The sequence below is a fragment of the Dendrobates tinctorius genome, unplaced genomic scaffold (assembly GCF_039654945.1).
Source record: "Dendrobates tinctorius isolate UK_male_01 unplaced genomic scaffold, ASM3965494v1 ptg000043l, whole genome shotgun sequence".
In the NCBI taxonomy this organism is placed as follows: Eukaryota; Metazoa; Chordata; class Amphibia; order Anura; family Dendrobatidae; genus Dendrobates; species Dendrobates tinctorius.
In genome coordinates, this window is record NW_027361711.1 from 11,949,809 (window position 1) to 12,238,166 (window position 288,358).

The 288,358-nt window shown below is 43.4% G+C and overlaps 1 protein-coding gene across 4 annotated transcripts; it reads right to left on the reverse strand.

Moving 5' to 3' along the window:
* Positions 1-7,357: 7,357 nt before the first annotated feature.
* ABLIM3 (actin binding LIM protein family member 3) lies at positions 7,358-238,956 on the reverse strand. 4 transcript variants are annotated; one of them, XM_073575207.1, is made up of 22 exons: positions 238,494-238,956; positions 90,202-90,342; positions 65,987-66,170; positions 58,468-58,580; positions 55,022-55,148; positions 49,097-49,190; positions 47,026-47,113; positions 41,553-41,611; positions 37,645-37,716; positions 35,502-35,657; positions 32,843-32,972; positions 32,047-32,145; positions 30,072-30,122; positions 26,401-26,514; positions 25,841-25,905; positions 24,272-24,404; positions 23,653-23,682; positions 21,968-22,026; positions 20,176-20,236; positions 19,743-19,750; positions 17,465-17,545; positions 7,358-8,233 (listed from the first exon to the last, which is right to left on the reverse strand). In XM_073575207.1, exons 1-22 carry the CDS (start codon positions 238,504-238,506, stop codon positions 8,120-8,122), a joined length of 1,992 nt encoding a protein of 663 aa, XP_073431308.1. In that variant the 5' UTR covers positions 238,507-238,956; the 3' UTR covers positions 7,358-8,119. The 4 variants fall into 4 exon arrangements, with proteins under 4 accessions (XP_073431308.1, XP_073431307.1, XP_073431305.1 ...); XM_073575206.1 differs by lacking the exons at positions 7,358-8,233; positions 17,465-17,545; positions 35,502-35,657 and having other exon boundaries at positions 19,261-19,750; positions 238,494-238,955; XM_073575204.1 differs by lacking the exons at positions 7,358-8,233; positions 17,465-17,545; positions 30,072-30,122 and having other exon boundaries at positions 19,261-19,750; positions 26,401-26,529; positions 238,494-238,955.
* Positions 238,957-288,358: the final 49,402 nt, after the last annotated feature.

Genomic DNA, 288,358 nt, shown 5'->3' on the forward strand with positions numbered 1-288,358 from the left:
ACTGTGACTACAGACTATACTATCGGGAGATATGAAATCTGTAGACCAATTAAAAGTTGGGAGACAGTGAGTATTACCTGGTACGGGGGCAGTGGACTACTGACCTCGGGGAGGGGATCTTGTGGACATTGTATTTTGCCCATATACCCAGAGTTATTGTAAAACATAAGGAACAAAGACTAGTTTCATCGTTAACCTGCCTAAGTGATTATTACAACCCACAACCTCAGATCCTCACAGTTGCAATAAAAGGAAGGGGGCCAAGACACATTTTTTGCACAGCTGTCAGTGTCCGCTCCTGTCTGTAGTACAGGATGGGCCATTTAAATGGATACACCTAAATAAAATGGGAATGGGTGGTGATATCAACTTCCTGTTTGTGGCACATTAGTATATGGGAGGGGAAAACTTTTCAAAATGGGTAGTGACCATGGTGGCCATTTTGAAGTCGGCCATTTTGGATCCAACTTTATTTTTTCCAATAGGAAGAGGGTCATGTGACACATCAAAGTTCTTCAGAATTTCACCACTTATAAAATGTGTTCAAAGTGCTGCTCATTGTGTTGGATTGTCAATGCAACCCTCTTCTTCCACTCTTGACACACTGATAGCAACACCGCAGAAGAAATGCTAGTCTAAGGGGGTCAGATTCCTTGTAGGAATGCTCGGACCTGACACCCATAATGTGGTGGTGCACCATCTTGCTGGAAAAACTCAGGGAATGTGCCATCTTCAGTGCATAAAGAGGGCAACACATCATCATGTAGCAATTTCAGATATCCAGTGGCATTGAGGTTTCCCTTAATGAAGAATGGGCCCCACTATCTTTGTACCCTATATACCACACCATGCCATCAATTATGGGTTTCAGGTCCGAGCATTCCTACATGAACAGTTTCCTGGAAAGTGGATTGGTCGTCGTGGGCCAGTTGAATGGCCACCAAGGTCTCCTGATCTGACCCCCTTAGACTTTTATCTTTGGGGTCATCTGAAGGCAATTGTCTTAAACTGTAAAGACCTGCGGAATATATTGGCGCTATATAAATAAAGATTATTATTATTATTATTAATTGTCTATGCTGTGAAGACACGAGATGTGCAGCATCTCAAACAACGGATACTGGAAGCCTGTGCTAGCATTTCTTCTGCGGTGTTGCTATCAGTGTGTCAAGAGTGGGAGAAGAGGGTTGCATTGACAATCCAACACAATGGGCAGCACTTTGAACACATTTTGTAAGTGGTCATAAACTTGTAAATGACTCATGACACCATTGTTTTTCTTGTGAAATTCTCAATAAGTCTGATGTCACATGACCCTCTTACCATTGAAAAAAATAAAGTTGGTTCCAAAATGGTCGACTTCAAAATGGCCACCATGGTCACCACCCATCTTGAAAAGTTTCCCCCCTCCCATATATTAATGTGCCACAAACAGGAAGTTGATATCACCAACCATTTCCATTTTTTTTTTAGGTGTATCCATATAAATGGCCCACCCTGTATATATAGTGGGGAAAAAAAGTATTTAGTCAGTCAGCAATAGTGCAAGTTCCACCACGTAAAAAGATGAGAGGCGTCTGTAATTTACATCATAGGTAGACCTCAACTATGGGATACAAACTGAGAAAAAAAAATCCAGAAAATCACATTGTCTGTTTTTTTTTCATTTTATTTGCATATTATGGTGGAAAATAAGTATTTGGTCAGAAACAAGCAATCAAGATTTCTGGCTCTCACAGACCTGTAACTTCTTCTTTAAGAGTCTCCTCTTTCCTCCACTCATTACCTATAGTAATGGCACCTGTTTAAACTTGTTATCAGTATAAAAAGACACCTGTGCACACCCTCAAACAGTCTGACTCCAAACTCCACTATGGTGAAGACCAAAGAGCTGTCAAAGGACACCAGAAACAAAATTGTAGACTGAATCTGCAATAGCCAACCAGCTTGGAGTGAAGAAATCAACTGTGGGAGCAATAATTAGAAAATGGAAGACAAACAAGACCACTGATAATCTCCCTCGATCTGGTGCTCCACGCAAAATCCCACCCCGTCGGGTCAGAATGATCACAAGAACGGTGAGCAAAAATCCCAGAACCACGCGGGGGGACCTAGTGAATGAACTGCAGAGAGCTGGGACCAATGTAACAAGGCCTACCATAAGTAACACACTACGCCACCATGGACTCAGATCCTGCAGTGCCAGACATGTCCCACTGCTTAAGCCTGTACATGTCCGGGCCCGTCTGAAGTTTGCTAGAGATCATTTGGATGATCCAGAGGAGTTTTGGGAGAATGTCCTATGGTCTGATGAAACCAAACTGGAACTGTTTGGTAGAAACACAGCTTGTCGTGTTTGGAGGAAAAAGAATACTGAGTTGCATCCATCAAACACCATACCTACTGTAAAGCATGGTGGTGGAAACATCATGCTTTGGGGCTGTTTCTCTGCAAAGGGGCCAGGACGACTGATCCGGGTACATGAAAGAATGAATGGGGCCATGTATCGTGAGATTTTGGGTGCAAACCTCCTTCCATCAGCAAGGGCATTGAAGATGAAACGTGGCTGGGTCTTTCAACATGACAATGATCCAAAGCACACCGCCAGGGCAACGAAGGAGTGGCTTCGTAAGAAGCATTTCAAGGTCCTGGAGTGGCCTAGCCAGTCTCCAGATCTCAACCCTATCGAAAACCTTTGGAGGGAGTTGAAAGTCCGTGTTGCCAAGCGAAAAGCCAAAAACATCACTGCTCTAGAGGAGATCTGCATGGAGGAATGGGCCAACATACCAACAACAGTGTGTGGCAACTTTGTGAAGACTTACAGAAAACGTTTGACCTCTGTCATTGCCAACAAAGGATATATCACAAAGTATTGAGATGAAATTTTGTTTCTGACCAAATAATTATTTTCCACCATAATATGCAAATAAAATGAAAAAAAAAAACAGACAATGTGATTTTCTGGATTTTTTTTTTCTCAGTTTGTCTACCATAGTTGAGGTCTACCTATGATGTAAATTACAGACGCCTCTCATCTTTTTAAGTGGTGGAACTTGCACTATTGCTGACTGACTAAATACTTTTTTTCCCCACTGTATCTATATATTGGAACACTCATCTAATGAAATTTCTAAAACTTTCTATAAGAAACGACATAATCTATTGGCAAAACATTTATATGGTGCTCTTCACAGCCTAAACACAGTAATGGTTCATGTATTTTGTATAGATGAAAGGTCGCACTCATGGGGATAGTGAAATGCTGCTTTATTATTACATGTTAATACATGTCAGGTCGGAAAAATTTAGCGAGTGCTTGAAGGCTGACAACGGCCGTTTTGCGCTATTCAAGCGCTTCTACGGGTCAGTAATGGATCATTGCAGATAAAACAAACAGCTAAGTGGCACATCCCTTGAATCGGGGTCTCTGCTCTTATATCATTTTGATCTCTGATGGGATAGCTAAAACCTGATGACAGATTCCCTTTAAATTGAGGCTACCCATTAGCATCTTCACAGCTTGAAGAAATTCCTATCAGTTCGAAAAACATTTTAATATTCCAGCCATGACATATTTCAATTTCAATATGATTAAACAGATGTTGAAAGGCAAATAATCAGGACTTAGTGTGGGACCATATAGCATGAATCATCCCATGGTATCATCTCATTAAACATGTCTCCCTCTGATACTCTGTATTGATCCTTTCTGACATCCTGCAGAAAGCCAACATAACATCCCCAGCAGGACAGACGTGAATGACATCAGATCGGCGCTGCTATGAAATCCAATATTTCTTTGAAATGCCGTTCTTTCATAATCTCTACAGGAGGGATTTTACTCATATTAAATACTGTTGATGTTGGCCGATTGTTGTTTTTGGACCACAGATAAAACAAAGAAAACTCATGGCTGCACATATATGTCAAAAAACATATGTACGAGCATGTATATAAAGACACAACGAGGCGACTGCATAGAGGCAACTGTTTTTTTTTTAATAGTTAACAAATCTGGAATCCAAATCCAAGGCAAACAGAGATAAGAAATGTTTCAGAGAGAAAAAAAAAATGTCCAAGTGTTTTCCTTGCCTTAGGTGTTTCTCAAGAAAACATGAGAAGAGGCTGTGGGACGTGCCGTCTTAGGGGCTCACTAAGGCGTGTACGCTGCATGGTCAGGGTGTCGCTGCAGGTTGTTATTGACTCATTTCACAGTGAATCATTGAGAAGCCACAATAATATGATGGCTGATCATCGCACAGATTTCTTTCCTGTAAACCTGCACTATTCGTATAGGAATGTCATATGGATACTCTGCTTTTCTATATACATTAAAAAAGAACTAGGGGCGATTCCTGCCTTACTGAGGCCTGCAGGGAGTTGGCTCCTCACCCCCCTCCCCACAGTGACCATAGAAGAGAAGTCTACCTGTAGCACACAAAGGGTCCCCGTCTCGGAATATGGAGTTTTCCAAAAGTAAGCTGCCTATGTAATTATTGCTTGTCATTTGCAGTCATTACTATCACTTGTCTTCACTTGGACAGTGCAAGGCTATCTATGGCTGTCATTAAGGTAAGAGCACCACCTCATGGATGGCAAAATGATGAACATATGTATTCCAGTCCTCTACCGGTCACTATGACAGTCGTTATTTGTAGGGCTATATTCATACGGATGTATTTTTTGTATGTGTGCTGTCCATATGGGAAATGAGCCCAATGGTAGCCTCACTACTGGTTCCCATAAGCTTTTTTCCCATGGACTTTGGACTAGTGTGAAGAAATTGCAGAATACTGTAGTCTGGTCTGCTTTACAGGCACATAGATCTTAACACAACGACAGTCACTTCTGCAATTTGCGGCGTTATTGGCTTGAATTTGAAAGCATTTTTTTTTTTTGCAGAAACAATGTTTCATCCCTGTGCCAACTACGAGGAATTTGATACCTTTTCCTTTATCAACATAATCCCTTTTCTCTATTGGGGTTAATTATAACGGGCGATTGAAATGGGGTCTGTCTCCCGATTTCACTAAACAAACTTCATAAGTTAAAAAAACACTCCAATCAAAATTTTACACCTGAAAATATCCTAGTAACATGGCAAATAGAGAATGATAAAGGAGTAAATAATTACCCAAATACCATAGAAAATGACTGCACCCTGATCCCCCTGAGAAAGCAGTGTGCGAAACCTTTGTAAATATTTGTGTAGTGTAGCGTAAGTGCATTAATATACTTACCGATTGCTGTATTCTCTGGTGTTCAGCACTGCTCCGATCCTCTTCTCGACCACTCTGACTTGCAGGATCACACTGGGCTGGAGGACCCTTTTACAATGTAACTGTGTGGAGCATCATCATTGTAAAAGAGACTTCAGTAGGTATTTTAAAACAATTACACTACACCCATATTTAGAAAGGTTTTGGGCAATGCATTTTTATTGGGAGTGCTTTAAATAGATCACTTGTAGAGGCTAGTGTACTACTCATGTCAGAATAGCTGTATAATCTTTTAAATGTTTCTTGTGATACTAAAATAAGGGTGCTCAACGTGAGTGTACCCTAAGCCTTCAATAGGTCCAGCTGGTGGTTCTCATTTTGTTGTCAGGCAAGAATACTTTCAAAACGGGATTATACATCTACTCTAACATGGTAAGTACAACAGCATCTTCAGGTCTCTGAGAGCTATTTAATAATGTATGCAGTTTGTATTGCAAGATCTGGTGACACATCTGTAAACTGTGTTACAACTCAATCCAGGGGATTTATGATTTGTAATATTGAGGGTAGGAGGTGGATGGACTATATTCATAGTTTCAAAGAGGTTTACTACTCGGACGTCCCAATAGCCTATATTCACTGGCTCTCCCGAAGCTAGCTTTACTCTCACTTCCTTCAGAGTAGCAGATCTCACTTCTTTTGCGTGACAGTTTCGTCCGAAAGAAACAAAAGTGAAGCGATCGGTGATTGGCTGCAGGGCTTGCATCACATCATGTCACGCAAGGCCAGAGAGCGCAGAGATGTCATTGCTGGAACGGTTTCAGCACCGGAGGTAAGTATAGGCTGCCATTTTATAAGGGGAAATATAGCAGTTGGGAAGATGTTGTCTGAATAGTGGACAATGCCTTTAAGTATTTTGATAGGTCAAGTAACCAGACAGTTGTAAAGTTTGACAATTTAATTTTAGCCACTCTTGAAATTGGCAAACTTCTAACACAACTGTTTATCTTTTATTTTTTGTTGAAAAACTGATATGTTTGCATAATGGCTCCTTGTATACCAATTTATTTCCGGCTTGGCCATCTTTCCTGACTTGTGGTATTAAATGACTGCTGACTGGTAACTATTTACCCATCATTGGTCATTTAATAATCTGGGGACAGAAACAGAAGGCAGAACTGATACACACTGAGTGATCTGGAATAGATAGGTCAGTGCACTTAGGCTGCCATTGCTCTTGTCCTGTTTACACTGGACGTTGCGCTGCCGAGAACGATGATCCTTTTTGCAGCACTAAGGATCATTTGACGTGATGAACCAGCGTTTTGTTCGTTAATCAGGTGATCGGCAGCAGCCTGTTTAGACGATCATTTCATGATAATCTTGCAGTGTGAATGCAACCTTACTGTGTATGGGGGGCTTTTAGGCTCGCTTGCTTACAAAGAGATACACCCACTGATATTTCTTCGATAGGACATCATTTATATATACTGAGATTTCCCTGCCAATGCAAACATGTGGTGTAAAAAAATCATCTGTCTGGAAAAACACTCCATATGAACGATATTTTACAAAGGTGAGTACTAACTTTTTGCGTCTAGTGCTATAAAATCTCAAACTTTTACAAAAAAAATGGTGTGAATATAGAAACTGGATTACACTATATATAACATGTTGTAAATGTCATCGGGAACAAAATTAGAACTATGTTCAATTCTAGCAGTAATAAAGATAGTAAAATCACAAGGAGCGGCCATTATATACAGCTAGGATAAAATAACAGTGCCCTACAGAGGGCGCTAGTGGTAGTGGTGTAACTATAGTGCGTGCAGGTGTTGCAGTCACACATGGACCCTGTAGCCTAAGGGGACCCAGAAGGTCACTTTGGCTAATATGAGAAGACCAGTTCTTTTAAATACTTGTCATAGTATGGAGATTTTGCATTGAGGCCCACAAGTTCAAGTGACGCCACTCACTAGTGGTCCAAAACACTTTATCCATACCGAAAGCTACACTACTTAGATGGGATTAGCATAGATTTAGATGAATAGTTAGATCCACCATTATATTTCCAAAGGTGGATCTAACTGTTTATCTAAATCTAGTCTAATCCCATTTAAGCAGTGTGGCTTTCGGTAGGGATAAAGTGTTTTGGACCACTAGTGAGTGGCGTAACTTGAATTATACTTTATTCATAAGGATGAGCCACATGGCTAACAGCTGATGGTTACTCTGTAACAACGTGATCGTTGCCAAAGATCACATGGTGCCTTTTGGGTTCTGCATCGTATGGCAGAAGTTGGCTTACAATAGACCTACATATAAAATGCATAATACTAGGAACAGCTTGAGAGGAATGTGGTGAGCAGGTAAAGATGGCTTCTGCTCTGCAGGCCACATCTTGTGTCCACACATCAGTCAGTGCCTGGCTTTGTACTGAAACAACCTGCAGCGACACCGCAAGGTTTTGGATAAAATGACCAGCGTACATTTGGCATACCTGCCAGTTAGTTACCAAAAGAAAATGTTAAGAGATTAAAACAAGAGAGATTAAAACAAGTGAGATTTGAAGATGCGTCAAGGTTGCAGGTTCATTGAAGTCTTTAAACTCTCCAAAACAGCGGCGCATAAAAAACAGCATTTAAAAAATATAACCAAGAGTTGAAAATATCTCTCTCCAAAGAATAACCTTGGCAGGAGATAAAGGGAATACAACCCATTGCATAGAAATAAGCTGTAGTCCCCGTCACTCCTGAAAGGTATAAAACCAATTCTCGTGGAGATCTTCCTATAATACAATATATATATATTATGTGTAGTAGTTATACAGAAGTACTTTATATATATATTTATAAATATATTTATAGAGGTGTACATATTGAGGCACATGGTGGAGTGAGTTAGAAAAGCCTGGCTTGTTTCTTCAGCTCATTTCTTTTCCACAGTGCCAGGCGGTCAAACTCCGATATGGTCATTCCAAACACTTGATAGAACTCTTCAGGTGACAGGTGGCGCTGCGGAGAGATAAGCATTGGAGACATGTTCATACAAACTGGTGGGCAGAATATTAGAAGCAGGGCAATCCATTATTTTCTTATATAAGTCTCTTAACGGTGGTTGGACCAAGTTTGGAAGTCATTCCCAATCCATACAAAAGTGGATAACTTTCGAATTGCTGGAGTACTGACGGCTGGAACTACCACCGATCCCGAGAACTAGAGAGTTACAGCCGAATTTGAATGGAGCGATTGTTGATCATATGCACTTCTGGGAGTGCTGTAGACCAGCCGAATGCTGCGCTTGGCGATTTTTGGTGTACAATAGAGAATGAATCCCCATTCAGAGGTGTGAATGATTGATCACCCTCCGTTCACACTGGGCTTTTCACAGTGCTCAGGGTCAGTGGGGGTCCCAGTATACATAGGCATACCTTCAAACCATAATGAATCCAACAGTGCTGTATTAAATTTGGCAAGCTGTCTTTTGTTATTGGGTATTTTCCAGCATCAGCTGCATCTGAGTCTTCAGGACACAGATACAGCTTAATGTAACAGTGGAGCAGAGAGCCAATGTGTCCTTTCTCCACAGTTGTCTATGTAAAGACTGAAGATGCTGTCAGAACCTTTGGGGCAAAAGACTTTCTCAGGTCACTTGACTAGGCAGCAGAGAAGAAGGAAGAGAAGCAGGGCATAAGCAAGTCTGTGTGGATGTATGTGTGTGCGTGGTATATAATGTAAAAACAACAAACACAATGGAAGGACACTGAATTCCAGGAAAGTGAGGCTGTATTTGCTGACAAGCAACCCTCCCCTCTCTACTTTCCCCTGAGGAAGCCACGCTGTGTGGCGATACGCATGGGGCTCCATTTCCTCCACATACCATGACATGACCGGGTGATCCCTATCCAAGTATCTCTACCAACAGGTCTTATACAGCCTCACTTTCCTGCAACTCTGTGTCCTTCCATTGTGTTTGTTGTATCCCTTATTTTTGGGATACCACTATATTTTCCTCTGCTTTTTCTACTTTTTATTAGGAACTAGTCTTGTTTGGGGGCCCAATGGTTAAGGATTATGCTACGTCTCTTACTGTACATGTCTATAATATGTAAACTGAATTATATGGACTGGTAATATCTTTAAATAGACATTTTCCAGGACTTTTTAGTGTGCAACATCCTAGCACACCCTGTTGCACATACTGTAGTGGAGGATCCTGGTGGGTCCTTATATGGTTCTCCAGTTGTTATATACATTTAGCCTTCTGGCTTTTTTTAATTGTTTTTAAATGTGTTGTTTGTCTTGCTTGTAATTTTGAATTTCAATAAACCTTATTTATTTTTGCTTATTAATGGTGATCCTTGCCGATGTCTACACACTTCTTGTTCTCTTCCCCAGCTGAGGTCTGACTACGTGGCACAATTATTTGTATATTACGAATCATATATACATGTAAAAATAGTCTAAAAATTGATAATTATTACATTGATATATACAGGTGCTTCTCACAAAATTATAATATCATCAAAAAGTTAATTTATTTCAGCTCTTCAATACAAAAAATGAAACTCATATATTATATAGAGTCATTACAGAGTGATCTATTCCAAGTGTTTATTTCTGTTAATGTTGATGATTATGGCTTACAGCCAATGAAAACCCAAAAGTCATTATCTCAGCAAATTAGGATAATTAACAAAAAAACTCCTGCAAAGGCTTCCTAAGCATTTAAAAAGGTTCCTTAGTCTGTTTCAGTAGGCTCCACAATCATGGGGAAGACTGCTGACTTGACAGATGTCCAGAAGGCAGTCACTGACACACTCCACAAGGAGGGTAAGCCACAAAAGGTTATTGCTAAAGAAGCTGGCTGTTCACAGAGTGCTGTATCCAAGCATGTTAATGAAAGGTTGAGTGGAAGGAAAAGTGTGGTAGAGAAAGGTGTACAAGCAACTGGGATAAACAAAGCCTTGAAAGGATTGTGAAGAAAGGCCATTCAAAAATTTGGGGAGATTCACAAGGAGTGGACTGCTGCTCGAGTCATTGCTTCAAGAGTCACCACACACAGACGTACCCAGTACATGGGCTACAAGTGTCGCCAGGGGCGTACATAGAAATCATGGGGCCCCATAGCAAAAGTCTGAATGGGGCGCCCCCCCCAAAAAAAAAAAAAGAAAAAAAAACAAATCAACAGGTGCTCTTAACTCCAGGCATGCATGTTATAGGTCAAACACAGACATTTAGCAAGGCAGAATAAACCATTGGTGGCTCATCGGCGTATATATAAATTATATATTTTATATATACACACACACACACACACACACACCTGCAGTGCATGCAGGGCCCCTTCTACCCTCCACAGTGCGTGCAGCCGGGCCCCCTCCCTAAGGTGCAAAGTGCAGCCAGAGCCATTGTAAATGTAAAGTGCCAGGCTGCCAGCACAGTGAGGGGACACATTTAACAAAAAAAATCCACCCCCACCCGGGCTCACGTCTTGTGTATGTGTGTGTGTGTGTGTGTGTCCCTCTCCCTCAGTGAGAGAGGCTCATGAAAGTTTTTTGCTTTCTGCAATGCATGTGTGCTGCTCTCTGGCTGCAAGGAGGCGTGGCATTCTTATGCAAATCCAGCCAGAGACTTCAGCCAACTGCTGACCAGGAAACAAGGAAAGGGGAGCTTCAAGGGGCCAGGGGGTATGGCCGGCGCTTACATTTAATTAAAGGAGATAGTACTACTGTGTCCAAGGGTGAACTTAGCCTCTCTGCTGCCTGAGGCGAACAGCAAAACGACACCCCCCCACTCACACAAAGTAAATTCTCATATCTATCCTGTAAAACTGAGTATAGTAGTGGACATTTTGATTTAGATAAATAGAAAAAAAAAGGTGTCCAAACACAAGGATGTCAGCGGCATCACACGCACATAGAAGAACAACACAGAAGTATCCAGAACAAGGGTCATTATTGGCAATGGTAGGCCTGGCAGAGGGCCGGACTGGGACAAAAATGCAGCCCTGCCACACAAATCCCACCAGCCCACAAACTATAACACTCCTCACCCCGATCAGTGAATTTTTGCTATACTTTGTTGTCTCCTCATCACTCTCTTATAGGAGTTATTTGAAGAGCCACTTGTGAATGGCACCACAGTGCGTATGATCGACCACAGCTGCATTTACATGGTGCTCTTCAAAGCTATGTTTCCCAGGATCATGGAGGTCCTAGCGGTCAGATCCACAAACAGAAAGTCATCCCCACATAATGCTCCATACAGTATTATGTGCCCCATATATTACTTTGTACAGTATAATGGGCCCCATATAATGTTCCATACAGCATAATGGGCCCCATATATTACTTCGCACAGTATAATGGGCCCCATATAATGCGCCATACAGTATAATAGGCCCCATATATTACTTCGTACAGTATAAGGGGCCCATATAATGCTCCATACAGTATAATGGGCCCCATATATTACTTCATACAGTATAACCGTTGATACAAGGCAGGATGGATCCATGCTTTCATGTTGTTTTCGCCAAATTCTGACCCTACCATCCCAATGTCGCAGCAGAAATCGAGACTCATCAGACCAGGCAACGTTTTTCCAATCTTCTACTGTCCAATTTCGATGAGCTTGTGCAAATTGTAGCCTCAGTTTCCTGTTCTTAGCTGAGAGGAGTGGTACCCAGTGTGGTCTTCTGCTGCTGTAGCCCATCTGCCTCAAAGTTCGACGCACTGTGCGTTCAGAGATGCTCTTCTGCCTACCTTGGTTGTAACGGGTGGCAATTTGAGTCACTGTTGCCTTTCTATCAGCTCGAACCAGTCTGCCCATTCTCCTCTGACCTCTGGCATCAACATGGCATTTCCGGCCACAGAACTGCCGCTCACTGGATTTTTTTTCTTTTTCGGACCATTCTCTGTAAACCCTAGAGATGGTTGTGCGTGAAAATCACCGTAGATCAGCAGTTTCTGAAATTCTCAGACCAGCCCTTCTGGCACCAACAATCATGCCACGTTCAAAGGCACTCAAATCACCTTTCTTCCCCATACTGATGCTCGGTTTGAACTGCAGGAGATTGTCTTGACCATGTCTACATGCCTAAATGCACTGAGTTGCCGCCATGTGATTGGCTGATTAGAAATTAAGTCTTAACACACAGTTGGACAGGTGTACCTAATAAAGTGGCCAGTGAGTGTATATTACTGCATACAGTATAATGTGCATCATATATTACTTCATACAGTATAATGGGCCCCCATATATTACTTCATACAGTATAATGGGCACCATATATTACTTCATACAGTATAATGGGCACCATATATTACTGCATACAGTATAATGAGCACCATATATTACTTCATACAGTATAATGGGCACCATATATTACTTCATACAGTATAATGGTCCCCATATATAACTTCATACAGCATAATGGGCACCATATATTACTTCATACAGTATAATGCGCCCCATATAATTCTTCTCCCCAAACCCCGCTGCTCTGGTCTCCTCAGTGTATTCTGATCCTCCGAACTGCTTGGCACAGGGACATCATTAACTTTACGTATATAATTGTCCACTTGGACTGATAGTAATAGTGATTTGTTTGTACTCTGTTGTCTGGGGATGGCCCACTTTATGGGGGTGCTGAGGGCATATGATTATACACCAGTAAAAAGTATGAGAGGCTCAATATGACCAGTGCTACCTAGTTTCCTACCCCTCTTATTCTACTGGTACTGTGGGCACACTGACTGGTACTGAGGAAAAGAAAGAAAGAACAGAGAGAAAAAAATCCAGAGAGAGAAAGAAAGAAAGAACAAAGAGAAAGAAAGAGGGGAAAGAAAGAAAGACGAGAGAGAGAGAAAGAAAGAGGGGAAAGAAAGGAAGAAAGAAGGAAAGAAACAGAGAGAGAAAGAACCAAGAGAGAGAAAAAAAGAAAGATTAGAGAGATAAAGAAACAGAGAGAGATTCTATAAAGATACTATAGCAGCCCGGCTCCCACTGTAGTGCCCACCTGAGCCTCCCGATGCAGGACATATCATGATCCGCTTACATGACCGACAACCCCGACTCCAAGGCGATCCTGCTGTCCGCGCTGTTGGAGGAGGACACAGTGATGGATCTGAAACACTCCCTGAAGTGCCTCCATGGTTCCGTCACAATCTCCTCCCGAAATGACCTAATTTCCGTTCAGCTTCTAGCACATCACTTCCGGTAGAACGTCACGTGCGAATTTTAAAGTACTCCGCGGGGGTCCGCCGTGTACTCCTGTGTCCGCGGGAAAAGTAAGCTCCCAGCCGGGGCAGTGGGACAGAATCTCTCTCAAAATCGGGACTGTCCCGCTGGGTGGTTTGAATGCTCCCCACCATACACCTTGTACACGTATGGCTCTGCACACATCATAAACACACGGTTCCGCTTTTTATGCCTCGCACACACACAGCTCCACTCTGTACACCTCGCACACACGGTTCCACTCAGTACACACATGGCTCCACTCCGTAAACCTCGTACACATGCGGCTCTGCTCTGTACACCTTGTACACACGTGGCCACGCTCTGTAAACCTTGTACACAAATGGCTCCACTCCGTAAACCTTGCACACATGTGGCTTTGCTCCATACACCTTGTACACTCGTAGTTCCACTCCGTACACCTCGCACACACGCGGCTCCGTACACCTCACAAGTGCCACTCTGCTCCTTACACCTCGCACACGCGCTGCTCAGCTCCGTACACATCTCTGCTCCGTACACGCGCGGCTCCGCTCCGTGCACCTCGTACACACGCACGGCTCCGCTCCGTGCCCTTCGTACACACGCACGGCTCCGCTCCGTGCACTTCGTACACATGCACGGCTCCGTGCACCTCGTACACATGCACGGCTCTGCTCTGTGCACCTCGTACACACGCATGGCTCCGCTCCGTACACACGCAGGCTCCGCTCCGTACACCTCGTACACACACGGCTCTGCTCCGTACACCTCGTAAACACGAGGCTCTGCTCCTTACACCTCGCACACACATGGCTCCGCTCTGTACACCTCGTACACACACGGCTCTGCTCCTTACACAGGGTCGGGCTGAGACCAAAAAGCAGCCCTGACACAAAAAAAAATTCACCAGCCCACATACAATGAATGTCCTCACCCAAATCGTAGAACACTGGCAGGTTGTGCCAACTTTTGCTTTAGCTCACACACACACGTACCACACAGCTCACACAAGTAGCTCACACACAGCTCACACGTATCAGACACACACACACAGCTTACACGTGTCACGCACACACACAGCTCACACGTATCACACACAGCTCACACGTATCGCACACACACCGCTCACAAGTATCGCACACACACAAACACAGCTCACACGTATCACACACAGCTCACACACCCACAGCTCACACGTATAGCACACACACACAGCTCACACGTATCACACACAAACACTTCACACGTATCACACACAGCTCACACCTCACATATTGCATACACACACACAGCTCACATGTATCACACACAGCTCACACGTATCACACACACAGACAGCTCACACGTATCACACACACACAGCTCACACATATCACACACCCAGCTCACACGTATCACACACACACACACAACTCACGCGTATCACACACTCAGCTCACACGTATCACACACACAGCTCACACGTATCACACACCCAGCTCACACGTATCACACACCCAGCTCACACGTATCACACACACAGCTCACACGTATCACACACACACAGCTCACACGTATCACATACACACACACACAGCTTACACGTATCACACACCCAGCTCACACGTATCTCACACAGCTCACACGTATCTCCCACACTTCACACGTAACACACACAGCTCACACGTAATACACACAGCTCACACGTATCACACACACACAGCTCACACGTATCACACACACAGCTCACACGTATCACATACACAAAGCTCACACGTATCACACACACACAGCTCACACGTATCACACACTCGGTATCACAGCTCACACAAGTAGCTCACATAGCTCACGCAAGTAACTTACACACATATCACACAGCTCACGCTCACACACAGCTCACACGTATCACACACAGCTCACACATACATGTATCACACAACTCACACACAGCTCACACACACACAAATGTATCACACAGCTCACACACACACATGTATCACACAGCTCACACACACGCATGTATCACACAGCTCACACACACGCATGTATCACACAGCTCACACACACACACATGTATCACACAGCTCACACACGCATGTATCACACAACTCACACACAGCTCACACACATGTATCACACAACTCACACACAGCTCACACACACACACACATGTATCACACAGCTCACACACAGCTCACACACACATATCACACAACTCATACACAGCTCACACACGCATGAATCACACAACTCACACACAGCTCACACACACACACATGTATCACACAACTCACACACGGCTCACACACACATATCACACAACTCATACACAGCTCACACACGCATGAATCACACAACTCACACACAGCTCACACACGCATGTATCACAGCTCGCCTCACACACACAAGTAGCTCATTCACGATGATAGACAGCAGTCCTGCATAAACCAAGGAATGATGCGCACAGGACCTGTGACGAGGTCACAGGAGGGGAGGAGTCATGGGCCACATGATCAGGGGGCCCTGACAACTTCCCTCCTGTGACCGCATCAATTACAGCCTCTTGCACGACCACAGCATCAGCGTGCAGAGGCTAAATTGTAGGTGCTGCGGGTAGAGGAGCGCATAATGCCGCCCCCTGCTGCATGCCGCTTGAGCAGCTGGTGCAAATCGCCTCATTATAGGTGCGGCCCTGACTGTGTCAGCACAGCACGGCTGCCATACCGCAGTGGCCGTCGTGGGTGCCCTCACCTGTCTGGGCCCCATAGCAGCTGCGTGGTCTGCTACTATTGACGGTACGGCACTGAGTGTCGCATTCCTTGTGTCAAGCCACTCATGACCATTAGACAACGCCAAAAGCGTCTTACCTGGGCCAAGGAGAAAAAGAACTGGTCTGTTGCTCAGTGGTCCAAGGTGTTGTTTTCAGATGAAAGTATATTTTGCATTTCATTTGGAAATCAAGGTCCCAGAGTCTGGAGGAAGCGTGGAGAGGCCACAATCCAAGCTGCTTGAGGTCTAGTGTGAAGTTTCCACAGTCAGTAATGGTTTGGGGAGCCATGTCATCTGCTGGTGTAGGTCCACTGTGTTTTATCAATACCAAAGGCAGCGCAGCCATCTACCAGGAAATTTTAGAGAACGTCATGCTTCCCTCTGCCGACAAGCTTTTTGAAAACTTCATTGTCCAGCATGGCTTGGCACCTGACCACACTGCCAAAAGTACCAATACCTGGTTTAAAAACAACAGTATCACTGTGCTTGATTGGCCAGCATACGCACTTGACTTTAACGTCATAGAGAATCTATGGGGTATTGTCAAGAGGAAGATGAGAGACACCAGACCCAACAATGTGGATGAGCTGAATGCTGCTATCAAAGCAACCTGGGCTTCCATAACACCTCAGCAGTGCCACAGGATAATCACCTCCATGTCACGCCGCATTGATGCAGTAATTGATGCAAAAGGAGCCCAGACCAAGTATTGAGTGCATAATTATCAACATTAACAGAAATAAACACTTGAAATAGATCCGTCTGCTTGTAATAACTCTATATAATAAATGAGTTTCACTTTTTGTATTGAAGAACTGAAATAAATTACTTTTTGATGATATTCTAATTTTGTGAGAAGCACCTGTATACATAAATCTAAAATATATATAAGATCATTGTTGCTACATGGCACAACTATACAATAATTGTTCAATATGGGGACAATAGGATATGTAGCACTATGGTGTATGCGGTAATATGCAATATTGCACGGCAATACACTATGGAGGCATCGTATTGTAGGGATGGCATGGTCTCCTGTGCTCTAACAGTAACATAGGATAGATTGAAACTATGCAGTCAGAAACCTTTATTTCACACCGCTGTGTGTGCACAATCACTCCAGGCATGTAAGATTGATTCTGCAGCATATATACCCTGAGGAAAGCAATTAGTGCACAAGCTGTGAATAAAGTCTGTCCTATGGATGAGTACGATCCATAATACGTATCACAATGACAAAGCTCTCATCTGTGTCTTCATCTTACTCACCTCTAGTCGGGTTCTATCTGCATCTTTGGGTAGTCTGCTCCTCCCTCTAGTGGTCACCATGAGTAATTCATATGGATAAATCTGTCGAGAGATCACTTTGTTACAGTCGTTGAGTTGGTATCTATCAGATGCCCTGCACTTTTAGCCATGCACAATCTAACGCTTCCATACACAATATTTGAATGTGGGCTAAACAACATTTTTTGTGAGATTTGGAGATTAGGACTCTCCACTGACACAGATTGTCAGACAGCTAGAATATTAATGCTGCCATAGCTGCCCTGCTGTGGATTTCTCCACTTCTCTATGCTGAAAACACATGAATACCTGGCCAAGCTGAGCAGGATATTAAAAAAAAGTATTTTGGTAAATCTAGGTTTGTGACTTCAAGACCAGATTCTCCATCTTATAAAAACAAATGAAAAATGTGACATAATAAACTGAAGGATGTTAGGTGAAACATCAGGCGCGAGAGTCAATATGCCATATACATACTATTTATATACATGGACATAGATATATACAAACACACGGATATATACAGGAAGAAAGTTTAGTTACTTCTTATCATAAGCAGTCAGTTTGCTCTTCTATTATTAGGTTGCATGATAATATGCACATATTATTGATAGATACATAAAATCTAAACAGATAGAGACAAAAAAACAGACGATTCTATCCTTTACTTACTTTACTGGGTTCTCAAAGCATGTAATAAAGAGGCACACAGCAGCCTTTCCTAGTCACATGTCAGGGTGGGCTGCAGTCTGAAGAAATACAGATCATGAGATCTGTGTCTCATCTGACAGAGGAGTTTTATCCTAAGCACACATAGAGGTGCATCTCACAAAATTAGAATATCATCGAAAAGTTAATTTATTTCAATTCTTCAATACAAAAAGTGAATCTAATATATTATATAGAGTCATTACAATCAGAGTGATCTATTCCAAGTGTTTATTTCTGTTAATGTTGATGATTATGGCTTACAGCCAATGAAAACCCAAAAGTCATTATCTCAGTAAATTAGAATACTTCATAATACCAGCTTGGAAAATGATTTTAAAATCCGAGATGTTGGCCTATTGAAATGTATGTTCAGTAAATGCACTCAATACTTGGTCAGGACTCCTTTTCCATCAATTACTGCATCAATGCGGCGTGGCATGGAAGCGATCAGCCTGTGGCACTGCTGAGGTGTTATGGAAGCCGACATTGCTTTGATAGCAGCCTTCAGCTTGTCTGCATTGTAGGATCTGGTGTCTCTCATCTTCCTCTTGACAATACCCCATAGATTCTCTATAGAGTTAAGATCAGGCGAATTTTCTGGCCAATCAAGCACAGTGATACTGTTGTTTTTAAGCCAGGTATTGGTTCTTTTGGCAGTGTGGACAGGTGCCAAGTCCTGCTGGAGAATAAAATTTCCAACTCCAATAAGCTTGTCAGCAGAGGGAAGCATGAAGTGCTCTAAAATTTCCTGGTAGACGGCTGTGCTGACTTTGGTCTACACCATCAGATGACATGGCTCCCCAAACCATCACTGATTGTGGAAACTTCTCACTAGACCTCAAGAGGCTTGGATTGTGTGCCTCTCCACTCTTCCTCCAGACTCTGGAACTTTGATTTCTAAGTTTTGGGTTTTCATTGGCTGTAAGCCATAATCATCAACAATAACAGAAATAAACACTTGAAACAGATCACTCTGTGTGTAATGACTCTATATAATATATGAGTTTCACATTTAGTATTGAAGAATTGAAATAAATTAACTTTTTGATGATATTCTAATTTTGTGAGATGCACCTGTACCTCAGTAAGCCGAGAAGGATTGTGACATAACAATAATTTAATCTTTTTCTCGGCTCAGAGATATTTTTTTCCGGGTTCAGTCCTCTGTGCACAGTCAGAAAAGGAAGATTTATTATTTATTTGCCCTTGTCCCGGCAGCTAACCGATATTTGTGCTTAGGTGAGACACAGGTCTCATGAGCTGTGTTTTTTCAAGCTGCAGCCTGTCCTAACATTGCAGTTTGAATTATGTGAAAGGGGTTGTTTTATTACATTATTGGAAAACACCATTAATATAGGGTTAATGTACAGATCACAATTCAGTGAACGAATCGGCCACAAAAGAAATTGAGGTGTAAGGCTAAAGTAATATAGATTTTCATTCAGGAAATGTAGAAAGTCCTTGAAATTGCGGCTGACTGGACATGAAAAGCAGGACAGGAGGTTCATTGGAACAGGTCTATCCACTAAGAAAATGTAGGTCTTCTCACCTTGTACTCTACAATAAAGAAGAATAAGAAGATGTAACTGACTGACCATTCATGCAGAGACAAATTATTAATGTAAGATGTGGCACTAGTATATAACATCTTTTCCAATACGGCGGAGTACTTTTTTAATTATTCATATGCTGGGATGCTCTACAAATAGGTTTATATTGCTTTTCAGTCATGCTCAAAAATAACTCTTCCATTCATTTTTATGAACAGACCATTAATGTGTAAAACTTTGTTGTTAGTGTGATTTACATTATAGCACACCCAGTTTTTACCATTTACCTCATATTATGATATTACTGGCTTGCATTTGCTCTAAATATCCTGATATAACCTTCTTGCTATCATCTAAGTCTTCGTCTTTTCTTCTTTATGCACATAACAAAGGCCCTCAAGCAAGCAGCATATAGAACAAAATGATAATTACCTCTCATGCCCCAGTTGACAGCATTGGCACTATCGTAATGGAAAAGATCAGTGCTGGGTGGCTGTAAGAAAAACATGTATAGTCAATAGAAAGCAGCATTAAAGGGGGGAAACTGTAATAACTTTGTATTTTCCGTCAACATAGCCACATGAGGGCAAGTGTTGAGTGACACCATTCAATTTACCATATAACACGTATAGAAAAATAGAAAACGGGGAAAACAATTCAAGTAGGGTGAAATGGTGAAAAAAAACAGCAATTCTGCCAATTTTTTAGGGGTGGGATGGGGCTTGTTTTTATACTGCTTATTGTGCTTGGTTAAATTATTTTGCAGCTCAGTAAGATTATCAAGATACCAAGTTTACATACTATTATTACTATTAGTAGTAGTAGTAGTTTGCTTTTTAGAAATTAAGAACTTTGTAAGAAAACCATTGGGTTTGTCCTGTCATTTTCTAAGGCCTGTTTCACACATCAGTTTTTTTTGTCAGTTAAAATCCGCTAAAATGGCGGACAACGGATCCATTCCTGTACTGACCTCAACGTTTGGTACCGGACCGTTGTTTTAACGGATCCGTCGAAGGAACTGCTTCCTGGGGAGGAGAGAGAGAGGGAGAGAGAGGGAGAGGGAGAGAGAGAATTTTTTTCAGCTGCCAGAACAGGGTTTAGGGTTAAATTTGCGGCCGAGGCAAATCCTCCGGGCATGCGCAATGTAAAATGCGGGTCCGGCCGCCCGAAAAAAGTTGCATTGTCCGTCCAGGCATGTCGGCGGACGCCAAAATTTTGGCGGATCCGCAAAAAAACGGATCCAACGGATGGCCATTCGTCAAGATCCGCCGGTAATGCAACTCAATGGGAAAAAAAAAACGGATCCGCCAAGCAAAATGGCGGATCTGTTTTTATTGCAAAACGGCGGATTTTGACTGATGGTAAAATACGGATGTGTGAAACAGGCCTAACACCCATACTTTTTTTTTATATCTCTGCTGATGGAGCTAAGTGAGGCAAGTTAGTTTTATTGGTACTTCTTTGAGATGTATACAACTTTTTGTGGAGGCAAGATGAACGAAAAACTGTAATCCTAGCATTTTGATTTTTTTATTATATGCGATAAATATGGCATTTATCATGTGGAATGGATAAATAATGTCATATTTTTAAATAGCTGACTTTTACAGATGCAGCAATACTAAACATGATTTTTTTTTTTTACATTTAGTTTTGCATAAAGAGAAAGGGTTGATTTTAACTTTTTTTTTTTTAAGTAAAATACACAGTATTACTTTTGCATTGCAGTGTATTGTCAGTTCACTGTTCTCCTCTGAAGCCCAACCAGTGAGCTTCATAGGAGTACCAAGATGTGATGACTGGGATAATGACTTTAGCAGGCCCACAGCTGCCATAGTAGCCAATTTATAGAGCATGTGGCATCAATAGTTCTTCATCAGAACCCATGTAAAGGAAGAGCTTCGAAGACCCTTCTACCACCTTGATAAATTTGGCACACCAATTTATTCAAAGACACTATTCTGAATCACCCTCATTGTGTTTAGGCCTAAGTGTAAGGCCACGTTCACACTATCAGTATTTGGTCAGCATTTCCCATCAGTATGTGTAAGCCATAACCAGGAGTGGGTGATAAATCCAGAAGCGGTGGCGGGTTTCTATTAGACTTTTCCTATGATCGCTCCACTCCTGGTTTTGGCTTACACATACTGATGTAAAATATAAAAAATATACTGCAAAAAATATAAAGATGAAGATGTTTAAAAAAAGATATTGTGTACTGTACCCTATGAAGTCCATTTCTCCGGTATGCAGGAAGCGAGGCAGATTTTGAGATCAAGGGATCTAGAAAAAGCAGAATATTTATTAGTTAATAAAATAGAATGCAAATATTAATGCACATGCTTAATATTGTGATGTTTTAGTGACTTATTGACATTTTTCATATTGTCTTCTGCCCAGTACATAAGTAGAGTATAGAGCAGACCTGGGCAAAGTGCGGCCCGCGGGCCACATCCGTCCTTCTGGCTGCCTCAGTCAACCTGAGGTTCCCAGGGTAACTGACTCAGTTAAAGAAGATGCTACAACCATGCCTACAGAAAATATTGGGATTAGAGATGGACGAATTTATGGAATGGAATTGAATTCTACTTGAATTTTACAAAAGTATGTGTTTTAGAGAATACGGATTTTTTGTAATTCACTCTGGGCAAATTCAGCACTTCTTGTTGAACAGTAGAGGACTGGCAAAAGGTTAAGAAAAAAAGGAAAACATCCAGCTCAACGATATAGTGAAACCGATATTTTACTCATCATGCAAAGTGACAAGTTGAGGATAAAAGCATCAGCATAATTCAAGATGGAAATGCGATATCAATGCGTTTCTGGTGGACTAGCACCCTTAATCATGACTTGTCACTTTGCACGGTGAATAAAATATTGGTTTCACTATATCATTGAGCTGGATATTTTCCTTTTCGCATTGCTGCAAGTCTAACACAACGGATCCGTGCTCCGATAATCAAAACGCCTGTAACGGTGAGCTGAACTTTTATTACTTTGTTAAGAAAAAACCCTCATTCACTTCTTCGCTCACCTCACCCTTTGTGCTCCTTTTCCACTGACCAGTTCTCTGTACCACCATCGCATCTCTGGTCGGGTGTTCATTGAATGCTTCTGGCCACAAGCAGGCGCCGAAGTTCACAGCACATGCTCCAGGGTCTAATTGTGGCCAGGAGTCCTGGCTTAGAGGGAACACTGGGATGGAGATGTGATGCAGCGGAGGTGCGGAGACCTGGACAGCGGGCAGGGAGCAGCAGGAAAAGGCCTGGAAAGGTGAGGATGTTTTTTTAACTGCCAATTACCTCTCCTGTCACTCTCCCTGTCCTCTGCCCTCTCCTCCGCCACACCGCATCTCCAGCCCGCTGTTGACTATAAATCAGGGCTTCAGGCCATAAGCAGGCCCTCAAGTTCACTGCACATGCTCTGGGGCATACTTGTGGCCTTCTCTGGGGCATACTCGAGGCCGAAGTCCAGGTCTTAAGTGAGCACCGGGCCACAACTCCAGGCAGCAGGACCCAGAGATCAATGCGCATTCATAGTTAACAAGACTGCTTGTGCCCAGAAGCCCCGGTGTAAAGTGAATAGGGGGGGCGAACATGTGATTCAACAGAGATGCAATGAACTGGACAGTGAGCAGTGGGCAGAAGGAGCAGCTGGAGAAATGACCATAAGAATTTTTCTATTTTTTTACATCTTACATTGCTTTTCAGTGTGTGAAAATGGCTGTAATTATTGATCTGTTGATCCAATTTTTTATTTAAACCACCTTGAATAAAATCTAAAAGACTACGCAACAGAAGTCACAAGTTGGTGGCTGTTATTCCTGATATACTTGTTCTCCTGAATTCAAAATATGTAGATTCTCACATGGATACAAGAGTTTCAGTGGAGGTGATCACACGCACTCACCGCTGTCTGCAAGGTAACACTTGCTTGGAGCTGTAAGACAAAATCATATCATAAGCTTTATTTTCCAGTGCAATGTTACTGAAGGTCTATGCTCCATACACAATTGTAGAAAAGATACAATAGGAACATAATAATATAAGACAAATCCGCCATCTTCAGCACGGACTGCTCTGTTCATTGGCTTACACATGTATGCACATTTACTTGGTCTATTTATTGCCATTTTTCCTTTCCTCTGTTGTCACTTGACACTTCCCGGCCCACCTAATAAGAATAATTGCAGGCCACTGTTGTTCAATTATTAAACTTTACAGTTTGACACTTTAATATATAAAAATTGGTCGTTAAGATGGCAGAACATCTCCGATCCCAAATCAGTAGAACAGAGTAGGCATTGACACCATTTAGACATGGGAGCCTGAATCCATGAAATTCTTCCGACCTTAGAGGTCAATACATCACCTGCTAATAACAGCACTTACAGAAGAACAGCCAGCACCAAACTACAGAAATCTGATTAAACTACTTGAACTGTTCCCTACGCCAGATGACAGTTACTGTGAACTTCCGTTCAATCCATTCTACAGCTTACGGCACAATCCTTCAAGTTTTCTCTTACATCCATTGTCATAGCCAATATTGTGCAGAGCTTCTTTGCTGCCTGCCGAGCTTCGAGGAGGGGTCCAGGGATCAACATATGACCGTGCCTTCATTTCCTCTTTCAGAATCATCCGCCCAATTCCTCCCTGGAGCTAGTAAATAAGATATATATATGGTTTAATTATATTCAATGAATGATTGAACAAGACAAACAGATCTGGGTTCCTACTATTTTAAGAGCTGTGCGGCAAAGCTCCGTTGTGTCATTACCCTTAAAGGATATGATTCTTACAAAATATGTCATAAATATCTTATTGATGTGGGTCCCACCTCCTGGACTTGCACCTGTCTTGAGAAATGGTTCCTATGTCATACCATTGTGAATGAAGTAGTAGCATAATAAAAGACTGGAAAGAGCATTGCCAGATGTGGGTTCCACCTCGGAGACAATCACTTATCTTAGGGCCCTGTCTCATTCCCCCAGGAATAAAGAGGTGGCAAATAGTGATGAGCACGCATGATCAGGTAAGGTGTTATCTGAGCACGTTTGTGTCCTAATCGAGTGTTTTCAGCGTGCTAAAAAAAAATGTTCGAGTCCTCGCGGCTGCATGTCTTGTGGCTGTTTGACAGCCGCAACACATGCAGGGATTGTGTAACAAACAGGCAATCCCTGCATGTGTTGCAGCTGTTGAACATCATATTATTCGAGCACGCCAAAAATACTTGCTTAGGACACGAGTAGGCTCAGATAACACCTTATCTGATCATGCGTGCTCATCACTAATTGCCACCTCTTTATTCCTGGGGGAATGAGACAGGCCCCCCCAAAAAAGTGCATATCTCAGAGGTGACACCCACATCTGTCAGATATCAATAGTGGATATACTATAAATAACCGGGACAGGAAATCCCCTTGAATTTAAAAGAATTTTTCATGTAAGACCAGAGAGATTGTGCATGTGCCCTTCTCTCCTCTGGTGAAGATGACTTAAAATGGTCTGTTTCCAGGAATGAAGGTGGTGTTGATATGCCACAACAGGTGGCAGACTACAAAACAATTGTTTCATGACTTGATTGAAAGTCTTTAAAATGACTGTCTCATAGTCATAAATGGTCCAAATTGCAAAGTGCTCGCAAAAACAAGCAACGTTACAGTTTATTTCTTAGTACAAAATCCTCTCCAGAGGGATTTTACATTTTAAGGTTTACGACTTATTGCCCGAGTTACTGACCATCTCGGCCAACTCTGTTGTCTACCAGCCGTGGCCGGATTTCTACACAAGTGGTGCGCATTGGAAAACTATTTGTTAACAATACGCAATCAAAATCAACGCTTATGACAGATACGAGCTCATTCATTTTCATAAGAAAAATAGATTTTCATCAAAAGGAAAAAAAGTATCTGCAGCGAGGCCATTGAAGGAAGAATGAATGCAATTAGTGTGGTAGTGTGGTGGAGCCAGGGATCAAGATAGAAAATGGCAGCACAAGAATTGAAGGAGAAAAAGTAAGTTACAACCATACTAGAAAAACTAGCCCTTAAGTGTTACACAACAACACACATTTAGATGTGTAGCACCAATCATACCTTATGCATGCTTCGATCAAAGCCATCCTCCTCTCCTCCAGAGGAGAACCTCCGTGCCCGAGGCACTGCGGAACAAATGAGGAAGAGTATAATAAACTTTTGTGCTGCAGCTTTGTTTTTAGAAACTGTAAAACAATGGCATCCATTGTGACTTGAACACAACATGTAATGGGACATCAGCTCCAAGCTGCTCCCATCACAACAGATATAACAGGGGCTCAGGGTAATACAATGACTTATAGACAGCCCAATGTAATAGATCGGGATTATACAGTGGGGCAGTCTCTAGAGTCAAATCTCAGTATCAGGTAACACATTGCTGACATATTAACCGACAATGTTGACAAGTCAATTCTCGGTTTTCCGTTCCTTCAATCACAAGTGCTTTTGTAGGATTCCATGAGCTTCTCCATTTTTTTTACGTTGGAATCCAGTGAAAGTCATACTGATAAATAATAATCTAAATAATAGTAATAAAAATAAAATCTGTTGCTAGAAGAATTGGGTACACAAGGCCAATACTGTCCCTGCACCCCCATAATGCTGGAGATGTCGCTTACTCTTTGGCGAGTACATCCAATACTCGGGCTCTGACTGGTAATAAGGATCTGGAGAATAAGAAGGCAGATATTTCGAAGATTGCACGAGATCGTCACTTGTTTTGCTTTTCGTGGCTTCATTGGGATCATCTGATGGAAAACACAGCACATAATCACATCAGGCAGAACGTTTGTAAACCTGCTCAGATCAATGTGACAATACAATAAGAAGCTTCTCTTTAGATCTTTAATGGTATTGTAATGGCACTCTCTGGTTGCATTTTTCTCTATTTAGACCTAAAACATGTCAAATATGTATATACATTATTTACTAAATCTATAAGACCTGATGAGACTGGTGTGCTTGCTTTGAAAAACACATGGTAAAATGGCTGTATAAGTTTTAAGCTCAAACTCAATCTCCGTCCACCTAGCATGATTGACAGCGCCTCGGTCTCCCTTCATCCTCCTGCTGCTGGAAACCCACACTGTTGAATACAGGACGCTGTCAGTCTCGTGAGCACCCTCACTCTTCAGAAGGACTCAGAGAATACTCTTTGTATGTGTTATGCAGCCATACCGACAATCATTTTCAAAGCAAGTATATCTGCCTGATCAGGTGTAAGAGATCTATTTAATAATTCATGCATATATAGTCTATATAGTGAAATCTGTTCAAGGTTCCACTTTAACCCTGTAATGCTATTTGATATTTATCCATCATGAAAGCGTCACTTTTAGTACATTATGATGGTAAGTCCAACTTCTATGCCTGTGCAATCAGCTGAAGGAGCCCAACTGCTATACACAGCCAGGCTCCAGCTGTAACTACTAATAATGGTGGTACCACTAATCCCTACAGTTGAGCCCCTTATATGTCAATGTCAATAGTGAAAGCACCCTATGATAAATTTGAGCACTCTCTCTGACAGCCCATCGGATCCCCACAGTGCGATTTCAGAGTGCGGATGAGTTGCTTTGGCCTCCAGGGCTAACATATACCTATCAGATTCCACTGGATGCAGGGTCCAAAAGGCTACCTGTCAGTCAAATACTGATACGCTAAAGGTAATGCACTGCTTCACATAAGCAGTGCCGTGTATTACCCATGTGATCATAGGACTATATGTTCATTTCCCCTTGGATGCTAATAAATATTGAAAAAAAGAAGTTAAACTTAAAAGAAATTAAAAACAGCCTCCCAAAAACTCCAATTTTACCAATTAAAAAGTTGTTTAATGCAAAAATATATTTGGTCCATTATGACCCATATAATGCTATATTAGTATTTATTCCACACAGTGGAGGCTGCGAAAACAAAATTGAAAAACCTACGGCTAAATTGCTATTTTGTTTCATCCCACCTCACAAAAAATAATGAAATGAAAAGTGAGCAAAAGATGGTATGAATGAAAGATAGTGCCAATACTAACTACAGCTTTTTATGCAAAAAAAGCAAGCCGTCAAAGAGCTGTGCATGAACCGTATGCCCATCATTTCCCCGTCCCATGACCGCTGCATTCCATTCATAATAATCAATATAAATGTTGCTTGGCCATGACCATTGCGTGCTGGCTTTACATCATGAACGCAGTGGAAATATTGGAATTAGGCTCCATAAAAGTCACATCATGCGACTTGTGTCATACATATGACACTGAGCAATGGTTGGCACTAGTGATGAGTGAGTATACTCGTTGCTCGGGTTTTCCTGAGCATGCTCCTGTGTCCTCCGAATATTTTGGCGTGCTCGGAGATTTAGTTTTCCTTGTCTCATCTGCATGATTTGCGACTTGTAGACAGGCTGAATATATGTGGGAATTCCCTAACAAACAGGCATTCCACACATGTATTCAAGCTGTCTAGTAGTCACAAATCATACAGCTGAGGCGACAAAAACTAGATCTCCGAGCACGCCAAAATACTTGGAGGACACCCGAGCATGCTCGAGAAAACCCGAGCAATGAGTATACTCGCTCATCACTAGTTGGCATAAAGATCATGCCTAAATGTTGCATGTCATACAACACAATACGGCGTTGCTACAAGACTTTTTTTTAGGGCGAATATTCGGTTTGCTGCGTTGGCCTGGTATCTAAATATTGATTCAGAGGGACTCTTATATTTGCACCCAACACCCAGCGTTCATATCTGCCAGCCTTCCAACTTGCTCTGCCCCTTAATAATACACTTAAAAATTAAAATATATCAAGAATGGCTCACAATATGCAGTATATATCTGTAGGGACGCAGATAACACAGACAGATGAAGAAGTGGACTTGTATGGTTGAGAAAAGCAGGCATGTCTAGTATAAGCGGACATAAAATGCATGCAGGTGTAGAAGGCTGAGGAAGAGGCTATGTTTTGCAGTGGTCAGCATATTTGTAAGTAAGTGGCTAGACAAGAGCCCTGCTTCCCACAGAGAAAACGAATAAAGCTCTTACTTACAGCATGACACAGAGCCGGCCCATCAGAGACAAGGAGAGGTGGGAGAGAAGAGACAGCAACACAGCGTTTAGAGATCTGTCAGTGGTCACAGCTATGTGTTTTATTCATGACAACACCTTCATCAGGACCACCCACGGGCAATAAAGACACATAACTTCTCTTTCACCAGGCGCTCTACTGGCAAGCAGTCCTGAACCATGACACACTGCAGGGTATTTCAGATATTTCACAGGCTTTGCAGGAATTTGCTGTTTCATTTCTTTGCATAGATTTGCTTTTACCAAAGAAGGAGCCCATTGTCTAGTTTTGATACATTGGCTGTCAGCCACTATAAATCCTCCATGATAACATCGGCCTTATTACTGAAGGTATGTGGAAGAAACTGGTACTGGGATAAAAGGATCAGTGTCTAAGACATGGCTAAAATGCTGGATCAATGGGCATAGCTGGTTAAGGGGATGCCACACCAGAATCAATTTTGGTAGGATCAGGTGTCCATTTAATTGGTGATGTTTGGTAAAAAAAAAAAGGCATTGGGCATATTGAATTTCAAGGGAGATGAGCTACCACCAGAGGTATCTGGCATTCAGTAAGATGCACGCCTGGTTCACATTTGTGGGCAGATCAAGAGGGATCCATTGACTTTGTATCGAACATTGGCCCATAGACTTTCGAATGTACATCTCGTGAACTGAGTGCTTCTTCCTGGTGGTTTGATCAATATATCGGGGTCTCAGGAGTGAATCCAGACCCACTTCGATCAACAGTGCATCAGAAAGGCTACAATATTCCAAAAATCTTTTCAAAGCTTTGTTACACTCTTGCATTCTTCAAACTTGTACATCAGAAGTAATGCGGCCATTCAATATTTTATGGTTTAGCACTGCTTGAACCAGTTGACCATAAAAGTAGTCAAGAACTACTCTACAGATACAGTACTACAGCAGAACTTCATTCTAGTTACATATTGTAATACAAGTATTTACTACTCTACAAACTGATGGCAGACACAATAATAAAGCATTTCATTGTTTATCAAATGGGTTTACTATTTAGGTACACACAACCTATCATGCTAACCTCATGCATTTTACTAAACCTATGTTACCCATGCAAAATATATAGCTTGCATATAAACAGACATGCATCATTGCCATATATGTAGAGAGTGCATCAATGACTAAGCACTGCAATGCAAGGGATACGGCAAGGTGTAGCATGCATAAAGGGACTACATAGTACCATGACGCTTATAGATGGGAGGCTTCCGATATATGTTACTTTCTGCGGCAGCTGTGAGGAGAGAGGAAAAGGAAGACGGAAAGAGGGAGGAAAAAGACAGGAGGAAAAGTGAAAGAGGGAGTGTACAGGATAGAGGGGGAGTTCAGGAGACACCATCACAAGAGACAGAGGCGTGACAAGACAACAGGGAGAAGCCAAGATGAGTTAGAGGAAAATCGGGAGTAAGATGACACAAGAACAATGTTCAATCAAGGATTTCTGTCTGATCATAAAGTTACAGGGAAATGTGACAGTTCTATTGTGAAGGTAAGAATGAAGAAGTTGTGAAGGTAGTGGTACTGTGCTGGAAGGAAACGTCAAGACCATAGGCCAACAGGCTTATGTGATATCTATCCATGTTAGCTAAAGGGTTGTATTAAACAAGAAAATACTGTGGAACTGAATCACTCTTGTCCAGGGGATGAGTCTAGTACTTGTAGCTCAGCCCAATTCAATTCAATGGCACTGGGCTTCACTACTAATTACAGCCCTTGGACTAGAATGACTTTTTTCTTCCAATTATTTATATAATTTTTTTCTGGCAACTAAACCCATACAATCTATACTACATGTATGATTTTTATTGGTGCTCAGTCCCCTACCTACCTGTAACTTATGCAACGTTTTAGGGGTGACCGGCTCCCTTTTATAGCTATACTGTTTACAGAAACTTGTCATTTGTGTTTTAATCTTCAGATTATGATCACTCTTTAGTTATACAACCCCATTTCCAAAAAAGTTGGGACACTGTGTAAAATGTAAAGAAATCAAGAATGTAAAGATTTGGAAATGTCTTATGGCCATATTTTATTCACTACAGGATATAAAACGCAACAGAAAGTGTAAGTTGGGCATTTTTCCATTTTATTTGAAAGAACTAACAAATTATAGAACTTAATGGCAGGAACATATCCTAAACAATTTGGGACACAGTTACCAAAAGGCTCAGGAACTCTTCCAGAAATCATTGATGGCGAACACAGTTCACCATGCAATCCACAAATGAAAGTTAAAGATCTGTCATGCATAGAAGAAGCCATATATCAACACAATCGAGACACACTGCTGTCTTCTCTCAATTAAGAAGGACAGAAGTAAAATATAAAACTATATATATCTATATAGACTTGAAATTATTAATGGAAATCATGGACGCCGTCCCCTGTGACCTCAAGAGGAGATGGACCATCCAACTTGTTATCAGTGCAGGGTTCAAAAGCCTGCATCACTGATGGTATGGGGTTGTATTAGTGCCTATGGGGTGGGCAGCTTACACATCTTGAAAGGCGCTATCAATGCTGAGCAGTATATAAAGGTCTTAGAACACATATGTTCCCTTCCCTACAATGTCTTTCCATTCACAGAAGGCCTTTCATTTTTCAGCAAGGGGCATGCTAAACCACATACTGCATCCATCACAACAGCATGGCTTCACAGAAGAAGAGTTTGGGTGATGAACCGGCCGCCTGTAGTCCAGACCTTTCACTAACAGTAAACATTTGGCATATTATGAAATGAAAAATTCACCAAAAAAGTACCAGGAACCTGGACCAAGAACTGTTGAGAGGTTACAATCCTACATCAGACAAGAATGGTAGAACACTCTTCTCCCAATTGGTCGCCACACTTACCACATGTACGGTATACCATCAGGGAGTGTGTTGTAAAAAAAAGAGGGGATACTACACAATGATAGATATGGCTCTGTACCAATTTTGATTTACTTTTTTCAAATGAAATGGAAAATGTCTGACATTCACCTTCTGATATGTGTCCTATGTTCTGCTGTGAATAAAATATGGCTACAAGAGATTTCCTAACCGTTGCACTCCTGTTTTCTTTACATTTTGCACAGCATCCCAACTTTTTTGGAATTGGGGTTGCGTGTAATCTCTTGTGATTTTTTTATTTTTCAGATAACCCCTTTGCTTCCTACCTGGTATGTGAAAATGTCGAGGAGCTTGGTAAAGGGCTGGTGTGGAACAACGTACATCTACCTGGCTATAGTAAGGAGAGTTACGACCACTCTCTGTGCCTGAAACAAGTTAGGTGAATGTGGATTGAAAGGCAGAAAGAATGGATAAGCATCAAAGGGCAACGAGAGTGATTTGAAAAAGCAAGAAGAAAGAGGACACACAGTGAGAAATAAGAAAAGAAAAAAGACAAAGCAGAAATAGTGAGATGTTGAGAATCAGTGGGACGTCATAGTCAAGATGGAATGGTTCTGTTGACTCCATATACTATGGAGGCATATACTACAGTATGTGTATAGGGAGTTATGTCCTTTATCTATGGATTATATAAAGCTAAAATGATGCAGTTTTACTGACACAGAATCATTGATAACAAGAAATCAGGGATGGTACAAGTATATATAGCCCTGTTTAATATTCAGACAGTGAAATATATTTGATTAAAATTATTGCCAATTGTTCTTAGAGTGACGAGTCTATCGTGCTCTTAGTGGTTTGCAGTGTAAATTCTAATATCTAAGGACAAGTCTGGTGTAGGTTTATTTATTGAACAGTAGACTTGACCACCCTATAGTTTTGTCAAGGGAAACCTTGGCATCTCCACAATAAGGTCCCAGGATCATCTATCAACTAGCGATAATATAGATAAGGATGCAGCAGAGGGACAGCTAAGAAAATGAAGTGATCATCTATTGGTGAAACTAGAACAAATAGTTTAGCAGTAGATGAGGGTACAATATATGGAGAGGGAAGGCTTACCTGACATGTAGTAATGCTGGGGAGATCGTGGCATGGTAAGAGAGATGTCTCGATGGCTATACAGTGGAGAATCAATATATCCTGGGCTTGATGACCTTCTCTGACGAAGATCCATTCCTTCATAGATATCCTTTGGAAAGTACGAAAAAAATAGTCTCAGCTTGATAAAGATATAGATGAATGCTGATAAGATGAAGGGAAATAGACCTTAAAGGGTGGTCCAAAGGTGAAAGTACATTTCATTCTAAATCCTTACCTATTAGATGCCATAACCTAAACTATTTTCTTATAAATGTGTTTTAAAAATTCCCTACCATTTCCTAACTACACTATATTATTGTTTGTCTATTTTTTTCTACTTCCTGTCTGATGATGATTCATTTCAGAATCCCAGTGCTTCCTGGGCTACTCAAACGAAGCATCATCAAAGTATGGGCCAAAGGCTGCGGTCACTGTCACATCCTCTGCCCGTTCCCTTAACGAAGCGTCATCAATGACACTCGTTTCTGAGGTGAAGCTGGTCTCTGCTCTGTTCCTGTGCAGAGGCTATGACAATGACCACAACCTCTGTCCCCTGCTCTGATGATGTTTCACCTTTAGACCACCCCTTTAATGTTTGGTATTCCCAATGAATAGTCAACCCCAGTCTCAGATAATTTTTGGTCAGTAGGTGAGTATGTACTGTAAATGTTACAAATCAAGAATATATGATCATGCATTATCTTGAAAAGGACCTCTGAGCTTTCCTGACTATTTTACTTAATGGTTGTACTAACAATTCTAGACCATCATTTCTTAGAACTCTTCACTGCGCCAATCCTGTTATTCCTCTTTACAATTAATGGAGAAATTGAAAATTGTGATTTACTAGTTGCGTCTGTCTGCCTACTATTGCTTTCTTTTCATTTTTTCTTCCTTGCTTTATTCAATACAACCAATGAACAATGAAAACTGTCTGTGCAGACTCCCAGCGGGTGGGTTTATGCCACATGGCACAAGTTTTTGGATTCTTTAAACCCCAGCATCTCTCTCTGTGCCCTTATATTGTTTTTTCCTGATGAAGGAGTTTGCTCAACTCAGAAAAGCGCAGATTAATAAAACTGCTCTTTGTTCAACACCATCATCACCATTGGATATCTTCTTGACCAGCAGCGCAGATTTATCCATATAGCCCTCTCTACTATTGCATTGTGCTTCTATGCTGACACTGTTCAATCAGTGCTGCGAAGGTCAGACTGGCCTGATGAAGGCGAAAGCCGAAACGCACGTCGGGGTGGACGCCACTCGATTAAAGGAGCTCCTCTAATAGTGTAAGTCTGCTGTCTATATTATCCCCTTACACCATGGCCCTCACCAATAAGGTGCCTTCATACAAATGACTATGTTAATATGAGCACTGTCTCACATATATCGTCCCCTATACTTTTGTACTTGCAACATATGATTTGTTTCTAATTGCTGGGATAGGCACTTACTTATTGCACTTGCACCTTACTTATTATTACTACAGTAATTACAACTGTTTTGCTCCAGCTATACACTTTATTATACCTTTCTGTTTATGGTTATTCCCATCATATGATACTAGCCCAATTGGTACAGAAAGGTCTAATATATTTAATATATTTTTTCCGTGTGTGCGTCCGTTTTATTTATCTTTATATCTATGTGTATTTTTAAAGGATAGCTTTTATCATTGTTTTGCTACCCCTGTTGCTACCTGTTTCTTATAAAGCAGTTGTTGTTTCCATTACATTGTGTATGGGGACTATCCGGGTCGGTTTTTCTTCTCCTCCCCTTTCTCAAGGTCAGACTGGGTCACAACTTTTAGACAAGAGAAATGGTAACACCCATTTGTTAATTTCTTCATAAATATTTAGGAGGAATAGCAAAGGAATGGCATAATTCTGAGTTATAAGAAAAGGTGTCAGAAAATTGGTGTTTCATGGTATTATGAAACAGACATGACAGGAGTGATAACATGCCCTCTTTATCACAACACCATGTTCTTTATGATAATTATATTACTAGGGCAGTAGTATGAAACATTACCATAATAATTAATAGCAACAGTATGGCTTCATTCACAGTACTTTTACATTTTGAGTTTAAAGATCTGTCACCAGATCAAAAATGGTCAGTTTTTACTTGTTATATTACCACTACCCTGCTGAATATTTCTTTTTTGCTTTTTAATTCAACCATACAATTCCAGAAAAAAATGGGCCTATTTATTAAGTGGTAATTTTTAGTCTTTACCAGGAGGTCGTTGTTCACTGGATCCTCTGGGGTGTGTCTTCTGGCTGCTCTGCAAAATTACTCTGTGAGCACTGCCCCCTTGACACAGACCATAAAAATTAGTGCTAAATTAAAAGACCCATACCTCTTGATCCATATAGCGAATTAAAAAAAAAAACGGAATACTTATTGGAGCTGTGGGAATAAAATAAGGCAAAAACTGTCTACTTTTGACCTGGTGACAGGTCCCTTTTACCTCCAACATGTTTCTATAATAAAGCTATGGCTACAGCACATGCTAAACTTTGTAGTTAAGGTAAGGACTGGGAGAAGTTAAGGACATTGCAATTGACAATGGTGTGCAGGGGGGATTATTTGGCAGTGAGCTGCATCAGCAGGCTAAGTCATAATGTTATTTTACCTCCCCATAGCTGTATCTCTCCAGCATCTCATCCGACGTGTATCTGCTATAAGGCTCGTAAGAAATGAGGTCAGGGCGCTGCACTGCGTAGATTGCTTTAATCTTAGGGAGAGCAGCTAAGTCCTTGTAATTTAGAATCTCATTGTTTACTTTAGCCTGAGAGAAAAGGAGAAGGAGAAGGGAGAAAAAAAGAACAGGTGACAAGAGCCCATATTTATCGAGAGGATTATTCTCCCGACACCATATGACCCATTTCCTTCAATGAGTCATGAAGATGCTTTATGGAAGAACACAGCTCACAAATATGGCTGAAAGGGTTAACAAGGCGTATCACACATAAGCTAGGGAAAAGCATGCATGAAGGAAAAGTATTTCTATTGGAATGCACGTGACATCGCTTTTTAGGGTGCAGACAAAGGGCACACCAAGATGGGAACGCAATGCTCGGACTGGCCGCGGCTCTCCTCCCGACCCAAGCGTGACAGTTGCTTAGAAATATATGAAGCTGTCACCCCTGAGTGAGGAGAGCTGCTTGCCAGTCCGAAGATTGCGTTTCGATCTCGGTCCGATTTATACTGTCCTCTGACTGCGTCCTTAGGGGGACACATTTTGTCTTAGGTTAGACATAAAGATCTACAAGAGAGAATTATTTGTATATTATGTACCTACACAATTAGTGTCTAGTACTGGCCTTGGATGATACATTTTGTTGGTTGATTCCAATGGTTTTGGTGGGATCTGCCAACATTATGTCTGTGGACAATTGAAAATTTATAGCTGATAAAGCAAACAAGATTGGAACAAGTTGAATTTTTCCTGTGCTTCAGTTTCACTACCAAGGAACGTGGTGCCAGATATACCTGGTAGCTGTGTATCAGCAGTACTGGGCATGTGCTACCACAGCAAATATTTCCATAACCATGTTCATAGACTGTTTAATGTGCGATGGTCATGAGAGCACTATAAGTAAAAGCTCATTCTCACGTCGGTGATTTTCTCATATGCATAAACCGGTCCAAGCTTCATCAGAGTTTGGTCGGTGTGGCAGTTTTTACCATAAGAGTTTGGTCAGTTTTCTTAAATGAAAAAAAAAGAAGTTTCTCAAACTTCCCATAATAAATGGTCCATAAAAAAGAATGAACAGAACGTGGATGGCATCCGCGTGTTGTCCGATTTTTGCTAGGACCCGTACACTTGAATTGACGAGTTTGATCCGAGACTTGGATGAGAATCAGGTATGATTCTGTGATTTTGTACAGATTAATCGGTCTGCACAAATACCCCATAGACTATAATAAGTATAAGGTCTAACCATGAAAACCATGGATAGAACACATACAAGAATAACTCATGTCTGAATCAACCCATACTAGAGAAAAGCCACCAATTGATTGATGTCATTACTTGCTAAATCCTCTCATGACAGTGGCATTTTAGAGCTATATTGTAACCCCATATTGGCATGGATTTGTATTCTAGGGTGAATGGAATTTTTCTTGTATCCATGATATGACAATGTGCAGTTAGGTAGTCAGTCATCAATCTGATAGAGGGGGTGAAGAGGAGTCAGCTCACATGATGGTCTGCACACAACATCTTTTTCAGGCAGTATGCTACTTAACCCCACTAAATAAGGGCTAAATAAGCCCTAAAAGATTGCACATTTATATGTAGAAATGACTAATAGTGCCTTCTCATCTTGTCTTAACTGCTTCGAGGTTTCCAAAGACTCAAAGAGGCTAAAAGAAGTGTAATGAAAACTCTTTACACAACTTCCACTTGGAAGCCACTCATAGTATGGAGTGAAAAAAAAAAAAATGTCACAAAAAGTGACCAAAAAGACACTTCAGGAAACACCAGCGTTTTTTATCCTGAGGCGTCCTCTGCTTGAAGAACTCAGGAGGTATGCACAAGACGTTATGTGCACATTCCCTAACCCGACTCAATCTTCTCAATATTGACATGCCTGGTTCTAGTGGTAAAGTGGGAGCAGGCAGAGTCGTTATCGATATGCAAATGAAATGCAGTAAATAGGACACATAGGGCATGATACTTGTGCCATGTGTGTTATTTACACATCTCGTTGACAGCCTGCCAAAACTACACAAAATGGATATCGGTAATGTAATTGCAAGTCACTTACGCAGATAACCCGATTGGGCGAGCCAATGCTGGATCCTGGTGGGGAAATTGAGGTTTCAGAAGCTCTTCTGTACTGTGAACACAAGCAAAGAATACATAATAAGTCTGAGCAAGGAGTCAAATTATGAAATGGAAAATGTATATATTTCAATTTACTACCAATGTAACACAATCTCCCAAGCCTAACCCAATCTAAAGGCTCAGTCCTTATCAATGTAAGCATTTCAGTATTAAATCACAATGGGATCCTTCTTCCTTGGTGTACTTGTACCTAGAAGACTGACATAAAAGCCATCCTTAGAAGCTAGCCTTCCTTTTCGATCATATAAATGAGCAAATTATGAAGTTAGTAAGAATTTGGATTTGTTTGCTGAAATGATTGATGAATGTTTACCACTCATCTGTAGAATATCCAGCCTGGTTCCCCTGATAAGGAATGTCTTTGCTCTTGAATTTTCAGCCGCTGCCAAACAAGACGTTATTTTCTCTATAAAGTATGTTAGATCCCGCATGGAAAGCACAACTGCACTATACAGTGACTATGGACTATGTACACAGTCTGGTTTCTTTTGTAGGATCCTTAGTATACCTCTAATGGCAGGACACTGCTGCGAAGGCAAACAACAATGACATTGGCTGAGGAGGTAATAACCTCAGGAACATGTGGGTTTCTACATGGAACTAGCGTGAAAGTAAAATGGGGTCTATTCCTCAAAACAGTGGTACAGGATGTGAGAAACTGAAGTCCCTCTGAAACGAAGACGGCAAATTATTTTCTCTACGTCTTGGTTAATGCGGCTACCGCCAGGAGTTGATTGCAGTGATCAGAATCCAATTATGCCAAACACATAACATGAAGAACTAAATGAGATGTGACGTTCTTCTCTACTTGAGCTGAGACACCCGGTCTCCTCTAGTGTCCTTGGGAAGGTGGTTTCCGTAAAGAGGATGCTCGTAAGATGTACAGTATCTTCAAGATCACACATCTGCTTCCTGGTTTTGCCTCTGCAAGATGGGTGGAGCGCATGGGCAGTAAGACTGGATCTAGCAGGGCGAGCAGGCTGTGGAGGACATATCCTGCAACCTGCTCTTTTCCTACGCAACCGGCCAACCTGAGACTGCAGAAGTGGCAGATAACCTAGGCAACGAGCTGTACACTATGAAATTAAACATAGAACAGAGAGGATATTTAATAAGGGGTAAATAGGTAAGTGGTTTGTTTTTTTACAAACACTTTACCATTTTACCTATTTCTGAACTTGAGACAACCACACAATTAATACAAATAATCATGTGGTTCAGCAACAAAAAAAAAGAGAAAAATAAAATTATTCTCAATGCAAATAATTGTGAAGATTTTTGCTCAAATGGGAGAAGGTGCCCTCTGATGTTTGCGGCATGAGGGTAATCTGGGGACTACACATACATGCTGCAGTATCCTTCACGAGACCTATAACACTGCAGGAGATACCTCAACACGCAGGAGCAAAATCGGAGAATGAACTGTCCTTCATCACTGTCCTCCTCTCTAGCCAGTTTTGTTGTTTCATCCTACAGTCTGGTTAGATGAGCAATTAGTGCTGAGAGGGTAATGTTTCCATTGTACACTTCTATAGGGTTTCACTATGCGTTTCCGTCCTGCTTCTGACAATGCTGAAATAGATGCAGCTCCTCAGTTATTGTGCACAGCAGTAAACGCTGTCTGTGGTTATTCCGTTAGCTCAGTTTAGAGAGACAAGACACAAGGATCATTTTATGGTGTGCTGCTACATCGCACCATAATGTAGGTCAATGGGGTCGTATTACCATCTGTAGGGTACTGTTTTTTTTAGGGTTGGAATCAGTTCATTTAAAAAAACATGGCTACAACTGTGAAATTTGTTTTTCTATTTATTGTGAATAAATCAACAAATAGGACAAAATAACTGAAAACGTCAGTGGGCATAACTATTCACCCCCCTGAAGTCAGCACTTTGTAGAGCCTCATTTTGCGGCAATTACAGCTGCAAGTCGCTTTGGATAAGTCTCTATCAGCTTTCACATTTCGCAACTGGGATTATTGCCCATTCCTCAAGGTAAAACTGCTCCCTCTCCTTCAAGTTAGATGGTTTCCTCTGATGAACAGCAATCTGACCCCAAATTCTCAATTGGATTAAGGTTTGGGCTTTGACTAGGACACTCCAAAACATTTACATAATTTCTCCTTAAACCAATCGAGTGTTGCTTTAGCAGCATGCTATGGGTCATTGTCTCAAATCACTGCCTGACAGACCCTTCAACTCGTACCATTTTCCCTGTCCCTGCTGCTGAAAAACATCCCCACAGCATGATGCTGCCACCACCATGTTTCACTGTGGGGATGGTGTTCTTGGGGTGATGAGCTGTGTTTCTTTGGCACCAGACATAGTGTTTACCTTGGTGGCCAAAAAGTTCAATTTTCATCTCATATTACTACAGCACCTTTCTCCATACATTTGGGAAGTCTCCCACAATTTTTTTTTGGCCAACTCAAAAACAAGCTTTACAATTTTTGTGTAAGTAAAGGCTAATTTCTGCCTACTCTTCCATTAAAGGTCTCTTCTATGGAGTGTACGGCTTATTGTAGTTGTATGGACAGATACTCAGTCTCTGCTTAGGAACCAAGCGGCTCCTTCAGGGTTACCGTTGGTCTCTGTGCTGCCTCTCTGTTAATGCACACCTTGCCAGGGAAGAGTTTTGGTGAGCGGCCCACTCTTCGCTGGTTTGTTGTGGTACCATGTTCTTTCCATTTGATAATGGATTTGATTGTGCTCTTTGGGATCATCAGAGATTGGGATATTTTTTTAGAACCCAACCCCTCAACATCTTTGTATCTTACTTGTCTTGAGATCTCCTTGGTCTTCATGGTGTTGTTTGGTTGCTTAATGGTGTTGCAGCCTCTGTGGCCTTTCAGAAAAGGTGTATATAGGTGGCTACACAGACATAATGTTCTGCTTAGGACTGTTTCACACATCGGTTTTTGTCCATCAGTCAAAATCCGCCGTTTTGCAAAAAAAACGGATCCGCCATTTTTTTCCCCATTGAGTTGCATTACCGGCGGATCTCGACGGATGGCCATCCGTTGGATCGTTTTTTTTGCGGATGCGCCAAAATTTTGACGTCCGCTGACATGCCCGAACGGACCATGCAACGTTTTTTAGGGCGGCAGGATCCGCACTTCTCACTGCGCATGGCGGAAAGACTTCACTCAGCCGGAAATTTAACCCTAAACTTTGTTCTGGCGGCTGGAAAATTCTCTCTCTCGCTCTCTCTCGCAGTGGTTCCTTTAAAATTCTTCCTTCCACGGATCCGTTAAAATAACGGTCCGGTGACAAACGTTGTGGTCAGTTCAGGAATGGATCCGCTATCCGCCATTTTAGCGGATTTTGACTGAACACAAAAACTGATGTGTGAAACAGGCCTTATCTGTTGATTTGGTTTATTTTCCTTACAGCAATGCATGGACTTATGAAACCAAAAAGTTGTATCAAGAGTCTAATATGCAAAGTTGCTGTTTCTTTATGGTTGTTTGGACATGTGCATATGTACTACTTCGCTACATACATATGTGTATATGTTGTTTCATGGTTAATAAACGAATTAAAAGAAAAAAAGCGGATTGTGCACGGATGGCATCTGCGTAAGTGTTTTTCACAGAACCATAGATGTGCATTGGCCGAAAATAAGCGGATATGGCTCCATGTGGTCCACATGGACACACAGACTGTCTGAAAACACGGACATGTGAAGACCACCATAGGTTATAATGGGTACATGTGGTATACGTGAAAAAAACGGATGCTACACGTCCCCGAAACATGCACGTGTTTAGGAGGCTTTAAGGAATGTGAACAACACCAATTACTATATGGCTGATTAAAGTCCACTCACTTTTAGCTTTTTCTCTGCCCGGGCCGCCTGCTTACAGATTGGATGCCATACTTCAGAGCCTAGAGAAAATAGAAATGACTACTTAATAGGAATATTGCCACGTAATTAGAAGTAGATTATTAAACGGGTAAAAAAAGAAATGAGATGACAGTAAACGAGATGAAGTGGAGCGTACGATCAGATGCTGCTTTCAGCGCTATCCTTGATCCACACACTGAAAACACATTTCCACAGATCACTGGTACTTAATGGGATAGTGGGAACACGCAGCAGTATTTGAAGGTCACCTTCAGCGTGACGGAGGCTCTCTAGGGAATCCTTGATAATAGCTCTGTCTGAATTCTTTGTTCTTCTGGCACTCAAGGCGAGATGGGGATTTACATTTCTAAAAAACCACTGACGGTATACGGTGCCCTGCAACTACAGCATAGTACGAGGTGCCGCAGCAGCCTTTACAAATGGGAAAGCGGAGTTAATAGAAATCTGGCATACATCACAGCCAGCAGATGGAGGAAATGTGGGGTGCAGCCAAAGTTGAGCAACCCACATACAAGTATGGGGAATTCGGAATGATAAGCAGATTTCTAGACCTGGGGGGGCGCGTTCAGGCTGCAGCGCTCTAACACATGTTACAGCCATATTTAGATTAGCTTATATTGTTATTGCAGTATTATCAGCATTTTTTAAGATAAGCAATACATTTTTTTTTACATTATTTTCTTTGATAACTAATCTTTTTTTTTTAAATGCAATTTTCAGGAACTTTGCAGCACATTACACCAAACAATACTACAGCTAAGAAATCACTGCCGGCCAGAAGAGGGCGCCATCGATCTCGATTTTCCCAATGTGAGCTGGGGTTGGGAAATTATGTGAGGTGATGTAATCCGAAATATATTGTGCAGCACGAGGTCCGCCGTTATAGGGAATGAGCACCTTTGTGCGCGGATTTCTGGTATGGCATTGAGAGATAGCAGTAATGGAGTCCAGGAGCTGCGGGCACTCGCTGATGACTAGAGCTGCCGTGTGTACGGCCACGTTCTCACGTTCAGTATTTGGTCAGTATTTTACCTCAGTATGTGTAAGCCAAACCAGGAGTGGGTGATAAATCCAGAAGCGGTGGCGGGTTTCTATTAGACTTTTCCTATGATCGCTCCACACCTGGTTTTGGCTTACACATACTGAGGTAAAATACTGACCAAATACTGAACGTGTGAATGTGGCCTAAGGCTATGTGCACACACTGCGGATAAAACCGCAGGTAAAATGACCTGCGGATTGGCCTGTGGTTTATCACCTCTACAATGGAGGAGATGGTAAACCGCAGCAGAATCCGCAGGAAAGAACTGACATGTCATTTCAAAACCGCAGCTTTTCCGCAGTTAAAAATCCGCAGCATGTGCACAGAAAATTGTAAATCCCATAGGATAACATGCTGCTGTACACTGTCTGCAGAACTGCTGCGGCCAAAACCGCAGTGGAACCGCAGCGTGTGCACATAGCCTAAGAGACCACAGTGCCATGCTGTGTAGTGGTTCACCTAAGAGCCAAGGGACCCACAGTTCTAGCAAATGGCTGTCAAAACCCTCACCTCTCACATGCTATTTTATGCCATATATCAATGGCCTGACACAATTTTAATATTTACAGCCCACCTTTTTTTCCAGGAATCTAGGGTTTGTATTTAACACTTTTCATACATTTTACAGGGCATCTCCACCTTTCCTTTAATTTGGGAAAAGATGGTAAAATTTCACTGTGTCCAGGTAAACAACACAGAAATCCCCACCATAGCCATTACAGCTGTGGAGACCACATTCTAGTCACAGTTGTCCGGCAATTACTGTGGACACAGACAGAAGGGGGCCCCTGTGCGATCACAGTACATGGGCCCTTTGCAATCCAATAGTTCATCATAATGCACACATCCATCTGTTTTGGAGGTGGAAATAGGCCCCCTTACCTCTTGGGCCTCAGGTTGCACCAATGATATATCTGCCCATGGCTTGCAGGTGACGTCATTATCTGTGAAGCCCGGTAGAGCAACCCCCACGCCCGTCAATGAACCACCGTAGTGAAATGTAATACACTGAATGGCTATGCTCCTGTAATGAGCACTGAGTGATGACTGCAGTCAGCGAGCTCACCAGGGACCTTGTAGGGTTTCTCTGACTACAGGACCTGATGGACCTTGCACAATGCTCTACTCACAGAGCTCTAGTGATGCTGATCAGATCTTCCGGATATAAGAGAGCCGCCCTTAGATGTTTGTGCAGTGACCGTTATATCACTGGGCCAAGAACATATTCTCTTATTAAATACATAATTTATATTTTTCTGTATTTTTCAATAATATAAGGTACATACAAATGGAGATTGAAACCATTCCGTTATATTTTTCTCAGTTTTGATTTATACAAAGAATACATGTTGCAAATCTAAAGGATGGTGGCTTAGAGGGGTTGCACTGTGAAAACAAGTTATCACGTTTGCATAGGATAAGCGATAAGTAATTTATCGGCGAGTGTCTGACAACTGGAAACCACATCGATCGGCAGAACGGGGCACTTTTATCCCCTTTATAATGGCAGAACGTATGCTTTACCGATCTTCCATTCATTACCTAGGGCTGCACTCGGCATTTCCCAGCAGCCCCATAGAGAATGAATAGAGCACCGATTGGGCGTCTACGCCACTATCTCCTGACTGCAATGTCTGACTGATCGGAAGTCAGAGGTAACAGTCACAAACTCTCAATGCAAGTCTAAGAGATCAAGAATGAGGCTCTCATAGACTTGCACTGAAGTGATCTCTTGCTGCAGCTAACACAGAAGTGATCTGGCAGGTCACAACCTCTACAAGACCAATCTGATAACAGCATAAGAAGGGGGATGATAAGTATTAGGCCTCTTTCACACTTCAGTTTTTTGACGTCAGTCAAAATCCGCCACTTTTAGAAAAAAACGGAGCCGCCCATTTTTGGGCGGATCCGTTTTCTTCCCCCATTGATTTGCATTAGTGGCGGATTTTGACTGATGGTCGCCGTTGGGTCCGTTTTTTGACGGATCCGTGAGAATTTTAGCGGCTTCCGGGCGGACCAGACGGACACTGCAACGCTTCTTTTGTTTGACGGTCCGAAATTTTTAACTGCGCATGCCCGAAAGGTGAAAATCGTGAGCAGTTTTAACCATGTAATGCCATTCCTGGAGCCGCTAAAATGCTCTCTCTCGCTCTCACCTCACCGGAACTCGCTCACGAATATCGGCGACGACCTCGCGTGGAAGGCCGCGAGATGTGATCGCGGCGCCGGGAAGGCCACGAGATGAGATCACGGCGCTTGGAAGGCCGCGAGATGAGATCGCGGCGATTGGATGGCCGCGAGATGAGATCACGGCGACTGGATGGCCGCGAGATGAGATCGCGGCGACTGGATGGCCGCGAGATGAGATCGCGGCGACTGGATGACCGCGAGATGAGATCGCGGTGACTGGATGGCCGCGAGATGAGATCGCGGCTACTGGAAGGCCGCTGTCATTTTAAATCACTCCGCTTTCCATCTTCCACGGATCTGTACTCCAACGTGGTCCGCTGCCATCTGTACGTCAATTAACGGAGACGGATCAATTGCTGTTACCCTTTGGCGGATTTCAGCTGACCGCCGATGACGGAGGTATGAAAAAGGCCTTAGGCTAAGTGCAGGATCCTATCGTAACGTGGTAGCTGTGGCCGAGATACTTGTCTTTCATACAATGGCACTTGTCTTTCAAGATGGGGACCTGGCTGGGTGTGTGAGCTTGGTCCACGGGAGAGTTGCACCCATGCAGGCCGCATGATGCCAGTGACTTTGGTGTCCAGGTGTTGAGGAGGTCAATGAGGGAGACCACCAGACCACAATGAACAGTTTTTTACTGGACAGAAACTTGTAGGGAACAGTCTATAATAGACAGCATGTGCTTTATAACTTCACAGACTTTTCTTTTAGAACATGGAGCATCTTCATATTCATTTTCTGCTATCCTTCTCTAGGCCATTTGCCTCTGCCTCAGTTAGGCCTCTTTCACACATCAGTTTTTTAGAATCAGTCGCAATCCGTCAAAGTGTGCAAAAAACGGATCCTGCGCAGAATGTAAAAAACTGATGCACCCGATCCGTTTTTTGACGGATCCGTCGGAGCAGCAGCTGTAGGAATTTTAAAGGAATAGAATTCTGGAGAGAGAGAGAGAGAGAGAATTTTTCTGTGTGCCAGAATGGAAAAAGCAGCACATATCCTTAAAATCAGAATCCGGCGACGGATTCCGTCTTTTGACGAACAGTGACGGATCCTGCGCACACAGGCTTTTATTGCAGCCAACGACGGACGGCGCTGGATCCATCGCTGTCCGACTTTTAGACATACACAAAAAAGTTCCTTTATCTGTCGTCTCCACCAGACGGAGAACGATTTTCCGACTGATCTGTCGAACGACGGATGAAACAGGTGGCCATCCATCACAATCCGTCGCTAATACAAGTCTATGAGAAAAAAAACATCCGGTGGCATCAGTCGCTGAATCCGTTTTTTTCAAAAAATGACGGATTGTGACTGATGGCAAAAAACTGATATGTGATAGAGGTCTTAGCGTCTCTACCTTCAGCACCACCCAGCGCAGTACTTTGGGAGTCTCTCCGATCCCCGTACCACCGTCCAGTAAGTAAAAGTCTTATACTTCAACCCGCGGTTCTGCATCCTTCTTTCTCTTAGGCTGTTACTTAACTTCTCTACTTGCTGACGCCTTGGAACTACCACCTGGGGCACTTTCTTCGTCTCACATTCCCTATTTCTCCCTGACCCGTTACCTCTCTGTATTGCAAGCAAGGGGCTGTATTGCTAGGCATCCTGTCCCAGGACCCATCTCCGGTGCATCACTTTGTCCTCCTTTTACTTTTCCATTCTCTACTCTGGATCTCGCTATCTACTGCCTCAATCTCCACTCATGTCAGGGACACCCACGTCACGTGGCTCTGCTGACTAGTTAGACCATAGGTCTGCTTCTCTTCCACCCTGACCCTATCTGTCATCCTGACAGGAAATTGTCTCTGTCCCTTCTCTTTAGCCCCTCTCACTCTAGGCTAGTTACAGCTATTAACTCTAACTCTCCCTTACTGTCAGGCAGAATACAACATGGCTGCTAATAACCCATGTCACAATACATATTACACATGACAAAAATACATGTGTCTTCAAGTGGGAGCTTGGGTAGTATGTCCATCTCCTTACACATACTCCAGTACTGCAATAAAAAACAAATGCTACAGTACTTTAAGAAAGTTTTTGTACATGCAAAGAAAATTATTTTTAGGGAAAGCAATTGTTTTGTGACTGTTTCCATGACAACTGATGTAACTCAACTGATAAATGAATTAGTGAGCCAATCAGACTCACTGCTTATTCACAGGGGGACACTACCATGCCCCCATGCCCAATATATCCTACCTGTCAGGTACATTTCCTCTCCTTCTGAAAACATCTGCTGGCAACGTACACACCGGGCACATGTTGGGTGATAATGCTTGCCACCTGCCTGAAAAAATAAGATATTTATTCAGTGTTATCACATACCATAGGTATCCAAAAAGGACACGTCACACTGTAAAAAGAAAAGTTGCTATTCCTAAAAATAACAAGTGGGCTGTAATAGTGGCCCAAGTTATTGGACCCTCGCAGATCAGACATTGATGGCATGTGCTATTGTTATTAGATCTTTACATCTTTTTTTAAGTGCAACCCAGGTCATTGCAATAAGCAAAGCTTTATTAGACTGTGAAAGGAATTACCTTACAATGAAAAGTAGTTTGACCCCCCCAAAAAAAATCAGTAAAACACTCATATTAGACCCAATATTGATTTCTACAACCTTATTATCCATTACAGTATGTCCAAATCGCAGTGCCAAAAAATGCTGTTGCTTAAAGAATCTATCAGCACAATTTAGTAATGTAAAGTAGATTCATCGCCAAAATGGTGCTGTTATACTGATTAAATTGATTCCTTTAGTGAAGGAATCTGCTCTGTGGTTCTTGTTTAATCAACAGTTGAAGTTTTATTCTAATAATATTTGAGTGCACAACGACGGGACTGTGGATAAGGTCTTCTCCTCTTGCTCTGGCCATTTCGTCCACCTACAGTGCTTCAATGCAAGGTCAGTCATTTTTCAATGACCCACCTCCTGTTTGAAATTTCACACTGCCGCATTGGCGTGGGCGATGCGTGCGCAATTTGATTTAACCTCTGGTCTTCAAAAAAACAGCGCAGAAGCTGGCGCATGTGCAGATTGACATCTCGGCTCAATGACGTCTTCATTGAGCCAAGATCTCAATCTGTGCATGCGCCGTCCCCAACGCCATTTTATTGAAAACTAAAATCAGCCGTGATATTAAACTGCGCACATGCCGCCCACGCCTATGACAGCGGCGAAAATTTCACACAGGAGGTGGGTCACTGAAAAATCAGTGACCTGTCATTGAAACACTGGAGGCAGGCGGAGTGGCTGGAGTGGGAGAAGAAAACCCTACCCATAGTCCCGCTCTTGTGCACAGAAATATAATTAACCTTCAAATGCTGATTAAACAAGAACCACAGAACAGATTCCTTCACTAAAGGTATCACGTTAATCAGTACTGAAAAAAGCTAAGGGAACAATGTAAGCGCAATAGGGTTTTATGCATGTAACAATGTATAAATAAGGTTTTAATGCCCACCTGATGTGGTTGTATGAGACAAAACACTAGTAAGGTTTCAATATAGAATCTTTCCAGCTGATGCAGCTGCATGGGTTGGTAGATCCAGCATGGTATTGAGCTACTTGGAGATGTGGATAACCTGTACTGCTGGTAATGTGTCCACAAATAATTCCAATATGAGGTATAGAAGGTTTATTCTCAAAGCCTTTTGAAGTTCTCAGACATCTTCAGGAATATTAAAGATCTTTGTGGTTCTCCTGAAGAAGTTTGAGAACTTTGAAACGCGTTGAGAATAAACCGCACAGGTTGCACAGGTTATTCACATTTATGATTACCTCAATGTAATCAGTTTCACATCGACATTATGCCCTTGTCTTTACTTTACATTGCTAAATTGGGCTCACGACTTCTCTTTAAATGTCCTGGATTTCACCCTATGCATTGCAAAATATGAAAACTGCAGTAGAAATCTGAAGCATAATTTAAGATATTGTTAGTAAGACATCATACACAATGCTGGCACTGTAATATATAGCGGATTTTCCGTATAAAAAGTCCTCTACATATCCGTCCTGCAGGAACATACTCGAAGTGGCAAGCAAAGCAAGAACGCAAAACTTGGAGGCCGTCACTGTCCGGTGACAGCAAGGATTGCTGTAAGACATTGTGAATTATACGGCTGTGAAGCACTGAATAGTACAAAGTCCAAGGATGACATTACATCCAGCACACTGGACAAGTGCACATTACATGTCAGGATCAGGTTCTGCAGTTTGTTCACATGCACTAAGTGGCCCGGCTTGGGCCCGTCATAACTCCCATACCTCCAGGACTCTGCCGCTGATGTATTTGTTGCAAGTTTCACATTTAATCCCAAACTGAGCATGGTAATCGGATTCACAGTAAGGCACGCCGTCTCTGCAAGGCAAGAAGAAAGCGAGATGTGATAGAAAAGGTTTCATAAGGTCTAATTAGAGACTGGTGGTTACACACCGCGAGCGGGGGACACAGAAGCCTAGGGGGAGCTTGGCATTTGATAATTGCTAAGGGGGACAATTCTGTGTGCCTGTTTGCTCTTAAATACACCCAAAATACAGAAGGAAGGCTGCACAATAGGAGCGTAGCAATGCTGTATGGTTATTGTTAGCACAAGGCCAGACAGGAGAACCTCTTCTTCTTTCTGTATTGGCTAGTCACCCTGTTTAAAGGGATACCATATCGGCACATTAATTGTGGGAAAAACAGATGAGCCAAGCTCGGAATATACCGTACTAAGAGGAGTTTATTTATCTGGGCTCATATAGAGTCACAGCACTGTGACATGTAAAAGTTTGCGCACTCCTGGACAAAATTGGCTAAGTGCACACGTACCGGAACTCTCGCGGAAATTACCGCGAGAATTCCGGAATTCCAGTCCGCGGGAATTTAAAATGCGATTTTCCCGCGGACTGGAATTCCGGAATTAGCGTAATTAGCTTGCAAAATGCTAGAGTTTTCCAAGCGATCTGTAGCATCGCTTGGAGAACTGATTGACAGGTTGGTCACACTCGTCAAACATAGTGTTTGACAAGTGTGACCAACTTTTTACTACTGAGGCCGCCTATGCAGCATCAATAGTAAAAGATAGAATGTAAAAAAAAATAATAAATGGTGTTATTCTTACCCTCCGACGTCCCACGCATCCGTTCCCAGTAATCCTTTGCGAAAATGCCTGCGATGACGTCAGTTCTCGCGGGATCGCGACGTCTCGCGGTAATTCGCGATGACGTCGCGCGAATGACCGCGAGACTTCGCGATCCCGCGAGACCGGACGCCATCGCGGGCATTTTCGCAAAGGCTTACTGGGACCGGGAGCGTGGAGAGAGGCGGGAAGGCTGCGCGGGACGTCGGAGGGTGAGAATACAATATTTTTTATTTTTAAATTCTATTTTTTACAGGGATATGGTTCCCAAAGCCTGGAGGACTGTCTCCTCTCCTCCGGACCGTGGGTACCAATTGTTCTGCTTACTTTCCGCATGGTGTGCACAGCCACATGCGGGAAATAAGAGGAACAATGCATTCCTATGGGTGCGGGATCGCTGCGATTCCGCAAACTAATGAGCATGCTGCGGTTTTTACCGCAAAGCGATTCCACCTCGGTAAAAACCGCAGCATTAGCACAGCATTGCGGAATCCCATAGGAATGCATGGGATGCTTATTTTTCACGGCAAAATCACGCGGTTAAAACCGCCGCGGAAACGCGAAAAAAACGCCACGTGTGAACTCAGCCTCATTGTGAGCATTTATGCCGAACGTTTTGCACTGGTCCGTTTTCCTTTTTGTAATTTTTAAAATGTAAAAAATGACAATCTATATTTTTTGTTGCCTAAAATACAAAGGAAATGCGTCATTATTAACTTTAGCCCTTTTAGGGGTCATTTCATTTTCAACTGGCTTATTGGTAATAAAGGGTGGCCCTACGTTTACATGCCACTGTACTGATCTGGGACATCCATGACACTTCTCACTAATTTGCTGACAGTTGATGGCAGTTCTGTTGAGTGTTGGACACCGCTGAAGCCCAGATACTAGAAGCTTTCTGTCCACTTTTCTAGCAGTGTTCTGCTGTCTAGTAGAGCTGACACTGCGCTTATCTTTATAGCAGTGATATCTCTCACCCTGTCACTCAATATGTATTTTTCAATCCATACAAAGGTATTTCTTAAAGGATATGAACACCTTTGCAGGATTCAGTTTGCACAAAATGTGTACTTTTTTGGCTAAAAGTCATTTTTGCAGTAAGATCTTATTACAAATTTTGAACTGTAGAATGAGTCAACGGGGAAATCAGTCAGTGAGCTTATTCTGATAGAAGAGTCTCTAACAGTTCTAGTGCCGTGAAATATCTGCTAAGGTGATTTATATCCAATTAAAAGTTTAGCTTTGATTTTAGTAATGAATCAGCCTAGGTTCAGGCTTAGAGAAATATGAAGTACAGCCCACCCCCATCAAAAGAAGCTCAGTTATATATTAAACTGTTAATTTTGTGGGCTGCTATGGACATCGTTACCTAACGGCTACAGAAGCCAAACTCTCCCAATGTTTAGTAAAGCCTTATGCAATGTAAATACATATATATGCATTCAAGTAAAAAAAAAGGTTCCTAAAGATGTCATTATACTTCAAAGCAAGTCAGCCAAGCGGTCTAAGATGAGTTATACAGATCCAATATCAATGTAAAAGGGTTCTGTTGCTTTAGAGGGCTATTCCTATCTCATTTAGTGATGACTTATCAACTGGAAGCCACCATGAAGTGCTGCCACATTTAAAGAGAATCTGTGAGCAAGTTTTTGCTATGTATTTTGACAGCAGCATGATGTAGGGGCAGAGCACCTGATTCCAGTGATGTATCATTTAGTTTACTGAGTGCAGGAATTAGATAGCAGAATCACAGTTGTCTCTACTGCAGATTTAGGAGAGCTCAGATGTTGAGCTGTGTATAACATCACTGATTAGCAGGTTCCTATATATTCAGTAGATCATGACAGAGAGCTGCTAATCAGTGGTGGGAGTGGGGTTAGACTAGGAGGCATGAGGCAGCTTGTCCTTTAGTGATAATCTCCTGCATATTAAACACTGATTACAGTGAAACAGCAAAACCTAGTATGTGATACATTACTGGAATCAGGATCTCTTCCCCTACATCATGGTGCTCTCAGATTATAATATAGCAAAACCCTGGTGACAGATTCCCTTTACATTTATAGAGTTGAGTGCAGCTCCCAGCACCACACCACATGGCCTAGAGTGCCATTGTGTAGGAAACAACTAGAAGGGGTCTACAGGAGCACAGCCCAAAGGTTAAACCTGTTCCATATAGGCACAATATATGGACTTAATGGTTCAAGTAGCTAAACAAATGAATGCACCCCAGGTCACATGATCTGTAATTTACCACCATCTTTAATTTAGGGTACCTCTGGCCAAAAAATAAAAGACTGTGCCCATACTGTATGTGCCACAATTCTGTGCAGCCTTACTCTTGTGAATTATACTGTCTTTGCTCTAGATTTCTGAAACGAGAAGAATCCGTCTGACAGCTACAGACTTCAGTTATAATAGCGAAATGTAGGGCAAATTTCCAACCGAGATTTGGTCAGATCACACGACTGGATCTGGGTGGAAGACACCTACAAGTACCACATGCTGTTTAAGCGCAGCCCCAGCCAGGGACAGCAATATTTGTGGAGCTCCGAAAAAAGATTGTTCTTCTTCTTGTAGCTGTATGTAAATGATATTTTTATAGGATATATATCTATGCTTTGGAACAGTATAAAAAGTATCACATTTGTCTGCATAAGATACCTAATCTAGATTGGATGGGGCCCAATACAGAAGGTTCAATATAGAGATGATGGATTCTATACATATATGTATGCGTGTATAGCATCTTCTACATAGGGCCCCATCTAGTCTAAACTCAACCTAAATTAAAGGGTTTAGCCACTACTGGACAACCTCAGCTTAATCAATACAGGGCCATAATTAAAATAAAACCAATGGATACTTCCCTTTTGCAGCGGCTTTCTTTCCACAGTGTCAGTGCTGCTGTTCTTGAATGATTCCAGCTGTAACCAATGAGCAGCAGCTGTTTGACTTCACCTTTACTATTCGGTCAGCATGGACGTCTGTCCTGATTGACTTCACCTTTACTATTCCATCAGCGTGGACGTCCGCCCTGACTGACTTCACCTTTACTATTCCATCAGCGTGGACGTCCGCCCTGATTGACTTCACCTTTACTATTCCATCAGCGTGGACGTCCGCCCTGATTGACTTCACCTTTACTATTCCATCAGCGTGGACGTCTGCCCTGATTGACTTCACCTTTACTATTCCATCAGCGTGGACGTCCGCCCTGATCAAACACTGATGAGCTGCAGCCAAAGTACACCCATTCGTTTGTGAAGCAGGCATGGGACAAAACAATGTCATGTCACCCACCAGGAACAGCGGCTAAACAGCACTACTGCAGTAGGTGAATATCCACTGGTTTATTTTACATCCTGAACCGATTAAGTTGACCAGTAGAGGAGAACCCCTTTAAAGGGAATCTGTCAGTCTGATAAACCCTCCTAAGCTGTCTATATGAGCATGTAGGTCATAGGAAGCTGAATAATATGATATCTGTGATCCGATATCTTATTCAGAAGAAATCCATGTTTTACATATATGTAAGTTAAGATCTATGGGGCCGGATATAGATCTCCCTGAGAATCTGATGCCAAAGCTTATTTTAAATGAAAGGGAGGGGTTACTAGTGTGAGACATATAATGACCGACAGTCTGCTGTTTTGATCTACATCTCACAATGGTAACATCCCATTTAAAATAAGCACTGGGAGCAAAGTCATGCAGCTCTAACTGGCCCATAGATCTTAGCAGCTCATTTACATAGTTAGACAAATGTGGATTTCTCTGGAATAAGTTATCAGAACACAGTTATAATTTTATTTAGCTTTCTAGGACCTACATGCCCATATAGACTGTGTAGAAGGGTTGATCCGTGTGTCATCCGCAATGTGGTCTGAGTGACGTCAGTTTTTCTTGGTAGGTGTAGAAGAAGATTCCCTTTAAGTGTTTGAGCCAGACAAAAATCAATCTTTTTTGACTCTTCCAAAGTGTTGTACCATTTATTTGAGAAATTGATATCTCAGGAGAGAAGGAAACTTATCTTTCTACATGGATATCTGACATTTGATCTGGATTCATACCTTTACGTAATTTACTTTTGGTAAAGTATCAATGAGCTGTATATCCGTGTTTAATGTTTTATTGTACACTACTATGCAAATGAAGATAATGATGTCTTTGGAAGCAATTCGGGAAGCATTAAAGGAAATATACTAGAAAAAAAATGATAAATATCCAGAATATCCTGCTTCTATGGGTTAAAATATTATTCTTTGATGCTAACAGGCTGAAGTCTTAAGGGCCCGTCACACTAAGCGATATCGCTAGCAATATCGCTATAACGTCACTGGTTTTGTGATGTAGCAGCGATATTTCTAGCAATATCGCTATGTGTGATACTTACCTCCGACCGGCTCCCCCACTGGTTATCGCTGATCGCGCCAGAACGTCCTGAGCCGTTTCTCGTCGTCAGCTTCCTGCTGTGGCGACGAGCGATGCGTGGACGCGGGAGAGAGGACGTCCTCATCGCCTCGTCTGACAGGTAAGTAACGACCGCTGACCGCTGCGATGTCGCTGGTGAGATCTGCCTGTTTGGCAGCTCACTAGCGACCACTTAGCGATGCACCAGCGATCCTGACCGGGTCATATCGCTGGTCGGGATCACTGGTGCATCGCTAAGTGTGACAGTACCTTAAGGATGATCTAATGAAAGATTCTGATGATATTTCCTATTCAGATAAAGTTTTGACATTGAAAACTACTGTGAAAATATATATAAAAAAAATACATTCTACCTGACTTAAATAATGGCACATAATTGGCTGGTATTAGTGGGACAATAATATATTTGATATTGGATTGCATACATGGATTTAGCGAAAAACTGCACCTGGCCATGTTATCACGCTTTCCCAGTAATGCAGCCTCGGACTCTGGGCTTGAACCTATGTATTATCTTTTTTTTTTTTTTACATATTACATGCATTTTAAAGAAACGTTCACATGCTCTGCTGTGTGGGAAACCTAAGCTCACGGGCATCTATCATTTCACACGGTCTGATCATGTTGTACTCACTTGCTGATATACTCCCCAGTCAGGATGATGCCGCATGTCTGACACTTGAAGCAGCTGACGTGCCACTGTTTCTCTAGTGCCAAGAGTGACTGGCCATGTTTGATTTCTTCCTTACAGCCGGCACAATCTGCAATTTCAATGGCAAAACAAAATCGTGATGCACAAATAACCCTCAAGAGCGTCCTATTCTTAGGATCACAATGGAGAACAGGTTTGATTAATGACCATACCTTGCATCACACTATCATGCAAGCTTTAATTATTAACATTAGAAAAGCCATGACTGCACGCCTTAGAAATGTGCTCCCCTAATGCAGTATTTTTGGGCACTGGCAGACCATTGACAATGATGTATTAGCCATTCATTGCTTGCTCCCAGCACAGTGACACTGCTGTGTGATAACAAATGATTCATATTAATGCTCTTACTGCTCTGCATTGATACCATGAATTCTAGCTCTCATATATTTTGGCCAATATGTGTTTTCCAGATGGAAAATACTCGGCAGGTTTCCAGAAGGTACTGATACTGATTCTTCACCAGAGCACTAAATGTTGATTCATACCACATTTCTTGGATCTGCTGCTCCTGCAGAAACACAACTCTTCCCGACAAGGGTATGAAGTGTTGTTTCTCCACTCCCTTCGTCTCAGAAACAAATATATTCTCAAGGCTGAATGCCCCGAAGGTTTTCTTTTTGCGAATACAAGGCAATGTAAAATTCCATATATCTGGCAGGCATGCAAACATCACAGATCAGGTTACACGTTAGGTTTTTTCTGTCCGAGACAAGTATAGGCTCAAAGTTTTACCCTTTTCCACTTCATTTTTAGATATAAAACTGGGCAGAAAAAAAGTCCACATAGTGTTTTATTATTTTTTTTAATTAGAGGTGAACTCTAAAAGGCATACAACTATTAACTATCTATCTATCTATCTACGGTATCTATCTATCTATCTATCTCATATGTATCTATCTCATATCTATCTATCTATAGTGGTGTAATATATGTAAATAATTGTCAAATCGTATTACTGGCTTGTAAAACCTGTCTAGGTGTGAAGAAGCTGCTGTCCATGGTCCTGATTACTAGTTAGTCCACTTCAGCCCTATGCTGGACAGAGAGGTCTAGTTTAGTGAAAACATAAGGGCTCATTCAGGGGTCAGTATTTTCCAAAGTAGGAGAAAAACTGACCAGTTATTTTAGTCAGACTTTGATCAGAATTTGGTCAGAGTGTGGTCCGGGAATCATCAGTTTTTCTTGTACGTGTAGAAAAAAACGTTTCTCCACCTTGACCTTTCTGACAGCCCGTGAAAATTGGACCACAATCATGTGTCAACCAAGTGCAGTCCCGTTTTTCATTAACCCACTGTTAGGGATGGCGGAACGCACTAAATAATAAATAATAGTAAGTGTGTTCACCGCCCGGGGTCCACCGTGCAGAGGTGTTACACTGCTGCTATGTAATGGCAGACACACAATATGGCGGTATTGCGCGCGCGGGTTGAACGTCACCCGGTGTGCGCTGGGCGGACTCTGTTAATTCACAGAGACGCCAAGGCTTTAAACACAAATGCTGAGCCTGTTGAACTCACAGGTCTCAGCGGAATGCACACACGGTATATGGTCACAGGACTCTGGCCCAAGACACGGGGTCAGCGTCCCTCTAAACCTACCGTGTGTGGCGTTGCAACCGCGGACGCCAATAAGTACTGCTAACTGCAGCGCGGCGACAGACACTGCTGCTGTACGATAATGCCCAGTAGCAGGCACACTGTCGGACGCTTGTACCGTGGATGATATGCACTGTGGCCTGTAGCTTGCCACTGACTGGCGCTGACTCTATCACTAGTTCCCTATCCACACACGTAATATCAGAGGGAGGGGGATATTAATGAGTCATTTGCAAGTCCATGCATCCATCATCATTCACACTAGATTCTAGCAACTAGAATCTATACTAGCGCATGGCCGAGCGGCCATGCGAACCTTTTATAGCCGAGACCTTCTGGAAGCTTCCAGATCCCTAAGAAGGACCAATAAGATCTGGAGAAGGACCTGTGCATGTGACTCCCGATCTCCAATGGGAGATCGTCTCGTGAGCATGCTCAGTGGAGCAACGGAAGGACTTCGCCTCTGGAGTGGCTTGCTGCTGAGCAGCCTGCGTTGCTATTGCTGACCCAGAGGTGGCAGCAACAGCCAGACCCACAGAGCTGGTCTGAGCAGAGCATGGGGAACAACAGAACTGCTGAGCAAGCTCCTCTGCGGTCGATGGGGAATGGGAGACTGCTGAATGCAAGGCTCTGGATTCCTGCTGTGCAGTTGCAGAAACCTAACACCCACAGAATTGCATTGTCAATTTTGATCCAACCCTTGGAACAAAATTGGACATGTCTCTGCGTTTTTAATCAAACCACTTGGTTAGAGAAAATTAATTGGACATGTGAACAGCGCCATAGAATATCATGGGTACAAGTGCTATCCATGAAAAACACAGATCACACTCATACGAGAAAAACTGATGTCTGAATGAGTCCTAAATAAGATCTCATTGATTGGGTAACTTTGTGCCTAGCATTCAACCTCCTCCTTATTGGCCAAGCTGCAGCTGTGACGCAGCTGTTTCATAAATTTATAGTGGCTTTTTGCTGTATTTATTCTTTGGAAATTGCCAGTACATTGTTAATGGACAAGTGGTTGTGCCAAAATCCTGTGACCATTAAAGATGTTGTCCACTACAATGTGCAGTGGGCAGACCGATATAAACCTTGGAAATAAAGCTTTCTTCAAATACCTTACATTTCCAAATGTGCCTGTGAGTGGCAGTATCGCTGTCCGCTCATCCCCATCACGTGACCCCTGGCTGTAGCAGCCTCTGATGGAACTGGAAGATGATCCGGCATCACCAAGGCGGGACCCAGTCTCCCTGAGTGACTGGGCTGTTGTTCAGTTTGTGCAGCCCCCTTTAATATAGTAGGTCCTCCTGATTAAGTTTAAAGAGGTTGTCCTCTATTAAGATGCTAATGGGTTATGAATATCAGATTAGTGTGGGTCTGCCTCCCAGCATCCCTACCAATCAGCTTCAGTTGCGGCTGGATATAAACAGTTAAAGGAATGGAAAAGCACAGATTCATTCACTATTTAGTGGCCATTCTCGGGTACCTACTCACTTCAATGGGAGATATGTGACAGTACCCAATAAACAGTATGTAGTGGACAACACCATTATTGCTTGTGATCCTGCTACTGTAAGTACACATTATAAGATTCTATGCTAGGTGAACTGATGCGTACATGAAGCATTGCATCACACCCATTACAACCAGTGACTGCTCACCAGACTACAGAACAGTAGAAAGAGATTATTGACTGCCAACAATATAAATGCCTATAGAAACACATTACACCATTACAAATATCCCCCATTACAGTGAAATACTCACGGCTTGGTCCATGAATCTTGATGGGCTTGTCACTTACTAAAGACTGGGAACAATTCTGGCAAACACAGTCTTTACCCCTGAAGGTCACCTTATCTCCAATTGGAAAAGGTTTCCTGTAAGACAAAAATGTTTTATATATAACCAATAAGTAATAATTGTGTGCAAAACTATTTTATTAAACTCACGTAGCCATTAAATTCTGAAAATCAAATTGGTCAAAAAGTAGAAATGAGGTCCTTATTTTAGGCAAAGACTGCCTAATGTTTTTAGCCAGCTGTCAGTATTCTTCTCCTTAAAATTCTTGTAAATTAGTGGATCTATTAGTCAATGGTCTGTAAATATGAAAATATTTTTTTTCTAGGAAATAATAAACGCAGCAAGTTATTTTGAGATTAAGAAATTAACTTGCTGCATGTATTATTGCCTAAAAAAAAAGTACCGGTATTTCCTAGGATATACAAAAACTCCACAGTCAATAGTGTCGAATTGTGGGACCTCGGGGGTCCTGAGAACTCCAGGGACACAATTTAAGTGGTAGCACTGTAGCCTTTCAACACTAGGTTTTAATAGGACCAAGGACTTCAGTTGTGTGACGTTGATATGTTATCTTGTGTATTCATGGTTTTCTCTGGGTGTTTCAGATTCTGAACTCACTCGAAAAACATACAGATAGGGTTATTGGCTTTCTATAAAATTGTCTCTATGTGTGTTTGTGTAATGTTATTGGGTAATTTACATTATAGCCCTATGGCAGGGATCACACATGGGAGAAACACGGCCAAGTCTCACATGTTAATACCCGGCACTCGGACAGGAGCGTGCGGCTCCATGTATTGCTGTGCGGCCACACGCTCTGATCCGAGTGCCGGCGGCAGTGCCGGGGATTAACATGTGAGACTTGGCCGTGTTTCTCCCATGTGTGATCCCAGCCTATTTGTGATAATCTCTAAATTTGTCCTGCCAAAGTATGCTATATGAGTATGGAGCAAACTACACAATACAATCAACAAGTAATACAAAAAATTACGTATTTCTCTGCAAATCACCACTCCCATCCATCACTGTGAAGGGGAACCCAACACCGCCTCAATGGCATCGCCTATAGAGCACTTACACATTCCAATCCTAGCTGTAGAGACAGATATTATTGTGTAATATTCCCAAAAGACAGGAAATAAATGGATCATTAACTTCATCATTTTATTTAATTAACTTTACGTAAAAGCAATTCAAGGTTGGTATGTACATAAGGCAATGGCTGTTCCATGTGTGTGCAAGCTTGGTCAAAGAATGGTGAAAAGTATATGAAAGGGAGTCTGTCAGCATAAAAGGGTTTACTGCATCTTCCTACCTACTTGGTTTCCATCTATCCTCCTCTTCTCTGGTTCCTCTAATGTCAGAGCTGTCAATCAAGGAAGATGAGGGCAATGATATACTAATAGATCACAGACTGAATATGAGTCAACAGTGTGATGCAGCAGCAAAAAAGGCAAATGCAATTCTAGGATGTATTAACAGAAGCATACAGTCTAGATCACGTGAAGTCATTATTTCCCTCTACTCCTCTTTGGTCAGACCTCATCTGGAATATTGTGTTCAGTTTTGGGCACCACATTTTAAAAAAGACATCAAAAAGCTGGAGCAAGTTCAGAAAAGAGCAACCAGAATGGTGACCGGTCTGCAAACCCTGTCTTATGAGGAAAGGTTGCAGGATTTGGGATTGTTTAGTTTGCAAAAGAGAAGACAGAGAGGAGACTTAATAGCTGTCTACAAATATCTAAAGGGATGTCACATTGTAGAAGGATCAACTTTATTCTCATTTGCACAAGGAAAGACTAGAAGCAATGGGATGAAACTGAATGGGAGGAGACACAGATTAGATATTAGAAAAAACTTTTTGACAGTTAGAGTGATCAATGAGTGGAACAAGCTGCCACGAGAAGTGGTGAGTTCTCCTTCAATGGAAGTCTTCAAACAGAGGCTGGACAGACATCTGACTGGGATGATTTAGCGAATCCTGCTTTGAGCAGGGGGTTGGACCAGGAGGTCCCTTCCAACTCTACCATTCTATGATTCTATGATACACGGCACACAAGTTGCTGGGAATCAGAGTCGCCCACTTGACTTTTTTTTTCTGGAACCCATACCCAAAAATCACAGACAATATTTTTTACGCTGACATTCAAAAAAAACCCATAATAAATCGTTTCATTTCTGGACGGTTGACAACCCTGGTGGAAGAGCCTGGCCCCACTCCAAGGGTACAAAGAGTGCATGTGCTTTGTTTGAACAGTCTTTTTGTGCTGACAGAGTCCCTTTTAACACAACATACTGCTGGATACTGTTCAGATTCTGACCGCCTCAGCAGATTACAGAAGATCTGTCCGCTTGTTATACGAGGATAGTAGAAGTATTTGAATAACTGCTTCTTAGGTCTCACTACGAGTAAGATATCAGGAGCCATGCCCAACCTTTCTGTGAACTTACAACTTTGCTTCTGTAATTTTCTACCCTCAAAAATATTCTGACAAGAACTCCTTTTTTCCTTCATCTCCTTACAGTTAAATATCCAGGTTTTGCAAGAGGCTTGTAGGGGGTTACGGAAAGCTTTGATGTTTTAGTACAGGTTCTCTGGAGTATCTAGGACAACCCAGGGGGTCTTGACAGCTGAACGTGTTCCATGGATGTTATCAGGGTTTGATTTCTTTTATGAGGGCTGAATGTATGCACAGCTGTTCCACAGAGACGCCTAAAATAGACAGAGCGCAGCTGCATTCCCAGCCTCACCCAATTCTGTCTTTCAGAACTCGCTGCTCCCAAGTCATGTGAAAACCACTTTGTGAACTGCTGAGATACAAATTACAATGTATTACATGCCTGTATGCACCGGGGTGGCAATGATGACTAGGCTGCTTGTATCTGTCTGCTCTTCTCACCGTGCCACTTCTCCAACCAAGACATTAATGGCCTTTGGACAGCAGTGAGTAGGGCGATAGTATGTGCATCTGCTTACTACTATACTTATATGTATATTGATAGGGTGCAAGAAATCTATAGCTTCTGAGCTCATCTTCAAATTTCTATCTACTAGGTGGCACGAATTTGGAGGCAGCTGCCAGTTATACACGCAGTAAGTGCCAAAAGAGCTCAAGAAAGCTCTGCATCCTGCAAGTGACAGACATCGGAATCTTGTGCCATGGCCTGTTATATCATCTGACAGATTTTGGGCTATGTCACTTATTTTACAAGTTATTTAACAGCAAGATATATGGAAAAATTCAGCAACCTACGCATAGGAAGAACATTTGCATAGGGTGTTAGATGCCGCACATCAAACCTCAGACACAAGCCAAAAAAAATGAAAATGTATAGTATGCAGAAGACAGATCTGCAGTCCTGATAATAGATCCTATTCACATTAACATGCCCACATAGTAGTAGTTGTACAGTCGTGAATTTTGACACGTCATTATTTACATTCTGTACCGTAGGACTTGTGTATCAGCCTAGTGGCACATCCGGATGAGCTGCGAATCTGTGAAGGAGGGTTTGTAAGACACATCTTTATTTACATTTAATGGCTGAGAACTTGTGTTTCTGTACAATGGCACATTTACGCAAGCTGCAAATTATTATTATTATTATTTATTTATATAGCACCATTGATTCCATGGTGCTGTACATGAGAAGGGGTTACATACAAATTACAGATATCACTTACAGTAAACAAACTAACAATGACAGACTGATACAAAGGGGAGAGGATCCTGCCCTTTCGGGCTTACATGCTACAGGATGGTGGGGAAGGAGACAGTAGGTTGGTGGGTTGCAGCAACTCCAGTGTTGGTGAGGCGATATCTCCGGTAGTGGTGAGGAGGTAGCGGGGTCATTGGAGGCTGTAAGCTTTCCTGAAGAGGTGGGTTTTCAGGTTCCGTTTGAGGATCCGAATGTGGTTGATAGTCGGACATGTCGGGGCAAAGAATTCCCTGAGGATGGGGGATATTTGGGAGAAGTCTTGGAGGCGGTTGGATGAGGAGCGAATAAGTGTGGAGGAGAGAAGGAGGTCTTGGGAGGACCGGAGAATACGTGAGGGAAGGTATCAGGAGATTAGTTCAGAGACATATGGGGGGAGACAGATTACACAGGTCAACGAAAAAAATTTTTTTTTCTGGTGTCCAAAATATTTTAATGAATTTGGGGTATTTTTGGGGTGCTGATTCTGAATATGTCATCAGTTTTGCCAGATTGGCTCAAGTTTTTGAGATTTTTGGTATCTTATTTATAGCACTTGTTGGTAAATGCGACGCATCATCTCATTAATTTCTTTGGATTAGTACTTGAACTGAGCAGTTCTCAATATAGTTTTGTGTTAATTAGTGTTCTAAAAGTTTGTTCATAGCTTGATTTTTGCACTAACTTTATGTTGTTGTCTGTTTTCCAGTGAAAAGCATGAACTCATCATGAAGAAGTTGTCTTAACGATCCAGACTCATTCTGTTACATTTGTGGTGAATATACACTGCCAAAACATAGAAGAAACATAACACACTTCGTAAAAAAAGTGTATTTTGCCTATTTTGGGGTTATGCTTGGGGACCAAGACAAGTTTTGGGCACCACACATAGTGTGCAAAGCATGTATCGAATTATTACGAAAATGGAGCAAAGGACAAAGAAAAAGCTTCAAATTTGGTGTTCCAATGGTGTGGAGAGAGCCAAAAAATCATCATGATGACTGTTATTTCTGTGCAGTGCAAGTGCAAGGATTCAATAAGCATAAGAAACGAAAATGGGAGTAACATGGAATCTGCAAGAAGGCCTGTCCCTCATTGTGAAGATGTGCCTGTACCTGTGTTTACCATAAATAACAGTCATCATGATGATTTTTTGGCTCTCTCCACACCATTGGAACACCAAATTTGAAGCTTTTTCTTTGTCCTTTGCTCCATTTTCGTAATAATTCGATACATGCTTTGCACACTATGTGTGGTGCCCAAAACTTGTCTTGGTCCCCAAGCATAACCCCAAAATAGGCAAAATACACTTTTTTTACGAAGTCTGTTATGTTTCTTCTATGTTTTGGCAGTGTATATTCACCACAAATGTAACAGAATGAGTCTGGATCGTTAAGACAACTTCTTCATGATGAGTTCATGCTTTTCACTGGAAAACAGACAACAACATAAAGTTAGTGCAAAAATCAAGCTATGAACAAACTTTTAGAACACTAATTAACACAAAACTATATTGAGAACTGCTCAGTTCAAGTACTAATCCAAAGAAATTAATGAGATGATGCGTCGCATTTACCAACAAGTGCTATAAATAAGATACCAAAAATCTCAAAAACTTGAGCCAATCTGGCAAAACTGATGACATATTCAGAATCAGCACCCCAAAAATACCCTAAATTCGATGAAATATCTTTGGCACCAAAAATGCTGTTGACCAGTGTTATAGATGGCCTTGTAGGTCAGTATTAGTAATTTGAACTGGATACGCTGAGGGAATGGGAGCGAGTGAAGAAATTTGCAGAGGGGAGAAGCGGAGCAGTAGCGAGGATAGAGATGAATTAGTTGGGCAGCAGAGTTAAGGATGGACTGGAGAGGTGCGAGAGTGTTAGCAGGGAGGCCACAGAAAAGGATGTTGCAGTAGTCAAGGCGGGAGATGATGAGGGCATGCACACGCATTTTAGTAGACTGAGGGTTGAGGAAAGGACGGATTCTGGAAATATTTTTGAGCTGGAGGCGACAGGAGGTAGAAAGAGCTTGGATGTGTGGTTTCAAGGACAGGGCAGAGTTAAAGGTTACTCCGAGGCAGCGGACTTCCGGTACAGGGGAAAGCGTGATGTCAATTGTGATAGATAGGTCAGGTAAGGAAGATCTGTGAGATGGAGGAAAGATGATGAGTTCAGATTTGTCAACATTAAGCTTGAGGAAGCGAGAGGAGAAGAAGAAGGATATGGCTGATAGACACTCTGGGATTCTGGACAGCAGAGAGTTGACGTCTGGGCCAGAGAGGTAGATCTGAGTGTCATCAGCATAATGGTGGTACTGGAATCTGTGGGACTTTATGAGTTGCCCCAGGCCAAGTGTATAGATTGAGAAGAGTTGGTGGTATTAGAACAGAGCCTTGGGGGACTCCAACAGAGAGAGGGTGGGATGAGGAGGTAGTGTGAGAGACGCTGAATGTGCGGTTGGAAAGGTATGAGGAGATCCAGGATAGGGCGAGGTCTTTGATGCCAAAGGAGGAGAGGATCTGTAGTAGGAGGCAGTGGTCAACTGTGTCGAAAGCAGAGGACAGGTCTAGAAGCAGGAGTATAGAGTACTGTCCATTTACTTTGGCTGTGAGTAGGTCGTTAGTAATTTTGGTCAGGGCTGTCTCAGTGGTGTAATGGGGCGGAAACCAGATTGTAGATTGTCAAAGAGCAAGTTAGATGAGAGGTGGGAGAAAAGTTCAGCGTGGACGTGCAGCTCCAGGAGTTTGGAAGCGAATAGGAACAGTGATATTGGGCCATAGCTGGACATAGTGGTTGGGTCGAGGGTTGGCTTTTTAAGGATAGGCGTGATTGTGGCATGCTTGAAAGCAGAAGGGAAGGTACCGGAAATTAGTGATAGGTTGAAGGGATGGGATAAGTGTGGTGTTGAGGTTGGGGAGGAGATGGGGTCGAGTGCACAGGTTGTGAGGTGCGATTTGGAGAGGAGGCAATTAAGCTCCCCTTCAGTGATGGTGAAGAGGGAGGTTATGGGGTTTGGGCATTGGTGTGGTATACAAAGGGGTTGTGGTGGTTGAACAATTAAGACTTGCCATGTTTGGTCGATCTTATGTTTGAAGTGTGTGGCAAAGTCCTCAGCAGAGATGAAGGAGGTTGGAGGGGGCAGTGGTGGGCGGAGGAGGGAGTTGAAAGTTTTGAATAACTGTTTGGGGTTGTAAGATAGGGAAGATACAAGGGTTGTGAAGTAGGCCTGTTTAGCAGAGGTGAGGGCAGATTTGAAAGTGAATGTTGCATGCTTGAATGCAGTGAAGCCGTCTTGTGAATTTGTTTTCTTCCAACGCCGCTCTGCAATCCTGGACACTTGCCGGATCTTCATAAGAACACTTGTTCTCGATTATTAAGCTACTGATCACCTGAAGAGTGATTCGTTTTGTTTATGCTGGCAAAGAAAATTGGCCAACGCCCCTTGTAAACACGGAATGTGCTGCCGACAACAAATACATTAGAGGTCTATGACAGCCCTATTACCTGTAATATGCCCATGTGCATGAGGCCTACGACTGCATGTAATAATAATACTTTGTAAATATTCCCTCATTTAATTTCCAATAAAGTCAGTAACCTCATATTCAGACTATGATTTATACTAGGTTTTTTTTCTGTGTAATAAATACCTTTGTTCGTGTTTTTGTGCTATTGTAGTAAGTGGTATTTCAACTGCAACAGCACTGCCATTATCCACGGTGTTCCCTATGAGGACAATGCACTTTAAGTGTGTAGAGTATGTTCTAATGTATTCTATTTACCTGCACATATTGCACACAAAACATTTTGGATGGTATGTTCGTCCAAGCGCTGAAATGACCTCTCCTGTAATGAAATCTCTGCAGCTGTCACATCGGGTCCCATAGAGTTGCTGGTAATCGCGTGTGCAGATATACTCCCCATTTTTAAAGAAGAAACCAGACTGGGCCAGATCGCAGCCACACACTGTAACACAAAAAAAAAATACAGAGCTTAAAATACTTAACAAAGACTTTATGCAAATCTTGGAAATATATTCATTGAACTAAGTTCCACTGCGATTAGCAAATTTCATTTACAAAAAAAAGAAAATGAATCTTCTTTGGAGACTGTAACCAATCGATAATAGCAGTAATCGCGCATGTTGTGCCCCAATCATTATTCACTTCCAGGAAAGATTTATCTGGGTCTTTAACATGCATGAAATATGCATGATAGATTGACTGCGCTGGCTAGACTAATGCAATACAAGCATTCCAGTGGAAACTGTGAATATAGAAGACTAATGTCATTTTACAATTACAGCTGAAAATCTGAGCCATGCCATACTGAATGATAATAATAATTTGCTCATAGAGCATTAAGATATATCTATAGAAAGACCAGGATACTGAATGAAAAAGGGATTTCAATGCCACTTGCAAATTTGCTTGTCAACTGCATGCATCTTAAGTGCAAAGGTTCTGTCTTAGCTCCCGAGAAGGAAAAAGAGGACAAGGGAAACTGAATAAATAGGTAAACTTACATTTTTTTTTAGTTACAAATAAACAGTGCACCCCCTACTGTACCTATGACTGTTCTCATCACATTTGTTCAAAAATATTTTTAATTCTTTGACTTTTTTTGGTACTGGTCTTTGGTGAGACTCGAACCCAGGCCCTCAAGTGTGGAAGGCACAAACATTAAGGCCTCGCTCCCATTTGCGCATATTATCGGTGAGTGCATTGCACTCGCACCAATGGCATTCAGTGAGTCTGCAAGTTTTTACTTAGGTGGAATCTGGATGAGAAAGAAAATGCTGCGAGTGGCTGCGTATACCGGATGAGACTCGCTAATGCAAGTAAATGGGTTAGAAAAAAAACGGACAGCACACGGACCCTCTGTATACCGTCAGATTTTTAAGGATACAGAACACTGTAAATGGTCCTGTAAATTATTGTAGAATAATAGTTGAAGTAACAAAATGCATTGCATACGCATGTCATATGGATGCTATGTGAGAAAAATCACATTGTACTCGCAGGACATTCGTCCTAGTTTTCGGGATGACAATCGCAGATGTGAGTGAGGCCTAACTGTGAGCAACAGGCTGCACTGCTATATATCTCAAGAGCTACAAGATTCTGGTATATATAGTCATGAACAAAAGTTTTGATACTGACACAAATTTCATTTTTTTACAAAATTTTCTGCTTCAGTACATCGTCTTGCTGACTGATTTATAAGAGCAGACTCGGTGTTTTAAAAAGGGGCTGGCAATTTAAATCATTGGCTTCTTTTGTTAAGCATGGTTACCGCCAATGAAACATGTATAACATCAATACTTGGGATCAAAAGAGCTTAATACACAAAGGCATTACTGCTTGTAAGGTTGCCCCTAAATCAAAGATTTATTGGATTATCATGAGCCTCAAAAAGAAGAGAGAGGTTCAACTGCTATGAAGAAGGATTCAGGGCACCCAAGAAAGTCCAGCAAGTGCCAGTATCACCTACTAAGGAGGATTCAGGTATGGGATTGGTTAAAAAACCAGTGCAGAGCTTGGTCAGTAATGGCAGCAGGCATGTGTCGGAGCATCAGCACGCACAGTGAGTCAAAGGCTTTAGGAGGATGACCTAGTGTCTAGAAAGGCAGCAAAGAAGCCACTTTTCTCAAAGAAAAATATCATAAGTATAAGTACCGGACTGTGTATTGCTCGCTCCCAGACTGATTGGCACGAGATTGTGGCCCCACTGTGCCACAAACCAGACTTACCCTGGAGGAGCATGACTAAGCAGCTACTTTGGTATTTACTGGAGCAGCTAGTGGTAAGGTCAGGCTTGTGCGGCAGGTAGTTGCCAGGTACCACTCCAGGGCGGCGTCTGGCAGTAGCAGCTGACCCCACAGTGGAATAGGACACTATAATGACAGGTGCAGGCGAGTACTGTAGATAGCTGATGTGTAGACTGGCAAGTACTGGTGGGCACGGGTGACACTCTGGCAGGTAGTTGCCAGGTACCACTCCAGGGTGGCGTCTGGCAGTAGCAGCTGACCCCACAGGGGAATAGGACACTATAATGACAGGTGCAGGCGAGTACTGTAGATAGCTGATGTGTAGACTGGCAAGTACTGGTAGGCACAGGTGATGTAAAGGCGAGCACGGCTGACACTCTGGCAGGTAGTTGCCAGGTACCACTCCAGGGTGGCGTCTGGCAGTAGCAGCTGACCCCACAGGGGAATAGGACACTATAATGACATGTGCAGGCGAGTACTCTAGATAGCTGATGTGTAGACTGGCAAGTACTGGTGAGCACGGGTGATGTAAAGGCGGGCACGGCTGACACTCTGGCAGGTAGTTGCCAGGTACCACTCCAGGGCGGCGTCTGGCAGTAGCAGCTGACCCCACAGTGGAATAGGACACTATAATGACAGGTGCAGGCGAGTACTGTAGATAGCTGATGTGTAGACTGGCAAGTACTGGAGGGCACGGGTGACACTCTGGCAGGTAGTTGCCAGGTACCACTCCAGGGTGGCGTCTGGCAGTAGCAGCTGACCCCACAGGGGAATAGGACACTATAATGACAGGTGCAGGCGAGTACTGTAGATAGCTGATGTGTAGACTGGCAAGTACTGGTAGGCACAGGTGATGTAAAGGCGAGCACGGCTGACACTCTGGCAGGTAGTTGCCAGGTACCACTCCAGGGTGGCGTCTGGCAGTAGCAGCTGACCCCACAGGGGAATAGGACACTATAATGACATGTGCAGGCGAGTACTCTAGATAGCTGATGTGTAGACTGGCAAGTACTGGTGAGCACGGGTGATGTAAAGGCGGGCACGGCTGACACTCTGGCAGGTAGTTGCCAGGTACCACTCCAGGGTGGCATCTGGCAGTAGTAGCTGACCCTACAGGGGAACAGGACACTAATGACAGGTGCAGGTGAGTACTGTAGATAGCTGATGTGTAGATTGGCAAGTACTGGTGGGCACGGGTGATGTACAGGCGGGCACGGCTGACACTCTGGCAGGCAGGCAAAGTTCAGACTGGAGGGACAGAAACGGTTTCGAGAAGGACTGAGACATTTACAGGTTTGAGTGGGATATGGGGACAGGTCAGACCCAGTTCAGACTGGACAAACAGGTACAGTTTCAGGAAGGACAGGGACAAAGGCAGGTACAACTGGAAGATAGGGATGGGTAAGAACCAGTTCAGACTAGGGACAGTTTCAGGAAGGTTTGGAACAAATGCAGGTACGAGACAAATACGGGAACAGATAGGACCCAGTTCAGACTGGACAAACAAGGAACTGCAGATGCGGAATGAGAGCAGAGCCGCAGATGTGGAATGGGAGCATAGCCATAGTTGGGGAACGGGAGCCGAACCGCAAATGCGTAACGGGAGCAGAGCCGCAGATGTGGAGCGGGAGCAGAGCTGCAGGTAAGGAGCAATGGCAGAGCCACAGATAAGGAGCAGAAGCAGACAGGACCAGATTCACACAAGTACTTAAAATGAAGTAGCAAGTGTACACCAAGGGCACTAACGTTGTGCAGAGACAACAGAATAGAGATAGGTGTTGGTTCAGATAAGGGGAGTTTAAGGAGTAGGAACGATAGAAACAGCAGGGTAGGGAAAACTCTAGACTAGGATACAAACAGGTTTAGGAATAGGATTTAGTTCAGACACAGGTACTAGTTCAGGATACAGGCCTGGGTATACAGCCCCCATGATAAAGAAACAACTGCAGTAAAAGGACAGGACCTGGCAACTCAGAATTTGAACACAGACTAAGAGAGAATGTTGCTCAGGCTTCTTCCCATTGTCACACAGCATCTAACTATCCACCTCATGATGATCCTGTTAACAGAAACGCGTTGAGGTTTTGACTATCCATCATCAAAACTTGAGCACCTTTCTGTATTTGCTATCAATTATTTTTGAGAATTTCCGTATTGTGGATTATGTTACGGATTAAGCCTTCCAGAGATATAGTTATATTACCCTGGTGTTTTATCATTAGTCATATTAGGGCTCCTTGAGGGTAAGCCGTCGTGGAGCGGGGGCGCCATTCCGCTGACCAGTAGGGTGCCAACCTCCGCTGATAGGAAGGTATACAGTTACAGGGAACAGGTAGTTAGGTACTCATTTGTTTTGCACATGTCACTTTATTGTCTTGTCATTTGCACTATTTTTGCACTTTTTCTATTGTTGCCTACCCAACTACCTATTTGGCAACCCCTATACACTCCTTTCCTGATTAACTGAGTGACTGCATGTGGCACCTATCCAGGGTTATTTAGGAGCTATAAGGTACAGCCGCCGTGGAGCGGTGGCGCCAATCTCGATCATGTTTAGGGTGCCAACCTCCGCTGTTAGGCAGTTTGATATCAGGACCCCTTTGTAGGGTGCAGTAGGTGACACGGTTGTTTGTGTTACTATGTGGTTGTTTTGTCCTCAATTTAGGCTTTAATAAAGGTTTAGCTCCTATTTTATATCTATATTTGCTGTAATGGTCCTTGTTAAATATTAGGTTTTTTTGTGAACAGTTGAAGAGTGGTTGGATGGTGTTCACATATCTCCAAACCCAAGGTGTGGTTTAAGAGGTAAATAGTCAGCCTTCTGAATCATTAAGCGTGGGGTGTACTTGGAGATGTGAACTCCAGAGCTATGTGTGAAGACAAAGGAAAGTTGGACATTTTTTTTCCTACGTTTGTTTTCCTGAGCGGGAGATTACCCGACTGTGCTATACAGTGAGGAAATAAGTATTTAGTCAGCCACTAATTGTGCAAGATTTCTCACTTGACAAGATGAGAGAGGCCTGTAATTGACATCATAGGTAGACTACAACTATGAGAGTCAAATTAAGAAAACAAATCCAGAAAATCACCTTGTCTGATTTAGCAAGATTTATTTTTCAAATTATGGTGGAAAATAAGTATTTGGTCACCTAAAAACATGCAAGATTTCTGGCTCTCATAGACCTGTAACTTCTTCTTTAAGAAGCTCCTCTGTCCTCCACTCATTACCTATAGTAATGGCACCTCTTTGAACTTGTTATCAGTAAAAAAGACACAACTTCACAGTCACAATCCAAACTCCACTATGGTGAAGACCAAAGAGCTGTTGAAGGACACCAGAAACAAAATTGCAGCCCTGCACCAGGCTGGGAAGACTGAATCTGCAATAGGCAAGCAGCTTGGTGTGATGAAATCAACTGTGGGAGCAATAATAAGAAAATGGAAGACATACAAAACCACTGATAATCTCCTTCGATCTGGGGATCCACGCAAGATTTCACCCCATGGGGTCAAAATGATCACAAGAACGGTGAGCAAAAATCCCAGAACCACACGGGGGGAACCAGTGAATGACTTGCATAGATCTGGGACCACCATAACAAAGGCTAACATCAGTTTCACACTACGCCACCAGTGACTCAGAGTCCCCCTGCATAACCCAGTACATGTCCGGGCCCATCTGAATTTTGCTAAAGAGCATTTGGATTATCCAGAAGAGTATCAGGAGAATGTCATATGGTCTGATGAAACCAAAGTAGAACTGTTTAGTAGAAACAAAACTCGTCATGTTTGGAGGAGACAGAATGCTGAGTTGCATTCAAAGAATACCATACCTACTGTGCAGCATGGGGGTGGCAACATCATGCTTTGGGGCTGTTTCTCCGCAAAGGGACCAGGAAGACTGATTCGGGTACATGAAATAATGAATGGGGCCATGTATTGTGAGAATTTGAGTGCAAACCTCCTTCCATCAGCAAGGGCATTGAAGATGAAATGTGGATGGGTCTTTCAGCATGATAATGATCCCAAGCACACCGCCAGTGCAACGAAGGAGTGGCTTCGTAAGAAGTATATGAAGGTCCTGGAGTGGTCTAGCCAGTCTCCAGATCTCAACCCCATAGAAAACCTTTTGAGGGATTTGAAAGTCTGTGTTGACCAGCGACAGGCCCAAAACATCACTACTCTACAGAAGATATGCATGAAGGAATTGGCCAACATACCACCAACAGTGTGTGCCAACCTTGTGAAGACTTACAGAAAAGGTTTGACCTCTGTCATTGCCAACAAAGGATACATAACAAAATATTGAGATGAACTATTGTTAACGACCAAATACTTATTTTCCACCAAAATTTGAAAAATAAATCTTGCCAAATCAGACAAGGTGATTTTCTTGATTTGTTTCCTCCTTTTGACTCTCATAGTTGTGGTCTACCTATGAAGTCAATTACAGGCCTCTCTCATCTTTTAAAGTGGGAGAACTTGCACAATTGGTGGCTGATTAAATACTTTTTTCCCCACTGTAAGTTATCTTTTACTTTGCCTTCATGCCAGAAAGACCGTGTATATTTTGATGAACTTTGCACTGGTTTATGTAGTACTTTTTAATAAACCAGCAGATTCAAATGAAAAACGTTTCTGTGTCTACTTTTATGAGAAGCTGAGTGAACCGATCCGCTACAGTTGGTGGAGAATGTGGGCATAATCCCTAGGAAGCAAGTGTGATGGTTGTGGACAAACTGCATGTCCTGGGTGAAGGCAGCTATAGAGATGGAACAGTGGTAAGACAAAATGGATGAGCTGATCAGGCACCTGTTCCTAAACTAGCAGCACGAGCAGCAGCTCCAGAAGAAGTAGCAAGTCCAGCAGGAGACAACTAAACTCCTGATGCAGTAGATCCAGCTTCAGCAATGACAAATTGAACTCTTGGTTGGGGATGTCTGTAGAAGAGAAGTCGGTTTTCCCCCAAATCAAGGTCAGGGCTCATATGTGCAGAAGACGACCGATGCAAAAGATGACCCCAGGTGATGATGTTGAGGTATTTTTTTACTGTGTTTTAAAGGGTAGCAGAGCAGGAGAAGCTGCCACAGGAGCAATGGGTGGAGATGCTGGCCCCCTATTTATCTGGTGAGACCCCAAAGGCTTATTATGAAATGGCCTTACAGGACACATTAGAGTATGCCAAGCTAAAAACTGAAATATTGGCACTTTAATGAGTGACTGTGTCTTTCAGGACACAAAGGGTCCACCACTGGGTGTATTGCAGTGACAACCCCCCCCCTCGCTCCCAAATGTTTGACCTGCTACACCTTGTAAAGAAATGGTTGCAGCTGGAGTCCTCTACCCCAGCCCAGTTAGTCAATCATGTTGTTATGGACAGGTTTATCCACTCCCTTCAAGGACCTGAGTTGCCCAGGGAGACCCCAGGAATATGGCCGACCTGGTTGGCCTGGTGGAAAGGTACCAGGTAGTCAAATAGTCCTTAAAGAAACCGGGCCTTGTCACATCCAGGTACTGGAGTACCCAGAAGGAATCTAAGTCTCAAAAAAGGGGTAGCAGAGACACATCTGGGGGGAGCCTGGTAAGGACTTAATGTGTTGGAGGTGTCATGGTCTTTGGCATATAGCCGCCCGTTGACCTATGTTTACGGAACCTATGGACTGCAGTATAGGGAGCCGCTGGTCGTATAATGCCTATCCAGCCTGCAGTGTGGACTAGTGAGGGGCCACAGGCATGTCCCTAGACAATGAATTGTGTACTCTTGGACTCAGAAGGTTTGGTGATCCTGGTAAAGGCCACAATCTCCACCAAGTTGATACATGTTAAACACATGGGCATCCGCTGTATTCAAGAGGACACTAAGGACTACTCTATTGTATGAATTTCGCCATGATAGCCACACACCTAACTGACCTTCTTAAAACTATGAAAACGTTGATGGACAAATGGTCTTCTGAATCAGAGAAGTTCCAGGAGTTGAGGTTCGCCCTATGCAAACAGCTGATCTTGGTCATGTCTAACTTCAGTAAGGACACAGTCATTCTAATGGATGCCTCCGAGATTGACGAGGCAGCTGTGTTGTCCCAGGAAATAAAAAGGGATGAACACCCAGTCCTATACGAACTATGTTATTGTAGAGAAAGAATGCTTGGCTATCAAATGGGCAATTGACATGCTGAGGTACTACCTGTCAGGCCGAAAGTTCAGGCTAGTGTCAGATTATGTGCCTCTGAAATGGACGAGAGAAAGGAAGGTGAAGAATGCCTGGGTGAATAGGTGGTTTCTAGAGCTCCAGGACTTTAGCTTTCATATGAAGCACAGGCATGGGAAAATACATGGAAGCGCAGATGCTCTGTACAGACTTCACTGTTTGGTGGCTAGAGGTGCCAAACCCCCCCGGCTTTGAGCAGTGGGAGGGGATCTGTGAGAGAATGACTGATAAAGTACTGGATGGGAGATATGCATCACTGAAGTTGTTAGCTTCAGTGATATGAACCAAGAGAAAATGAATCAACACACTAAATACTGAGGGGTTATTTGTCCATTTTAAGGGCTAGGGTTTTTTTTGTCAACATTGAAGAGTGGGTGAGAGGCTGATCACCATATATCCATCCCAGACTGTGGTTTAGGAGGTAAATAGTCAGCCTTCTGAGTCATTTAGTGTGGGGCGTGCCTGTAGATGTGAACTCCAGAGCCCTGTGTGAAGACAAAGGAACGTTGGACATTTGTTCTTCCTATGTTTGCGGCAAATACCTGCAACCTTGCGGAATGTGCTATATGCTATCTTTTGTTTTCCCGTTATGTCAAAAAGGCTATGTTTATTTTGATTGACTCTGCATTGGGTTATGCTGTACTTTTTAATAAGCCAGCATAAGATTCAAATTAGAAGCGTTCCTGTGTCTACCTCTATGAGTAGATGAGTGAGTCGATCCACCGCATATATTAGCAATCTAAGAAAGCGCTATATTGGAACTATATGGAACTGATGGACTGAAAAGTTTTATAAGCACTTTATGATATTACCAAATACTACATTGGACTACATTCTACAGCAGAATTGTAAGTAATGAATAAAAGAATACCCAGTGATGTCTATCAAATATTACATATCAAAGACCACCTCCATGAGGCCACAAAATTAGCAAACACTAGATATACAGGTCCTTAGATTTAGTAATTCTTTACTATAGTCTGGATATACTTCATCATTATATCATATGCTCCTATACCAAAGAAGTAATGAAACCTGGCTCCACAACAAGCAGAATCATTAGGTTTTTGTTCTCGATCAATTCCGCTCTAAGTGTAATTTAATCAATCTCACTCATAATGTGATTCCTTCAATGGAGAAATCACTATGACGTTGCTGTTCATAATATTAGAAATAAAATGATAAAGCTTTTATTTCGCCATTATTATAATGACTGAGTAATTCATGGATATTTATGAAGTTCATTGTATGCCTTTCAAAATAGAAATAACCATTCTTGCAGTTATCCCTTGAATTATTAAACTGCAAAAAAGGAGGTGTTTATGCTAACTAAAAGTGGGATTTGTAGCATTTTGGAGTCTATAAATATCCCAAAATTTGGGATTCAGTTTTTGGTGTATTAGTATGAGGCACTGATATTGGCATTTTGCCTACAAATTTTGCCCTAATACAATTTGAATTATTGAAAAAATGCACAAGGAAAGCAGTACCTCACTGGGTCGGAGGAAAGTAGAAGTTATAGTTAATAAAGGAGGTACATAATTAGGGACAACAAGTAATTGGTAAGTCACAGTCAAAACAGCATGAAAGGTATGGTACTAATTCCACAGTTTTAAAGACAAATTGTGATGATAAAAATTATATAATTATTTATTCACAGTAAAAAAAAAAACTGTGGGAAGAAAAGAACCCTGTAGGTCCACAGAAATGGTGACATATTATAGCAGGATAGGACGAGATAAATATAACTGCAGTACAAGTAGGTTGAATGGTTGATGAGATTACTGCATAGCATTAATAATCATGAAATATGCATATAACACATGATATATAATTGCCCCAATCAACCAATAACATCATATACTGAAGGTGAAATGATACATTTATAATGAAATGTATACAGCAAGGTCAAGGACCAGTAGTGCATTGAGATCTCGGGAGACGACATTCAAATCTCGGCAACGAGATCTCGTCACCCGAGATCTCGGGACGAGATCTGAACCCGCGCATGTGTCGTCCCCGGACCAGCGACCATCTTCCCGGCGTCCATGTTCTCGGAGGCCACCGCAACATGGCGGCAGCCAGCAACGGATGTGCGGGGGCCTCCGGGCTGCGAGGAAATGCCGGCGGAGCCGTCGCCCCTGCACCGGAGCACAGCCCACTGCCACCACCGCACCGCAGAGCGCCGCCCGCTGCCACCACCGCACCGCAGAGCCCTGTGGCACCGGCACCAGCCTCCAGCCATGATTGAAGGTTAGTATATTGCGACCATAGGACACATCCCCCACCTTCCTCAAAAATTTTTTGGGAAAAAAAGTGCGTCTTATGGTCGGAAAAATACGGTATTATACGGCATCCTTCATTTTACAGACACTAAACGTGCCAGTCTTCCGCTGACTAGTTCCCGTGGGTGTCTAAGTGCCATATCCAAGACACTATTCACACAGCATTACATGTTGCAGGCACCACACACGCCAGTCCTCCTCTGACTATTTCCCGTGGGTGTCTTGCACCGCTGCATAACAGTCTCTTTATTCACACAGTCCAGGATATCCTCCGGATCGCAGCCGGGCACCATATCCACCTGTTTTGCAATCGTTACACATGCCAGTCTTCTTTCGGCACAGGACATCCACCTCCGATTCACCTTCGGGCACAGGACTGTCCACATCCGAGTCACCAAGGACAATTGCATCTCTGTGTACACTGCGGGTTGCCAGGTCTCACTCTGGCCCTGACACACCTGAGACTCACTAAGCACTCACTCAGATCTCACTAACCCTTTCCTGCAGGGCTTTTATCACAGAAACCTGTGGCTTTCAGCCACATGGAAAATCTGGATCTGGAATGGAACAGACTGCACAAACTACTGTCATACTGCAATCTGTTTCATACACAACATCCAGAGCAGGTTCTCCCTACCTCTGTCTTGGACATTAACATGGGGGTGATCTGTTGTAGAGATTTATACAGAAACTTTCTATTATAGTCTGTGGTATTTGATTCAGTGTGTTTTTATCTGCACTTTACTCTTTGGTAGCTTTTATTATATCCATTTAAGGTTATGTTTTACAAGTACAGTGGTACTCAAAAGTTTATATACCCTAGCAGAATTTTTGCTTTCTTGGCCATTTTTCAGAGAATATGAATGATAACACCAAAACTTTTTCTCCACTCATGGTTAGTGGTTGGGTGAAGCCATTCATTGTCAAACTACTGTGTTTTCTCTTTTTAAATCATAATGACAACCCAAATGACCCTGATCAAAAGTTCACATACCCAATTTCTTAATACCGTGTATTGCCCCTTCTAACATCAATGACAGCTTGAAGTCTTTTGTGATAGTTTTGTGGATGAGGTTCTTTATTTTCTCAGATGGTAAGGCTGTCCTCTTCTTAGCAAAAAGCCTTCCGTTCCTGTAAATTCATGGGCTGTCTAGCATGAGCTGCGCGCTTGAGATCTCCCCAGAGTGGCTTAATGATATTGATGTTAGGAGACTGAGATGGCCACTCTAGAACCTTCACTTTGTTCTGCTGTAGCCAATGACAGGTCGACTTGGACTTGTGTTTGGATCGTTGTCGTGTTGGAACGTCCAAGTACATCCCATGCGCAGCTTCCGGGCTGATGATTGCAAATTTGCCTTCAGTATTTGCTGATAACATGCTGCATTCATCTTTTCTTCAACTTTGACCAAGGTTCCTGTGCTTTTGTAGCTCTCACATCACCAAAATATCAACGATACACCTCTGTGGTTTACAGTAGGAATGATGTTCCTTTCATCATAGGCCTTGCTGACCTCTCTCCAAATGTAACAAATGTATGGTTGTGGCCAAAAAGTTCAATTTTGGTCTTATCACTCCAAAATACCTTGTTCCAGAAGTTTTGAGGCTTGTCTCTGGGCTGTTTTCCGTATTGTATTGTCCTTTGTGCAGTAAAGGCTTTCATCTGGCGACTCGACTTTGCAGCCAATTTTTCTTCAAGTGCCTCCTTATTGTGCATCTTGAAACAGCCACACCGCTAGTTTTCAGAGAGTCCAGTATTTCAGCTGATGTTATTTGTGGATTTTTCTTTGCATCCCGAACAATTTTCCTGGCAGTTGTTGACAAAATGTTTGTTGGTCAACCTGACCGTGGTTTTGTTTTAACAGAGCCTCTGATTTTCCATTTGTTAATCACAGTTTGAACGCTGCTGACTGGCATTATCAATTCCTTGGATATCTTTTTGTATCCCTTTCCTGTTTTATCCCTTTTCCCATAGCTCCGTTGACAATTCTTTTGCTTTCCTCATGACTCACAATCCAGAAACGTCAGTGGCTGGATGAAAGATGCAATAGTCTGTCTGGATCCCTCATGCAGCTTTTATGCACACACACTGATTACAAGTAAACAGGTCACAGGTGAGGATGTTACCTTTAGTAGCCATTCAAACCCATTTGTGTCAACGTCTGTGCATGTTATCAGGCCAAAATCACCAGGGTATGCAAAACTTTTGATCAGGGTCATTTGGATGTTTTGGGTAGTCATTATGATTTAAAAAGAGAAAACACAGTAGTTTGACAATAAATGGCTTCACCCAACGCACTAACCATCAGTGGAGAAAAAGTTTTGGAGTTATCATTCATATTCTCTGAAAAAAGGCCAAAAAAGCAAAAATTTTGCCAGGGTAAGTAAACTTTTGATCACAACTGTAAATGGCCTTAAAGGAGCTGTATAAAGTTTGGAAGTTATCCCCTATGTATATGATAGGAATAACTTCCTGATAACTAATAGTCTAACTTCTGGAACAACCACAAATCTCAAGAATGAGGCTCTGAGGTCAGGGATTGGTAGGGGTCCTGGCAATAGGACCTGCAGCGATTGGGAAATTATCACCTCATCCTTGCAAACTTTGTAGAACGCCTTCAAGAACTGTGTGCACCAATTACACGTGACAAGACACAAAAACTATGGCCCCGATTCATCAAATCTTGAGTTCTTCATGCTGGTACTGATGAGGGTGCGCGGTGTAGTACAAGACTCCTGATTCATTAACAGGCGCACGCAGCGTCTGACTAGTGGTGTGCGCATCTGTGTGTACCTAGCCACAAATCTTACTCTAGTACCTGAAAAGCAGCTGTTTCTAGCCCCCTGTCCTGCCCCAGCTCCGCCCACTTTGTCAAAGCTGGGAGGAGACCTGAGAACACCAAAAGTTGTAATGTATTTGTGACTTTTCAAAGCTTTTCATACCAGAATTCTGATGAAAACTTTGATGAATTGGTCCTATATCTATATAAATATGATCAATTTGGACTATGTGGAAATTCTTGTTAGGCTGCACATTTTTTCAAACTAGACATGGATTCGGTGACAGGTAACTCATACATGTCGACCACCACCAAAATATTGCATACAGTACTTCATATTGCATCCTATTTCAGCATCACTAGTACTGTAGACATTTAAATATATTTGGGACATTATCTGTAATTGCGTGGAAAGTGGAAGATGACGTTAATCAACAGCACTAGCAACCAAATGCCGGCATCTGTTGGTTGAACCGAACAGACAGGAAGTGAAAGAGAGGGAAGAGCTTGAAGGGGATGCCGAGTTAGGAGACAGCTGTGGTGGTGAGGTTGCTAAATATAAAAGGCCAGGATGGCGAAGCAGGAACTCTGTTGGCGCCAGGACATGAAAAAGGAAAGATGAGTGAGCAGGGTAAAGAGCTCGTGGTTATCCCCGGAGTGAGGTCACCTGAGAGTGATTCAATACGAGAACAAACGAGATGTAGTTTGTGTCCAGACTTCGCCGGTCAAGACTTAACATCCACCCATCCATGGTCAAATGCTGATTTTTTAAGGAAACGGAACGTCTGTTGTGCTGAGAAGTCCTGGGTGAACTGGGCAGTTACTTCCAGCGAAAACGCATGGTACAAGGCTGGGACCAGGCGTCAGCAAATGAAGGTGGCCAGTAAGAGCAACACACTGGGTGTAACATCAGAGGTGCCTACAAATGCATATGACCGTGACGGGCCGAATACTGGGAGTGACTTCTATTAAGCTTAGACATACAGGCCCTATTAGTCGTTTTAACTGTGAGATATTGTGGATAGTGCAAACAAATATAGTTTTGATTAAGGTATCACAATTAATGTAGAAAGTGTCATAACATACTGTATTACCCTTATTGTTATTATCAATAAAAGTTTGCATACTTGCATAAACACATATATTTAGAAGTACTGTAGATTTTGTTTCTGTGTTTGACCGATAAATAGTGTTGGTTGACTATCCATGCATACCCATTGTCTGCGTTGTTGAACCCAAGTGACCTGCTCACACATCTACAGCAGGATTTTTTCCTCACTGCCTCACCATCTAATCATGGTGATATCAGGGCTTTAGCAATTATAATACCTATGCTAAAAGGAGGTCATTTGGTGTGTACAGGAATTGTGGAGTGCAAAGGCATGCACTATGTGGCACATTATGGAGTTTAACCCTCCAAATTGAGCCCAAACTCCATCTGGCTTAGGAGTCTTCTGGCTGTTGTACGTTATTATGTAGTCTCTATGTAATATTGTATGCCATCAGAGTTTATAGGTAAACATTACATTGGAGATATGTGCATTCACCCACAGGTGGCAGGCAGCATTACATTCAGATCGCTGTGGAGTTAAGAGTGATGAGAGGTGAGAAGGGGAAAGTATTTAGTGTACGCCGGTGCTCTGGAAGGAAGTAATGGAACTACTGCAGAGCGAGTACAAAGGAGGGCAACAAAATTAATAAATGGGATGGGGGAACTACAATACCCTGAGAGATTAGCAAAATTAGGATTATTTAGTCTAGAAAAAAGACGACTGAGGGGCGAAATAATAACCATGTATAAGTGTATAAGGGGACAATACAAATATCTCTCCGAGGATCTGTTTAGACCAAGGAATGTGACGGTCACAAGGGGGCATTCTCTGCGTCTGGAGGAGAAAAGTTTTTTCCACCAACATAGAAGAGGACTCTTTACAGTTATGGCAGTGAGAATCTGAAATTCCCTGCCTGAGGAGGTGGTGATGGCGAACTAAGTCGAGGGGTTCAAGAGAGGCCTGGATGTCTTCCTGGAGCGTAACAATATTGTATCTTACAATTATTAGGTTCTTTAGAAGGATATAGATCTGGGGATTTATTCTAATATAGGCTGATCTGGATGGACAAATGTCTTTTTTAGGCCTTGCTAACTATGTTAAAAAGCAGACTAGAGGGCTCTAGCTATAGAACATCATAATCCCAGGAGTAGGAGAGGTGCTACGTTCCCTTGTGAAGGCCTTTTCATAGTATTGCCCATACGGTCTCCAGAACAATCACCAACAATTACATAAAAAAAACAAAAGTGGGACTCATCACAGCAGAGGACAGACCTCCATGTCACTCTCTACTGTCGTCTTACTCTGTGCCATGATAGCCCTTGAGAGAGGTGGCTTCAGGACATGAATAAGTCTTCACACAGGAACAAAACACCAGTCCTACTCCCGGGATTATGGCGTGGGTTGGCATAATGTACAGTAGCCAGGCCCCACTAATCTTCACTTCAGGTACACTAAAAGCTTGCCATTACATTGATTTGGTTGTGAAAACAGTGGAATGCCCATTCGTCCAAATTGTCCCAGTAGCCGTTTTTCAAACATGATTTTCTGTACATACTAATTTATTATGCACATATAGTACTGACCTCCCCTTTACAAAATCCTCATGCGTTCAATTGCAATAATGAAAAGCATATTATGATTAAACATAGAAATAAGGTATAGTGTTATATAAATCTAGAAAATTACTGTACAGCGAACATGGGCATTTTATACATTTCTTTATATTTACACTGCAATATAAAAACACAAACAGAAAACACTGCACAAACATCCAGAGTAACGGAGTGGGAAATAAAGTCTTTACACTGTTTGTGCCATTGATTATAAATCACCAAGATATTGCCTGTATAATTAGTCGGCGTATTGATTCCAATCAAGCTTGCTTAAAAATCTAATAGCTGACTTTCTGTGCTGTATCGTTGGTTAACACAGCATACTTTCAATTAACACATAATGATAGATACATTATATCTAACAAATACAAGGCAGAATAAAACTTTCAGTGTAATAATTCCATGTATGTACATGAACGAATGATTATTTCTAATTACAACTTTAATATATGTGAGCCATAATCCAACTTTCACTCTTGCCTTATTCAAAACTGTAAACAAATGTGTTATTTTAACTACATGTAACTATTATATTTTATGGTTTTTCTAATAGTGTCGCAGTGTGGCTATGTCGTCTATAGGTTTGATGGTGTGAGACTTCATATATGTCATCATATAGTAATGAAATTGAACTCACACCTAAATGACAGGTTGATGTGATACAAAAATGAGTGCTGAACTTATTTTCACCGTCGGTGATGCTGGGAGCATTAGTAATCCTCAGCCAGGGAGTTACATGCAGAAAAGAACAGTACACAAAAATGGGTTATATACTACAGTGCTGGTCACAACTATTGGCACCCCTGCATTTTTATCTTAGACTGTAAAATATTTTCAGAAATAAATGGAAATGTACCATAGTTACCGTATATACTCGTGTATAAGATGAGATTTTCAGCACCTTTTTTTGTGCTGAAAACGCCCCTCTCGGCTTATACACGAGTCATTGCCGGCGGGGGAGCAGAAGACATCATACTCACCCTCCAGGCGTCACCGCTGCATATCAGTCCCTGCATCTCGGGCGCCGGCATCTCTTCCTGTCTTTCTTCCAGTGCTGAGCGGTCACACGGTACCGCTCATTAAAGTAATGAATATGCATGAGTCTCCACTTCCATAGGTGTGGAGCGCATATTCATTACTTTAATGAGCAGTATCACTGACCGGTCAGCACAGGAAGGAAGACAGGAAGAGAGATGCCGGCGCCCGAGATGCAGAGACTGATATGCAGCGCCAGGAGGGTGAGTAGGACTGAGGGAGGGTGAGCCATGCGATATTCACCTGTCCCCGTTCCACCGCCACGCAGTGTCTTCCGGGTCCTCTAGCTGTGACGTTCAGGTCAGAGGGCGCGATGACGTGGTTAGTACGCGCCCTCAACCTGAACAGTCAATGCAGAGAGCCGGCGACGCTGAGGAGCAGCGGGCAGGGACAAGAGCTGAGTATGTCATTTTTTTTTTTAATCGCAGCAGCAGCATTATATGGGGCATATTTTAGTATGGAGCATCTTATGGGGCCATCATTAACCTTTATGCAGCATTATATGGGGCATATTTTAATATGGAGCATCTTATGGGGCAATCAAACTTTATGGAGCATTATATGGGGCATATTTTAATATGGAGCATCTTATGGGGCCATCATTAACCTTTATGGAACACTATATGGGGCATATTTTTGTATGGAGCATCTTATGGGGCCCATTATAAACTTTATGGAGCATCTTATGGGGCCCATCATGAACTGTATGGAGCATTATATGGGGCTCCTGATTCAATATGGATATTCAAAAACATTTAACCTACTGATGTCTCGATTAATTTTACTTTTATTGGTATCTATATTTATTTGAAATCTACCAGTAGCTGCTGCATTTCCCACCCTAGGCTTATACTCGAGTCAATTTTTCCATATTTCTGCTAACATAGTCATGTGACGGCTTGTTTTTCACGGGACGATTTGACATTTTTATTGATACCATTTTCAGGCACATGAAATTTTTTGAACGCTTTCTATTCCAATTTTTGGGAGGCAGAATGAACAAACACCAGGAATTGTTTTTTGGGGTTTTATTTATGCTGACCCCCGTATGCCAAAATTGATAAGGCAGCTTTATTCTTTGGGTAAGTACGATTACACATTTATATACCGTATTTTTTGGATTATAAGACCCTTATAAGATGCTCCCCAAATTTTGTGGAGAACAATAGGAACATTTTTTTTTTAATAAAATGGTGATGATTCTTATAATCCATGCGTCTTATTGCTTACTGGGTATGGTGGCTGCGGTGATGCGCGGTCTCAGGGCTGCTGCTGGAGGAGGCAGGAGTGGGGTGACGCTGTAGGCCGCGATGAGGGGCTGTCTGATGTGCAGTGTGCCGCTGCAGGTGTCTGGTGCTGCTGGGGTGTTCGACGGTGCTGCTGCGGGCTCTGCCAACATTTTGTGAAAGGCCAGAGCCCCTGCAGTTCCATGGTTTCCTGTGCGGTGGACTCCGGGAAAATGGCCGCTGGGGGTGGCGCATGCGCAGATGGAGACCTCGGCACCAAGATCTCGGGAGAATTTCATTCTTGGGAATGTTGCATCATTGCCAAGAAGACTCATGGCTGTACCAGCTCAAAAGAGTGCTTCTACTCAATAAAATATATATATATAATACGAGTATATATACAGCTCTGGCAAAAATTAAGAGACCACTGCCACATTTTCAGTTTGTCTGATTTTTATCTTTATAGATGTATTTTTGAGTAAAATGTAATTTGCTTTTATTCTATAAACTACTGACAACATGGACTGCTGTCTTAGAAATTTTAAGGATGGAGGCAACATGACGCTCACTATATCCCTCTGCTAGTAAAGCCAGAATTGAGCCCTTCTTTTCCTCACTCAAGACTTTTCTTTTCAACTCCTTTGGCATGGTTAAAAGTTATTCTTTCATTCCTATTACTTTTGGGATATTACTAGCACTTGTTTTGCCATCCAGCTTGTCCAATTGCAAGAGGATTATGAACACTACAGCAGGGCTTTTTATACTTTCCTTCGTTAAATAAGATTTGGTTCAGGTGATCTCCTAATCAGAAGCACATTAAGGGCCCCGTCACACATAGCGATCTCGCTAGCGAGATCCCTGCTGAGTCACAAGTTTTGTGACGTAACAGCGATCTCACCAGCGAGATCGCTGTATGTGACAGCGATTAGCGTCCGGCCCCCCTGCCGGTATTGCTGATCGCTGTTGGAAAGCCCTGGACATTTTTTTGGTCGCTGGTCTCCCGCTGGCCAGCACGCATCGCTGCATGTGACAGGCGGGAGACCAGCAATCAGCTGGTAACTAAGGTAAACGCAGGGTTTCTAAGCACGTCCCTTAGAAACCCGATGTGTACTTTAGTTACCAGTTCCCTGCATCAGCGCACTAGTAACTAACGTACACAGCGATGCCGGGCGCACGGCGTCACTGGTGCTGATCGCTGGTGAAGCTGTCTGTTTGACAGCTCACCAGCGATGACACAGTGACTCACCAGCGATCCTGACACGTTGATATCGTTGTCGGGATCGCTGGTGAGTCGCTATGTGTGACGGGGCCCTTAGTAGAAGGAGGTGTACTCTGGTTGGAATTCAACTGACACTGGAATGGAATGGCTGTCAGACATGTAGAAAAGCTGATTTTTATAAAACTGTGCAGTGGTCTCTTAATTTTTGCCAGAGCTGTATATATTTTATTGTATCCATAGCTAGGTTCTGTAATTATCTGACTGAGGGGGTTCAAGCCTATGCAGAACAGCAATGGGAAGGTGATGCACTGTCCCCATTGTTGATCTGCATAGGCTTGAACCCACTCAGTCAGATAATTACAGAGTCTGGCTATGGATACAAGTTCAAGAGTGGAAGCACCATCAGCCACATCCTCTACATGGATGACATCAAGTTGTATGCAAAAAACGAACAAAACATCAATTCACTGAGCCACCTGACAGGAATCTACAGCGAAGACATTGGGATGTCCTTTGGACTAGAGAAGTGTGGCTGGTTGGTAATAAAGAGAGGCAAGGTAGTCAAGACTGATGGAGTGGAATTACCAGCAGGGCACATAGCAGATGTACAGACATGCTACAAGTATCTCGGCATCCCACAAGGATACGGAAACCACGGTGAGGAGGCAAGGAAAGCAGCAGTATCCAAATACCATCAAAGGGTAAGACAGGTCCTGAAGAGCCAGCTCAATGGGAAGAATAAAATCTGCGCCATCAATACATGTGCCCTGCCAGTTTTCAGATATCCTGATGGCATTGTGTTTTGGCCATAACAAGAGATGTAAGCTGCAGATGTGAAGACACAATAGCTCCTCACAATGCTTGGAGGTCTCCAGCCTAAGTCTAACACCCAAATATTGTATACCAACAGAAAAGAGGGTGGTCGAGGCTTGATAAGCATCCAAGCCACCATCACGGATGAAACAAGGAGTATCCAGGAATACATCAGAAAAATGGCACCAAAGATGAAATGCTGAGAGAAAGCCTAAGGCAGCAAGAATAACAGATCTGGCAGATCTGGAAGGAAGAACAGGAACATGAACCTCCATGGCAAGAAAAGATGCTGCATGGAATGTACCATCGACATATAATGGAGGTGGCTGACATGGAGACATCCTACCAATGGCTGGAGAAAGCTGGACTCTGAGACAGAGGAGAGGCACTAATCATAGAGGCACAAGAGCAAGCACTAAGTACCAGATCCATAGAAGCAGGAATCTACCACACAAGACATAATCCAAAGTGCAGACTATGCAAAGAAACCTCAGAAACAGTCCAATACATAAGTGGCAGGATGCAAAATGCAAGCAGGAACAGCGTATACCAAACGCCATAACTAAGTAACAGGAATTGTATACAGGAACATCTGCACAGCATATGGGCTAAGTCCAGGTGGGTGACCCCAGAGAAAGTGGTGGAGAATGAAAGGTTTAAAACCCTGTGGGACTTTAAGATCAGACAGATAATCAGGGTTTGGCTAACTGACCACATATTGTGATTAGGGATGAGCGAGTACTGTAGTATTCGACCTCCCTGTACTCGTTACGAGTACCTCCTAATACTCGGGTACTCGTAACGAGTACCGAGTCCAATGTAAGTCTATGGGAAATGCGATTAATGGGCGGGGACTGTGATGGACTGGGCGGGGACTGTGCGAAGACTGCGCCAGGCTATGCGGGACTCTGCTGGCCTGTGCGGGGACTGTGCCAGGCTATGCGGGAATGTGCTGGCCTGTGCGGGGACTGTGCCAGGCTATGTGGGACTGTGCTGGCCTGTGCGAAGACAGTGCCGGGCTGTGCGGGACTGTGCTGGCCTGTGCGAAGACTGTGCCGTGCTGTGCGGGACTGTGCAGGGCTTTGCAGGTACTGTGCGGGACTGTGCTGGGCTGAGTGGGACTGTGATGGGCCGTGCTGGGCTGTGCGGGGACTGTGCCGTGCTGTGCGGGACTGTGCAGGGCTGTGCGGGGACTGCGGGACTGTGCTGGGCTGTGTGGGACTGTGACGGGCCGTGCTGGGCTGTGTGGGGACTGTGCGGGAACTGTGCCTTGCGGGACTGTGCAGGGCTGTGCGGGGACTGTGACATGCTGTGCAGGGCTGTGCGGGCTGTTGCGAATATTGCTAGGCGAGTAGTGAAATACTCGCGAGGATTCAAGTACCGCAAGTACCGCATTACTCGCCGAGTACCGAATCCTCACGAGTATGCTCGCTCATCCCTAATTGTGATAGTAAACAAGGATCAGAAGACAGCAATGATAATAGATGTGGCAGTGCCAAGTGAAAGCAACATCAGAAAGAAGGAATATGAGAAGCTGGAGAAATACCAGGGCCTCAAAGAAGAACTGGAGAAGATATGGAAGGTGAAGGCAAAAGTGATTCCAGTGGTGATAGGAGCACTTGGAGCAGTGACCCCTAAGTTGGAAGAATGGCTACAACAGATCCCAGGAGCAACATCTGAACTCTGTGTCCAGAAAAGTGCAATGCTGGTAACAACTAAGATCCTGCGCAGAACCCTCAAACTCCCAGGCCTCTGGTAGAGGAACTGAGAATTAGGAAGGACAAAAAAGACCACACCTATTAGGGGTGAGAAGGAAGTTTTTTTAATATATATTTGAAAAACAGGTGCAGCACTAGCAGCAACAAACAGAAGATAACGGGTGCAAAGCTCCCCCAGGCAAAACCAAATCTCGACAATATCCACATGAATAGAGGCAGCACTCCAAGGTCAAAAAACATACCATAAATGGTTTACTGACCAAGGCCATCCCTGACCTCCTCACCTCCAGCTGCCATAACAAAACAAACAAAAACAATGGAATCTTATGCACTAACACTGAAATTTGGTGGCTGTTATCAACCAAGCATAAAACAAGGGAGGGTCGGAGGAATGTTTGCTGGTCCTGTACCCCGGATAGGAGCAGTTGCTCCACAATCCTCCTCTTCTTATAAGGTACACTAAGATACTCCACCCCCCACAACCTCTAACCCAGTCCTAACCTAATGCCCATTGTGTGACCCATGCTTCATGTCTACATGCAAAACTAAAATTTAACCTCTTCCTGGCCTCCTACTTTCAAACCCCTTCCATGTCCAGGTCTACACTTGCTGCGTCCATTCCAGCCCTTCCTTAGCATGGGATATTATAAAAGTAGAGACACCTAAAACAGAGAATAGGTCACTACACACTTGGGAAGTAGCAGGTAATTTTGAAATCTAACATGAAGAACAAGACAAAAAGAAAAAAAAATCTGTAGCAAATAGTGATGAGCGAACGTTCTCGGATAACGTCTTATCTGAGCACATTCGGGTGTTATCCGAGTATCTTGGGTGTGCTCATAGATTATGTTCATGTCCCCGTGGCTGCATGATTTATGGCTGTTAGGCTACTTTCACACTTGCGTTTTTTTGCTGTGCGTTTTTTGCGCACACAAACGCATGAAAAAAACGCATCATGCGTTTGTGTGCGTTTTAAAAGAAAAAAAAGCATGCTTTTTTTGCGCATATGTGCGCATTACAATGCGCACGTATGTGCACCCATACACTATAATGGGTGTTTTGCTGTAAAAAAACGCATTGCGTGCGCATGCGTTTTTTGGGGGCAAGTCGGACGCACAAAAAATGCAACAGGATGCATTTTGTGCGCCCGAGAGCACACTACAAAAAAACACATGCGCATGCAAACGCGTACAAACGCATGTGTATGCGCACCTATGCGCACCCATGTAAAAGATAGGAGAAAAAAAGCATGCTTTTTTTGCGCTAAAAAACAGCGCAAAAAAACGCAAGTGTGAAACCAGCCTTAGACTGAACAAATGTGAGGATTGCCTGTTTGTTAGAGAATCCCCACATATGTTGAGGCTGTCTATCAGTCGCAAATCATGCAGCTACGGGGACCCAAACATAATATTTGAGAATTCCCAGACTCGGATAACACCTAACCATGCTCAGATAAGACGTTATCCGAGCACGTTCGCTCATCACTAGCAGCAAACATTGTGGGTGTCGGCGTGTGTGTGACAGTATCATTGTGTAAAAAGACATCATCTCATGGAAAATTAAATTTAAAAGCCAAATAATCACCATTCTCTTAACAATCGCCATTAATCATGCTCCTGCGCAAGTCTACTTCCTAAGATATAAGCCACCGGCAGAGGTGTCTGGCAGTGGCTCTCTCATACAGAACAAAGGATCGCTTGGCAGAGTGAGCGTTTCTGTGTATGGGATTGTTGGGCAAGACAGCTACCAGCTCAAAGCAAACCAGCTGATATCTATCTATCTATCTATCTATCTATCTATCTATCTATCTATCTATCTATCTATCTATCTAGATGGTTAGCACTACAGCCTTGCAGCGCTGGAGTCCTGGGTTCATTCAAATCCCACCAAGGATAACATCTGCAAGGAGTTTGTATGTTCTCCCCGTATTTGCGTGAGTTTCCTCTGGGTACATCGGTTTCCTCCCACACTCCAAAGACATACTGATAGAGAATTTAGATTGTGAGCCTCGTTGGGGACAGCAATGATAATGTGTGCAAACTGTAAAGCGCTGCGGAATATGTAGGCGCTTTTTAAAAATAAAGATTATTATTAAAATTATTATCTATCTCATAGCTATCTATCTAGCTATCTATACCATATCTATCTATGAGGGACGATAAAGAATGCATGCATTGTTTTACTTTTGGTTTCTTTAATCTCTAGGAATTACAGCTACTGTATATCTATCAGCTTCCAGCTTATCTCTTAGAAACACGCGCAGATTGTTGGGTTGTACCTTGACAGGTGAAGCAACGGATATGGAAATGGTTGGTCTGCACTCTCACTACTTCTCCTTTACAGGTCTCTCTACACCGGTAGCATTGGATGGGTCCGGTGCTTCCCGATGAACTGTACGAGGTATGTGGGTAGGGCATTGCTGGAAAGAAGACAAGAAAGGCTTGTTACATACAATTCCAAATCACATTTTTAGCAAGCTGCTCTTATTCTCTATGGAAATTACAGTACATATTCAAATAATTCAATAACAGGCACCAGAACCAATTTATTTATTTCTGGTGCTTATATAGCACTGACATATTCCACAGCGCAGTACATAATGTCGCCATTGAAAAGAAAAAGGAAAACCTGAAAGAAACCTATGCGAACATACTTTATAGAGAAACTGCAAGTCATCCAGTCAAACCACTAAACCACTACAATGCCCTTAAAGGGAACCTGGGAAGTGAAAAAACGTGATTAACCTGCAGGTATTGGGTTAATCTTCAGGTTAATACTGTTCTGAGCCTGCCTGGCACTTAGAGCCCCAGTGCCGGGAGGAAATGAGCTTTATTCCTCCTAGCAGTGTTCGGGTTTCAGTCACAAGGGTGGTGCCAGCGTGGGTTCAGTCACCGCTCTGTGTTTAGAGAGCGGTGTCACTGACTGACAGCTGACTGTAATGCTGAGCTCTAATGCTCGGCTTCCTGTCAGTCAGTGTCGGGGGCACGGTTACAGCTGCCGCTCTCTATACACGGCGCGGCAACTGAACCCACATCGGCACCACCCCTGTGATTAAAACCCAAACGGTGCCGTAAGGAATAAAGTTATTTTCTTCCCGGGAGGGAGGCACTAAATACAAGTGCCAGGTAGGGTCATAATGCTAATAACCTGCAGAATAACCCCATATCTGAAGGTTAATAGCATTTTTTCACGAGACCGGTTCCATTAATGCTTCCCTGTAATGAACAATGAAACACAAGAAGAAAATCTTCTCAAGTAGGAATGAAAACATTACAATAGAGGCTTCTCCTGGCTCCAAAATCCTTTGTACTCATTCAGACATCAATGATTTTTCTCGTACGTAAAAAATGGTCTGAGTTTCATCAGTGTTTCTTACAAGAGTTTCATCAGGGCTTGGTCAGTGTCAGTTTTTGTCAACAGAGTGTTGGAAGTTTCTCAATCTTCTCGTACTAAAACTATGAAAAATGGACAGCACACAGATTAGGCCTCTTTCACACTTCCGTTTTTGACCATTAGTCAAAATCCGCCAGTTTTTGAAAAAAACGGATCCGCTATTTTTTTTTGGCGGATCCGTTTTTTTCCCCATTGAGTTGCATTACCGGCGGATCTTGACGGATGGCCATCCGTTGGATCCGTTTTTTTGCGCATCCGCCAAAATGTTTGTGTTTGCTGGCATGCCTGGACGGACCCTGCAACGTTTTTTTTGCTGTAGGATCCGCATTTTACAGTGCGCATGCCCGGAGAAAGGAAGTCAGCTGGGAATTTAACCCTGAAATCCATTCTGGCGGTGGAAAAAATTCTCTCTCTCTCGCTCTCTCTCGGACTGCAGTTCCTTTAAAATTCTTCAACCAACGGATCCGTCAAAAAACCGGACCGCTGACATCCGTTCACTTCAGTTAACAACGGATCCGCTTTCCGCTATTTTGGTGGATTTTAACTGATGAGAAAAAACTGAAGTGTGCAACAGGCCTTAGATCCAAGTGCTGTGCAATTTTTACATGGATTCATAGGCTTGCATTGGTGAATTTGATCCAACTCTGGGATCAATATCGGACAAGCCTCTGTGCAGACTGCTCAGTTCGAGGAATAAATCAAACATGTGAACTGCCCATAGACTATCATTGGTACAAGTTCTATCTGTGAAAAATAAGGAAAGCACTTATACGAGAAAAACTGACATCTGAATGAGCCCTTAACCCTACTTAGGATTACATCAGAGAAACATGAAAAAATGGCAATGTATAGGAAAAAGGAAGTAACGAGATTTGCGGTATCATATAATAAAATGAATATGCCCTTTTTCCCAATCTCACACATACAGTGAAGGTTTATGGTGTACATCTATTTTTTCTTATTTTTGTAATTGACCACATGTTGCTTAAATCTTGTTTTAGGTTTTTTTTCCTAGGGTCCAAGAAACTGGATAATTTTTTTCCTGAGGTCCGTCCAAGGATCGCAATCTAACCCAAAAGTAATCATTCCATGGACAATAAGAAAAGTTCCCATTCATTGCCTAGTAGAGGGTCTGGTATAGCACCCCTGCAGCATCCGGTATCCAGCCAGCATTTTATTCTGGAGCAGAAATGTCATTGTGTAATAAAACTGAGGAATCGTCTCCAGCGTTCCTACAATCCTATTGCTACATGCCTTAGCATAGTCTTCAGTGATGTTGAAGCCAAGCAGCAGTTTGCTAAGAGGTTTCATTGTATTCATTTGAGCATGATGCTCTGAAGGCAGATGCTTGGTGAAAGCCTCCTATTCATGCTCCTCACATCAGTTACATCTAGATAACCTTTTCAGACACTGCACAGACTTGCTCTGCCGCTCCTGGGTTTTCAGCCATAGATACGCTGTCCTAACCTGCTATTACCTTCAGGGGCCGCGGTAACACTCAGTGGCTGTTACACAGGTTATTCCTTCGCCCTACATTATTCTGTTCACAGCCTGCCAGCACCTGCCCTTACATTCCAGAAAAGCTTTCAGAGGAGAATCTGAAATTTGGCATCACACTCATATATTAGGTTACCCAACTCTTTCAGTTTCCTAATTAGTGTAAACAGGTTGGAGATGATGCCTCAATATATTACATGGAGCTTCCGCACATGCCAATTGTTACGCTGCATTTTTAAATCCCATAAATGATACCGTCATATTCTTCACTGTGATGTCTCTGGACCAAAGTGGTCTCCAACGCTTTCAGAATTGGGATGGAAATTTATGCATTTCTATCGATAAAAATGCTCAGTGCATCAGAAACATCATGATGTAAGTTGCACTAGATTTTCACGCTAACTGGTATAAATACAGTACAATGCTACATAAAGAGGTATGGTTTCTTATTAGGGGTGTCATTTATTGGTGTTTGGGGGGTAACACTAGAACATACTTATTTAAAGTAAAAATGGTTAGCAAAAAAAGATGTAACAATCTGAAATCCATTATCTTTACCGCTAGTACTAGTTAACACACGGAAGCAGCACCCCCATTTTGTCATTTCTCACAAATATACACAAAGGGTGCTTGGAAGCTAAATTGCTTGAATACTGAAAATAGCCCAGAGAGATAGAATAACCTCGTAGGGATACATTAAATGCAAATGTACCTACATTACATTTTATTATGTTTTGGAGATCCCAGATGGAGCGAACCAGGGGGAATATACAATCTCTATGCAGTTTGTGCCCCTTAGAACCTAAGGAGTTCAACTGAATAATAATTTTGCAAGTATAGTTCTTAATCCTTCAATAATATTTGGACAAAATTCAAAAAATTAATTATTTTGAATTGATTTTAAAGTATATTTTTGGTGTGTGTCACTATGAGAAACACTGATATTTGCTAGTTCTGAATTCTTCAAAGTGGTTCATTTTGCTATGAATAATCAATGTGTTTATAGGAGAATGGGTTATTGCTAAATAATCCAAACAATTCTGCATTTTGTATCCACATGAAATCAAAACTGTAAGGTTATGCCTGGCTTTTAGCAGACCCAAATACTGTATGATCCTTACTCAAAATGCATGAAATTAACTAGTTTTGATTTGGCTGCAGACCATACTACTCCAGATAAACTCACATACCCTAAATACTCTCATCATATCCATCAAATAATACTACATTTCAGTCGAGGAGCACAAGCCTAAAGTACCCACACAGTGATGCATCATCAGTAAGGATAACCTATCCACTGGGAGAGCATCAATCAGAGCCTGGCTGCAAAACTACAAAATATTGTTAGAAAATCCAAAAATCCAGCCGGTGACTATAGTGAGTGAGGAGACTAGTCCAGCACTTCTCCTGGCTGGCTTCATCCTGCAGCGCTCCAGGTGATTGATAGGTCTTTCCCACAGCGAGCGACCTGTCAATTACCTGAAGCAGAGCTGGGAGAAGCCATGGTTAAGCTCTGCCAGACTAGTCTTGTCTCTTTCTCGGGCCAACTATATTTTCTCTTAAATGTTGAGTTGATTTAGAGGACTGTGCAGCCAGGCTCTGATTCATGCTCCTTTTGCATATCCATTTCTCAGTCTGCAATACTAAGAACAAAGAAATAGTTTACTCAACAAGAGCAACAGACTGCCTACCCATCATCCAGTAGCCTTGCCTGGCCTGCTTGGAATTTGGCAATCTCTAGATATTCAGCCACAAGATAGTTACCTATTTTTCTGACAAACTGATTTCAAAATGACCATTTAGGCATTCTGCACTACACACTTAGTTCAATGAAGATGTCATCATAAAGGCAATGGAGGGATAACACTGTGACGACACAGCATTTTATCTTAATTAACCAGACATCTATTTTGAGTATGCCATCGACTGTTATCTATATGTTAACTTTTGAATGTATGTGTTTCTTTCTGGTTGGTCAAGAAAACACAGACTTTTGTTTGTATAAGCCTGTAATATTGATTTGCAAGTTGACATTGGATGTAACATATTGTGCTGTTATCCTGGATGACTAAAGACGCAGAATAATTGAACAATGATGTTTGCTGATATGTTGATTCCACAATGTCCAGGACAGCTAGCTTACTGACTTGCAAAACAGAGGAGGAAAAACTATGCAAATAGATTAAACAGTTAAACAATGTGAGTTGATCTTGTCACCTGTTGTGAGTTCATTTTCCCCTTCGTCACTGAGGTCTGGTGAACTCCCTATTCTGGTAAAGGAAGGTAATGAGCCTGATTATCAGGCACCTGAGCCTAATGATGATGACTCGCTGAGTGGAGTCACGGACTGGATATAAGGCTGCCGACGCCCTTCTGCCCTGTGGGTGATTTCTCTGTGGACTTCTAGGAGACCAGTCTGATTCCTGCTCCTCTAAAGCTAAGTTTTCTGCTTTGCCTTTTAGCATTTGTGTTTTGTTTTTGTTTGCCTTGCTTTTCTGGATTCTGCCATTCCCTGCTGGGGTGAGCTGAATCTCCTTTTGCCTGTTGCTCTGTCTTCAGAATATTCCTGAGTACTGACATAGTCTTTTTGAAGCCTAGCGTCTTCAGGGCCTTTTTCACTGTCAGTCTGTTGGCTCTTATTTTCATAGGGTTTTTCACGGATTGCAGACAGCAGCCTTCCTGTCCTTTCCTATCTAGTTAGCTTGGGCCCCATCTTTGCTCAGTCTATCTTTCTGTCTTTGTTAGTGTTCTTTCTTCTTGCTTCACCGTCATTATATGTTGGGGGCTGCCTTTTGCTTTGGGGTCTGCTCTGGGGCAGTTTAGATTTCCCTTTCTGTCTTTAGGCTATATAGTCCTCCGGCTGTGATCGAGGGGTTTAGGGCATAGTAGGAACCCCCCACGGCTACTGCTAGTTGTGTTGATAGGTTCAGGGGTCTGCAATCCGATAGCTGCCAACTTCTCTGGTTTTCTGGACTTAGCTAGCATTTCTGTTTTTGCCTCCTACGGTGACTCATTCATAACAGAATCACCCGCCATACCGCAGATCCTAGGGTACTCAATAGCAGGAAAGAATTGTGTTTAAAAAAAAAAAGAAAAGTGTGTATATTCTTTCCTCTTTATCTCTGAGGCCGTAGGGGGAATTTTTTTTTTCTCTCAATGGAGATAAAGCAAATGTCTGATCGTGTGGAGCAGCTCGCTGCGGAAGTGCGGGGAATTTCTGCCTACCTTGCTCGTTCGCATGCTGTTGAACCAAAGATCCCTACACCTGATGTATTTTTTGGGGATCGATCTAAATTTTTGAGTTTCAAAAATAATTGTAAATTATTTTTTGCCTTGAAGCCTAACTCGTCAGGGAGCGCCACGCAGCAGGTTAAAATTGTCATCTCTTTGCTGCGTGGCGATCCCCAGGACTGGGCGTTTTCTTTGAAACCAGATGATCCTATTCTGACTAATGTGAACGCATTCTTTCAAGCCTTGGGGTTGTTGTATGACGAACCTAATGCTATTGATCAGGCTGAAAAGACCCTGTTGGCATTGAAACAGGGTCGAGATTCTGCAGAGTTGTACTGTCAAAAGTTCCGAAAGTGGGCGGTCCTTACTACCTGGAATGATAATGCCTTGGCTGCTCTCTTTCGGAAGGGTTTGTCAGAAGCCATAAAAGATACTATGGTGGTATTTCCTGTTCCCTCTGGTCTGGACGATTCTATGTCATTAGCCATTCAGGTTGATCGGCGTTTACGTGAACGCAGGATTGTACGAGAGGTGTTGCCACCGGTTGAACAGAGGTCTGAACCTATGCAATGTGATAGAGTTTTGTCTAGGGCGCAACGTCAGGAGTTCAGAAGGCGTAATAAGCTGTGTTTTTTCTGTGGAGATGCCTCGCATATTATTTCTGTTTGTCCTATACGAGAGAAACGCTTTGCACACACTTTTTCTGTTGGTGGTGTTCAACCTAAGTTTCTTCTGGCAATTACTCTGATCTGCTCCCTGTCCACATTTTCCGTCAAGGCTTTTGTGGATTCGGGAGCAGCGCTAAACCTAATGGACTTGGATTTTGCTAAACGTTGTGGATTTCCGATGACACCTATGCAGACGCCTATCCCTTTGAGGGGGATTGATGCTACTCCTTTGGCGAAAAATAAACCTCAGTTTTGGACCCAGGTGGTCATGCGGGTCGCCCCAGACCATCAAGAAAATTGCAGATTTTTGGTGTTGCATGGTCTGCATGATGCCGTTGTTCTGGGGTTTCCCTGGTTGCAAATTCATAATCCAGTTTTGGATTGGAAATCTGTGTCTGTGGTGAGTTGGGGTTGTCGGTGTGCCTTTAGTGAGGCTCCGTTTTTTTCCACCTCTCCTCAGTCGCATGATGTTCCTGACTATTTGGCGGACTTTTATGATGTATTTAGTGAGAATGAGTCTGCATCTTTGCCTCCTCATAGGAGTTATGACTGTGCAATTGAACTGATCCCGGGGTGTAAATTTCCCAAGGGTCGGCTCTTCAATTTATCTGTACCCGAGCACGAGGCTATGCGATCCTATATTAAGGAGGCGTTGGAGAAGGGTCATATTAGACCATCCTCTTCACACTTAGGTGCCGATTTTTTTTTTGTGGCCAAAAAGGATGGTTCTTTAAGGCCTTGTATTGATTATCGTGCCCTCAACAAAATTACTATTAAATATCAGTATCCGTTACCCCTGATTTCGGATCTATTCTCTAGAGCTAGAGGTGCTTGCTGGTTTACCAAGCTTGACCTCAGGGGGGCGTATAATCTTATCCGCATTAAGCATGGGGATGAATGGAAGACGGCGTTTAATACTCCGGAGGGACATTTTGAGTACCTGGTGATGCCTTTTGGGCTCACTAATGCCCCTTCTGTCTTCCAGTGCTTCATGAACGATATTTTCCGAGACTTTGTCGAAAAATTTTTGATTATCTATCTGGATGATATTTTGATCTTCTCCAAGGATTGGGATTCTCATGTGAAACATATTCGGACTGTGTTCCGGATCTTGAGGGAGAATTCCCTGTATGTCAAAGGATCGAAATGCCTTTTTGGAGTACAGAGGATTTCATTTTTGGGATTTATTTTGTCTCCGTCAACTATTGAAATGGACCCGGCCAAGGTACAGGCCATTTATGATTGGGTTCAGCCCACTTCTTTGAAGGCCCTCCAGAAGTTTTTGGGTTTTGCTAATTTTTATCGGAAATTTATAGCAAAATTTTCTAGTATTGCCAAGCCATTGACTGATCTGACTAAGAAGGATGCTGATGTGTTGAATTGGTCTCCGGAGGCTGTTGCTTCCTTTCAGGAGCTGAAGCGAAGATTTACCTCCGCCCCGGTTTTGCGGCAACCTGATTTCTCACTCCCGTTCCAGGTAGAGGTGGATGCTTCTGAGATTGATGCAGGAGCTGTTTTGTCCCAAAAGGATCCTGTAACACCTAAAATGAATCCTTGTGCTTTCTTTTCCCGAAAGTTCTCTCCATCTGAACGTAACTATGATGTGGGGAATCGGGAACTGTTGGCCATGAAATGGGCATTTGAGGAGTGGAGACATTGGTTGGAGGTAGCTAAACATCAAGTTGTGGTCCTCACTGACCACAAGAATTTGATTTACCTAGAGTCGGCTAAACGCTTGAACCCTAGACAGGCTAGGTGGGCCTTGTTTTTTACACGTTTTGATTTTGTGGTCTCTTTTCTTCCTGTAACTAAGAATGTCAAGGCAGACGCCCTCTCTAGGAGCTTCTTTGCTGATTCTCCTGTGGTGACCAAGCCTGCTACCATCTTAGGTGAAGGGGTAGTTCTTTCTGCCATCTCGCCCGATTGGAGACTTGCTCTGCAAGAGTTCCAGGAGGACAAACCTGAGCGTTGTCCCAGTGGAAAGTTGTATGTTCCTGACCAGTGGAAGAAGAGAGTGATGTCTGAAGTTCATTGCTCTGCATTGGCTGGTCATCCAGGTATTTTTGGTACTAGAGATCTGGTGAGTCGCTCTTTTTGGTGCCCCACCTTGTCTCATGATGTCAGGAATTTTGTGCAGTCCTGTGGGACTTGCTCCCGGTCTAAATCTTGTTCTCGCTCTAGTGGGTTGTTGATGCCTTTGCCGGTCTCCAGGAGGCCATGGACCCATATTTCAATGGATTTCATCTCTGATATGCCGGTCTCTCAAAGAATGACTGTTATTTGGGTGATTTGTGATAGGTTCTCTAAGATGGTTCATCTTGTACCACTCCCTAAGTTGCCGTCTTCCTCTGAGTTGGTGCCCCTGTTTTTGCAACAGGTGGTTCGCTTGCACGGGATTCCTGAGAACATTGTATCTGACAGAGGAGTTCAGTTTGTGTCTAGATTTTGGAGGACTTTCTATTCCAAGCTGGGAATTCAGTTGTCCTTCTCCTCTGCTTTTCACCCTCAGACCAATGGGCAGACAGAGAGAACAAACCAGACCTTGGAGTCGTATTTGAGATGTTTTATTTCCGCTGATCAGGATGATTGGGTTTCATTTTTGCCCTTGGCCGAATTTGCTTTAAATAATAGAGCTAGTTCTGCCACTTTGATGTCACCTTTTTTTTGTAACTTTGGGTTTCATCCTCGATTTTCTTCAGGGCAGGTGGAGCCTTCTGCCTGCCCAGGTGTTGACACTGTGGTGGAGAGAATGCACCAGATCTGGGACCAAGTGGTGGATAAGTTATCTCTCTCCCAGGAAAAGGCCCAGCGGTTTTCCAATCGACATAGGACCATTGGTCCCAGTTTAAGATTGGTGATATGGTGTGGTTATCATCAAAAAATATTGCTATGAAGGTGGCTTCTCCTAAGTTTAAGCCTAGATTTATTGGACCTTACAAGATTTTGCAGATTATTAATCCGGTCTCTTTTCGTTTGGCTCTTCCTGTCACATTTAAAATCCATAATGTGTTCCATGAGTCCTTGTTGAAGAGGTTTGTTGAACCAGTTGTTCCTGGGGTGGCACCTCCGGACCCTGTATTGGTTGAAGGTAACATGGAATATGAGGTAGAGAAAATACTGGATTCCCGTCTGGCTAGACGGAGACTCCAGTATTTGGTTAAGTGGAAGGGTTATGGTCAGGAGGATAATTCCTGGGTCTCTGCCTCTGATATTCATGCCAAAAGATTGGTGCGTGCCTTTCATCGGGCTCACCCTGATCGCCCTGGTGGCGTGGTTGAGGGTTCGGTGACCCCTCCTCAAGGGGGAGGTACTGTTGTGAGTTCATTTTCCCCTTCGTCACTGAGGTCTGGTGAACTCCCTATTCTGGTAAAGGAAGGTAATGAGCCTGATTATCAGGCACCTGAGCCTAATGATGATGACTGGCTGAGTGGAGTCACGGACTGGATATAAGGCTGCCGATGCCCTTCTGCCCTGCGGGTGATTTCTCTGTGGACTTCTAGGAGACCAGTCTGATTCCTGCTCCTCTAAAGCTAAGTTTTCTGCTTTGCCTTTTAGCATTTGTGTTTTGTTTTTGTTTGCCTTGCTTTTCTGGATTCTGCCATTCCCTGCTGGGGTGAGCTGAATCTCCTTTTGCCTGTTGCTCTGTCTTCAGAATATTCCTGAGTACTGACATAGTCTTTTTGAAGCCTAGCGTCTTCAGGGCCTTTTTCACTGTCAGTCTGTTGGCTCTTATTTTCATAGGGTTTTTCACGGATTGCAGACAGCAGCCTTCCTGTCCTTTCCTATCTAGTTAGCTTGGGCCCCGTCTTTGCTCAGTCTATCTTTCTGTCTGTGTTAGTGTTCTTTCTTCTTGCTTCACCGTCATTATATGTTGGGGGCTGCCTTTTGCTTTGGGGTCTGCTCTGGGGCAGTTTAGATTTCCCTTTCTGTCTTTAGGCTATATAGTCCTCCGGCTGTGATCGAGGGGTCTAGGGCATCGTAGGAACCCCCCACGGCTACTGCTAGTTGTGTTGATAGGTTCAGGGGTCTGCAATCCGATAGCTGCCAACTTCTCTGGTTTTCTGGACTTAGCTAGCATTTCTGTTTTTGCCTCCTATGGTGACTCAATCATAACAGTCACCATTCATCCCCTTAACCTCTTGTTGGTGGCTTGAAGGACAGTTGTTAACTATAAAAAAGGATATATGCACCTCTGTAAGATATATCTCTAGATACAGAGATTCAGCCAAGACATCCAGAAATCCAAACAACCAAAGGTTCTTTATAAGACAGCAGCCAAGACATCATGGCTTCATCATGAGGGACACAGATTTGTCATTCTACAGGATGCCAGCTTAGGGGACACGGCCCCAGCCGAAAGAATGCAGATCTGCTCCATTGACCATTGCTAAACCCATGGATACACTTGGGATAGTCAGGGGTTTGGACCCACCGGTCACCTGAGCCCCATGGATATGTTTGGGAAAGCCAGGAATGGGACCCACTCAAAGTATATTTTTGACTGGCGATGTCCCTCATTGAACTGTAAGACATCTGGTCCTGGTAAACCAGCATCATCGGTTACATGCGACCTCAAGGGTGTAGTACCCACACAGCACAAGTCTACACACCCAGCCAGGAACTCCACCTTCATGAAATGTGCTGGGGCACAAGAGACGCGTACCTCACCCACGGCTGACGCCCCGCACCATGTTGCAAGTATTCAAAATAATGTGAAATAAGCAACACTGTGTGCACTAAAGGAGTTTTCCCAATAAAATCAGTGGGAAACTTATTCAAAAAATAGTTGACGCCTTTTTTTATGTTAATTTAAGAGCTGGAGCCATTTGTCAATCCTCATCAGAAACCTGTAAACGTAACATTAGAGTGCTGATTTTTAGAGGCAAGAGTCATGTAAGTAGAATTTGTACCTATTGGACATTTATGTATAGATTTTTGATATACCATGAATGTCACAGAAGGTAATACACCTTTAATTTTTGGTGCAGCCCCCGGATTGGTTCAGTATGACAATGTGGCCCTTGGACCAAAAAAAGTTGTGCACCCCTGATCTTGGATATATATCCTACAAAGAACAGAGGCAACAGTATATAGTTTGAATGGTTAACAGCACGTGTCTGAAGACTGGTATTCCTATATTATATAACCTCTCTGCTTCAGTGTTATAAGGATGAACTAGAACTGCTCATGTTTCCAGGGATTTCATTTTTTTTCTGTTCTTTTATTGTTTTTTTGCTTCATAAATATATTTACAAGCCCTTTGTTGCTAAGGAACTCTTAGTTGTCCCTACCAACCATCGCTAGACTCCCAGGAGGCACAAAAACGATGATGAGTACCAGAGAGAGGAGACAAGGATACGGGTAGAGATGAGGACAGAGCCAGCAACAAAAGCTTATTGTATTCAATTATTACCAGTCCATCCAAACATGGAGGAATAAATGAGGATTTTAGATCTCCGAACCTGAAATATGCTTTGGTTTATCAGCGCATTTACGCAGCAATCTACTATGTGCTCAGATGTAGCGTAAAAGGATCAAGAGAAGCTCATTACAGCATTTAATCCACTAATGTAAACAAGCATTACAAATATCCCTCATGGCAAGGAAAGCGGGCAACGGGGATGGACCAGATCTGTGCAATTACAATGCGGAAATTTCTCGCTTAACCATTTTGATGATAGATAGAAAAGATATCTAATTTGAAAGGAGAAGACTTATTGATTTCTATCATTTGGCTTTGGTTAATGTAATTGCGAGCAAAAATTATTTTTTTTTAATTAAGTCAAATCTATTTCATGAGGACTTTAAAGGCATGTTACTAATCATCAGATGCTCTGCATTGATCAGGGTAGAGATATCATGTAGAAATTAATGAATATCTTTCCATAGAAGATACTTAGTGCCCAGTAGGGTTAAAGGCATTGAGGGAAGACTCAGGTGGACAAGGGGATGGAGAAGAAGTAAACGGAATGCAGAGAACTGAGGTAGCATTTTTTCCTCTGATGAAGTCCTCTTCGGACTGTTTTGGACATTTGGAAGAATGATGGACCAGAGAAGAAAAAGTAAGCACTACCATGAGCCGGAGTCATGACAACAGTAAAGCATCCTTAGACCATTCATGTGAAGGGTTGGTTTTCATCCAAGGGAGTGGGCTCATGCAATTTTGCCTAAGAACACTGCCATCAATAAAGAATGGCATCTAAATATCCTCCAAGAGCAACTTCTCACAATGATCCAGGAGCAATTTGGCAATGAACAATGCTTTTTCCAGCATGACGTGATGAAGCAACATGTCACAAGGAAAAAGTAATAGCTAAGTGGCTCGGTGAACAAAACATTACAATTGGGTGTATGGAAAGGTAATTCCCTGGATTTCAATCCCATGGAGATCCTGCGATCAATCCTCAAAAAGCGGGTGGACAAACAAAAACAAAAATTATGATAAACTTCAAGCACCGAGTAGACAAGAATATGTTGCTACCAGTCAGGATCTGGCCCAGAAGCCTGGAAAAGTCTGGAAAAAAATAAGGGTCAACGCTGGAAATATTGAGTCTTTGTACTTGATGTTTTTGGCAGTAAAAGTTTAAAAACTAATGAAATGATAAAAAGCTTGTAACTGTTCTTCAGTAACCACTAAATACATTACAAGCAGTAGGTGTTAGGCGTCAAGTTTCCCCTACTGCACAGGGGGAATCTCAAGTCATGTCCTCTGCGGTCTCCCATTCCTCTGCGGCCGCAGAGATTCCTGCTCAGCAGAGGAGTCGGTCCAGACATCTTGCCCAGGATAATGCTAGGAGTCTGATTGCTCCTTCAGTCTCTGCTGTAACACCATGCTTGAATCAGCAGCAAGCAGACGCTCCAGGGACTAAGTCCTGTATTTTGCCTACTGAGCATGCCCGTGGGACGACTTCTCATTGGAGGTCGAAGGTCACATGCGGAGGTCTCGCTCCTGCTCAGATTGGTCCACCACTGGGAAGGTCCCGGAAGGATGCCACTATAAAAGAGTCGCATGGCCGCTCGGCCATGCGCTAGTATAGACTCTTATGCTAAAGGTGTGTATGATGATGGATGCATGTATCCGGTGACTGACTCATTTGAAACCCCTACCCTTGGTTGTGCCTGTTGTTAGGGTCTAGTGGTTAGAGTCAGCGCCTGTCAGTGGCTAGGCTTTTTAGGCCACAGTGCTCCAGGTCAGCACCTCACGTGGCGCCATATTGTGCCATCCATCGCAAGGCACATTAGTGCCGCATCTACGGCGGCGCCAAGTGCTGGTGAGTCTAGAGGGACTCTGACCCTGTGTCTTGGGGCAGAGTCCTGTGACTTTACACCAGCACTCATTTTGCTGAGCTCTGTGAGCTTAACAGGCTTCGGCGATTATATTCGGCGGTAGTGCGGCTCTGTGAGGCAACAGAGTCCGCCTTGTACACACCGGGTGACGTTAACCCGCGTGTGTTCGCTTATTACACCGCCATATAGTATCTGCCATTAGTTAGCTGCAGTATTCCATCTCTGCACGGTGGACCCCAGGCTGCCAACGCACCTCATTATCAGTTTATTATTTGGTGCGTTCCGCCAGCCTAACAGTAGGCTATGGAAAGCAAAATTTGAGTTGGCCTCTAAACTTTTGGCCACAACTGTGTGCTCATCTATCATTTGTGCCTGGCAGTGGCACACATTACACAGGAAACATTTTTGGGACCGGTATACTAGACTTTATCACATGACAAAAATTGCCAACCCATGTACCTAAAGCAAAAGAAACCAGTATGTAAAAAGATAAGAGAATTCCTACTCACATGAAAAAAAAAACAGATACCCACTAACCCTGTTTGGTCCAGTCTTGTCAATACTGTCCTCAAATTGTACAAAATGACCTATGCTTCCTAAGGGGGCATTTACCAGAATCAAGGGCACATACATATTTAATTCTAGTACTAGTGAAGGTAATATACTGGATTCGTATAATCTATTGTAATTTATGGCTGAGTACAGCTTGTTTTATTTAATGTGCTTGCACAGTAATTTTTGAGCTGTTTTTCCTTGTTTTTTCTTTATTGCGATTTACTATTTTCATTTTACAATTTGCTCTTTACTATTGTTTTTTTCTTCTCTATCATAATTTACTATTTTCACTTTATTATTTATCACTATTATTTCCTTTTTACTATTATTTGTTACTTACCTATTACTATTTTTACGTTATTATTTACCACTATTTACTTAGTATTTCTTTAGTCAAGAATGTTATACACCCTGTACCATGCTCCGTTGTCATCAAGTTCTTTGATCTCAGCGGATGACTACAGTTCTAACCAAAAGCCTTCGTAGCTGCTATATTCTGGACACAAGTTGGGACGGCAATTAAAGACACCTCTCTAACCTCAAAATGTCTTAATAGGAACGTGTTAAAAAAAAATGTTTATATGTAAACTGTTTATATATGATGTACAATTGTGGGCCATGGCTCGGCGATGGCGGGATGAACATAGCTTATCTTAGCAGGAGATAGATTGTAACTATACACTGCCGTGGATGACTTCACGGTAAATGTGATCATTTACAGCAAAGTCCAGGCATAGGCTCTATAATCACGCCTTTATTCCCTATCGCCTCTTCCAATACAGCTCCCTCCATGAAATGTGTTCCACAGTTTTAATTAGGTGTCTGGGGCTGGTCTAGTCTTCTATTCCCCTCTGAGATATCCAATGTCTCACAGCTAAACATGGCTTATGCTTCTTACTGTTATTGTTACAGCAAGAAAGCGGCAGAGCCAGTCCTTCTAAATGACAAATATTCAGAATGTATTACACTCTAAGTAAGCATCTGTGGTGGGATCGGCTGGCAAACATCACTGCTCTGGGGTATCTTTTTTTTAAATACGGTATTAGGGCATGTAAAAATGGTTGTCTGCTTTGTCTCTAATCATGCTGATGGTAACCCCACTATAAACTGTGTTGTCAAAACCAGCAGGAAGTGTTTAATTTCCCTACAGCTATCCACAGGATAAATGAGGCATGGCACAGTAGGAAGAAGCCAGCTATGTAATGCATGGTCGTGCAGAACTTTCAGAGCAACAGACAGTCTTTGCGGATGCTTTCTCCTCTTGCTAACTGTTGAAGGATGCCCTTGATTGACTTAGAAACCCTTTGACTGGTAAGGTTACATTGAGAACTGTGTCCAAAGTGGCTCTTTTGACCCAAAAATTCCTAGAAGAGCCTCAGAATGTGTCTCTTTTTAAAGTGCTGATCCACGTCACTGTGTAGTCCTGAGGAGATCATTTGCATATTCCCAGTGCCTTCTGGGATAAGTGAAGAGTCACCGAGAGCTCAACGATCACTGGATTTTGGCCGTTGCAGCTGAAAAGAGGAAATCGGTAAACCGATTTTGGCTCATTTTTCAATCTCTTTAACAATAACAATATGGAAGAGGCCAGGAGCCATTTGGTGAGCTGCATTTCTTGCTACATGTTCACAGACTTACCAGTGGAAAAGCCAAACTTCACATGCCACAAATGCAAGCTTGTGTCCCTGTTGGAGGAAAAGTTGTAAAATCTCGAAGAGAGGTAAGCTACACTGAAGATCATTAAGGAAAGTGAAGAGTTCTTAGACAGAGCAGAATTATCTCTTCATGTTACAGGAAGAGAAGAAATTCGAAGTGCACCTGGAGAAACAGAGCAATGGAAGCATGTGAAGCAGGAGGATCGGGAGGCAGTCAGCGCCCATACTGCTCAGGAACCAGTACCAGGCTCTTACGCAGGAGAACGATGAAGAAATACATCAGGATAAGACTTTGCCCACAAACAGCAACCTTGTACGCCTTCAGAATCCTCCTGGATGGAAAAAGAAAAATGTTGTGAAGAAGAAACGGAGAGTGGTGGTCATGGGGCATTCCCTGTTAAGAGGAACAGAGGCCGCTATCTGCAGACCAGATATAACCTCAAGAGAAATGTGCTGTCTTCCTGGTGCAAAAATTAAAGATGTGTCTGACAGGATATCAGGACTCTTCAGACCTACAGATGACTACCCATTCCTGCTAATACATGTGGGGACAAATGACAAAGCAAGAAACGACCTGGAAACCATCTGCAGTGACTTTGAAAACTTAGGTAAGTAAGTGAAAGAACTGGGAGCGCAGGTGGTCTTCTCTTCTATCCTCCCAGTGGATGGCCATGGAACAATGAGGTGGAATAAGATTCTGCAGGTGAACAACTGGCTACGTCGATGGTGCCGTCAGCAAGGATTTGGATTTCTGGCTCACGGAGTGAATTACCTATACAATGGACTACTTGCTAGAGATGGGGTGCACCTTACGAAGACTGGAAAACATGTATTTGGAAGTCGCCTTGCTACACTTGTAAGGAGAGCTTTAAACTAGAACAAAGTGGGAAGGGAAGCAAAAGACCAAAAAAAGCCAAACACCTGGCTAATGCTATTGAGAACTCTGCTATTAGAAGTGGAAAGGAAGAACAAAGACAAAAGAATCTAAATAATAAAAATATTGGAGAAAGAGAAACCAATCACAAACTAAAATGTTTTTATACTAATGCACAAAGCATGGGCAACAAACAAGGAGAATTGGAACTACTAACACAGGAAAAGAAATATGATGTCATTGGAATCACTGAAACTTGGTGGGACGATACACATGATTGGAATACAAGACTAGAAGGATACAACTTATTTACAAGAAACAGACTTGATAAACGAGGAGGAGGTGTCGCATTGTATGTTAGAAACGCGTATATCTGCACAGAGATTGAAGCTTCATAGACTGGGAGTTCTCTGGAAATTGTTTGGGTAAGAATACAAGGACAGAACAATGGAAAGGAAACCATTGTAGGCATTTACTACAGGCCGCCTGTGCAAGCTGAAGATATGGATGAACTCTTTATGCATCAAATGGCCAAGTTCTCCAAAAAATATGACATAGTTGTCATGGGAGATTTCAACTATCCAGACATTTGTTGGGAATTTCTCTCAGGCAAAACTAACAAGTCAAGGAAATTCTTATCGGGGGGCGTGGCCTGCCTGCAGACCAGAGAGGCCACATAACTCACAGGCTCCTGCTTCTCCGGACTTAAGCCGGCTAATAACAGCACTGTATATTACCTCTCCTCTTCCCTGTGCACAGTAACGGCTCCTGGAAGGTCCTGGGCACATGATGACCCGAGGGAGAGCGCAGAAACGCAGTTCCCCGCCGAAGCTCCTGGACTTCTTCCCCCGAGGACAAACTGCACATGCTGCAGGTAAAATGGCTGCAGCTTCCCCTTCAGCTTCCTCACACTCATCTGGTGGCTCTGGGGGGGAGGGGGGCCTCTGAGACTCACAGCAACCTGTCTCCTATTACTAAAGGAGACATGAGAGACTTTTTGGCCTCCATTCGTGCTTCCCTAAAGGAAGACATGCAGTCCATGCTGCAGGAGATGAGAGGGGAAGTATCGTCCCTGGGGAAGAGAACTGCTCATGTCGAGAGCAAGATGGCTGAATATGCCAAGACTATAAATGCACTAGTGGAAGAGAACGAAGCTTTGAGACAGAATATGGCTGTGGTCCAGGATAAGATGTATTATCTGGAAGATAGATCACGGAGGAATAATGTGCGTGTCAGGGGCATACCGGAGGACATTCTACGCTCTACGTGATGTTCATATCCGATACAAATGGGGATTCAATCCTGTCAGGCTGATAATATCTTATGAAGGTCGTGGAGTTGTCTGCCAATCTCCCAAACAGGCTGAGAACAAGCTAACCGATTGGAAGATTTCCTTTTTTCCCCGCCAAAACCTGATGGGAAAGAAAATTGTTCAGGACTGCATTGAAACTTGAAGAGGAGGATGAGATGCTGTCCGGATGCAAGACTCTGCTGTGAGGGTGCTACGGATTTTGTCACCGTTTTTTTTTTTTTCTTTTTGCTCCAGCACCCCGTCCAAGATAGCTCTCGGTTATTTTCCATCTTTTTGGGAGTGAACCTTGGAACTGCCCTGAGCTGGCATTTTCCTGCGGTCTAGGACTGACCATTCAGGCGTTTCACTGCCTGACTAGCCTGGCCTTTGGCCTAGTGGCTGCATGACTTTGTGTTTAACATTTTTTTTACTTTTCTCTGTGTTTTGTTTCCCTTGTCTCCTGTTTTTTAGGTGCACCTCCGAGATGGGTCTTTTTAATGTGGTTACTGTGGTTCTCTATGTTGCCAACACACGAGCCCAGATGCGGATGATGTGGGTTCATGAAGATGTTTGTGTGATAGCAAGTTTTATAATGTATAATTATGAGTGTTACCATTATGTCTTTAAATGTTAGGGGGTTGAATTCCCCCTGTAAGAGGTCCATCCTATGGAAAGAGGTGAAAAAATCAGGTGTAGAGATTATCTGCCTGCAGGAGACGCATCTGATAGAAGCTGATAATTTTAGGCTGCGTTACCCACAGTTCTCTAATATTTACTTTGCTAATAATAACACTAAAAAGGCTGGGGTGTGCATCATCTTTAAAAATACATTAGCCATCAATTGTATTCGGAAGGTAGAGGATCCTGCGGGCAGATTTCTGTCCCTCATATGCACATTGAATGGTGAGTTGCACACTATCACAGTCATCTACGCCCCAAATCATTCGCAACAGACATTTAGCCGCAAAGTACTACATAGAGTGGATGGTCTGGCGCAGGGTGAAAAGATATACCGTGGAGACTTTAATCTTCCCATGGACAGGGATCTAGACTGCTCACGAGGTGGCATTCGGCCTAGGGGGGAGTTGAAAGGCATAGCCAAAGAATATCATCTACACGATTTCTGGAGGTACTCCCACGCGAGTGAAAAAGATTATACCTTTTATTCCTTCCGACACCGTACATATACTCGGATAGACCATATTCTGGTGGATACTTCGGTTCTTCCTAGGTGCGTCTCCTCCAGCATAGGATTAATTACCTGGTCTGACCATGCTCCCATTGTGTTAGTTAGCATTAAAACATCATGCGAACCCTGCTTTTCGGTGGCGTCTGAACCCGTCTCTTTTACTAAATGAGAAGGTGACGTGTGGTATCTCTACTGAGTTGACTCACTACTTCCATGTTAACGATAATGGGGAAGTTTCAGATGAAACGCTATGGGCTGCGCATAATGTGGTTATACGGGGATATCTCATACAACAAGCCTCCATACTGAAGCGTAATAGAGGGATTCGGGATGACCTCTTAGCTAGACTTGACCAGTTGGAATCACCGAATAAAACTTCACCCTCGCAGGTGGTGTCGGATGAAATATACGAGGTTCGCTTTCAGTTGCGGGAGGTTTTGCTTTCTGCCTATACCCGTAATTTACGTAAGCTTAAAACTCACTTTTACGCCACTGGAGATAGGGCGGGAGCAATACTGGCACGTAGGGTACGTAAACGAGAGGCTAAATCCAGAATAGATGGTTTACAAGATCAGAATGGGTGTCTGGTTAGGAATCCGATTGACATCGCAGAGACATTTGTAAAGTAATACTCCCATTTATATAACCTACATTCTGACCCGCAGACTCGTCAACCTACTCAGGTAACAATCGATTCATATCTGCAATCAGTTAATTTACCACGTGTATCCCAAGAACAATTATTATTGTTAAATGCCCCATTTAAAGAAGAGGAGATCAAAAAAACTATTAAAAGCAGTAAGCTACACACCGCGCCTGGTCCGGATGGACTTTCAAATGAATATTATCGCACTTTTCAGGAACTTCTGGCCCCATATCTATTGAGGTTGTTTTCAGGTTGGCGGGATTCAGGCAAAGTTGCTGCCCCTAATTTGGAGGCTACTATTACCACTCTTCCTAAGCCAGGTAAGACCCCTGATATTCCTGGGAATTTTAGACCCATTGCTTTATTGAATTGTGATTTAAAGATATATACCAAATTGCTAGCCTCCCGCCTTCATTTGATAATCCCCTCTCTTGTCTCTCCTGACCAGGTCGGTTTTGTGGCTGGCCGGGAAACCAAGGATGGTACCCGCCGAATGTTGAATCTCATTAGGGTGGCGGAACTGTCGGGCCTTCCCAGTGCATTCCTGTCCTTGGACGCTGAGAAGGCATTTGATAGGGTGCACTGGGGATATTTGGGAAGTGTTCTTAGGAAGTTTGGTTTGGAGGGCCCCATCCTTTCGGCGATTTTAGCCATATATTCCACCCCATCTGCCAGAGTCCTAGCCTCTGGGTTTTTATCTACCCCCTTTTTGATCACTAACGGGACACGACAGGGATGCCCACTATCCCCTATTATATTTGCATTATGCATGGAGCCACTGGCGGAGAAAATCCGTCTTAACTCTGATATCTCAGGTTTGATGGTGGGCCCGGCTGCTCACAAGATCGGTCTTTACGCGGACGACGTCATCATAGCCTGTGTGGACCTGGAGCGGTCGTTTTCGGCCGTCATGGTTGAACTAGAGGAGTTTGCGTCAGTATCCTATTACAAATTGAATGCATCCAAATCACTGGTATTCCCTGTCGCTGTCCCTTTGGTCACCAAAGCTGAATTAGAGAATAAGTTTCCATTTCGTTGGACTGATCAGGGTATCCCTTACCTTGATATAAAGCTTACACACTCTCAACATATCATAGAGGCGAACTATACTGCTATATTCAGACAGATAAAGACTGAGCTGGACACCTTACATCTGTTTATGACCTCCTGGGTGGCTAGAATTAATATTTTCAAGATGAAAATTCTCCCCAAGATATTATATTATTTCAGATGTCTCCCTTTGAGGGTCCCAAGCAAAATTATAACAAACCTTCAGCGCTTAACAAACAAATACATATGGGCCCACAAAACTCCTCGAGTGGCCAAGTCCCTTTTGTATTACCCTTATGATCTGGGGGGAATGGAATTGCCAAATTTGATGGCGTATTATAAGGCCTCAGTGGTAGCGGGGCTGCGGGATTGGTGGCAGCTAGATAAGGATCATAGATGGTTGCAAATCGAAAATTTCTATGCGACTAGAGGCTCCACCCGATTTATGTTAGAGGTTGAAGCCTTTGGGCCGCGGCCTTGTAATCTCCCTCTACCAACCATGTCTACTGCACTGCATTTTTGGAGACAGACGGTCCCGACTCTTATTAAAATCCTGTTAACTGAAGTGTCACTGAAGGCGCTAGAATTACATATCCCGTATATAGATTTACAGCCATGGGTACTGGCCGGGATAAAACCACTTCATCAGCTGTGTGACGGCGCTGCGATTAAGCCGTTTGACCGCCTAGTTGCAAAACACCCAGATATTCGACATAGATTTTATCAGTTTTTGCAACTAAGACATCTTATACACACTACACAACCGTCGTACTTCTTTAATTCTAACCTAGACCGTACAGTAAATGGCCTCTTCCTGGTGCCCGGACCTAGTACTCACAATGTATCTATCTTGTATAGAGCCCTGAATGATCCTGACCCAGAGGTTAAACTGCAATTCATGAGACAATGGGAGGATGACTTGCAGGTCACCCTAGCGCCTGATGGGTGGCGGGAGGCGGTGTTAGAGGTTCGGAGAGTTTCCTCTTGTTTAAACCATCTGGAACAATTGAAAAAAGTCCACTTACGCTGGTACTATTACCCAGTTAAAGTTGCTCACTTTGGCCCTCAGTGCTCCCCATTGTGTTGGAGAGGCTGCGGTATATTGGGGAAACTTAGCCACATGTTGCGGTCGTGCCCGAAATTACTAAATTTTTGGACTAGCCAAGAGGACGTGATAGCTGAGCTAATTGGGATCCGGATGGCTTTACAACCCAGGATGGTTTTATTGCATATCGGTTTGGATGAGATCCCGTATGTGTTGAGAGGAGTGTTCTCACATTTGTTTAAAGCCGCTAGACTGGCAGTGGCATCCAAATGGAGAGTGGCCAGCGCTCCGACCATACAATTTGTGATTGACAGGATGAACCTTCATTGCCAATATGAAAGGGCTCTGGTATTATCTGCGTCATCTAAAAAGAAAAAGTCCCAGATTTGGGAACCATGGCTTGGTAGCAGTCCCTCCTTCAATCCACCGTGATGATGCTTGTGCTACTTCGATTCAGGGTCTGATATTCCCTGCCCGCGATGAACTCTGCTATGTGTCTAGCTTATATGCCACTTTGATATTCAGGAACCTGCACTATAGCAGATCAGTTTCTGTTAAGACCTTTGATCTAAGTAATTTACAGTCGTATACTTAGGTGTACTTACCCCCTTTTCCCCCCTTATTCCTTGCCTCCTACGTTTGTATGTCTGTTTTCTTGATGTATTATTAATCTACTCTGCACTGTTTGCGGAATTGATGTGTTTTCATGTTTAACTATGTAAAATTTCAATAAATATGATTTTGGGAAAAAAAAAAAAAAAAAAAAAGGAAATTCTTATCCTCTCTTGCTGGCAACTTTATCTTCCAAAAGGTAGGGGAGAAAACAAGGGGAACTGCTACCTTGGATCTAATCCTTACAAACAAGGAGGAAATGGTTGAGGAGGTAAAAGTGGCTGGGACCCTAGGAGTTAGCGACCATGCTATTTTAGAATTTTGGATAACTAGAGGAGGAAGACCTGTGAAGACTCAGACGTCATGGTTAGATTTCAGAAAGGCAGATTTTAAGGGATTCAGAAAGAGAATTGGAGGGATCCAATGGCTGGATATCTTTAAGGACAAAAATGTCCAGAAAGGATGGGAAATCTTGAAAAATGAAATTCTCAAAGCACAATTGTAACAATTTCGAAAAGAGGGAAGAATAGGAAGCATTTAAGGAAACCAGGATGGATGAACACAGAACTTAAGCACATGCTAAAAAGGAAGAAAGAAATGTTTATAAAATGGAAAGAGGGAGGCATATCTAAAGAAGAATATAATGCTGTCTGCAGAACCTGCAGGGCACAAATCAGATTATCTAAAGCTGACAATGAATTGAGGCTTGCAAGAGACGTCAAAAGCAATACTAAAGGATTTTGGGGATATGTCAAAAGTAAAAGAAAAGTCAAAGATACTATAGCATTTTTACAGGATGAAAATGATGAAATAGTAAGCCAGGTTGTTGAGAAGGCCGAACTTTTAAATTCCTATTTTGCATCTGTTTTCTCTCAGAAAGGAAATGTAACATCAACTGTTCTTCACTATCCTATTAAGGGAATAGAAGAATCCAGGATATCTATAAACAGAAAGATAGTGAGGAAACACTTAGCTAACCTAAATGAATTCAAGTCTCCAGGTCCAGATGAATTACACCCCAGAGTACTGAAGGAGATAGCAGTAGAAATTTTTGAACCCCTCTCCATAATCTTTGAAAATTCTTGGAGAACAGGAGAGGTCCCAGAAGACTGGAGAAGAGCAAATGTTGTTCCTATCTTCAAAAAGGGGAAGAAGGTGGACCCAGGCAACTATAGGCCGGTGAGTCTGACTTCTATACCAGGAAAGATCTTCAAATTATTAATCAACATGTATGTAAGTACCTGGATAAGAATGAAGCGATTAAACAGAGTCCGCATGGGTTTGTAACTAATAAGTCATGTCAGACTAACTTAATTTCCTTCTATGACAGAATCACTGATTGGGTGGATCAGGGAAATGCTGTAGATATAGTATATCTTGACTTCAGCAAAGCATTTGACAAAGTATCTCACATAATCCTTATTGAAAAAATGACTAAGTATGGAATGGACAAGGCAACTGTTAAGTGGATTCATAACTGGCTTAGTGATCGGACCCAAAGAGTGGTCGTAAATGGCTGCACATCCAGTTGGAAGAATGTCTCAAGTGGGGTACCACAGGGCTCTGTCCTGGACCCTGTATTGTTCAACATCTTTATCAACGATTTAGATGAAGGAATTGAGGGTAAACTGATTAAATTTGCTGATGACACAAAGCTAGGAGGGATAGATAATACTAGAGAAGAGAGAGAGAGGATTCAAAAAGATATAAATAAACTGGAGCAGTGGACAGCAACTAACAGAATGGTTTTTAACAGGGAAAAATGCAAAATACTACATCTGGGCAATAAAAATGAAAAAAGCATATACAGAATGGAAGGAAGAGGGCTAAGCAACAGCACATGTGAAAAAGACTTGGGTATACTAATAGATCACAGACTGAATATGAGTCAACAGTGTGATGCAGCAGCAAAAAAGGCAAATGCAATTCTAGGATGCATTAACAGAAGCATACAGTCTAGATCACGTGAAGTCATTATTGCCCTCTACTCCTCTTTGGTCAGACCTCATCTGGAATACTGTGTCCAGTTTTGGGCACCACATTTTAAAAAAGACATCAACAAACTGGAGCAAGTTCAGAAAAGAGCGACCAGAATGGTGACCGGTCTGCAAACCCTGTCTTATGAGGAAAGGTTGCAGGATTTGGGAATGTTTAGCTTGCAAAAGAGAAGACTGAGAGGAGACTTAAAGGGAATCTGTCACCCTTTTTTTGCCCTATTAGCTGCCGTCATAGACATCGGGGGCTTATCTACCGCATTCAGTAATGCTGTAGATAAGCCCCCGATGTAACCTGAAAGAGAAGAAAAACATGTTTTATTATACTCACCGAGGTGGGCGGTCCGGATCGATTGGTGTTGCGATCCGGTCCGACGCCTCCCTTCTTCATGCGATGACTTCCTCTTCTCCCGTCCTGTAATGGCTCCGACGCAGGCGCATTGCTCTGCCCTGTTGAGGCCAGAGCAGAATTCTGCAGTGCGCAGGCGCCAGACCTCTCCTGACGCCTGAGCACTGCAGGACTCTGCTCTGCCCTCAACAGGGCAGAGCAGTGCGCTTGCGCCGGATCCATTACAGGATGGGAGAAGAGGACATCATCGCATGAAGAAGGGAGGCGCAGGACGGGACAGCGACACCCATCGGACCGGACCGCCCACCTCTGTGAGTATAACGTGTTTTTCTTCTCTTTCAGGTTACATCGAAGGCTTATCTACAGCATTACAGAATGCTGTAGATAAGCCCCGATGTCTATGCCGGCAGCTGAAAGGCCAAAAAAAGGATGACAGATTCCCTTTAATAGCTGTCTACAAATATCTCAAGGGCTGTCACATTGTAGAAGGATCATCTTTATTCTCATTTGCACAAGGAAAGACTAGAAGCAATGGGATGAAACTGAATGGGAGGAGACGCAGATTAAAAATTAGAAAAAACTTTTTGACAGTTAGAGTGATCAACGAGTGGAACAGACTGCCATGAGAGGTGGTGAGTTCTCCTTCAATAGAAGTCTTCAAACAGAGGCTGGACAGACATCTGTCTGGGATGATTTAGTGAATCCTGCTTTGAGCAGGGGGTTGGACCATATGGCCCAGGAGGTCCCTTCCAACTCTACGATTCTATGATGCCTCAGCAGTTTATAACTTGTATGCCCATATTAAGTCCACGTGCATACTATCAGTAATTGGTCAGTATTTTACATCAGCAAAACCAGGAATGGGTCAAAAATGCAGAGTTGGCGCACTTGTTTTCTATTATACCGTTTCTCAGATTGTTCCTCACCTGGCTTCGGCTTACAAATACTGATAATAGTGTGACCGTAGCCTAATAGGTTAGATAGGTCAAATGTGGTGCCGGTTTCCTTTAAAGTCAACACAGTCAGCATAGCCTTAGGCTTCTTGGAGATGTCCACGTCTACTTGATCAGTAATTAAAACTGGTGTTTCATGGTCTGAATCTATAGTGGTCCCTTTGTCACACTACTGAAATGTTTCCTGCTACATGGTTTCCCTGAGGCCATGCACACATTGCTATAATTACTTATCAAAACCAGACACCATGTAGAAAAACAGTCATTACACACAAAATACAGTTAAAAGCCTTAGTATTTTTCAGATGATCTTTTCATTGCTGCTTAGTCTGAAAAATTCAAAGATCAATTCAGAATGTAAATATTTTGGCTTTGTATTTAATGTCCATTTCTATAAATTTTTTCAACACAAAAGAAATAATGCAGCCAACTAACCTTGGCCATTCTAATATAACTACCCTGTTAAAAAGAATAAAAAAAAACAAAGAAATATTTCATCTTTATTGAGCTACAAATCCTAAATGTAGGTGAACATAATAACCTTAAGGCTGTGTGCCCACGATGCGATTTTTAAGCGTTTTTGCCGCGATTTTCAGCGCGAAAACGTTTAAAAATCGTGTACAGAGCGCCCCCCATGCATTCCTATGGCATTCCGCACATGCTGTGCTAATGCTGCGCTTTTTTCCGCGGCGGAAACGCATTGCAGAAAAAAACTCAGCATGCTCATTCTTTTGTGCGGAATCGCAAAGAATTGCTGCGATTCCGCACCCACAGGAATGCATGAGAATCGCTTACTTCCCGCATGTGGCTATGCCCACCATGCGGGAAGTTAAGCGTCTCATGTGCGATTGGTACCCACGGTGTGGAGGAGAGGAGACTGTCCTCCAGGCCCTGGGTACCATACCCCTGTAAAAAAAAGAATTAAAAATAAAAAATCGGGGTATATTTACCTTCCGACGTCCCGCGCTGCATTCCCGGGCCTCAGCATTCCCAGTAATGCCTTACGGCAAGGTCCTGTGATGACGTGGTCTCGCGAGATCGCTATAGTAACGCGAGACCAACGTCATCACAGGTCTCGCAAAGCATTACTGGGAACGCTGAGGCCCGGGATGGCAGCGCGGGACGTCGAAAGGTAAATATACTCCGATTTTTTATTTTTTATCATTTTTCACATTCTATTTTTTACTATTGATGCCGCATAGGCGGCCTCAATAGTAAAAAGCTGGTCACACTTGTCAAACACTATGTTTGACGAGTGTGACCAACCTGTCAATCACTTTCCAAGCGATGCTTCAAATCGCTTGGAAAGTGCTTGAGAAAATCGCGGCAAAATCGCGAACAGAATCGCGGTAAAATCGCGGTGAAATCGCGCGGAAACAAAACGCGCGATTTCTGGGAAGGAGTCCGGTTTTCAGTGTGCGTTTTAAAACGCACCGTGGGCACATAGCCTCACACACACTTCATTTATCAACCCCACAAAATAGTTGATGGAGACAATGTGAAAAATGTAAATTTAACCCTTTCACCCCCAAGGGTGGTTTGCACGTTCATGACCGGGCCAATTTTTACAATTCTGACCACTGTACCTTTATGAGGTCATAACTCTGGAACGCTTCCATGGATCACGGTGATTCTGACATTGTTTTCTCGTGACATATTGTACTTCATGTTAGTGGTAAAATTTCATTCAAATAACTTGCGTTTATTTGTGAGAAAAACGGAAATTTGGCGAAAATTTTGAAAATTTCGCAATTTTCCAACTTTGAATTTTTATGCCCTTAAATCACAGAGATACGGCACACAAAAAACTTGATAACTAACATTTCCCACATGTTTACTTTACATCAGCACAATTTTGGAACCAAAATTTTTTTTTGTTAGGAAGTTATAAGGGTTAAAAGTTGACCAGCGATTTCTCATTTTTACAACACCATTTTATTTTTAGGACCACATCACATTTGAAGCCACTTTGAGGGGTCTATATGATAGAAAATACCCAAAAGTGACACCATTCTAAAAACTGCACCCCTTAAGGTGCTCAAAACCACATTCAAGAAGTTTATTAACCCTTTAGGTGCGTCACAGGAATTTTTTTGAATATTTTAAAAAAAATGAACATCTAACTTTTTTTCATAAAAAAAATAATTCAGGTTCAATTTTTTTTATTTTACCAAGGGTAACAGGAGAAATTGGACTGCAAAAGTTATTGTGCAATTTGTCCTGAGTACGCAGATACCTGATATGTGGGGGGGAACGACTGTTTCGGCGCATGGCAGAGCTCAGAATGGAAGGAGCGCCGTTTGACTTTTTCAATGCAAAATTGGCTGGAATTCAGATTGGACGCCATGTCACGTTTGGAGAGTCCCTGATGTACCTAAACAGTGGAAACCCCCTACAAGTGACCCCATTTTGGAAACTAGACCCCCCAAGGAACTTATCTAGATATGTGGTGAGAACTTTGAACCCACAAGGGCTTTACAAAAGTTTATAACGTACAGCGGTACAATTAAAAAATCATATTTTTTCCACAAAAATGATCTTTTCACCCCAATTTTTATTTTCCCAAGGGTAACAGGACCCTAAAAGTTATTGTGCAATTTGTCCTGAGTACGCTGATACCCCACATGTGGGGGTAAACCACTATTTGGGCGCATGGCAGAGCTCGGAAGGGAAGCAGCGCCATTTGACGTTTTTGGCTGGAATTGAGATCGGACACCATGTCGCGTTTGGAAAACCCCTGAAGTACCAAAACAGTGGAAACCCCCCACAAATGACACCGTTTTGGAAACTAGACCCCCTAAGGAACTTATCTAGATGTGTGGTGAACACTTTGACCCCCCCAGTGCTTCACAGAAGTTTATAACGCCCGGGCGTGAAAATAAAAAATTCGTATTTTTTCCACAAACATGATCTTTTAGTCACCATTTTTTTATTTTCCCAAGGGTACCAGGAGAAATTGGACCCCAAAAGTTGTTGTCCAATTTGTCCTGAGTATGCTGATACCCCATATGTGGGAGAAAACTACTGTATGGGCACACGTCGGGGCTCGGAAGGGAAGTAGTGACGTTTTGGAATGCAGACTTTGATGGAATGGTCTGCGGGTGTCATGTTGCCTTTGGAGAGCCCCTAATGTACCTAAACAGTGGAAACCCCCCACAAATGACCCCATTTTGTAAACTAGACCCCCCAAGGAACTTATCTAGATGTGTGGTGAGCACTTTGAACCCCCCAGTGCTTCACAGAAGTTGATAACGCCCGGGCGTGAAAATAAAAAATTCGTATTTTTTCCACAAACATGATCTTTTAGTCACCATTTTTTTATTTTCCCAAGGGTACCAGGAGAAATTGGACCTTAAAAGTTGTTGTCCAATTTGTCCTGAGTATGCTGATACCCCATATGTGGGAGAAAACTACTGTATGGGCACACGTCGGGGCTCGGAAGGGAAGTAGTGACGTTTTGGAATGCAGACTTTGATGGAATGGTCTGCGGGTGTCATGTTGCCTTTGGAGAGCCCCTAATGTACCTAAACAGTGGTAACCCCCCACAAATGACCCCATTTTGGAAACGAGACCCCCTAAGGAACTTATCTAGATGTGTGCTGAGCGCTTTGAACCCCCAAGGGCTTCACAGAAGTTTATAATGCCCGGGCATGAAAATAAAAAAATAGTATTTTTTCCAGAAACATGATCAATTAGTCCCCAATTTTTTCATTTTCCCAAGGGTAACAGGAGAAATTGGACCCCCAAAAGTTGTTGTCCAATTTGGCCTGAGTACGCTGACACCCCATATGTGGGAGAAAACTACTGTATGGACACACGTCGGGGCTCGGAAGGGAAGCAGTGACGTTTTGGAATGCAGACTTTGATGGAATGGTTTGCGGGTGTCATGTGCGTTTGGAGAGGCCCTGATGTACCTAAACTATTGAAACTCCCCACAAGTGACCCCATTTTGGACACTAGACCCCCCACGGAACTTATCTAGATGTGTGGTGAGCACTTTGAACCCCCAAGTGCTTCACAGAAGTTTATAACACTCGGACGTGAAAATAAAAAAATCATTTTTTTCCACAAAAATGATATTTTTGCCCCCAATTTTTTATTTTCCTAAGGGTAACAGGAGAAATTGGACCCCAAAAATTGTTTTGCAATTTGTCCTGAGTAGGCTGATACCCTACATGTGGGGGTAAAACACTGTTTGGGCGCATGGCAGAGCTTGGAAGGGAAGGAGCACCATTTGACTTTTTCAACTCAGAATTGGCTGGAATTGAGATCAGACGCCATGTTGCATTTGGAGAGCCCCTGATGTGCCCAAACAGTGGAAACCCCCAATTCTAACTCCAACCCGAACCCCAACATTCCCCTAACCCTAGCCCTAACCCTAACCCTAGCCCTAACCCTAAACCTAGCCCTAACCCTACCCTAACCCTAGCCCTAACCCTACCCCAACACACCCCTAGCCCTAACCCTAGCCCTAACCCTAATGGAAAAATGGAAATAAATACATTTTTTTAATTTTATTATTTTTCCCTAACTAAGGGGGTGATAACGGGGGGTTTGATTTACTATTTATGGCGGTTTTTATATTTGGCAGCTGTCGCACGCTAAAAGACGCTTTTTATTGTAAAAATAGTTTTTGCATCACCACATATTGAGAGCTATAATTTTTCCGTATTTTGACCCACCGGGTCATGTGAGGTCTTATTTTTTGCGGGACGAGTTGACGTTTTTATTGGTACCATTTTCGGGCACGTGACATTTTTTGATCGCTTTTTATTCCGATTTTTGGGACGCAGAATGAAGAAAAACCAGCGTTTCATGAATTTCTTTTGGGGGGGTGCGTTTACACCGTTCCGCGTGCGGTAAAATTGATAAAGCGGTTTTATTCTTCGGGTCAGTACGGTTACAGCGATACCTCATTTAGGTCGTTTTTTATGTTTTTGTCAGTTTTATGCAATGAAAACTATTTTATATAAAAAATAATTATTTTTGCATCGCTTTATTCTGCGAGCTATAACTTTTTTATTTTTTCGCTGATGATGCTGTGTGGCGGCTCGTTTTTTGCGGGACAAGATGACGTTTTCAGCGGTACCATGGATATTTATATGCGTCTTTTTGATCGCGCGTTATTACACTTTTTGTTTGGCAGTATGATAATAAATCATTATTTTTTTGCTTCGTTTTTTATTTTTATTTTTTAAGGGGTTCGCTAAAGGGGTTAACTAATGGGACAGTTTTATAGGGCGGGTCGTTACGGACGCGGCAATACCTAATATGTGTAATTTTATTGTTTTTTTTTTTATTATTTCCAAAAAATGGATTTATTGGGGGAATATATATTTTTTTTTTTCTAATTTATTTGGCGATTTTTTTAAAATTATTTTTACACTTTTTTAAATTTTTTTTTTTACTTTATTAAATAGTCCCAGGTGGGACATCACTGTCCTGTGACAGATCGCTGATCTGTCACATCACAGATCACTGTGACAGATCAGCGATCTGACACAGGCACTGCAGAAGGCTTCCTCATGCCTGCGCTTTGCAGGCACTGAGGAAGCCAGCTTCCTCAGGCCCCCGAAGGCCCCCGTCGCCATCTTGGATTCGGGGGCCTAGAGGAAAGGAGCCACCCGCAGCAGCGCTGCACATTGCGCTGCCGTGGGGGGCTCAGCTCAGGGAAGCACGGAGGGAGCCCCCTCCCTGCCGATGCTTCCCTTTAACTCCCGGTACACCGCGATCATGTTTGATCGCGGTGTGCAAGGGGTTAACGTGTCGGGGGCGGTCCGTGACCGCCCCTGACACATTGTGCCGGGTGTCAGCTGTGATAATCAGCTGACACCCGGCCGCGATCAGCAGCGCTCACCACGTGGGCGCCGCTGATCGCGCCGACGTACTATCCCGTCCATGGGCATAGGGGCCCAGGTCCCATGGACGGGATATACCGTCGGATGTCAGGAAGGGGTTAAAATGTCAAAACAAAAATATTTCAAAATACATATTCATACACTATTTTTGAAATAGTATCTGCCCGGATAGCCCATGAGGTTTGATTTTGCATGGTGCCCCAGATCGATGATGATTGACAGTCATTTTGTATTTCTTCCATTTTCTTACTATTGCACCAACAGTCTTACTTATGGTTTTGTAGCCCATTCCAGCTATGTGCAGGTCTATGATATTGCCCCTGACAGCCTTAGAAAGCTCCTTGGTCTTGCCCATGTTGTAGAGGTTAGAGACTGACTGATTAATTGAGTCTGTGGACAGGAGTGACTATGTAAGACAGCTGTCTCTAATGCAGGTAACGAGTTGTTTAGGAGCGTCTGGTCTGTAGGAGCCAGAACTCTTAATGGTTGGTAGGGGATCAGATATTTTTATCTCCCTGAAAAAATGCAAATAAATTTATAGAGTTTATACAATGTGATTATCTGGATTTTATTTTTGATATTCTATCTCTCAATGTTAAAATTGACCTGCCCTTAAAGTTATAGACTGTTCATGTCTTTGTCAGTGGGCAAACTTAGAAAATCAGCAAGGGATCAAATACTTATTTCCCCACTGTAGATAGATAGATAGATAGATAGATAGATAGATAGAGAGATAGATAGGTAGATATGGGATTTTTACGGATGTGTTAGAGGCTGCAGACATTCACACTGCAACTGGCTGCATAAGGTCTAAGTGGTTGGCCTTGCAGACTAGTGGCCACTTCCCCCGGCCCTAATGGTCACACCTGGATCTGCGTGTTTATAACTCCCAACTTGCTGTTGGGAGTTGCAGGTGTCATTTTCTATTTGCACTTCCCTCTTGAGGCTTGGAGCTGAAGCAGTTGGCTAGCGTCCTCTTTGGAGTTTGGAGGACGATGGTGTTTCTCCTTTGTTTTGTGTATCCTACCTGTATTTATTAGTTAGTGGGGTTTGACCAGAGTTCACCCCTTCCTTCCCTAAGCAGGGCTTACCGCTATGGTGTGACACTGACTAGGTATCCTGCTCGGCGATAGGTGCGGAACCTATTTAGGGTCTCTTAGGGCAGACAGGGTGACGTTACATCTGGCTAGCGGTCTCCACCCCCTGCTTCACTAGTATTAGGCCCCCTTCCCCTTAGTGTTACACTTATTTTGTCCTACACTGTGCGTGACAGGGATAAATAGATAGATAGATAGATGTTTTTCTGTTAGTCTTAATTCCTTTTTCTTGTAATTTACGTAGATCTTCAAGTGTTTGTAAAGTCACAACCAATATCCTTTGTAATGATAATATTTCAGCACTGAAATGCCATCTGCTAAGGCGTCTTTATCAGAAATATACAAAAGACTCTTTTAGTGGGCACTCTAAGTGTTGAAAACTGATCTTCCTGGTGCCCAACTCCTTAATGGCTCAAAAAGGTTCCCAGGTACAGGAGACAATAATCTTTGTTGTATGCAGATCTACAAGAGTCTCTACTGGAAGAGGAAAATTCCATTGACCTGGAATGAACACTTGCAATGTATTTCTGAGCTTATATTTACAAGAATTCAACTTAAAGGAGTATTCTCAATACAGAAAATGACACATCTGGGATAAGCCAGCACTTTCTAAAAATGGGGGCTTGACTTCTGAGACCGTTGAAATCCTGTAACATGTTTCTTTCCCTGCTCAGCAGAACTAATGGTCAATGTTTTCCACAGCACAGTGGCATTCTTGCTCTAAGTTCTGCACTGCATAATGTCACTACGGGGCAATTGAAAATGAACTGTGAAAAGAGATGGCTAATCTCCATGGAAAATAGATTTTATAGCAATCTGACCAAAAGAAACAAGTCATATCATTAGTTTCTATAAGTACATGGATCACTTGTATCTTATAATTTTGGGACCTGCGTAAAAATTCACAAGATCCCATTAAAGGGAATCTGTCACCTCATTTTTGGTCTATGAGATGCTGCCACCGCCATCAGGGGTTTATCTACAGCATTCTGTAATGCTGTAGATAAGCCCCCAATATAATCTGAAAGAGAAGAAAAACGAGTTATATTATACTCACCAGGTGTCGCGGTCCGGTCCGGCGCCTCACATCTCCATGCGATGACGTCCTCCTCCTTACTTCTGCCGGGTCTCCTGCACAGGCGTACTTTATCTGCCCTGTTGAGGGCAGGGTAAAGTACTGCAGTGCGCAGGCGCCGGGAAAGGTCAGAGAGGTCTGGCGCCTGCACACTGCAGTACTTTATTCTGTCCTCAACAGGGCAGATAAAGTACGCCTGCGCAGGAGCCGCGGCAGAAGTAAGTAGGAGGAAGTCATCGCTAGAAGATGGGAAGCGCCGGACCAGACCGCGACACCCACCGCACCGGACCGCCCCCCGGTAAGTATAATATAACTTGTTTTTCTTATCTTTCAGGTTACATCGGGGGCTTATCTACAGCATTACATAATGCTGTAGATAAGCCCCTGATGGCGGTGGCCGCATCTCAGACCAAAAATGAGGTGACAGATTCCCTTTAACACTATCATTCACTACTACTATATGAATATAAGAAATTTATTTTAAGATGATAAAAGCATTGTAGAATTATTTTATCCTAGCAAGCATTGATGAATATGGGCATCTTTGGGTGCATTTTATACTTAAATACATGTATTTTGGGCTAAAAAAAAAAGTTTCACACTAGGATTTTATAACAATTTCCCTGGAAACTCATTCTACAGTTGGCTATTTGCTGTGATACATAGAGGCTATAAAAACGAAATGGTCCATTATTAAATTATTACTGGAAAATATATATATTTTTTTTAACAATACATGTATTAGAATAAAAAATGCAGCAAAACTATAAATGTCCTTCAACTGTTTACAAGTTCAATTTGCCTAAACCTGAAGAATCCTTAATCCCACAATGTCACCAGTCTAACTACTGAAAGCTCTTCCGATGTACTGTATATAACAAATGGTAAAGAAGCCAATTTCCCTATCGTAACCTGGCTGCTAAGGAAACATCTGTGTGAGGTACTTCAGTCTGCCACGAGAACAAAAATCAACCCTGTAAAAAAAATTCCACAGAAAAGTCTCATCTGCACACATGGATGGGTTGAAAAAGAAAAAGCTCTTTAAAACGATTGCAAAAGAGCAAGGCAAGCCTTTCTTTTCTAACTGTATCACGTGCCAGCTTATATTCATGTGCCGCATCAGCCAGATGACACACAGATGACTTTTACAAATGATAAATGCAACTAGGCAGAGGTAACGTGACATACTGTATATGCTTATACACTTATACTGAGCACAAAGAATGGCCATGAGCAGGTATATATATATATATATATATATATATATATATATATATCTACTGATAAAAGTTAAGGGTCACTTGTACAAACAATTTCTATTGCCCCAATTTATCTACATAAAAAAAATATACGCAACCTTGTAAACAATGCTAACTAAAAATGTTTTGGGAATATGGCACCTTTGCGTCTCGATGGTAACAGACCATGAACCCTATGTAGTCTGATGCTGAAGTCATACTCTCGTTTACAGTCTGTCCTCTATTTACTGCCGAGATTCCCAATGTATGTTAGAAATTAGTAGGGAACTATATGACTGCTGGCTCAGACTACACCGGGTTTGTTTTGTAGTCTGTTACCATGGAGATGCATTGGTCCACCAAAACTGCTTTCACACAAAAAGTTACTTAAAGAAGCACTCATATTTTTTTATTTAATCTGTGTATTTGTGCATGTAATATAGTGTGCGTGTTAATATACTCACCTACCGCCGCTCTCTCCGGTATCCAGCAATGTTCTACTCCTCTTCTCAGTGATGTCACCACGCTTCAGACTCTCCTGGTCACACTGCGCTCTGCTTGACCTAGAAGTGTCTTTTACAATGCAAGTCTATGGAGAAACAGAACAAAGCCCTATAGATTTACATTGTAAAAGAGACATCTGGCTCACACATAGAGCAGAGAGTGAGCCGGAGAGCTGCAATTGTGGTGACATCACTTAGAAGAGGAGCAGAACAGTGCTGGATACCGGAGAGAGCGGCGGTAGGTGAGTATATTGACAGACTACATTGCATGCATATACTGTATACCCACATTTAATTAAAACAAATATACATAAGAGTGCATCTCTAATTTTTCTATATTAGATGCACTGGATAAATAAAAAAAATGGCTGTAGCCTTTAAACATAATTGTGAAGAACATTCATTATGATCATATTTAGGATCGAGTCTGTAAAATAAATGGCCATCTGGGTCTCTGGTCTTTTGGTCTCTGGTCATCATGTGCTGATCTCTTTAATAATATCTTCTCACAAGGAGTCTTGGATTAGTTTAGTTGATACAGATCTTAACACAACCAAAGAGATAGGGCCCCGTTACATGCTTCAATGTCCCAGCGATCCCATCAACGATCCGACATAGTTTTGTGATCGCTGGTGAGCTGTTACATAGACAGACTCACCAGCCATCAGGACCAGCGAGCAAGCTGGTATCCAGGGTAAACAGCGGGTAACTAAGAGACTCGCTGATCGTTGGTCTCTTGCTGTCACACACAGCGATGTGTGCTGCCCAGCGGGAGACCAACGATAGAATTATGGCCCAGACCATTAGGCAATGATTAACGATCAGCCAACTGATCATTGATCGTTGCTACATGTCACACGCAACGATGTTGTTTCGACATCGCTGCGGCGTCACCAAACTTGTGACGCTGCAACGATATCGTTCACAATATCGTTGTGTGTAACAGGGCCTTTAGTCGGTAACATTCTCTCTGCTTGATGCCATGACAAGGGGAAGCATAGGAACTTGACTCCTACTGTTTCATGATTGAGCTCAATATATAGGTAATAAAGACTAAATCTTTTTTATCCCCTGCAGGTAAATTAAATGTTATAAAACATATACTGTAACTCTACAGCTATTCATGGAAATTGGAGTTCTGCACCGGAAGAATCAAGCTCACCTATAAAGAATGTGATATTTATCAACTGAGAGTTTTGGATCCATTTCTAGTTAAACAATTAAATGTTGGACAAAGATGGGCATTCACCATAGAGCTCACGGAGATAAGAAAGAGTGTTGCCTTAATGAAATATTGGAATGACCTTCAAGGCATGCTGTAGTCAGACTGCGGTGAAGGTCAAGAGAGCAATGTTTGTGTAGAGCAGATGATTGAAATGTGAACATGATGAAATGGCACCGGAATAACCGGAGAGTCGTCCGACACATCATTATATGCCAGTTGTATTGAACATGCCACGGATATTTCTGAGGCTTGTACATGTTTGAAGAATTCTCACCGTTAGTGTACAGATTCTCCATCAACTACGAAAGATCAAGACAGAATGCAATTATTATGTGACATTTCTAACACGAAATAAAATAAATAGCTGTATATGTTAACCAAATGGATACATTTTGCTTCACTAAACTATGGAGCAAATCCATCAAGCTGTTTGTTTTCTCGGGAGACATTTCTCTGAGAACTGTATTGGAGCAGTTCATCAAATATTAACTGCAACATGGTAAATTGGAACTAGTATTACATCTTGATGATGTTCAGAGTTATGCATACTGAGTAAGGAACGGACTACGCTAACAAGACATTCAATGAAAATGTCTTTATAGCTTGTAATCTTTGGCTTCAGGAGCTATGGGCTCTTTGGGATGTATGATCCCATTGGTAACAGTTGGCATAATCTATTTGTGACAATGGAAGCACTATTGTTTAGATAATTTAAAACTGTTAGGTTAAGGTCACACCATTTTTTTCTTCCAGCGAAGAAAAACATACCGATTATATTAATCAGACTCTGATCAGAGTTTGATTGGAGTGGGATTTGGTTTTCTCAGCGGTGGGGAGAAAAAAAAAGTTTCTCCACTTTCTCCATGCAGTCAGTACGTTAAAACAGCACCACACTCAAATGTCATCTAAGTGTGGTCCTACGTTTTCCATGGACCCGTAAACCCATTGCCGATTTTGATCCAACACTCAGATCAAAATTGGACATTTTAATTTTCCAAGGCAAAGCTCGGACAAGTGTACAGCACCATAGAATAATATTGGTACGAATGCTATCCATCAGAACCATGAATAACATTAGCCCATTGAAATCAGATGCTTTAGTAGCGTTAATTTCAGAGAAAGAGTGTGGCCTGGTCCTACTAGAGAGTGTGAGACCTGAGTTTGGAGTGAAGGTTAGGAGGTAGAAGTGGGTGGCTTCCTACCTGATGCCACCAAAAAGAAATGCTCAGAAGTCATGCAGAAAACCCACAGACTGACATGGTCTATCTGGTAAGACGAGATTCACCACCATGGACCACGAAGGAGGCAGCTGAGAAGAGTAAGAGGGTCCTTCAAGTCCATGTCCTGTGTACCTTCCTATACAGTAAGTGACAAAAAGTGATGGCCAGAAGGTCTAAAACGAGTGCTGCAGCTGGAACAAAGTAAAAATAACGTGTATTGTGGTTGCTCAACAGGAATAAACCTGTGCAGGATTTGAAGGGCTACATGGAAGACCCACGGTATGTGAGTTTAGCTGTAAAGCATGTGCTACGATGCTGAATATACAGATGTGGACTATTCTGTTTAGAGAAAATATTGCTGAGCAAGCACGGTATGAGCAAGTATAGTACCTTCATACAGAAAGATTGTAAATGGAAGAGTTGATACCAGGGGAAGAGTCTTGAGGAGATCATTTGCATATTCCCAGTGCCTTCTGGGATAAGTGAAGAGTCTCCGCGAGCTCAACGATCACTGGGTTTTGGCCGTTGCAGCTGAAAAGAGGAAATTGGAAAAACCGTGCGCCGATAATTTGGCTCATCTTTCATCGTTTTTAAGAAATCTCAAGATGGAAGAGGCCAGGAGCCATTTGGTGAGCTGCATTTCTTGCTACATGTTCACAGATTTACCAGTGGAAAAGCCAAACTTCACATGCCACAAATGCAAGCTTGTGTCCCTGTTGGAGGAAAAGTTGCAAAATCTCGAAGAGAGGTTAGCTACGTTGAAGATCATTAAGGAAGGTGAAGAGTTCTTGGACAGAGCAGAATTATCTCTTCATGTTACAGAAAGAGAAGAAATTCGAAGTGCACCTGAAGAAACAGAGGAATGGAGACATGTGACCCAGAGAAGCAGGAGGATCAGGAGGCAGTCAGCACCCATACTGCTCAGGAACCAGTACCAGGCTCTCACGCAGGAAAACGATGAAGAAATACATCAGGATAAGACTTTGCCAACAAACAGCAACCTTGTACGCCCTCAGAGTCCTCCTGGATGGAGAAAGAAAAATGTTGTGAAGAAGAAACGGAGAGTGGTGGTCATGGGGGATTCCCTGCTGAGAGGAACAGAGGCCGCTATCTGCAGACCGGATATAACTACAAGAGAAATGTGCTGTCTTCCAGGTGCAAAAATTAAAGATGTGTCTGACAGGATATCAGGACTCTTCAGACCTACAGATGATTACCCATTCCTGCTACTACATGTGGGGACAAATGACACCGCAAGAAACGACCTGGAAATCATCTGCAGAGACTTTGAAGACTTAGGCAAGAAAGTGAAAGAACTGGGAGCGCAGGTGGTCTTCTCTTCCATCCTCCCAGTGGATGGCCATGGAACAAGGAGGTGGAATAAGATTCTGCAGGTGAACAACTGGCTACGTCGATGGTGCCGTCAGCAACGATTTGGATTTCTGGATCACGGAGTGAACTACTTATACGATGGACTACTTGCTAGAGATGGGGTGCACCTTACGAAGACTGGAAAGCATGTATTTGGAAGTCACCTTGCTACACTTGTAAGGAGAGCTTTAAACTAGAACAACATGGGAAGGGAAGCAAAAGACCAGAAAAAGCCATACACCTGACAAATGCTATTGAGAACTCTGCTATTAGAAGTGGAAAGGAAGAACAAAGACGAAAGAATCTAATTACTAAAAATATTGGAGAAAGAGAAACCAATCACAAACTAAAATGTTTCTATACTAATGCACAAAGCATGGGCAACAAACAAGGAGAATTGGAACTACTAACACAGGAACAGAAATATGATGTAATTGGAATCACTGAAACTTGGTGGGACAATACACATGATTGGAATACAAGACTAGAAGGATACAACTTATTTGCAAGAAACAGACTTGATAAACGAGGAGGGGGTGTCGCATTGTATGTTCGAAACGCGTATATCTGCACAGAGATTGAAGCTTCAGAGACTGGGAGTTCTGTGGAAACTGTTTGGGTAAGAATACAAGGACAGAACAATGGAAAGGACACCATTGTAGGCATTTACTACAGGCCGCCTGTGCAAGCCGAAGATATAGATGAACTCTTTATGCATCAGATGGCCAAGTTCTCCAAAAAATATGACATAGTTGTCATGGGAGATTTCAACTATCCAGACATTTGTTGGGAATCTCTCTCAGGCAAAACTAACAGGTCAAGGAAATTCTTATCCTCTCTTGCTGACAACTTTATCTTCCAAAAGGTAAGGGAGAAAACAAGGGGAACTGCTACCTTGGATCTAATCCTTATAAACAGGGAGGAAATGGTTGAGGAGGTAAAAGTGGCTGGGACCCTAGGAGGTAGCGACCATGCTATTTTAGAATTTTGGATTACTAGAGGTGGAAGACCTGTGAAGACTCAGACGTCAAGGTTAGATTTCAGAAAGGCAGATTTTAAGGGATTCAGAAAGAGAATTGGAGGGATCCAATGGCTGGATATCCTTAAAGACAAAAATGTCCAGGAAGGATGGGAAATCTTGAAAAATGAAATTCTCAAAGCACAGTTGTTAACAATTCCGAAAAGAGGGAAGAATAGGAAGCATTTAAGGAAACCAGGATGGATGAACACAGAACTTAAGCACATGCTAAAAAGGAAGAAAAAAATGTTTATAAAATGGAAAGAGGGAGGCATATCTAAAGAAGAATATAATGCTGTCTGCAGAACCTGCAGGGCACAAATCAGATTAGCTAAAGCTGAAAATGAACTGAGGCTTGCAAGAGATGTCAAAAGCAATAATAAAGGATTTTGGGGATATGTCAAAAGTAAAAGAAAAGTCAAAGATGCTATAGGATTTTTACAGGATGAAAATGATGAAATGGTAAGACAGGATGTTGAGAAGGCTGAACTTTTAAATTCCTATTTTGCATCTGTTTTCTCTCAGAAAGGAAATGCAACATCAACTGTTATTCACTGTCCTATTAAGGGAATAGAAGAATCCAGGATATCTATAAACAGAAAGATAGTGAGGAAACACTTAGCTAACCTAAATGAATTCAAGTCTCCAGGTCCAGATGAATTACACCCCAGAGTACTGAAGGAGATAGCAGAAGAAATTTTTGAACCCCTCTCCATAATCTTTGAAAATTCTTGGAGAACAGGAGAAGTGCCAGAAGACTGGAGAAGAGCAAATGTTGTTCCTATCTTCAAAAAGGGGAAGAAGGTGGACCCAGGCAACTATAGGCCGGTGAGTCTGACTTCTATACCAGGAAAGATCTTTGAACAAATTATTAAACAACATGTATGTCAATACCTGGATAAGAATGAAGTGATTAAACAGAGTCAGCATGGGTTTCTAACTAATAAGTCATGTCAGACTAACTTAATTTCCTTCTATGACGGTATCACTGATTGGGTGGATCAAGGAAATGCTGTAGATATAGTATATCTTGACTTCAGCAAAGCATTTGACAAAGTCTCTCATACAATCCTTATTGAAAAAATGACTAAGTATGGAATGGACAAGGCAACTGTTAGGTGGATTCATAACTGGCTTAGTGATCGGACCCAAAGAGTGGTCGTAAATGGCTGCACATCCAGTTGGAAGAATGTCTCAAGTGGGGTACCACAGGGCTCTGTCCTGGGCCCTGTATTGTTCAACATCTTTATCAACGATTTAGATGAAGGAATTGAGGGTAAACTGATTAAATTTGCTGATGACACAAAGCTAGGAGGGATAGCTAATACTAGAGAAGAGAGAGAGAGGATTCAAAAAGATTTAAATAAACTGGAGAAGTGGGCAGCAACTAACAGAATGGTTTTTAACAGGGAGAAATGTAAAGTACTACATCTGGGCAATAAAAATGAAAAAAGCATATATAGAATGGGAGGAATAGGGCTAAGTGACAGTACATGTGAAAAAGACTTGGGTATACTAATAGATCACAGACTGAATATGAGTCAACAGTGTGATGCAGCAGCAAAAAAGGCAAATGCAATTCTAGGATGTATTAACAGAAGCATACAGTCTAGATCACGTGAAGTCATTATTTCCCTCTACTCCTCTTTGGTCAGACCTCATCTGGAATATTGTGTCCAGTTTTGGGCACCACATTTTAAAAAAGACATCAACAAACTGGAGCAAGTTCAGAAAAGAGCGACCAGAATGGTGACCGGTCTGCAAACCCTGTCTTATGAGGAAAGGTTGCAGGATTTGGGAATGTTTAGTTTGCAAAAGAGAAGACTGAGAGGAGACTTAATAGCTGTCTACAAATATCTAAAGGGCTGTCACATTGTAGAAGGATCAACTTTATTCTCATTTGCACAAGGAAAGACTAGAAGCAATGGGATGAAACTGAATGGGAAGAGACACAGATTAGATATTAGAAAAAACTTTTTGACAGTTAGAGTGATCAATGAGTGGAACAGGCTGCCACGAGAAGTGGTGAGTTCTCCTTCAATGGAAGTCTTCAAACAGAGGCTGGACAGACATCTGACTGGGATGATTTAGCGAATCCTGCTTTGAGCAGGGGGTTGGACCAGATGGCCCAGGAGGTCCCTTCCAACTCTACGATTCTATGATTCTATGATTCTATGATAGAAATCGCCTTTCTTAAGTGTGTCTGATAAAAGCATTTGCATTGCTCCAATCTGTAGTCTGCCTAAATAAATAAGAGAACAAGGGATCATTCACAAACCTTCTGGGATCTCTGTACATGGGCACCCTCATGAACCTGCAAATACCCAGACCAAGACACTTCTTGGATCTCACCAAGCATACTTTTGCAATAGTTACCAAGTTTACCTTAGGCAAATTTATTTTTTTAAATCTTTTCTGTAACAAAAATTGATCCATGTGTATAAAAGTCGGATGAGTTTAGATCTCCAGAAATAATTCAGTTGTGTGGCAGACAGTCAACATGCGTCAAACTGGCCAAGTCTGTGGACTGCTAATCAACCCATTGTGTTGATTCACAGAGGTTTGTCCTGTAAGCAGATTGTTCCCAAGCTTGTCTAAAGCTTTTTACGTCATAACTAATTGATAGCGGCCTTTGTAACGGGGCTGCTCGAATCACAAGATCAAGGCATCCAGCTTGGGAAATAATAGAGTCCTACTTGCACCCTGTCCAAGCTGAAACGAGACTTCATAAGCAGCTGTATACAAACCCCTTCCTCGCCTCTATTCCTAGTTCCCGAGTGATTAATTACAGTAATCCGGCACATATTTCCTGCTTTAACTGGCCTGTAAGTCATCCTCTTTGCGAAATCCTCCATAAGCTGCTACTGCCAAAACCTGCTAACAAATATGGCTGTATAGTCATAGTACAGTATGGCTGGAAAATAAATGGTGGCATAATACTGCAAGGCCAATTAAAAACAAAATATTTCAGGCCAATTAATGACAAAAGGAGGCCATGGTAGCACCTAAGGGAATACGGTCATATGTAAAAACGATATAAATAACGAATCAAGCATCTTTCTTAGCTCTTTTGCCCATAAAACTGAGTAATTAGTACTTAGAATAATGTAATCTTTACTTTAATGATCACTAAGGGCATTTTTCCTTTGTCCACATTACGACTCTCCTTTAGGCAAAGCGCTAGTTCCATGGGGCACAAGTCTTCTCTGTGGTTAGGAAGATTCTGGCTGACAATTCGCAGCATGAAATGCGTCTTGACTTCTACTGAACACCTACTCTTATTCTCAAGACCGCAGTCTGGTTTCTGATAGGTATGAACATTTCCCCGCTGGCCGCTGTGCAGAATATAGCGCACAGACGGAAAGCAAACAGACTATATCAGGGTTGGTGGTGATGGAAAAAGCAGGGAACTGAAACGCGCATCTATTCCCATTCTGCAAGAAAGGACTGGAACTTCGCCTGCTGTAGTCGTGTGGGTAAAGCAATGTTCACATCATTTTTATTCTCTGAGGAGGTTTCCCCTATGTATACCTTCAACTAATTACTGAGACATATACCACTAGACATTACAGAAGCACTGCCATCAAAGTTATTATCTTAATATATTGCAGTCATCCTATTATATAGCACTGTGTACTTACAATTGCTCATTTTGCCTTTCTACCAGCTAATTCTTCTCTTTTCTCTGCTCTATGTAGAAACAGGAAATGTCTTGCCCCTGCACTTGTCATTCCCCTCTTCAACTCCTGACCCAGCTGCTCCCTCCTCCCCACCAGTGACTTTTGCACTGACTCATGACTCATACAGGGAAAATTGACCTCCTGTGTCTACACAGAGCTTAGAAAGATTAAACTAGTCAGTTTTTTCATCACGTGATGTCATAGAGCTAATGGAAAAAGAAAAAATGATCTAGATAGAAGGGCAAAATGAGCAATTGTAAGTACACAGTGCTGTATAATATTATTGCAATAAATTAAGAGGATAAAAACTTACAGTATGCACTGTACACTGTGTAGTGATACACAAGGCTTATTAGCTTATTTAATATGTACATCTGCACAGCGAAGCACATGCTCTCATATACAGCTAAATATACAGGTACACTGTGTGTATGAGCCCCTATCTTTCTTGGCGTATACATCAAGTGACTAGTTCACAATACAATACAGGAGCCATATTTCCTATTCTGTTTCAGCCACAAGTCTTGGCACAACCGGGGAGCTACTAAAACCAAATAACTGACCAGCATCTCCGGACAGAATAAAGCAAGTGTGAACAGGTACAAGCTGCCGTGACTGCATAATATACATATAAAAGAATAAGGCTGTATTTAAATAAGGCTGGGTACAACCTGCCCTTTAAATTTTTAGCCTTTTATCCTGGAAGAGGCATGTTTGATAAATATTCAGTTTAGGGTCCCTTCCCTGATGGAACCTGTGTTAGGGCCAAGAAATGCACCTGTTACACTGACCAGAAAATCCAGTCGCTATATGCTCTTGTGTATAAGCCCTTACCTATTCACATGATGAAATGCCAATATTAAAGGGGTTGTCTGAGACCTACATACTGATGACCTATCCACAAGATAGGCCATTGATATTAGATCAGTGGGGTCTGACACCTGTCACCCCCACCAGTCAGCTGATATCTGCTCCCCCAGTGGCTGAATAGAAGCAGAACCCCACAGTTCCTTACATTATTTACTGGCTGTAGCCAAGTACTGCAGTGTATAGCCCATTTCTGTGAATCATAGGTGGGGGAAGGTTTTTTTGGCAGTGACTTTTTTTCTATGCAAATGCAAGCAGCTGTATGTTTTTGCCAGTTTTTGCTTTTATTTTATCCTACTACTCCCCTCCATATTCTGTTATTTTATTTCTTTTTCTAAATCCTCCTTGCGGTTTCACAGATGAGTCTTTTTATTTCGTTCTGATTTTTATGTTCTTTACGCTCTCAGGATTCTCTGGAGTCCTGTCTTTTGGCTGCCCTGCATTATTTCCCTGTGAGTAACACCCTTTGTAAAGACCACAGAAATTAGGCCCATATCTCTGGAATCATATGGCGGATTTAAACCCAAAAAAAAAAAAATGAAATACGGAATGAGCGGAATAAGAAAGAAAACTGGACACCTATAACCTGGTGAAAGATTCCCTTTAAGCATCAATTTAATAGTTATACCTATTAGTATAACCTACTGTACTTCTGTATCTGCTGAATGAATGTGTCCGCCATTTTCTCTAGTTCTGTATACATGTGTTGCATGATAATACACCGGGAGTAACGAACAAACAAATATAAATTATTCACAAATATTGACTTTTTTTCTATGACAGGAAATATGGCCTAGACGTTTAATGCTCCCAGAAGAGCAGTGGATTGTACAACCACAGGGTGGACCATTTATATGGAGTTGGAGCGTCCTCACTCGCCAGGGCCGTGGGGTACTTGGTACCGGGCCGGTTGATCTTCTCAACGGGAGTTGTCACGGCAGCAGTGACCCGGTCTGTGGCCCTGGGGCTCCATTGCAAAAGGGGTTGTTTTAGTGTGCTTATGGTGGTGAAAGTTTATAAGTGACTCGTGACGCCACCTGTGGTGTTCGGCAAATGTTGAGCCGACACTGCAGACAGATCCTCTGGGACAGATGGTGTAGTGCAGCAATGATGTTATAGCCCTCCACAGGCAGAGCTGTAGTCCCAGGGCAGTGTAGGTGAAGTGACACTTAGATGGTGTAGTGTCGGGCGCAGGAGGGATGTAGCGGTGTCGGGCAGGCTGGCTCAGGAATAAGTGGAGGACACCCGGGGCATGTAGTTCCAAAGCTTTACTCACAGTCTGTTGTGGTACAGGTGCCCGCATCCGTGCCGTGTCCTCCGGGTCAGGAGCTCAGCCAACTTCCAGGCAAGATGAAGTACTCCTTTCCAACACTCCACCAACATATGTGTCTTTTCTGAACGTCTCCTTCTTAGCGCCTTTGAGTGAAGTACTCACAGAACTGAGTTACACTGGAGTTCCTACTGTCAGATGTTCCTATGAACTCTACTTGTACGGCAGACAGCTGTAGCCTACTTCGGGGACTCCTTACTACCTAGTCCCGGCTCACATACGTTGCTGTTGTGCCCCCAAGTCTTGTGTGGGAATAAAGTAGTCACTACTTCTATTCCTCCGGTGTCTGCTGCAGGACCATTAGTATCCATACAACCTCGGGGACCGGACCCCGGCCTTGCGCTGTGAACTTGGGAAGGATTCTCCTCTAACCCTAATCCTTAGTTCTCTTCTTATCCTCACGTTCGGTACTAATTCTTTCCTTCTTATGGAGAGTCAGGCTTTCTATCAATGTTCCTTTCTTGTGCCAGCGGACCCAGATCACTGAGGTTGGCTGCAGCACTTCCTTCATCCATCCCACTCAGAGGATCTCCTTTCACAGACTGACCTCGTCAGACTCCTGTGACTAACTAACTGAATCCTAAACCCTTCCCGCTCTTTTGTTCAATCTAAACTCCACCCGCCTCCCAGCACGCTTCGTGTTCCAAGCAGGGAGCCACCAAAGGGTGCTTTGCTACACTACTATGTTGTGTGGGATGCAGGTGTTGGAGTGTGGTCAGGTGTCTCCATCTTACTTGAATGGTGGGGCACCACACCTCAGGAGGAGGTGCAGTACCTCTGTGGCGACTGAACCCTCAGGGGCGCCACAGATACACCTAAATAAAATGGGAATGCTTGGTGATATCAACTTCCTCTTTGTGGCACATTGGTATATGGGAGGGGGAAAATTATTCAGGATGGGTGGTGACCATGGCGGCCATTTTGAAGTCGACTATTTTGAAAACAACTTTATTTTTTCCAATGTCAGACCCGGGACAGAGGCAATGACATGGGCAACCACTGTAGCACCCTTGAAGCTTACAGGGGTGTGTTCCCGGCTGCGATTCAGAGGCGAGCAATTTCATGTGTGCAGTATTTGGACAAAAAAAGGCCATTTTACTTGCCTGGGTCACTCTCACTAAATTCACTGGTGGAAACGCCGCTGCTGTACAATACATAAAGAAAATAAAATATATGTATCACAGTTCTCTTTGTTTTTCACTGCATCATCTAGCCTGGTATTGTAAGATACTATTTTTCTACTGTTTGGCACTTATTCGTTTACTTTTCATTTACTTAAAGATGTTGCCCACTATTTTTTCATTGATGACCTATCCGACACCTGGCATCCCTGCCAATCAGCTTTTAACGGTGCCGGCGGCTGCCGCAGGACAGAAACAATCACTTGCGGAGCTGGCCATCTTCTGATAGTGGCCGCCGCAGGATAATACACATTTATTTAAATAGGAGGCAAATGTGCAGTTCCAATCTTTGGCCACTATCAGAACACGGCCAGCTCCACAAGTGAGTATATCCGGGCGCCGGCGGCCGCAGACACCAATGACAGCTGATTGGCAGGGATATCAGTCCGTGGCTGATAAGACACTGATCTAAGGATAGATCATCGATGAAAAAGTGGACAGCCTCTTTAACATCCATCCATTTTTAGACACGTGACAGCATAGTGGCCATGATTTGCAGAAAGGGTTGTGATAATCGGTGCAATGCTATAATAAAATATGGCATATTTTGCAAGTTTAAGGAATTTTTGTTGGTGTTTTCACAAAATTTTTTGAGGTCAAAAACACTTTGCTCAGATGTTCCTTTTAAGTCTGTAACAGAATACAAAGTTCTTTGGTGCGTGGGCATAATGGAAATAACTTTGTTGGAAATGGTATTTCTTAAAACATGTCAATGTGCCCCCACATTGTACCAAGTAAGTCCGCCAATATGAGGTGTAAATTTCAACTAAAGGGTCTAAGATGTTTTCTTATGTGCAGCAAAGTTGTCTTGAAGTCCAGACACTGAAATAAATTTGGAGCATGGTCTGTCTGTCTGATCTAAGTTTATGCTGTTTTATTATTAGTCGGGATTAGTAAATGTGGCCCACTGTGTGAAAGAGTCCCAAAGAGAATCTATTATAACGGCAGAAAAAGAACAGTTTGCTCAGTAAAGATATGAGCGCAACATTTTTTTAATGATTGAAATGTATGTATCGTTTGCGCTAAACATATTTTGTCTTTTTTTAAGCTGTGATATCATATGCTTCAAGAAAGGCAATTATGCCCTTCTTAAAGAGGCTTTTATATTGATGGCCTATCCTTGCTCAGTTGTGGAGTGGAACTACACTGCTCTGTCAATTGTATAGTGGCCGAGACTGTGTAGCGCACATCCACTCCCTATTCACGCACCGCCACCGACTAGATATTGATGACCTATCCTTAGGCTAGGGTCACACCACTGTATTTTCTCTCATGAGAATTGGAATTGGTCAGATTATGCTAATCACACGCTGATCAAACTCTGCCATCAATATAAAAGTCAAGGAAAACCCCTTTAAATATCATCACCAAATCTTCACGTGACAGGGATTACTCTCACTCTTACTGGAAAGAATCACTGTCTAAGGCCGGGGTCACACTTGCGAGAAACTTGCGGCTCAATACCCAGCAATGCCGCCGGCACTCGGACTGGAGCGCTCAGCTGCATAGAAAGACATGCAGTCGTACGTTCCGGTCCGAGTGCCGGCGGCAGTGCCGAGTATTGAGCCGCAAGACTCTTGCAAGTTTCTTGAAAGTGTGACCCCGGCCTAAGATGAGAACTTCTTTTCCCTAGATGTTGAGAATGTCACAGTTCCAGGTGTAAGTATTAAACGATTATTTGATCAAAGAAACATGATGGACCTTTATGAGTCAATCGAGACCTACAGATATCTGATCTCTGATGGATCTTGAAGTTTTTCTACGTCTCTGCTATAAAGCGAATAATTTGTGAATGAGCATCAGACTATCCAGACATAAAATAGTCTTTAGAATAGTAATATGGGTCCGAGAACCTCAGAGAATCTGAATTGATGTTAGATCTGGGAACTGCTATTGAGCATTCTCTAATATTCTTGCTTTATTCCCTAAAGGCAAATCTCCAGATAAACAATTAAAAAGATGATATTTATAGGTGTCCTATCTATCAATAAAGCATGTATGTTAAGCATTTGGCAGGAATCTCTCAGGACTATTTAAATCAATACCATAGCATCTGGGAGTCTTTCATACTGCAGCCAATGTTGATTTTGTGAAATGTAGCTATATAAAGAAAAATATGTTATGTGACAATCAAAGATGTTCCCAAGCAAGTAGGTCAGAATATGGATAAATCTATATTTACATCAAGTGAACAAGACTGCTAAGTAACATGTATACTATCAGTTTGTTTAGACACATTTAAAGGGAACCTGCCACCTCTAGAAATGCTATTTACCTGCAGATATATGGATAATCCATGGGTAAGAAGCCTGTGCCTGGTTGCCTTCGTGGAGAGAAGGGAAAAAATAAAGTTATATTCTCCCTGCAGCCGCTCACTTCCAGTCATCAGGGCATTTTAGGAGGATGTTACAGCCGCCACTCACTATATTGTGAAATTCAATCAGTGTGCCTGGGACTGATTACAGCTATACAGTAAGCGGTGACTGTTACAGCTCCGCCCCAATGACTGAAAGCCAGCAACTGCAGGGAGAATATAACTTCATTTTCTTCCTGTAGCCGCTGCTTATTTCTAGATTAAAACTTGAATTTACACACTGGTGTACTTAACAGACTTTAAAGTACACAACCGGAAATCTGCTTTAACATAGCGAGAACGTTAGCGAGATCACAGGTTTTGTGACGCAACAGAGACCACGCCAGCGATCTCGCTACGTGTGACACATAGCGGCGACTGCCCCCCACTGCGATCTCGCAGATCGTGCTCGAATGTGGATCGCTGAGTTTGACGCCATAACGACGAGCGACCTCATTGAAGCACGCCTGAGTCGTCAGAATAGCTGCTGTGTGACAAGGTCCCAACGACCGCCGAGGATAGCCGTATCGTTGCTGCGTCGTTGAGTAGATCTGCCTGTCTGACAGCTTACTAGCGACCATGTAGCGAAGTACCAGCGATCCTTACCAGATCGTATCATTGTCGGGATCGCTGGAGCGTCGCTGTGTGTAACGGGACCCTAAGCGATTTATCATTGACGCAAAATTATATTTCTATGGGTGACACCTTATTTTCTATGTTCCTCAAGTAACATTCAGAGCTAAATATTTCAAGGGAATACACAGATATGGCTATAACTTTCTCTCGGCAATAGTGCCAAGCATAATTGCATTATACACCATTCCTTATTAAGAAGACAACATTAAAATATAGCTCCCAAACTTTCAGATGCCACAAGAGCATAATCTTTTATTTCAATCTACACTATATATCATGTGCAGGAGAACAAATATATATCCTGTACCTTTCCGAAGTTACAGAGGTGCCATAAAAATGCAAATGAACATAAATGAAGTTATTATTTCTTCCTCTGAAGTATCGCCCAGACAATCTGATCTCAGTCACAGTTTTATTTCATATGGATATCAAATAAGAATAAACTTTGTAATTATGATTTGATGGAGTCTCAACAGAGCTTTATTTTGAGCAGAGTAGTTGGTGCACATTTTTCAAAGAAAGAAAATAAACTACAATTGTCATACATGGAGATCTTTAGTAAACTGGAGATTACAGGTCCAGTGAAACAAGAGCCAATTTTGTAGTGCAGTGTCATTTCATAGCCTCATCTCCAGTGGCTGGCATCTGGACAGGGTTAGATTATCTCATCCATGAATTTACACATTTGTACAAGGAAAGACTAGAAGCAATGGGATGAAACTGAATGGGAAGGGACACAGATTAGATATTAGAAAAAACTTTTTGACAGTTAGAGTGATCAATGAGTGGATCAGGCTGCCACGAGAGGTGGTGACTTCTCCTTCAATAGAAGTCTTCAAACAGAGGCCGGACAGACATCTGTGTGGGATGATTTAGCGAATCCTGCTTTGAGCAGGGGATTGGACCAGATGACCCAGGAGGTCCCTTCCAACTCTACCATTCTATGATTCTATGACCCACCTACATGAGTGGTGATGAGTCTAGATTGTTTCAGACATCATGCCAATTTATTTTTTTAAGGCAAGGAGCTGATCATGGCTTTCTGCAGTGCCACAATTTAACGGAATGTAATTATATCCGCATCCTTAAAGACGTTTTCCAGACTCTAGCAATATGCACACTATTAGGGTATGTGCACACGTTGCAGATTAGCCTGCAGAATTTTCAGCAGAGAATCCGCGTCTCTTGGCAGAAAACGAAGGGCAAAACGCTTGCGGATTTCATACGGAATTTATGCGGATTATAATGTGTTTTTCTTAAAATTTACCATTGACTAACATTGGCTGTGCATTACACTGCGGATTTGATGCAATTCCGCATGTCCAAAAATGGTACGGATCCGCATCAAAATCCGCAACGTGTGTACATAGCCTTACTATTCCTCTGTATTTACAGCGCAAGTGGGCAGTCGTGTAACCGCTTGTGTGAGATTTGCATATTTGCTGTTATGTGCAGGCTAGATTCTCATATGCTTCTCTCAATGTTCTCTTGAGACTAGATTCTATTGAGGACTAGATTCTCATCCGCTTCTCTCAATGTTGAATTGAGGACTAGATTTTCATCCACTTCTCTCAATGTTGTATTGAGGACTAGATTCTCATCCACTTCTCTTAATCTTCTGTTGAGACTAGATTCTATTGAAGACTGGATTCTCATCCACTTCTCTCAATTGTTCTATTGAGATTAGATTCTATTGAGGACTAGATTCTCATCAACCTCTCTCAAGTGTTCTATTGAGATTAGATTTTATTGAGGACTAGATTCTCATCTTCTCTCAATGTTCTATTGAGGACTAGATTATAATCCACTTCTCTCAATGTTCTGTTGAGACTAGATTCTTTTGAGGACTAGATTCTCATCTGCTTCTCTCAATGTTCTATTGAGAATAGATTCTATTGAGGACTAGATTCTCATCAACCTCTCTCAAGTGTTCTATTGAAATTAGATTTTATTGAGGACTAAATTCTCATCTTCTTCTCTCAATGTTCTATTGAGGACTAGATTATAATCCACTTCTCTCAATGTTCTATTGAGAATAGATTCTATTGACTAGATTCTCATCTGCTTCCCTCAATGTTCTATTGAGACTAGATTCTATTGAGGACTAGATTATGATCCACTTCTCTCAATGTTCTATTGAGAATAGATTCTATTGACTAGATTCTCATCCGCTTCCCTCAATGTTCTATTGAGACTAGATTCTATCGAGGACTAGATTCTCATCAGCTTTTTTCAATGTTCTTTTGAGGACTAGATTTTCATCCACTTCTTTTAATGCTCTATTAAGAAAATCGGATGATAATCTACTCATCATGTCACCACACATATGTTAATCACAAAAAGACGGTCATGTTAGCGTCTACTCACACTGCGAATAAGGGGAAACAGTGAAAGTATCCACACCTCATGATGTCAGGATTCTGCAGCTTGCAGTCACATAGTCATTGCAAACTTTGTTCTTCAGCCATGAAATCTTTTCGAAAAAGGGCTATTCGTCAAAAAAAAAAGTTATTTCCTATGCATAGAATAGCTAAGAACTTGTTGATCACTGGTGTCTGATTGACCTGAGAACCAAGCTCAGCAGCACTTTCTTGAATGGTGAGTACAGCACTTGTCTTTCTCCGGCAGTCCATAGACAGTTAATGAAGCGGAGGTCAAGCTTGCGTACTCCCACTCCATTCACAATGGGAATGCAAAGATCCATTCTTGAGGTTCCACAGCCTCAATCTTAGGATCGCTGGTCGTATTAGAATATAGTAGCAGTGCTGCAAGAAGCTATTAGATTCATACCTTGTCATTCTATGCATTCTCTATGATGCTGTTAGCACAATAATGTAATATCAATTCACTGCTGAAGTCAATCAGAGGTAGAGTAGATAGGAGACGGTGCCCCTGTGGGATAATGCGACGGGAAGCGAGTGGGATTTTTATTTAGAGTGGTATTGGTGTGGCTTGAATTCTTATCATTAACCACAGTGGTAGTTTATATCTTCTTCCGGGTCAAAGTGGTGGCTTATAATATATTCAGCAGGAACAGAAGTGGCTTATATTACATTTAGTGGGCCACATTGAGTAATTCTGTATTCAGAGGTCACATGGGCTAGTGATAGATATATTGATAGGAGGCACAGTGGTTAATTTTATATTCAGGGGGTACATTGGGTAGTTATATATTGATGAGGCGTCACAATATAGAGCATTTTTTATTCAGCGGCACATTGTAAAGCATATTTGTGTTCATTTTTGTTTATTTAAGGCAAGGGTAAGGAACCTGTTTTCTTCCAAGGGCCATTTTGATACTTACAAATTGTGGACTAACTCCGCTCACAAAGTAAGTCCTGACGCTGGCACTGGTGTCAGGTCATAATCTTTCATTGCATGCACCTCTGCATTCCGTAGTGAACACTGCGTGCGTATGCTCACAGAGCAAGGAGAAGTTAAAAGGCCGGTGGTCATCAAAACACAGCTGCTGGCACAAGCACTGTGGTCCCCAGGAATCTGCTCAGGGATCGGACAAATAGTAATCACGGGCCATTTACGATTCCGAAACGCGCGCTGGGGTGTGTGCCACACTTGGTTCTATGGACCACCTAGGTATGACTGCATAACATATTTTTATATCTTTGTGCCTAACTTGTCCTCTATGTTCTATATCGACAGTTTGATTTAACGAGCCTGTAATGGGCATTTGTAGGACTTTTATCTACCCTCAGTCTTTTTTGCACAAGTTACCAAGGGGTAATATGCTCTGACTAACCTAAACTTGTCATTTGACAAGTGATTGACCCTACTTTATTCCTTTATGCAGCACTTACAGTTGTGGCCAAAAGTATTGACACCCCTGCAATTCTGTCAGATAATACTCAGTTTCTTCCTGAAAATGATTGCAAACACAAATTCTTTGGTATTATTATCTTCATTTAATTTGTCTTAAATGAAAAAACACAAAAAGAATTGTCCTAAAGCCAAATTGGATATAATTCCACACCAAACATAAAAAAGAGGGTGGACAAAAGTATTGTCACTGTTCGAAAAATCATGTGATGCTTCTCTAATTTGTGTAATTAAAAGCACCTGTAACTTACCAGTGGCACCTAACAGGTGTTGGCAATAACTAAATCACACTTGCAGCCAGTTGACATGGATTAAAGTTGACTCAACCTCTGTCCTGTGTCCTTGTGTGTACCACATTGAGCATGGAGAAAAGAAAGAAGACCAAAGAACTGTCTGAGGATTTGAGAAACCAAATTGTGAGGAAGCATGAGCAATCTCAAGGCTACAAGTCCATCTCCAAAGACCTGAATGTTCCTGTGTCTACCGTGCGCAGTGTCATCAAGAAGTTTAAAGCCCATGGCACTGTGGCTAACCTCCCTAGATGTGGACGGAAAAGAAAAATTGACAAGAGATTTCAACGCAAGATTGTGCGGATGTTGGATAAAGAACCTCGACTAACATCCAAACAAGTTCAAGCTGCCCTGCAGTCCGAGAGTACAACAGTGTCAACCCGTACTATCCGTCGGCATCTGAATGAAAAGGGACTGTATGGTAGGAGACCCAGGAAGACCCCACTTCTTACCCCGAGACATAAAAAAGCCAGGCTGGAGTTTGCCAAAACTTACCTGAAAAAGCCTAAAATGTTTTGTTGAAGAATGTTCTCTGGTCAGATGAGACAAAAGTAGAGCTTTTTGGGCAAAGGCATCAACATAGAGTTTACAGGAGAAAAAAAGAGGCATTCAAAGAAAAGAACACGGTCCCTCCAGTCAAACATGGCGGAGGTTCCCTGATGTTTTGGGGTTGCTTTGCTGCCTCTGGCACTGGACTGCTTGACCGTGTGCATGGCATTATGAAGTCTGAAGACTACCAACAAATTTTGCAGCATAATGTAGGGCCCAGTGTGAGAAAGCTGGGTTTCCTTCAGAGGTCATGGTCTTCCAGAAGGACAATGACCCAAAACATACTTCAAAAAGCACTAGAAAATGGTTTGAGAGAAAGCACTGGAGACTTCTAAGGTGGCCAGCAATGAGTCCAGACCTGAATCCCATAGAACACCTGTGGAGAGATCTAAAAATGGCAGTTTGGAGAAGGCACTCTTCAAATATCAGGGACCTGGAGCAGTTTGCCAAAGAAGAATGGTCTAAAATTCCAGCAGAGCATTGTAAGAAACTCACTGATGGTTACCGGAAGCGGTTGGTCACAGTTATTTTGGCTAAAGGATGTGCAACCAAATATTAGGCTGAGGGTGCCAATACTTTTGTCTGGCCCATTTTTGGAGTTTTGTGTGAAATGATCAATGTTTTGCTTTTTGCTTCATTCTCTTTTGTGTTTTTTCATTTAAGACAAATTAAATGAAGAAAATAATACCAAAGAATTTGTGTTTGCAATCATTTTCAAGAAGAAACTGAGTATTATCTGACAGAATTGCAGGGGTGCAGTGGCGTAGCGTGGGGGGGGCGGGGGGGGGGCGGTCCGCCCCAGGCGGCACGTGTGTGGGGGCGGCGCGGCAGCAGAAGCAATTCCTCTCCTCTGTGGGAGAAGCGCGGAGCCTGGACTCACTGACTGTACATTTCGGCCTGCGGGGCTGTGCAGTGAGGGGGTAATGTAATGCAGCCTCTTCCCACCCTTCCTCCATCCTTCTCCTCCGCCTATCGGGAGTCTCTGTACCCCTGCTACCTAGCAGCTTCTCCCTCCTCTCCGCCTGGACCCTCAGTGAGCAGCGCTGCGCTGGGCAGAGGCAGTGCTGACGTCAGCCCCGCTGCACTGGAGGACTGTCATGGTGGGATGGTCGCGACTGCCAGGAATGTGATGCACACAAGGAGCCATGTTAGGAAGAGCCAAGCAGTGAGCTGGTGAGTGCGGGGCTGGGGTAAGGTGGTCTGCGGCTGCCCCCGGCGGCCCTGTGTGCAGGCAGCTGTCATCCTCATCACAGGCTGCGCTGGGTGTGTGTCTGCCTCCATTGTGTGCAGTTATGTGCCACCAACACCGCTGCCTGTGTCTCACCATGTGCAGCAGCGAAAGGATCTGTGCATGCAGCCACACTGTGTGTGTGTGTGTATGTACACTTATGTGTGTGTGTGTGTGTATGTACACCTGTGTGTGTGTGTATGTACACCTGTGTGTGTGTATGTCTGTGTGTATGTATACACCTGTGTCACTGTGTGTGTGTGTACACCTGTGTGTGTATCCACCTATGTGTGTGTACACCTGTGTGTGTGTGTGTGTGTGTGTACACCTGTGTGTGTGTATCCACCTATGTGTGTGTACACCTGTATTTGTGTATGCCTGTGTGTGTCTGTGTGTGTGTGTGTGTGTGTACGCCTGTGTGTGTGTCTGTGTATATACACCTATGTGTGTGTGTATGCCTGTGTTTGTGTATGCCTGTGTGTGTGTGTGTATACACCTGTGTGTGTGTGTGTGTACGCCCGTGTGTGTGTATCCACCTATGTGTGTGTATGTACACCTATGTGTGTTGTGTACACCTGTGTGTGTGTATCCACCTATGTGTGTGTATGTATACACCTGTGTGTGTGTACGCCTGTGTGTGTATCCACCTATGTGTGTGTACACCTGTGTTTGTGTATGCCTGTGTGTGTCTGTGTGTGTGTATACACCTGTGTGTGTGTGTGTCTGTGTGTGTGTATATACACCTATGTGTGTGTGTGTACGCCTGTGTGTGTGTCTGTGTGTGTGTGTATACACCTGTGTGTGTGTACGCCTGTGTGTGTGTGTGTCTGTGTATATACACCTATGTGTGTGTGTATGCCTGTGTGTGTGTGTCTGTGTGTGTGTGTATACACCTGTGTGTGTGTACGCCTGTGTGTGTGTGTCTGTGTATATACACATATGTGTGTGTGTATGCCTGTGTTTGTGTATGCCTGTGTGTGTGTATACACCTGTGTGTGTATATACACCTATGAGTGTGTGTATGCCTGTGTTTGTGTACGCCTGTGTGTGTGTCTGTGTCTGTGTGTGTGTGTATACACCTGTGTGTGTGTACGCCTGTGTGTGTGTGTGTCTGTGTATATACACCTATGTGTGTGTGTATGCCTGTGTGTGTGTGTCTGTGTGTGTGTGTGTCTGTGTATATACACCTATGTGTGTGTGTATGCCTGTGTGTGTGTGTCTGTGTGTGTGTGTATACACCTGTGTGTGTGTACGCCTGTGTGTGTGTGTCTGTGTATATACACATATGTGTGTGTGTATGCCTGTGTTTGTGTATGCCTGTGTGTGTGTATACACCTGTGTGTGTATATACACCTATGAGTGTGTGTATGCCTGTGTGTGTGTGTCTGTGTGTGTGTGTATACACGTGTGTGTGTGTATACACCTGTGTGTGTGTGTGTGTGTATACACCTATGTGTGTGTGTATGCCTGTGTGTGTGTGTCTGTGTGTGTGTATACACCTGTGTGTGTACACTCTGCGCATGTGTCAGCACAGCAGCAGCTCTGCTTTCCTAGGTTTTCTGTCCCGTCCTGGCACCGTAGCAGCTGCAGAGGCTCCGCCCTATTGATGCTCCCGGGAGGAGGAAAGAATATGGCGGTGCTGCTGCCCCGGCTGGGAGCGAGAGGAAAAGGGTAGGACAGTACTGCACGGGGTGAGGTGGGATACTGGGGAGCATGGTATGGGGGCGATTTGTGGGAGAGGCTGCTGGGTGCACCGCGGCCATTACCGGAGAATGCACCACCAACATCTGTACGGGAGAAGCCACAGACAGCTGTCACATGCCACATAGACATCACACCACAGGTGTCCTAATACAATAATCATCCCCCATATAAGTGTTCTCGTACATCCCCCCATATATACGTGTCCTCGTACATCCCCCTATACGTGTCCTCGTACATCCCCCCATATATACGTGTCCTCGTACATCCCCCTATACGTGTCCTCGTACATCCCCCCCATATATACGTGTCCTCGTACATCCCCCATATCCATATATACGTGTCCTCGTACATCTCCCCCTATACGTGTCCTCGTACATCCCCCCATATACGTGTCCTCGTACATCTCCTCCCCATATATTTTCTGTTTTTTTCTGTCACATTATTAAAAATTATTATTAAAAAAAGCCATTAGGTCTTCATCCAGCATCATCAAGCTAATACATACATATATATATAGAGAGAGAACTGCAAGAAGATGAAAGTCTAGAAATGTAGAAATAATAACAGCAGAGTTAGTAGCAGACTAAAAATTAGATCTTTGAGTGTAGTGTGGGCTCTCCTGATGCTTCCGGATTATCATCGACCAAAGGGGCGGCAAATTTTTCGACCGCCCCGGGCGCCACAAACAGTTGCTACGCCACTGCAGGGGTGTCAATACTTTTGGCCACAACTGTATACTCTCTATTATAATCCTGCCTATGGATTATACAGTCCTAGTACCATAATGACCGTTTATATTTTTGCCTTTCGGCTGCTCTTGTGGATTTATGCACACTTTTGTAATCTACCTTCAGTAATACCTTTCAGTACCTATATTGATATTGCCCCACAACTAACTGAGCACCTGTTATTTACCTGGCACTGTCCCTTCATATTTTGGATACGATGTACATATTCATTTGTCATGATGTATTATGCACTTCATGTTGCATTTATCCCTTTTTGTGCGTATGTTGGTTCAGTATGTTTTAATTACCTGTACATCTAACTGAAGTATATTTATTATATTTGCTTTTTATGTAGTGTGGACACCCGTTTTCTTCATTGCCACTATTTAACCTACTGCTTGTTAAATAAACCATGACCTCTGTTCGGACCTTTTTCACCACCCATTGAAAAACAACATTGAAAAAACGTTGAAAGAAGTGACATGCTCTATTCTGCAAAACCCAAGGTTTTGCACAAAATACTGAGGACAAGAAAACCAAGCTGTGTGAATGAGGTTTGTGAAGTCTTATAGACATAGCTGGTACTGTAAAACACAGCTAAAATTTCCATAAAAAATACCTAAAAATCATGGAATCAGGAATGGAGCGGTTGGGTCAGGAGTTGAAGAGGGGGATGATGAATACAGGGAGGGGATTTGCTGTTTCTAGATAGAGCAGTGAAAAGAGAAGAATTATCTGGGTAGAAAGGCAAAATGAGCAATTGTAAGTACACAGTGCTACATAAAATGATGACGGCAATATAGTAAGAGGACAAAAACTTTGATGCGAGTGCTTCTTTAATGTTATGAATCTTTTAAAACACCTACAAAACAGTCCTCAAAAAAATCCTATTTGTGAATTTTAATAGTAAGAAAGTTTTTACAGGTTAGCTAGGATTTAAAAAAAAAAAATCTTACCAAAATATATTGTTACTATGAACAGTAGCAAGACATATATATTACACAAAAATATAAAATGCACAAAAAGTTAATATTCATGTATGTATGTGCAGAAAGGACGTGTGAAATGTAGGTGAAAATGTGTGTCCCTCTACCTTCTTCATACTGATGTCTGCATAACTATGTGCAGATATCACTTTTGGACCTCCCACTGATATCACTCTTGGACTTCCCGCCGATATCACTCTTGGACCTCCCGCCGATATCACTCTTGGACCTCCCGCATACATCACTCTTGGACCTCCCGCATACATCACTCTTGGACCTCCCGCATACATCACTCTTGGACCTCCCGCGATATCACTCTTGGACCTCCCGCCGATATCACTCTTGGACCTCCCGCCGAAATTACTCTTGGACCTCCCGCCGATATCACTCTTGGACCTCCCGCCGATATCACTCTTGGACCTCTCGCAGATAACACTCTTGGACCTTCCGCATATATCACTCTTGGACCTCCCGCAGATAACACTCTTGGAACTCCCGCAGATATCATTCTTGTACCTCCCGCCGATATCACTCTTGGAACTCCCACCGATATCACTCTTGGAACTCCCGCAGATATCACTCTTGGACCTCCCGCCAACATCACTCTTGGACCTCCCGCATATATCACTCTTGGACCTCCCGCATATATCACTCTTGGACCTCCTGCAATATCACTCTTGGACCTCTCGCATATAACACTCTTGGACCTCCCGCCAATATTACTAATGGCATTTAATCCCAGTTGACACCAAATCACAAGAGAAATAGTTGAAAATATTGCTGGTAAAACTAGATTTCACAAGAGCAATGTATTGGTTTAGCAATTTGAGGTTGTTACACTGTATGTCAGAGAATGTTTAATGTGCGAAAGATACAATTACAGGATACATATGGAAGGGAGCAGTAATAGAATATTTGGCAATGCTGGCTCAAGATTAGTGTCACATTCATCCTTGGCTCTTCCCTAAATGAATTCCTAATGCCAACGGATCACAAGTGAAGGGTTGTTATACTATAAAAGTTGTAAAACCAATGCACCTATGCTCCTAGAAGAGTTGTACAGACATTGCAGACAAGGGAGCAGGACAGTGTTCACACAACAATATGCCATGTTCTCTCGATCCTCCATTGGTCTGGCTTCAGAAGCTTTTATTACAAAGTGGAAGAGACCTTTAATTAGAGAGATGTCACACTGCCTTCACATAACTTCACTGAAGATGTGATGTTTTAATAGACTAATAAGGATCTTTTCCCATTAGATGCTAATTCAGATCTGGTAGCGGGTATAACATGTAGTCACACAACGTCGGCTCAGCACACCATTATGTAGGAGCTTACAGCCTGCAGCTTCAAAAGGCCTTCTGTGCCAAGCTCTGTGTGCGCCGGGGACTCCTGTGCCGGATAATTAGATCACAGACACAATTTTAGCAGCCACCTGTCTGCTGCTGTCACAGCCCATACCTGTCACTGCAACACTATGTCACCTCCTGTGGTTGTAGGGGAAGTAAACAAGATGAGGGCATTAAATGGAGGATAAAAGGACAAAGTCAGAGTGACAGAATCTGGGCTGAGGAACGAAAAACTTGCTGATAGGAAAACACTGAGCTTAGCAGGAGCACTAAACTGGCATCTTTGTTGCTACTTTACTGTTAAAAGCACGGGTGCCACCACAGCCACATGGGCTGACCTAGCAAATGAGACCATATGTTATGCGTAGTATGTGATTTTTGCTCACATTCTTTATTTACATCTTCCTTACCGGGATTCTCAGAATATATTAATACATAGCTCAACCAACATGGCTCCATAATATTCACTCTTACTATTTGTTGCAAATTGTGTGCTGATCCTGGGGACCACAGAATATAAGGCTTATTAACATACAAATGTACATTAATGAAATACATCCTTAAGGATCTTTTTATGAATATATGAAGATAGGAGCGTGCAATGAGTGATTTTGCTGCAGCAATGGCAAATTATCTGAAGTTACACGAGGTGATAAAAAATTATATATTTATTTAGTTATTCATTATATGATTATTTGTATATATTTATTATGTTACTCTTTATACAGTCATATGTAAAAGTTTGGGCACCCCTATTAATGTTAACCTTTTTTCTTAATAGCAATTTTGGTTTTTGCAACAGCTATTTCAGTTTCATATATCTAATAACTGATAGACTCAGTTATATTTCTGGATTCAAATGAGGTTTATTGTACTAACAGAAAATGTGCAATCTGCATTTAAACAAAATTTGACCGCTGCAAAAGTATGGGCACCCTTATCATTTTCTTGATTTGAACACTCCTAACTACTTTTTACTGACTTCCTGAAGCACTAAATTTGTTTTGTAACCTCATTGAGCTTTGAACTTCATAGCCAGGTGTATCAAATCATGAGAAAAGGTATTTAAAGTGGCCACTTGCAAGTAGTTCTCCTATTTGATTCTCCTATGAAGAGTGGCATCATGGGCTCCTCAAAACAACTCTCAAATGATCTGAAAACAAAGATTATTCAACATAGCTTTTCAGGGGAAGGATACAAAAAGTTGTCTCAGAGATTTAACCTGTCAGTTTCCACTGTGAGGAACATAGTAAGGAAATGGAAGAACGCACGTACAGTTCTTGTTAAGCCCAGAAGTGGCAGGCCAAGAAAAATATCAGAAAGGCAGAGAAGAAGAATGGTGAGAACAGTCAAGGACAATCCACAGACCACCTCCAAAGACCTGCAGCATCATCTTGCTGCAGATGGTGTCACTGTGCATCGGTCAACAATACAGCGCACTTTGCACAAGGAGAAGCTGTATGGGAGAGTGATGCGAAAGAAGCCGTTTCTGCAAGCACGCCACAAACAGAGTCGCCTGAGGTATGCAAAAGCACATTAGAACAAGCCAGTTACATTTTGGAAGAAGGTCCTGTGGACTGATGAAACAAATATTGAGTTGTTTGGTCATACAAAAAGGCGTTATGCATGCGCTGTATTGTTGACCGATGCACAGTGACACCATCTGCAGGAAGATGATGCTGCAGGTCTTTGGAGGTGGTCTGTGGATTGTCCTTGACTGTTCTCACCATTCTTCTTCTCTGCCTTTCTGATATTTTTCTTGGCCTGCCACTTCTGGGCTTAACAAGAACTGTACCTGTGTTCTTCCATTTCCTTACTATGTTCCTCACAGTGGAAACTGACAGGTTAAATCTCTGAGACAACTTTTTGTATCCTTCCCCTGAAAAGCTATGTTGAATAATCTTTGTTTTCAGATCATTTGAGAGTTGTTTTGAGGAGCCCATGATGCCACTCTTCATAGGAGAATCAAATAGGAGAACTACTGGCAAGTGGCCACTTTAAATACCTTTTCTCATGATTTGATACACCTGGCTATGAAGTTCAAAGCTCAATGAGGTTACAAAACCAATTTAGTGCTTCAGGAAGTCAGTAAAAAGTAGTTAGGAGTGTTCAAATCAAGAAAATGATAAGGGTGCCCATACTTTTGCACCGGTCAAATTTTGTTTAAATGCAGATTGCACATTTTCTGTTAGTACAATAAACCTCATTTGAATACAGAAATATAACTGAGTCCATCAGTTATTAGATATATGAAACTGAAATAGCTGTTGCAAAAACCAAAATTGTTATAAAGAAAAAAGGTTAACATTAATAGGGGTGCCCAAACTTTTACATATGACTGTATATACTTCAAAAACAAGATCGACAACATCAAAGTTTTAATTTATAACCTTATAACTCTTCCCTATAACACGCCAATGTCCTTACCCCATAACTTTCTTTCTTACCATCACTGAAGAAAAACATGCTTATTTTCTCTCCAAATCATAACTCACTACTTCTACATCTGATCCACCTCCTCCCTAACATCACCGCCATCCTTATTCTGCACCTCACCTATCTCTTAAACCTATTATTAAGCTCTGGTGTCTTCATTTCTGCTTTCAAACATGCAACAATCACACCTATCTTGAAGAAGTCATCCACTGACCCAACCTCAACGTCCACCTCCAAACTCCTCAAACAGCACGTCCATATTGAACTCACTCATCCAACTCACTCTTCAACAACCTAAAATCTGGCTTCCATCCCCACCACATCACTGAAACTGCTTTAACCAAAGTTAGAAATTACTTACTATCTGCCAAAGCTAACAAACAAGATTTGTTACTCCTTCTTCTAAATCTGTCCTCTTCCTTTGACTTAGCTGACCACTCGCTCTTATTACAGATCCATTGTTGCCTTGGCATGAAAGATCTTGCCCCTCCTGGGTCTCATCATACCGTACTAACTGTACTTTTAGTGTTTCCAATTCTCATAGTACCTCATCATCCTAGCCTCTCTATGTTGGTATACCTTAAAGCTCTGTCCTTATGCCCCTACTCTTCTCATTCTACACCTTTTGCCTGGGGAAAACCCAAAAAGTCCCATGGCTTCCAGTACCACCTGTGTGCTGATGACACTCAAATCTACCTCTCTGGCCCAGATGTCACCTTACTTCTGTCCAGAATCCCAGAGAGCCATAACTTCCTTCTCCTCATCATGTTTTCGAAAACTTAATGTGGACAAAAATGAACTCCCCATCTTTCCTCCATCTCAAACACCCCCTACCAGCTCTATCAATATAAATGACAATTCTTTCCCCTTTACCGCAAGTCCTCTTTCTCAGTGTAATCCTTGACTCTGCCCTGTCCTTCAAACTTCATATCCAAATTCTTACCACCTTCTGTCTCCAACACAAAAATATTTATTGAATTTGTCGTTTCATCAACCCTGAATTTACTAAAATGTTTGTCAATGTCGTCATCATCTGCCTCAACTACTTCAATATCATCCTTTGTGGCCTCCCGACTGCACTCTTGAACCTCTCCAGTCTGTCCTTAACGCTGCTACCCAATTAGTCTACCTCTCCTCTTCCTCTCTCCTCTACCCATCTCTTCACTGTTTCCCCCATATATCATCTCCAAACAAGTCTCCTGATACCTCCCCACATGTAGTCTCAGATCCTCACGAGACCTTCTTCTTTTCTTTGCTCTTGTACATTTCTCACTCAGTTGCCTCGAAGAGTTCTCCCAGGCTTCTCCCATCCTCTGGAACTCAATGACTCTACACATACGATTATCTCCAACATTTGGAAACTTCAAGCAGAACGTGAAAACTCATCTATTCAAAAATGCCTACAGCCTGCAATAACCCACTGCCACCTCTCTACCACCAGAGCCCCTGCAATCTTCAGATCTATTGTATCCTTCCGCAGTATACTGTAGATTGTAAATCTGTGAGGGCAGGATCCTCTCCCCTTCTGTAAATGTCTGTTTACACAACATTTTACATATATGGTATGTGTGTAAATCCTTTTTCACATGTAAAACTCTGGGATTAAGGGTGCTTTGAAAATAAAAAAATAATGATAACTAATATATTTATATAAATTCATATCACAATATTAATATGTAAATACACTTACTACATTAACATTTTATGTGTTTCATATTTGTATTGACTAAACATACATCAGTATAGTCTTCGATTCTGATTCTTGACTCCGAAGACAGATTACGGTATATCCTGGGAGAGAAGAATCCAGACTGTTGGATTTCCAAGAGCACATCCTTTTCTTTTTCTGGGAGCTACGCCACTGGCATTGGAGTCAGTCTCTCATAAAGAACACAAGCTTGGCTAGTTTCTGTGTCCAGGGGAGTCTGGGATGACAGCTGTTCCCTGAACAATGTAGTTGTTTGCCAGTTATCTCATGTATATGGGGGCCTTTACTCAAAATCCATCAGTGAGCTAGTTTTGAAATTTTTTAAAGGAAAAGGATTTCCAAATATTTATCCTTTTGTTCTCAGGGGAATATGCCACTACCAGAGAAGAATGATCGAGGCACTATCCTTGAGAACAATGAAGCAATTAGCTAGTTCCTGTGTATAGGGAGTTGGGGGAGATAGATGTCAGCCCAACCATCAATCACCAACAGCTATTTAAATTATATGGGGTCCTTACAGTGAACCTGTAATTTCCCCAAACTCTAATAACCAGCAGATATAGGGTTAATCTGCAGGTTAATAGCATTACAAAACTATCCCTTGCCTTACCGAAAGCATAGCTACCGGGATAAAATGAGCTTTATTTTTTCTGGGATCCGCTGGCTTTCAGTCACAGATGCGTGCCTGGAGATAGTGATGCTCAGTAGACAGTGAGTACACCTCCATATTTTTTTTTACAGCTCACATTGCTGAGTGGCTGAATGGTTTGCTTTAAGTCATAGCTTGCAATGTTGTGAGCTGTGACTGTAGCTACTCTGCGACACCTCTATGACTGAAAGCCATTAGCTCCGGAAAGGAATAAAGTTAATTTTCTCCTGGTCGCCGCGCTTTCCGTAAGGTGGCCAGATACTTTTGTAATGCTATTAACCTACAGATTAACCTTATATCAGCTGATTAATACTATTTTGAGATATGATAGATTCCCATTAACTGTATCTGCGAGCAATTTATCTATATGTATGATGAAAGTAGATCCTGATGATGATCTTCAAGTCAAGATTTTAACTACGTTCAAATAAATCTTCAAACTGTCCTGCAAATGCCTAGCTACCCACAGTAACACAGAAAATTACATCCCAGGAGATTTTTTTGGGCTGAAGGCTACAAAAAAATCAATTTTTCAATACAGGAGGTACTGGCGGCAACCTTCATGAACTTTAGCTCTCATGAAATGAACAAAATCCCCAAAGCCGAATGCTGTCACAAAAAGGGTGTAAATTTAACACAGTGGTGATAAATCAATCTAATCAGCAGAGAAAGTTTTGCTTTTTTGGCTTCATCTTTGGAATTATTAACACAGAAGGAAGTTCTTAATTGTCCTGTTATGAGAAAAGAGAGAATATCTTGGGAACATTTGACTCCCTGAGCCAAAAAAATACAACAGCTTACATAGTGTTTGTTTCCTGCTGTGAATAAATGCCAAAAACCCATAAAATAAATGGCTGGGAAGAAGATGGGGGTGCCACTTGACCAACTGACCTCCTCTACAACTATCCCAACATTGTCCTGCTACTTGTAGCCAGACTACTTGCCAACCACTGTACAGTACATACCGCAGTAAACTGAAGAATATGGAAGGAAGCCCCAACAGTTTTGGAAAATGTTCCCTTTGTCAGGGAATACTTAAAAGGAGTTATCCAGAACTATTTTATTTTATGGACTATTTTATTTTTGACTATAGGCCTAAAAACTACCAGGTAGGTGGTTGCTAACAGAGGCAGTTCTACCAACCTCTTCTGCCCAGGCTCCAGTCACTGATCACTGCTGCCTGCGATCTAGCTACTCCACATCAACACAGTTGGTCTTCCTCTTCCGGGCTGCTCTATTGACGGGGCGTTACTGCCGATGTTATGCTGACTGACAGCCAGCTCCCAGCAGTTAGGCAGCTGGGATTCAGCTGTCAGTCAGCATCATGTTGGCAGTCACACCCCGTCAACAGAGCAGAGCATGAGAAGCAGTTGCACTGTTGACGTGACATCGGCGGAAGCTGCTGAATCGCGGCTAATGACCACTCTGTGCCAGCAGAAATTGGTCCTGGGAACAACAGGCAGGCAGTTAACAAATATCTGCCCGTTAGTTGTTAGGCTCGTAGTGAAAAAAATTATACAGTCCTGGATAATGCCTTTAATTTTATACGCTGATATCCTAAATTCATTAATTTCCTCTGCCAAGTCTGACACTACAGACTGAGTAACATTTAAGGTGGTTTTACACTTACCACATTTTTTGCGGTCCGGTTTTGCAGCCTGTATCGCTGCATTTTTTGTGGTGTACCGCAATAACAGGCTGCAAAAAATGTTTGCGGATCGACTTTTTTTATTTCCCACAATAATATGGAAATAGTATTGGAGAAAAAAAACGGCGTTCTGCAAAACCAGAAGTGACGGCGTGCCGCAAAAACAAACTTCCGGTTTGTTTTTGCGGACCCGTTGATTTAAATGGGCGCCGATATTTTTTCACGAAAGTACGGCACACCATTGATTTTTTGTGGGCCGATTTTGCAGCCCCCGTAGAAATGCATCGGGGCCACAAAATCGGCCCACAAAAATATGGTAAGTGTAACACCAACCTTAAAGGTGTCAGAATTGTAGAAAAAGACTTGGGTCACACATACCCCTTTTATACATTGATATATATCTGCTAAGCAAATTTCATAAAACAAAGCATCAGATTCTTAGTACACAATTTTATCACTCTTTACTTCATAAGGCTAGGGGGCCCTATATTTTTTTATTTACTTATTTTACTCTTTTATATGTCGCTATTAATACCAGAGTGCTTTACAGACATCGGCATTTTCCCTCTGGGGCTCACAATCTAGTTTCCCTATCGGTATGTTTTTTTGGAGTGTGATAGGAAACCGAAGAATCCATAGGAAACCCACACAAACATGGGGAAAACATAAAAACTCCTTGCAGATGTTGTACTTGGTGGGATTTGAACCCAGGTCCCCAGCACTGCCAGGCCGCAGCCTGCTGTGTGTGATGACATGCTGGTTCCCATGTCTGACAATGTGTATCTGCTTCCTGAATATGTCTTCTCTGTGTAAGGTGCCTTGGCGGGGACAGACTGAAGAGGAGGCAGGTGTAATTGGTGAGGAGACATTTCAAATGTGAGGAGCTTCTGGTTGGACACTAAGGGTGAATCCCTGTGTGAGATTGTCCTTTGCTGAGCAGCACGATAAGTTTCTCCTTCCTAGTATGGGAATTCCTGAATCCCTGACAAGAAGTAAAAGAAGAATAAGAATGATGTTCTCGTAGCATACATAGATTCAGGTGGGACTTCTGTGAGGCTAGGTACTTGACCTTGATAATATACCGGTACTTTTTCATGTGCCTGGAAGTTTGTACAAGTGGTTAGAGTTGAAGCCTTCACAACAGACCCTAACTGCACATTTTCTTTTCAGTTGTGTTGTATTTATATACGGTATTTAAAAAAATGAATTGGAAAAAAAATTTAGAAATATTTTATTAGGGCGCTTAAAGTGCAGTTTCCGTTTAGGAGATTGAAATAACAGCTGGAGTGAAAAACAGCTGAACAAAGCATCAGCACTGCTCTATATGAAATTTGTAATGCTACATTTGCCCTGTGGGGGCACTGCAGGGAAATATTGCTAAGGCAGGAGGACACTCTGCGATCACCTTGCAGTTGGAGAACTCTAAAGGCATAGTCAATAATGGACAACCATGAAAATGTCAATTTTTTCCAGTGTTTTCACTACATTGTGCACGCACATGAAGTTTAATAACTAATTTTTCATGTTTAATCTGATATCTTCTGAAACTGAATATAATTATGAATAAAACTCAATTCGGTATATTTTATCTCAGTCTTTAAAGTCATATAGTAGACTATTATATATTATACAGCTACATAAAACCTACAAATATCACTTTCACTCGTGTAAAATGACATAAATCATACGTAGTATACTAATATATAACACATCAGTATGCTGTGTGTGCGACTTTACAGATACACAAGTCCTAATAATGCTGCAGATAACATGTAAGTGGCATTACAGGGAAAAAAAGACAGCGGCTCACAGGTTTTACTAAGCACTAGAAATTGGTTCCTTGGTCTCGCTTCATTGCAGAACTGCATAATTTCGGGTCTCCATGACAACCATCTGGTTAGAGGCACTGCACCGATGCCCCCACGGTGACTGCGGGGTGGCGAATGAATTAGCTCTAACCCCAAGGGCAAAGGCAGCTGGAAATTGGGAGGACAAATTTGCAATAACAACATACACTAATGAAAACTGTGACAGCAACACAATGCGAGAGCGCTGAATTCATTCTTACATCCACACGTCGCTGGAAGTGGAAGGGTTAAAAGGAACAGCAAGAGAAGTGATAGAAAGTAGTACAGGCGACAGACACAACTTCCCTACAGATGTGTCTGCATAGGTGTAGACAAAAGGCAAAATCTGCTAAATCACTACCTTAATACAAAAAAACCCCAAAAATAAGTATGGCCAAATTTCTAGAAATTTCTCCCAGGACAGGTAATGGAAGATAATGTATACCATCGAATGAACAATAAATAATTATTTATTTTTTAATCTTGCTATAAATCATATTGGGTGATGGTCCCCACGCTGGAGCAGCTTACGGGGGTTCCATTAAATCTAGAGAATAATAGGTACGTTATGTTATTCCTATGATTAGATTGCTAACAGCAGATTATTTGTACATTGTGTAAAATTTTAGTGCACATCTATAAATAATTTAAAGTAAAGCATCCGATGAATAAATATGATATTTATCAGGGCAATTATACAAAAATGTAAACATTTTTCCATTGGAATTATTACAAAAATGCTCCCGTGTGTAGATTTTTTTTTAATTACTTTGCCTGGCCTATAAGTCTCCTTACATTGACATCTCAGGCATGCAACTCTCTCAAAGCAGAAACATTACACTTTAGGCCACAGTCAGAGGCCTCTCATACAGTCAAATCAGATCTCATGCTTTGCACTTAGGTGGGGCAACACCCCAAAACATGTGTCTGGTTTGGCTTTTATCCTAAGCCATGTGGCAAGGCTTGTTAAAGAGTCAATACTGACGTTCAGGATTGCTACTTCCAATATGTGTTCTAGTCCTCTTCCCTTTGAAGAGGCAACTTGCATATTTAATTTTCCAGAGAAGCATTGCGTGGCCTATAAGTTTCCTTATTCAGGCATGTCACTTTCCACAAGGAGAAACGCTACCCCTTAGACCCTATTACAACTACAGTATGTAATACCAATATCTACACATCGGAATCTAAAAATAATTCCAACTCAAAAGTTAATATAATTTGAGTGATCAGAGAAATGGAATAATCATAGGGGAATCCCTTTATTCTCATAATCATGTGCTTTTTAAATAAATCATGGTACATTTTGCTCAGCAAATCATATAAAAAATAAATCATATAAAAAATGCAATCCAAAACATTGATAAATTAAATGATTTATTTAAACAAGAAGCAAGGTGAAAGGTTTTAATTCTGAATAATATTAAAGAGATTGTCTACCACAGGCCCCAGGGTGCTGCATCATTTTTTAAAAAATCTATAATAGAGAGGAACACAGGGCTGAGAGCGGAGGAGGTGCGCCGAGATAGGAAGTATAGATTTTGTTTAATTTATTTAGCTGCCTAGGGATATTACTTAATACTTGTACAGTAGTGGACAACCCCTTTAATCACCCATCTGCAAGACAGGAGCTAAAATTGGGTGTAGCTAAAGAGGATCTTAACGGGAACCTGTCACCAGTGTTTTGCTTTATGAAACATGCTTATCACCTTTAAAATCATGTAAATGGGGCTCCTACAACCCCTAGATATCCTCAAGCATTTCACTGCATACTTCTGAAAAAGTGAAAAAGTGTTTTATGCATGTTCCACACTGTATGTCAATTGTGCAGTCCGGTCCAGTGGCCAAATCCAGCTGGTGCTTAGCGCCGCTCTGGGCCCTCCCCTGAAGAAGCTGGTCCACAGCAGTAATAATAATAATAATCTTTATTTTTATACAGCGCTAACATATTCCGCAGCGCTTTACAGTTTGCACACATCATCATCACTGTCCCCGATGGGACTCACAATCTAAATTCCCTACATTTATATGATTTTAAAGGTGATGGGAATGGTTTGTAAGACAAAGAACTTGTGATGTCCACATATGAGAACTTTTTATGAGAATGCTATGGTTGAAAGCTCTGTTAGGTCTAATTCAGACGTCAGTGTTTTTCACATACGCAAAGAACTTGTACGAGTGTCATCAGTGTTTTGGTTCCGTGTGTCATCAGTGTCTGGTCAGTGTGCCATCAGCACTTCATTAGTGATTTTCCCATCATGGATAAATAAATTACAAGGCTTCTCCTATCCTTTGCAATGTTAAATACGGACAGCATACGGACTATACACCAATCCGTATGCTGTACGTGTTTTTCACAGACCCCTAGATTTGTATTGGCACTTTCCATCCATGCTGCCGGAAAAAACGGACATGTCTTCATGAATTTTGCAAAGACACAAAGTCGGTGAAAAATATGGACATGTGGATAGCCCCACAGACTATAATGGGTACATATATCCATGAAAAACACAGATAACACATGTACTTGCATCATAGAAATCAAAGTCTAAATGAGGCCTTACAGATTTTACTGCTGTGTCCAAAAGATTTAAGTTACTGGTAATAAAAGTTAGATCAAAAAGGTGTAACGTGGGCATGGACGTTAGTTGTGGGCAAGGTGAGCATCAACCACGCTCCGTCACACTACAGGAAAATGGGGGCCTGGCTGGGTGTGTGCTTCCGTTACCATGGTGATAGGCCTCTGCAGACCGTATGTTGCCGTTTGACATGGCAGGCCGAAGATAAGATGAGGTAGATGTGAATGAGGGAGACCAACGTCCAAAAATAAGCTTTTTACTAAACAACTTGATGAGAAGTATATACGCTGCTCAAAAAAATAAAGGGAACACTTAAACAACACAATGTAACTCCAAGTCAATCACACTTTTGTGAAATGAACCTGCCCAGTTATGAAGCAACACAGATTGTGACTCAATTTCTCCTGCTGTTGTACAAATGGAGCAGAAAACAGGTAGAACTGATTGGCAAATAGTAAGACAACCCCTATAAAGGAGTGGTTGTGCAGTGGGTGACCACAGACTATTTCTCTGTTCTCATCCTTTTTGGCTGTTGTTTTGGTCCAATTTGCATTTTGTCATTGCTCTCACCCCTAGAGGTACTGTAGAGTAGCATGAGGCAGTGTCTACAACCCACAGAAGTTGCTCAGGTAGTGCAACTCATCCAGGATGGCACATCACTGTAAGCTGTGGAAGAAGTGTAGCTGTGTCTGTCAGCAGGGTCCAGAGCATGGAGCACATATCAGGAGGCAGGCTAGTACACTAGAAGATGTGGAGGGGGCTGTAGGAGGGCAACAACCCAGCAGCAGGACTGCTACCTGTTCCTTTGTGCAAGGAGGAACAGAAGGAGCAGTGCCAGAGCCCTGCAAAATGACCTTCAGAATGCCACAAACATCCATGTGTCTGCTCAATCTGTCAGAAACTGACTCCATGAGGGTGATATGAGGGTCTGATGTCCACAAGTGGGTGTTGTGCTTACAGCCCAAGACTATGCAGTGCGATTGGCATTTGCCAGAGAACACTAAGATTGACAGATTCGGAATTGGCGCACTATGCTCTTCACAGACTAGAGCACGTTCACATTGAGCATGTGTCATGTCAGAGTCTGGAGATGACGTGGAGAACGTTCTACTACCTGCAACATCCTCCAGCATGATCAGTTTGGCAGTGGGTCAGTAATAGTGTGGGGAGGCATCCCTTTGGAGGGCCGCACAGCCCTCAATGTGCTGTCCAGAGATACCATGACTGCCATTAGGTAACGGGACGAGATCCTCAGAACCATTGTGAGACCATATGCAGATGCAGTGGGCCGTGGGTTCCTTCTGATGCATGAGAATGCTAGGCCTAATGTGGCTGAAGTGTGTCAGTAGTTCCTATATGATGAAGGCATTGATGCTATGGACTGGACAGCCCAATCCCCAGTCCTGAATCCAATTGAGCATATATGGGACATCATGTCTTGTTCCATTCACCAACATTGCACCACAGAATGTCCAGGAGTTTACCAATTCTTTAATCCAGATCTTGGAGGACATCCCTCAGGAGAACATCTGCCACCTCATCAAAACCATGCCCAGGCATTTTAGGGATGTCATACAGGCATGTGGATGCATTTCCAATGAAGTTGGATAAGCCTGTAATTTGATTTTGAACTTTGATTTTGAGTATCATTCCAAATCCAGACCTACATGGGATATTAATTTTGATTTACATTGATCACTTTTATGTTTTATTGTTCTTAATGCATTCCACTATGTAATGAATAAAGATTTGCAACTGGAATATTTAATTCAGTGATACAGTATCTAGGATGTGGTATTTTAGTATTATCTTTATTTTTTGAGAAATGTACATCAGATAGCAGGCACAGCACTCTACAAATGCTTCTTCTGTACAATCCAGATGGAGGCATTTTACAGTTATTACTTCCATTACATGTTACAACAGTGCAGCAAACCAATAAGGGAAGCGCCATCTTCCCCTGTGAAGACGACAGGGGTTGAGATGTGGTGCTAGGGCCTCTTACAGCTAGTCTCAACTCTGTGTTGGTTTGTGAGGACCCCACTGGCTGAGGTACGTTGGTTCGACTCCTCACTACTTGCCAAAAGTGAAAAAAAAGTTTTTAAAAATATATATAAAAAAATAATAATAAAAGTTCAAATCACCCCCCTTTCACCCCATTCAAAATAAAACAATAAAAATAAAATCAAACATACACATATTTGGTGTCGCTGCGTTCAGAATCGCCCGATCTATCAATAAAAAAAGGAATAACCTGATCGCTAAACAGCGTAGTGACAAAACGCCAGAATTCTGTTTTTTTGGTCGCCGCAACATTGCATTAAAATGCAATAACGGGTGATCATAAGATCGTATCTGCACCAAAATGGTATCATTAAAAACATCAGCTCGGCGCGCAAAAAGTAAGCCTCACCTAAACCTAGATCACGAAAAATGGAGACGCTATTGGTATCGGAAAATGGCGCAATTTTTTTTTTAACAAAGTTTGGAAGTTTTTTTCATCACTTAGATTACAAATAAACCTAGACATGTTTGGTGTCTATGAACTCGTAATGACCTGGAGAATCATAACTGCAGGACAGTTTAACCATTTAGCGAACATAGTAAAAAAGCAAAACAAAAACAACTGTGGGATTGCCTTTTTTTGCAATTTCACCCCATCTGGAATTTTTTTCCCGTTTTCAGGACACGATATGTTAAAACCAATGGTGTTGTTCAAAAGTACAACTCGTCCCGCAAAAAACAAGCCCTAACATGGCCATATTGACGGAAAAATAAAAAAGTTATGGCTCTGGGAAGAAGGGGAGCAAAAAACGAAAACACAAAACCAAAAATACCTCTGGTCATGAAGCGGTTAAAGTCCATTCAACATATGAGAATGTTTAGAATTGAGAGTCCTCAGTGGTTGATACCTTTTAATTGCTAACTGAAAAGATGGTAACACTTTGCAAGCTTTCGAGACTACTCAGGTCTCTTCATCAGGCATTGACTAACAAAATCTGAAGAATCACATATTTATGCACAACACAGCACAGAAAAAATGCAATAGATAAGACAAGTGATGAGAAGCAGAGCTATCATTATGGGAGAGGGATAAACATAAATATTGGAACAGCTTATAGATAAGCAGTGTGAAGGTTTTATTGCCCTCTGATGGGGTCTAGTTCGGTGCTGTGATGACCCCAGAAGGTCTGAAGACCAAATTCCTTAATTGATGTAAAAAGACATAAATCCATGAGACATATTCATTCCTGCAATGAGAGTGTCAAAAGTTTTCATAAATTTGTACTCAGAGACTCTTCTGTCTCTCTGAGACTTGAAGTTACCATTTAATACAAGTAATTTAATGTCCAGCATGCTATGACCAGGGATACAAAAATGTTTTGCCACAGGTAGATCCATTCTTTTTTCTCTTATTGTGTGACGATGAGAATTCATCCTTGTTCTCAGTTTTTGCCCGGTCTCCCCCACAAACAGACCCCCCAGTTGGACATTTAGTACAAATGATTAGGTACATGTGTCTCATGGATTTATGTCTTTTTACATCAATTAAGGAATTTGGTCTTCAGTCCTTCTGGGGTCATCACAACACAGAACCAGACCCCAATCAGAGGGCAATCAAACCTTCACACTGCTTATCTATGAACGGTTCCAATATTTATGTTTATCCGTTTATGCTGTTATTTCTGTGCTGTTTTGTGTATAAATATGTGATTCTTCAGATTTTGTATTAGTCAAGCCTGATGAAGAAACCTGAGTAGTCTCAAAAGCTTGCAATGTGTTACCTTCTTTTCAGTTAGCCATTAAAAGGTATCAACCACTGAGGACTCTCAATTCTAAACATTCTTCTATCTACTGGCTAACACGGTACAAAGATATATATCTTTCCATTCAACATATGAGAAGTTGTGTCCCATTCTGACCATCCTCTCCTTGATGGGCCTAAGGGGTACTTCACACATAGCGAGATTGTTAGTGAGATCACTGAAACGTCACAGGTTTTGCGACGAAAGCGACCTCACCAGCGATCTCACTACCTGTGACACATAGCGGCGACCGGCCCCCCACTGCGATATCGCTGATCGTGCTCGAATGTCCAAGGCCATTTTTCGATCGTTGGTGTCCCGCTGGCCAGCATGCATCGCTGTGTTTGACGCCAACGAGCAACCTCGTTGGCGACTCAGAACTCAGGGACGCAGGCGTAAGTCGTCAGAATAGCTGCTGTGTGACAAGGTCCCAACTACCGCCGAGGTTGTTATATGGATCGCCGGATCGTTGCTGTGTCGAGTATATCTGCCTGTTTGACAGCTTACTAGCGACCATGTAGTGATGCACCAGCGATCCTTACCAGGTCGTATCGTTTTCGGGATTGCTGGAGCGTTGCTATGTGTAACGGGACCCTAAGGGCCTTAAGGCCCAGTCACACACAGTGATCTCGCCAACGAGATCGCTGATTTTGTGACGCCACAGCGATCTCGCCAGCGAGATCGCTGTGTGTGACATGGATCAGTGACCGACCCCCCTGCCTTGTATCGATGATTGCGCTCCATCGTCCTGGGCCGTTTTTTGATCATTGGTATCCTGCTGGCCAGCGCGCATCACTGCGTGTGGCAGCGAGAGACCGACGATCAGCGACGCTGGTTTCCAATGTAAACATCGGGTATCTAAGAGCCAGGCGGCTCTTGGATACCCGCTGTTTACTTTGGAAACCAGCTTGCTCGCTGGTCCTGATTGCTGGAGGGGCTGTCTATGTGACAGCTCACCAGCGATCAGCCTAACGATGTCCCAGCAATCCCATCCATGTTGGATCGTTGGTGGGATCGCTGGGACATCGTGTAAAGGGGCCTTTACACATAGCGATATCGCTAGCGATATTGCTAAAGCGTCACTGATTTTGTGACGTAGCAGCGATATTGCTAGCGATATCGCTATGTGTGATACTTACCTCCGACCGGCTCCCCCGCTGTCTGTCGCTGATTGCGCGAGATGGCGCAGCTCCATTTCTCGTCGGGCGCTTCCTGCTGGCGCCGATGAGCGACGGGTGGACGCGGGCATGAGGACGTCTGGATCGCTGTGTCTGAAAGGTAAGTAACGACCGCTGCTGCGTCGCTACGTCGCTGTGAGATCTGCCTGTGTGGCAGCTCACTAGCGACCATTTAGCGATGCACCAGCGATCCTGACCGGGCCGTATCGTTGTCGGGATCGCTGGTGCATCGCTAATTGTAAAGGGGCTTTTATGGGGCCTTTACCACACTCTAGCTTATCTAGTATAGATAATCCTTTGTTTAAAGGTACTGTCACACTTAGCGATGTACCAGCGATCCCGACCAGCGATATGACGTTGTCAGGATCGCTGGTACATCGCTAAGTGGTCACTAGTGAGCTGCCACACAGGCAGATCTCACCAGCGACATCGCTGGGGACAGGGGTCGCTACTTACCGGTCACACTAGGCGATCCTGCGTCCTCCCGCCCGCGTCCACGCTCGTCGCTCGTCTCTCCACAGGAAGCGCTGCAGGAAGCTGACGACGAGAAACAGTCCAGCCTGTTCTCGTGCGATCAGCGATAACCAGCGGGGGAGCGGGTTGTAGGTAAGTAACACACACAGCGATATCGCTAGCAATATTGCTATAACGTCACAAGTTATAGCGATATTGCTAGCGATATCGCTTAGTGTGACAGGCCCTTAAGGCCCTTTGCCTGACATAAGAAAGCCTTCCTTCAGCTTTGTCCTTGATTTAGGCAAGTCAGACCACTAAATATTCTGGTTGGGTGAAAAACATGATATATGACAACTTCAACTTAAACATATATGTTGGCAACCTCTTTAAGATTATTTTAGCAACTGATGTCAACTCAAGCGGCGGTTTGGACTAGAGCAGCAGATATTTTCACAAATGAAGTATGCGAATGAGAAGACACTGCAAGAACAAGTATAGAAAATGTACTAAACGACTGGTTGCACCATACTGTACTGTAATGTAAAACACACTAAACGAATGGTTGTTAACCAGCAGGTAGAGATGATAAATAAAATTCCAATGCCAATATATAGAGGCAGCCTCAACAACCGGCCAAACAAAATATACCCAGGATATCCTCTCTTCTAGGGCAAATTAATTTATATGTCAACAATCATTATTCCTGCCAGTAAGCTGTTGCAATGGACACAAGCTAGAAAAGCTAGATTGATCCATTGTTCTTTTACAAGCATACATCGAAAAATATGGCAATATGTAAAGTAAAACTAAATAGACATTAAATAAAATACACTGCTTATTACAAACATACGCAATACAAATGAACAGTCATACTGTATTTGGAGTCTCTTAATATACAGTATAAAATAAATAATTTCAAGAGCCAATATGTCTTGTATTAATTGCCCAGCAACAAGAAAACAAACCGAAATAAACCAAAACGTTAGCTAGGATTCTGTTAGTCTAGCTCCTTGGACTTGTCTAGTCTTATAAAAGAGTATACTGTATATATATAATTAAATTAAGGAATGTCATACATTTCATTGGCTTGACGCACATATATATATATACTGTTAGGGGATCAATGATTGGAACAGGCTGCCACGAGAGGTTGTGAGCTCTCCTTCAATGGAAGTCTTCAAACAGAGGCTGGACAGACATCGGTCTGAGATGGTTTAGTGAATCCTGATTTGAGCAGGGGATTGGACCAGATGACCAAGGAAGTCCATTCCAATGCTAACATTCCATGATTCTATATACGGTGGTTGATTGGCTCATTTGGCTGCACACACAGGTAGACATAGGAACGCTGTCTTTTTAAAACTTCCACTGGTTTATTGCACTGCATAAACCAGTGCAGCGTTACAAAAGCACAGCCTTTCTGGCTTAACAGGAAAATAGAAACATAAGGTAGGGCACAGTCTGTGCTGCTGCGGAGATCTGCCTGCTCAGGAGCAAACAACAAAAAGTTAAGCTTTCCTTATGAAAACACAGCTCTGGAGCCTGCACTTCAGGACACACCCAACACTGAATGAGCTGGAAGGCTGTGCATTTATCCTCTGGACTCCACCCACTCTATAGCTGTTCACTCAACCTAGCCCTATACATGGCTGATTAACCCCTCTCAGCATTTAGTGTGCTGGAGCGTTTTCCTAGGTTCATATGACTGAAGCTAACAACCGCAGTAATACATACATACATACATATATATATATATATATATATATATATATATATATATATATATACACCTCTGGCAAAAATTAAAAGACCACTGCCCAGTTTTATAAAAATCAGCTTCTCTACATGTCTGACAGCCTTTCCATTCCAGGGTCAGTTGAATTCCAACCAGAGTACACCTCATTCTACTTAATGTGCTTCTGATTAGGTGATCACCTGAACCAAATCTTATTTAACGAAGGAAAGTTTAAAACACCCTGCTGTGGTGTTCACAATCCTCTTGCAATAGAACAAGCTGGATGGCAAAACAAGTGCTAGTAATAGCCCAAAAGTAATAGGAATGAAAAAAAAACTTTTAACCATGCCAAAGGAGTTGAAAATAAAAGTCTTGAGTGAGGAAAAAAGGGCTCAATTCTGGCTTTACTAGCAGAGGGATACAGTGAGCGTCATGTTGCCTCCATCCATAAAATTTCTAAGACGGCAGTCCATTACAACAAGGTCAAGCAGCAGACATTGGGGACAACAAAGCTACAGACCGGCAGAGCGCAAAAACGACTCTCCACTAACCGGGATGACATCTTATTCGAATGTCACTCAGCAACCGCAGGATGACATCAAGTGACCTACAAAAGAAATGGTAAATGGCAGCTGGGGTGAAGTGCATGGCAAGAACAGTTTGCAACAGGCTCCTAGAGGCAGGGCTCAAGTCATATAAAGCTAGAAAAAAGCCTTTCATCAAAGAGAAGCAAAGGAGAGAAATTTGGTGGAGGATTGGTGATGATCTGGGGATGCTTCAGCAAGGCTGGAATTGGGCAGGTTAATCTTTGCGAAAGACATATGAATCAAGCTGCATACAAGGTTATGCTGGAAAAACAGTTGATTCCTTCTGCTCAGGCAATGTTCCCCAACTCTGAGGACTGGTTTTTCAAGCAGGACAATGCACCATGCCACACAGCTAGGTCAATCAATGTGTGGATGAAGGACCACCACATCAAATCCCTGTCATGGCCAGCCCAATTTCTAGACCTGAACCCCATTGAAAACCTCTGGAATGTAATCAAGAGGAAGATGGATATTCACAAGCCATCAAACAAAGAAGAACTAATTACATTTTTGTACCAGGACTGGCATAAGGTCACCCAAAAGCAGTGTGACAGACTGGTGGAAAGCATGCCAAGACGCATGAAAGCTGTGATTAAAAATCATGGTTATTCCACATAATAACTATAATGTAAAGTGCTGCGGAATATGTTGGCACTATAGAAATAAAATTATTATTATAATATTGATTTCTGAACTCTTCCTGAGTTAAAACATTAGTATTGTTGTTTCTAAATGATTATGAACTTGTGTATATATATACACAGTATATATATATATATATATATATATATATATATATATATACATATATATATATATATAACATAAATATGTGTGTGTGTGTGTGTGTGTGTATACGGGGCCTAGGCACCAAAGGAGCGACATTGGATTTATTGGATGTAGAGGTGAGCGCTATACATTTTTGTTTTTATAACAATAACGCCTACCATTCTACAGTACAATGTAATACAATACAATATACTGCAGAAAAAGGAATCTGTCAGCAGGATCAGCCCTCCTAAGCCATCTACAAGGGCATTAAGGTCATAGGAAGCTGAATAACATTGTCCTTTGATATCTGCAATGCGATGTGTAATTACTCAGAAATCCACATTTTCTTAATATGTAAATGAGCTGTAAAGATACAGTATAAGGGCCGGGCATAGCTCTCCCTGAAAATCTGCCTCCAGAGCTTACTTTAAATGAAAGGCGACATTACCAGTGTGAAACATGTAGATAAGTACAGAAAACTGTCAGTCATTACATGTCTCACACTGTTAGCACCCCCTTTCCTTTAAAATACGCTCTGGAGGCAAATTCTCAAGGAGATCAGTATCCGGCCCACGGATCTTAAAGGGAATCTGTCACCCTTTTTTTTTGGCCTTTCACCTGCCGGCATAGACATCGGGGACTTATCTACAGCATTCTGTAATGCTGTAGATAAGCCTCCGATGTAACCTGAAAGAGAAGAAAAACACGTTATATTATACTCAAGGAGGTGGGTGGTCCGGTCCGATGGGTCTTGCGGTCCGGTCCGGCGCCTCCCTTCTTCATGCAATGACATCCTCTTCTCCCGTCCTGAAATGGCTCCAGAGCAGGCGCATTGCTCTGCCCTGTTGAGGGCAGAGCAGAATTCTGCAGAGCGCAGGCGCCAGACCTCTCCCGACACCTGCGCACTGCAGGACTCTGCTCTGCCCTCAACAGGGCAGAGCAGTGTGCCTGCGCCGGAGCCATTACAGGACGGGAGAAGAGGACGTCATCGCATGAAGAAGGGAGGCGCCGGACGGGACGGCGAAACCCATCGGACCGGACCGCCCACCTTGGTGAGTATAACGTGTTTTTCTTCTCTTTCAGGTTACATCGGAGGCTTATCTACAGCATTACAGAATGATTACTACTTTGGACTCCAATTTCCTTAGTCACTATAATGGCTCCATTCGGGGCACTGCTGAATCCGGTTTGGGGGGATTCAGTCAAATTGAGTAGTTAATATGATTTTATTCACCTAAGCACTGTATAACAAAAACTTGTAAATACTGAGATAAATATATGGGGTCTTGCATGCCCCCATTTAAATGGATTAACCACAAGTAGTGGTTATGATGGAACACACTCAATTAGTTAGTTCTGTAGCCCGGTAGCATCGAGGTCCTGGGTTCAAATCCCACCAAGCACATTATTTATTATTATTATTATAGCTCCGTTTATTCCATGGCGCTTTACATGTGAGGAGGGGTATACATAATACATACAAGTACAGTAATCTTAAACGATAGAAGTCATGACTGGTATAGGAGGAGAGAGGACGCTCACATCTGCACGGAGTTTGAATGTTCGCCCTATGTTTGTATGGATACTCCAGTTTCCTCCCACACTCCAAAGACATACTGATAGGGAATTTAGATTGTGAGCCCCAATGGGGACAGTGATGGTGATGTCTGTAACGCACTGTGGAAATTAATGAGACTATATACAGTAATGGCTGAAAGTGTTTGTACCTTTGAAATTGTTGCAGAAAATGAAGGATTTCGCCTAGAAAATTATTGCAATTACGCATGTTTTGTTAGATATTTGTTTATTTCCTTTGTGTGTATTGGAACAACACAAAAAAAAACAAAACAGAAAAAAAAAGGCAAATTGGACATAATCTCACATAAAACCCCAAAAATGGACTGGACAAAATTGTTGGCACCTTTCCAAAATTGTAGGTAAACAACTTTGTTTCAAGAATGTGATGTTTGTTCAAACCCACCCGTGGCAAGTAATAAGGGTGGACAACATATATCACACCTGATACCAGATTCAAAAAGGAGAAGTTGACTCAGTCTTTGCATTGTGTGTCTGTCTGTGCCACACTGAGCATGGAGAACAGAAAGAAAAGAAGAGAATTGTCTGTCTGAGGACTTGAGAACCAAAATTGTTGAAAAAAATTAACACTCTCAAGATTACAAGTCAATCTCCAGAGATCTTGATGTTCCTTTGTCCATGGTGTGCAACATAATCAAAAAGTTTACAACCCATAGCTAATTTACCTGGACGTGGACGGTAGAGAAAAATTGCTGAAAGGTTCCAAAGCAGGATAGTCCAGATGATGGATAAGCAGCCCCAATCAAGTTCCAAAGAAATTCAAGGTGATCTGCAGGCTCAGTGTGCATCAGTGTTAGTGATAACTAGCCATCGACATTTGAATGAAATGAAACATTGTGGCCGGAGACACAGGAGAACTCCACTGCTGACACAGAGACATAAAAAAGCTGCAGTTTGCCAAAATGTATGTGAGTAAACTAAAATCCTTCTGGGAAAGCGTCTTGTGGACAAATGTGTCCAAGATAGAGCTTTTTGGTAAAACACATCATCTACTGTTTACCGAAAATGGAAATATATCTACAAAGACTAAAATACAGTACCTACAGTCAAATATGGTGGAGATTCTAAGTTGTTTTGGGACTGTTTTGCTGCTTCTGGCACTGGGTGCCTTGGCTGTGTGCAAGGCATCATGAAATCTGAAGATTACCAAATGATTTTGGTACTAGTGCCATATCAGAAAGCTGGAATTGCTTCCTAGGTCATGGGTCTTTCAGTAGGACAATGACCCCAAACATACCTTAAAGGGAATCTGTCACCTATTTTTTTGACTATCAGCTGCCGGCACCGCCATCAGGGGCTTATCTACAGCATTCAGTAATGCTGTAGATAAGCCTCCGATGTAACCTGAAAGAGAAGAAAAACAAGTTATATTATACTCACCCAGGGGCAGTCCTGGTCCGGTTTTGGTCCGATGGGTGTCGCGGTCCGGTCCAGCACCTCCCATCTTCTAACGATGAAGTCCTCTTCTTTGCTTCCCGTCACGGCTCCTGCGCAGGCGCACTGCTCTGCCCTGTTGACGGCAGAGCAGAGTCCTGCAGTGCGCAGGCGTCGGATCTAAATCCCACTGAACACCTATGGACAGTTCTTAAAATTGCTGTTGGAAGAGGTTACCCTTCAAATATGAGAGACCTGGGATCTGGAACAGTTTGCAAAGGAAAAGTGGTCTAAAATTCAAGCTGAGAGGTGTAAGACGCTTGTTGATGGCTATAAGACGCGATTGATTGCAGTTATTTATTTTAAAGATTGTTCAACCAAAAATTAATGTGAGGGAGTCAACAATTTTGTTTGGCCCATTTTTGGGATTTAGTGTGAAATTATGTCCAGCGGGCCTTTTTTTTCTGTTTTTTTTTGTGTTGTTCCAACACACACAAAGGAAATAAACATGTGTATAACTAAACATCTGTAATTGCAATAATTTTCTGGGAGAAATACTTCATTTTCTGTAACAATTTCAACGGTGCCAACACTTTCGGCCATGACTGTGAATTAGTAAAATAAATATATGAACCCACTGCAAAATGCAGCGTGAACAGGCCCTAATTCCTCAATTTGCAAAAAATTGAATTTTTTGTATAATTCCATTCTTACAATTGCATATCCATGTCCATATAGTCAGTGGAGACGATTTTTTTGCGGAGATGATTTTTTTCTTAAGTAGGAATTGTCTAACGAAAATAGTATACTCCTATGTATGGCATGAAAATTGGGAATCACTGAGATGATGGCACGTATGCTGAAATATTTTGGGACAATGGATGTCAGAGGATTCCTTGTAAGCGAATATATTTTTCCTGGTCTCACAAGAGAAATAACGCAAACATTTTCCATTTTCGCTATATTAATAGCAGGCAATCCTACTTTATCCACCATAATAGTTTCCAGTAAAAAATCAACACGTCGCTGGATATTTACGGAACAATGAATCGCTAGGAGCTCAATATGGTACTTGTCATACTCCACAAATCCTTGACATTTACAGAGTATTACTTTTTTTGGTGATAAAAATCGCTTGTAAATGATTGATGTTATTCTCTTTGCAGATTCGGTTACAATGATAAATCACCGCTGAGGATAGGATCCTGTTAAATAATATTGCGGTGTCAAATAAACTTCAGCTACACCGCGCTATGAGGATTAATGTGAAAGCGAAAATCATTCAGATTGTTAACGGCAGACACTCAGGAGGTGCACGGAGCAATGCCACAGGTGCCCAGGAAGATAGGGTTTATTTAAGTTTTAGAGAAGCACTCCTCCTCCTCCTCCCCTCCCATCAATCAGCATATTATACAGGACTGTGTACTTACAATTGCTCATTTTGCCTTTCCACCCAGTAGATTCTTCTCTTTTCTCTGCTCTATGTAGAAACAGCAAGTCTCTTGTCCCTACATTTATCATTCCCCTCTTCAACTCCTGACCCAGCTGCTCCCTTTTCCTCCCTGCCCGGGACTTTTGCAGTGACTCATGACTCATACAGGAAAAAGTGACCTCCTGTTTCTACATAGAGCCTAGAAGGATTCAGCTAGTCAGTTAATCACGTGATGTAATAGACTTAATGGAAAAGAGAAGCATTATCAGGTAGAAAGGCAAAATGAGCAATTGTAAGAGCACAGTGCTATATAATATGAGGACTGCAGGATATAAACTTTGATGAGCGCATTTTACGGACGTGCAATGTCTCAGAAAAAATTGCTCATATTACAGTTCTTTTCACACAGGTGAAAAAATTCTCTGCATGCACTTTCTTCTTCTGTATATAGCATAACACGACTATCCATGCCTATAGGTGCGTAAAGAAAATCTGATTCCATATAAAACATCCATATTCCATCCAATTTTTACAGGTCATTATTAACTTTGGAAACTGTATGTGGTCAAGTAAATTTTAAAATGTTGAGGTAGAAATACGGATGTCACAAAGATGTCACACAGACGTAAAATGACAATAGTCTAATTTATCTGGATGAAGATCGGATGATTTTTCATGCGCTTGGATGACCCTCACTGACACAAATGTTAGAAACGTCCTCAAACAAATTCTGAGAAAGCCCTTTTAATACTTTCCTGCTGTTAATGGTACAACTATGGTATATTAACCATATATTACACGATATACGTCAAAATACAAATGTGTGATCTTAAGGCTAGGGTCACACGATGTCTTCTCCCCATCCGAGAAAAAAAATAAAAGTCAGATCATGCTAATCAGATACTGATCAGAGTTTGATCAGACTGGGATAAGATTTTCTCGGAGGTGGAGAGAAAAAAAAAACCTTTCTCCATTTTCTCTATAATATCAGTCCACACTTGGATGTCATCAGAGTGCAGTCCGATTTTTTTTTTTTCACAAACCCATAGACTTGAACGGGCAAGCGTGATCCGATTCTCAAAGGTAAATCGTGCATACTGCGATATTTTTCCTTAGACATGCGCACAGCCACATAGAAGAACATGGATGCAAGTGTTATACTCTGGGTGATGGAAGGCCGACAGAAGACATCTATCTGGCGTCAGTTTTTTCATGGAAGTTTAGTTTTGTGCCATACATCTTAAGATATGTTGAGCTTAATAAATCATTTCTCTTTACATATTATAGGATAAGTTGAGTTACAATCAATAATGCCATCGCTATGGCTTGTATTGGCGCCATGAAAAACTAGGCCAATTTTCATAAGGCACCATGAGCATACTTGCTTTACTGTAAAAGCTTTGTTTCTTGGTCACATAACTGTGAAACTTAAATAGCCTTTTTGTGAATAACCAGATTAAAATACTCCTTTGTTCCTAACACAAAGCAATGTCCTTAAAGGATGAAATCAGAAACGGTCAGGGCTTTTTGAGTCACTGAGCCAATTTGTAACGATTGACCCTGCTAAGAGGATGCTTAGTGTTATCTTCACAAAGGTCCTGAGCACGCTTAATACTTGGAATCGCCTAGAATACAGCTGCAGATTGCTAGTATGTCACTGCCTGGGGTCTAATGCTCAATGAATAAGCATCAAAGCTGAAACACAGGCGCTGGAAAAATAGATCAAGTGTTACAAAACCAGGGCAATGCTTAAGAAAACAGATGGGAATCCTGCCACTTGGGCTTGGTGTCGCCCGCTAACTGGTCAGGCAAATGCAAATTCATATTTCACTCCTTCATGGCATGCTGATTCCCAGAGCACTGATGTCATTAATTTTTTTGACATTTTTACAAAAAGAACCATCAAAGTAGCAAACTTAATCCGATTCATAATCAGACAGCAGGATAATGGAGAGACAGAGATGCTGATTCCAGGGATGTATCACTTATTGGGCTGCTTAGCGTACTTTTAATAAAATCACTGATTTATCAGCAGATTATCATTAGAGGACTAGTAAACCTGTTGCCAGGTAGTCCTTCGCTGTTTAACCCCACCTCCACCACTGATTGGTAGCTTTCTGTATACACTGTATAGAAGGTTGCCTATCAGTGGGGTGTGCGGGGTTATACAGAGTTTAGCATTCAGAGAACTGCTAGATCTGTACCAGATAAAACTGTGACAAAATTACAGCAAGCAGCCCTAGTAAGTGATACAATGCTGAAATCAGGGTCTCTGCCCTTACATTTAGCTGTTCTTAGATGGGGTAGCAAAAACATGGTGGCAGATTCTCTTTAACAAAAAAAGTGGAATAATCTATTTATCATTGACACTAAGATAATGTCTCTTTTTTATGGACTAGCCACTGCAGTAAGTGAGGCCAGATAGGTTAGAGTAGTCCTCGCACAGAAGACTCGAAAGACAGGAAAAATACATCACAGAGATGTTCCTGAACTGCCAAAAGTTAAGATGTCAGTGACATGCAGAGTTCTTGAAGGGGAAGTCAAAATTTTACATACCCCAACAGAATTTTTGCATTTTGGCCTTTTTTCAGAGAATATGAATGATAACACCAAAACATTTTCTCCACTCATGGTTAGTGGTTGGGTGAAGTAATTTATTGTCAAACTATGTTTTCTCTTTTTAAATCATAATGACAACCCAAAACATCCAAATGACCCTGATCAAAAGTTCACATACCCCATTTCTTAATACTGTGTCTTGCCCCCTCTAACATCAATGACAGCTTAAAGTCTTTTGTGGTAGTTGTGGATGAGGTTCTTTGTTTTCTCAGATGGTAAAGTTGCCCACTCTTCTTGGCAAAAAAACTCCCGTTCCTGTAAATTCCTGGGCTGTCTAGCATGAGCTGCGCGCTTGAGATCTCCCCAGAGTAGCTCAATTATATTGAGGTCAGGAGACTGAGATGGCCACTCCAGAACCTTCACTTTGTTCTGCTGTAGCCAATGACAGGTCAACTTGGCCTTGTGTTTTGGATCATTGTCATGTTGCAACGTCCAAGTATGTCCCATGCGTAGTTTACTATCTGATGAGTGGAAATTTGCCTCCAGTATTTGCTGATAACATGATGCATTCATCTTTCCTTCAACTCTGACCAAGTTTTCTGTGCGTTAGTAGCTCACACATCCCCACCCAAAACATCAGCGATCCACCTTCGTGCTTTACAGGCCTTTATAGGCCTTGTTGACCTCTCTCCAAATGTAACGTTTATGGTTGTGGCCAAAAAGTTCAATTTTGGTCTCATCACTCCAAATTACGTTGTTCCAGAAGATTTGAGGTTTGTCTCTGTGCTGTTTTGCGTATTGTAGGCGAGATTCTTTCTGGCATTTGCGCAGTAATGGTTTTCTTCTGGCGACTCGACCATGCAGCCCATTATTCTTCAAGTGCCTCCTTATTGTGCATCTTGAAACAGCCACACTGCTAGTTTTCCGAGTCCAGTATTTCGGCTGTTATTTGTGGGTTTTTCTTTGCATCCCGAACAATTTTCCTGGCAGTTGTGGACATAATTTTTGTTGGTCTATACCGGATTTTCCATTTGTTAATCAGTTTGAACACTGCTGACTGGCATTATCAATTCCTTGGATATCTTTTTGTATCCCTTTCCTGTTTTATACAGTTCAACTACCTTTTCCCATAGATCCGTTGACAATTCTTTTGCTTTCCCCATGACTCACAATCCAGAAGCGTCAGTGGCTGATGAAAGATGCAAGAGTCTGTCTGGATCCCAGAAACTCATTCAGCTTTTATGCACACATGCTGATTACAAGCAAACAGGTCACAGGTGAGGATGTTACCTTTAGTAGCCATTCAAACCCATTTGTGTCAATTTATGTGCTTGTTATCAGGACAAAACTTTTGATCAGAGTCATTTGGATGTTTTGGGTTGTCAGCATTCTGATTTGAAAAGAGAAAACACATTAGTTTGACAAGAAATGGCTTCACCCAACCACTAACCATGAGTGGAGAAAATGTTTTGGTGGTATCATTCATATTCTCTGAAAAGAGGCCAAGAAAGCAAAATTCTGCTGGGGTATGTAAACTTTTGAGAACAACTGTATGTCAGTATCTACAGTGAAACGAGTACTGTATCAAAATGGGCTTAAAGGCCACTCTGCCAGGAAGAAGACATTACTCCATTACTTACAAAGACCTTAATTTTTGGAGATGTCCTATGGTGTGATGAAACTAAAACTTTACTTTTTGGGCATAATGACCATCGTTATGTTTGAAGTAAAAAGGGAGAAACTTGGAAGCCTAAGAACACCATCCCAACTGCGAAACACGGTGATGGCAACATCATGTTGTGGGGTTGTTTTGCTGCAGGAAGAACAGGTGCACTTCACCAAATATATTGCATCATGAGAAAAGAAGATTATGTAGCAATATTGAAGACATCAGCCAGGAAGTTAAAGCTTGGGCGGAAATGGGTCTTCCAAATAAACAATGACCCTAAGCATACTGCCAAAATGGTAACAAAGTGGCTTAAGGATAACAAAGTCAATGTTTTGGAGTGGCCATCACAAAGCCCTGATCTCAATGTTATTGAAAATATATGGGCAAAGTTGAAAAGGCCTGTGCGAGCAAGGCAACCTATAAACCTGGATCAGTTACACTAGTACTGTCAGGAGGAATGGGCCCAAATTCCAACCAACTATTGTGAGAAGCCTGTGGAAGGATTTCCCAAACGTTTGACCCAAGTCATTCAGTTTAAGGGCAATGGTACCAAATACTAATGAATTGTACGTAAACTATTGACTTTACAGTAAGTAATAAAAATGCCTTAAAACATTCTCTCTCTCTCATTATTCTGGTATTTGGCAAATATTAATAATTCTGGTAATCCTAATTGACCTAAAACTGGAAAGGTTTATTCTGATTTCATGTCAGATATTGACAAAAATATGCATACCGTATATACTCGCGTATAAGCCGAGATTTTCAGCTCATTTTTTTGGGCTGAAAGTCCGCCTCTCAGTTTATACGCAATTCATATACGCAAGGGGGTCAGCGGGGGAGGGGGAGTGGGGGTGTCAGATCATACTTACCCCCTCCTGGCATGGTCTCTCGTGGTAACGCTCATTAAAGTATTGAATATGCGCATATTCATGACTTTAATGAGTGGTACCACGTGACCGCTGAAGGAAGGAGCCTGATACCAGGAGAAGTGAGGCTGCAGAGACCATGCCAGGAGGGGGTAAGTATGTGCAATATTCACCTGTACCCGGTCCATCGCTGCGTGCTACTCTGTCCTCCGCATCCTCTGGCTGTGATGTTCAGGTCAGGGGGCGTGGTGACGTAGTTAGTGCGCGCTGCACCCTCTGCCTGAACAGTCACTGACAGAAGACCCGGAAGAGACAGAGCTTCGCGCAACGATGGACCAGGGACAGGTGAATATCGCAGGTGCCGGGGCCCTGAGCCAGCGGTGACACCAGCACTTGTCACCGCCTGCTCAGGGCCCCGGCACCTGGCCCCAAGCGACAGAGAGGTGAGTATGTCATTTTTTTTTATTTGCAGCAGCGGCAGCATTTGGGGACATAATCTATGGAGCATCTTAAAGGCAGCATATGGGGGCATAATAAATGAAGCATCTTATGGAGCATCTTATGGGGACATAACCTTTATGGAGAAGCATATGTGGCATATTATTCTATGAAGCATCTTATGGGGCCATTATTAACCTTTGCGCAGCATTATATGGGGTGTAATTTGTATGGAGCATCTTATGGGGCCATCATGAACTGTATGGAGCATTATATGGGGCTGCTGATTCAATATGGATATTCAAAAACATTTAACCTCCTGATGTCTCAATTAATTTTACTTTTATTGGTATCTATTTTTATTTTTGAAATTTACCAGTAGCTGTTGCATTTTCCACTCTAGGCTTATACATGAGTTAATAAGTTTTCTCAGTTTTTTGTGGCAAAATTAGGGGGTCGGCTTATACACGAGTATATACGGTATATGTCTTTCTATATAGGGCATGTAAACTTCTAGTTTGAGCTGTATATTTATTTCATTACTCCTTCATTGTTCATCACCAGCATAGGTGGACCTGGCTCTATGGCTTGTCATTGTTGGTTTTGTAGCAGGCTTGGAATATCTAAGACTTCATGACCTACCTTTCCTGTTCTTCACTAAACATACATGTTCATTTCTTTCCGGAATGGGGAGACGGCCAGAATCCTCTGCTGCTGCATCTTACCGGCAGAGAAAATATATGGATTGTTTTAAAAAAAATCAAACATCGCTGATTTATTCCCTATACAAATGAGCTCATCTGAAACCTACAGGATACACTACTATCGATCTTGTGTCCCTGGGTGGCTTTAGAAGAACAGTGATAATGCAGACCATTTTCACTGATAGGTACAGATTAAGCTCACTGTTTGTGATGATCTCTTAGCATCTATGCAGGGAACAGATACAAGAAGCAATTGCATAGGGCATTCATTAGCCCAACAACCAAATGTCACCATCAGGCCGGCATACAGCAAAAAGAAAAAACAAACAAAAAGTAATAGTTTATAGAAGGCTAAAAAATGTCATAAGATGTTATCTAGTAATAAAAAAAACATACACCATATTATAAATGTTTTTTTTTTTTTCAATATAACCCTATAGGTTAAGGATTACACTACATGCATCCATCTGAGATCTCCAGTCAGTAGCTTTTCCAGGTGTATACATCCATAAAAATGACTCTAAGGGCAGGTGTTGTAGATTCCCTCAGAATGGCCGATTATGCAAATGACACTCTCATCAGACTCTAATTAGTTTGATTTTAGTTGCCGTATAGTGTGATCCGATTCTCTGGAATAAGAAAAAAGGTCTCCATCTTCTCCATTCTGTGAGGCCGCGGAAATTGAACTGCACTCAGATGTCATCCGAGTGCAGACTCATGTTTCCCAAAGACTCATTGACTTGCGATCTGAATAATGGTCAAACTCGGCCATGGAGCAATTTTGAAAAATTGGACATGACAAAAAAATACGCTTGTCTGCAGGAAATCTAACAGTGCATTAGGTAAGAGTATGCAGAGTGTGGAATCAATCCGCATCTATGTAAGTGATAAAACTACAGGCATAAGGAGACCGCGGTGAATGAAGCTTATTGTAAATGTATTACATAATCATTCCGTATTTGATTTAAACTTCCATTTAAAAAGACAACAGAACGTACAAAAGACCTTCATCGGGAACGTTCATTCTTACCAGACATTATTTTCCCACAGAGACACTTGGAGAATCATTTAAGGGAAATAATGTAACTACTGCTCAGAGCAAGGTAAGGATTTAAAGCCTGGGACAGACGGCACTTTGCCCCTTCTGCCATCTGTTAGAGAAAATATACTGATTGCTGAATAAGAAATGACAAAAAGAAAATGAAAAACGAGTGAAGAACAAATATTTTAAAGGGATCCGGACCAAGTACAATGGACAAGTCTGCAAATCAAAAGGGCTATTTCTATCCCTGCTGGGACCTTGTTTCCAGGGCTGTGGAGTCGGAGTCGTGGAGTCGGAGTCGGTGCTCATTTTGGTGGAGTCGGAGTTGGAGTCGGTATAAAATGGACCGACTCCGACTCCTAAAATATACAATAAATTGGGTACAGTAGTTCAATGCAGAATATGCTGAATATTTTTTCATAGGAATTTGGGAAAGTTATGAAATGTCCTATAAATGGCTGTTCTATTCCTGATCTAAGGCTACATTCACACACAGCGTTTTTCCTGCCTTTTTCTGAGTATACGTTTTTCAGATGCAAAAGCAGAACAGTTTTTTAAAAAACTGCATCACCTGAAAGGTTTTTGCGCTCATAGATAATGTTTTTCAATAGCAAAAGCAGATTAGAAATCTGCTCTGTCTATCCATATATCCATATCTGTCTATCCATATCATATCTGTACCAAAAAGAATGAAAGCCGGATAGCACACAGACTAACAATCCTTTTATTTAGCACCAGTCAGGTACACCTCATAGCTGCACAAAAGGACGCCCAGGACAGGCATTGCTCGTCTTCAGTAACATCAACATCAACTGATAGTTGGAATAAATAGACGGCATTCACCACCACATCTTCTTAAGGTGCAGGCATATTTATTTTCAAGTGTAGGGGTGTGCAGTATGAAGTTCTGCAGCAGCTGAGGTGTGCAGTATGAAATTCTGCAGAACAGTATGAGGTTCTGCCCCCCCCAGGTTTGATCCTGGCTTACGCCCATAGTGTGAATGTAGCCTGAGGATCTAGGCTTTATCTTAGCCGAGATAAGTCATAGTGTGTGTATGTGTGTGTGTATATATATATATATATATACTATATATATATATATATATATATATATATATACAGTACAGACCAAAAGTTTGGACACACCTTCTCAAAGCGTTTTCTTTATTTTCATGACTATGAAAATTGTAGATTCACTCTGAAGCATCAAAACTATGAATTAACACATGTGGAATTATAGAATTAATAAAAAAGTGTGAAACAACTGAAAATACTGTATGTCTTATATTCTAGTTTCTTCAAAGTAGCCACCTTTTGCTTTGATTACTGCTTTGCACACTCTTGGCATTCTCTTGATGAGCTTCAAGAGGTAGTCACCGGAAATGGTTTTCACTTCACAGGTGTTCCCTGTGAGGTTTAATAAGTGGGATTTATTGCCTTATAAATGGGGTTGGGACCATCAGTTGTATTGTACAGAAGTCTGGTGGATACACAGCTGATAGTCCTACTGAATAGACTGTTAGAATTTGTATTATGGCAAGAAAAAAGCAGCTGAGTAAAGTAAAACGAGTGGCCATCATTACTTTAAAGAAATGAAGGTCAGTCAGTCTGAAAAATTGGGAAAACTTTGAAAAGTGTCCCCAAGTGCAGTGGCAAAAAACATCAAGCGCTACAAAGAAACTGGCTCACATGAGGACCGCCCCAGGAAAGGAAGACCAAGAGTCACCTCTGCTGTGGAGGATAAGTTCATCCGAGTCACCAGCCTCAGAAATCGCAGGTTAACAGCAGCTCAGATTAGAGACCAGGTCAATGCCACACATAGTTCTAGCAGCAGACACATCTCTACAACAACTGTTAAGAGGAGACTTTGTGCAGCAGGCCTTCATGGTAAAATAGCTCCTAGGAAACCACTGCTAAGGACAGGCAACAAGCAGAAGAGACTTGTTTGGGCTAAAGAACACAAGGAATGGACATTAGATCAGTGGAAATCTATGCTTTGGTCTGATGAGTCCAAATTTGAGATCTTTGGCTCCAACCACCATGTCTTGGTGCGACGCAGAAAAGGTGAATGGATGGACTCTACATGCCTGGTTCCCACCGTGAAGCATGGAGGAGGTGGTGTGATAGTGTGGGGGTGCTTTGCTGGTGACACTATTGGGGATTTATTCAAAATTGAAGGCATACTGAACCAGCATGGCTACCACAGCATCTTGCAGTGGCATGCTATTCCATCCGGTTTGTGTTTAGTTGGATCATCATTTATTTTTCAACAGGACAATGACCTCAAATATACCTCCAGGCTGTGTAAGGGCTATTTGACCAAGAAGGAGAGTGATGGCGTGCTACGCCAGATGACCTGGCCTCCACAGACACCAGACCTGAACCCAATCAAGATGGTTTGGGGTGAGCTGGACCGCAGAGTGAAGGCAAAAGGGCCAACAAGTGCTAAGCATCTCTGGGAACTCCTTCAAGACTGTTGGAAGACCATTTCCGGTGACTACCACTGGAAGCTCATCAAGAGAATGCCAAGAGTGTGCAAAGCAATAATCAAAGCAAAAGGTGGCTACTTTGAAGAACCTAGAATATAATACATATTTTCAGTTGTTTCACACTTTTTGTTAATTATATAATTCCACATGTGTTAATTCATAGTTTTGATGCCTTCAGAGTGAATCTACAATTTTCATAGTCATGAAAATAAAGAAAACTATTTGAATGAGGTGTGTCCAAACTTTGGTCTGTACCATATGTATGTAATCGATATTATACAGTGTATTACATATTTACAATTTATTACAGTTTTTTGTGTTCTAAAGTTGTATTCCAATAAATAGATATTATGTGCTATCTAAATATCTTGATTATTGGATCATAGAAATGATTAAATGTCTGATGTTCACATTGTACTACAATAAATTTTTCACTTAAATATAAGCAATATATGTGGGAGTCGGAGTCGTGGAGTCGGTGCAAGGGAAATTGAGGAGTCGGAGTCGCAGGTTTGGCTTACCGACTCCACAGCCCTGCTTGTTTCCTCACCGGCCAACATGGACCATTATACATACCACTGAAATTCTAATGTACAGAGCTATGGGACGTGGTGATGCAAGCAGGAAGACTTCAGCGCAAATTAGATAAGGGTTACGTAAGGAGATCCATCACTTGTAGTCCTGGTTCAGCATCAGGAAGACTTGAAGAAGCCGGCATGGGAGGGTCAACTGATCTCCTGTGTTGTCCTACCCACATGGGTGGAGTGTCCCACCGCACCATGACCACGTTGCATCTTAATTTTCAAATGTGTTGCAATGCTCTAAACTCAGTCAGAGCCTTACAGATTATCACTATGTCATCAGGTCACCTTAGTATCACTGAACACACTGAAAAAAAGGCATAAAGGGGTTGTTCGTTTCAGGATAATCCCATATTAATTGGCCAATGTGGAGTTAAAAAAATTAATTTATACCTCCAGCACCTGTGCTATTGTTTCATCTGCTCATACAAAATGTGAACAGTGCAGATTATCAGCAGCCAATGACTAGCTGCAGCGCTACTGGACCGTGAAGTGAGTATTTTTTTTTTTTTTCACCTCCTTATGCCCATTAATAAGGGGTTTACCACCACTCCAGGTGGGACATGGACAAAGAGGTGGTCATGTACAGATACACCATAGCTGTCTGAGTTGGAAATACCCCTGTAACATCCAATCTTGTTTAACTGTGAGGTAAACCAGCTGCCGTCTTCACCCCTGAAGACATCAATGCTGCTGTAATATATAATATGTAATGTAATGTAGGATGTGATAATGTAATGTTAATGTAGGAAGCAATGAACGTTGTGTGTTAGAATGTAGGTGAAAGGTTAACTCTGCCCAGCAACAGACTGCAGGGCCAGACATTTAATGTTGGGACTAACCCATAGGTGAGGAGCTAGCCTGAAGGGAAAGGTGACTGTGGTCCTGTTAGAAGTAAGTGTGTGCAGAGATCTGGATAGGAAAAGGATTAGTACGGTGGGAGCTGGGAGGCACAATGCAGCAATAACCATTAATGAACTTCAGAGGCGACTGAGATCCAGTTCGGCAGGCAAGTGGGCGAAACCCATTAGTGGGAGAATTAAAGGAAGAAATTAGTTCAGTGTTAACAAGAAGTGGGGACCTTGTGAGGGAAGGGTGCTGCCCAGCTGAAGACACAGAGGAGGGAAGCGGCTCTAGGAGCAGCTCTTGTAAGGGACCACAGACTGCTGTTTGGGTGTAGGGTTCACAGCGTAACATATTGACACACGTGTCCCTGCATTGGGAAAACGAAGGTATATGGGAATGTTACCTGACTATGCCTTTGTCTCTTCCTTCTGTTTATGACGTACCCTTCTGGCTTTTGACCTTGGACTCCCTGACCACTCTGACTCACGGCTTAGCCGTGGGAAGTGACTAGCGTCACAGGAGCTCTGTATGCGACAGAAGAAACCATGACGTGTGCTACCTACTGCCCTGTGTACTTAAGTGTGTTGCCAAGTAAAGTGTGCCTTGTTTTTATAAACATATCCTTATCCTGAAGCCCAATGAACCTGGTGTGAGGAGTGGAACGTGATCGTCCTGAAGGCACTCATAGTAGACTTGCCAGCATACACACACATCCAGAAACTGTAGGACTCGCCCATGGCTACCACCCCTGACACCATTACTGGCTTTTAAAAAAATCTTTCTAATAAGGTCCAGTTATCTTTGCTACCTGTATCTCCTATCTGATCAATTTACCTAGTAGGGTATAACAGTGTTCCTCAAACTGCATAGTCAATGCAATTGTTTTAACCCTTTGACACTGGTTTCTAACCTTTGGCTCTCAAGCTAATGCAGAATTCCAACTTTAAATAGGCCCTGCGCTAAACAGCAACGTATTGGAGCCCATTGCTTCCAGGCAATCTTTTCAGATGTTCATATTTAGAGTGCATCTATCATCTGGCCTAATTGGTTAGATTCCTTTGATTCTACTTATGAATGATCTGGAGGACTGTGCTTTCATGTTTCTTATTTCTATGAACGTGTTTACGCTGCCACAGCCGCTATAACTGGTAATTATTACATTATTCAGTATACAATCTGTTATAAAGCTTCACCCAGACAATGAAGAATTAAGGCAATCTTGCCTAGAGAAAACATTTATGAACTGCCATACTCAGCAAAGCCAAGATAGCGAGCTCTCAGCATCATACTAGATTATGTAAATTGTAGTGTGTACAGAGAAGAAAGACAAAAACATCCCGATCGCTTGGATGAGTTATAGACGCTTCTCAAGGGAGGATGCCATAATGGTGAAAAGATCTAGCTGCTTAGAGTGAGAGAGACATTAAAGTTCTGTGACAAGCCGGTACAGACTGGGACTGAAATTCAGCCCTGGCATTTAAAATCACACAGGCCCTTGGTGTCCCCATCCCCAAGAACCAGATGGGATGTACTACTAATATTATCCTGGATGGAGGAAAGGAAGATTTACTACAAGACCAATATTTCTAATGCTACCCGTGGCCTGCTGGGGTAAGTAACGGAGTCAGCGACTTGGTGCTGCATCACAACTCTTAACAGTATGGGTGTCTTGAGAACACCGATACTGTCAGCAACGCAGCAGAAAAGGCAGCCTATGACCCGTCAGGCCCTTCTGGTATTTGCCAGAATTGCCAAATGGCCAGTCCGGCCCTGGTGACAAGACACATAACGGCTCGAAAATCAGAATAGAAGAGAAACATGAGGAAGCTGACACAGAATGCAACCATCTACAAAAGTAATCATCAACTTATACATGCCTTTTTTATAAATTAAAGTAGAAAAATAATAGTGTTAGTAGAACCTTTGTGTTACGAGCGGGATCCCTGTAAGAAGGATGCAGGTGTTTTTCATCCTCCCCTTCCAACATCCATAACATTTTTATCTTTTTCATGAACTGGATTTGCTGATTTGTAGAATGAATTGTGATTTTTATTGATGCTTTTGCTGTATTTGAAGAAGCTGAATTTCATTTTCAGGGCGACTTGACATTTTAATTGGTATGATTTGGGGATACAAAGGACTTTAAATTACTTTATATTCTTGTTTATATTCTTGTTTTTTTGCAGAGCAGGATACACAAAAAGGCTATTCTAGAAAAAACTCCAGTAAAAAAAAATAGCCAGGGCGATTTTATAATATAGCATGTATGGATAAGATTATATTTAGATTTCCTTTTTTTTCATATTTTTGATACTAAACCACTGTGTAATAGAAACACTGTGTTTATTTTTTTCGCTAAGGATTTTTTTTCCCCAAACGTTTTGGGCCTGATTCATTAAGACTGACCCTAATGAATTAAGTACATCTCTTAACTGGCGTGCGTCACCACCTGATATGTACTCCGTTCGTGGACTAGACTTAACCACTTTAGTTTTAATTTTCATGAATTTAATGGGTGGGCTTAACCATGCCCCATCTTGGCCATGTTCCGCCAATTTTCGGCAAAGCTGGCCAGGACTGGTGTGACAACGCCAAACGTTGCAGAGTTTATGTGCAGCCAATGAATTACACAAAAATTAGCACATTTGCATTTTCCCTCTTTACACGGATAGGCTTGCCTATTACGTCCTCCCGAAGGCAAAATCATACATAAGAAACCTTGGGCTATTGTTAGACTCCAAATACCATGACAACCCTTTGAAAAATAAGTCGTTGGACACAGGAAGACCCCTGCCTTTTCTTAAAACACCTACGTGCTGCTGTCAACATCTACATCAGTATCTGAGGGGGTTGATCCCCAGTGACCATGACAACCCTTCCAAACTCTGCTGATGGACCTAGAGAGACCGCTGTCTTTGTAAAACCACTTACATGCTGCGGTCAATACTTACAGTGGTATCTGAGGGGGTTAACCTGAGATCTGCTGCAAATACAGGTCCTGAGTCTTCGCCATCCCATGCTGTAATATTATGGTATTACTAGCTATTAGAAACTACTAGCTTACAGTGACGATCGGTAAGGGGAAAAACGGGATGCATTGTGTTACGTGTTGCAGAAATTGTGTTCTTTCTCAAGCACGTGCATAGATTTCTGCAAACCCCATTTAGAAGAGAAATTTCTGCAACAAATGTACAAGTGAATATACCTCTATAGATGCGATTGGACGGATGCACAACTCATTCAACACATCACCCCATCATGCTCTTAAGGCACCACTCCAGCGTGTGGGTTTTTTCCAGTGCTGGTGTGGTGCTTTTAATTTAAGCTCCCTGACCCTAATATCATACTTACCCACCGCTGTCTTCAACTTCAATTGCCGCAGTTCCCGTCAGTCTCCAGTAGTTTGTAAACAACCAGATCATTCCAATGTTTGCTGGGGCGAACCGGAGGTCACTTTTCAATGCAAACCTATGAGAGCCTCATTCTGGGTCACAGAGACTTGCATTAAGGACTTGTGACTATTACCTTCAGTCACTCAAAAGTTGCGGTCACAAGATGGCGCAGCAGGATCGAAGTGGGGCGCCGACAGAAGGTGAAGACAGCGGCGGGTAAGTATAAGACTACCGTCATGGACCAATGATTGGAAGCACAACTGCAGAACTGAAAAAAAAGAAAAACGCTGGGCTGGAGTGGTGCTTTAAAGGGAACAAGACTATCAGAACATATAGATGTCAGAGTTCTGGCGGAGTCATGTTTTCCATTTATTATGGGGACACCCATTCATTTGAGCTACTGGCTACAATTCCTCTGCAAATAACAAATCCATCAACAACCACTATTCTCCAGGTAGTGACTGAATGCATTTTGTGCGTCAAAAAAGGGAAAAAAAATAACAAAAATGGCTATGAAAATAAAATACATAAAAGTTAATCTTTACATTTAATGATCACGTATTTAATGTTAATTCGAGGGGATTTGTCGTTATTATTTTTATTTTATATTTTCAGTTTATTTTTTTATGGAGAGTTGATAATTAAATAGCGAATAAAACAGGGGTTGGAGTTTTGCTAACGCTTTTCACAGACAACCGTACATAAAGTTCTACCATGGTGCACTGATGTACTGACTATGTGCCTGACTTAAAAATGCTTTACCAGTGAATCTGCCCTGAAATTATTTAATGGGTTTTCTGTTGCCAGCAGAAAAAGCACATATTATTTTCACAAAGAGAAAGCTATTACATACACTTAAATACATGAGGCGAGAGAGCGGTGATTAAAATGCAGAATTACCATGACAACTGCAATACACAGCTTGAGTGACGGCTGCGGGTGCAGAAAAAGATTTTGCCAAGGAAATAGGAGATAGAAGAAGTCAGCCGAGGTCATATTGTGCCTTGCTGGTTGCCGTTCTACGCTGGTTACAAGTCCATATGTCTCACCTTTAAGAGACAGCTTGTAAATTTAGGCTGCAAACCTCACCACTGTTTAAAGTTGACATTTGGACGGTGTTCAACTGAGCGTAACAGGCTTTATGCTGGTACTCGTTATTTTCTCTTTCCTTACAGATTGTCATCTGAGCAGTGATTTGTTGAACATTATGCTATTATATTCTGCCAGTAACAAAAAAAAGAACAAAACAAAAGAAAAAATGCAACAAATGTTGGCTGGGTATGCTCTCTAGTCGCTGGCAGAAAATTAATTGTTACACCGCCTAGTAAATTCAGGCTTCGTCTCATTATTAACTGGAACGACTAAAATCTTGATCATTTTTATTCTTTTACTAGCTGAAGAGCCCGGCGTTGCCCAGGCATAGTAACTAACTACTGTCCCGCTCTCTCCCTCCGCAGCCCAGCTCTCCAGTCGACATCCCGCTTTCTTCCTCCGAAGCCCAGCTCTCCACCTGCCGACCCGTATTCTCCCTCCGTAGCCCAGCCCTCCATCCACCGTCACACTCTCTCCTTGCCCAGCCCCACTCTCCAATCACCATCCCACATTCTCTCTCCACAGCCCGTCTCCACTGGCCATCCCGCTCTCTCCCTCAGCAGCCCAGCTCTCCACCTGCGTCCCACTCTCTCCCTTAAAAGCCCCGCTCTCCACCCGCCATCACATTCTCCCTCCACAGCCCTGCTCTCTCCCTCCAAAGCCCTGCTCTCTCCCTCTACAGCCCTGCTCTTCATGCGCTGTCCCGCTCTATCCCTCCGCTGCCCCGCTCTCCACCCGTGTCCCGCTCTCCCTCCACAGCCCCGCTCTATCCCTCCACAGGCCCGCTCTCCATCCGTGTCCCGCTCTCTCCCTCGCAGCTCTGCTCTTCACCCGTGTCCCACACTTTCCCACTGCAACCCCGCTCTCCCGCCTAAAGTGGGCGGGGCTATGTTGAATGGGCGTAGTTTGATACATATACACACACATACAGACACTCAGCTTTATATATATAGGTAGATGAACCAGTTGTTCAGTAGTAGTCCAACCACAGATTATATAGGGGCCTATACATTTGAATAAATATGCTGTATCCTGTTACTTTCATTGGCAAGAAAAGCTTTCTGCAGAGACTTTCAGATTGGGTGCCTCCCTAAAAATATAATTTTCCTATGGGAATTAAGCAAAAGTGTTTAAAAATATCCTACTGTTTTTGTCTGTATAAATGTGTCTCCATCAATACAAAGTAGGCAAATTGCCTCTTCAAACAGAAAAAGGACTTGAACTCTAGTGCCCCCTATTGGAAGTAGCAATCCTAAAAGTAAATATTGACCCTTGCCATATGACTTAGGATAAAAGGCAAAACAGAATCTCAATTTGTACACAGTGTTTGGGCGAGTTGCCCCTCATCAGCGCAAAATAGGAGATCTGATATGGCTGTATGAGAGGCTCTGACTGGGGTCTAAGGGGTAACGTTTCTTACTATAGAGAGTGACATGGCATGCCAATGTAGCAAAACCTTATGAAAACCCCCATGAAATGAGTATCCACAAACCACCAAAATAATCAATATGTATATATTTATTGAGACAAGTTAAAAATACCTATCATACAAAATATTGAGGTCTAAAAAGGAGGACCATAAAAATAGAGAGACATCATTATCCAATAGAGTATAAGGAAAGCATAGTTGCATCAGGAACATCATGACGTTATAGAGAAAAGACAAATACCATAAGTCTACAGAGATCTAAAAAGTATGTGATAAGTACTCTCAGAGACCCATCCATACTTGTATTGAAAAAGTTTAGATGATGTAAAAAGCAAGTACTATAAACTAGTGAACATCATATAATGTATGCAGTGAATGTTGATAGAAACCCATATATGTATAAGTTCCTTGAAGAGATGCACAGATTAATACCAATAATTGAGCTTACCCATAAAATGTCATGGGATAGATGTATGTTTCGCATAGCTGCTTTGTCAAGGGCCCTTTTAGATCTCAATATTTTGTATGATTGGAATTTTTAACTTGTCTCAAAAAATATATATACTGTATATTAATTCTTTTAATTCTTTTGGTGCTTTGTGGCTACTCCATTCATGGTGGTTTTCACATGTTTTTGCTAATCTGTGGGCGTACTCCACACTTGTATTCTTATTAAAATTAAGGGGGAACACCTAAATTGGTTATTTTCACAACCTGGCTACATAAGGTAGTTTGTGCTCTATAAATATTTTGATACTGGCATGCCAGTGTGAGGAGGCTTATAGGCCATGCAATGCTCCTCTGGAAAATTGAATATGCAAATTGTCTCTTCTGTGAGGAGGACTCTGAAGAGGCAATTTGCATATTTATTTTCCCCAAAGAGCATTGTATGATCCATAAGCCTCCTCACACAGGCATGCCAGGCCTGACATGTCACTCTCAAAAATGAGAACCCTTACCCCTTTGACATCAATACAAAGTACAAGGAAACTCATTTACATTTCCTATGCCTCTTCTGTCTGCCAAGCTACACACAAAAGGTAGCATATGGAGCAGAGGGAAAGAAAGAGCACTGAGTGCATGCAGCTCTCTCCTTACCTCAAGGAACTTGACGGATCTCATCGGAAGTCAATGATGTGTATTGGGCACTGGTGGCATCTGCGCAGGGCTGTGGAGTCAGAGTCGAGGAGTTGGAGCCCATTTTGGTGGAGTCGGAGTCGGTGTCATGGCAATTGAGGAGTCGAATTTGGAGGTTTGGCTTACTCACTCCACAGCTCTGGCAGGGCTGTGGAGTCAGAGTCGGAGCCCATTTTGGTGGAGTCGGAGTAGGTGTCATGGCAATTGAGGAGTTGGAGTCAGAGGCTTGGCTTACCGACTCCACAGTCCTGCATCTGCGGAATGATGGACTCAGCAGAGCATTGTGGCTATAGGGATAAGTGGAAGCCAAGGTGCAAGTATATCCTTAGCTAGCCTACGTCAACGTGCACAAAAATGTGCATATGATATCGACACCTGCATATTTTGTAGAGTGAATCCATTTCTCAAAGTGTTATATATTATAACCACCACACTTATCCCATCCCTAACCCACCTCTTCAACCTATTACTAACGTCCGATACCTTCCCTTCTGCTTTCAAGCATGCCACAATCACGCCTATCCTTAAAAAGCAAACCCTCGACCCAACCGCTATGTCCAGCTATCGCCCAATATCATTGCTTCCATTCGCTTCCAAACTCCTGGAACAGCACGTCCACGCTGAACTTTCCTGCCACCTATCATCTAACTTGCTCTTTGACAATCTACAATCTGGTTTCCACCCCCATCACTCCACTGAGACAGCCCTGACCAAAATTACTAACGACCTACTTACAGCCAAATCAAATGGACAATACTCTATACTCCTGCTTCTTGACCTGTCCTCTGCTTTTGACACAGTTGACCACTGCCTTCTACTACAGATCCTCTCCTCCTTCGGCATCAAAGGCCTTGCCCTATCCTGGATCTCCTCATACCTTTCCAACTGCACATTCAGCGTCTCCCACTCCCACACCACCTCCTCATCCCACACTCTCTCTGTTGGAGTCCACCAATGCTCTGTTTTAGGACCCCTACGCTTCTCAAGGTATACACTTGGTCTGGGGCAACTCATAAAGTCCCACGGATTCCACTATCACCTTTATGCTGATGACACTCAGATCTACCTCTCTGGCCCAGACGTCACCTCTCTGCTGTCCAGAATCCCAGAGTGTCTATCAGCCATATCCTCCTTCTTCTCCTCTCACTTCCTCAAACTCAATGTAGACAAATCTGCACTCATCATCTTTCCTCCATCTCACAGATCTTCCTTACCCGACCTAGCTATAACAATTAATGACATCACACTTTCCCCAGTACCGGAAGTCCGCTGCCTCGGAGTAACCTTTGACTCTGTCCTGACCTTCAAACCACACATCTAAGCTCTTTCTACCTCCTGTCGCCTCCAGCTCAAAAATATTTCCAGAATCCGTCCTTTCCTCCACCCTCAATTTACTAAAATGCTTGTGCATGCCCTCATCATCTGACGCCTCGACTACTGCAACATCCATTTCTGTGGTCTCCCTGCTAACACCCACGCACCCCTCCAGTCCATCCTTAACTCTGCCGCCCGACTAATTCATCTCTCTCCTCGCTACTCCTCCGCTTCTCCCCTCTGCAAATCTCTTCACTGGTTCCCATTCCCTCAGCGTATCCAGTTCAAATTACTAATACTGACCTACAAGGCCATCTATAACCTGTCTCCCCCCCATATGTCTCTGAACTAATCTCCCGATACCTTCCCTCACGTAATCTTCGGTCCTCCCAAGACATCCTTCTCTCCTCCACACTTATTTGCTCCTCACCCAACCGCCTCCAAGACTTCTCCCGAATAGCCCCTATTCTCTGGAATTCTTTGCCCCAACAAGTCCGACTATCAACCACATTTGGATCCTTCAGACGGAACCTGAAAACCCACCTCTTCAAGAAAGCCTACAGCCTGCAATGACCCCGCTACCTCCTCACCACTACCGGAGATATCAGCTCAACCAACACCGGAACTGCTGCAACCCACCAACCTACTGTCTCCTTCCCCACCATCCTGTAGCATGTAAGCCCGAAAGGGCAGGGTCCTCTCCCCTCTGTATCAGTCTGTGATTGTTAGTTTGTTTACTGTAAGTGATATCTGTACTTTGTATGTAACCCCTTCTCATGTACAGCACCATGGAATCAATGGTACTATATAAATAAATAATAATAATATTTTGTTAGAAAAGAAGAAGTACCATTATGTAGTGGACCAGGTTTATATCAACTTATTTAACAGCTTCTTAATATTTTGATACAAATTTTATACAAAAAAAACACTAACCATAGAATTTGAATGGTGAAATGAAATTTGCAGGTTTTTTAATTTACTTTATTGCCCATTTGTGCTTATGTCCAGGTATTCACATGTATCAAGTCAATAAAAGAGGAGGAAAAATAATCTAATAATTTGCAAACATCTTTTTCAATTCAAATTTATGTAGACATAAGGGAAAGCAAGAACGAAATTCATTGTCTTATCACAGGCAAAGTCTTAATATCGCCTGATTGGCTGGGGGAGAACAATGAAGGGAGACTGGTTACTGGGAAGAAAATGCACCAAAGACGTCATAGATGGAGGATTGCCTCATCCGAAATTAGCTTTTTAACTGAAGTCTGGAAATTCTGACAAAATATTGCTACTGACAGATGTGAAAAGGATGAAGGTTGGACAGGAAAAAAAAAAAGAAAAGTAATTAAATACTAGGGAGATGCAATGGGAAATATGCTGGCAAATGTAAAATTCTAATCATTTGTGCATACAAACACATGTAACCAGCGAGCTGCAGTCACTGACGTTCTCCAACATCTCCCAGATAGCGGTGCAGGCACAAACACAAGGAATGAAATCTGCCAAACTATTTTCTTTTATTAATACGATTTTTCTTATGAGAACATTCTGCAGCAGATGTTATAATATTTTGCACGTTTGAGTAAGATAGCTAGATAGATCAGTACATACATAAACACCTTAACATCAAGAATCCAGAAAACCCAGGAATCACATTCAGATTCTTCGGAGACACTAATTTAGGGCTCATTCACAACTCCGATTTCTCGCCTGGGCGCTATCTGTGGTTTTTACGGGTAAGATTCATACCTATCAAATTCCATACATTTTTTCCCCGGACTGAGTTGTCGGCAGAAAATATCGGATACGTGGCTGATTTTGATACAGGGGTTGGATCAGAATCTGAAATGCAAGTCGATGGATCCATTAAAAAAATCAGACCGCACACGGATGATATCTGAGTTGGGGTCCGGTTTTCACGGACGGTCAGAATGGAGAATGTGGAGAAAATTTGCTTTTTATTTTGAGTACGAGAAAAGCGGATGACACTTGGAACGCACTCTGCTCAAACTCTGATCAAAATTATCTTTTCATTTTTCTCGTACGTGAAAAAAACAGATGTGGGAATGAGCCCTAAGTGCGCGTTATATTTTATCATGATGATAATTTTGAATTGGTTCAAAGAAGCATAGCTAATGTGAATGTTTTTCTCATACTGCACTTACAAAATGAGAAATGTTTTTGTATCACAGCAAATGAATTATTTGCATCACAATCTTCTGTCTGGCTGTACGGGCAACTGACAACGCGCCCTCTTGTTTAAGCCCCATCCTAACCCATTAGTCAGTCAAACATGTAAGGGATAAGGAAGAAAGTAACGTGCATTCTACAATTCTGCAGACTGAGAAACACCAGTTTTTCTTCTGTATTACTTTGTTAATTCACTTCCACCTTTAAATTTTTTTTTTTTAAAGGAATTTTACAGAGCACCAAACAAAAACAATAATTACCGTATGCCTTAATAACATTACTACCCTTTAAAGTGCACCTATCAGCAGGATTTTGCTAAGTAAACTACAGGCATTGTCAGGCTGGCCCTGTTACATTGATTAAAATGATATGCCCATGCTTTGGGGTGGGACTGTAGGGACTGTGTGTCTTATCTTCCTACTCTAAGGCTGATTTTACACTTGCTGTTTTTTTGGGGGCCAGTTTTTATGGGCCGTTTTTGCGGGCCGTATTGCCGCAAATTTTGCGGTCTCCTGCAAAACCGGGCCGTAAAAAACCTTCTCGGATTGCAGTTTTTCCTTGTTATAACAAATAGCAGGGAAAAAACGGCGATACGCAAATATGGTGTACCGCAAAAACAAGCAAACATTGTTTTTGCGGTACCATTGAAATGCATTGCGGCCGTGTCCATAAGCCATGAAAAATATCAAGCAAGCTCGATATTTTTTCACGGCCGCAAATACGGCCCTCACGGCCCTACGGAGCACGGCCCTTCTATTATTTTTTGCAGGCCGATTTTGTGGCCCCATAGAAATACGGCAAGTGTAAAACCAGCCTAAGACAGAGAATCCAAGGAAAGACCTGCCCATAGGCCGCCCTTAGCACAAACAGTCTGTCTCTTTCTCTGTCTCTGATGAGGAACATGTTTGTGCTTCGGGGTGGCCTGTGGGCAGGTCCCTTCTTGGTTTCTCTGACTTAGAGCAGAAAGATAGGACTCTGCCTACAGCCCCACCCCGAAGCACGGGCATATCATTAACTGAAAACCTCTAATACTGATTACACAAGAACCACAAGATGGATTTCTACATTCGAGGTATAATTTTAATCAGTATAACAGCGGCCACCTGACAATGTCTGTAGTTTACTTAGCAATATCCTGCTGACAGGTTCGCTTTAATGTTCTTCTAAATTCATGATTTTATTAATATTTCTTCCCTTTTCAAGTATGAGTATCAAAACATGTCCAGTGCTTCAACTCTTGAGGTGTTCTAAAACTCGCATTAGTTTGTGTTTGTGGAGCAGATGTATGAGATTTACTGACATCAGATTCATACAGCAGCATTAAAGGTGAGACATAACCAATTACTAACCCACTTCTATGTCATTTTTTTGTAGACATCGTCTTCAAATTATGTTACAGAATATTATATGCTGCAAATGTGTAAATTAAGAAGTAAGGTTATTGTGCCTTACGACATAGCACTCCTTTAACGTGAATCTGTCAGCAAGATTTCACCCTAAAACTATTTATATGCACATGTAGCTCTGATAAAAACAAGTCCAGCTACACCTTTAGCTAGCCAGTCCATTACTCTGTTACTGAGAAATCAGCACTGAAATTGATATGTAAATAAGGCTAAAGTGCTTTGGGTGTGTGGAAGCACTTCTCAAACCTCTGTCCCTAAAAAGCTCCAATCCCCAACCAGCACTGTCTTCTTGACTGACAGCTTCTTTGCTTGATGTCACACTATGAAAGAGCTGTCAGTTAAGTAAGATTAGGTTCTGGGTGGGACAGGCTTGGGAAGTTCTTCCATGTATCCAAAGCACTTCAGATTCATTTGAATATCAATTTAAATGATGATTTCTCAATAACTTAGAAATGCCTTTGAAAGAGCTACATGTGCACATAAATAATTTGTGGGGTGAAATCCTGCCGACAGATTCCCTTTAAAAAATGTTTTTGAGCAGTGGATAACACAAGTATCTTTAGTTTCCAATGTGCCTTATTGGCACGAGAAAAGATTATTTGCTTTTCTGTACCTCAGATAGCATACTGATTCCCATATTATGAGGTTCCGGGATCATTTTGCATAAAGACTGTAGGAATGTGTGGTCATAGCCTCCCAAAGAAAAGACTTTTGGACAGGTGGATATTTCCAGGGCAGTCGAAGAATGGGAAACCAGAAAATGTGGATGGCTTTGTTCGGTCAAAGTCTTGTTCTCATTCTGCACCTGTTGCCCCTTGCTGATTCAGGTTTGATGTAGCATGCATTCGTATTTCATCCCGTGGGATTACTCTCCTGAGATCTGGATAAATTACACAGTAGCTGCTAATGTGTTGACAATTCCAGTGTCACGGTTGAGAGACACTGGAGACCTCGGAGAAATATCCACTTACTCACTGTGTTTCTCCCCAAAAATCTGCTCTATTATACTGAGAGCACTGTAACACTCTCACTGTGGCCAGGGCAAACGGTCATTGAACTTGGATAGGGTTTCAGGAACAACGACATGACCTTGGGCTAAGTCATTCTTCAAGCAGGACGGTAAATCAGATTATAAGATCATCTGTTTAATGCCAGACTGTGCCAACTTCAATATACTTTCTAGAGTCCGGCTCGTACACAATCAGCATTTAGGACGCTGTGCCAAGTGCTCCTCATTCCAGTAACACCAATCCCAAAAATGACTTTGATTTACGATCCCCTGAGCCGTGCTATTCTTGTGTCGTGTTATTTTTAGATAGATACGCTTTATATGACATCATTTTAGTGCCTAACATTCTGAACTCTTCATCAAAGGTTAGTCCACTAAATGAATATCCCTTTAAAGGGAAAAGTCTATAAAATATACATAGAGCAGGGCTACAAGGATTGCAGAGCTCTGTGCTATACATTTTTTATATCTGACCCCTTTTAAAGGGACTGCGTGCCATGTCTGCAAACTCGTAGTCTGGGAGCCATGGCCTCTAAGCTGCCGGCCTACTTTCAAAGGATCAGTCTCATTTCTTAGTGCTTGCATTCATGTTCTGTGGGCAGACGGCATACTGTCTCTGAGTGGAATACACATAGAACTGTGTTAATTTAAATGTTACTCAACTATATGAAATGGAACCTCACCGTACATTCATACTGCCCAGACACTGGTTGGGTTTTTGCAGCCGTGTATATTTTACTCTGCAAAAATACTTAGCTAAGCAGGCCGTAGACTATATAGGCAGAAACTTGTCAACCCAAGGGAGGAGACGGGGAAAAGCCACAGAGGACCTGCCTTGGAAGAATCACTCAAAATACCATGGCAGGAGATTTAACTAAGCTAACTAGGCCAGAATCATGGCTTAATATTTACCAAAATGTGTTTGCACCACATTTTCCATATTTTCTGTGCTCTGAAAACTAAACAGACACAGCCAAAAAGGGGGTTAAAAGGAGTCCAACGTTGCCAAATTAACTTTTGGACTCGGCTTCAATGCAATGAATGGCCACACCAGGGTCACATTTAAATACTGGTTTCTGGTATGCAGATGTAAGCTCCCAAAGAAATGCTCAACAGACTTAGTTTGGTTCATTACAGAGGTTGTCCATCACATTTTTGTCCATAGGGTTGCAGTTGGTAAAATAAACTCAGGTATACTCACCTTCCGTTGCTCCAGCGCTGCCTGCCCACAAGAGGTCCAGTCTTAGTTGACAGGCTGTAGTGGTGACTGCTACAGCCATAGACTTGGCTCAGCAGCACTGCCGATGTACACGGCACGAGTCGCTCAGCCCACTGATGTGCTGATGTGATCACTTGTGCTTTAATTTGCAGTTCTTCCTCTTTTAATGTCCCTCAGGAAGAGAACAAGAGCTGCAAAATCTGGTAAATCTAAAACATGAATGGACCGGCCTATAGCAAGGGACAGTGTCTCAGAGAAGAACGGAATACTATGCAAAGGATAGTCTGATAAGCTGGAAGCCATTTCACAGAAATGAAGAGGGCACTGTGAAATGAAGACCCTCTTCCGGAAAGATTAAAAGGGAGAGAATGAGACGATCAAACACTATATCTTGCATACACTATGAAATTTAGATTTTGAACCTTGGGGTCCAGTTTAAGTGTGATCCACTTTAGTGGCCATAAAAGTTTGTGCCTCTTAGTGATGCTCTTCTTGTTTTATCTCAACGAAAGTCCGTGACACTTTATCTGGGTATAACACTGACATAAATAAAGTAATTCAACGGCATACAAGTTACCCTTGTCCTGTATGTTAGAAATGCCCGAACTTTTACGTATGATAAGGCACTAGAGGACTAGACAAGTGCAGCCACTGTACGTAATTACCACCCGTGACATGGACAATGTGACCAAATCAGCGGAAAAAACATGGAGAAGCTACTGACAGTGTTAAAATAAGGTCATCTGGGAAGCATTACAACGCATCTCTAGTTCTGAATAAAGGCATGCACTGTTCATATCCCTGCAGAAAATTATAACTCACGTCAAGCCCACCCAAACCAACTGAGTCATTAAATGCTAGGCACTATTTATAAGTATGGCAGGCTGCCCTCCTTTCTTCTTCATGGAGAAAAGATAACAATATGTTAAGCATTAAAAGGGCAAAGTGCGGAGGCAAGATCTGCTTTGATGCAACCCTCCTGTCATTACAAGTGGCACTAGAAGTGTGGGAGGATGCACCCTGTCACTAGCGGGTGCTTGGATTCCACAAACATAGTAGAAGGGCACTGGAAAAGGCCATGGTTGTTTACTTGAATCCAGTGATACAAGTGAAGTGCACTTTTTTTTTTTTAGTAAAAAGCATTGCGTAAACCTGAAATCTCAATGTAAAATTCCTTTCAAAGCCTCCATAACAACCAACAGAATGTTTTCAAGTAAAGGTGTTCTTGGGATAATGCTGAATACCATCAGATTTGGCAAAAACTATGTTCTCCATGTAGCACTGTTGTCAGTCCATTAGGGCTATTTCCGGGAACAGGTTAAAAGTTAAAACGATTAAAGTAGCACAACCACCAAAAACATTATTGCTTAGTCCCTTGCAGAGGGTATTTTGTACACTGTGCATGTGTGCTGTTCATATACATAGACCGTGACCCGTACTGTTCACGTCCCCTTCTGCATCATTTGATCGCAATTCACACTAGCCATATTACACAGCGTCTTCTGTGTGTTGCTTGTTCAATAGAAGCCTAAGCGTTTCAGCTACCACCTTCATCGATTTCCCTTGTCTTATACAGTGCCTTGCGAAAGTATTCAGCTCCCCTGGAACTTTTCAACCTTTTCCCACATATCATGCTTCAAACATAAAGATACCAAATGTAAATTTTTGGTGAAGCATCAACAACAAGTGGGGCACAATTGTGAAGTTGAATAAAATTTATTGGTTATTTTAAATTTTTGAGGGAATTGAAAAACTGAAAAGTGGGGCGTGCAATATTATTCGGCCCCTTTAACTTAATACTTTGTTGCGCCACCTTTTGCTGCGATTACAGCTGCAAGTTGCTTGGGGTATGTCTCTATCAGTTTTGTACATCGAGAGACTGAAATTCTTGCCCATTCTTCCTTGGCAAACAGCTCGAGCTCAGTGAGGTTTGATGGAGATCGTTTGTGAACAGCAGTTTTCAGCTCTTTCCACAAATTCTCGATTGGATTCAGGTCTGGACTTTGACTTGGCCATTCTAACACCTGGATACGTTTATTTGTGAACCATTCCATTCCAGATTTAGCTTTATGTTTGGGATCATTGTCTTGTTGGAAGACAAATCTCCGTCCCAGTCTCAGGTCTTTTGCAGACTCCAACAGGTTTTCTTCAAGAATGGTCCTGTATTTGGCTCCATCTATCTTCCCATCAATTTTAACCATCTTCCCTGTCCCTGCTCTTCAAAAGCAGGCCCAAACCATGATGCTGCCACCACCATGTTTGACAGTGGGGATGGTGTGTTCAGGGTGATAAGCTCTGTTGCCTTTACACCAAACATGTTGTTTGTCATTGTTGCCAAAAAATTCGATTTTGGTTTCATCTGACCAGAGCACCTTCTTCCACATGTTTGGTGTGTCTCCCAGGTGGCTTGTTGCAAGCTTTAAACGACACTTTTTATGGATATCTTTGAGAAATGTCTTTCTTCTTGCCACTCTTCCATAAAGTCCAGATTTTTCCAGTGCACGACTGATTGTTGTCCTATGGACAGACTGTCCCACCTCAGATCTAGATCTCTGCAGTTCATCCAGAGTGATCATGGGCCTCTTGGCTGCATCTCTGATCAGTCTTCTCCTTGTTTGAGATGAAAGTTTAGAGGGACAGCAGAGTCTTGGTAGATTTGCAGTGGTATGATACTCCTTCCATTTCAATATGATTGCTTGCACAGTGCTCCTTGGGATGTTTAAAGTTTTGGAAATCATTTTGTATCCAAATCCGGCTTTAAACTTCTCCACAATAGTATCACGGACCTGCCTGTTGTGTTCCTTGATCTTCATGATGCTCTCTGTGCTGAAAACAGAACCCTGAGACTATCACAGAGCAGGTGCATATATACGGAGACTTGATTACACACAGGTGGATTATTTTTATCATCATTAGTCATTTAGGACAACATTGGATCATTCAGAGATCCACAATGAACTTCTGGAGTGAGTTTGCTGCACTGAAAGTAAAGGGGCCGAATAATATTGCACGCAGTTTTTGAATTTCCACAAAAATTTAAAATAACCAATAAATTTCGTTCAAATTCACAATTATGTCCCACTTGTTGTTGATTCTTCACCAAAAATTTACATTTGGTATCTTTATGTTTGAAGCTTGATATGTGGGAAAAGGTTGAAAAGTTCCAGGGGGCCGAATACTTTCGCAAGGCACTGTATCTAGGTACTAACCATGCAGCGTGGCCAAACTTTTCTATCAGCCCATTTTCCTTTTTATAATTTTTAAAATGAAAAAGATCACATCATATTTGTTTTTGCCGAAAATACAAAGAAGATTTGTCATCTTTAACGTGACAAACATTTCAATGTCACTGTATATTATTATATACTGTATATCTGCCGGCATCTGCTTGACTTTTCTTACCTGCCAGTGAGGGAAAGTTGTGACACCAACATACTTATTAGATGATCAGCCGCTCCTGCTGAAATCAACATATTTGGTTCAAATTCATCTAATGTGTAGTTACAATTACGCTTGGCCAAAGAGCCTCACTACTCTCTTTTTGCATGATGGGATAATATAGGCTACGCAATTAAACAGCATAGTTCAGACAAAAGCACAATTTTATTGGGAAATGAATGGCAGGGCTGAATATTACCTTTCCAAGTTTCAAGAATATTACCAAGTGGAAGGTCGCTTTTACTTTCATCAATCAGGAGTAATGGACAATCTAATGATGTATTTACACAAAAATATGTATGAGAAAAAATAGAGGGGTTGAAACAACATAGAAAATCTCTTAAAAAAATTTGCAGATTGTCCCGGGTACCACTTAGGGCACCTCAGGCAGGCAGCTTTGCAGCAGAAGTGAAAGCCACCCTCTATGGTGACTTCAGAAGTAACAATATCTATTTATATAATTGCCTTGTAATGTTTTAATTTCCTGTTCTGTCCAGATGTCACCGTATCCCAGAATTCCAAGCGGAGGAAGTTCGCCAACCGCCATATTGGGACACCCACGTGATGGGTGTCTCAATATGGAAACTGCTGCTGGTACCAACCTATTGCGCGGTCACACCAGCGGAACCCCGTCGCACCACATACACACACTCTATAGGCCATACGCAGCACACACACTCACACACTGTCACAGCCTCTTGTGCGGTACCATCAGCGGAACACCGTCACACTGCGCCTGCACGAATTCCGTGCAGGCGCAGTGAATCATTCGGCTGATCTCGGAGGCTGATGTGCGACGTGTCTATAGGCTAAAGAAGCCGGTCACATTAAAGGTGTTTCCCACAAACAGAAGTTCATTTTAAAAGTTGTCTTTGTCTGAACGTGTACGGAGCATACCACATCTCCTGGGCAGGGGAGGAAGCAAAAGACAATACTAACATTACAGAAGGGAATCACAGAGGATTCATTTTGTGAGGTAAAATATTTCACTGACTGTTTTTAAACAATATTTTACCTCACAAAATGTATCCTCTGTGATCTCCTGATGTCAGTATTGTCTTTTGCTTCTTTCCCTGCCCAGGAGCTGTGGCATGTTCTGTACACGGTCAGACACAGGGGTGAGAGAGACAGAGCACATGGGGAGACAGCTCAAATGGGACAGCACATGAGGGGAGAACACAGCACAGGAAGGAGAGAGACAGCAGACAAGGGGGATAGCACATGGGGTAGACGGGTCAAAAAAGAGCACACATGGGAGAAGTCAGCACATGGGGAAAGAGAGAGTGGATAGGTTGGTGAGCACATGGGGAGAGATTCTCAACACTGCAAAGCCTGCCCCCATCGTGACATTACCGCCCTCCCGATGTGATAGCATTGGGCCTTCATCTAGTATTGAGAACACTAACAATAATATATGATAACTTCTATCCCAATAGTTATAACATAAGAAGCAGTCTCTTCATGACTGGGGAGGCCATTTAAGGATAACATTAAAAAAATATTCCTTCTGCTAACTTTGCACTCAGTTCCCATAAAAAATGCACCAGCAGAAGTAACGAAAGCTTATGATAATAAAGGTCATTTCTGAGATGCAGGCGCTGCTCCGGTATTCAGCAAATATGTTCATGAAGATCTGTTTGAACTCTCGTCTGTGCAGAAGTGTATGCTGTGAAATGCAGATCATTTGAGCAGGACAATGGGTACATCTTAGGCTCTACAAACTGCTCCAAGACATCCGAAAATTCTGCAAAACAAAGAAATGATCTAACCGAGCAATGTTTTAAGTGAGCGAATGATTGAAGCTGAGTGATAAATGAACAAGTCATCTCTAAGGGGCATTTCTATTCAAACATAAAATAATGAAATTCAAGGAGCACATCAAAAAAATCTGAACAATAACATTTTCCATTGTTCCTGTTATGGGGTTAAAGGTAAAAATGTGGCCAAGGTCATTACCTAGGTACTGATCTAGAAAAAGTGCATAAAATGGTAGTTGGGCATAATTCGATGCTTGATGCAGAAGGTTACATCAATATGGTCAAAGTATTATAATGGACAATGGTCATTAATGGAACATAATGTCATTGCGGCCTATTTATCACACAAGGGACAACACTGGGAGTAGGTATATTACAATGAATTTTCTATCTTTTATATGATCCTAATCCTGAATCCTATCCACAGAATAGGTGACAATTGTCGATCCCTAGCGGTCCCACCACAGGTGATTACGACAACAGGGATCCCTGGCGGTCCCACCGCAGGTGATTACGACAACAGGGATCCCTGGCGGTCCCACCGCAGGTGATTACGACAACAGGGGTTTAACTGTGCTTGGCTATCTCCATCGGTCCCATAGACTTGGAATAGAGTGACAGGTGCATATTCCATTAAATGGGGGACACTAGACAGACCCCTGTACTCGTGATAGGTAGGAACTCCAGCAGGTTGGATCTCCAGCGATCATGTGTAATTTACCACCTATCCTGTCTGCTATTTCAAGAACAACTGAAAACAATTATTATCCCAATAAATAAATGCCAGATTGGATATGTGATCATCAGTTCACTGTAGAACAAGATCTGTGACCTTATTTCAATCACATCTTTGAAGGTCACAAAAATCAGGACGACTTTGAGCCATTAAGACCAGGTAGTCCTAATGGAGATGAAATCGGGATAGTCTTGAATGTTTCCAACTACTATAATTACTATACTAACTACGATTTCTCTAGGATCTAGATTAGTATTCCTATATATTTTATATGTCATTATAGCTGTCATGTATAATTTGTCAAGGGCGGGAATAATTCTTAATTCAGTGTGTCAATGTAGCCTATATTTCGCCAATATGCATAGAGGTTTGAGTCATCTATATGTTCTTCCATCTCCACGGACAAATATTCTAGGTCAGAGTATGACATATGTACAAAGTGTTTTATGGTAATTGTCGCAGATATGCAACATGAAATAGCTGGAATGAATGTTACATTTTAGATTTGGATCTTTATTTTGGCCTGCAGTTGATAAAAATGATTGGCAGTCTGATAACAAATTGACAACAGCCAGCATAATTATTTTCTATTCTGAACTCAATGATAAAATCGTGAGAACTGATAAAGACAGTCTGATTTTAATAGAAATTTAAAAAAAAGTCATTTATTTTCTAACATAAAACCACAGCAAATGCAAGAACGAGCAATAAATTTGCCAAATATTCTATCTAATCCGGCGAAGGTTCCAGTAACAGACCCCTATTTGTAAACCCCAGCCCACTGGTTCTGTAAGGTGTTAGCTTTAGGATCTATCATGCGATTCCATGTATTCCTCTGACCCAAGGGGAAAAAAACCCTCCAGGTTTGATTGTCAATAGTAATAAAAGCAAGTGACAGGTAGCAGTTCTGGAATGAAACATGTTACCGCATGTGGCAAGTGGGGGAGGGAGTCCCACCTGCTCCAGCAGATAGCTCCATCAGATAACGCTGTCAGTCACACAAGGCTTTTTGTTCACAGTGTAAAGAAAGCTTTGCTTTGTTTTACTCTATAAATGTGGATGTTTTTAGTCCACCACGTGCTAAAACATTCACGACAGCTAGGAGTGTTCCCATCGTACAGTCATTACTGGGGTATAACTCTACAGTGTGCCCCATGCATAGCACACTGCTGATGGGCTGCCAGTCACTATTTAATACCAATCCACACTGGCCATACACATAAGGTAGCTGGCGGCAAAACAATCATTTGGCAAACAGCTATCTCTCCCAAATCATCCATACAAAAGAGTGGTCTTCTTACCTGAGCAGTCATGTGTTTTCAACTAGGGAAGCGGACAAAGCCACTGCCAAAAACCTTTGGCAGTGGCTTATGTTCCCTGAAAACAAGAGAATTGGCCACTGATGTTCCAAAAGTCTGATCCCTCTATAACCCTACATCCGTCAGGAAAAAAATCAGGAGACCCCCATACACACCAGATGATACCGTCAAAAACAGTGGGTTTCATCTACTTTTCACTGAATGTGTACGGGGACCTTTACTGCACTTGCGCTATACATGCGACCATCTTTTAGCTGCAGAAGTCGTGTGACTGATTGAGAGGATATCATCACTTTACTGACATCCAGTATTGGGGGAACGAAGGGGTAAAGCCCCCGTTACACACGGCGAGATCGCTAGCGAGATCGCTGAAGCGACAACGATTTTGTGACGCAACAGCGACATTGCTAGCCATCTCGCTAAGTGTGACACGCGGAAACGACCGGCTCCCTGCTGCGATGTTGCTGATCGTGCGCGAACGTTCAGGATCATTTTTTGATCGCTGGCGTCACGCTGACCAGCATGCATTGCTGTGTTTGACGCCCCTTATCAACGACGAGCGACCTCGTTGGTGACTCCGAACTCATATAGATAGCGCTGAAAGACGCCTATTCAAAGTCTGAATCGCTTTTATAGACAGTGTGTGACACGGTACCAACGATCGCCGTGGTCGTTAGTGACATCGCTGATCGCTGATGCGTCATTATGAAGATCGGCCTGTATGACTGCTTACTAGCGATGCACAAACGATCTTAGCCAGATCGTATCGTTGTCGGAATCGTTGGTGCGTCGCTACGTGTAACGGTACCCTAAGTCAATGTTATATCTTTATTTTTAATAATCCCTACCTTAGGGCCAATTAATCATAATCCTGAAAACCCCTCCGATTTGACATCCTAGATAAATGAATTTAGAAGATTACATATGACAATCGCTATTTGTAACAAATCAAGTCTTCAAGTGAAAGTAACACCTAGATACAGTAATAGGATAAATGTCAGATCTTGGAGATATGCAATTATTTTCGCAACTAAGACAATTCCATTGCGGAGCAAGTTTTGACCTAAAATCAATAATTATTGATAAAAATCTCAGTTATTCTTCTGTTTTTAACACATCTCTTAAAGTGGTTAGCAAGGACTTATGAAAAGACTATACTGCATAATCCCATTATAAATGTTTTTTTTTTTTAAATCTGCTTGTCCCATTGTTTTTTTTTTAAAGAGACCCTTGGAAATTGCAGCCTATACAGATTAACAACAATAGTTGCTTATTGCAGCAACATATGAGCATTATCGATGTCTAGCCCAGCAAAGGCATGTGGAAAAATAGCTTGCGACTAGTGATGAGCGAGCGTGCTTGGATAAGGTGTTATCTGAGCACGCTCGTGTCCTAATTGAGTATTTTCGGTATGCTCGAAAAAAAATGCTCAAGTCCCCGCGGCTGCATGTCTCATGATTGTTCAGATGCAACACATGCAGGGATTGCCTGTTTGTTAGTGTATGTACTACTTACAGCCTATAGAGCCGCAGTTATGGCCAGGGGAAGAAACTAAGAGTCATCCCTCTCTGCTGGCTGCTGCACTGATACCCACACAAAAAGAGAGATGTGACCGCAATCTGCACTCCTGCAGTGTCGGTGCGCAAGAACATCCCCAGAGATTCAGTTCGAGCAGTGCTTGTTCTCGGAAAGTGAGCTCTGTCAATCAACCGTAAGGGAAACATGGGGCATATTATTTGATGGTGACCACGCCACCATCAGCCAGCCAAGGTTGCTCCAAGCACTCTTATTTGCGTAAGGAGTAAAGCACTTTTTCTGAGCAACTTTTTAAAAGGGCTTAGTCCTTTTAAAGATTGCAAAACTAGTTTAACTTCAGTTTTTGGGCGAGAGTCTCTCTTTAATGATGACGGCATCTGGCCTGGTCAATGCATCTTACCAAGTGAATTATGTTTTTTTGGGGGGTTTTGCGTGAAGGTCATCACTTTCTGCACTAAGGTTATTCCTGCTTGCCCACAACCTGTGTACAAATTTGGTATTGCTTAAAGTGCCCTGTCACCAAGTGAGCAGCTTTGCACCTCTTTGCAGTAGTCCATCGCCTGTTGGGTTCCGTCAAGCATGAGCTCAAGGACTCTGTACCCAGGAACAGTATGCCGCACCATCCAGTGCTTTATAGAGGCCATCTAAGAGGCCTACTAATGGTGTAAGGAACGCTACGTGGCATGTCAGGAACTGCCTCATTTTTAGAAGAGAAAGTATGTCCTTCCTGGACTGCCGCAGGCTCGACAAGGAGCTTTTCATATTGAGCATTTCACACACTGATGAAGAAGACAAACACGCTGCTTCCTCATCTGCCTTTCATGTGTGTCTTTCAATAAAGCATTGGTCATGCAATGTGCAACATAACGTGTGTTCTTATTTACTGTCTGCAGCTCCTAAAGGAGGTTTACGCCCCTCAGTTAATCTTTGTCTACAGACACAGTTTGGCAGAAAAAATAAACTGTGTTGAATTCACCATACTCAGGTTCAATGATGGGTCTCTATCGCTGCTCTATATCTGACATTTGCAGCAGTTCCTATTACAGGACAGTGAAAGACAGGCAGATCAAGCTGCAGCTTCATGCAACTGTTTTACCCTCTATCCAGTGCTGGAGTCACAGCCACTGAGCTCAGTACTGCTGTGGTAATGTCTTCCATGCTGCTGCTCCTGTCTCTCATGCTATAAAATAAGAAGCGCAGGAATCAATCTCTTGAGGTGCTGTGTATAGACGACATTGTAGCAGCTATGACTGTGACAACAGAGCATTACATATATAGCCTGAAAAGGGGAAAACTGGTGAAATATGCAATATCCAAGTCATAAAACATTGTGTTATTCTTCATGTATACCTACATGGTGCATTATTCTGAACATACCTAAAAGAACAGGTATGCTTTAATGTATGCTATTTTTATTTTTTACTGGATTACTGTGACCAAGTCTATAGGTTCATACATTTAAAAAAAGTATATGTATGACATTTATTATATCTACCTTTTCCTAAATCATATGTTTATTAAAGGGAACCTGTCATCAGGTTTTTCCCATATAAAGTAGGGCCAGCACCTATAAGCCCTCATATAAAGCATTCTAGAATGCTATGTATGTCCCCAATGCGCTCTGAATAACACAAAAAATAGCTTTTATTATACTCCCCTATGGCGCAGTCCAGTCAGATAGGTGTCGCCGGTCTTTACCCGGCACCTCCTCTCTTCTTGCGATCGTCGTCTTCCTTCTTGCTTCGTCTCACGTCATCCACACAGTGTCCTCCATTGCACTCCTGCCCAGGCATACTTCTCTTCTACCCTGACGAGTACTGGAATGCGCATGCACGAGGAAAGGGCGCAGAGCGACAGCGCATGTGCGCTACAATAATTTTCACTGCCCTCGGCAGGACAAAAAAGTATGCCTGCGCAGGAGTACAATGAAGAACTCTGCGTGGATGACATAGGACATGTCATCCACACGAAGCAAGAAGGAGGACAGCTATCGAAAGAAGAGAGGAAGCGCCGGATCAAGACCAACGACACCCCTCGGGCAGGACCGCTCTGTAGGTGTGTATAATAAAAGCTATTTTTTATGTTATGCAGCGTGCATTGGGGACATATGGACAGAATTTTAAATGCTGTATATAAGGGCTTACATGTACTGGCCTTACATTAAATGGGGCAAACCTGGTAAAAGGTGCCCTTTAAGCAGACAATAGTCACAAGACATCACTCTTACTGCTAAACACAATAACACATAATCATCGCTCTTGCAATATTACAACAATTCTATGCATAAAATATGATCATTTTAATGTATGTACGGTATGTTAGATTAGCAAACCACACTATCAGAAGATATGCATTGTAGGACCGTATCTGAGAAAACTGAAAATGTGTGGAAAATACTTTTCCCTCTTGCAGTTCTGTAGAGATTGCAGAACATGGGTTTCCAGTAATCACAATCACATGTCTCTTGCGTAGACTTGTGATTAAACATTTTGTCCTGGTTTCAGTTAATCCCATTAAACATCTTATAATTTGTTGCTGATCACATTACATTGTTTATCAGTTGGACTCTTTTCTGTTATATCTCATGCTCATGTGTCACGTGTGTATTCTACATGTGACACAACGCCCTTGTATTAATTGAGCACAATACACAATCTAAAATACTGAAGTGCAACTTGAAATATATTGAAATAATGTATATACAGTACATATATACAGCTCTGGCAAAAATTAAGAGAACACTGCACAGTTTTATAAAAATCAGCTTCTCTACATGTCGGACAGTCATTCCATTCCAGTGTCAGTTGAATTCCAACCAGAGTACAGCTCCTTCTACTTAATGTGCTTCTGATTAGGTGATCACCTGAACCAAATCTTATTTAACGAAGGAAAGTATAAAAACCCTGCTGTGGTGTTCCCAATCCTCTGGCAATAGGACAAGCTGGATGGCAAAACAAGTGCTAGTAATATCCCAAAAATAATAGGAATGAAAGAATAACTTTTAACCATGCCAAAGAAGTTGAAAAGAAAAGTCTTGAGTGAGGAAAAGAATGGCTCAATTCTGGCTTTACTAGCAGAGGGATACAGTAAGCCTCATGTTGCCTCCATCCTTCAAGCAGCCGACATTGGGGACAACAAAGCTACAGATAGGCAGAGGGCGAAAACGACTCTCCACTGACCGGGATGACGTCATCTTATTCAAATGTCACTCAGCATCCACAGGATGACATCAAGTGATATACAAAAGGAATGGCAAATGGCAGCTGGGGTGAAGTGCACGGCAAGAACAGTTCGTAACAGGCTTCTAGAGGCAGGGCTCAAGTCATTTAAAGCTAGAAAAAAGCCTTTCATCAATGAGAAGCAAAGGAGAGCCAGGCTGAAGTTTGCCAAATACTATAAGGATTGGACTATAGAGGACTGGAGTAAGGTAATCTTCTCTGATGAGTCTAATTTTCAGCTTTGCCCAACACCTGGTCATCTAATGGTTAGTGTCATGATCCATGCTGGATCATGTCAGATAAGAGCACTGGTAACCTTTTTTTTCTCTCTAAGCTTTGTGCTTAGAGATAGTTTTGCCCCCGGTGGCCAGTATGGTCATTGCACTGGTGTTTTTAGAGATAGTTTTACCCCCGGTTGGACTCTATTGCCAGAAGCAAGTGCATCAGAGCAAAGCTAAGTGTTTCCCTGTTTGTCACTTTTCCTCATGTTGGTGTTAGTACAGCGGTGGGGCCAGTGCCTGCACCACCCAGCTCCCTAGTAAGGAATAGGTGTAGGGTGTGCTAGGGTGACAGGTATCCTGATCGGCGACAGGTGAGGAGCCTGTATAGGGAACGTTAGGAGTGTTAGGGACACTGACTCAGCGGAGTGCAGGAGGTCTCCACGTCCCCCGTTCCCTATCGCAGGGCCCACCGTTGTAACTATTTTTCCCTTTCCTCTGTGTCTTGTTGTATTAGTTACCGGCCTGCGGGCCGTGTAACACTGGACAATTACACGTGCCGTGTCCTGTTGTATTAGTTACTGGCCTGCTGGCCGTGTCACACAGGACGGGGCCCGTGACAGTTAGACGGAGAACTGGAGAGGCGTACCAGCCACAGTGTCTTGCACCCACTGTGAAATTTGGCGGAGGATTGGTGATGATCTGGGGATGCTTCAGCAAGGCTGGAATTGAGCAGGTTAAACTTTACGAAGGACGTATGAATCAAGCCACATACAAGGTTATCCTGGAAAAACATTTGATTCCTTCTGCTCAGGCAATTATCTATCTGAAATTCAATAGAGACACTGTCATCATAGCTCCCCACCAGCCGGCCTCCTGGGCCTCGGCTCTGGACTCCTCTGCACTTTTCCAGTGCCAGTGGAGGACGGGGTGTGGAACTTTGGCAGCGGAGACAAATGAGTGTGATTTTTTTTGTTCTCTAACCACTTCCCGTCACATAAGAATCTAGCAAAATGGTGTCTGACTGGCCAACATTATGCACAATTTGCAGACATCAGATTCCAATTCTGCAAATTATTTGAAATTCTAAAAGACTTTGTTTTATTTAGACTAGAGGCACTCATCCTTAGGCTATGTGCACACGTAGATTTAGGTCCTGCGGATTTTTCCGCGTGGATTTGGAAAAATCTGCAGGTAAATTCTCAGGTCAAAAGAACTGCGGTATACCTGCAGATTAGCCTGCGGTTTAGCCCTGCGGATTCACACCTCTACAATGGAGAAGGTGTGAAACTGCAGCGGAATCCGCACAAAGAATTGACCCGCAGCAAATCCGCACGGAAAAATCCGCAGCATGTGCACAGCGTTTTTCAGTTTACCATTGAAAACAATGGTACTGTATAACGCAACTAAATCTGCTGCGGACCTGCAGAGCCTGAAACGCTGCGGATCCGCAGCAGAATCCGCTCCGTGTGCACATAGCCTAAATATTTATTTTGCATGCTCTGTTCAAATTGAAGGGATATTCTCTATTTTAGTAAACAAAAACCATGTCCTCCATTGGATGAGAATTCCATTTTTTAGATGCTGATTGCTGTTCCTTATGGACAGTGTCTCCGTGCCCCCAAGAACCTCGTACCCGGTCATCACTACAAAGGGTTTTTTGAACCCTAAAGGGAATTTGTCATTAGAAAATGGTATATTGTTTCTAGGGCATCTGTGCCCACCAAAATACATTTTAAATGAGCTATCTATACAGTGTTGTAGGGGACTATCACAACCATACTAGCACTGTATCTGTTACGGGACCAGAGAAAATAACTAATTCATATGGAAATGAGGAGGTATCGGTGCATCCTTGGAATGGCCGAAAGTTGGGTGCCCGCCTCACGAGAGGACCCTGCCCACGAGGGCTCACAATCTACAAGCGATGGGTGAGGATACAGTAGGTGAGATGTTACCTTTCATTATAATCCTGTCTGTGATGGTTTTGAGTCTACTAATTTTGTCTAGTATTCTGCATAGTGGCGAGTGCGAAAACTGCAAGGATTCCAACATATAAATGGTGACATGGAATATTGAACAATAACAAAAAAATCCCTGACTGGGATCCCTTCCATTTCCTAGAATAGAGGTCGGCTGCGTAACATCTGCTGCTACTCTGGGGGACAATTGAGCAGTGGCAGGGCTATACACTCTCGAGACAAACCTGAGCAGTGCTACAGCGTTGCTTCTAGTGTTAGCATCTGTACTTGTACACCATTCATTTTTCATACATCTCTTTGAGGACTTACTTGCTTTCCACGTTTCCTCACAAAGCCTTAAATGGATCAATGCACATAGATCAATGAATCTGCTCGCTGGAAAATGATGAATGAATCTGGGCCACGCGACCACTTAGACTCTCACGTTACCTGGATGGATCGCCATCCTTTACTCACAGGGTGCATGTTGTAGGGTTCGTTCGGATGAGCGTATTACACATGAATAATAGCACATGAACAGCACACTGACCAATGTTATTCCACAGGACTGTACAGATGACAGTTATTCCCCACAGACGGAGTATGAGTGTGAAAAAAAATTGCAGAATATTCTTGGATGAGACTTGCGTATTCAAGTCTATGGGATCCCAGACAGAACATTAGTATTGCATTGGCTTTTTACAGGTACTTTGCAATTCTTAACACAAGAAACTGTATTTGATCATCTACATTTTATTAGAAGGGCTGTCCAGTACTTGTGAGAGAGTGACATGCCAAGCCTGGCATGCTAAGGCAAGGAGACTTTTAAGCCTTGCAATGTTCCTTTGGGAAATTAAATATGCAAATTGCCTCTTTAGAGAGGAAGAGGACTAGAACTCTCTTGCGCCACCTATTGGAAGTAGCAATTCTAAAAGTCAATATCAACTCTTTAATGAGTGACTCCTCTCACTTAGCCAAACCAGATCTCACACTTTGCACTGATGAGGGGCAGAACCCCAAAACACTCTGTCTGCAAACTAATATTCTGGTTTGGCTTTTATCCTGTGGCAATGCTCGTTAAAGCAATGCTGTGGCAATGTGGCAATGCTCGTTAAAGGGTCGATATTGACTTTTAGGATTGAAACTTACAATAGGTGGTAGAGTACTAGTCCTCTTCCTCTCTGAAGAGGCAACTTGCATATTCTGCAGTTCATCACACCTGCCACCAGCACGTGGAAAAGCTAGTGGGGGGTGAAAGGTGTCGCACCTCCACTATCTGATTTTGATAACCTATCCCATGGATCGACCATTAACAAAAAAACTACTGGACAACCCCTTAACTCTTTGCCCTGAAGCCTGTTTTTACCTTCCTGAGCAGCCTAATTAGCCCTTTAGGTGCTTCACAGGAATTAAAGCAATGTGGAATGAAAAAAATTAATATTTTAATTTTTCCCACAAAAATGTTTGTTTAGCCCCAAATTTTTGACATTTTCACAAGGGTAACAGGAGAAAATGAACCATACAATTTGTTGTGCAATTTCTCCTGAGTACGTCGATACCGAGGAGACTTAATAGCTGTCTACAAATATCTCAAGCGCTGTCACATTGTAGAAGGATCATCTTTATTCTCATTTGCACAAGGAAAGACTAGAAGCAATGGGATGAAACTGAATGAGAGGAGACACAGATCAGATATTAGAAATTTTTTTTTGACAGAGTGATCAATGAGTGGAACAGGCTGCCACGAGAGGTGGGGAGTTCTCCTTCAATAGAAGTCTTCAAACAGAGGCTGGACAGACATCAGTCTGGGATGATTTAGCGAATCCTGCTATGAGCAGAGGGATGGACCAGATGACCCAGGAGGTCCCTTCCAACTCTATCATTCTATGATTCTATGATAGCCTATATGTGGAGGAAAACTTCTGTTTGGGCGCACGGCAGGGCTCGGAAGGGAAGAAGTGCCATTTGACTTTTGGAGCGAAAAACTGTCTGGAATAGATAGCGGACACCATGTCACATTTGCAGAGCCCCTGTTTTGCCTAAACAGTGGAAAATCCTCACAAATGATCCTATTTTGGAAACTACTCCCCTGAAGGAATTTACCTAGATGTGTGGTGAGCATCTTGAACAACACCTGCTTCACATAATTTTATAACGTTGAACTGTGAAAATGAAAAAAATACTTTTTTCCTACAAAAATTTGACTTTAGCCCCAAATATTTCATTTTCACAAGGGTAACAGGAAAAAAGGACAATGCAATTTGTCGTGCAATTTCTCCTGAGTACGCCGATAGCCAATATGCGGTGGAAAACTACTGTTTTGTGGATATAGCAGGGCTCGGAAGGGAAGGAGTGCCAATTGGATTGTGAGACCAATTTTGACTGGAATAGATTGCGGATCCCATGTCACATTTGAAGAACTCCTGATGTGCCTAAAAAGTGGAAACCTTAACAATTGACCTTATTCTGGAAACTACACTTCTTGAGGAATTCATCCAAGAGTGTAGTGAGGATTTTTAATCCTCAGGCGATTCACAGAATTGTATAAGATTGGGCTGAGCCAACGGAAAATTATCATTTTTTCCACGGAACTGTTGATTTGACCCCAAGTTGCCAATTTTTAAAAAGGGATAATTGGAGAAATTGTAATTTGTTATGCAATTTCTCCTGAGTGTGGCAATACACCATATGTGGTCGAAAACTACTTTTGAGGCACAGTGCAAAGCTCAGGCCGGTTTCACACTAGCGCATTTTCAGCGCGCGCACGGCCGAGGGTAGCTCCGCCCCCGATCCGGCTCTCTGCCCGGCGTGCCCGCCCCTTCCTTGTAGCGCCGCCTCCTAGCGGACAGCGGCGCCTGCGATCGGCGCACCCTATCTTTAGCATAGGGTGCGCCGATCGTGCGCAGGCCGTGCGCTAGTTGCGCTTTGACCTGCGCTGCGCACTTTTGACCGTGCGCCGTGCGCGCCAAAATCAAACTTTTCGGATTTTGGCGCGCACGGCGCACCGTCAAAAGTGCGCAGCGCAGGTCAAAGCGCAACTAGCGCACGGCCTGCGCACGATCGGCGCACCCTATGCTAAAGATAGGGTGCGCCGATCGCAGGCGCCGCTGTCCGCTAGGAGGCGGCGCTACAAGGAAGGGGCGGGCACGCCGGGCAGAGAGCCGGATCGGGGGCGGAGCTACCCCCGGCCGTGCGCGCGCTGTAAAAGCGCTAATGTGAAACCGGCCTCAGAAAGGAAGGAGCACCATATTGTAGTGCATATTTTGCTGGAATACTTTGAGGGTGCCATGTCATACTGGCAGAGCCCCTGAGGTGCCAGCACAGTGGCCTCATTTTACATGCTACATTTCTAAATTAATTAACCTATGGGTGCATAGATCATATTGACACCCCAGGTGTGTCACAGAATTTTATAGCATTGGGAGGTGAAGAAAAAAACAATTACATTTTTGTCACAGAGAGGCTTTAGCCCCAGATTTTACATTTTCACATGGGGAAATGGGTGAAAGGCACAAAAATTAGTCACACAATTTCTGCTTAACGTGGCAATACCCCATATGTTGCTGTACAGTATTGCTAATGTTTTTGAGTGAAAATTACAAATCTGCCAGTGTAGTGCCCTTACACTGTAATGCCCTTACATTGCAGTGCCCTTACATTGTAGTGCTCGTATATTATGACCAGTGCTTGCTTCTGTAGGCATGTACCCTGTATATTAAGTGGATTCTTATGGCTACAAAAACGCCAAACATGTGGACGCTAAATGTGGTTTAGGCACACTGTGGGGCTCTGAAGAGAGGTGGGCATTTGGATTTGGGAGCATAGAATTCGCTGGTTTTCTTTTGGGCAGCAATCAGCCAGTAGAGGCTTTGTGCTACCAGTAATGTGGAAGCCCCTTATATTTCCATTAAGAGAAGATTCACATTAGATTGGTTCCTAGCATCGAGAATTGCCTTATCGTGGCTGCTGGGTACACATCAATTGGCCAATTTATGCGCTAAGTTTTCTACATTTTCATATTTTCTAGTACAGTAATGCAATACAGGTTTCATATATATATAGTGCTACTTTATTTGTTTATTAAATATGAAGATGGCTACTCTTAGTAAGCACCAGTTCACACTTGATTTCTGTTTGGAAATGACAGTCAGTCTTTTGTTCCTTATATTTCCATTGACGGATGATGGACCTAAGTGGGGACTTGCATTTATTGTTGATGAAGTTGAAGCTTTTATTTGGAACATTTAAAATAACATTTTAGATCACATTTATCCTGCACACTACGCTGAGCACTTCTATCTGATGGCATATGGATGTATAAAATGGAAATACACATGACACATAGCTGGAATATGGATGACAATATAGATGAAAATTGTCGATTTTTTTCTGGATGAAATTTAGACGACTTTTCATACCAACCTCATGAGAATCTTGTTGGGCTCAATACCCTTTTGTGAGTGCATGGAACTTTTGCAGGTTTCAGTTTACCTCGGGAGTGTTTTAGATGTTACTATAGGTTGTTATTTCTGTACATACATCCATATTGACCATAGAGTACATACTATCTATATAATACACTAGAAAATGCTTCACAGCACTTATTTTATTCTGTTACTGCAGACTTTAATGTAACGAACATCTAATGAACGTTTTTTTCCGAAGTAGAAATACTGACATGGTCACCATCAATGATGGCATAAAGCTGATGGCATATGATTTTTGTCCTGCACCGCTATAATTATTCGAGCGAAGGCCATTTCAGCTATATCATTAGTAAAATTGCTATTTTTACTGCTACCATAACGAGATCTGCTATCTCTTTTCACCATGAATCATTATTTTTCATTTTTTCATCATAGCAGCATTGAACAAGAAAAAGCTCACAGAATATCTCGATGCAGCATTAGGATGAAATAACCCATTGCAAATGATATTGGATCCCAATTCATGAGTTGTATTACCAGAGTGCCAAAAACACATGGTTGTTTTGGGGAAGTCTTTGTCTTATCTTCATTTTAACAAAACAATGGGGCCATGATTTTGTAACACTTACTAATGTATAAATAAGCAGTTCTTCTTTGTGAAGACTGGCCATCTCTCCTGTTCTCAAAATGCCAGCAAATGAAGATACTGGCGATTTTCAATTATAAAGGGCTGTGAAAATGAAGGAGGCTAATGGATAGGTCCAGTGTCGGACTGGGATGTCAAGGGCCCACCAGTAACATTGACTCTGAAGGGCCCACTGTTCAGTTACATGGTATATTTTCTGACCCTTTTTCACAAATTTGCCTATGCTTCTATATAATGAGAAACTGGGCAGATTATATATGAATGATGAGATTCTTGCAAAAAATGAACTGCGAAAATTAATGCTCATTTAGTGTTATCTGGGGCCCACCAGGGGAGTCACCTGTCCTCCTGTGGGCCTGGCCAGGCCAGTTTTGTGACACAACAGCGATCTCACCAGCGAGATCGTTGTGTGTGATACCTATCAGCGACCGGCCGCCCTGCCGGTATCGCTGATTGTTGTTGTAAAGCTCTGGACATTTTTTTGATCGCTGGTCTCCCGCTGGCCAGCACGCATCGCTGCGTGTGACAGGCGGGAGACCAGCGATTAGCGATCAGCACGCAGCTAACTAAGGTAAACCCAGGGTTTCTAGGCAGCGCACGGTGCTTAGAAACCCGATGTGTACCTTAATTACCAGCGCGCTGATGCAGGGAGCTGGTAACCAAGGTACACATCGGGTTTCTAAGTGACGCGCGCTGCTTAGAAACCCGATATGTACCTTAGTTACCAGCTCCCTGCATCAGCGCGCTGGTAACTAACGTACACAGCGACGCGCCGGCTCGGCGTCGCTGGTGCTGATCGCTGGTGAAGCTGCCTGTTTCACAGCTCACCAGCGATCATGTAGTGACTCACCAGCGATCCTGACAAGTTGATATCGTTGTCGGGATCGCTGGTGAGTCGCTATGTGTGACTGGGCCCTAAGGCTACACTAACAAATATATTACAAAGAGCCACAATATCATGTCCCCAACACATTGGTTAAAACAGAGTTAAAATGGACAACCCTTTTAAGAAATCTCCTATTTCCTGAACGTCAGGCCAAAGAAAAACTTGTGACAATTGCAACAAATTAACAAAAAAAGGTAAAATGTTACTGCCTTAAGCTAGGGTCATATGATCATATTTTTTATAATCTGAGAAAGTCAGTCCGATTATGCTAATCACACTCTGATTAAACTCTGATTAGAGTTTGATCAGAGTGTGATTCAATTTTCTCGGATGAGAAGATGGAAAAAAAGGTTTCCCTATTTTCTCGTTTCTGTCAGTCCATCAAAATCCAATTTTTTCAATAGACTTGCATGACCAAGTGCGATCCGAATATCGGATGCAAATTGCGAGCGCTGCAATGTTTTCCTTGGACAGACTCTTTCCAAGGAAAAAATTGGACATGCGCCCCATAGACTAACAGTGATCCGAGTGCGATCCAATGGTTTGTCGAAAATACGATCGTCCATCTGCACCTTTATTAGCATGACCATCAAAGATTGGCAGTTTGTGGTTGAATCCAGCAGCAAGGTCAATCCCACTAGCGTAAAACCACAGGGACAAGGACACATTGTACAATCCCTGTAAGTGTAATACATGGATGTGCTGGGTTCACCATGGAGAGAGATGTTCTTTGTAGTTGAGGTTAAGCAAAGTGAACACTCGCTTCTATTCACTCAAAGTTCCTTAGCACAAGTTTTCCAAATAAAACAACCCCTCTAACTATTATTTTCTTACCACACAAAAGATAGAGTAAAAAAGTGGGACTATTCCCCAGAAAAGTAATATTTACTATTACATTCCGCATATAGGAAAACAAAGGCAGAAAACTACTGTTCTAGAATATTCTCAGAATAGACACCGCTAATTTTCCAAGAAAAACTATTCAGCCTAATAAAAGCAGAAAAGACCCTTTGTCTTCAGTTTACATAACCCTGATTCACAAATCTTGGCCAAAAATACTTTTGTTCTACTTGCTGCTTAAAGAAGTCTTCCCGACAATGAAATCTATGTTTCAGTGGGCACATACAGATTAAAAACAAGAAGCAAACTGATACTCTAACCATTCCTCCATTCATTCAGCTCACCCAGTCCTTGGTGGTCTGTACCTCCTGGTCCCATCTTCGACATGCCAGAAACAGTCATAAATGCCCCCTTAACTGGCATTTCTAACCATTTCTACCATATCAAGGATGGAACCCGAAAGTGAAGAACAGTGATCAGGTAAGCACTGGAAAAGGACCTATGGAAGATTTGTGAGGGTACGTGTAATTTAATATTTTTACCCGTACTGGGCTATTTTAAATACAAATTTCATCAGCTGGAAAATCTGCTTATCAATATATATACGTATGCCAAAAAATAAAAATCATTTTTAGATTACCGTACATACTCGAGTAGAAAACCAATTCAAATATAAGCACCTAATTTTACCACAAAAAACTAGGAAAACTTATTGACTCAAGTATAAGCCTAGGGTGGGAAATGCAGCAGCTACTGGTATGCATAGTCAACACTGGGTCCACATAGGGGTTAATAATAAAGTAAAAAATATAACAGACTAAGCACTGGAAATAAACGTACTATATATCCAAGAACAGAGATATACCGCTACTTGTATTCAACAATGATTGGGCGGAGCAAGGGGGCGTGACCAAGCACAGGTGAGGCTGTAAAGGCTACGTCATTGGTCACAGCCCGGGAGAAGAAGAGCTGCAGCATCCGACATTCATCAGAGAAGGATGCGGTGCGCCCCAGGTACCAGCACACAGAAGAGGGCAGGTTCTTACCCAGTAAGGCACGGACAACACAGAGGCTACCAGAGTGAAGGTGAAAAGAAAAGTGGTGATATCAGCAGTGATCGGACCACCCACAGAGGCTGCAGGTGCCCGCAGATGAGACAGAGAGACGAGAGAACACCGCACTGCACCGGAGAACAAGAAAGTCAGACCCTCACTAGGGTATAAACCTAGGGGGGCTTTTTCAGCAGAACAATGTGCTAAAAAACTCGGCTTATACACAAGTATATACAGTAAATATTTTTTTCCTTGGGAGGCCTCATAAAATATCATAAGATCTTTGCAATCAGAATTTATTTGACTTTGCAATTTATATGTAAGTAAATTTCCGAAACCAACTGTTTGACTCCGATTCATCATTTGTATTTTTTTAAATTCATTTTCCTATTTTGTTTTGTTCTTTTAGTTGCCATCTTTGGCCCCAAATTCTTCAAAATGGTGCACGTTTTGAAAAATACTGACGATCTCGAAAAACACCATTGGGTGACTGTAGTGGAGTCTTTTTAAAAAATTGCAATTGATGAATCGAACGAAAAAAAATCTGCCAAAAGAGGCACAAATATAATAAAAAATTGGGTGCAAAAAAAAAGGCACAAAACACACAAAACTAGACAAAAACAGGCACAGATGCAATGGTGAATTGAAGGCCGTCCAGGAAAGGTTGCTCAAGACAGAGATTTAACTTTGATAAATCAGGGCCAAAGTCTTTGGAACGTGACTCTTCTGCAGTGAACAAGAGTCAAGAATAGGAGATTGCAATATTATTCTTTGATAAAGTAATTTAAAGGGGTGATCGGAAATACAGTGTAATTTTCTTCCTAAATCCCAATCTATTTAACACCATAATATAAACTATTTTGCAATATACTTAAAGGGAACCTGTCTCCAGGTTTGGCCGATGTAAGATGCGGCCACTGCCTTTCAGGGTTTATCTACAGCATTCTATAATGCTGTAGATAAGCCCCTGATCCGACCTGAAAGATAAGAAAAATAAGTTTCTTTATACTCACTCAGGGGGAGGCGGTCCAGTCCGATGCGTGCCGTGGGTCCGGCGCCTCCCATCTTCCTGCAATGCCGCCCTCCTGATTGATTCATGGCTCCCAGCATTGCGCTACTGTGCAGGCCTACTTCTCTGCCCTGTTGAGGGAAGAGAAAATCCCTGCAGTGCGCAGGCGCTGGGCCTCTCTGACCTTTCTGGCCCCTGCGCACTGCAGTACTTTGCTCTGCCCTCATAAGGGCAGAGAATTACGCCTGCACAGGAGCGCGATGCCGGCGAGCCATGAAGCAAGCAGGAGGGCGGCGATCATAATAAGATGGGAGGCACTGGACTCGGACGTGCGACACCCACCTGACCAATCCGCCCCCCCCCCATGTGAGTATAATAAAACTTTTTTTTCTTATGTTTCAGGTCGGATCGGGGGCTTATCTACAGCATTATAGAATGTAGCCAACTTAGTGGCGTAACTAACTCCAGAAATGTACTCATGTATCTGGAGCACATCTCTGGCAACATTAACAGATGTGCTTAATTTATTAAAGGGAATCTTTCAGCAGGTTTATGCTATGGGATTTGAGAGCAACATAATGTAGGAGCAGAGACCCTGATTCCAGGGCTGTGTCACTTGCTGGACTGGTTCGTGCAGTTTTGATAGAATCCCTGTTTTCTATGCTGTAGATGTAGCAGTGTTCACAATGCTGAGCCTTGTATAACCCCGCCCCCACCCATAATTGGCTGCTACCTGTGCACATTGTACATTGTCAGGAAGCTGCCAATCAGTAGTGGGGGCGTGGTTGCACAGATTAGCCTGACTGGATTGCGCACACCTAGTTTTACAGTGATAATCTCCTGCTGATCAAATTTGAATAGTAGTGACACATCCCTGGAATCAGGGTCTCTCCTACTACATCATGCTGCTCTCAGATTGAATAGCAAAAACCTGCTGACTGTTTCCCTTTAAGAGATGTGCGCCAATTAAAGGGGTTGTTCAGGTTTGGCATGACAGCCTGCAGTTACTCAATGTGACTGCACACTTGTAAACCCTCAGAGTGCGTACAGTGTATGCTGTCAGGATCCTCCAGTGACAGGCCACGTATGTCTAGTTGCAATGTGGCCGGGAGTGGGCATATTGGCATACTGTATACCTGCAGTCACATGACCGCCCACACCCGGCCCTGGAGAATCTTCAGCACACATAGTGCACAATGTGAGGATTCACACGTCTCCAGTCACATAGAGTAAGTGCAGACTTTCCTGTCAAACCTGCATAGTACTCCAGTGAACCCCTACATTAAGACTGGTGTGAGCAATGCCGGTCTTCTTAACTTGGCCCCTAGATGACTTGTCCAAGAGGCACGTCGCCATTGGCTTCTCCCTGCCCTGCTCCTCTAGACTGATAGGGCTCTCCATATCTGTATGTGACCAGTCATCCTAGTAGCATTGTCTCCAGATGAAGATTCCAAGTATGGTTTCTCTGGAAAGCTGCAGAGTTTGGTTCATGGTGCCCTTGTCTCGGACTTTATGAATAAGCGGAAAGTATTCTTATAAGCTGGCAAGTGGAGTATGTGAGAAAATTACCAAACAATGCTATGTATTAATACACAGGACAAGTAACTGGATAAATTATTCTACATCTCTTCCACTATTTTGATGCACTCACACTGAATGGTTGGAAGCAGAAAATCTGATGTTAACCTCTGGATAAATGGATGTTGTTTTCCTTGGTATAGACTGCATTACCATCCTCTGAAATGAAGGTCAGGCTAAGTAGCCCGTAATAGTCTATAATTACATCCACTTCTTCTTACAGACCACATTGGCATGGACGCACAATCCTACTTAGCAACAACATAAACTGGACCTGGAATCAGATGCTCAGCAAACATCTTGGTCTATTAAATTCTAATGGCAGGTACCCTGCGCAATCTGTGGATGGGTAAACAAAAAAAGATGGACGGTAAATGTTTTGTATGTATATAAAGGCATAATCACGCTTCCATACATTTCCACCAACCATAAATGGGGTTTGTAAGGCTTAGAGTTGTGTTTCCAACATTATGAGTAATATGCGAGGAAAAAGCAATATTGCTTTCACTAATTTCACTAATTTAATTTATTATCCTGGTCAGGTCTTGGTTCTACCTGTATGTAGGTCTGACTGAACTACTATCTCAAATATAATCTGGTGGTCAAGCACAGGAAATGAGAAATAGCTGCTAGACCCTTCATCTTACTTCCAGAGTGAACACAGTATATCTTTAAAGGGGTTATTCCACCAAAATTAATTTATGTCCTTAATGATGGCTGGAGCCCAAGAACCTCTGGAGTCCAAGAACCCCTGATGCTGAGATCAAGGCTCTGGAGCCCAAGGACCCCTGATACTGAGATTAAGGCTCTGGAGCCCAAGAAACCCTGAAGCTGAGATAAAGGCTCTGGAGCCCAAGAACTCCTGATGCTGAGATCAAGATTCTGGAGCCCTAGAATTCCTGATACTAAGATCTAGGCTATGGAGCCCAAGAACCCCAGATGCCAAGATCAATGTTCTGGAGCCCAAGAACCCCTGATGCCAAGATTAAGGTTCTGGAACCTAAGAACCCATGATGCCGAGATCAAGGTTCTGGAGCCGAAGAACCCCTGATGCCAAGATCAAGGCTCTAAAAACCAAGAATCCCTGATGCTGAGATCAAGGCTCTGGAGCCCAAAAACCCCTGATGCTGAGATCTCCGCTTTGAATGGAGCAGAATGTGTACATACTCAATCTGCATTCCATTGATGGCCTATGGGAGTGGCGGAGAAAGTTGAGCAATTGCCTATTTCTGGTAGTCACATAGACAATTTTTTTTCGGGTCTTTGGATAGGGGATAACTTAATACTTTGAGAATAAACCTTTAAAAGGAGTAACTGTAATTTTTTTATTTTTTCTTTTGCAATAAATAGTAGTCGCAGTGATTTTTAAACATTTTTTCAATACACACCATTGCCTTTTTTTGAAATTCACGGACACTCCGCAAAAAACAAGTGCTTTTTCTGCCATTCGTAGTCTTGATGAGAAAAACAATATTAGTAATTTTTTTCTTAAAAAAAAATAAAAGTGTGTACTGCAGATGGGCTGACATGAGCAGCGAACACTTTTTAAGGTATGTGCACACAACTTCTTCTAGATACGTGCTAGCCCACCAAGTTTTTCAGGAAGAAGATGCCTTAGGACATGTCGACATCTTTTGCTCTGAAGCATCTTTTTGGCCATTTCCTGAGCATTTTTTTGGACATCTTTAGAATAATCAGGTCACTTCTTTTAACTGCTTTGTGTCTTTAGAAACCTGAAGCAGTTTTAAAAAGCTCAAAACACTGAACAGATGCGCAGCAAGACGTTTTTAGAAAGGCATATGTTCATTCTTTTTAGTGTTTATTTAGCACTTTTTCAGGGGGGTTATAAAGCAAACCTGCCTAAAAAAAGATGTTCTGTGCACATACCACAACAGCCAAAATCAGACTGACAAGCTGGGACTCAGTTGGGCCACAAAAGGAAAGAGAGGAGCTGTAGTCACAATTCTACCGCTACATCAGGTCTTACAATCCAGTCACAAACTGAGCTACAGTCACTATTCCGCTTTTACATTGTGTCTTATTCTCCTGGGACAAATGGTGCTGCAGCTACTATTCTGCTGTTACATTTGGTCTTATACTTCAGTCACATCAAGCATTCATATCAAATCAATGAGAAACATGATGCGCTCCGCTGCTGTAGGACTAAGCTATGAACCAGGACTGTCACTCAAAGAAGAGTGCCTGCCCCCCAGTAACAAGGAAGTGAGGAGACTGTATAGCTGTGTGCTGCTCAACACACATATGGAGAACAACTGTTTAAGAGGATATTTAATCACAGATTTATTATACGTTTTACTATTCGGGAATTCTCTGTTTTGAGTCCAAAGGGAACCTATAACTCATGGCTGGTCAAAAGACCATTCAATGTGAAGGAGCTGGCGTTTAACAAACCTTAAACACAGACTATATCCAATTAGACAATTGATCAAAATAAATCTTCTAAAATAATTCTCCAATATAAAGTTGCACCTGATTTGCCATGACTATCCATGACTGACTATCTGCCTCTGACTTCTCCATACAATCTATTTCACTATATTCAGCTCTTGGTAGCTTGCGAGTCACATCTGCAGGACATTTAAGGGCACTGTAGTGTGAGATAGCTTAGAAAGAGCCCGATATTACATCATATGGCTACGGTCCTGATATCTATCTCCTCAGTGACTATTTATAACCTATTTCAATCCTTCAAGGGTACGACTGGGCAGATAACCAAGCAAAGTGGAGGGGGCTATACAGAAATGGAGAGCTGGGTTCAGTGGCTTTGGAATTAGCTTATGCAGATATTTTCATTCGGGCGCTAAGCCTGGAGCTGCCAGTGTCGTCAAAGCAGCCGAAATTCATCGAGACGGGAGATATTGTGACAAGGCCTAGAGATCAGAAGCATGGAAGGGCCGTCAGCGTATGGACATGGACCAGAGTCTGGCTGCTGAGCACATAGTAACAGGAAGATGCCATCTGCTCCCTCCATCTCTTCTGCTGTCTGAGTTGGTCGGATGCTCAATGCATTGAAGCACATGTATATAACACATATGTCTCCCATGGAAATATACTCGATGAGAACTGTTCACCAACGATAGATTACATCTACACTTGTCAGAACATCTTGGATCCTACACATGTAACGTTTGACGTCCTATAGGGGTTTTCTACATCTGGCCCACTCCTAGGTGCACACAATAGCCTTTTGTATGATAGATCATACGGAATAGTTATCCCACTCAACTCTGCGCACACACATAGCTCCATTTCAACTACATTCCTGAGATTTTATCTGGTGCTTGCTCCTCTGCAAACTTCACAACTTCACAATAGATTAACACAAGCCACTGACATGGAAGAAAAAGAGAGCAGAGATGTTATGATATGGTTGTGATAATGTGATAGCAAGATGATTGTGGTAGGTCATACCAAGGGGAGCTATCTAAACTGAGACATGAGAACATGTGGTCCCGGGAAAAGCCGAACCCAAGATGGGAGATGCAGATCTTCAAAGCAGTGTAGTATTATTTAATCCCAAGAAGTATTATTTTAAAGATATCTCTTGCTGACATCACATGTAGTGTTACTTTAAATAGCATGTTTCAGCAAAGCCTTATAAAATAACCAAGGATTTTTTAATCATCTACTGTACAAAATGAAACATTTGTTACTACAAATCCTTGTGAGATATTTAGCACTTCATATTTAGAATGGTGGCAAATTACAGCATGAAATCCCTTAGGTGCGTAAAACCTTCAGAGACAAAGCCCAGACATCTAATAGAGCTGGAAGTATCTGGGGGTGGGGCGGGGGGTTAGTGAAACAATAACATATTGTCTCATCCATGTTACACTCCGTATCATTGATCACGCTAAATCAAGAAAGAAAAGATGTGGAATTATGAAAAGCACAGATTGATTGTCAGTTTAATGATACGCAAATGCCGAAAAAATGAAAGCAAAATTTCAGAGCATCAAGTATGAATGCCATGCACATAAATTCACACAATTACATGTCTTGGCTGCTACCAATGAGGTTATTAACAGTTGTCTGTGGAATGTTCTGCCAAGTGAAGGCTTAGCCATGCAAATCGTCAAGATCCGCTGCTGGCAGCGCTCTTTGCTATTGCCAACCAATAACGTCCAAGATGTGTTCAATGGTAGACAAGTCCACAGAAGCTGCAAACCATGGTAGCCCACACAGGCTGCTCACAGTAGCACAAGCAATCCGATGTTGTTAGGTTAATAAATGGCTCACGGAACACTTTGAAGAAATTCCATGACCAAATCAATGTAATGCCGCGCAGTTGGATACCTGGAGTGAAGATTAATCCGGTCCATTTACAGAACTTTCTGACACCATAATCTAGGGAAGTAGGACTGGTGCAATGATCTATACTGACGGCCTCTTCATGGCATTGCTCGTGTCATCTCCAGACCAATCTTTGGTTCTTATTGCGTCCAGGACTATAGCGGGACTCATCACTGAAGAGCAAAGGGTTCCAATCCAGCCTCCATTGCTCAATTTCAGTCACCAGTTTCCATCTGGAGACCATGAAGAGGCCTTCACGAGGGAACGTTACATTCCATATGGCACTCTTGCTCAATACTGAATAAATTGAGACGCTATGAAAATTGTGTTTCCATTTTTTTTCATCATTTGCATATCATTAACATGTATATCGATCCAGTGATTGCCATAATATCATGACGTTTTCATCTCGGTCTTGCAATCTCAATGTTGAGGAGTGCATAACATTTTATAGAAATAACAGTTACATCCAGATATAGCAGATTATAATTTTGGATTGCGCTTTCCTGAATAATGACTAGGGATCTAGCTCTCTCTAGGTTGGCGTTAGAGTAGTTGTGTAGTCAGAGCAAAAAATATAACAATTAGGCAGGTTATTGAGGTGAAAATGGTCGTTAAGCCTGGATGAAACCTTTGACACTGACAATTCTAGACCACAGGACACTGAGAGGTCAAATAATCATTGAACATCTGCTTCACTGGCTCAGGAACCTAAAAAAACACCAAGATTACATACAAGTAGAGGTCTAACAACATGTGTGTTTGGCCATAAACCAGTAAATAGTGACAAGTCTGGGTCAACATGCTGGTACAACCTCTCCAGCTACTCCAAATAGCTACTATAAACATTGTGTGTATTTTGTTACAGCCTTTCACCCATTAACTGTATAATCTATACCTATTGAGAGTGTTTTACTGCAAGGACATCTAGTCAGGATACTCATCAAGGACACATACATAATGCACAAGGCAGAACTGGACTGCCTCTCGGCAAGTTGTGTCCAAAAACACAAAATGACAAATAATAATAATAGAATTCATGATAAAGAGTCATTTTCTAGTTTCCGGCCAAATATTATTAACAATTAGAATATAGATGAACACACCCATCTTTCAGAATGACTAGAGACAATGACCCAAAACATACAGCCAAGGCAATAAAGGAGTGGCTCAAAAAGAAGCATATTAAGGTCATGGAGAGGCCTAGCCAGTCTCCAGGCCCTAATCCCATAGAAAACTTATGGAGGGAGATGAAACTCCGAGTTGCCAAGCGACAGCCTCAAAATCTTAATGATTTAGAGATGATCTGCAAAGAGGAGTGGACCAAAATTCCTCCTGACGTGTGCGCAAACCTCATCATCAACTACAAAAAAGTCTGACTGCTGTGCTTGGCAAAAAGGGTTTTGCCACCAAGTATTAAGCCTTGTTTGCCAGAGGGACTGTGACGAAAGCGCACCCTGTGCTACCAATATGTCCCAATCCCACCACTGACACGGGTATGTCAGCGGACGGAGGGATGCGACGCACTGCCGGCACACGGCTATCACAGGCACAGTGGGGGCTTATCTTAGTTTTCCCGCCACTGGTACCATGTGACAAAAATATACAGCAAGCTAATCATGCTCTAACAATTTACCGCAGGGGAGTTATTTTGGATCCCCAACCACTAACAACCTTCCAAGAACTGCGGGGATATATGGATATCCCACCTTCTCAGTTCCACTTTGGAACTCGCAGCTCTCCGGTGCCCCCCCTTATCCTCAGGTCAGTCAGGGAACTGCACCTAGGATAACTAGTCGCCGGATGGGCTGCTTGTTGTGCAAGAGCAATTAGACTACTGCAGTAAGGGAATTACCAATGTTTTGGCCACAGCCACTCATTCAGCATGTAAGACCCTTCCGTCCTGCCAACTAGCCCAACCAACCGAACACACCACGCTGCCAACAGCCATGATTCGCTTAATCAAAGAATTAATTAAGAGGGTCCATGGCAAACCCCTAAATTAGTAGCGATTATCTAAAAAAGGCGCATGGTTTGTTCTTAGAGCATGAAGACAGACTGATAATTTTATCATTTATTCCCAAAAGGTGGGTAGTGATTACATAGATAAAAGTTGTTACAAAGTTGAGACATTAAATATGTACAAGGCAAATATCAAAATAACAGGGATGAAAACAGAAATTACACTTACAGTTGCTTATGGTTCTTTAGGCAACCCATGTGGGGAAAGAAGGGGGAGCCACACATCCCCAGACATCTGCAGGTCTTTTCAGCATCAAAACTCCAGCTTAACTGAGGAATTTCAAGGAAGGGATATCTTATTGCCTAGGGTCGATTACATCACGAAAGTGGCAGTCTGCAGAAGTTCAGCCCCCCTTTCTCCAAGTTGCTATTTAACTAAAAAACTTATAATAACCATATCTAAACGAGGGAAGCTCGTATAAGCACACCGATGGTCTCATTTTTCTCAATTTATCGAATCCAATAAAACAACATCAAACATGCCATAATCAAGACACTCCATTTGGGAGCAATCCATATCTCAGTTTTTGGAGGGGTTAGAACCGTGAAAATTAGGGGTTAGAAAGCTGGTTTCGTTGCCTACGCAGAGATGTGATTATTATATCTCTGGGGTGTATGGTTTTTGCGATATGACTTGTTTTAATACTTCCCATAGCTGAATTCAAGCCCCTGGTTTTAAACAAAGACATGCTCTCCACTCAGCTTAATTAACATTCCTAGCTTCACAGGAAATGGCCGGTGTCCTGTTTCAGATGCAGGCAGACCAGCACACACACACAGCTGCTAAGGAGGGAGAAACAAAAGGAGGGGGGCTGCAGCTGTATGGCAAGCAGTTTTCTCATAGAATGGAAAATCCTGGAAGGTTCCAGCAGAATCATGCCTTACAGTACATTACAGGGACCAAATACTTATTTCTCACTGCAAAATGCAAATAAATTTATATAATTTATACAATGTGATTTTCTGCAAACTTACAAAATCAGCAAGGGATCAGGTTCTTATTTCCTTCACTGTAAGGCTATGTGCCCACGTTGCAGAAATGCTGCGGAATTGTCCGCAGCATTTCCGCAACTCCCCGCCGCGGGTAAAACACATGCGGAATTCTCATGCGTTTTCCCGCAAAACACAAGCATTTTTAGCTTGCAGAATGCTAGCGCCTTTCCAAGCGATTTGAAGCATCGCTTGGAAAAGTGATTGACAGGTTGTTCACACTTCTCAAGCATAGTGCTTGACAAGTGTGACCAACTTTTTACTACTGATGCTGCCTATGTAGCATCAATAGTAAAAGATAGAATGTTAAAAATAATAATAAAAAAAAAAAATAGGGATATACTTACCCTCTGTCGGACCCCGGAGTCCTCCCGATTCTCAGCGGCGCTGCCGGCAACTTCCGTTCCCAAGGACGACGTCATCTGGGGTGATTCTCGTAATGCATCCCTGGGAACGGAAGTTGCTGGCAGCGCCGTGTGCACCGCTGAGGACTCCGGGGGCCGACAGAGGGTAAGAATATCCCTATTTTTTATTTTAATTCTATTTTTTACAGGAATATGGTACCCAGGGCATGGAGGAGAGTCTCCTCTCCTCCAGACCCTGAGTACTATCCGCACATGAAGCGCTCACTTTATGCATGGTGGGCATAGCCACATGCGTAAAGTGAGCGTTTCAAAGCAATCCTATGTCGGCGGAATCGCCGCGATTCCGCAGAAATAATGGACATGCTGCGGATTTTACAGCTATGTGATTCCGCAGTGGAAAAATCTGCAGCATTGGCACAGTAACTGCGGAATCCCATAGGATTGCATTTTTTAAGCCTTTCCGCAGCGGCAAAAACGCGGCGGGAACGCTTAAAAAATGCAACGTTAGCTCACAGCCTCACTTGAAATTTACTGATTTAATTCCATTTTCATCCTGGCTTAGGAGTCTAGTGAGCAGTCCTACTCAATGATTGACAGCTATCTGTGTATGCAGTAAACCATTGGAAGAGATCACCTATACTCTACACTACTCTATAAACTCTATAAAAATAATCCTATCAATATAACTATACAAAGCAAGCTGAATTCACATGGGTTGAGTTGGGTTCACATCAGGTACCAGTGGAATAAACACTATTAGTAACACTTTTATCCAAACACAATTTCCTACGCTTTTGGGTCAACAGAAGTCTTCTAATTCCCTTTACAACTATTAGAACATACACACTGGCCTATTCTTGATGCTATTCTGAACAACGTTTTCAATTCAGATAAGACAATAAAACACCACTGTGAATACCAAACTATATTCGAGAATCTAGGACAATGGCAAACAGCTACATAATTCATCGTACGCCTTGCCTGCCAAGGAATTTTGTGCACTGAATGACACAATTAAGCTTACTGTCTCATCATTTGCTCGTAATTAAATATGCAACAGCATCAACAGTAATTGGTACTTGATGACCAGATATGCCATAGGTCACAAACAAGTAACAGATAATGGCATACAAACTTCTTGCTGGGAGAAAAGGAGCAATCATTGGCTGATCGCTTTCTTCTGTTGGAGTTTTTCCTATGCCGTTGAGAATCAGGATGGCTCCTCTAGGGTTCTGTAACAAAGCTTAGCGTAACTGTTTTCCCCTACGGGATGTAGAGCACATACCCAATGGACATCACAGTTCCTTTCCTATCATTCCTATCAGACCTTATCACCTGACTAACCTCTTGTTCATTCTGAAGACACTCCCTTAATTTGCTGAGGTCCACTGACCTGAAATATATTACACCAGAACATGGAAAAATTCTTCCACATCAAGAACAATGACAACCAAAGAAGGTGGGCCAAACAAATCCCCAGAACCTGGTAATCCATGCAAGTGAAAAACTGACATTGGTGTTTGTGTTCTAGTTTTCATGTTTCCATTTGCACTGTTAGGTGGCTAAAAAGGATCAAGTTGACCAATAAAGTACTGCTCTTAGAGATATGACCATAAGTGGTCTACTTGGAAAAATTGTGGCCAAAAAGCCATACTTTTAACATGGAAACAAGGTCAAGTGACTAAACAAAGGAACTGGGCTGCAGAAAATATAAGAACTTGGGTGCATAAACCATAGGAACTGTGGTGCAGAAAAATGGCATTGGGTGCTTTGACTGATGAGTCAAACTATGAAATATTTGGCTGTAACAGTATGCAGTATGTTCACTAAAGGGTTGGAGAATAGCACAATAATGATTGCCTGCAGGCAACAGTGAAGCATGGTGGAAGTTCCTTGCAAGTTTGGGGTCGCATTTCAGTTAATGGATTTGGTCAGGATTAATGATGTCCTCAACACTTTGAATTACAGGTCGATCCTTATCCATCATGTAATGAGACATCTGATTAATTCAAAATGTATTCTGCATCAAGAACAACCCCAAAGGTACATCCAGTGTCATTAAGAATTACCATACGTTCAGTGTCTAGAAGAACAAGGAGTCCTGGAAGTGATGATATGACCCCAAAGAGCTCTGATCTAAGCAACATCATTGAGTCTGCCTGGAATTACATGAAGAGGCAGTAGCTAATGCCACACAAAATCTGTGGTTAGTTCCCCATGATGTTTCAAACAACCTCCAGGCAGAGTTCCTTCAAAAAGTGAGAGCAAGTGTACCTAAGAGAATGGATGTTTTGATGCTGTTTTGAAGCCAAATATTGATTTGACTTAGATTTCTATTTTGTTCATTCAGTTTGCATTTTGTTAGTTAATAAAAATAAAACAATTAAATGGGTTGTCCTTTACACAGACAAACTATTCTCAATCCCTTTGTTTCCCCTTTGTAAAATTATAACACCTATACGCACCTCCAGTGCCGGAGTCATTACAGCGGTGTTGCACAGGCTCTCCCGGGGATCACATGACATTATTATGTCACATGATCCCCACAGCCAATCAGCGCTGGTTTAATTCTCCCCGTCTACGGATAAATCACATACACCCCGAGGAAGTGCAAGAGCAGTAGCTGATTGGCCTCAAGGATTGTGTGACGTAACAATGTCACGGGATCCCTGGGAAAGTTTGTGTCGTGGGATCCCTGGGAGATTCTGTCACGGGATCCCCGGGAGCGCCTGTGTCACGGGATCCTCGGGAGAGCCTGTGTCACGGTAGAGCCAGTACTGATACTGCTGGAACAAAGGTGATTTTAAGCGCTATTATTTTACAAGGGAGAAACACAGGGATTGAGACAGGGTTGTCCAAGCAGTGTACAACCCCTTTAACATTTCTATCTTTTAAAGCATAAACACTTTGCGGCATTTGCTCCACACCTGACTAACCCTTCTGTGCAGTAATTTATATATATATACTGTATATACACATAAATATATACATATATATATATTTACACGAGACTGAATTTCATACAAAATATATATTTTAGATATATATTATACTTCATCTTTACAATTCAACTTTACACTTTACTTTCTGCGTCAGGAATATGAGTGATCAATAAAGAATGACAGCAATGTAGGTGGTGGTGACATTGACCTGTCCTTACTGCATTCCTGTATGGAGACACAGCTCAGCTCAGAGGAATGCAGTGGACATCTTACCGGTCTGACAGGTGGACTTGTCAATACAAAAATCATCTGATAACCAGCTATTACGTAGGCAAGGTGTAACAGGTTATTATTATTAATAAGTTTCACAACAAGCAGTCCTACAAGAATATATTTATGTCACATTATATAACCTAAATGAGTTCCTGTGTTTTAGACAAAGGACACTTACGGACTGTCACCGCTGTGTTCTATCTCACATTCATCTTCCTGTAGCTCCTATCACAGACATCTGAAGTCTAGCCACAATGGCCAACTATGTGTGACCATACACCAATTCTTCCTAAATACTGACACTTTTACAATTGGGGAGGCAATCTGATTACTGGGGGCAGCAGGGAAGCAAGCATTATACCTATTATACCACACCCTCAAACCTCCACATGAGGATTTTACAAAGTTCTATTCTGAAAAAACCCTGTCGTTTTTCAATGGTAACATCGGGTATCATTGCCATGCCGCAGGTCAGCACCATATTAATATTGTTAGAACTGGTAAAATACCATTAAGTACCAATGCTAAGTAGCAAACGTCCTTCACAAGCTGATCACGGGGAAGGATGGAGGTGCTGGGGGCTTACTGCTGGCCAAGTCCCACCCATGAGGAGCTGGGGGCTTACTGCTGGCAGAGTCCTGCCCATGAGGAGCTGGGGGCTTACTGCTGGCAGAGTCCCGCCCATGAGGAGCCTGCTGATGCTGTATGTGCTGCTACAGGCAAAGGAAGCCAAGATGGGGCACCTATTAATATTCCCAATAGCTTCTGTTTCCATTGTTTTCCTGATAGTCCTTGCTGTTCTCAACTCCAGCTGACTTGGGAGTTGGAAGCAATTCTTTACAAGCCGGCAATTTGTTATCATTGATGTCACCAAGGCAGATCAGTGTTTAGCACAGCGGTGTGCGCACCGGGGTCTCATGGCGGCACTCTCTGCCCATCACTGAGCGGTTAGACATTGGTGCATGGAGCCAGGCTCGCAGATACCATGCTCCACCGGGCGCACTACAGAGCTCAGCCCAACCTCAGTAGCACCACAACCAAGACCAGTTCATTCCCTAAAACAGCACCACATGATAAAGGAAGCACGGCTCTATCATCACAAACCTGAGAGTAACCCATTATTAACATACGACCGGATCATTTACCATCCTGAACACAATCCAGTCAACGCCAAGGATTCGAAAATCCTTTCTGGGCTACACGGGTGAGAGGAGTCTCCTACAGGACAGCATGGTGCGTCAGGGAAAGGCATCAGAGGACTGGACAATCATGGAGAAGTGGACAGAGAGAACATAGGTATGACAGAGATAGATATAGAATAGATAGATAATAGATAGATAGAGATAGATAGAGATAGATAGATAGATAGATACATAGATACATAGATATGGGATAGATAGATAGATAGATATAGACAGAGAGATAGAGATAGATGATAGGATAGATGGATAGATATATAGATAGATAGATAGATAGATAGATAGATAGGGGATAGATAGAGATAGATAGATAGATAGATAGATAGATAGATATGGGATAGATAGATAGATAGATAGATAGATAGATAGATAGATAGATAGATAGATAGATAGGGGATAGATATAGATAGATAGATAGATAGATAGATAGATAGATAGATAGATAGATAGATAGATAGATATGGGATAGATAGATAGATAGATAGGGGATAGATATAGATAGATAGATAGATAGAGAGATAGATAGATGGATAGATAGATAGATATGTGATAGATAGATAGAGAGATAGATAGATAGATAGATAGATATGGGATAGATAGATAGATAGATAGATAGATAGATAGATAGGGGATAGATATAGATAGATAGATAGATAGATAGATAGAGAGATAGATAGATAGATGGATAGATAGATAGATATGTGATAGATAGATAGAGAGATAGATAGATAGATAGATAGATAGATGGATATGGATATCTTGCTCCTTGATGTTACATTGGTCGTATATCTGAAATGTAAAAGTTGTTCCGTGCCCAGAACAAGGCCGCCCTTATCAGATCCCTAATCCAGCATATATACAGTTAATCATCCACTCTAGACAGTGACACTAGATAGTCCAGTGCCGAGGACCAATGATGTCATGCTTCATACCGGTGACAGAGTTGGTTGTATAGGAAGAGCTATATTCCAATGAGAGGAGCCCTCACTAATGCTGAGCCCTGAGGGCACACTGCCCCGCACGGCTGACGGCAGTGCCAGGTACTTACAGTTGGTGCTCATGATGCCAGTCTCTGGGTGTCAGTGGACGCTCTGCTTGTGGTGCTGATTCCGGCCGTGTCCGCCGCCTAGAAGCTTCCCATGCCGGCAGCCATCCCCGGGCACGGTGCAGCCACCTCTGCTCTCAGGTAGACAGAGGCTGGAGGAGAGGGCAGAGTGCCAGCAGGGACAATGCTGAAGGGAGGTGATGAGCCTGCAGCCACACACCGACTGTCACCAGAGCTCAGGAGCGTGGCGCTCTCCCAGCACTCGGGGGTGTGGACTGTGGAGACAGAGGGGGAGGCAGATCCGCGGCCCACACCTGACTGCTCTGATCCCTGCCGTGTGCAGCCGCTCTCTGTTGTCCGCTGGTGGCAGGCAGTCTAGGCTCTTATCACTGGGGATCCTCCGGGACATTCCCATGACAGGATCACGGCGACCGGGGGCTGCGATTACCGGCATGAACTGAGCCGGATAGTGTGTGGTCTGCTGCCACCTGCTGGTCACACCGGATGGCGGCATCAAAGAGAGCAGCGCTGTCTGGGCTGCACATGGTCCTGGGCAGTGAGGTAATGCTCAGCGGCGTTGTGCCATACAGTGCCAAGAATGTGCCATACAGTGACAAGGCTGTGCCATACAGTGCCAAGGCTGTGCCCCTGCCCAGGCTGTGCCATACACTGTTAAGTCTGTCCCCCTGCCCAGGCTGTGCCATACAGTGCCAAGGCTGTGCCCCTGCCCAGGCTGTGCCATACACTGTTAAGTCTGTGCCCCTGCCCAGGCTGTGCCATACAGTGACAAGACTGTGCCCCTGCCCAGGCTGTGCCATACAATGCCAAGGCTGTGCTCCTGCCCAGGCTGTGCCATACAGTGACAAGAATGTGCCCCTGCCCAGGCTGTGCCATACACTGTTAAGTCTGTGCCCCTGCCCAGGCTGTGCCATACAATGCCAAGGCTGTGCTCCTGCCCAGGCTGTGCCATACAGTGACAAGAATGTGCCCCTGCCCAGGCTGTGCCATACAATGCCAAGGCTGTGCTCCTGCCCAGGCTGTGCCATACAGTGACAAGAATGTGCCCCTGCCCAGGCTGTGCCATACACTGTTAAGTCTGTGCCCCTGCCCAGGCTGTGCCATACAGTGCCAAGGCTGTGCCCCTGTCCAGGCTGTGCCATACACTGTTAAGTCTGTGCTCCTGCCCAGGCTGTGCCATACAGTGCCAAGGCTGTGCCCCTGCCCAGGCTACGACATGCAGTGCCAAGGCTTTGCCCTTGCCCAGGCTGTGCCATACAGTGCCAAGGCTGTGCCCCTGCCCAGGCTGTGCCATACACTGTTAAGTCTGTGCCCCTGCCCAGGCTGTGCCATACAGTGCCAAGGCTGTGCCCCTGTCCAGGCTGTGCCATACACTGTTAAGTCTGTGCTCCTGCCCAGGCTGTGCCATACAGTGCCAAGGCTGTGCCCCTGCCCAGGCTACGACATGCAGTGCCAAGGCTTTGCCCTTGCCCAGGCTGTGCCATACAGTGCCAAGGCTGTGCCCCTGCCCAGGCTGTGCCATGCAGTGCCAAGGCTTTGCCCTTGCCCAGGCTGTGCCATACAGTGTCAAGGCTGTGCCCCTGCCCAGGCTGTGCCATACACTGTTAACTCTGTGCTCCTGCCCAGGCTGTGCCATACAGTGCCAAGGCTGTGCCCCTGCCCAGGCTACGACATGCAGTGCCAAGGCTTTGCCCTTGCCCAGGCTGTGCCATACAGGGCCAAGGCTGTGCCCCTGTCCAGGCTGTGCCATACAGTGTTAAGTCTGTGCCCCTGCCCAGGCTGTGCCATACAGTGCCAAGGCTGTGCTCCTGCCCAGGCTGTGCCATACAGTGCCAAGGCTGTGCCCCTGCCCAGGCTGTGCCATACACTGTTAAGTCTGTGCCCCTGCCCAGGCTGTGCCATACAGTGCCAAGGCTGTGCCCCTGTCCAGGCTGTGCCATACACTGTTAAGTCTGTGCTCCTGCCTAGGCTGTGCCATACAGTGCCAAGGCTGTGCCCCTGCCCAGGCTACGACATGCAGTGCCAAGGCTTTGCCCTTGCCCAGGCTGTGCCATACAGTGCCAAGGCTGTGCCCCTGCCCAGGCTGTGCCATACACTGTTAAGTCTGTGCCCCTGCCCAGGCTGTGCCATACAGTGCCAAGGCTGTGCCCCTGTCCAGGCTGTGCCATACACTGTTAAGTCTGTGCTCCTGCCCAGGCTGTGCCATACAGTGCCAAGGCTGTGCCCCTGCCCAGGCTACGACATGCAGTGCCAAGGCTTTGCCCTTGCCCAGGCTGTGCCATACAGTGCCAAGGCTGTGCCCCTGCCCAGGCTGTGCCATGCAGTGCCAAGGCTTTGCCCTTGCCCAGGCTGTGCCATACAGTGCCAAGGCTGTGCCCCTGCCCAGGCTACGACATGCAGTGCCAAGGCTTTGCCCTTGCCCAGGCTGTGCCATATAGGGCCAAGGCTGTGCCCCTGTCCAGGCTGTGCCATACAGTGTTAAGTCTGTGCCCCTGCCCAGGCTGTGCCATACAGTGCCAAGGCTTTGCCCTTGCCCAGGCTACGACATGCAGTGCCAAGGCTTTGCCCTTGCCCAGGCTGTGCCATACAGTGCCAAGGCTGTGCCCCTGTCCAGGCTGTGCCATACAGTGTTAAGACTGTGACCCTGCCCAGGCTGTGCCATACAGTGCCAAGGCTGTGCTCCTGCCCAGGCTGTGCCATACAGTGCCAAGGCTGTGCCCCTGCCCAGGCTGTGCCATACACTTAAGTCTGTGCCCCTGCCCAGGCTGTGCCATACAGTGCCAAGGCTGTGCCCCTGTCCAGGCTGTGCCATACACTGTTAAGTCTGTGCTCCTGCCCAGGCTGTGCCATACAGTGCCAAGGCTTTGCCCCTGCCCAGGCTATGACATGCAGTGCCAAGGCTTTGCCCTTGCCCAGGCTGTGCCATACAGTGCCAAGGCTGTGCCCCTGCCCAGGCTGTGCCATGCAGTGCTAAGGCTTTGCCCTTGCCCAGGCTGTGCCATACAGTGCCAAGGCTGTGCCCCTGCCCAGGCTGTGCCATACACTGTTAACTCTGTGCTCCTGCCCAGGCTGTGCCATACAGTGCCAAGGCTGTGCCCCTGCCCAGGCTACGACATGCAGTGCCAAGGCTTTGCCCTTGCCCAGGCTGTGCCATACAGGGCCAAGGCTGTGCCCCTGTCCAGGCTGTGCCATACAGTGTTAAGTCTGTGCCCCTGCCCAGGCTGTGCCATACAGTGCCAAGGCTTTGCCCTTGCCCAGGCTACGACATGCAGTGCCAAGGCTTTGCCCTTGCCCAGGCTGTGCCATACAGTGCCAAGGCTGTGCCCCTGTCCAGGCTGTGCCATACAGTGTTAAGACTGTGCCCCTGCCCAGGCTGTGCCATACAGTGCCAAGGCTGTGCTCCTGCCCAGGCTGTGCCATACAGTGCCAAGGCTGTGCTCCTGCCCAGGCTATGCCATACAATGCCAAGGCTGTGCCCCTGCCCAGGCTGTGCCATGCAGTGTCAAATCTGTGCCCCTGCCCAGGTTGTGCCATACAGTGCCAAGGCTGCGCTGTACAGTGCCCAGGCTATGCCCACTGTATGAATCCTCTATAAACATTGCTTCTTATACTTGTCATATTTACATTTTTTGTTGCAGTTTTCAGTTTTGCTTTTCTTCTTAAATGGGCTGTCTGGTGACAAACAGTTATCATCTGGGGATAACTTACTGATCCGTGGTGCCCATTTGTGGGGCATGCGCATTACCAGCAGAGCGGGAAATGTTATCTTGGACGGAGAACATTTATCCCCATTACAAATTGGTGCAGGAGATCAGACTCCCAAACGCTGCGCCACTCCCCAGAAATAGCCCCCCCGCAGCACTCAGCTAGGAGCGGTGGTCGAGTAGGAGCAATGACACAGTATTCTGTAACGGATGAAAATGTCCCGGAATTGAATTTTCCTTGTATTTTACAAAAACAGACTTAGTAAATTGCACCTGACAAACCCAGCAAAATGGCTGCCAACTGCGACCGCCATTTTGGTGCAATGTTAGCCAGGCAAACCGTTACATAAAATGATCCCTCCACCCGCCACCGCTGTAGCCCACCATTCGGTCCACTACTGTATATCTGTCCTTCTCCACTTTCTGTATCGCAGGCATCCAATTTGGCTTCTTAAATCCTGTCCCTGGCTTCTGGAACAACTAGGCCTCGGGCTGTATTGGTGCACATAGGGACGTCGTGACATTATGACGCACGTCGCCTGAATGATGGCATGGAAGCCAGGGCCTGGGGGAGGGGAAAATAAGAGACGTGGAGGACCGGACAGGGGGTTACATGAGAAGGAGAACTTTTTCACATCCTTCACTTGGTCTGGACAGACATCACAGCATAACAAGGAATATTCAATACACATCGCATCGCTCTGCTGCAAGTGACATTTCCCTGGGAAATCTGCATGATTTGCTGAATTTGAATCTCAGCAAGTTCTCTCATCTCTAATTATTGGACTTTGAAGGGGCCTATATATTAGAAACTCCCCAAAAGTGATACCATTTTAAAAACTAGACCCCTCAAATATTTCAAAACTGTTGTCAGGAGTTTTGTAAACTCTTCAGATGCTACACAGGAATTAATGCAAAGTGGAATGAAAATAAAAAATTAAAATTTTACCTCTAAAATGATGCTTTAGCCCCAAGTTTTTCACTTTTGCAATAGGTAACACTAAAAAGTGGACCCCACAGTTTGTTATCCTCTTTCTTTTGAGCACAGCGATACCCCACATGCAGTTAAAAATTTCTGTTTGGACCCCCCTCAAGGATTTTATCCAGGGGTAGAGTGAGCATTTTGAACCCACAGGTACGACACAGAATTTGGTAACAGTAGGTCGTCATAATGAATATATATCGTCATTACTGTTGAGCGCAAGTGCTCGCTACTCTAGCTTGCATCGGGTGCTCGGGTATGCACCAAGTATCATGGGTGCTCGAGTGACATGATTGAGTCCCTGCCCCCGTGTTTCCCGGCTGTTAGACACCCCAAAAAACATGTAGGGATAGATCCGACAGAGTTTATCACAATGATCAAAACTCTGGAGCCAATAGGAAAATTTCCTGCTATTGTGGGGTGCCAGCCAGAAAATCTTAGCAGGCACACTGCGCTTGCTCACGCCATTTTTTTCATGAAGAGGAGGCGGACAGCCAGGCGATGGTGCAGGAGGCCCCGGGGATTGGCGGAGGAACAGAGGGGGCTTCCGGACATCATTTCTCTTGACATGTTATATCCTATCAGAAGAGAGAGAAATTATTTTTATAGTTGACACACTTTTTTTTTGCATGATCGTCATTGATTACATGATCAGGGACAGGATAAAACGTCCCTAATCGTGTTTTCCAGGGTCCCAGCTACATCCGGCAGCTGAGATCCTGGAGATTTTCGCTCTCTGTGGGGCGCTATAGACTTATTCCTGATCTCTGTTTTAAAATGGCAATGTGTGAATATGGCCCTTTAGCGGCCGCCATTTTAATGCGTATCGGCGGTCGGATAAACTGGAGAAAATCTAAGCACAGCTGAGGTACATGTACTATAGGTGCAAAAGTATTGTGCTCCTGCACTCACACCAACGGAGTTGGTCCTCCCTTAAAGGGAATCTGTCACCCATATTTAGTGATATCATGTAATGATATCACTAAATTGCACGTCCCATAAGGATTCTAGTAGGGCTTTTGACTCCCCCCGACCCCGCACCTTTGAGGCATAAATACCTTTTTAGCTTGTTGGGGATGCATGCAAATTGCCGTGGTCTGGTCCGATGGGCGTGGCTTAGTAGTCTTCTCCCCCCACCACCTCCTCAGCTTGCTTCACGTAATCTTTGTCTGTGAAAACCACAGACACCATTGGTTTCCGCGCTTGCACAATGTAAAGGCCCCCGGCGCCTGCGCAGTATGCTTTGCCCAACTGTGGGCGAAGCATAAAATCGCTACTGTGCAAGCGCCGGTATTTTCTAGCTCGGTCTATGCCCCAGAAGTCTTCACATGCAGGACACACTTCCGGGGCATAGACCACGCTGGAAAATACCAGCGCTTGTGCAGTAGCGATTTTATGCTTCGCCCACAGTTGGGCAAAGTATACTGCACAGGCGCTGGGGGCCTTTACATTGCGCAAGTGGGTCGCCCTCCCAGGGCTGTGGGGTACTCGGTACCGGGCCGGTGTCAGGTGAATGTGTCACAGCAGCGGTGACCCGGTCCGTGGCCCTGGGCGCCCAAGCAATGGGAGATGTAGTTAATGGTAGAATAGTTTGTGACGCCACCTGTGGTGTTTGGCAAGTATGGTGTCAGGCCAACTCTTCATACAGATCCGCTGGGACTGATGGTAGGGTGCAGCAAAGATGTAAAAGCTCCCCACAGGTGGAGCTGTAGTCCCAGGGCAGTGTAGATGTGACCAGCACGGGGATGTAGCAGTGCTGGAAGCGTAGGGAACAGACAAGACACAGCGGTTGCAGTTTCTGTACCTTTACTTAGTATATGCAGTCCAGGGTCCTGATTACAGATGGTGTTGGAGCGGGTTAGCCTGGAAGCAGATCAGGATTCTCTCTCAGCAGAAGGGCTGTGCAGTCTCCTCCCTAGCGCCTTGTGGTGTGAAGCACCCCAGTACTTAGTTACTCTGGAATGCCTCTCTTCAGATGTTCCTAGAACTATACTTGTATGACAGACAGCTGTAGCCTCTCTCGGGGACTCCTCTCCTGAGTTCTGGCTCTCTATTCAATTGCTGTTGTGTCCCAAGTCTCTGAGGGGAGCAGGGCATTTACAGCCTCCTACTCCTCTGGTATCTGGAGCAGGACCGTTAGTATCCGTACCACCATGGAGACCAGGCCCCAGTTCTTGCGCTCTTGCAGTCAGGGAGCTCTCCACCCGGAGCTCAACCTCCACTTTCCTCCACACGTCTGCACACGTAGACCTCCTTCAACTAACTGACCACTCCTTCCTCTCAGCCCTCAGGGAGCACCCCCTCCCCTTCATCCTGGTTCAGAGTTCCCCCTGCTGGCTTGGAGTGGAACTGTGTTGCATGCATTAGGTTAACTGCTGGAGAGACCCATCACTGCTTCCAAGCCCGGCATTACCCTCCCCTGGAGGAAGGCAAGGCCAGTGTGGCGACCATACCCCTGGGGGCGCCACATTCCCCCCTAGTGCAAGTCAGCACTCCTGGGCTGAACAAGAAACATGAAAAACAACATATATATAACGTGTAAACAACAATAATTGTACAAGATTTGAAAAAGGTAAAAAGGTACAAAAACCAAGAGCTCAAAAATGGTCCTATGATGATAAGTCCAGCATCAATGTCCATGGTCCATTCCTGGGCAAATTGTAAAAGTTTTTGACCACACACAAGTCCTGTGGTTCAGTGTCCATAAAACAAATTCCAAGGGAAACTCTTACAGATTACCTGTAGGCACAAAACTTGAAAAACAGTTACCTATTTACACAATTTCAACAATTACATTACTTTATATACGGTATCTAACAGGGAGTATGCCTTATGTGGTGCGGGTAGATCTGCGTAAGACTGGTGCAGTGGGTAATGTACTGGATACACTACTGGGGGTTCTATGTAACACAGGGACACTGGACTGACTGTGACTTCTTAGACTCACCAAAGGTACGACAGGTTCACTACTGGCAGGGTGAGGGTTCTCTGGCTCCACTGCTGGTGTGGCATCTGCTACCCGATTTTCCTGATTCTCTTGAGTCACGTCTTCCTGTGCTACCAATTGGGGAAACAGCAACACTGGCACCACTATAGCATCGTTCACTCTAGTCCAATTCGCAGGGAATTCTCCAAGCACTGTGCTGACCTTCTCTTCTTCAACTATGGGCCGGATGTTATCTGGTTCTTTTTTCCTTTCCTTCAACTGGTCAGGGCACAACTTCAAATGATCTCTTGATACCGCTGCTGAGGTCTCCCCTCCATCTTTACTCACAAGGCGCACACCTTAGTATTATCAAAGTTCAAGGGCAGGATGGTATAAGGTTCAGCTTCCCACTGATCATCCAATTTGTGCAATCTTCTCTTTCTTTTCAAGACTTGCTCCCCCGGCGGCAAGGAACGGCAGGTGCATTTTGATTGTAAAGCTTCTCCTGCTTTTGTCTTGCCTGGGTCAAACTCTTCTCCACACATTCTTGAACTCTTCTGTACTGTTGCTGCCTCTCCGTGTCCCAATCAGCATCTGGGGACGCCACTCCAGGTGTCAGGACTCCCATGTCCAAGTCAATAGGCAGCTTACCAGGTCTGGCTCTCATCAGGTATGCTGGAGTACAGTTGGTAGAGTTCACGGGAATATGGTTGTAGAGGTCTACCAGGTCTGGCAACTTTTCGGGCCACAGATTTCTCTCCTCCAAGGGCAATGTCTTGAGCAGGTCAATCACTACCTGGTTCATCTTCTCGCACATGCCATTGGTCTGTGGGTGATATGGTGTTGTCCGGATCTTCTTACAACCATACAGGTTACAGAATTCATGAAACACTTCTGCCTCGAAAGCTGGACCTTGATCAGTAAGCACTCTCTCAGGGTACCCATGTGGTCTACAGAAGTGCAGTTGGAACGCTCTGGCCGCTGTTCTGGCAGTTTGATCTTTGACAGGCACAACCACCAGGAATCTTGAATAGTGGTCCACAATGGTAAGGGCATAGAGGTAACCTGACCGGCTAGGAACCAACTTCACATGGTCCAGGGCCACCAACTCAAGTGGCTGTTTGGTGATGATGGGTTGCAGAGGAGCTCTCTGGCTGTCTCTATCCTTTCTGCGCAGGTTACACTGTCCACACTCCCAGCACCACCTCTCAATGGCTTTCCTCATGCCAGTCCAGTAGAACCTCTCTCTCGGAGCAACGTTTCCAACTTCTTCCACCCGTAGTGTCCAGCTCCATTGTGGTATGCTCCCAGGACCATTGATGCATCTCTCTTTGGGACCACCACCTGCCAGACTTGCTCATGAGAGCGGGCATTGATACTCCTCCGACATAGCTTCCCTTCATATATGAACAGCCGGCCTTTCTCCTTCCACAACTGCTGGGTTTCTTCAGGAGCACTCGAACCTGGGCGTGAGTCAGCTTGTAGCAGTAGCTCCTTCACCAGGCGGACAGCAGGGTCATTATCTTGCGCTTCGGCTCAGTCATGATGGGGCAATGAATTCAGGGTGACTTCCTTCAAGCCAGACCGCCTGTCTCTCACTCCCTGAGCACGCTGGGCCGCCAGTGGTCGGTGGAAGGGAGGCAACTCTATCTCTTCCAGAGCCTCTGGGTCTTCTCCTGCATCTGGAAGATTAGGCATCCTGGATAGCGCATCCGCATTGGCATTCTTGTGCCCTGCTCGGTACTTGATAGTAAACTCATAATTCGATAGCCGAGCCATCCATCGCTGTTCCAGTGCACCCAGTTTTTCAGTGTCCAAGTGGGTCAACGGATTGTTGTCCGTGAAGATTGTAAACTTGACAGAAGCTAGGTAATGCTTGAACCTTTCGGTGACCGCCCAGACTATGGCAAGGAACTCCAGCTTGAAAGAACTGTAATTATCCGGGTTCCTCTCAGTGGGACGCAGCTTCTTGCTGGCGTAGGAGATCACTCTTTCTTTTCCATTCTGTACCTGCGACAGTACTGCTCCTAATTCCACGTTGCTGGCATCCGTGTACAGCACAAAGGGTTTATAATAATCTGGGTAAGCCAGAACTTCATCACCGGTGAGGGCCATCTTCAATCTGGTGAAGGACTTCTCCAATTCTTCAGTCCATTCAAACATGGAATTCTTCTGCTTGCTTTTCTTGGACTGCCCCACCAGAAGGTTTTGCATCGGGGTAGCTATTTCAGTAAAGCCTTTGATGAATCTCCGGTAGTAGCCTACCAGTACAAGGAATTGGAGTACCTCATGGAGGTTGCTGGGCTTCTTCCAGTCCCAGATGACCGTGGCCTTGTGAGGATCTGGTGCCACACCTTCTGCACTGACCACGTGACCAAGGTACTGTACCTTAGGCTTCAGGATGTGGCATTTGGAAGGCTTCACCTTCAGGCCAAAATTGGACATAGCTTGAAATACTTCAGCCAGGTGTTCCAGATGCTTTTCATAGGTCTTGGAGAAAACAATGACATCATCCAGGTATAACAGGACCGTCTCAAAGTTCATGTGTCCCAGGCAACACTCCATCAGCCGTTGAAATGTTCCGGTATCAGTGCAGAGCCCGAATGGTATGTAATTGAACTCACAGAGACGCATTGGAGTAGTAAATGCTGTTTTCTCCTTATCTACCTCTGCCACGGGAACCTGCCAATACCCACTGGTGAGATCCAAGGTGGAAAAGTATTTAGCAGTTTTAAGTGCAGCTAAGGATTCCTCCATCCTAGGTAATGGGTAGGCATCTTTATGTGTAATGCTGTTAATTTTCCTGTAATCAACACACATTCTCATGGTACCATCCTTTTTCTTTACAAAAACTATGGGAGCTGCCCATGGGCTACAACTGTCCCTGATAACCCCAGCTTCCTTCATCTCTCTCAGCATACTCTTAGCACATTGGTACTGTGTTGGGGGTATAGGTCTCTACCTCTCCTTGATGGGTGGATGGTCTCCAGTGGGGATATGATGTTGAACCCCTTTTGCCTGCCCAAAATCTAGTGGGTGTTTGCTGAATACCCGCCCATACTCTTGTGTCTCTCTGTAGACCCCATTTCTCTGGTATGAAGGTGCAGAGTCAGTTCCCACCTGCAGTTGCTGGCACCACTCTTCTAGCTGCTTTCCAGAGCCGTTGTCCTCCACCTGGTTGTTATTAACAGTGAGCAGCTTGGCAACTCTGGCGTACCGAGGTATTGTGGCTTCCTCCTCCCCACAATTCAAAAGGCGTACAGGTACTCTCCCCTTTTGTACATCAACCACCCCTCTGGCTGTCAGGACAGTGGGCCTGCTTTCGGAGTATACTGGTTCCACCAATGCCTGGTAATCCCTCCCTCTAAGGCCTATAGCTGCCCGACACCATATCATCATTTCACTCCTGGGGGGTATTACAATGGGAAAAGCATCACTCACTCTAACGCTGCCAATCTCTCCGCCAGAGAGTTCTACCTGTTGTCTTTGCATCAGGGCTCAGATCTCCTTCTGCAGGACTCGCTGTTCACCGGAACCAGCAGTCTCAGCCACCTGTTGCAACAAGACAATAACCTCGGACGGACAATTTTCAATTACATTTGTACCAAGAGTCATCATGGGATTACATTCATGTCGATCAATATCAACAACTATCAGACCTTGTGATTTTAGCTCTACCCGCCCCACCTTAACAGTAATTTCCTTGCATCCAATCTGCGGCAAGGTATGACTGTTACTAGCAACTACTGTTAGTTATGATCAATTGGAGTCCGACTATTGCTGCCCCTGAAGGAATGGAAGTGATGCAAATGTCTGATCAACAGGGGTGCAGGGAGTTGAACACCACCAATCTGATATGTATGGCCTACTGATAGGACATCAATTACATGCCCGTGTAATAACCATAATTCTTAGTTGTAATTTGTTAAAGGGAATCTGTCACCTATTTTTTCAACTATAAACTGCGGCCACCGCCATCAGGGGCTTATCTACAGCATTCTGTAATGCTGTTGATAAGCCCCAGTTGTAACTTGAAAGAGAAGAAAAACGAGTTAGATTATACTCACTCAGGGGAGGTCCGGGTCTGGTGGGTGTCGCGGTCCGGTCAGGAGTCTCCCATCTTCTAGAGATGACATCCTCTTCTTTAATTCCCGTTGCGTCGCAGGTGCAAGCGCACTGCTCTGCCTTGTTGAGGACAGAGCATATTCCTGCAGTGCGCAGGTGCCGGACCTCTCTGACCTTTGCTAGAGCCGTAACAGGAAGCAAAGAAGAGGACGTCATCGCTAGAAGATGGGAGGCGCTGGACTGGACCGCGACACCCATCGGACCCGGACCATCCCTGGGTGAGTATAATATAACTCGTTTTTCTTCTCTTTCAGGTTACAACTGGGGCTTATCTACAGCATTACAGAATGCTGTAGATAAGCCCCTGATGGCGGTGGCCGCAGTTCATACAGTGGGGCAAAAAAGTATTTAGTCAGTCAGCAATAGTGCAAGTTCCACCACTTAAAAAGATGAGAGGCGTCTGTAATTTACATCATAGGTAGAACTCAACTATGGGAGACAAACTGAGAAAAAAAAATCCAGAAAATCACATTGTCTGTTTTTTTTTTCATTTTATTTGCATATTATGGTGGAAAATAAGTATTTGGTCAGAAACAAAATTTCATCTCAATACTTTGTGATATATCCTTTGTTGGCAATGACAGAGGTCAAACGTTTTCTGTAAGTCTTCACAAGGTTGCCACACACTGTTGTTGGTATGTTGGCCCATTCCTCCATGCAGATCTCCTCTAGAGCAGTGATGTTTTTGGCTTTTCGCTTGGCAACACGGACTTTCAACTCCCTCCAAAGGTTTTCTATAGGGTTGAGATCTGGAGACTGGCTAGGCCACTCCAGGACCTTGAAATGCTTCTTACGAAGCCACTCCTTCGTTGCCCTGGCGGTGTGCTTTGGATCATTGTCATGTTGAAAGACCCAGCCATGTTTCATCATCAATGCCCTTGCTGATGGAAGGAGGTTTGCACTCAAAATCTCACGATACATGGCCCCATTCATTCTTTCATGTACCCGGATCAGTCGTCCTGGCCCCTTTGCAGAGAAACAGCCCCAAAGCATGATGTTTCCACCACCATGCTTTACAGTAGGTATGGTGTTTGATGGATGCAACTCAGTATTCTTTTTCCTCCAAACACGACAAGTTGTGTTTCTACCAAACAGTTCCAGTTTGGTTTCATCAGACCATAGGACATTCTCCCAAAACTCCTCTGGATCATCCAAATGCTCTCTAGCAAACTTCAGACGGGCCCGGACATGTACAGGCTTAAGCAGTGGGACACGTCTGGCACTGCAGGATCTGAGTCCATGGTGGCGTAGTGTGTTACTTATGGTAGGCCTTGTTACATTGGTCCCAGCTCTCTGCAGTTCATTCACTAGGTCCCCCCCGCGTGGTTCTGGGATTTTTGCTCACCGTTCTTGTGATCATTCTGACCCCACGGGGTGGGATTTTGCGTGGAGCACCAGATCGAGGGAGATTATCAGTGGTCTTGTATGTCTTCCATTTTCTAATTATTGCTCCCACAGTTGATTTCTTCACTCCAAGCTGGTTGGCTATTGCAGATTCAGTCTTCCCAGCCTGGTACAGGGCTACAATTTTGTTTCTGGTGTCCTTTGACAGCTCTTTGGTCTTCACCATAGTGGAGTTTGGAGTCAGACTGTTTGAGGGTGTGCACAGGTGTCTTTTTATACTGATAACAAGTTTAAACAGGTGCCATTACTACAGGTAATGAGTGGAGGAAAGAGGAGACTCTTAAAGAAGAAGTTACAGGTCTGTGAGAGCCAGAAATCTTGATTGCTTGTTTCTGACCAAATACTTATTTTCCACCATAATATGCAAATAAAATGAAAAAAAAAAACAGACAATGTGATTTTCTGGTTCTTTTTTTCTCAGTTTGTCTCCCATAGTTGAGGTCTACCTATGATGTAAATTACAGACGCCTCTCATCTTTTTAAGTGGTGGAACTTGCACTATTGCTGACTGACTAAATACTTTTTTTCCCCACTGTATGTGCATGTAGCTCTTTCAAAGACAAGCCCCTGCAATAGCTTTATTTGGCTGGTCCGTGCCTCCATTACTAAGAAATAAACGTTTGAATTAATATGCAAAATTAAGCCTCTCTCACTCCAGCTCTATCCTCTACATAGCGCTGCTTTCTCCTGCTTGACTGACAGCTCCTTTGCCTGAAGTCACATAGCCTAGAGGCTGTCAATCAAGCAGGAGGAGGCGGCACTGGGCAGGGAGTAGAGCTGTAGTGACAGAGTCTTCAGATCTATAGCCTCATTTACATAATAACATAGTAACATAGTTAGCAAGTCTGAAAAAAGACATTTATCCTTCCAGTTCAGCCTATATTCCGTCAGAATAAATCCACAGATCTACGTCCTTCTAAAGAACCTAACAATAACTGTAAGATACAATATTGTTATGCTCCAGGAAGACATCCAGTCCTCTCTTGAACCCCTCGACTGAGTTCGCCATGACCAACTCCTCAGGCAAGGAATTCCAGATTCTCACTGCTCTAACAGTAACGAATTCTCTTCTATGTTGGTGGAAAAACCTTCTCTCCTCCAGACGCAGAGAATGCCCCATGCGACCGTCACATTCCTTGGTATAAACAGATCCTCGGAGAGATATTTGTATTGTACCCTTATATACTTATACATGGTTACTAGATGGATGCCCAATGCTATCGCATCGGGAGGGCGGTAATGTCACGATGGGGGCAGGCGTTGAGAATCTCTCCCCCCTATGTACTCACCCACCTATCCACTCTCTATTTCCCCATGTGCTTTACCGTCTGTGCTCTCTTCTTTGACTTGTCTACCCATGTGCTATCCCCCTTGTCTGCTGTCTCTCTCCTTCCTATGCTGTGTTCTCCCCTTATGTGCTCTGCCATTTCAGCTGTCTCCCCCTTGTGCTCTGCCTCTCTCACCCCTGTGTCTGACTGTGTACAGAACATACCACAGCTCCTGGGCAGAGGAGGAAGCAAAAGACAATACTGACATTACAGCAGGAGATCGCAGAGGATACATTTTGCGAGGTAAAATATTGTTTAAAAACAGTCAGTGAAATATTTTACCTCACAAAATGAATCCTCTGTGATCTCCTGCTGTAATGTCAGTATTGTATTTTGTGCTTCCTCCCCTGCCCAGGAGATGTGGTATGCTTCGTACACGGTCAGACACAAACAATTTTTAAAATGAACTTTTGTTTGTGGGAAAACCTCTTCAATGTGACCGGCTTCCTCTGCCTGTAGCCACATCGCGCATCTGCCGCCGGGATCAGCCGAATGATTCACTGTGTCTGCACAGAATTTGCGCAGGTGCAGTGCAACGGTGTTCCACTGGTGGTACCGTGCAAGAGGTTGTGTGAGTGTGTGAGTGTAAGTGTGTGAATGAGTGTGTGTGGGTGGTACGTACGGCGTATAGAGTGTATGCGTTTGTGGTGCGACGGTGGTACCGTGCAATAGGTTGATACCAGCAGCAGTTTCCATATTGAGACACCCATCATTTGGATGTCCCAATATGGCAGTCGGTGAACTTTCTCCGCTTGGAATTCTGGGATACGGTGACATCTGGACAGAACAGGAAATGAAAACATTACAAGGCAATTATATAAATAGATTAGATGGCCCCTCAGTCATCTTTTTTGTAGACTAAATAATCCTAATTTTGCTAATGTCTATGGGTATTGTAGTTCCTCCATCCCCTTTATTAATTTTGTTGCCCTCCTTTGTACTCACTCTAGTAACATTATATCCTTCCTGAGCACCGGTGCCCAAAACTGCACACAGTACTCCATGTGTGGTCTAACCAGGGATTTGTACAGAGACAGTATAATGCTCTCCTCATGTGTATCCAGACCTCTTTTAATGCATCCCGCGGTACTATTTACCTTGGTAGCCGCTGCCTGGCACTGGCTGCTCCAGGTAAGCTTATCATTAACTAGGATCCCCAAGGTCTTCTCCGTGTCAGATTTACCCAGTGGTTTCCCGTTCAGTGTGTAATGGTGATATTGATTCATTCTTCCCATGTGTATAACCTTACATTTATCATTGTTAAACCGCATCTGCCACCTTTCAACCCAAGTTTCCAACTTATCCAGATCCATCTCTAGCAGAATACTATCTTCTCTTGTCTTCTCTTGTATTGACTGCTTTACATAGTTTTGTATCATGGGCAAATATCGATATTTTACTGTGTAAACCTTCTACCAGATCGTTAATAAATGTGTTGAAGAGAATAGGTCCCAACACCGACCCCTGCGGTACCCCACTGGTCACAGCAACCCAGTTAGAGAATATACCATTTATAACCACCCTCTGATTTCTATCACTAAGCCAGTTACTTACCCTTTTACACACATTTTCTCCCAGACCCAGCATTCTCATTTTGTGTGCCAACCTTTTGAGTGGCACGGTATCAACACTTTGGAGAAATCAAGATATACTGTGGCGCCCCTGAGGGTTCAGTCGCCACAGAGGTACTGGACCTCCTCCTGAGGTTTAGTATCCCACTCCTCAGGTAAGATGGGGACACCTGACCAGACTCCAGCATCTACACCCAGCACAGGCACCTTAGAACAGCAGAGCACCCTCTATGGCCCCTGGTTGGTTTATGAAGGGTGCTGATAGGTGGGTGGAGCTTAGATTGCACTAAAGAGCGGGAGAGCTGATAGGAAGTTATGTCAGAATCCCCCGAGAGGGATGGAGTGAAAGGACGTATATGCATCAGCCTCCTCTGAGCTGGAGCTGCTGGCAAGGAAAGGGAAGAGAAAGATTAGTTCTCAGAAGAATGATAGAAAAGAACGGAAAGTGAGGAGAGAACTGGGATCGGAGCTAGAGCAGAGCTCATTCCTAAGTTTATGCGCCAAAGGCCAGGCGTCGGTATCCGAGGCTGTGTGTGATACTAATGATCCTACAGCAGAAACCGGAGGAATAGAAGTTGTGACCACTTTATTCCCACCTAAGACTCGATGACACAGCAGCGACATGTGTGAGCCAGGACATGATTGTAAGGAGTCCCCAAAGTAGGCTACAGCTGCCTGTCATGTGAGTGGAGTTCTGAGTAACAGCAAGAAAGAGGAACTTGAGTGTAATTCATAACTACAAGTGTGGTCATGGCAGGTATGAGGGATGCAGTGACAGTGCAGTCTCAGCGGTCCGTCCCCTAACTCTGCTCCCTGGAAACAGGCTCCCTAGGAACTTAAGTAACGGTCCCCTTGGTTCCGGCCCGGACACTCAGTGGGGCCCTTCCTCCTACACTAGTACTTCAGATTAGCGCTAGTAAGGAGACTTTCAGAAAAGGCACATGGAAGGGAGTGCTGAAGGCTGTACTCCATCTGCCTGGGAGTTGGCTGGGCCCCTCACCTGGAGGACGCGGCACTGAAGCGGGCACCTGTCTATGCCAGAAACGTGAGTAAAGCTTTGGTATTCAGCTGTGTCTTTGCCTTCTTCCTGTGCCACCCCCCTCAGCACTGCAACATCTCTGTGCCTAACATTACAACATCTACCTCAACATCTATTACAACTGCTCTGGGACTACAGCTCTGCCTGTGGAGAGCTATTACACCTCTGCTGCTTCCCACCATCTGTCCCAGAGGATCTGCACTGCAGCGCTGGTCACCTTTGACCAGATACCACAGGTGGTGTCACAAACTTATCTACACATAAACTTTATTCCACCTATTCTACATGGACACCCAGGACCACGGACCGGGTCACAACCACCACGACACGTCCCCTTTGAGACACCGGCCTGGTACCGAGTAAGAACCCCACTTGCCCTGGAGGTGATCTAATACCATGTTCAATAACTCACCTTGGTCCAGTCTGTAGCTTACCTCTTGATAAAAACTGATTAGATTGATTTGACAGGAGCAATTCCTCATAAACCCATGTTGATATGGAATTAAACAGTTATTCTCATTGAGATAATCCAGAATAACATCCCTCAGAAACCCTTCAAATATTTTACCAACAATAGAGGTTAGACTTACTGGTCTATAATTTTCAGGTTTACTTTTAGAGCCCTTTTTGAATATTGGTACCACATTTGCTATGCGCCAGTCCTATGGAACAGACCCCGTCGCTATAGAGTCCCCAAATATAAGAAATAATGGTTTGTCTATTACATTACTTAGCTCTCTTAGTACTCGTGGGTGTATGCCATCCGGACCCAGAGATTTATCTATTTTAATCTTATTTAGCCGGCTTCGCACCTCTTCTTGGGTTACCGTATATACTCGAATATAAGCCGAGATTTTCAGCCCATTTTTTTGGGCTGAAAGTCCCCCCTCTCGGCTTATATTCGAGTCATATACACCAGGGGGTCAGAGGGGGAGGGGAGCGGGGGTATCTGGTCATACTTACCCATCCTGGCACGGTCTCTGCAGCCCCCAGCTTCTACGTGATCTCCCTTCCTTCTTTCAGCGATCATATGGTACCGCTCATTACACTCATGAATATGCGCATGTTCATGAGGTGTAATGAGTGGCACCATGTGACCACTGAAGGTAGGAAGGGAGATCGCGGAGAAGCTGGGGGCTGCAGAGACCGTGCCACGACCGGTAAGTATAGTGATACTCACCTGTCCGGGTCCATCGCTGCTTGCTGCTGTCTGGCAGTCATCTGTCAGTGATGTTCAGACAGCAGAGGGCACGGTGACGTGGTAATTGCATGCCGCGCCCCCTGCAGTCTGAACATCACTGACAGATGACGTGCCAGACAGCAGCAAGCAGCGGCACCTGGCCCCAGCGATGGAGAGGTGAGTATGTCATTTTTTTTATTTTTAAATGCAGCAGTGGCAGCACATGAGGTCATAATGTATGGAGCATCTTATGGGGCAGCACATGGGGGCATAATGTATAGAGCATCTTATAGGGGCAGCACATGGGGGCATAATGTATGGAGCATCTTATGGAGGAATAATCTATGGAGCATCTTATAGGGGCAGCATATAGGGGCATATTCTATGGAGCATCTTATGGGGGCAGCATATGGGGGCATAATCTATGGAGCATCTTATGGGGGCAGCATATGGGGCCTATTCTATGGAGCATCTTATGGGGCCATAACTTTTATGGAGCAGCATATGGGGCATATTATTCTAGGGAGCATCTTATGGGGCCATTATTAACCTTTGTGCAGCATTATATGGGGTGTATTTTGTATGGAGCATCTTATGGGGCCATCATGAACTGTATGGAGCTTACTACTTTGTTTAGCGACATTGAGTTTTTCCTATTTCTTGTCCTTTTAGTCCCACAAGGTATAAACCGCTTATAGTGCCTATTTAGGATAAGGATTAGGGTGAAATCATGCTGATAGATTTCCTTTAAAAAAGTTGTCAAGGAAAATAACAGTTTTTGCCTACCCAAAAGACCTAATAAATGACCACTTTAGGAGGTGAAGCATAGAATTAAATTTTGAAGGATGCCATAAGGTACATGTTAACATCAGCGGAAATCAAGAGAATGCCCGGTATTAATAAGTCTCCTGACATAAATGCATGCAGAAAAAAGTAAGAAAGAAGCAGAGACTTACTGTATTATTTTCTTTGTATTGGATACAAGCAGCTATGTCTGAAGCAGAAATGTCCTTTGCCATGGATAAAAATCAACACAATGCTAGAGACCAAAAACATCACAACCTATAAAAAAAAATAGGCAACTCGCTATGTTTAATATCCTAGGAAAGGCGGAAAAACACATGAATGAGGATGATCACTTGGTCAGATGTGAACTCCATGTATGTTGTTCTGCTGTGAAACATGACGTGTGTCACACAGATTTAGTAAGGAAACTGCTAAAATTCAGGAGTCTCAGAGGTAGAGTCCAGACAAAACATGACATGCTCTACTTAGGCTAAGTTCACATTTGCGTATATGTGCACAGCGTATCATCTGCATGCACAAACGCATGCCAAAACGCATGCTAACTCAGCATTTTTTATCCACATCAGCTTACGCATGACGCCAAAAAATGTTGCGTGTGCATGCGTTTTGGCTTACGTTTGCATTATTTATGCGCATGAGTTCGATAGGACAATGAAGAAACTTGGGCATGACTGGCCTGTCCCAGGCCCTCTGCCGCTGGCGAGAAGACCCCAAAAATAACAGTGGCAGAGGGCTGGGAGAGGGGAAAACCTTTTGGACCGGCTGCCTGTTCCCCAGCCTGTAAAGCTTGCCCACTTGCTGCAACGCTGGTGGATGACTGGGACTGTTCGGTGGCTGGTCGATGAGGGGCCGCTCCAACAGAGAACGATCCAAGTTCAGTGGTGCTGCACCAGGTTCCAGGTGTGGAAAAGAAATTGAAAACATTACTGTAAAAAAATAAAAATTTTAAAAACACCAACATATCCTGTGTAATAGAAAAATTCAGATGTTATCCCATGGAACAACACAAAAATACTTACGGTCGATGAGCAACCGCAGGCCTCAGGAAGGAGAGCATACGATGGTACTTGTATTTGGAAATCTTTGGAGCAGCACCACTTTGAACTTGGCTCTCCACTCTCATGTCCTTATTGAAGCGATCCTTCATCGAACGCCAACAGACTTTTACTCTCTTCACTGTGAAGGGGGGAAAAAAAAAGAAATTGTAAAACAATGCACCTTTTACAGGTTCACTGCTGCGTCAGACCACATTGCAATACTTACGAAAATCTTTTCTGACTTGTGGCATGGCTTTGTCCCAATTATCCAACAGTGATGTAGCCACTTCTTCACAGAGTTGTCGAATCACCACGGTGTCCGAGTGCTGCCGATCATGGGTGTCCCACAACGCTACTCGCTCTTGCACCAGCGTAATCAAGAGGTCATTATCAATGGTGGCTTCCTCATGTTGTGGATCCTAGAAATCAAAGAAACACATTAGTCATATACTTGTAAAGATAAAGCACTTAAACCAAAAACATTCAAGAATACTTACTCGCCGTCTTATCACCTGAGGAACTTGGGCCCGAGTTAACTGCTCCTGCTCTTCCGCACTGAAACTATTCTGTAAAGAAAATACATGATTTTACCACATGTGTCATATTGACAGTCAAAACATACCTATCAGTATAGCAAATGTCCTCACTTCATCAGTATCCTGTCCACTCTGGGAGGAATTCTGGTCTTCACTTGAGGACAACTTTGAAGAAGGGTGCAAGAGAGACAGAAGTGAGTACAGACTTCAGTGAGAGAGACAGACAGACATTTTCATAGCTTCTATACTCACATCCAGAGTGAAATCCAGAGTCTTCACAGCAGATCCACTGGCTTGTAATAGCATCCAGAGGCTTGAGAGTATTTTACTTCCAGTGTTAACACCCTCTTTTTATACAGCTTTTTTTGGGGGTGGCTGAAACCAGTTCCTGGACCTGCTCATTCTGAAGTACGCATGCATATCGAATGCATGCAATGCACTTCATCCCGCACTCATCCGCATGCATATGGGTGCGCATATTTGACGCCTCAAAAAAAGCAACATGTTGCATTCGTCACACACCGCGAAACAATGCATGCGTACGCATCCGCAAGCAAACGCATGTCCCTGCGTACACCATGTTAAAGATACACATGACGCATGCGGATCTATGCGGATCAAAAGCTGTACACAGATATGCAAATGTGAAACCAGCCTTAAGGGCCTGTCACACTAAGAGATATCGCTAGCAATATCGCTATAACTAGTGACGTTATAGCGATATTGCTAGCGATATCGCTGTGTCTGATACTTACCTCCGACCGGCTCCCCCGCTGGTTATCGCTGATCGCGCGAGAACGTCCTGGACTGTTTCTCGTCGTCAGCTTCCTGTGGCGCTTCCTGCTGTGAGGATGAGCGACGCGTGGAGCCGGGCGGGAGGGCGCAGGATCGCCTGGTGTGACAGGTAAGTAGCGACCCCCGACCCCAGCGATGTCGCTGGTGAGATCTGCCTGTGTGGCAGCTCACTAGCGACGACTTAGCGATGTACCAGCGATCCTGACCGCGTCATATCGCTGGTCGGGATCGCTGGTACATCGCTAAGTGTGACAGTACCTTAAGTGGAACCACAGACCTACAGTGTTGGGTTACAGTGTTGAATATATTTCCATAGCAGAATATTCAGCCTAAACAAATGAATAAAGCTCTTTATATGCAAAGATATGCCCTAATCTTGGAAAACATTTCCCCTCCATGGATATAGAAATCATGCCCATGGCCGAATGTTGCTTTGTACAGCATGGTAGGAAGTCTAATCCTCTTTTGGTTGCAGAGAAGCTTTATAATGCACAAAATATACGGTATTACTGAAAACCCCCAAATTTTAGCAAGTTGCGGGATGCAGTGACGCAAGGGAGGCAGGGCAGGGGTTAACAGTATGACAGTTTAATTGAAACAACAGAGGAACTCCTCGCAGGGATATAAACAGTTAAATTGTAACTTAAATCAAACTTATGTCCTTAGGTTCCTCAGCGGCAGATGATCCGTTGGGGGTTGTAGCACCGGCAACGGCCAAGGTAGTGTCCACAGATGGGTCCCACAAATGACGGACCACCTTCTGGCGGCAATGGGTGGTCTCTGCTTTTACCCATTGAGTCCCTAGTCCATAAACCTGTGCAGCTAAAGCAAAGAGAGCTGCAGAAATCCCAGGATCAAGCGTGGGCTGATGTGCATTGTCTGGCAGAGGGGACCGCAACCTAGTGTCCTGCAGCCTGCTCACGCTTCTTTGCACATGCGCAGTCTTACTTGTAGTTGGGCGCACAGTGCTCTCTACACTCACTGTCCTGCTGGAGTGACCAAGAGATGTCGGCTGCAGTACAGTGGGTATGGAAAGTATTCAGACCCCTTTACATTTTTCACACTTTGTTTCATTGCAGCCATTTGGTAAATTCAAAAAAGTTCATTTTTTTTATCATTAATGTACACTCTGCTCCCCATCTTGACTGAAACCCCCCCAGAAATATAGAAATTTTTGCAAATTTATTAAAAAAGAAAAACTGAAATATCACATGGTCATAAGTATTCAGACCATTTGCTCAGTATTGGGTAGAAGCACCGTTTTGAGCTAGTACAGCCATGAGTCTTCTTGGTAATGATGCAACAAATTTTTTACACCTGGATTTGTGGATCCTCTGCCATTCTTCCTTGCAGATCCTCTCCAGTTCCGTCAGGTTGGACTGTGAATGTTGGTGGACAGCCATTTTTCCGTCAGATTGGATGGTGAACATTGGTGAAAAGCCATTTTCAGGTCTCTCCAGAGATGCTCAATTGGGTTTAGGTCAGGGCTCTGGCTGGGCCAGCCAAGAATGGTCACAGAGTTGTTCTGAAGCCACTCCTTTATTATTTTAGCTGTGTGCTTAGGGTCATTGTCTTGTTGGAAGGTGACCCTTCGGCCAAGTCTGAGGTCCAGAGCACTTTAGAAGAGGTTTTCATCCAGGATATCTCTGTACTTGGCTGCATTCATGCTTCCTTCAATTGCAACCAGTAGTCCTCTCCCTGCAGCTGAAAAACACCCCCATAGCATGATGGTGCCACCACTATGTTTCACTGTTGGGTTTGTGATTGGGCAGGTGATGAGCAGTGCCTGGTTTTCTCCACACATACCACTTAGAATTATCACCAAAAAGTTCTATCTTCGTCTCATCAGACCAGAGAATCTTATTTCTCATAGTCTGGGAGTCCTTCATGTGTTTTTTTAGCAAACTCTATGAGGGCTTTCATATGTCTGGCACTGAGGAGAGGCTTCCGTCGGGCCACTCTGCCATAAAGGCCTGACTGGTGGAGGGCTGCAGTGATAGTTGACTTTGTGGAACTTTCTCCCATCTCCCTACTGCATCTATGGAGCTCAGACACAGTGATATTGGGGTTTCTCTTTACCTCTCTCAGAATGACTTTTCTCCCACGATTGCTCAGTTTGGCTGGACGGCCAGGTCTAGGAAGACTACTGGTTGTCCCAAACTTCTTTCAGTTAAGGATTGTGTAGGCCACTTTGCTCTTAGGAACCTTGGGTACTGCAGAAATTCTTGTGTAGCCTTGGCCAGAATAGAAAGCTTATCCTTCAATCAGAAATACCCAATATTTCGATATCGGTATTGAAACTGGGGAACCTACTCTCTTAAATATTGGCATTGATCTCTCAATCTTATAGGTCTATTCAGTAACTTTATGTAGAGCTGTGTGGGGAGCCAGGGCTGTAGTTGTTCTCAATGGGGGTGTTGTTGCACCCAGGCCCTCCATCACGTACACACAATATCCCAATGGCAGCGTATCTTTTTGTCCGCTTTCCAGTCCATCTGGATCCTCCCTGGTCCACCGGGCGTTCCTTTCTTGGGGTTCAACCCAAATAAAGACAGAGTCCAATTCCAACTTAAAGCAAACGATTTTACTTGGCTCCTTTCTCAGCTTGTCAAGTTCACATTTAAGTACAGCACAAGATACTTCATAAGACATATTTTCTGTCCCTGTGCTGTCACTCACTTCTATCGGAATATCGCAGGGTCTCACTGTTGTCCCCAGTACAGCAGCATTCTGTCTGACCAGTCTAACTGTAGGAGTTCCCAATCCATTTTGCCCCAGACACACAGGCATCTTCTTAAGTAGCTGACCGCCATCATGACAAAGCTGCCCTGTATTCCTTGGCTTCTCTGGCAACCGGTACTCCTAGGCCCTGGACAAGCTGGGCTCCTCTACATGAACGTACCGTTACGGGACTCAACTGCCCTGTCCAGGCTCCCAGGCCCTACTGACTAAAAGTGCGGGAAACTCACTGACTTACCGACAGTTGTCCCTTCCTATGGTAACTATTTCCTAACCTATTCTATGTGTACTAATAGGCCCCCCTCTAGTGGGCTCTTTCTATCACTACATTTTCCCTATCTACACCATACAATATATATACATGTATACATTGCACTATACAGCAGAATTATAATATACATTGCAGCTTTACAGGGAACGTGTGTGAGCAGGTTACGGGATGCAGTAATGGACAGGAGGCAGAGCAAGGGTTAACGTTAATTTTACTTGAATAGGGAAATACTCCACGCAGGGAGGAGAAGGGAGAGACAGGGGTATGGCAGATGATATGAGCACAATAGGTGTACAGGGTGAGGTAACAATTGTAATAAGTATAGCAACTAATCATTAAGGGTTAACTTATTAGTCCAACAGCTTCCTGACTGCAGAGTCCTAGGTTCAAATGGTGGCGCCAACGCAGTTAGTGCATAATAAGTCGGGTGTCGTCCTGAAGGCGTTGATGATCCGTTTCCGGCGGTGACGGTGAGTCCTTGATGTCTTGTGCGGGGTTCTGGGACCAGGATTCGTCATGCAAAGTGAAGTGTAGTCTCCAACACTGCCGGGAATTATCGAAGCTCGACAGAAGTATGCGGGTGAGAAAGGGCACAGTTCTCGGTAAGTCATCCGGTCTTTCGTGCGCGATATTTACTGGCCCGGAGCGTTTGGCACCTTCAGTTGCCGGAGCCAATGGGCACACGGCAGGACTCTGTCACAGTCTCTGTACCTGGCCTCAGGAACTCTATAGCGCGGGCCTGCGGTGTCACAGTTCTCAGAGGACAGAGCACCAAACTTCCCCTGCTGCGTACTGCGTGTTCCCACCAAGTCTCCCTGCTTTTTTGCGTGCTCTGGCCTTTTTAGTTTAGCCACGCCCCCTACTGTTGAGTGCAAAGGTTGGTCTGGGTTTCTAAGCTTTCCCCTGGACAACAAAGGTGACACCCCTGACAGTTCGGACCTGGCGCAAGAGAGGAACCCCCCCAGTCCAGTTCTTCTTAAACGAGTTCAGGAAGTGTAGGGAACGAATCAGTCTCTGTACCCCCTTACAGAACCGTGACTTTATACCCACATTTCAGAAGAGTTTGCTCTCCATTTTTAACCTCTTAGTGACTGAGCCAATTTTGACCATAATGACCAAGCCAATTTTTTCAATTCTGACCACTGTCACTTTATGAGGTCATAACTCTTGAACGCTTCAGTGGATCCCACTGATTCTGAGACTGTTTTTTTATGACATATTCTACTTAATGGTAGTGGCAAAAATTCTTTGCTATAACTTGCGTTTATTTATGAAAAAAAAATGGAAGTTTGGCAAAAACTTAGAAAATTCTGCAATTTTCAAACTTTTAATTTTTGTGCCCTTAAATCAGAGTTATGTCACACAAAATATTTCCTATATGTCAACTTTACATCAGCACAATTTTGGAAACATAATTTCTTTTGTTAAGACATTATAAGAGTTAAAATTTGACCAGCGATTTCTCATTTTTCCAACAAAATTTACAAAACCATTTTTTTAAAGGATCACATCACATTTGAAGTGACATTGAGGGGTCAATATGACAGAAAGTACCCAAAAGTGACACCATTCTAAAAACTGCACCCTTCAAAGTGCTCAAAACCACATTAACCTTTCAGGTGCTTCACGAGAATTAAAGCAATGTGGAAGTAAAAAATTAACATTTAACTTTTTTTTTACAAAATATTTACTTTAGACCTAAACTTTTTTTTAAATTCATAAGGGTATAAGGAGAAAATGAACCACAAAATGTGTTGTGCAATTTCTCCCGAGTACACCGATAGCACATATGTGGGGAAAATCCACTGTTTGGTGCATGCAGGGCTTAGAAGGGAGGGAGCACCGTTTGACTTTTTGAACGCAAAATTGGCTGAATGGTGGGCACCATGTCGTGTTTGGTGAACCCCTGATGTGCCTAAACAGTGGAAACCCCCCACAAGTGACCCCATTTTTGAAACCACACCCCTCGTGGATTTTATCCGGGTGTATAATGAGCATTTTGAACCTACAGGTACGTTACAGAATTCGATAACATTAGGTTGTCATATCGAATATGTCATCATTAGTGTCGAGCGCAAGTGCTCTCTACTCCAGTTTGCATCGGGTGCTCGGGTATGCACCGAATATTTTGTGTGCTTGAGTGACATGCTCGAGTCCCTGCCCTGCATGTTTCGAGGCTGTTAGACACCCCCCAAAAAACATGTGGGGATCTGCGATACTCGGTGCATATTCAAGCAGCCAATACAAACTCGAGTAGCGAGCACAAGTGCTCAACACTAGCTGTCATACCGTCATCATTTATATTTTTGCTTTTGAAAACCCCCCTATACTCCAACCATAACACAGCCCTAACCCCAACACACCACTAACCTTTACCCTAACCCTCACAGCCCTAACCACAACCCTAACTCCAACATACCTCTAACCCTAATCCCAACCCCAACCCTAACCACAGCCCTAACCGCAAAACAACCCTAACCCCTAAGCCTAACACACCCCGAACCCTAACACGACCATAACTCCAACACAACCCTAACCCCAACCCTAACACAACCCTAACCCTAACTCCAGTCCTAACCACAAACCTAACACTAATCTATGGTGGTAACAAAGGGGGGGGCTGATTTACTACTTTTTTTATCACTGTGAAAGACCCTATCACAGTGATCAAAGTGAACCAATAGGAAAAAGTGGCGCTGAAGAATAAGTACCCTTAACTGCTGCCATTAAAATGAGTATCGGCGGTCGTTAAGAGGATAAGCCATTGTTTGAAACAGATCACAGTATAAGGAAAGAAATATTTTGTTCTTCTTTCTATTGATATCTGTTTATTTGGATTCAAAACACAATGGAAAAGAGAACCACTAGAACCACTAGAGATAATAAAGGAAAACCTCTTATCATTTTTCTCATTTTACATAAGCATTTTACATAAGCATTTTACATAAGCACAAGTCTTAAATGATGCTATGGGTCAACAGTCACCTCTTTCTTTTGATAAACTGATCTATATTGGCCCAGACATCACCTCTCTGCTGTCCAGAATCCCGGAGTGTCTATCAGCCATATCCTTCTTCTTCTCCTCTCGCTTCCTCAAACTCAATGTGGACAAATCTGAACTGATCATCTTTCCCCCATCTCATAGATCTTCCTTCCCTGACATATCTATAACAATTGACGAAATCACGCTTTCCCCTGTACCAGAGGTCCGCTGCCACGGAGTAACCCTTGACTCAGCCCCAACCTTCAAACCGCACATCCAAGCTCTCTCCACCTCCTGTCGCCTCCAGCTCAAAAATATTACCAGAATCCGTCCCTTCCTCAACCCTCAATCTACTAAAATGCTTGTGCATGCCCTCATCATCTCCCGCCTCGACTACTGCAACATCCTTTTCTGTGGCCTCCCTGCTAACACCCTCGCACCTCTCCAGTCCATCCTTAAATCTGCCGCCCGACTAATTAATCTCTCTCCTCGCTACTCCTCCGCTTCTCCCATCTGCAAATCCCTTCACTGGCTCCCATTCCCTCAGCGTATTCAATTCAAATTACTAATACTGACCTACAAGGCCATCTATAGCCTGTCTCCTCCATATAGCTCTGAACTAATCTCCCGACATCTTCCATCACGTAATCCCCAGTCCTCTCAAGACCTCCTTCTCTCCTCCACACTTATTCGCTCCTCACCCATCCGCCTCCAAGACTTCTCCTGAATATCCCCCATCCTCTGGAATTCTTTGCCCCAACACGTCCGACTATCAACCACATTCGGGTCCTTCAGACGGAACCTGAAAATCCACCTCTTCAAGAAAGCCTACAGCCTGCAATGATCCCCGCTGCCCTCTCACCACTACTGGAGCTACCGCCTCACCATCACCAGAACTGCTGCAACTCCCCAAACCTACTGTATCCTTCCCCACCATCTGTTTGACAGCTCACCAGCGATCATGTAGCGACTCACCAGCGATCCTGACATGTTGATATCGTTGTCGGGCTCGCTGGTGAGTCTCTATGTATGATGGGGCCCTTAGACTTGGTATTAGTTGGCTCACGTTAAGGCCGGCATCATGCTTGCCGTATGAAAAATCGGTCCGATTTTCTCGGCCGAGAATCACAGGAGTGTTCTCCATATGGTGATCTGTATGTAATCCATTTGTGGTACCCCCAGGTGTATGGTCGCCACACTGGCTTTGCCTTCCTCCAGGGGAGAGTAATGCCAGGCTTGGAAGCAGTGATGGGTCTCTCCAGCAGTTAACCTAATGCATGCAACACAGTTCCACTCCGGGCCACCAGGGGGAACTCTAAACCAGGATTGAGGAGCAGAGTACTCTCTGATGGTCAGGTGAAAGGAGAGGGCAGATAGTGTGAGGAGGTCCACGTGTGCAGACGTGTGGAGCGGGGTGGAGGTTGGGCTCCGGGAGGAGAGCTCCCTCACCGCTAGAGCGCAAAGACTGGAGCCTGGTCTCCACGGAGGTACGGATACTAACGGTCCTGCCACAGATACCAGAGGAGTAGGAGGCTGTAAATGCCCTGCTCTCACCAAAGACTTGGGACACAACAGCAATTGAATAGAGAGCCAGGACTCAGGAGAGGAGTCCCCGAGAGAGGCTACAGCTGTTTGTCATACAAGTAAAGTTCTAGGAACATCTGAAGAGAGGCATTTCAGAGTAACTAAGTACTGGAGTGCTTCACACTACAAAGCGCTAGGAAGGAGACTGCACAGCCCTTCTGCTGAGAGAGAATCCTGATCTGCTTCCAGGCTAACCTACTCCAATACCATCTGTAATCAGGACTCTGGACTGCATATACTCAGTAAAGGTACAGAAACTACAACCGCTGTGTCTTGTCTGTTCCCTACGCTTTCGGCACTGCTACATCCCCGTGCCAGCTACATCTACACTGCCCTGGGACTACAGCTCCACCTGTGGGGAGCTTTACCATCTAAGCTGCACATACCATCAGTCCCAGCGGATCTGTATGCAGCGTTGGCCTAACACCATATTTTCCAAACACCACGGGTGGCGTCACAAACTATTCTACCATTAACTACATCTCCCCATTGCTTGGGCGCCCAGGGCCACGGACCGGGTCACCGCTGCTGTGACACATCCCCCTGACACCGGCCCGGTACCGAGTACCCCACAACCCTGGGAGGGCGACCCACATTAGCAATGTGATGATGCAATTTCCTCACATCTAGTATCCATATGACATCCATATGCAATCCGTATGCAATGCGATTTTCACATGAGCTTTTACATACAGCAGTTCTCTGTCATTGACACATCGCTTTAAAACGAAATATTCTTCAAAACATATACAGTGCCTTGCGAAAGCATTCGGCCCCCTGGAACTTTTAAACCTTTTCCCACATATCATGCTTCAAACATAAAGATACCAAATGTAAATTTTTGGTTGTAGAATCAACAACAAATGGGACACAATGGTGAAGCTGAACGAAATTTATTGGTTATTTTAAATTTTGTGGAAATTCAAAAACTGAAAAGTGGGGCGTGCAATATTATTTGGCCCCTTTAACTTAATATTTTGTTGCGCCACCTTTTGCTGCGACTACAGCTGCAAGTCGCTTGGGGTATGTCTTTATCAGTTTTGTACATCGAGAGACTGAAATTCTTGCCCATTCTTCCTTGGTAAACAGCTCGTGCTCAGTGAGGTTTGATGGAGATCGTTTGTGAACAGCAGTTTTCAGCTCTTTCGACAGATTCTCGATTGGATTCAGGTCTGGACTTTGACTTGGCCATTCTAACACCTGGATACGCTTATTTGTGAACCATTCCATTGTAGATTTTGCTTTATGTTTGGGATCATTGTCTTGTTGGAAGACAAATCTCAGTCCCAGTCTCAGGTCTTTTGCGCACACCTACAGGTTTTCTTCAAGAATGGTCCTGTATTTGGCTCCATCCATCTTCCCATCAATTTTAACCATCTTCCCTGTGCCTGCTGAAGAAAAGCAGGCCCAAACCATGATGCTGCCACCACCATGTTTGACAGTGGGGATGGTGTGTTCAGGGTGATGAGCTTTGTTGCCTTTACGCCAAACATATCGTTTGGCATTGTTGCCAAAAAGTTTGATTTTGGTTTCATCTGACCAGAGCACCTTCTTCTACATTTTTGGTGTGTCTCCCAGGTGGCTTGTTGCAAACTTTAAACAACACTTTTTATGGATATCTTTGAGAAATGGTTTTCTTCTTGCAGCTCTGTTTTACCACGTCAAAGTGACAGGGCGGGTACGCCCTTACTTATGTAACGCTCACTAATATATAAATTAGGCACACTGAATACAGTTTTAAGGTAAAACAATAATGTAACAATTTATTAAGATTACATAAGGATAATGCTGAATTATGGAATGGCAGATATAATATTACCCTGTTTTGTGTTAATTCATTTCAAGTGAATCATACAATTAATATGAATTATAGTACATAGAGAAATAAGCATCAATACATTACCAAGTATCGTAACATCACTTCTCCACTGGAGGGACCACAGTGTCAGCAAGAAGGAAATACTCTGGTCTTCTCATCACAGAAACCGTGCGTCCACGATACCTTCTGGAATGTCCCTACCTTGCTGACACAGAGTCCCCTTTTTTATACACAGCTTCCACATCCTCCCCTATCACATCTGTGCAGTATGTTTAGGCTGAATCATCAGTATCTTTCCATTGCACAATAGGTTGTTTGTTACTAATTACCACCCAAGATTTGATTGCCACTGGCATGTCTCATAACAATAGCACAATGCTTTAAGGTTGTTTTGTTACTGTTCAAAGTTCCCCCATATGTTGCTTGTCACAAAGTAAACTCTTCATGATCATAGCATAACACTCTAAGATGGTAGCATATGGGCAGCATGACTTCCCTAATCACCTATTCTGAAAACTGGATACCTATCGTAACTCAGGCACACACTAATACTTGTCTCTTTTGTATCACAACCGGTCCTTGATTATTGATGTCATGTATGACCATTGCTACATGAGACCATTAAAACATTTTGGTCTCCCTTGTCTCCAAGCATCATACTATTATTGAACACAAGACTTCCTTGTTCAAGCAGCATAAATATTCATTATCTGTACAGTTGTTATTTTTCCTATTGTCTTTGTAATTTTTCCCAGCACATGTGTAAGAATTCACCACACAACTCTTACCCCTATATATATTAGACTACCACACAGAATTAGTTGGAAAGCTCCTTGTAGATGTCACGGTCACGTGTGTCTGGAGGCAGCGAGTACCGCAAGGCGAACCCATATGACACACGTGACCCTGGATACACCGCCTCCAGTGGGGCGAATTTAAATAATAAACACGTGCAGCTGGATACACCGCCTCTAACTGGCGAATTTAGACATTACACGTATATACATGTCTGGAAACCCCGCCTCCAGTAAGGCCAATGTGAATAATAAAGGGCGAACCTGGGAAACATTAACAATAGTGGGCCCTGCGATAGGGAATAGGGAAGTGGAGACCTCCTGAGCTCCCCTGAGCCAGTGTCCCTGCACTCCTAACGTTCCCTATGCCGGTTCCACACCAGGCGCGCAACAGGAACCTAAAAACCCTAGCTCGCCCTGACCTAAACCCTCACTAGGGAATTGGTCGGTGCGGAAACTAATCCCACCACTGCACTAAAACACACATGAGGAAAGATGACAAAACAGGGGAAACACCACTTAGCTTTGCTCTGTTGCGTACGCTCCTAGCAACAGAGCCCACCACCTGTGTGCATCTTCTCCTCCACCTGGATCCATCACCATAACTGGATCCTTCACCATAGTGCAGCCTAGGAGCAGCGTCCACCACCAGTTGCAGCTGTCCAGTAACAGAGTCCCAAAGATGAGTTCAGCTCCTGCCCAAAAAGTCCAGCATGCTTGAGTCCAGCTCTCAGCAACCAAGTCCCGCATCCTGAGTGCAACTCTCTCCATAGTTGTCACTCCACCAAGCCATGCAAGCACTTCCTGCCGACACCATAAACTGTGACTCCACCACGTCATGCCAGCCCTTCTTGCAGACCACCTAACTGCCACTCGTCCCCTCTGGCTGGGCTGCGCAGGACTCATGTTCAGCTCCTTCCTCACCCAGGCTTGCTTCCCAAATGATGAACACAATATCACCAACAGTGATTGAACCCACCTGGCTCCCTTTTATAGAGCCTAACACCTGATACCACTCACCACCACCGGGCAACTTAGAATGAAACACCACGTGTAATAATTCTAATGGCCACCGGGAGCAATAACATCACTTTGGCACCTAGCCAAAGGAAAAAAAAAGTTCAACTTTGTCCATTTAAATTGTCAGATTCACCTTGGATCATGACAGTAGAATTCCCATCAACCACCCCCAATTCCTTTAACCCAATTGGCAGGGTATAGAAAAGAGAAGGTATTCAGTATCACTGATTGTCAAAGCAAATATCACAGTGGTCACTTGTGTGCAAATCAGGATAATGAATCCTTGAAACACACAGCTTCAAAGACCATAGAACAATTAACCTTGTCTTGCGGTATTAACACAGAGCAAACACTTTGTGGCTCAGTATCAAAGTTCAGCATCAATGATATTACACCGTAGTATATTGCAATATATAGTGTTTGGATTCAAACAACCATATTTCATATTTGCAATACATTCCACCCTTGGTCTAGTGACCACACTATATCAAAGCATATAAACAATATATTACAGTATGTAGGCTATAAGATATCCATATTTTTATTAGCACCACACACTCTTCCATAAAGCCAGATTTGTGTAGTGTACGACTGATTGTTGTCCTATGGACAGACTGTCCCACCTCAGCTGTAGATCTCTGCAGTTCATCCAGAGTGATCATGAGCCTCTTGGCTGCATCTCTGATCAGTCTTCTCCTTGTTTGAGATGAAAGTTTAAAGGGACGGCCGGGTCTTGGTAGATTTGCAGTGGTATGATACTCCTTCCATTTCAATATGATCGCTTGCACAGTGCTCCTTGGGATGTTTAAAGTTTTGGAAATCAGCTTGTATCCAAATCCGGCTTTAAACTTCTCCACAACAGTATCACGGACCTGCCTGTTGTGTTCCTTGGTCTTCATGATGCTCTCTGTGCTTCAAACAGAACCCTGAAACTATCACAGTGTAGGTGCATTTATACGGAGACTTGATCACACACAGGTGGATTATATTTATCATTATTAGTCATTTAGGACAACATTGGATCATTCAGAGATCCACAATGAACTTCTGGAGTGAGTTTGCTACACTGAAAGTAAAGGGGCTGAATAATATTGCACCCCCCACTTTTCAGTTTTTGAATTTCCACAAAAAATTTAAAATAACCAATAAATTTCGTTCATCTTCACAATTGTGTCCCACTTTGTTGCTGATTCTTCACCAAAAATTTCCATTTGGTATCTTTATGTTTGAAGCATGATATGTGGGAAAAGGTTGAAAAGTTCCAGGGGGCCGAATACTTTTGCAAGGCACTGTATATATATATATTAGATTGATAGATTAAAAGCCGGAAAATGATCCGCCGCATACAGTATAATCACAGAGTGACAGGTTAGACTAGAATAGATAGAATAGATATATACACATAGAATAGGTGTATATATATATTTACATATGTCTTTATATTTCATACAGAGATAGATAGAAGAATAGCTGGTAATTCATTTGTCAGGTTCTGTAAAATCACTGCAGGAGCCGACAGGATAGAAGAGATGGATTACAGACTGTAAATCCATATAGAAGAGGAAGATATATAGATTTCAGTGACAAATACACGTAGTATAGTGTGTATTGTTGAGCATTCCGATACCGCAAGTATCGGGTATCGGCCGATACTTGCTGTATCGGAATTCCGATACCGACTTCCGATATTTTTTCAATATCGGAAGTCGGCATCGGAAGTTGAAAGTTGATTGACAGCCGAAATGACGTCATCATGATGCGCGGTGTGTGCGCATCATGATGCGCCGTCATTTCGGGCCTTCCGGGGGTCTCTGCCGGCCTGCCGGGGGGCTGTGCCGGCCTGCCGGGGGGCTGTGTGGACTGCCCGGGGTCTGTACCGGCCTGCCGGGGGGCTGTGCCGGCCTGCCGGTGGTCTGTGCACCCTGTGGGGGTCTGTACCGGCCTGCCGGGGGGCTGTGCTGGCCTGCCGGGGGGCTGTGCTGATGTCCGGGGGTCTGTGCAAGCATCGTCCGATGGGACTACAAGTCCCATCTGGCGATGCCTGCTACCATGACAGTGATTGACACATTAGCCAATGATGGGACAGTAGTAGTCCCATCATCCGGCTAATGTGTTAAATGTTAAAAAAAAAATAAATATATATATACTACATACATACTACATACATACTACATGCTACATACATACTACATATATACTACATGCTACATACATACCACATATATACTACATACATACTACATGCATGCTACATGCTACATACATACCACATACATACTACATACATACTACATACATGCTACATACATACTACATGCATGCTACATACATAACACATATATACTACATGCATGCTACATACATACTACATGCTACATACATACCACATACATACTACATACATACTACATGCATGCTACATACATACTACATGCTACATACATACTACATATATACTACATGCATGCTACATACATACTGCATGCTACATACATACTACATACATACTACATACATACTACATGCATGCTACATACATACTACATGCTACATACATACCACATATATACTACATACATACTACATGCATGCTACATACATACCACATATATACTACATACATACTACATGCATGCTACATACAATACATACATAGACATACAGTACATATAACATAGAGTAACATACTTACCAATACTTGTCACATTGTTCCCCGAAGCCATTGTCTTTTACGGAATAAATATTAACATAACAAACCACAAAAATACTCACCCATGATCTGAAGCAGTCCACGAGTGTGTCCCACGACGATCTTGGGTAGAGAACTGCAGCATCAGCTGATGCTGCCGTTCTCTACGGGCTGCAGGAATCCAATGACAGAAGGTAGGTATCCTTCCGCACTGTATTCCTCCGCCACTTAAAAAAAAAAGTCCCTAGTCTCACTTTATGCCATTGCTGCGTGGGAAATTCCCACACAGCTTTTACCATAAAGTGAGACTAGGGACTTTTTTTTTTTAAGTGGCGGAGGAATACAGTGCGGAAGGATACCTACCTTCCGTCATTGGATTCCTGCAGCCCGTAGAGAACGGCAGCATCAGCTGATGCTGCAGTTCTCTACCCAAGATCGTCGTGGGACACACTCGTGGACTGCTTCGGATCATGGGTGAGTATTTTTGTGGTTTGTTATGTTAATATTTATTCCGTAAAAGATAATGGCTTCGGGGAACAATGTGACAAGTATTGGTAAGTATGTTACTCTATGTTATATGTACTGTATGTCTATGTATGTATTGTATGAATGTATTGTATGTAGCATGCATGTAGTATGTATGTAGTATGTATGTAGCATGTAGTATGTATGTAGCATGCATGTAGTATGTATGTAGCATGCATGTAGTATGTATGTAGTATATATGTAGCACGTAGTATGTATGTAGTATGTATGTAGCATGTAGTATGTATGTAGCATGCATGTAGTATATATGTAGTATGTATGTAGCATGTAGTATGTATGTAGCATGCATGTAGTATGTATGTAGCATGCATGTAGTATGTATGTAGCATGCATGTAGTATGTATGTAGCATGCATGTAGCATGCATGTAGTATGTATGTAGCATGCATGTAGTATGTATGTAGCATGCATGTAGTATGCATGTAGTATATATGTAGTATGCATGTTGCATGCATGTAGTATATATGTTGTATGTATGTTGCATGCATGTAGTATATATGTAGCATGTATGTTGCATGTAGTATATATGTAGTATGAATGTAGCATGTATGTAGTATGAATGTAGCATGTATGTAGTATGCATGTTGCATGTAGTATATATGTAGTATGTATGTTACATGTAGTATGCATGTTGTATGTATGTAGCATGTATGTAGCATGTAATTTTTTTTTTTTTTACATTCAACACATTAGCCGGATGATGGGACTACTACTGTCCCATCATTGGCTTATGTGTCAATCACTGTCATGGTAGCAGGCATCGCCCGATGGGACTTGTAGTCCCATCGGACGATGCCTGCACAGCCCCCCGGAGCCTGCACAGCCCCCCGGCAGGCCGGTACAGCCCCCCGGCAGGCCGGCACAGCCCCCCGGAGCCTGCACAGCCCCCCGGCAGGCCGGCACAGCCCCCCGGCAGGCCGGCACAGCCCACCGGAGCCTGCACAGACCACCGGCAGGCCGGCACAGCCCCACGGCAGGCCGGCACAGCCCACCGGAGCCTGCACAGACCACCGGCAGGCCGGCACAGACCACCGGAGCCTGCACAGACCCCCTGGCAGGCCGGCACAGCCCCCCGAAAGGCCCGTACAGACCCCAGAGAGGCTGTACAAGGCAAAAACAGGGTTTTTCTTATTCCGATACCGGAAGTCCCATAGACTTGAATGGGACTTCCGGTATCGGAATCGGCGATACCGATACTTTTTTTTAAGATCGGCCGATCCATTCCGATCCGATACTTTGAAGTATCGGACGGTATCGCTCAACTCTAATAGTGTGTGTGCAAAATACTGGACATGTATTTAATGAATAAAAGATTATTTTACTGAAAAAAATGGCGTGGGGGGGACCCCACACCATTTTTTTCAGTAAAATAATCTTTTATTCATTAAATACATGTCCAGTATTTTGCACACACACTATACTACGTGTATTTGTCATTGAAATCTACATATATATAATTAATAGCCAGCAATGGCTATGCAAACAGCTGAGGGCTGATGTTAATAGCCTAGAAAAAGGCCATGGATACTGGCCCCCCTGGCTGAAACCATCAGCTCTCAGCTGCCTCAGAAATGGCGCATCTCTAAGATGCGCCAATTCTGGTACATAGTCTTGCTCTTCCCACTGTCCTGTAGTGGGTGCATAGGGGTTAATAGTTAAGGGGTTGATGTCACCTTTGTTTAGTCTGGTGACATCAAGCCCAAGGCTTAGTAATGGAGAGATGTCAATAAGACACCTATACATTACTAATCCTATCATTGTTACAGGTTAAATAAAGACGCAGCCAGAATAAAGTATTTCAATGAAATACAACACTACACAGTTTCCCATATTTGTTATACAGCTAATCCATGCAATGCCCTCGATCTCCTGTAAAAAATAAAAAAATAACAAACCAACAATATACCATACCTGTCCGTCAGTGTGTCCCACACTGTAATCCATATCTGGGATTTATACAGTTTACAACCAGGACGGTGCCAAGATGCGACCGCCCCGGTTGTAAAGCACTGATGAATGAGGAGATTCTGCCGGCGCCTGCAGCTTCAGTAACTAGAAAAAACACAAAAATTGAGCTTGGTTTGAGTTGATACACATGCAGCACATAAATGCATGTTGACATTGGCCATAAAACCTACAAAAGACAAAATGCGGGGTTTTTGCTCATTTTATCTTTTGTAGGTTTTAAGCTTCAGTAACTAGCGGTGATATCACTGATGCTGCGCTCTCTCACAGCCTGACCCTCGCTGAACTCTGAAGCGTGGGAAAATGAACTGGCATTTCAATGGAGTCAAGATCTGATAGTGTACTGGGCAAAGGGAACATCAATAATATGGGACTCTGTCTCATACTGTATGCCGCAGCCAAATATATCCGAATTGCACAGTGAAACTGACTTTGTTGACCAAATGTCTCCCATCATGTGTGCAGCAGTTTCCGGTCCCAAGGACAGGGAAGTAGCAAGGAAGACAAATGAGTACAGAGCAAATACTACAGCACAATACACATGTCAGGTGTGGCATATGCAACAGAAATGGACTTATTGTTTATGTAAAGGAGGACTTTACACTAGCCTGACAGCAGATGGCGATAGTGTGAAGTTATACGTTTGCCATATTGTGGGGATGGAAGCTCTCTATTGTTGTTGTTACTTTTACTTTCGCTTTTGAGTGTATTATGCCAGCAGCAGGGGCTGTGTGCTTCTGAATTCTTATCTCATGTTTACCCATATAAAGTAAATACTGTTTACTCAGGATAACTTGCACAGTGAAGGTCTAAGGGCACCGTTACACTAAGCGATGCACCAGCGATCCCGACAATGATATGGATTGCTGGTGTATCGCTAAGTGGTCGCTAGTGAGCTGCCACACAGGCAGATCTCACCAGCGACATCGCAGCAGTCGGGGGTCGCTACTTACCTGTCAGACGTGGCGATCCTGACGTCCTCCCGCCCGCGTCCACGCGTCGCTTGTCGGTGCCACAGGAAGCCCAGCAGGAAGCGCCCGACGAGAAATGGTCCAGGACGTTCTCGCGCAATCAGCGATAGCCAGCGGGGGAGCCGGTCAGAGGTAAGTATCACATGTAGCAATATCGCTAGCAATATCGCTGCTACGTCACAAAACCAGTGACGTTATAGCGATATTGCTAGCGATATCGCTATGTGTAACGGACCCTTTAGTGGTCATTCTCAAAAGATGCACTCTGCTACATCAGGTTCCCATTTAGAAGAGGGGTTTCAGGCCCCCTGGTCCCCCCTTTAATCTCATGCTGCTGCTGTCCTCATTGTCGCTGTGAGGTAGTCGTAGTCTGAAATCAAGGTGACACTGGCTACTACTACTAGGATTCTAGTAACAGCTAATAGCAACCATCATATTCAAGCTCAGTAAGAATGTCAGGACTAGTGTTGAGCGATACCGTTCGATACCCAAAAATATCGTATCGGATGGTATCGCCCGATACGAAAAAAATATCGGGTATTGCCGATTCCGATACCGGAAGTCCCATTCAAGTCAATGGGACTTCCGGTATCGGAATTAAAAAAAGGCCTTTATTTCCTTGTTGGCTAATTCTACATAATTGAAAACAAATAAGAATCATGTAGAATGTATTGTGGGAGGTGGAGGAGACATTAAAAGCATAGTGGTTTATTCAAATCACATGGCATAGCATTAATTCCAATTTTTTTTTTCAAGACGTTCGGAGTTAAAAAGATATTGACTATGTTAACTTTTTTATATTTAGTCAGATATGTATGTTTCACCTTCTTTTGTACTTCTCCCACACTTTCTCCTTCATGATCTGCAGCAGTAGCATTTTTTCATCAACATTTTCTTCACCTTATTCATCTTCTTTTTCACCTTCTTCCCATTAATTTTTTTTTTCCATTCTTCATATTCTTCTTATTCAGCTATTATTAATTTTCATATGCTATTTCTTCATCTTCTTCCTATTCTTCTTTTTCTTCATTTTCTTATGGTGACAGGCATTCCTGTAGTACTTATCTATAAAAGTTATAAGATTACACCTTACGTTCTGCCTGTCACAAGATTTACAACAGGATTTGTCCGCGTTCAGTTTGGCCTGCAGCAGCAGGCATTTTCCAGGGGCACCACGAGGAGGAACGGACTCACCCCCATTTACTGCTTAGTCTTCTTCTGCTTATAATTTTGATTTCTTCTATGCTGATTTTTTGTCTTATGCTTAATGTTCTTCTGCTTTTGCTTCTTCTGCTTCTTGTTCTTCTGTCTTTTGTTCTGTATCTTGGTGGTTGTCTTCATGTTCTTTGTCCTCTTGGTCTTATTATTTAGGGTCATATTTCTGGTCTTCTTTGGTGTGGTCTTCAGGGTCGTCATCATCAGGGTCATCGTCATGGAGATCAATAAGGATTACCAAAGACAATTTCAAAAAGCTTGATCTTGGAAATGTAGCAGAAGGTACAAGAAGGCTGCGAAACTGGCGAGAACCAGCAGACAGTGCTGGCACCCGGATGGGTAGCAGAAGGAACAAGAGCCAATGGCACTACCGAGGACCAACTGATGGTGCTGGACCACGGTTACTAAGCAGAAGGTACCTGTGCTAAAAAGCACTACCAATGACCAGCTGATGGTGCTGGACTTCGGATACCGAGATGGAGGCACCTAGGCCAAAGCCTCTGGCGAGAACCAGCAGACAGTGCTGGAACCCAGGTGGGTAGCAGAAGGTACCCATTCAAAGCAAAGTAGCCAGGCAAGCCGGCCACAGTTACCGAAACCCACAGTCCTACAGGGGGTCCATGTCCCATTGGCACTACGGATCCAGCCTTCAGTGCCAGTTCCCGCAGCCCACATAGGAGTCACCTAAACTGCAGGCACCGTAGAGTCGGCTAACCCGGCCGCAAGACGACAGGACAACGGATTGGTGGCATAGTGACCTTGACACTACCCGGAAACAGCAGGCGTGCTGGAACCAGGCTGGGCAACAGGGAGTCCCCGTGCCAAAGACACTGCCGAGAACCAGCTGACGGTGCTGGAACCCAGATGGGTAGCAAAAGCTACAAGAGCCAATGGCACTACCGAGGAACAGCTGACGGTGCTGGACCACGGTTACTAGGCAGGAGGTACCTGTGCTAGAAAGCACTACCAAGGACCAGCTGACAGTGCTGGACCTCAGATACCGAGATGGAGGCACCTAGGCCAAAGGCTCTGGCGAGAACCAGCAGACAGTGCTGGAACCCGGGTGGGTAGCAGAAGGTACCCATTCAAAGCAAAGTAGCCAGGCTGCAAGCCGGCCGCAGTTACCGAAACCCACAGTCCTACAGGGGGTCCATGTCCCATTGGCACTACGGATCCAGCCTTCAGTGCCAGTTCCCGCAGCCCACATAGGAGTCACCTAAACTGCAGGCACCGTAGAGTCGGCTAACCCGGCCGCAAGACGACAGGACAACGGATTGGTGGCATAGTGACCTTGACACTACCCGGAAACAGCAGGCGTGCTGGAACCAGGCTGGGCAACAGGGAGTCCCCGTGCCAAAGACACTGCCGAGCACCAACTGGCGTTGTTGGAGCCAGGGACAATCATGGTGTAGGCCGAGGCCTACTTGGTGGTAGTTTTAGATGGTTTGTAGGCTACAACAGACTGTCAACGTGCTCCAATTAGGCATCTGTCTCCACTCTGTTTCCAGGATTTCACGTGACCAACAACACCGCCAGTTTATGTGTACAGCAGCTGTCTGCCCAATCCACACGTGTTGCTGTGTTACTGGGATTCTGTAATGTCAGCAGATCCCCTGATGTGTGTCTGCCACTGTCTCCTGCTCTGTCCACATTCCCACCGCTTGCAGTGAACTGGCGGTGTTGGAGGTCAGGGGAAATACTAGAGACAGAGTGGAGACAGAGGCCAAATCAGAGAATGTTTAAATCTGAAGTAGTTACAATTTGGAGGCAGCAGCAGTTTGCCCTCCACACAGCAGGGGATCAGCTGACGTTACTGACCCCCACTTTCACATGAACGAGTGTGTTTTTCTGTGTGGACAGCACTTCCGAGCACCAACTGGCGGTGTTGGAGCCCAGGGACAATCATGGTGCAGGCCGAGGCCTACTAGGAGCCAGGTGTAAAGCTGAGGTATTTTGACTTTGGAGGGAGCAGGACACTTTGCCCTCCACACAGCAGGGGATCAGCTGACGTTACTGACCCCCACTTTCACATGAACGAGTGTGTTTTTCTGTGTGGACAGCACTTCTGAGCACCAACTAGCGTTGTTGGAGCCCAGGGAGAACCAGGGTGCAGGCCGAGGCCTACTTGGTGGCAGTTTTACATTGTTTGTAGGCTACAACAGACTGTCAACGTGCTCCAATTAGGCATCTGTCTCCACTCTGTTTCCAGGATTTCACGTGACCAACAACACCGCCAGTTTATGCGTACAGCAGCCGTCTGCCCAATCCACACGTGTTGCTGTGTTACTGGGATTCTGTAATGTCAGCAGATCCCCTGATGTGTGTCTGCCACTGTCTCCTGCTCTGTCCACATTCCCACCGCTTGCAGTGGGAAGGTGGACAGCGCAGGAGACAGTGGCGGACACATATTGGGGGATCTGCTGACGTTACAGAACACCAGTAACACAGGGACACGTGTGGAATGCGTGGACGGCAACTGTGAGCAGGAACTGGCGGTGTTGGAGGTCAGGGGAAATACTAGAGACAGAGTGGAGACAGAGGCCAAATCAGAGAATGTTTAAATCTGAAGTAGTTACAATTTGGAGGCAGCAGCAGTTTGCCCTCCACACAGCAGGGGATCAGCTGACGTTACTGAACCCCACTTTCACATGAACGAGTGTGTTTTTCTGTGTGGACAGCACTTCCAAGCACCAACTAGCGTTGCTGGAACCCAGGGACAATCAGGGTGCAGGCCGAGGCCTACTAGGAGCCAGGTGTAAAGCTGAGGTATTTTGACTTTGGAGGGAGCAGGACACTTTGCCCTCCACACAGCAGGGGATCAGCCGACGTTACCGACCCCCACTTTCACATGAACAAGTGTTTTTTTCTGTGTGGACAGCACTTCCGAGCAACAACTGACGATGTTGGAGCCCAGGGATAGTCATTTTGTAGGCTGAGGCCTACTTGGAGGCAATTTAAGATCAGACGTTGTTTGAATTTGGAGGCAGCAGCAGTTTGCCCTCCACACAGCAGGGGATCAGCTGACTTTACTGACCCCCACTTTCACATGAACAAGTGTGTTTTTCTGTGTGGACAGCACTTCCGAGCACCAACTAGCGTTGTTGGAGCCCAGGGACAATCAGGGTGCAGGCCGAGGCCTACTAGGAGCCAGGTGTAAAGCTGTGGTATTTTGAATTTGGAGGCAGCAGCAGTTTGCCCTCCACACAGCAGGGGATCAGCTGACGTTACCGAACCCCACTTTCACATGAACGAGTGTGTTTTTCTGTGTGGACAGCATTTCCGAGCACCAACTAGCGTTGTTGGAACCCAGGGACAATCAGGGTGCAGGCCAAGGCCTACTAGGAGCCAGGTGTAAAGCTGAGGTATTTTGACTTTGGAGGGAGCAGGACACTTTGCCCTCCACACAGCAGGAGATCAGCCGACGTTACCGACCCCCACTTTCACATGAACGAGTGTGTTTTTCTGTGTGGACAGCACTTCCGAGCAACAACTGACGATGTTGGAGCCCAGGGATAGTCATTTTGTAGGCTGAGGCCAACTTGGAGGCAGTTAAAGATAAGACGTTGTTTGAATTTGGAGGCAGCAGCAGTTTGCCGTACACACAGCAGGGGATCAGCTGACGTTACCGAACCCCACTTACACATGAGCGAGTGTTTTGTCTGTGCGGACAGCACTTCTGAGCCCAACTGGCGGTGTCGGAGCCCAGGGAAAATCAGGTAGTAGGCTGAGGCCTACTTGGTGGCAATTTGCGATTGTTTCTAGACTACTACTAACTGTCAACGTACTCCAATTAGGCCTCTGTCTTCACTCTGTTTCGAGTATTTCCTCTGGCTTCCAACCACGCCAGTTGCTGCTCTGAAATGCCGTCTGCACAACCCACACTTGTTCCTGTGTTACTGGGGTTTTGTAACAGCAGCTTCTCCCTAGAGGTGAGTCAGGCAATGTCTCCTGCTCTGTCCACATTTCCACTACAAGTACTGGGAATGTATACAAAGCAGGAGACATTGCCGTGCTCACCTCTGGAGATGAGCAGATGTTACAGGACCCAGGTAACACAGGAACAAGTGTGGATTGTGCAGACGGCACTTGAGAGCAGAAACAGGCGGTGTTGTAGGCCGGAGGAAATACTCAAAACAGAGTGGAGACAGAGGGCAAATCAGAGAACATATTAAATCAGAGGTAGTCAGAAGTTGTAGGCAGCAGGAGAGTTTGCCGTACACACAGCAGGGGATCAGCTGACGTTACCGAACCCCACTTACACATGAGCGAGTGTTTTGTCTGTGCGCACAGCACTTCTGAGCACCAACTGGCGGTGTCGGAGCCCAGGGAAAATCAGGTAGTAGGCCGAGGCCTACTTGGAGCCAGGTGTAAATCTGAGGTTGTTTGACTGTGGAGGGAGCAGGACACTTTGCCATACACACAGCAGGGGATCAGCTGACGTTACCGAACCCCACTTACACATGAGCGAGTGTTTTGTCTGTGCGGACAGCACTTCTGAGCCCAACTGGCGGTGTCGGAGCCCAGGGAAAATCAGGTAGTAGGCCGAGGCCTACTTGGTGGCAGTTTGCGATTGTTTCTAGACTACTACTAACTGTCCACGTACTCCAATTAGGCCTCTGTCTTCACTCTGTTTCGAGTATTTGCTCTGGCTTCCAACCACGCCAGTTGCTGCTCTGAAATGCCGTCTGCACAACCCACACTTGTTCCTGTGTTACTGGGGTTCTGTAATAGCAGCTTCTCCCTAGAGGTGAGTCAGGCAATGTCTCCTGCTCTGTCCACATTTCCACTACAAGTAGTGGGAATGTAGACAAAGCAGGAGACATTGCCGTGCTCAACTCTGGAGATGAGCAGATGTTACAGGACCCAGGTACCACAGGAACAAGTGTGGATTGTGCAGACGGCACTTGAGAGCAGAAACAGGCGGTGTTGTAGGTCGGAAGAAATACTCAAAACAGAGTGGAGACAGAGGGCAAATCAGAGAACATATTAAATCAGAGGTAGTCAGAAGTTGTAGGCAGCAGGAGAGTTTGCCGTACACACAGCAGGGGATCAGCTGACGTTACCGAACCCCACTTACACATGAGCGAGTGTTTTGTCTGTGCGGACAGCACTTCCAAGCACCAACTGGCGTTGTCGGAGCCCAGGGAAAATGAGGTAGTAGGCCGAGACCTACTTGGAGCCAGGTGTAAATCTGAGGTTGTTTGACTGTGGAGGGAGCAGGACACTTTGCCATACACACAGCAGGGGATCAGCTGACGTTACCGAACCCCACTTACACATGAGCGAGTGTTTTGTCTGTGCGGACAGCACTTCTGAGCACCAACTGGCGCTGTCGGAGCCCAGGGAAAATCAGGTAGTAGGCCGAGGCCTACTTGGTGGCAGTTTGCGATTGTTTCTAGACTACTACTAACTGTCAACGTACTCCAATTAGGCCTCTGTCTTCACTCTGTTTCGAGTATTTGCTCTGGCTTCCAACCACGCCAGTTGCTGCTCTGAAATGCCATCTGCACAACCCACACTTGTTCCTGTGTTACTGGGGTTCTGTAGCAGCAGCTTCTCCCTAGAGGTGAGTCAGGCAATGTCTCCTGCTCTGTCCACATTTCCACTACAAGTAGTGGGAATGTAGACAAAGCAGGAGACATTGCCGTGCTCAACTCTGGAGATGAGTAGATGTTACAGGACCCAGGTACCACAGGAACAAGTGTGGATTGTGCAGACGATCACTTGAGAGCAGAAACAGGCGGTGTTGTAGACCGGAGGAAATACTCAAAACAGAGTGGAGACAGAGGGCAAATCAGAGAACATATTAAATCAGAGGTAGTCAGAAGTTGTAGGCAGCAGGAGAGTTTGCCGTACACACAGCAGGGGATCAGCTGACGTTACCGAACCCCACTTACACATGAGCGAGTGTTTTGTCTGTGCGGACAGCACTTCTGAGCAACAACGGGCGTTGCTGTAGCCCAGGAAATAAAGTTCAGGTCATAGAAACATGAACACAACAGGAGACCTGGATCCTGTTGCCAGCCAATTATTTATTCTGGAAGAGGACTGGCAAATTCAGGTGAGATCCAGGCCTTGTTCATTTTCACAAAAGTAAGCCGGTCAACATTATCAGCGGATAGTCGCGTGCGATGGTCTGTTACCACACCACCTGCAGCACTAAAGACACGTTCCGATAATACACTGGCAGCAGGGCAAGCCAGCACCTCTAATGCATACTGGCTAAGCTCTGGCCATGTATCCAGCTTAGAGACCCAATACTTGAACGGGGAAGAGCCGTCTGGGAGAACACTAACAGGGCACGACAAGTAGTCTGTCACCATCTGACGGAAACGTTGCCTCCTGCTGACTGGAGCCGTCTGTGATGGTGTAGCCGTTTGTGGCGGTCCCACAAAACGTTTCCACATTTGGGCCATACTGGCCTTGCCTTGTCCTGCGGCACTGCCTCTGCTACCTCTTTGTGCAGAGCTTCCTCCACTGCCTCTACCCACATGGCTGGTTTGAAAAGCACTACCAGCAACACTTGTGGGGGGAATGGAGAACATGATGGCCTGCACAAGTGTTTCTTGGTACTCCCGCATTTTTCGCTCCCGGTTCAACTGTGGTATGAGGCTTTGTAAGTTGTCCCGGTAGCGAGGATCTAGGAGGGTGTACACCCAATAATCAGCCGTGTGGAGAATGTTGGCGATGCGGCGGTCATTTAACAAGCACTGCAGCATGAAATCAACCATGTGCTGCAGACTGCCAACTGGACCGGAAACGCTGTCCCCAGCTTGAGGCAGCATCTCTGCCTGCTCAGCATCACCCCACCCTCGCTGTACACACTGACTACTAGAGCCTTGTGTACCTCCCTCCTCTGGAGAGATGTGTTCCTCCTCCTCCATTGACTCCTCGTCATCCTCCTCACTAAGTGTCCCCTGCCTGGGCCTTTGTGTGGAAGCACGTTGCGCAGACTTGCCAGAAGCAGATGGCATTTCTGACTGCTCATCCTCGACCTCTTCAAAAACCTCCTCACTTAGTGCTTGTAAGGTTTTTTGAAGCAGACAGATGAGGGGGACAGTCATGCTGATTAGTGCATCATCTGCACTGGCCATCCGCGTGGAGTCATCGAAGGCACTCAAAACTTGGCAGATGTCCCTCATAGTGGCCCACTCAGTGGTGGTGAAGTGTGTCCGGCGCACAGTGCGACTTGTTTGCGCCTGATGCAGCTGGTACTCCATTACTGCTGCCTGCTGCTCACACAACCGCTCCAACATATGTAACGTTGAATTCCACCTGGTGGGGAGGTCACATATGATGCGATGTTCTGGCAGGCGGAATCGGCGTTGCAGAGATGCAATGCGCGATCTTGCCATGCTGGAACGCCACAAGTGAGCACACTCTAGGCGAACCTTGTGCAGCAGTGCATCAAGATCCGGATAGTCCCTCAGAAAGCTCTGCACGACCAAATTGAGCACGTGTGCCAGACATGGTATGTGAGTGAGGTTGCCTAGGCCCAGAGCTGCCACTAGATTTCGGCCATTGTCACTCACTACCAAACCTGGCTGGAGATTCGCTGGCACAAACCACACATCGCTCTCCTGCTTGATGGCATTCCAGAGCTCCTGTGCTGTGTGGCTCCGATTCCCCAAAGAAATTAATTTAAGGACGGCCTGTTGACGTTTGGCCACACCTGTGCTCTTATCTGGCCTAACAGGCTCACGCAGTGCTGATTCCGAGGAACTAGAGTAGGAGGAGGACTCAATATGTACAGACTGCATTCCTGCAATCCTTGGAGTTGGCAGAATACGTACAGAGCCACTCTCCAGATCTGTACCTGGCTCCACAACATTGACCCAATGGGCAGTGAGGGAAAGGTATCGTCCCTGTCCATGGCTACTGGTCCACGTATCGGTGGTCAGGTGGACCTTGCTACTGACGGCATTTAGTAGCGCATTTTTAATTTTTCCCTCCACATGCTTTTGCAGGGCAGGGACAGATTGCCTGCTGAAATGAAAGCGGCTGGGCACATTGTATTGTGGAACTGCCAATGACATAAAGTTCCGGAATGTGTCAGTCTCCACCAGCCTGAATGACAGCATCTCAAGGGCCAGTAGTTTGGCAATGCCGGCATTCAGAGCCAGTGCTCGGGGATGGTTTGCCGAGTATGGCCGCTTTTTCTCCCATGCCTGTGCTACCGATTGCTGGTGAGTGGCCTGGGAGGGTGCTGATGACTGCGAACGTGGTTCAGTGGGTGGAATTTCACTGGGTCTCTGGACAACAGTGGCAGTGGTTCTTCCATGGCGTTCCAGTGAGGAAGCCGAACCAGCTGTGTGTGAGCTGGAGGAAGAGGCCCCAACACGAGCTGAAGAGGTGGTAGGTGCTGCTGAAGGTTGGCCTACATCTTCAGTGTGTCTGTGTAACTCCACCTCGTGCTTGGTACGCACATGTTTCCACATATTTGTGGTATTGAGGTTGGTCACATTTTTGCCTCGTTTCACTTTCTGTTGACACAGCTTGCATTTGACAAAGCAAATGTCATCTGCAACTGTGTCAAAAAAAGACCACGCACTGCAAGTCCTGGGAGCGCCCGTTTTGTGTTTTGGAAGAAGATTGCTCCTCACGGGTGCCAAAGTGGAGGCTACAGGCAACCAAGTCTGCCCCCGCCCTCTCCCTCCTCTTTTGGCCATTCGGGGAATCTCTTCCTCAGAGCTGCTCCCACCACCTTCCTGTGGTTGACGCCATGATGGGTCAAGGACCTCATCATCTCCACTCCCCTCTTCAAGCACCGGCTGGTCCTGGGTTGTCTCGCAAGCACCGTACGCACCAGAAATTGGCAACTGAGTCTCATCATCATCTGATGCATACTGAGGTGTGCTGACCATAGGCACTGGCCCACCCGCCTCTTCAGATTCAGAGGGACAAAGCAGTTGCGCATCACTGCATACTCCCTCTTCTTCACGCTCTAGAATGCTGCTTGGCTGGCCACCTCTTTCCAAGCCAACAGATTCTGAGAACAGAAGTAAAGATTGAGATGGCTCCTGTCCAGGGCTCTCAGACTGCCTGGGCAATTTGGCAGGTGGTGAAGAGACAGATGGTTGCTCTTCAGTGCTCTGGCCTTGGGAGGATGCGGAAGTCATTGAAGTGGATGCGTTAGCTGCCATCCATCCGACAACGGCTTCAATTTGTTCGTCACGCAGCAGTGGGGTACGGCGAGGTCCTACAAAGCTGTGCATGAAGGACTGTTGCCTGGTAAAAGTGGGGGATGCCGGGTCACTGGTGGCCGCAGCAGATACCGAATCCCCACGTCCTCTCCCTGCTGAATCCCCCCGTCCTCTCCCTGCTGAAACTCCACGGCCACGACCACGTGCCTTACTCCCTGCCTTCTTCATCTTGGTAGACTGATAAAGATAGGCAGAAAAGTAAAAAAGGGGTGGCTTAGTGTTCTTATTCCTGAACACCTGCTAACCAGTATAAGAAACACTAATTTGGCTAAGAGTGTGTGTACTACACTTTAATATGATCTAATGTGGCCTAGACAACTGTAAAGTGGAGTGTTTGGTGAACTTTATTTCCTTTTTTTTTTTTGGGTGGGGGGAAAGGAAAGGATGTGACCAAAGTTTGAAAGCTATAGTATCACAAACTTTTTGGAGCGATTACAATGCAGGAAGCTAACCTACAATGCAATTGATGAGGCTCCAAAAAATAGGGTGATACTAGCCTGGCTGGCCCTGAAGGGCACAAGCCAGCAAAAAGGCTCCTCTATCTAATCCTATATAGTGTTTGCAACCAACCAATGACAATGGATGCGGTTGGAAGCACACTAATATAGGAGCAAAAAT

What these genes read in the sequence shown, in the direction of transcription:
- ABLIM3 (XM_073575207.1), bottom strand. An exon ending in AGAGGAAATGTACCTGACAG is followed by an intron (nt 41,612 to 47,025) that starts GTAGGATATATT and finishes TATTTTCTCTAG; the next exon opens with GCTCTGAAGTATGGCATCCA. An exon ending in CGCCCAATCGGGTTATCTGC is followed by an intron (nt 35,658 to 37,644) that starts GTAAGTGACTTG and finishes CTTTTCTCTCAG; the next exon opens with GCTAAAGTAAACAATGAGAT.